The 275,197-nt window shown below is 53.7% G+C and overlaps 13 protein-coding genes, 4 long non-coding RNA genes and 1 pseudogene across 50 annotated transcripts in view; 10 read left to right on the forward strand and 8 right to left on the reverse strand.

Moving 5' to 3' along the window:
- IQCN (IQ motif containing N) overlaps window positions 1-4,514 on the forward strand; it is a 14,740-nt gene extending 10,226 nt beyond the window's left edge. The window contains exon 4 of the mRNA XM_038566834.1: window positions 3,501-4,514. Within this exon, the coding sequence (XP_038422762.1) occupies window positions 3,501-4,427 (927 nt within the window). The 3' untranslated portion in view covers window positions 4,428-4,514. The remainder of the gene's footprint in view (window positions 1-3,500) is intronic.
- Window positions 4,515-5,300: 786 nt separating this feature from the next.
- On the forward strand, window positions 5,301-11,029 carry LOC111091450. Of its 2 annotated transcripts, XR_005374453.1 has the most exons (4): window positions 5,348-5,437; window positions 5,908-6,003; window positions 8,098-8,418; window positions 10,890-11,029. It is a non-coding gene; the product is annotated as an uncharacterized LOC111091450 (long non-coding RNA). The 2 variants fall into 2 exon arrangements; XR_005374452.1 differs by lacking the exon at window positions 5,908-6,003 and having other exon boundaries at window positions 5,301-5,437.
- Window positions 11,030-21,213: 10,184 nt separating this feature from the next.
- Window positions 21,214-38,387, forward strand: PDE4C (phosphodiesterase 4C). Of its 2 annotated transcripts, none has more exons than XM_038566835.1 (15): window positions 21,214-21,532; window positions 29,479-29,670; window positions 30,226-30,262; window positions 30,353-30,426; window positions 30,700-30,752; window positions 31,107-31,219; window positions 31,300-31,393; window positions 31,936-32,099; window positions 32,299-32,397; window positions 32,779-32,943; window positions 33,036-33,135; window positions 33,761-33,915; window positions 35,443-35,565; window positions 35,823-36,005; window positions 36,530-38,387. In XM_038566835.1, the coding sequence occupies exons 1-15, from the start codon at window positions 21,294-21,296 to the stop codon at window positions 36,914-36,916; spliced, it is 2,178 nt and encodes a 725-aa protein (XP_038422763.1). In that variant the 5' UTR covers window positions 21,214-21,293; the 3' UTR covers window positions 36,917-38,387. The 2 variants fall into 2 exon arrangements, with proteins under 2 accessions (XP_038422763.1, XP_038422764.1); XM_038566836.1 differs by lacking the exon at window positions 21,214-21,532 and adding an exon at window positions 26,303-26,492 and having other exon boundaries at window positions 32,743-32,943.
- Window positions 38,388-42,639: 4,252 nt separating this feature from the next.
- Window positions 42,640-48,132, forward strand: RAB3A (RAB3A, member RAS oncogene family). Its single transcript, XM_038566840.1, has 5 exons — window positions 42,640-42,813; window positions 43,994-44,221; window positions 45,574-45,692; window positions 46,294-46,418; window positions 47,271-48,132. The coding sequence occupies exons 2-5, from the start codon at window positions 43,994-43,996 to the stop codon at window positions 47,459-47,461; spliced, it is 663 nt and encodes a 220-aa protein (XP_038422768.1). The 5' UTR covers window positions 42,640-42,813; the 3' UTR covers window positions 47,462-48,132.
- MPV17L2 (MPV17 mitochondrial inner membrane protein like 2) lies at window positions 45,090-51,386 on the reverse strand. 3 transcript variants are annotated; one of them, XM_038566839.1, is made up of 5 exons: window positions 50,955-51,386; window positions 50,183-50,353; window positions 49,230-49,306; window positions 48,989-49,117; window positions 45,090-45,761 (listed from the first exon to the last, which is right to left on the reverse strand). In XM_038566839.1, the coding sequence occupies exons 1-5, from the start codon at window positions 51,139-51,141 to the stop codon at window positions 45,717-45,719; spliced, it is 609 nt and encodes a 202-aa protein (XP_038422767.1). In that variant the 5' UTR covers window positions 51,142-51,386; the 3' UTR covers window positions 45,090-45,716. The 3 variants fall into 3 exon arrangements, with proteins under 3 accessions (XP_038422767.1, XP_038422765.1, XP_038422766.1); XM_038566837.1 differs by lacking the exon at window positions 45,090-45,761 and adding an exon at window positions 48,176-48,915 and having other exon boundaries at window positions 50,955-51,385; XM_038566838.1 differs by lacking the exon at window positions 45,090-45,761 and having other exon boundaries at window positions 48,176-49,117; window positions 50,955-51,376.
- A 13,969-nt stretch (window positions 51,387-65,355) lies between these two features.
- Window positions 65,356-68,782, reverse strand: IFI30 (IFI30 lysosomal thiol reductase). Its single transcript, XM_038566841.1, has 7 exons — window positions 68,609-68,782; window positions 67,426-67,608; window positions 67,266-67,340; window positions 66,932-67,024; window positions 65,971-66,123; window positions 65,745-65,798; window positions 65,356-65,653 (listed from the first exon to the last, which is right to left on the reverse strand). The coding sequence occupies exons 1-7, from the start codon at window positions 68,738-68,740 to the stop codon at window positions 65,591-65,593; spliced, it is 753 nt and encodes a 250-aa protein (XP_038422769.1). The 5' UTR covers window positions 68,741-68,782; the 3' UTR covers window positions 65,356-65,590.
- A 2,721-nt stretch (window positions 68,783-71,503) lies between these two features.
- Window positions 71,504-84,153, reverse strand: PIK3R2 (phosphoinositide-3-kinase regulatory subunit 2). Its single transcript, XM_038566856.1, is given in 17 exon segments — window positions 71,504-72,680; window positions 73,069-73,239; window positions 73,392-73,463; window positions 74,310-74,486; window positions 74,717-74,859; window positions 75,914-76,039; window positions 76,132-76,312; window positions 76,422-76,520; window positions 76,610-76,718; window positions 76,863-76,948; window positions 77,363-77,573; window positions 77,668-77,799; window positions 77,882-77,932; window positions 78,278-78,370; window positions 81,504-81,744; window positions 81,746-82,248; window positions 84,015-84,153. Coding segments are annotated over 16 exon segments (2,181 nt in total). The 5' UTR covers window positions 81,827-82,248; window positions 84,015-84,153; the 3' UTR covers window positions 71,504-72,472.
- Window positions 84,154-84,957: 804 nt separating this feature from the next.
- On the reverse strand, window positions 84,958-124,293 carry MAST3 (microtubule associated serine/threonine kinase 3). 14 transcript variants are annotated; one of them, XM_038566855.1, is made up of 30 exons: window positions 124,190-124,251; window positions 117,609-117,640; window positions 114,910-114,999; window positions 106,861-106,949; window positions 106,709-106,781; window positions 106,506-106,526; window positions 105,870-105,948; window positions 105,265-105,425; window positions 105,007-105,082; window positions 104,508-104,717; window positions 104,323-104,424; window positions 103,902-104,034; window positions 102,062-102,123; window positions 101,569-101,654; window positions 100,305-100,513; window positions 99,512-99,650; window positions 95,949-96,081; window positions 95,579-95,744; window positions 94,884-94,985; window positions 94,067-94,189; window positions 93,121-93,230; window positions 91,707-91,843; window positions 90,942-91,183; window positions 90,259-90,465; window positions 89,790-90,016; window positions 89,216-89,338; window positions 88,500-88,636; window positions 88,212-88,393; window positions 86,911-87,326; window positions 84,958-86,723 (listed from the first exon to the last, which is right to left on the reverse strand). In XM_038566855.1, the coding sequence occupies exons 1-30, from the start codon at window positions 124,226-124,228 to the stop codon at window positions 86,721-86,723; spliced, it is 3,909 nt and encodes a 1,302-aa protein (XP_038422783.1). In that variant the 5' UTR covers window positions 124,229-124,251; the 3' UTR covers window positions 84,958-86,720. The 14 variants fall into 14 exon arrangements, with proteins under 14 accessions (XP_038422783.1, XP_038422771.1, XP_038422770.1 ...); XM_038566843.1 differs by having other exon boundaries at window positions 84,958-87,326; window positions 106,709-106,778; XM_038566842.1 differs by having other exon boundaries at window positions 84,958-87,326.
- LOC119864714 lies at window positions 86,091-92,280 on the forward strand. Its single transcript, XR_005375013.1, has 3 exons — window positions 86,091-87,085; window positions 87,533-87,669; window positions 88,400-92,280. It is a non-coding gene; the product is annotated as an uncharacterized LOC119864714 (long non-coding RNA).
- Window positions 124,294-131,326: 7,033 nt separating the features above from the next.
- On the forward strand, window positions 131,327-154,116 carry IL12RB1 (interleukin 12 receptor subunit beta 1). Of its 2 annotated transcripts, XM_038566858.1 has the most exons (17): window positions 131,327-131,522; window positions 132,433-132,495; window positions 133,531-133,645; window positions 134,141-134,310; window positions 135,708-135,850; window positions 138,808-138,841; window positions 139,259-139,384; window positions 140,016-140,098; window positions 141,180-141,417; window positions 143,618-143,785; window positions 144,452-144,589; window positions 144,947-145,108; window positions 147,075-147,209; window positions 148,079-148,184; window positions 148,503-148,584; window positions 149,396-149,485; window positions 153,579-154,116. In XM_038566858.1, exons 1-17 carry the CDS (start codon window positions 131,444-131,446, stop codon window positions 153,747-153,749), a joined length of 2,103 nt encoding a protein of 700 aa, XP_038422786.1. In that variant the 5' UTR covers window positions 131,327-131,443; the 3' UTR covers window positions 153,750-154,116. The 2 variants fall into 2 exon arrangements, with proteins under 2 accessions (XP_038422786.1, XP_038422785.1); XM_038566857.1 differs by lacking the exon at window positions 153,579-154,116 and having other exon boundaries at window positions 149,396-150,461.
- Window positions 154,117-165,424: 11,308 nt separating this feature from the next.
- LOC111091451 lies at window positions 165,425-166,722 on the forward strand. Its single transcript, XR_005374454.1, has 2 exons — window positions 165,425-165,848; window positions 166,488-166,722. It is a non-coding gene; the product is annotated as an uncharacterized LOC111091451 (long non-coding RNA).
- A 35-nt stretch (window positions 166,723-166,757) lies between these two features.
- LOC100687960 lies at window positions 166,758-167,057 on the forward strand (annotated as a pseudogene).
- Window positions 167,058-176,762: 9,705 nt separating this feature from the next.
- ARRDC2 (arrestin domain containing 2) lies at window positions 176,763-183,318 on the reverse strand. 2 transcript variants are annotated; one of them, XM_038566860.1, is made up of 8 exons: window positions 183,060-183,318; window positions 180,075-180,141; window positions 179,704-179,851; window positions 179,072-179,174; window positions 178,727-178,983; window positions 178,486-178,648; window positions 178,079-178,236; window positions 176,763-177,872 (listed from the first exon to the last, which is right to left on the reverse strand). In XM_038566860.1, the coding sequence occupies exons 1-8, from the start codon at window positions 183,316-183,318 to the stop codon at window positions 177,819-177,821; spliced, it is 1,209 nt and encodes a 402-aa protein (XP_038422788.1). In that variant the 3' UTR covers window positions 176,763-177,818. The 2 variants fall into 2 exon arrangements, with proteins under 2 accessions (XP_038422788.1, XP_038422787.1); XM_038566859.1 differs by lacking the exon at window positions 183,060-183,318 and adding an exon at window positions 180,242-182,535.
- Window positions 183,319-184,886: 1,568 nt separating this feature from the next.
- Window positions 184,887-216,269, reverse strand: KCNN1 (potassium calcium-activated channel subfamily N member 1). 9 transcript variants are annotated; one of them, XM_038566861.1, is made up of 12 exons: window positions 216,122-216,269; window positions 214,209-214,323; window positions 203,663-204,145; window positions 202,885-202,980; window positions 199,770-200,188; window positions 199,377-199,385; window positions 196,800-196,941; window positions 193,385-193,495; window positions 192,655-192,782; window positions 188,250-188,258; window positions 187,720-187,789; window positions 184,887-185,488 (listed from the first exon to the last, which is right to left on the reverse strand). In XM_038566861.1, the coding sequence occupies exons 3-12, from the start codon at window positions 204,062-204,064 to the stop codon at window positions 185,234-185,236; spliced, it is 1,641 nt and encodes a 546-aa protein (XP_038422789.1). In that variant the 5' UTR covers window positions 204,065-204,145; window positions 214,209-214,323; window positions 216,122-216,269; the 3' UTR covers window positions 184,887-185,233. The 9 variants fall into 9 exon arrangements, with proteins under 9 accessions (XP_038422789.1, XP_038422796.1, XP_038422791.1 ...); XM_038566865.1 differs by lacking the exon at window positions 184,887-185,488 and adding an exon at window positions 185,623-187,471; XM_038566868.1 differs by lacking the exon at window positions 202,885-202,980.
- A 6,255-nt stretch (window positions 216,270-222,524) lies between these two features.
- Window positions 222,525-232,789, reverse strand: CCDC124 (coiled-coil domain containing 124). Of its 2 annotated transcripts, none has more exons than XM_038566870.1 (5): window positions 232,639-232,789; window positions 228,476-228,645; window positions 223,700-223,889; window positions 223,095-223,209; window positions 222,525-222,975 (listed from the first exon to the last, which is right to left on the reverse strand). In XM_038566870.1, exons 2-5 carry the CDS (start codon window positions 228,632-228,634, stop codon window positions 222,768-222,770), a joined length of 672 nt encoding a protein of 223 aa, XP_038422798.1. In that variant the 5' UTR covers window positions 228,635-228,645; window positions 232,639-232,789; the 3' UTR covers window positions 222,525-222,767. The 2 variants fall into 2 exon arrangements, with proteins under 2 accessions (XP_038422798.1, XP_038422799.1); XM_038566871.1 differs by having other exon boundaries at window positions 228,476-228,748; window positions 232,639-232,661.
- LOC119864715 lies at window positions 231,788-234,724 on the forward strand. The gene is made up of 3 exons (XR_005375014.1): window positions 231,788-232,089; window positions 233,987-234,064; window positions 234,559-234,724. It is a non-coding gene; the product is annotated as an uncharacterized LOC119864715 (long non-coding RNA).
- Window positions 234,725-237,084: 2,360 nt separating this feature from the next.
- LOC106560120 (40S ribosomal protein S15a-like) lies at window positions 237,085-237,545 on the forward strand. Its single transcript, XM_038565298.1, has one exon. The coding sequence runs from the start codon at window positions 237,085-237,087 to the stop codon at window positions 237,475-237,477; it is 393 nt and encodes a 130-aa protein (XP_038421226.1). The 3' UTR covers window positions 237,478-237,545.
- Window positions 237,546-262,954: 25,409 nt separating this feature from the next.
- Window positions 262,955-275,197, reverse strand: part of SLC5A5 (solute carrier family 5 member 5) — a 12,326-nt gene continuing 83 nt past the window's right edge. The window contains exons 1-16 of one of the 6 annotated variants that reach the window (XR_005375015.1): window positions 274,870-275,197; window positions 273,996-274,061; window positions 273,641-273,692; window positions 273,387-273,454; window positions 272,395-272,549; window positions 271,818-271,958; window positions 271,607-271,736; window positions 270,610-270,698; window positions 269,769-269,881; window positions 269,618-269,688; window positions 269,204-269,290; window positions 268,928-269,121; window positions 265,792-265,916; window positions 265,192-265,340; window positions 264,973-265,088; window positions 263,928-263,946 (exon numbers count right to left, since the gene is read on the reverse strand). The exon at window positions 274,870-275,197 is cut by the window's right edge and continues 29 nt beyond it. Coding sequence is in view for 4 of the 6 variants with exons in the window: in XM_038566872.1 (XP_038422800.1) it covers window positions 263,782-263,946; window positions 264,973-265,088; window positions 265,792-265,916; window positions 268,928-269,121; window positions 269,204-269,290; window positions 269,618-269,688; window positions 269,769-269,881; window positions 270,610-270,698; window positions 271,607-271,736; window positions 271,818-271,958; window positions 272,395-272,549; window positions 273,387-273,454; window positions 273,641-273,692; window positions 273,996-274,061; window positions 274,870-275,197 (1,900 nt within the window). In the remaining 2 variants the exon portion in view is untranslated. Of the gene's footprint in view, window positions 263,947-264,966; window positions 265,089-265,187; window positions 265,341-265,791; window positions 265,917-268,927; window positions 269,122-269,203; window positions 269,291-269,617; window positions 269,689-269,768; window positions 269,882-270,609; window positions 270,699-271,606; window positions 271,737-271,817; window positions 271,959-272,394; window positions 272,550-273,386; window positions 273,455-273,640; window positions 273,693-273,995; window positions 274,062-274,605; window positions 274,837-274,869 lie in introns of those variants that run through there. The other 5 variants (XM_038566873.1, XM_038566872.1, XM_038566875.1 and 2 more) reach the window with 5 other exon arrangements.

Genomic DNA, 275,197 nt, shown 5'->3' on the forward strand with positions numbered 1-275,197 from the left:
TGGCCAGTGGGGTGACTCCTAGCCTCGCCCGGCCATCTGTGACCAGTGGGGTAACCCCCAGCCTGGTTAAGCCATCTATGACTGATGGGGTGGACCCCACCGTAGCCCAGCCACCAGTGACTGGTGCAGTGGCCCCCAGCCCAGCTCAGGCATCCATGGCCTGTGTGGTGGCCTCCAGCCTAAGCCAGCCAGCAGTGACCAGTGGAGTGGCTCCCAGCCTAGCACACCCATCTATGGTTGGTGGGATAGCCCCCAGCCTAGGCCAGCCATCAGTGGCCTGTGTGGTGGCCCCCAGCCTAGGCCAGCCATCAGTGGCCTGTGTGGTGGTCTCCACCCTAGCCCAGCCATTTGTGGCCAATAGAGGGCCCCTCAGCCTATTCCAGCCATCTGTAATTGGTGGTGCTGGTTGCACTGTTGGCCAGTCAGATTGGATGCCTAAGGTGGGTTCAAATGTACCATCAAGGGTGGATGCAGTGGCCTCTAGCCTGCATCATCCATCATTTGTGACTGAAATCCCTGCGGGTACATCATGTCCCCCTACAACTAGCAGCATGGGCCAAGATCTGAACCAGTCATCTGTGGCCACCGAGACGGCTCTATGTCAAGAGCCTGTAATGGTTGATGGGGTGGCCTCAAACCCCCAGGCCCCTGAGTTCAATGAGGTGCCCCTGGCATTTCATCAGCCACTCAGTGTCAGTGGGGGGCACCCAAACATAACCGAACATTCTGCTGTCACTCTCTCTGCCCCAAATATCTACCAGACATCCGGTGCTAGTGGAGAGGACTCTTGTCTAGACCGAGGAACCAGTATATCTCCGGGGGCTCTGTTCAGGGGCATGGCTGCAAGCATCTCCCCCGGCGCTATGGCTGCTAGCATGTTCCCAAATATGTCTCGGGGGACCCTGGCTGCTGGTATGTTCCTCAGTATGTCTCCAGGACCTATGTCTCCGGGCATGACAGGGAGTGTGTGCCAGGGGAGTGTGACGACTGGTATGGGCCCAAACCAATTTCAAGTAGTCAGCGGCATGGCTCCCATTGCATTCCCAGCCTCCGTGGCAGGGGCCCCTTTGATTCACGAACAAGCCACAGAGGTGGGTCCTGGTTTCTCTTGGGCTTCAGTGCCCAACAGACTGGGTATGAGGCCATTCAGGTTTTCTCAAGCCAACGCAGACCCCACCATGTCTCAGGTCAATGTTGATCTACCAGTATCTTTGAACCACCAGCATCCTCCTGTGTCCACAGTTGTGGCATCTGGTTACCAACAAGCTGATGCTTTCAGCCAGGAGCCCCTGATGGGCACAGCTAGCGGCCTGGTGCCAGGTTCTGTAGCCACCAGGATGCCCGCAGCCCTGGCCCCGGCTACTGCGGCCAGTGGTGTGGCCCCCAGCCTTCCCCCAGGGTCTGTGATCAGGGGCGTGGGCCAGAGCCTGCCTCCAGGGCCGGTGATCAGTGGTGTGCCTCCCCGCCTTCCGCCCAGTTACGTGATCAGTGGTGTGGCTCCAACCTTTCCCGCAGGGTCTGTGATCTGTAGTATCAGCCACAGCCTTCCCCCGGGATCTGTGATTAGTGGCATGGGCCAGGGTCTTCCTCCAGAACCCATGGCCAGTGCTGTGGCCCCGAGCTTTCCTCCAGGTTCTGCGGCTAGTAGGGAGCCCCCTAGTCTGACGGCAGCATCTGGGGGTGGTGGGAAGAGACAAAACCTCTCCATGAGACCCTCAGTTAGTTTCACTGCTCCAAGCCTAATCCCAGGTTCAGTGTCAAACGAGACGGACACAAATGTCTCTCCTGGGTCTGTGGCTTCTAGTGTGTTTCCAACATCTGTGGCTGGAGAACTGAATCAGGGACTGGTTCTGGGGTCCACAGCTAACGCAGCCGGTGTGCCCTCCACAGTCAGAAATGTGGCCCAGAGCCTTCCCCAGGGGTCCATGCTGGTTGGGATCACTCCCCGTCCTTACCATGGAGCCCTGGCTGGAGAAGGGTCTATAGCCCCCTTCCAGGCATCCCATACCACTAGCCTGGCTCAGCTTCATCCCCAGGGCTTGGAAGCTAGTGACACAACCAGGAGAGGACACCAAGTGCCCACAGTTCTACAAAGAGCCTCACAGTTGAACCACACCCTTGAGACGATGCCATTTGAGGCCACAGATGACCAGGCCGTGATGAAGCCAGAGGGCCTGGACAAGGGTCTGTCCCAGGTGTCCATATCCAGTGGGGACTCCATGGTCCTTGATGCAACCCCATGGATGTTCCATAGTCCCCTGTCAGGTGACATTAATGACAGCCACGAATTCCTTCCCGACAGTCAAAGACCACTGTTGGAGGAGGTAGTTCCCAACCAGACCGAATCTCTGACCAGTGGCATGGCTCCTGTCCCTCCCCAGCCCCTGAATGTTGCCAACCACTCCATGGCTGGTAGTGCCACCCCAACTCTGCAGCAGAGGTCAGCAACCAGTTGGCGGCCCCCCAGCTCCCACTTTGTGACTGGTAGCAGGGTCCCCAGTGTGCTCATGGAGTCTGTCAGGGCTCCTGGTGCCCCCTTGGCTCAACAGGCATCGATGGCTCACATCATACCCCAGAGCCCCTTGGTGGCTCACATCATACCCCAGAGCCCCTCGGTGGCTCACATCATACCCCAGAGTCCCCCGGTGGCTCACATCATACCTCAGAGCCCCTCGGTGGCTCACATCATACCCCAGAGCCCCTCAGTGGTTCATATCATACCCCAGAGCCCCCCAGCGGCTCACATCATACCCCAGAGCCCCTCGGTGGCTCACATCATACCCCAGAGCCCCACAGTGACTCACATCATGTCCCAGGACCCCCCAGTGACTCAGGTGCCCCAGAGCCCTGCCTATAATATGGGGGCTTCTACTATAGTTTCAGGGTCACCCAAGCTGGCCCATAGCAGTCCTACGGCATTCAGCTTGCACCCAGGATCTATAACTGGGATGGGGACCCCAAGCACTTCCCAGAGGTCAGGAACCACCCACAAGGCCTCCCATGTGTCACTTTATCCATCCAGCACTAGTGGAATGGCATCTGATGGGTTCCAGGTAGCAGCTGTCCCCAGGGCACACCAGAAGCCAGTGTCTGGGGACCTGGTTCAGAACAACCACAAGTTTCTTGGCTCTAGAAAATCCTATAGGTCCATGCATGGTTATTCCGTCTCAGACATGCTAGACAGTAACATAGCCAAGGTTGTGCCCTTGCATGAAGTGCAGGAGCACACCTACAGGTCCTCACAGGAAAGTCCCAAACACTCCAAGAGTGCGCCACCGGTCGTAACACCAATCATCCGCACCACTGAGGTGGCACACAACACGGCCACCTCTAGGCTGCACCCAGGGCTTCGGAGGGTGTCTCTGGGCTATGAGTCCTCTCCTGACGGCTCCCGGAGGCCCCTTTTAGCCCAGGAGTCGATGGAGGGGTCTCTGGATTTCCGTAGCGCCGGGGCTCCTGTAGACAGTGACAGGGCATCCCTGACTCCCACTGTACTCCAGGGCCCCGTGGATGCTGGCATAGCTGGTGGCCAAGCATGGAACTCTGCCGTCCCCAGTGTAGCGGTCGGGCCCATGAGCAGCGCAGTGGCCCCTGGTGGCGTGTGGGATCTGGCCAGGGCTTCTGTGCCATGGGACACCGTGGGCAGAGAGGCAGCGGCGGATCCCAGACAGTCGGGGGAGCTGGTGGCATCGATGCAGGCTGTGGAGAAGATAATCATCCATGCTGTGGTCACTATCCAGGCATGCGCACGTGGCTACCTGGTGCGCCGTACCGTCAAGGTGTGGCACCAGTGGGCCGTCATCATCCAGGCTGCCTGGCGCGGCTACCGTGTGCGGCGGGACTTGGCCCGGCTCTCTCGAGCCGCCACCACCATCCAGGCTGTGTGGCGAGGCTTCCTCACTCGCCGGCCCGAGACTCAGCAAACCATGCTCCCGGCCATGTGGTGCAAAATGGGCAGCAGGACCAGGTCAGGATCCGACCACCGCTGTTTCCAGTCGTGCCAGCCACACATCTGCGCCCTCTGCCAGTCGCTGAGTCCCAGGCTGGGGAGCCCGCCCAGCGTGGTGATGCTCGTGGGTTCCAGCCCCCGCACGTGCCACATGTGTGGCCACACGCTGCCCACTCGGGTGGTGCACGGCATGGGCCGGGGCTCCACAGTCCAGGCTGGCTTGCCGTGGGGCTGCGCCACCCAGATGAATTCCCGGAGCCCCCGGCTGTCCCGTCGCCGGATTAAGGCGGCCACGGCCATCCAGTCGGCCTGGAGAGGCTTCAGCGTACGCCGCCGTCTGAAGCAGCAACAGATGGCAGCCAAGATGCTTCAAGCCACCTGGCGCGGCCATCGCACCCGGGCCTCCCTCACTACGGATGCGCTCTTGGGGCCGGAAGCGTGGGACAGCTCGCAGCACATGCAGTGGCCAGGTGTCTAGAACATCGGCTGACTAGTGGGGCGGGGGACACCAGGGGAGGGACAGTGTGGCTCTCTGGGTCTAATGAATAAAGCCCTCCACAGCCTGGGTCTTGGTCCACCTGTGTTCATGAAGGTGTCTTGGGCATGGTTGGCGGGGTGGGGGGGCAGGGGAATTGGGAGGGTCTGGAGCATCCTGGATGGGAGAGGCCCTAAATTTTGCCTCCAGCCATGCAGTTAGTACATGAGGTCTGTGGCTGGGATCGGAACCCTCAGCCTCTTCCAGAGCTCAGAGCCAACTATGTGGCCCCACATATATTACTGTGTCTATTGGGGCCTAATGGGGTGGAGTCCAGTCAGTTCCAGATGAAAGCTGTCCCCAGTACATTCCAGAAGCCAGTGTTGGGAAAGCTGGCCTAAAATGGCTGCCATGAGATTGTTGGCCCTAGAAAAATCCTACAGGTGCATGCGTGGGTGCCTCGTTCAAGAAATGCTAGGCGGATCCAGCCACTTCCTGATTCGGGACACACATATAATGGGGCACAGAGAGAGGGAGGGGGCGACTCCAGAGGGGGCAGCCTGGGAGGAGGAGGGGCAGAGGAGGGTGGTGGCATGGATTTGGGGCAGCTGCAGAGGGAGCCACAGAGTGAAGGGGCAGGGGAGCAGGTGGGGCAGGAGGGTCTTGAGGGGATAGGGAGAGTTTGAGGGCTTCAGGGTGGACCGTGGTTTCTAGTGGTTTCTAGGAGAGGTAGGGGGTCCAGGTGGAGAGCCGGCGGGGAGTGGCATCCCATGCAACAGTAGCAGCGCCCAGAGGCCCCACGTCCCCAGGCCCCACATGTGCACAGCCCCACGTGCCGAGAGCAGCGTGCGTGTGCACCTGCAGGTGTAAAGAGCACCTGGCCACACACCTGTGAAGAGCCCGCCTTTTGTCCTTCCCACACAGGAATGGCAGGCTCCCAGCTGCCCCCGCCACTTCTGCTGCTGGCTCTGGTGCTGCTGCTGGGGAATTTCTCTTCACAGACACCTCCAGAGGTAAGAACAGGGAAGGAGGCGGCCTGGCTTCCAGGAAGCTGGAGCAGACATGGGGCCCAGCTGCACACCTGGCTTCTGGAGCCCTCCTTCAGGCCACACTGGGCAGCCTACCCCGCCCCCCCCACCTCCCCCCAAAACTTGAAGGGCTGGATTTCAAAAGTCCGTTTCTTTTAGCCAGCTCCCCCAGAGAAAGGAGTGAGGAACCCAGGGCATTGGTGGGGGGGGTGGACACGAGAGCTCACTTCCCAGCCGCAAAGCATTTATGGCTCCCAGGAGACTTTCTTGGCACCTGACTTAATTTCCATCTGCTGCTCCCTAGGATGGTTCCCAGAGTGCAGGATGGTTTAGCTCGGATCCTCCTCCCCCCGCCCTCCATCTCCCACTAGGCCATTGCTCTCTCTGACCCCATGTCCCAGCCCCAAATCTGGAATATCCAGTGGACACCACCACACATGGCACTCTTCCTGCAGGCAAGGGCTTCGCTCAGAAGGCACATTTACCCTCGTTGCGGAGCCCAGGAAACCGAGGCGGAGGCAAGCCGAGTCTCCCAGCTGTGCCAGGCCCAGGTTAGAACCAGATGACTTGGCTCTTGCCAGCCTCCGAGTCTAGGACTCTCTGGGCAAAGCAAACTCCTGGCACAGTGCCTGGGAAGACCCCTCCTTCACCTTCCGGTCAGGTCTCCCGTAGCTCATGCGCACCTGCCGGCTCTGTGCTGGGCGCTCAGCAGAGCTTGTGTCCTCCTCCGCCTCTTCTTTCAAGGCCCACTGCTATTCTCCCATTCACGTGAAAAGTTTGGCTCTCTAGGGTCCTGGCTTGGCTGGGGGTTCACTGCGGCCCTGAGTAATCTTCTGATTTCAGCAGAAATTCCTCAGTGATGGGAAGCAGTCTGGGGAGGCTGGCCTCTTGGTCCTTGACTCCTTGGAGGTCATTAAGGGGCCCTCTTACCATCTTCCCAGTCACCTGGGGCCAGACTCGTACCATTCTGAGCCTCTGTTCCCCATGTGTAAACTGGGAATGCCATGAGGCCAGTGCATGGTGCCTCTTCTAGATTTCTCTGTCATTCCCCACAGAGCTTGGGAGATTGGACAGAGAACTGGCGGTGGCGGTGGTGGTGGTGGTGAGGTGTCTGTGTGTAGACCCAGCTCCCTCCTGGGGCCAGCACTGGATGTTACTTCTGCATTTTTGATGCCTGGGGTGAGGCAAAAGAGGAAGCATACAGACTCACCCAGGGCAGAGTGGATGGGGTGGGGCAGGGAGCCGTTGATGGATGAACTGGCAAGCTGCTAAAATGCCTAGGAGCCCAGAACTGGGAAGTAAAACATTTACCCACCCTCAGTCTAGCTCCTGGGCTCAGTGCCTGGGATGGGGTAGGAGCCAGGGAGTGGCTGGAACAAAGCAGGGTAGATTTCCAGAGACCCAATCCTCTGATTCTTCCCAGAGCCCAGACTTCTAAGCCAGGCCCTCATTAAGGACTCTGAGTTTAGCCTTGGGGACCTTCCAGGTATCTGGTGAAGAAGATTAGGGCTGATTCCTACCCCCACCCCACCCCCGAGAGCTCGGAGGTGGATCCGTGCAGATGAGCACCACTGAATACCTACTAGGTGCCAAACCTATGTGAGCACTCAGAGGCTCTGCCTCATGATGATATCCATTCGACAGACAAAGAAACTGAGTCCCAGAAAGTTTAAGAGAGTTCCCCAGGGGGACCTTGCTGGATCAGTTGGTGGAGTGTGCAACTCCTAATCTCAGAGTCATGCGTTCAAGCCCCACATTGGGAGGGTGGGGTTTACTTAAAGAAAGAGTTCCCCAGCAGGCTGCCTGGGTTCAGAGGGCCTCTAGAGCCCTGAAACAAGAATAGGGGCTGGGAGGGCCTGACCTGGCCTGGAACCCCGGCTGTGGGACTTCAGACAAGGGTGCCTTGTTTTCCACTGAGCACTTGCATGGTGCACTAAATCCCCCAGGTCTTGCTGAGAGGCAGGTGTTTGCTATCTGGGATAATAGGGAAGTTGACATCCAGAGAAGGGCTGGGGCCAGGGCTGGGGCCGGAGCTGGGGCTGCACACCCTCGTTCCCGACCATCTCCTCCTCATACCCTCCATGGTGGTTTCCTTCCCTGGGTTATTTTTGCTGGTGCTCTTGGAGAGCGGGGTGGAGAAGCCAACTTCCAAGGTACAGCTCCTCCAGTTCAGTGGAAACATCCAACCACTTCAGCACCCCTGAGTTCAGAGACAGGCTCGACCATCCATCCCAGAACCCCAAGTTTGGAGACAGGCTTGTTAAAACAGAAAATTCAATGGAGTAAAATATGAAGATCTAAATGACTGTATTGATGATTCATGAATTGGGTAGCATCCCATCTTAGCAGATACAAAGGAGTTCTGAGGAGCTGTACAGAACAGAAGCCTCTTATAGCCTCTTATAGGAAGAGAAGGGAAGTTTCTAGCAAAGGCAAGTTTACCTTCCTTTGGGGGAAAGCAGAGGAGAGGCATCTGTTGGGCAGATTATCTCCCAAGGGCTGACCAGATCAATCCAGATCGATGGGGCAAAGGTCATACTTTGGTGGGAGGTGTGGAAACCCCAATTCGATCAGGTATTAAGTCTTGGTTTGCTGATGTGGAGCTTAGCACAAGTGACTCCATTTTGGACCTGTTTCTTTTTTAGCAGACTCAATGGAGCGGCGCCCCTAGTTCAGGGGAAGACTCCATGATCTCCCATAGGTCTTCAAGTTCAGAGGCAAACCCCACCATCCAGCCCAGCTCCAGCTCCACAAGTCCAGGGTTGGCGCCCACCTTCCCACAACCAGAAACAGTCACCCCCTCCCAGTTCTGGCTCCCCCAGTTCAGAGCTCACCACTACCTCCCACTCCGCAAATTTCCACCAACTTGACCCTGCATTGGAGCTCCTCTTCTCCCAGCCCCAGAACAGAGCCCCCCTCCATGCCCTCCAACACCACTGATGGGACCTCTGTGGCCACTGGCCCTGGTGAGTGCTGAGAGGTTTGGGGGTTGGGGGAGTGGTTGGGGGTACCAGGCTGCAGTTCTGTGATCGGCCACCAGGGAGAGACACAGACCTGCGAATATGTGGAAGAAGGGCTTCTCCCCACCCTCTGCCCGGTGTCACCTAAAGCCCTCAGGCCTTCATTCTATGCACATTTATTGAGCACCTAGTGTGTATCAGATCCTGGAAACACAGCTTTGTTGGGAGACAGATTATGAGTAAATTATAGACTTGTTTCTAGGGGATCCCTGAGTGGCTCAGCAGTTTAGTGCCTGCCTTTGGCCCAGGGCCTAAGTCCCAGGTAGGGCTCCCTGCATGGAGCTTGCTTCTCCCTCTGCCTGTGTCTCTGCCTCTCTCTGTCTCTGTCTCTGTCTCTCTCTCTCTCTCTATATATATATATATAATATATAATATATAATATATATAATATATATATCATGAATAAATAAATGAAATCTTTAAATTATAGACTTGTTTCTAATTTTTTTTTTATTTATTTATGATAGTCACACACAGAGAGAGAGAGGCAGAGACACAGGCAGAGGGAGAAGCAGGCTCCATGCACCGGGAGCCCGACGTGGGATTCGATCCCGGGTCTCCAGGATAGCGCCCTGGGCCAAAGGCAGGCGCTAGACCGCTGAGCCACCCAGGGATCCCTATACACTTGTTTCTTTTCTTTCTTTCTTTTTTTTTAAATTAATTAATTAATTAATTTATTTATTTATGATAGTCACAAAGAGAGAGAGAGAGAGAGAGGCAGAGACACAGGCAGAGGGAGAAGCAGGCTCCATGCACCGGGAGCCCGACGTGGGATTCGATCCCAGGTCTCCAGGATCGCGCCCTGGGCCAAAGGCAGGCGCCAAACCGCTGCGCCACCCAGGGATCCCTACACTTGTTTCTAAAAGAACAAAATAAACAGGATAAGGAATCAGAATGCAAATACAAGCTGATTGAATGGTCTTTCCCCCCATTTAAAAAAAAAATTATTTATTTATTCATAGAGACAGAGAGAGAGAGGCAGAGACACAGGCAGAGGGAGAAGCAGGCATCATACAGAGAGCCTGACGTGGGACTCGATCCAGGGTCACCAGAATCACGCCCTAGGCTGCGGGCGGCGCTAAACCGCTGCGCCACAGGGGCTGCCCTTTTCCCCCCATTTTTAAAAAAATTTTTTAAAAAAGATTTTATTTATTTATTCATGAGACACACACACACACACACACACACACACACACACACACAGGGAGAGGGAGAAGCAGGCTCCATGCAGGGACACTGATGTGGGACTCGATTCCGGGTCTCCAGGATCAGACCCTGGGCCGAAGGCGGCGCTAAACCGCTGAGCCACCCGGCTCCCTAAAAAGATTTTTTTTAAAAAGATTTTATTCATTTATTCATGAGAAACAGAGACATTGGCAGAGGAAGAAGCAGGCTCCCCATAGGGAGCCCGATGCAGCAGGACTTGATCCCAAGACCCCGAGATCACCCCCCGCGCCAAAGGCAGACGACACTCAACCTCTGAGCCACCCAGGTGTCCCTAAAAACTTCTATTTATTAAGTAGCCTCTACCCACACATAGGGCTCGGACTCACAACCCCGAGATCAAGAGTTGCATGCTAGGATTGAAAGTTTTTTTTTAAATATATATATATTTTTTAAATTTTATTTATGATAGTCACACAGAGAAAGAGAGAGAGGCAGAGACACAGGCAGAGGGAGAAGCAGGCTCCATGCACCGGGAGCCCGACGTGGGATTCGATCCCGGGTCTCCAGGATCGCGCCCTGGGCCAAAGGCAGGCGCTAGACCGCTGAGCCACCCGGGCTGCCCCATATGTTGTCTCCTAAATGTCCAAAGGGTGATGACATGCTTGAAGTCGCAGAGCATGAACCATCTTCAGAAAAGCATTGACTTTTGCATGTGTCCTCAGCTTGTTTGCTGCATTTGGGTACAGAATTCTAGACTAGATTTTTCTCACTTTGCAAGAACACCTGAGAGTGGCCAACGAGGGCAGCAAAAACACAGAGAATGGAACGAATGCCTTATTGGCAAATAATACTCAAAATGAAAAGGACAAAAATGTGCTTTAAAAAAGTGACAGCTGCAACAGGAGAGGGAAATGAGCACGGCTTCCTGGGAAGGAGGCTCTGAAAAATTCTGGGCCCTGGTGGGTGTTTTGGCCTTGGGAAGACAGGGACTGGGGCTGATTCGCCTCCTCCCTCAGCTCCAGGTGACACTGGGGCCCCTGAATTGCACAGGAACCCAGGCGTGGTGGTGGCTGTGTGTCTGCTGGTGTCTGTTTTGCTCCTTGGGGCTGTGCTAATGGCTGTCAGGTGCCACCACCGGGGTGTGTCTAAGTCCTAGAAGTGGCATGAGATAGCGTGGTGAGGTGGGGCTGGGCTACAGGGATGGCCCTCCCAAGGCCCTGAATGTCCTCGTGTGTGCGTTCCTCCTCCAGGGAGCTGCGAGCCAAAGCTCATCTTTTGCCCATCACCCACCAGAGTGATCTCCATGGGGCTGAGAAGGAGGGGCGCTTGGATGGAGCAGGCGCACCTGGGAGGGGCTAGCCTTGCCAGAATAAAGCCCTTACTGTTCCTCTGTGGCCTCCTGAGTCATGGACTCCTGTGACAAACATTTCTGGGTGCCTACTATGTGCTGGGGTCAGAGTGGGGACCATTTCTCTACCCTCATGGGGCCCATAGTTTCAAAGGTGGGGACAGACGATAGCCAGGGGCTCAAATGACATCATTTCAGATGGCACAGAGGGTCATGGAGTCACAGATTGGGGCTGTGGCCGCATCCCAAGGGCCTATGTGTGCAGGTTTTTTGAGAGGGTGGAGAGGGCTTGATATTTCAACCAAGACCTGAGAGGTGGGAAGGACCCTCCTTGGAGAAAGTTGAGAGAACGGGCGTCCCAGGAAGCAGGCACAGCAAGCACAAAGGCCCTGTGGTAGGAAGAACTTGAAATATTTGGGAAACGACAAAGAAGTGAGTGGAGTCAGAGTAGGGTGAGGGAGAGGTGAGTGGGGCACTGCACTGGCTAGGGGTTTTAGCCCAAACATCGCCAGCCAGTAAGTTCCACAATCTGGTAGGTCTTCCTTCAAGTCTTTGGGAGGGCAGATTGGCAGGGGGAGAAGGCTTTCCTGGGGCAGGAACAACCTGTGCAAAGGCTTGGAGGCAGGAAGGCACCAGAAGCAGGCTGAGAATGGGGAGTCCAAATGGCTCCCCCACCTGATTGTCTCAGTTCTGTTTCCTTGGGTCTGAGCCCGGGGCCCCCACTTTCTCCCCTCCCATTGCATAGGAGGGAAAATAGCGCAAGGAGGGGCAGGCCTGGGCTTAGGGACCTTTGGTGGGTTAGTGGGTTCCTCCTGCTTCCCACCGACCCTGTCCCCAGGATCTTCCAGGCTTCTCTACCAGAGTGGGGACGAGGAGGCTCCAGGTTGTGCCTTGGCTGGGACTCTGGCGGGAGCTGTCCCCTCAAGGCTGGGCTTATCCTTCTATGAAATGGGTGGTGACAGAGGTGGGGGGTCAAGGTCACACAGCACATGGGGATGAAGCCTGCCATGGGGAGGAGGGTCATGCTTTAATGATTTTTGGGGGCAGAGGGACCGGCGGGGCCTTCCGGGCAGGCAGCCATTCTGGTGAAACATTAACTTGTTGTAGCTCAGGAGGTGGCTACACCACACAAGGCCCTTCCCTTGGGCCACAGCATCCACTGCCCCCGCCCCCCCAGCCCCTCTTGGGGGCTCTGGTTCCACTATGGTTCCAGTCCCTGCTGTTTGTGAAGAGTGCATTGGCCAGAGAGGGTCATCTATCTGCCTGGGGTGGCACAGCGTGGTGACCAACTTTCCTGGAGCCTCCAGGGACCCCAGAGGGCCACCCCTAAACTCCTGAGGCCACACCTCATGGGCTGTTCTATGAAGCACCGTGTCCCAGCCCCGGAACTGGCAAAATCTTTCCATTCTTACCTTAAATCTGCACTTACCTCTGTCTCTGTCTCTCTGTTCCCTTATCTCTCTCTTTTTGTCTTTGAGTCTCTCCATTTCTTTCTTTCTTTTTTCTCTCTTTGGCTCTTCATTTTTCTTTTTTTTTCTTTTTTTTTTTTTTTTTTTTTTTTAAATTTTTATTTATTTATGATAGTTACAGAGAGAGAGAGAGAGAGAGAGAGAGGCAGAGACACAGGCAGAGGGAGAAGCAGGCTCCATGCACCGGGAGCCCGATGTGGGATTCGATCCCGGGTCTCCAGGATCACGCCCTGGGCCAAAGGCAGGCGCCAAACCGCTGCGCCACCAGGGATCCCTGGCTCTTCATTTTTCCATCTCTCTCCCTCTCTTACAAGCACAGGAACAATTAGACTTAACACCCGCCCACCCTGAGCCTACCTCCCCCTTCATACACACATACACTTGGTCACACTCCTGGCCACTCTCACACCCATGTTGGGGACACTCTCACACACTCCCCCGTCAGTCACTCAGCCTGCCACCTCCTGGCTCCATCCCAAGGGTGGTATGTGGGTGTGTCCTGTCTGAGCCTGGCACTCAGATAGTTAAGGGGCTCCACGGATGGGGGGAAGGGGGGGACCCTGGGCCGCCCATTTGGGCAGGTCCAGTCCTCCCCACCTCGGCTCCTCAGCGAGGTCACGAGGTCATGGGACTCAGACAGGACTCAGCGGTGGCAGTGAGTGCCAGGCTTGCCTGAGCCTAGTGGAGCTTGTGTGAGTTTGGGGTGGGCAGGGCGGTTCTCAGAGAGTGGACTGGGGTCCCAGAACCCATCAGAACTGGGCTAGGAGCCAGGGGCCACGGGATTTCTTCCTGAAGGTCCTGATGCTCCAAGGCTGCTGACCCTGACGCAGCGCGGCAGGAGGCTTGGGGAGTGTGTGAAGGCACCAGGGCACCCCTGCAAGGTTCTGGGTGGGCGTCCCACACTGGTGTCTGCGGTACAGCCCAGGCTACCCTGACTGAGCAGCTGCAGCTCTAGGAAGGGCGCAGGGTGTGGGATGAGCTCCCCGTCGAGGGGGAGTCTTATTGGGGTATCGCTGGGCTCTTAGGGCCTCAGGGGTCTCACATCTATCTCCCGGGGCTCAGAGATGCCTGCAGCATGAGGCGCAGTGGAACAGCGCTCTCCTTCCTGCTGAGTGAGGTGAGTGGGGGTGTGTGGGGGGGTGGGCTGGGCTGTCCAGGCCATCGGGAGGGGCTCACAGTACCACCCTTAATGGAAACACCCAGAGCTGCCTGGGGACCTACTTACAGATAGGGAAACTGAGGCACAGAGCAGTTACCAGGAGTCTGGGGCTCATCCCTGCTGTCAGCTCCGGGGCTGCAGCCACTGCTTTCGGGATCAGGGGAGCAGAGCGGGGAGCAGCAGGGTCCCTTTGGGTCTGAGTGTAAGGTTTTGACTGCCCAAGGAGAGGGGGCTTGGGTGCCTTCTCCAGGGAGGGCATGACGTCACACCTTTGGGGCAGGGCCAGTGACCTCATTCCAGGAAACTGAGGTAGTAAGCAGAGAGAAGCCAGCAGGAGCTGACTTTGAATCCCAGGCTGACTGACTGACCCTGTTTGTATAAAGGAAAAGGGCTAACGTCGTGCGGTTTGAGGAAGGGCAGGATGAGCTGGTCCCCTGCAGCCGGCAGGGTCCCGCATGTGCGTGGACTCATTTATCCACACCCCAGCTCTGAGAGTGCCGGATCCTTACCCAAGGCCTGTGGGTGGAGAATAAGGATGAGGGTAGTCCCAGTTTACACGTGAGGAAACTGAAGCACAGAGAGGCTAGTCCTCCCTCAAAGTGAGTGGCCAACTGAGGTTTGAACCTGGGCCTCCAGGACCCTTGTCTGTGCTCTGAACCCCACTGCTGAGTCCCCCATACCACTTCAGCCACCCAAGATCCTCCTTCTTAACATGATGTGCTGGGGCCCGGGTCAGTGGCCCCAGTGAACCCCGGCAGCCATCTCCCTCTCTGAGCCTCACCTCTGTAGAATGAGGATCCCCTAGAGCTCCCCCTAAGCACTCAATTTACAGCATCAGTCATTCTACTTGTACATGGAACGCCTATTGCATTTGGGGCCTGACTTTGGAAATGGGGGACATAGAGGCTCACGGGTTCAGAAGACTGATGTTCAACTAAGAAAAAAAGATAAAATTTGGGGAGGAGTGAGTAGAAATGAGACTGCCCACAGTTTGGCAGGAAGGACTTCTCTGAGGAGGTGACATTTAAGCTGAAGAGTAGATGAAAACAAGCAGCCAGTGATGGAGGAGGGCTGGGGGAAGGGCTTTCCCCACCAGAGGACACAGCTCATGCAAAGGCCCTGAGGCAGGTTGGAGGGGGCTGAGGCAGGTTGAGATAAAGGAGAGAGATGGAGGAAGGTGAGAGGTGAGAGGCAGCTCACCTGCCTGGAGGGCCTGGGGGCATGTAGGGTCTCAGCAGCTGCTATGAGGGATGTGGATTTTGTTCTAGGGGTGCTGGGAACCACGGGACAGGTAGGAGCAGGCAAGGGACCCGTTTAGGGTTTGTCTTAGAGACAGGACTTGGCATCGCAGCCAGGGCTAGCACATCTTGAGATCTTGGGGACAGGCGAGATGGACAAATCAGAAAGCAGCTTCTCAGCCTCCCTCCAAGCCCTTCCCCCTCCTCCCCGCCTGCCCCCCCTCTTCCCCTCCTACTCTCCCAGGGCTTTCTGTCCCCACTCCAGCCTCTCAACAGGGAAAGCAATTAGTCTGGAGTGGCAGATTGATTAATGCTGCAGCTGAGAGGCGGGGAGGACCCTCCCCTCTCCCGAGGGCAGCTCTGAGAGTGCTGGATCCTTACCCAAGGCCTGGCCCAGATGGGGGGGGGCACCGCCCCCCACAGGGCCTGTCTTGTCTGTTTCACCCTAAAATCTGCCTGGCTCTGCACAAGCCCAGACCCAAACATCCAGCTGCCTCCACTGGCGCCCGCTGGGGGTCAGGTGATGTTTAAACCTAGCCCTATTTATCTTGGTGCTTCCCCCCCAAATCCTCCTCACCCAGGTGGCCTCACCCACCCAGGTAACTACGTGGCTACTGGTTATCTGGTGAACAACTAATCACTCATCATAACCGTGGCTTATCCTTGAATCCCCTTGAACATCCATGGCCATGGCCCATGTGTCAGCCCCCAAAACACTTCCCAAATCCACCCGTGGGCCCCACCACAGTCCATGACCTACCCAGATGCTGCCCCTCCCCCCCAACAGCCCCTCTGCTGAGACAGATGCAGGAGGCTTCCTAAAACTATAAAACAAATCACATCTCTCAAAAGATCTCAGTCCATTCCCGTAATCAACTCCCAGCTCCTTATTGAACCCCCGAAGCCCGGCATCAACTCCCCACCCACTCATCTCCCACACTCCACTCCAGCCCCTCTGCTATTTCTCAAACCCACCTACTCAGTCCCACATCGGGGCCTTTGCACATGCTGTTCCCTCTGCCTAGTATGCTCTTTTTTCTAGCTCTCTCCTGGCTAGCTCCTTCACTTTCAGGTCTCAGTCCCAAGTTACCTCTTCAGAAAGGGTCCTATCTAGGCCTGGACAACATTATCAGAGTGACCTCTCGACCCCCACTCCCATCACCCTCCATGCTCCTACATGGTTTAATTTTCTTTCTCGCACTATGTGCTGGAACTATCTTTTTGTATTTGTGGAATGAATAAATGAGTGAGTATGAATGTGGGCAAGTGGTTTCTCCATCTGGAACTCAGCTTCCCCAAGAAGACAGTGGGCAGGTGACATCTAAGTGGGCCTCTGTTCTGGGAGGGGCCCACTGCACCCACACACCCCACTCTCTGCTTTCCCTGCACATCCTCCCAGCCACCAGGAACCCTCCCAGGGGATGCCTAGTGTTGAACACTTAGATTTCTACATTAGAACTCAGGCACTCTTGGGAGGTTAGGGGCGGGAGTGGGAGTGAGGACCGGTTAAGTATCCTGGGTCCTAGAAGGATCAGATCTGTGCACAGAGCTAAGTGGGGATGGGGGACACCGAGCAGCCCCCTCGCTGTGTGACTCTCAGCCAGTCATTTCCTCTTCTTCTGTGAAGAAATGCCCTGTAGAGGCTCAAAAGATGTGTGTTTCTCATACCTTCTTCCCTGCACCCCCTTGCCCTAGGTCTGGCCCTAATTAGCCATATTTTCTTAGACCTCGGTTTTCCCATCTGACTGTTTTGTCTGTTTGCTGAGATAGATTAATTTGTGAGGCTCAGTGGCATAGCAGGAGAAGGGTGGGCTGCCCCTCTGAGATCCACCTCTTCCACATCCCATTTGCTCCTTTGACCTCCCCCCAGCACCCCTCCCCCGACAATGCCATGAATTCCAAGTCCTGGGGTTAGTACCACTGACAGCTCTCAGCTTGTGACCAGAAAATGTGGGTCTGTCCTTTTATGATTAAGAATCCCAAGTAATTGGTACCATTTTCATCCCATTTCACAGACAGGAAGACTGAGGCATGCTTTTCCTACACCTCATGGCATGGAGTAAACCCAGTTCTGTTGAGCTGGAAAAACTCAAGTTCTGTTGAGTTGCTGACTCATCAACTCATCCTGATTCTGTCTGATTTTCAAACATCTCAAGTGCTTACTCAGTGCATGATTGCCAACACCATCTCATTTAATTTCTCCTATTTAGTGCTTCCTTCAAGAAATGAGGCAGCAGGGGAGTGCCTGAGTGACTCAGTCAGTTAAGCATCTGCCTTGGGCTCAGGTCATGATCCCAGGGTCCTGAAATCGAACCTGGAGTCTATCCCATTCAGCAGAGGAGTCTGCTTCTCCCTCTACCTCTGCCCCTGCTTGTGTTCTCTCTCTTGCTCATTCTCTCTCTCAAATAAATAAATAAAATCTTTATTTAAAAAAATGAGATCCGGGATCCCTGGGTGGCTCAGCGGTTTAGTGCTTGCCTTCGGCCTAGGGCATGATTCTGGAGCCCCAGGATCGAGTCCCGCATCGGGCTCCCTGCATGGAGCCTGCTTCTCCCTCTGCCTGTGTCTCTGCCTCTCTCTCTCTCTGTGTATCTCTGATGAATAAATAAATAAAATCTTTTAAATAAAAAAAATGAGATCCCAAAGCTCAGAATTCAGGATGTATTTATCAATAGCAAACTTGGGCAATATCCTAGCCTCTGAGTCTCAGTTTTCTTGTTTATAAAATGAGAACAATGGTGGGTGTCTTGCTGGTTCAGTTGGTAGATTATGTGACTCTTGACCTTGGGGTTGTGAGTTCGAGCTCCACTTTGGGTATAGAGATTACTTTTAAAAATAAAATCTCAAAAAATTTTTTTAATAAAATGAAGATAGTGGTATAAAATAGCCTGTGGTTGGGATGCCTGGGTGGCTCAGCGGTTGAACGTCTGCCTTCAGCTCAGGGCATGATCCTGGAGTCCCAGGATCAAGTCCCACATCAGGCTCCCTGCATGGAGCCTGCTTCTCCCTCTGCCTGTGTCTCTGCCTCTCTCTTTCTCTGTGTCTCTCATGAATAAATAAAATCTTTTAAATAAATAGCCTTATTGTGCCCTTGTGAGCTAATCTATGAGGGATCCTTAGGAGAGCCCATACATGGATTGAGTGTGCAAGAAAGGGGAGCTATTGGTGCTGTTGTTATTATTCATTTGTTTACTTACTGAATGTTTCATTTTTATATATTAATAAAAATATAATATGAGAGAATACCATTAGAGGGCATATTATTGCAATAAATGGCAGTATATACTATACAATGTTATACATAATAAGTATACTATGTACTAATTGATTAATAAATATTTCTGCAATGCCTACTGTGGACCAGGCACTATTCATATCCTGCAACTTTGAGATCCATATACCCATTTCGTAGATAAGGAAGCTGAGACTCAGAGAGAGGTAAATCCATTCAGGGAGAAAGTAGGACTTGCAGGTGCCTAAGTGGATCAGTCGGTTAAGCATCTGCCTTTGGCTCAGGTCATGATCACAAGGGTCCTGGGATCAAGCCCTACGTTGGCTCCTTGCTCAGCCAAGAGACTGCTTCTGCCCCACCCCTCCACTGCTTGCGCGCTCTCTCTCAAATAAACAAAATTTTAAAAGAAAAGAAGAAAGAAAGAAGAAAGAAAGAAAGAAAGAAAGAAAGAAAGAAAGAAAGAAAGAAAGTAAAAGAAAGAAAGAAAGAAAAAGACAAACTCAGTTACAGCTCTCTGGTCCAGATCAGGAATATGGGTGAGGGCATCTCAGAGCCTCCTCACGGTACCCTGTGTCCCAGGGAGGCTCCCCGCCTGGGAACTTGCTTATGTCTCACCACTGTCTCCCCAGCGAGTCCGGGAGTCGGTGGATTCTGGTGTGGTCCCCATGAGCCCACTTGGCAGTGGTGTCATCCGGAGAAGGTTCTCAGGGACCCCACTGCTGCCACCGCTGTCAAGCCGCCTTGGAACCCCTGGAGAGGTTGAGCCCAGTGCCTGCGTCGTATTCACCATCGAGGCTCGAGGGACAGAGCCAAGCCACCATCCAGCCCCAGGAAGGTGAGGAGGCAGATGGGGAACAAGGGGGCCAGTCTCAGGAGACAGAGAGTGCCTCATCTAGATGAACCTTTCTCTAACTTGTTCAGAAAACATTTATTAAGCACCTACTGTGTGCCAGGACTTGCACTAGGAACATAGCCATGGGCAAGCAGGTGCTCAATGGCTGATGATGGAGAGAGACTTATACCAGGTGGAGAGATCAGGGTGCCATGGGAATCCAGAGGAGGCTTCTGACCCAGCATTGGGGGTTACAAACAAGGTGAGGAAAGGACTACTTGGAAGAGGTGGCATCTAAGGTTAGCATGAAGGATGAAAAGGAGTCAGTCACAGAAGCACAGAGAAACATATGCCAATTAGAAGGAAGAGATTGTACAAAGCCTTGGACTCAAGAAGATCAGGTGTATGAGGAACTGAACACAGACTGGAGGGGAGCCTGAGGATGTGTGCAGGGGCTGGACCACACAAGACCTTATGGGGTGCCTGGGTGGGGGCATGGGTGGGTTTTCAAGAGAGTGGGTTGATCAGATTGGCATTTAAAAAATTCTCTGGGACTACTGTGAGTAGAATTGTCAGGTCTTGGGTAGTTCTGGGCAGGAGATGGTGGTAGCTGGACCAAGGTGGAACCATGGGCTGGAGAGAAGTAGGTAGAATCAGAAGTTATGTATGAGGTAGACACACCAGGCATTGGTAAACACCAGCAAGGAAAGGGGCCACTTGTGTGGACAGCTCCTGGCCTTTGACCTTTCACATGTGACATCCCTTTTCATCTTTCCAACAATGCCAAGATGTGGGGACACCATCGTTATTTCCATTTTTCAGAATAGAAAACAGGATTAGAAAGGAGGAGTGACAGCCAGCCAGTGGCACAAACCACGTCCCTCACCAGTGGACCAAGTTGTCTTCCCCTGTCATTTTTGGAGGGGAGGGATCTAAGAGGAAGCGCAAACAGAAAGGAGAGAGAAGAGGCATTTGTTTTCCACTATCCATCAAGACAGCAGTACTGGGGCTTGAGCTCAGTCTGTCTGACCCAAACATTTCCCATTTCTCCAACCTGGGGACACAACTAAGGTAAAGGGTGGATAGTCTCCATGATAATTAGCCTTGAAATATCCTTCTGAGATCATGGCTCTTCCTACCCCCAAACTTACTGCACCAAGTAGCCCCAAATGCCTCCCTGCCCCAGCCCAGAGCCCACATCCACCCACCCAGCCCTGCTCCTGTGTATGTCTACTTCTGTTAACCATAATAGAAAATGTTCTCATCCTCCCTTTGCCACTTACCAGGAAATTACCCCTGAGATTAGGATGCCTGGTGGGCAGGGCCTTGAGTTTCTAGAACTGGGAAAAGGAGGGGCAGGCCTGGGATTTGAGGGCAGGAATCGTGGCTGTGAGGTGGGGCCCAAGGCAGAGCGGGACGAATGAGATCCCATCATTTCTGTTGAGGGTCTGGGCGTTGGCGTGGCTATAAGAGTGCCCCTCTTTACCCACCCCCACTGTTGGCAGCCCCGACTAGACGCAGCTTCTGTGTCCCCATCCTAGGGATGGGAAGGCCCTGTTACAACACTCCCCTCCAGGATCTTTGCCCTTTGTGAGTGGGGTTTCAGGACTCCAAAGAGACCCCATCTGAGGCTGAACCGCTAAGCCTACTTTCCTGAGCTTGGCAGAGAAACACCATCGGTGCCTACCTCTGAAGACCAGAGCCCTTGGCTCTGCTTCCAGACTTCTTGCTACGGTCACTGGGGAGGGTTGAAGACCCGCCGCTACTCAGCTTTCAGCACCTCCTGGGTGGACGACGCCCTGGTGTGGAGGTGCTTCTGAACCCCAGTCTCTGCGCTTCCTGCAGCTAGCTCCTCGCGTTTCATCCACCCGGAGCCCCTGAATCTACTACCTTCTTCCCTTTCAGCGCCAGGAGAAGGAACAGAGCCTTAGCGCCGGGGGGTGGGGGAGTGGCGGGGGGTTCTCCAGAGCCCCTGTCTCCCTGTTCTCCCTTCGGCAGCGAAAGGGAGGACAATTTCTGTCTTCTCCAGTCCAAGCTCATGGCTTGACCCTCTTTCATTCAGCACTAGAGGGGACAGCAAGCCATTCTCTGCTCTGGGGGTGTCCCCAATCCCTGTTTCCAACCCCCACCCCAAGTTCTTCCTCCTCGCTGTCCTTCAGCACCACCCGGGCACGGACAGCTCCTCGGCGCAGCCCCACCTTGAGCCCCTGCTTCTACCTTCTCCCGCCTCAGCACCTCCAGCGCGGACAGCTCCTCGCTGTCGCCTCCACCCCCGGCCCTGGCCCGACCCGGGCGCAGACACTCCTCGTTCCCAGGGACGGCTCCCGCGCCTTGCTCTCTCTGCTCCCCGCTCTCCCCGCTCCCTTCTTCTGGCGCATGGAGACCCCAGGGGTCCAAGAAGGCGCGGAGGCATCCAGCGAGCTGAGTCGCGCTCGCAGCCGCCAAGGCGTAGCCAGACCCCCGAAGCACTTGTGGCGTCAGCCCCGGCGCCCCATCCGCATCCAGCAACGCTTCTACTCGGACCCGGACAAGTCCGTGGGCCGCAGCGAGACAGACCGCAGCCCGCGGCCGGGGCTCGAGAAGTCGCGGCGCTCCTGGCCCACCTCCTACAGGCGGTAGGTGGGCGGGGGCAGGGTACTTCCCGAGGCGTGGGGGAGGGGCGCGCGGGGCCTGGCGGGAGTGGGGGAGGGTCCTGGCTTCTCCAGGGGCGGGGGTCTCTGCTGCTTGGCTTGAGGCCAGTTGTTTGGAGGGAAAAGCTGTTTTTATGTGGGGTGGAGCTGGAGGGTGGTAGTGTCATGATTGCTTGTGGGTCTCTGACTGGGTGTGCTAAGGTGCGATCGCATCTGAGTGTGTGTATGAGTCTGAGCAGCTGCGACCCGTGTGTGAGTGTCCACAGTCGTGTCTCTGTGGGGAACTGGATATGTTTGGGTGTGTGTACACCAGTTGTGTACGTGCCTATGTGTTTCCCCTTGTGGTGCCCATGGGTGTGTGACTGGGCATGACTTCGCTCTGACCCAGCTGGGTGTCCGAGGGTCCTTCAGATCTTGGAATGTCCTGGGATGTTTGTGGGGTTTGTGGCCACCGTGAGTATCTGAGGGCAGCTTGGGGAGGATGTATGAGAGCAGCAGGACAGGCTGTCCACAGCACTGGGGAAGCAGCCTTCTCTGTGGTCTGTCCAGCCTGCTGTCACCCGGGAAGGAGTGGAAGCCTCTCGGGGAGCCTGAGCACAGGATGTTTTTTCCACACCAGAAGAGATGGAATGGAGAAGTGGGGAGTAAAGCCGGGAGGGCTACTCCTCCTTTTTCGTATAAACCAAGGGGAGGGCTGTCAGGGGAATAGGACAGAGACAGAAAAGAAACACAGAGAGGAAACAGGGGCCTTAGAGGGACCAGAGGTGGGGGTCTCAGGGCTGGAAGGCTGAAGAGCTAGAGGACTGAGGAGCAAGATGTAGGAGCCCCAGGCCCTCCTGGATAGGAGGGGGGGCCACCTGACTCTAGGCCAGATCTAGAGGCTGGGGTTTGAGGCTCGGCTGGGTGACGTCTGATGAGTTGCTTTCCTCTCTGGATCTTGGTTTTCATTTTCTCCCACCTTGGGCCATGGACCTCCTGGGGCCACTGACTTCTTACTTAATCAACAAGCCTGGCCTAATGTTCTCAGCCGGGTCCTCCAGCAGCTCTGGGATATATCTGTGGCAGATGGGCCCCATGGCCCAGAGGGTTTGGAGCTATTCCCAGGTGACCCAGCAGGCCCCTTGCCCCCACCAACATCCACATCCCTCAGCTCCTCCTTCCCCCACTCCCAGTGACTCATGATTTTCCATCTTCAAGAAAGAACAAACAGACGGGTTTGCGCCTGTCTTAGGGGGGAGACCCCAAGTGGCTCTGGAAGGCAGGAGATTGTGTTCCTGTGAGTGTGCATACATGTGCGTGTGTGGGGAGGGACTCAACCCTTGGGGAAGCTGGGTTTAAGGACAACCTACTGTGTGGTCCCGAAAAAGTGGCAGTGCTTCTCTGACCTCAGTGTTGACAGAGATGCAAACGTGAATCCGTACTTTCTACATTTTTGTCTTAAACTTTCTGTTTAGGAGCCTGGTTCCCAGATCTGGCTGTCCTCCCCACTGCCCCACGCAGATCATGTGGTCTGGGAGGATCCTAGAATCTTGTTCTGCAAGTATTTATTAAGCACCTACTGTGTGCTGTACAGCTCCTGTACTGGGACACAGCAATGGGCAAGCAGGTGCGGACAGGCTGATAGTGCAGACAGTTACACCAGATGGAGATAGTACAGGGAGATCTATGTTGTGATGGGGAGAGGTCGGGGTGCCAGGGAAGCCCAGAGGAGGCTTTCTGAGAAAGAATAGCTTGAAAGAGGTGGCATCTAAGCTTAAATTGGAGGTTGAAGAAAATTTAGCCAGAGAGACTGAAAGGAAGGACGTGCCAAGCAGAATGAACAGAATGTGCAGAGCCTCAGGAGGATCAGGTATATGAAGAGCTGAACACAGATTACTGTGGTTGAAGGGTGGAAGGAGGAGACTTTCTCTTTATTTCCAAGCATTTATAAGCACCTACTGAGTGCCAGACACTGAGGGCACAGCTGTGAGCAAAGGCAGGTCCTGCCTTTGAGGGCCTAGTGGGCAAGGCATATCCACATCAAGTAATCATGACAAGGAAGTGTGAAATTGTACCCATGAGAGAAGGGAGGGCTAGTCAGGGAGGGCTTCCTGGAGAGGTCATGCTCCAGCTGTGACCTGCAGCATGAAAAGTCAGCAGAAGAAGAGCATCTGGGCAAGGGCATGGGGTGGGAGTGAATCTGGCTGGTTCAAGGAAAAGTAAGGAGGGGGATGAGGCTGGAGCAGAGTGAGCCATGAGGAGGGGGGTAGAGAGGCTCAGACCTCAAAAGGGTCAGACCACACAAGGCCTTCAGAGAGGTATAGCTTAAGTTGGAAAGGCAATAGGGAGCCATGGGAGGGTCTGGAGCAGAGGATGGTGAGATCTGACCCATGTGAGCATCTATACACTTGACTTAGCCCCTACTCTCCTCTCTTTGTCTAGATTCTCCATGGAGACTTGGGCAAGTCATAGCTCCTCTCCAGACCTCAGTTTACTTGTCTGTAAAATGGGCATAACAGCACCTGCCTCCCATCCCACCGGTGCCACCTGGTGGTAGAGGAGAAAAGTGTCTGCCAAGGAAAGAACAGCTTCAATGGGGGAATTCAAGACAGTGATATACTAAGGGCACTGGAGTTCTGGGCACTTCCTCAGGTCATGCAGGACACAGGACAAAGTCAGAACAGGGGTCCTCATGTCCACCCTTCTTTCATCCTTAGTTCCTTACCCAGCTAGGTTGGGACCTCCCAGAGTCAAACAGACCAGGCTTCAAACGCTGAGTCTTGGCTCTGTGGCTCATTTTCCCCATCCAAAAAGCTATTAATAGAGCATTGCTGTTAAAACTGTTAATAAAATATTTAAAGTTGAATCTATTAATGTTTCAAACCACTAAACTATTAAAACTCTTGATAAAAATTAATGTCAGAGTAGCCTCTGGGACTTCAGAGGGGATGGAGTCAGTTAAGCATTAAGTGGGAGAGGGCACAGGCTAGGGAGCCCTGCAGCCTAGGGCCGAATGACCCTGGCTCTGCTGCTCAGGGCTGCGTGACCCTGAGCAAGTGAACACCACCTCCCTGTGCCTCAATTTCCCCATCCACAAAATGAGCCTGATAGTCCTCACTTTGAAGAGTTGCTCTGAAAATCAAATGACTTTTACGTGCGCCACCCTTGGCCCAGCTCCAGGCAAGTAGGAAGCAGTTTGTATTGATGCACTCTAAGCTTTCCATTGCATGTCTGTGACTTCTGGGGAGGGACTGAATCCCTCCGTGTCTCAGTTTCTCCTTGGGGACCCAGGACTCTTACAGACCCCTCCCATGGGGCTGAGGTGGTATCAGGGCTCTCTGACCCTGTCCCCAGTGCCTCCACCCAGCTGATCCTGGCAGCCTCTACCCCCTGGGGACTGGCTATAATTAGGTCCAGCCACAGCAACTACAGATGGTATTTTTGACTTTGGGACAACAAGTCTGGTTCCCACCAGGTGTCCGGTTGCAGGGCCACAAGGGCAGGAGGGAGTTCCCAGCCAGGTCCTTGAGACTCTCTGCACTCCTGGGCCCCAGAGTGCCCCTTCTCTGAGCCTCCGTTTTCTCATCTGTACAATGGGGACAATAAGATGGTTGGGAGTCAGAAGAGAATCAGAGTCTCCTCCCTGTGGCACCTGAGGTTCCCCCATGGAAGCTCTAATTGCCCCCTTTGTATATCACATTCCCCTAGGAGTGTCAGAAATGTAGATGCCATTTGCCTAGGGACCCCAAAAATGCATCAAGTCTCCTGGGACAAAGGCAGGGGAGGGGGTGTCACCCCACAGCAGGGACACAGTGTGATTTAGAGCTTCTGTGTGGCCTCAGCTGGGAGGCCCAGCCTCCCTGGGCCTCAGCTGCTTCTGCCTCACCCATGGGTACTCAAGGTCCTGCCTCCAAGTCTGTCACCCTGAGACTTGGTTTCCCTTTCTGTGGAACAGGGCACAGCCATCCTAGCACCAGCATTCAGAGGATAGTGCACCTGCTACATACCCCTGACAACCCCCAGAATCTCCCTTTCCAGGCCCTTGGTCCTTTCTGGGGCAGGGGAGAGGCAGCTGATGCTTCGCAGACGGAAGACCTGGCGGGAGTGGAGTGCGGATGTTTGTCCAGTAGAGACAACAAGAGAGGGGAAAGGATCCAGAGACAGGGCCTGGGGAATGTCAGAGCGGGTGGGGGTCATGTGGGGACTTTGTGGAGGGGGACTAGGAGAGGGGGAGCTGGGTTCGAACCCCACTGGCTTGCAGCAAAGCCATGCACCCGTTACTACGTTTCTCCAAGCCTGTCTACCCACCCAGCAAAGGGTGAAGGGTTTGTAGTTTCTGGGCAGCCACTGATGGCTTCAGGCCTCATTTTCTCCATATGGAAAATGGGCAGAGGGGTATTGGAAACACCGTGTGGGATCTGGGCAGCCTCTCAGCAAACTCCATGCCTTGGTGACCCGGTCACAGCCGAGGACACTTCCCTTTCTGGCTTCCGCATTTCACTCTTTTTCAGCCAAGTTGTCAACCCAAAGCTGCCCTAATTGGGGACATGTTGACATGTTGACATGTTGACAAAGGGAAATGGCTGAGGTCAGGGTTCTGGGGCCCAAGGGGCCACCCCCAAAGGGAGGGAGCAGAGAGTCGCGGTCAGCTCAGTGCCTCAGTTTCCCCATTTGTCCCGTCGGGGCATCAAGGAGAGGTCGAGCGGCGAGGCGGAGCCCTGGAGCCCTCTGCCCCCTCCCCGCCGGGCCCCGCCCCCGCGGCTGTCCAGAAAAGGTCCCGCGCAGCCGGCGCTGGGTTCAGCCTCCCTGCGGTCTTGGCCATGCAGGGACCCCCCGCGCCCGCCCCGGCCCCTGGGCCCAGCTCCCCTCGGGGCTCCCCGCGCGGCTCCCCCGGGCTCTTCAGGAAACTCCTGGTGAACCAGAGCATCCGCCTGCAGCGGCGCTTCACTGTGGCCCATCCGCTGTGGTGAGGCGAGGCCGAGGGCCTGGAGGGGGTCACCAGAACCGCTAGGCTGGAGGTGGGACGGGCAAAGTCAGGGACAGGGGGAGCCGGGTCGGGGATCAGGGTAGGGACGCTCTGCTCCTCCCTCTCTTTCTCGGTATCTCTCTCCCCCTGCCCTCTCTACTTGGAGGCTCCGTCCTTCTCCATCTCTGTCTCCCTTCACCCGCTGCCTGTATAATGCCCGGGGGACCAGCGTCTGTCCCTTTGCAGCCGTGTGGCCCAGAGCAGGACGGGCTGAGGCTCACGTCTCCTCCTGACCCTAGCCTGTCGGGGGCAGGCGGGCCGAACGCCCTGGGAGTGAGGGGAGGAGGAAGTGACTCCTCCCCTTGATCTCGCTCCCCAGTCAGTCCCGGAGCCAGCAATGGGATGGCTGGGGGGGCGGGAAGGGGGCAAACACTAAGCCTTCGGTGTGTACAGAGGAAGACCCGATTTGACGTGGGCCTTCGAGGCAGGGTGTTCCCAGAGTAAGGGGGCGAGTTGTGTGTCCCACGCAGAAAGCGGACCCGCGTTGGCCGAGCGCCGGTTCCTCGCAGTCCCACTCGGTTGCGTCCTACAAAGAGTCCATCCAGCGATCTGGGTTCGAATTCCGACCCCTCAGGAAGCTGTGATCTCGTGGGGCTCGGGGACGGCGAATGTGTTTGGCACCTTGCGCTAGATTGCTGCCACATTAGCACTCACTTGATAATTTGGCACCTGCCGGCTCAGGGACTGAAGGTCCCTTCATCAAGGTCACACAGCCAGTGACAGCTGGCAGGGTGGAGGCAGTCGTGACTGTGGTCCTTGGTGGCACCCTTTCAGTCCGGGAGGGGCGGGGTGTCCCAGGTGCGGGAGAGCGCCGCCAGGGTACCAGACCCCTGCGCAGAGGGGTCCCTGCGGAGGGTTCCGGAGAGAGCTCAGGGGCGTGGAGGGAGAGCCCTCGGTCCCAGAAGGTGGGGCAGGAGGAGGGTGGGTGGGTACCTCTGAGGCCCCCTTGCCTCAGTTTACTTATCTAAACGATGGACAGACGCACGGTTCTCACAGTCCAGGCGACCTCGCCCCGCGCCTCTCGCGTCATGGAACCACAGTCTGACCCCACCGCTCCCGGCTAAGTTTAGAGCAGAAAGAAAAACAGCTTTTCTGCGGGGCGCGAAAATCCCCGCCCAGCCCTTAACCCTCTGCACCCACTATTTAGATTCGAATCCAGCACCTTGTTGCCTCTTCTGGCCTCAATTTCCTTGTGATCCATACGCTTGCTCTTCCACAACCTTTGGGGAGGGGTAAAGGGGGCAGGGGGTCGCCACTCCCAGGGCTCCCCCTCCGAGGGCAGGTTTGGGTCTCCGCGGCCGCTAGCTCTCCTAAGCGTCTCTTTGCCTGCCTGGGAGCCCCGGCCAGGGCAGGGTAGGGTTAAGAAGCCCCGCCCCCTCGTGGTGACGTCACGAAGCCGGAGCTTGGACACCCCAGCTGTCTGGGGATTCTCTTAGAAGCGCCGAATTCGAAAAGGCCGAGGGCGGCCGGACGTAGCCGAATATGTCCGAATTTACCCGAGTGAGGCCGGACTGGGCCGAATTTGCCCGACTCGGGCCGAGGGCCACTGGGACTTGCTCGGAAACGTAGCGCTGCTGGATTTAGGCGAACGTGCTCGTGCGCATCCGATCCTGCCTGAAAGCAGGCCATAGCCGGATCTTAGCCAGTTCACGCGACTGAACTTACCTGGGGCAGGCCCAAACCTGTGCGATCAGACCCAATTCAAGTCAAACCTGGCTGTACCTGACCGAGCCGGACCGAATCCAGCTGAACTGGACAGAATGTTGTTGAACCCCCACCCTCACCGCAGTCTAAGCCGAAACCCCTGCTCAGAGTCTTCTGGCAGGTGCTGATCCTGGCCCGTGGACTGGGCTGGGGTCACTTGGCAGGGGACCAGGTGGACCGTGGCCCTTGGCCAGGAGCCCTGTGTCTTGGATGTCCGCCCCCCCCCCCCCCCCCCCCGTGTCGTCCTGGCTTCTCCTCTCCTATCCCCTTCTCAAAAGCCCATGACTCCCCTCTCCCAAGTTGCTAACTCCTCTCTCTCTAACTCCTCTCCAGAACTTCTATTTCCTCCACCCCTCCCACTTTTTCTCTCATCAGTAACCCCAAGGGATAGGGGTGTAGTCCCCCTTATCCAGGCCGGGTGTGGCCTGAGTAGGTATTGGGGATTATCGGAACAAGGGACACTGGGGGGAGGATGGTGCTGTGGGCAGAGGGCACAGCCTGTGCAAAGGCCCGGAGGTGGAAGAGAACAGGCAAAGCGTTTGGGCCTAAAATGAAACAGAAGAGGGGAAACTGAGGACAAGGCCAAATGAGCTGGGAACATGGTCGACAAGATTGGGGTAGGGCCATATAGAATGAACATCGAGCCTGGGAGCTGGGGAAGAGGATAGGTGATTCAGACCATGACCAAAGCTGACTGGGGGACACTTGGAACACATCTAGGCTGGACCCAGGCCCGCTCTAGAAAGGAAAGCCCAGGAAGTCATTTCTAGTGCCAGTGAACTCACCATGCAACACAGACCTTAGTTTACTCCTTAGTAGTACGGGCACACAGCAGCAGTCCGCACATGCTCTGTTGTAACTCCCTAAAAGTCAGGGAAGGCATATACCACGCGCATGTTAGAGAACAGGTGGATGATATCCAGAGAAAGGCCGAAACCTACCCATGGTCACACAGCCACTTGGGGACAGATCTGAAACTCATGTCCTAGAGTCCAGACTAATCCCAGTGGGAAGGGCTCTGGGGTATGAATGTGGAGACAGAGGGATGAGGAGCATGGGGTCCCAGAGTAGGGGTGCGACTATGGGGCATGTGGACAAACTGGAACCTACTTCTGCCCAACCCACTGAGGCCCCTGGGAGAATGTGACACAACAGGTGTGGGCCACAGCCAGGCATCACACGCCAGGACCCTCGTCTCTGACCAAGCCTAATCTACCTTCAGCTTTGACCTGGAAAATGGACTCTCATGTGGAAGGAGCACCCTGGACCCTCAGGCTGGGCCTGGCCTTGGCCGGGTCATCCAGGCTTCTGCTCAGCACAGCCAGAGGCGAGAATCCTTCCTGTACCGCTCTGACAGCGACTACGAACTCTCGCCCAAGGCCATGTCTCGGAACTCCTCTGTGGCTAGCGATCTGTGAGTCCAAGGCTGGTGGGATGACACCTCCCTGTTCCTCCCCCCTTCCTTAATTCCTCCAGTCAGCACACCTCCTTCAAGTGGTCATTTGAGCTGGGCTTTGAGGGTTAAGTAGGTGTTTGCCAGACAGCTTACTTATGGGGTGGAGCATGCTGAGAATGATATCCGGTAATTCTCTGTACTTGACTTTAGTCTGGGATTGGGTGGCAATCGGGAAACATGAAGTGCGATTAGCAGCAACCACACAAACACCTAGAGTTAGGATAGCCCTGGTAGCCACAATGAAAAGAGAAATAAAGTAATTTCCACCCTGCCTCTGTTAAGACTTCTGCCACCCCTGGTATCCGATTTGTGAGATGGGGATCGATCAGAGGAGCTGTGGTGGCTTTCAGAGAAGAGTCAGGTGAGGGGAGCTCAGGGACCAGGGCACCCAAAGGAGGAGTCATGGGGGGAGGACGCGCTCAGCTGAGGACATCGAATGGGTAAAAGCTGGAAGATGGGAACCAGCGTGAGGGCTTCTCCTGGCCGCCCTTCCTGATGTTCGTCTCCCGGCAGACACGGAGAAGACATGATTGTGACGCCCTTCGCCCAGGTGGGTGCCCATCCTTTGCCCCTCCTCCCGTGAGCCCAGCAGGCGGAGCCGAGCTCTGCTTTCCAACGCCGATCACGCCCCTTCCCACAGGTCCTAGCCAGTTTGAGGACCGTTCGGAGCAATGTCGCAGCCCTGGCGCACCTGCAAGGCCGCGGGGCAGCCAAGTACGCGGAGGGCGGGGCGGGGGCGGGGCCTGCGGGAGAGAGGCGGGGCCGACAAGCGCAGGCATGGGGCGGGGCCTGCGGGAGAGGGCAGGACAGGCGGGGCGGGGCCAGGCCTGGGGGCGGGGCCTGACAAGGCGGGGGAGGCTGAGGCAGGGCTGGACCGGAGAGAATGCGGCCAGCAACCTGCGGGCAAGGGGTGGGGGCGCTGGGTGGAGGCGGGGCCTGGAAGACTTGGTGGGGCGGTAGGAGTGAGGGAGGCCATCTGTACCGCAGGCAGGCATCGGTGGAGAACCCCCTATTTGGCAGTCAGCCCCCTCCACCTACAGGTAATATGCCTGCTCCTACTCCCTCCTCCCACTGCTGGACAGCTGTGAACTCCTCTCCATGGTGACCTACTCTGCCCACGAGTCCTTAGGCTTTGCTAACTGTAATCCCCAAAACACCCTTGGGGATGGAGTCTTCCACGCCCATATCACAGATAGGGAGGCCGAGGCCCAGGGAGGGCAGAGACCTGCTCATGGTCACACAGCTACCTGGGGACAGATCTGTCACTCAGATCCTGGAGTCCTTAATGGCCTTATTGGGAAGGGCTCCAGGGCCCAGATACAGAGATAGAGGCACGAGGGGCACAGGGTCCCCCAGGGGGGTTGAGGCAGGCCCCTGACCAGCTCGGCCCCCAGAGGACACTGGGCAGAAGCTGGCTTTGGAGACACTGGACGAGCTGGACTGGTGTCTGGATCAGCTGGAGACACTGCAGACACGGCACTCAGTGGGGGAAATGGCCTCTAACAAGGTGAGGAGGACCAGATAGCCGAGATCATTTGCCTCTGCCCACAGTGCCCCCATCATCACTGCCCTCACCTTCCCTTGCAGTTCAAGCGGATGCTGAACCGGGAGTTAACTCACCTGTCTGAAACCAGCCGGTCTGGGAACCAGGTGTCTGAGTACATCTCCCAAACCTTCCTGGGTGAGCTGTGGTGGGTCACTGCTTGGGCAACATCATAGAGGTAGGAAGAAGGGAGAAAAAGAGAGATTTGTATTACAGACCTCAATCTGGGGAAGACAGCCAGACACAGATACCTCTGACCCGATGGGTCAGAGCTGGACCACAGGGAAGAACAGAAGGAACTTTGGGGAGGAGAAGGACGTTAAAGCTAGGGTTTTGAAGGATGAGTAGAAGTTTTCCAAGGGATACATGGAGTGAACATGGAGACAACTAGGTCTCCAGCTTGGGACATGGAAAGGACATTTGGCTGTTTGGGGAAAATTACTGAACCCCAGGTACCCAAAGGCAATGTCAAAAAGAAGGGGTCACTGAGATCAGCCATGAACAGAGAAGAAGGGTAGCTACAGGCCAGATAGGGACTTTACTCCAAGCTTACTTTGATCCAGGTAAAAAGGAAATAGGTTGATCCTGAGGCTTGGCAAGGTCCAGGACCTGAAGCTAGGCAGGATGACCCCAGCAGGTCTGAATCGGTTTGCCTGAGCCCCACCCTGCTCCGTCTACAGACCAGCAGACTGAGATGGAGTTGCCCAGGGTGACCCCCATGGAGACCCCAAGGCCCATGTCCCAGATCAGCGGCCTGCGTGGGCTCCCCCACAGTGCCAGCCTCTCTGCAGCCACCATCCCACGCTTTGGGGTCCAGACTGACCAGGAGGGGCAGCTGGCCAAGGTGGGTCCCCAGCTGGAATCCTGAGACTTGAGTCTGAGTCCTGGCTCTGTTTGGATGCCCTGTCTTGGACCTCGGTCTGCCCACTTGTATACTGGGCAGGTGGGGCTTAGTGTAGGACCTGGGGCCTGGTTGGGGGTGTCAAGGATCCAGGGTCTGAGGAAGTTGAGCTGGAGTTAAGCCCTAGTTCTTCACATTCTAGGAATTGGAAGACACCAACAAGTGGGGCCTTGATGTGTTCAAGGTGGCAGAGCTAAGTGGGAACCGGCCCCTCACAACCATCATATTCAGCATCTTTCAGGTACCTCCCTACCTTTGGTTTCTGATACCACTGGGGTTTCTTTCCTTCACATCTTCCAACCCCAAGACCTCAGGGGACACTCATTTTCAAATCCTCCTTGATACCCCTGAATGGCATACTTTGAGCTGCATATGGAAGGATGAATAGGAGTTCACTGGGTTAAAAAATTCATTGCCAACAAGCCTCAGCCCTGAGCCCGGCCCTGAAAAGACCCAGTCTTGGAGGGAACAGCTGGAGGAAGATACCCCCTGTCTTGGGACATCAGGGATAGACCAGAGGGGAAGGACAATGACCAAGGGAGTTTAGAGGGACAGAAGAATGGGAACAGTGTGTGCTGCTGCCCAGAGCCAAGGCCTTGACTGGAGGCCTGTGATGGACCAGGAACGGGACCTGCTCAAGACATTTCAGATCCCAGCAGACACACTTGCCACCTACCTTCTGATGTTGGAGAGTCACTATCATGCAGATGTGGCCTACCACAACAGCCTACACGCCGCTGATGTGGCTCAGTCCACGCACGTGCTGCTGGCCACACCTGCCCTCGAGGTACTACCTTGAGGCTAGGGGCAGCCCCGGGAAGGGGGGGTGCAAGGTGCAGAGAACCCACCCCTGACCTCCTACACCTCCTGCCTGCTCAGGCCGTTTTCACAGACCTGGAAGTCCTGGCTGCCGTCTTTGCAAGTGCCATCCATGATGTGGACCATCCTGGGGTCTCCAACCAGTTTCTCATCAACACCAGTGAGTCGGGGACAGGGCCAACCTCCACCTGTCAGTCATGTGACCTCAGGCCCACCCATTCCTGCTCCGAGCCTAGCTTGCCTGTTTGTGAAATGGCTGGGACAGTCCCTCCCTTAGGTGCTCAGAGCAGTTCCAGGTACACAGTAGGTGCTCAATAGATGAGAAAATAACACATGTGGCAGAACTGACCTGGAGCCACAAAGATTTTAAAGTTCAGGGTCCTCTGAGGTTTCTGAAGAGCTCAGTCAAATAGTTATGCAGTGCCTCTTATGTACATCCTTGGAGAGCTGGGGATAAGAGTGGAGCCTTCTTACTCGATGATCCCAAAGTCTAATAAAATGACGACTCAGTTGTTCAGTCAACCAACTCTGAGTAGTCTCCTGTCATGCCAAGTCCTCGAGGAGTCCCCAGTCTCAAGGAGACAGAGCCAAACACAGATGCCCCCAGCCGTGCAGTCAGGGCAGGACTAAGGGAAAAGAGAGAATTCTAGAAGGCTTCCTGGAGTAGGAGGCATTAGAGTCAGGGCCTCCACGGATGAGTAGGATTTTGCCAAGGGCTTGCGAAATCTGCTTTTGGGTGAAGTGGGCCAGGGGACAGGACTTGGGGCTCTCTGCCTCCCCTGCAGACTCAGAGCTTGCACTAATGTACAATGATGCCTCTGTGCTGGAGAACCACCACCTGGCCGTGGGCTTCAAGCTGCTGCAGGCAGAGAACTGCGACATCTTCCAGAACCTCAGTGCCAAGCAGCGACAGAGTCTGCGCAGGATGGTCATCGACATGGTGAGGCCACAGCTAGGAATGGGATGGGGTGATCTTGGCCTGGCTGGGGGTTCAGTTGGACCTGGCCATGTCTCCACTCTGAACCTGAGCTTCCTCCTCTTAAAATGGGGCAATGACCATCCAAGCCCTGGTCGGGCGAATTAGGTCCTGGCTGCACATCACACACTGAGTTTCTGAGGTTTCAGGTACAGTTTTTTTCTGAGCCATAAGTCTGTCTATTTGATATTTTTCAGACTGGAAGACGACAGTGAGTCTCGTGCCTCAATTCATTAATCTATTATTATTTATTAATTTATCATATCATTATCATTAATTTATTATCATCTTAATTAAGTAGGCTCCATGCCCAGTGTGGGGCTTGAACTCACGACCTTGAGATCAAGAGTCACGTGTTCTGCCAACTGAACCAGCCAGGTGCCCCTTATTCATTAATTTAACAAGCATTTATTGGACACCTATTGTGTGCTTGCCCTGTGCCAATGACCAATAGAGTTCTGGCCTTTATCAGACTCACAGTCTGTGAGGCAGATGGACCCATAGGTGGAGCCACGTTGGGAGACCTGGAGAGAGAGCTGTGGGGTGAGGTGGGATACTCAAGGTTGAGGAGGGCTTCCCCCGGAGGGAACACTAAAGCTGGTGGGGCTTGCAGGGTGTGGAGGGCCATGAGCAGGGGAGGAGTGTTCTCAGCAGAGGGAACAGCATGTGAGGACAGCTCAGAGAAACCAAGGCTCTGAATGATGAGGTATTAAAAGTTTGATGAGGTGGAGCTGGGGCCTTGGGCAACAGGTACCCCCAGTGGGCGGATCATTTCAGGCAGATGGAAAATTTGGGGAGAGTTTTTGAGAAACTCAAAAATCAGTTTTTATCTGATTCTCAGAGAAGCCCATGCATTACATATGGATCACCCCTGGGTTAGCTGGGTCCAGTTAAGTTGATGGGGTTTTTTTTTCAGTTAACTTTTAAACAGCTGTGCTCAGAGTTGAACCTCCTTCTAAATGGCTGAAAAGAGCCCTTTTGGCCACATGTTGGCCACAGGAGGGTGGTCAGGAGCATTAAGGCGGGTCCTTCCTGGCTTGAGATCCCCCTGCAGCTCCCATGGCTCTCTGGATAAATTCCCCATTCCTCCCTGAGACCCACTGCACTCCCCACCCTCCATTGCTGCTGCACTCACTTGCTCCTCTATGTTCCTCAGCTCATCCAGTCCCAGGGCCTTTGCACAGGCCATGCCCTCTGCTGGGCCTCACCACTGCCCTCAGGCACAGCTCACCTCAACCCCAAGTTTAATCTCCCTCCCCCTTGCCCTGTCCCATATGTGAGATGCTCCTTGTAAACCCAACAACCTTGGAGAAGGGACTCAGCTCCTCTTGTGAACTGGGTTTGCAGTGAATCTTGTTACATCCCGCCGTTTTATAGATGAGGAATCTGAGGCTCAAGGGCTGGGAGTCAGAGTGGGTGTGGGAGTTAGGGAATGAGGGGTGGAGCAGGTGCAGTCCTTCATATTTGTCATCCTCCCTTGTCTGCCCCCAGGTACTGGCCACAGACATGTCCAAACACATGAACCTCCTGGCCGACCTCAAAACCATGGTGGAGACCAAGAAGGTGACTAGCCTTGGAGTCCTGCTGTTGGACAACTACTCCGACCGCATCCAGGTGTGTGGCTGGGCGGGCCCTGGGGCCCTGGTGTCCACGGCTCTCATTTAGCTTTATTTATGAAGCATCGACTGTGCACCAGACTTGAAGAAATGGAGGCACCTAGAGTCACAACACGCCTATGCCTTAGCCAGTCTTTCCCAGCCTCAGTTTCCCCACCTATAAGATGGGTGTGTTCATGGCACCAGCCTCTTATGGGGGGATACCAGGCCTGAGGGTGGCCCGGCCAGAGCCCTCCTGAGCCTTCGTCTCCCCAGGTCTTGCAGAACCTGGTGCACTGTGCGGACCTCAGCAACCCCACCAAGCCGCTGGAGCTGTACCGCCGGTGGACGGACCGCATCATGGCCGAGTTCTTCCAGCAGGGTGACCGGGAGCGTGAATCAGGCCTGGATATCAGCCCCATGTGCGATAAGCACACCGCCTCGGTGGAGAAGTCCCAGGTCTGAGGGCCCCTGGGCTGAGCCACCAGCAGACACTGAGGGGAGGGAGGGGAAACAGTGGGTGAGCTGAGCCCAGGAGTCCTGGCTTGACCACTGTGGGCCAGTGACGGGGAGGAGCCTACGGGTGAGGTCTGCACTGGGTTGTGTGGAGTCAGGCCTGGGACGCGTTCTCTCTGGGCTGCAGAGAAAGGGATCTGCACTCGTGGAGTTTGGAAATGTCTGTTTGGGGTGACATGGGGCGCCCTGGAGGGGCTCCCAGTCTGGGAGACACTTACATCCAGCCCTGAGGGGTCAAGGCTGGAGTAGAGGGAAAGACTTAGTGGTTGCAGGACTCCAGAAGGGGCAGGGGAGGTTCCCTAGAGAAAGGGTTGTTTGAAAAGGGTTTTGAAGGTTGAGTAGGAGTCGGGAAATGGCATTCCAGACAGAGGGAGAAAGCTGGGCAAAGACCTGGAGGCTGGTCTAGGTTCCATGGTGACTCATTGCATAGCTACATCCCCCATCCCCACCCCCATATCAACCCACAGGTGGGTTTCATTGACTACATTGCACACCCACTGTGGGAGACGTGGGCTGATCTGGTGCACCCAGATGCCCAGGACCTGCTGGACACGCTGGAGGACAACCGTGAGTGGTACCAGAGCAAGATTCCCCGAAGTCCTGTGGATCTCACCAGCCCTCAGCAGGACAGCCCTGACAGGTTCCACTTTGAGCTGACCCTGGAGGAGGCGGAAGAAGAGGAGGAGGAGGAAGGAGCTTTGGACACAGAGGTCTCGGAGTCACCTGACACTGAGCTCCTGGCCCCGGAAGCCAGCCTGGACCGTGGCTCCCCACTCCTGGACAACCAGAGGACTGGGGGCAAGCCCTGTGTGGACCATGAGGCCAACGTGATGGCTGAGCCCTTTGGCACCTAATGGCTTTCAGTGGGTGGGTGGGTCTTCCAGAAGGAGGTTCCGGTGGCCCTTGCCTTGCCTCCCCCCACCCCCTTCCTCCTCATTGAAGGAGACAAACAAGCTTTTAGTTATAAGCAGACCGTGGGGTCAAATTGGAGGCACTTGGCCAGGGTCCAGTCTGACCCTGGGCTTTTCCAAGAAAGCTCTCCAAGGGGCTGGGCTGGGGGCAGCCTCGTCCAGCGCCCTTGGGATCTCCCTCCTGGGTTTCCACCCCTGGTGTGGAAAGAGGATGTCTCCCAGACCCCTTGCCCGCCTTCTCCAGTGCTCATCCTAGAGGCACATCCATCGCTTTATTTTTATTCTTTCACTCTTGATCACATATTTATTGGGCACCCACTATGTGCCAGGCTCGTACCTGCTGTGTGCTTCTAGGGTTGCCCCACAGAAGGGGGTGGCAAGTCAGCCCCCAGGAGACATGCCCCCTGCAGGTGCCTCTCCTTCATCTGCCAGGCAGCCCCATGCAAGAGAAGGGAAACTCTAATGGGAGAATTTTTAGCATCAAAACGTCCAGACGCAATTCTGGCTCAGGAGCTGCAGTGAGGAGCAATAAGAGGCAGGAAAGACACTGTGTCGGCGCCTGTTTCTGAAGACTGACTTAGCTTGTGGCCTCCTGTGTACTTGCTGCTTTAAGTCACTGTAGTTTCAGTCTTGGGGTCTCTGGGTTCTGTTCTCCTTAGCCCCAGGACCCTCCTGCTGGGTCCGACCCCCCACTTTCTCCCTCTTACAGACCAGCAACAAAAGCACAGCATTCTTGCCTCTCCCCTCATCTGTTTCTAAGGCTCCCGATAGGGGGAAGGAGGCTCTGAGGCTTTCTTTCCAGTCCTAGCCCCTTCTGGGCCTCAGTGTCTCCTCTACGGCCTGATCCTAGTACTTGGGTCAACTTTGGTTGGAGGGTGACCTTTCTGAAATATCTTAGAAATGTGAGGGCATTGAACATGTCTCTGGGGTTAAATAAACCCTATTACCGAAAATTAATACCATCCCCACCTCAGGGATGGGGAAACTGAGATGCAAATAGGTCCTGTTGCCTGCTCCAGGCTATGCCCCTGGGAGCAGGAGGTTAGCCAGCGGCGCCCCCTGGCGGAGGGAGGCGGGGTGAACCCCAGGATTCTCCTTGACTTCCCGACTGTTTCTCAGGCTCCTGGCCTGGTGGAGCTCTTGCTGAAGGGGCCTGTCTCGCTGGCAGCAAAAGAGGCGTCTCTGCTTAAGTATTAGGTTTTATTCCAGCCTCCAGAAGCCTCAGTCTCCCGCGCCCCCGCCTCTGAAGAATTATAACAGGACACAAGTCATCCAGAAGCCTCTGGCTTCAAGAACAGCTGGCTTCATTCCTGAATAATTCCATTGATAATTCCATTCCACTGATAATTCATGATCATCACAAGTAACAATCAAATTCCACAGAAGGAGAATTAAAATTCGTCTGGGTCACAAACTTGGTGCCTTTCTTTCCAGATGTTTAAAAGGCAGAGATTTACCGGCACCTGGGTGGCTCCATGGGCCAAGCATCTACTCTTGATTTTGGTTCAGGTCATGATCTCAGGGTCCTGGGATCGAGCCCCCAGTCGGGCTCAGCCTCAGTGTGGAGTCTGCTTGAGATTCTCTTTCTCCTTGTCCCTTTGCCCCTCCTCTCCCGCCTCTCTCTCAAAACAAACAAAAAATCTTAAGAAATAAATAAATGAAAAGCAGAGATTTAGGGGATTTTTATGTATATTTTTTTCTCCTTCCCCCTTTACTTACAAGTAATATTTGTTTTATGTGGAGAATTTGGAAATACTGCAAAGTGATACAAAAGGGAATAAAATTTTGCTATAACCTCCCTGTAGATCATCTGCCTTTAGCATTTCACTTTCTCTGTTTTTTTCTCCACTTCCCCTTCAGTTTGGGCCACAGACGTCTCTCCATCTCCCTCTTAGTGACTGCACTCCACTACTCATCTGGCTTTCCATACTCCAAGCTATGGCCCCACCTCAGGGCCATTGCACACACTGTGCCCACCACCTGGATTGCTCCTCCTCCATCCTCATCCTCACCCATTGTGTCTCAGCTCAGCATCTCTTCCCCTGCAAAGTCTTCCCTGACTCCCACACCCCCACCCCAGGCTGGCACTGGTGGAAGTTCTTGGGCATTCTGATACATGTCCGCCACCCTCTCTACACCCCAAACCCCGTAAGTCTGGGCCAGGTCCACCACACTATCCTTAGTATCCCCTAGAGATGCATATTGACTACTTCATGTCTCTTAACCTCTCTGAGGTTTTATTGTTTCATGGGTAAAATGGGCTATTTATGAGGATCACATAATTGCAACAGGTAACATTTGAGAAGAGTGTCCTGAGCCAGGAACTGAGCTGCCTGCTTGAAGTGCATGTTAACTTTGCCTTTCTTCTCTCATTCCACAGATGTAGAAACTGAGGCCCAGAGAGGGGCGAGTGAAGTCATTTGTATGTTCCAGGTCCCCCACTTTCTCCTGTTTAGGGTCCTTACTGAGGGGCACAGTTTTCGCCTTTGTGGCCCACTCTACACCTGCCGAGGAGGATTGGAGAAGGTCTTCAGGGTCCCTTGGAACTTTCAGCCCTTGCAAACTCCTAGGGTGACACTCAGGGCCTCATTCTGCCCTTTCTGTTAAGGAAACAAAAGTTGTCGGGCCCATCTCCTTCACAGAGCTGGAAAGAGGCTGTCCTTTGAGCTTGTTTAGTGAGTTCCAGCCTCAGGGCCTTTGCACTCATTGTCCCCCCTTTCTGGAACATTGTTCCCTCACCTCTCCATCTGGCCAGCTCTTTCTCCTTCAGGTTCCTGCTCAAATGCCACTTCTTTTCAGGGAAGTCTTCCCTAACCTCTCTGGCCAAAGTCACCCTCTCTTCAATCATTCATTCATACATGTCATCCCATCACAGGGCACTTACTGTGTTCACAGGTCTAGGTGCTGGGGACACTAATCTGTGTCTCTAAGCATAGAGCCCAATGCAAGGCTTAAACTCACGACCCTGAGATCAAGACCTAAGCTGAGATCAAGAGTCAGATGCTTAACTAACTCAGCCACTCAGGCAACCCTCAAATAATTATTTCTGATAGCAGATGTGGCAGGAGGGAGAAATATGGTGATGTGATAAGGAGGTGACATGAAATTGGAACCTCTGAAAGGAGGCGGGTGCCCATCAGAGATCTGAAGAGAATGAGAGAGCCAGGCTTAGAAGGAAGTTGGGGAACAGTACTCCAGGCAGAGGGAACAGTGGGCACAAAGGCCTTGAGGCAGGATTGCACCTGGAGCCAGAGGGAGCACCTGACCACCTGACCTGAGGAGAAAGATGAGATGAGGAAGTAGCTGGTGGGTGGTGGGTGGCTAGAGGGCCTGGGCTGTGAGGTGGAGTCTGGACTTGACTCTGAGTGGGGTGGGACTTGGAAGGGTTTAAGGCCTCTTTCTCACTAGCTCTGGTGTCCCAGGCTGTGCAGCAGTTCCCCATTCAACGACCCCTAATTCCAGAGTGGAATGCTGATTCTCTCTCTCTCTCTCTCTCTCTCTCTTTTAAAAAATATTTTATTTATTTATTCACGAAAGACACAGAAAGAGAGAGAGAGAGAGAGAGAGAGAGGCAGAGACAGAGGCAAAGAGAGATCCAGGCTCCATGCAGGATGTGGATGTCCCTCCATGCTGGACTCATCCAGGGACTCCAGGATGACACCCTGGGCCGAAGGCAGGCAATAAACGGCTGAGCCACCCAGGGGTCCCAGAATATTGATTCTCAACAATAAAGGCCTTGCATTATTTTTGCTTTATTTTATTTATTTTTAAAAAAGATTTTATTTATTTATCTATGAGAGACACAGAAAGAGAGGCAGAGACATAGGCAGAGGGAGAAGCACCCTCCAAGGAGCTGACTGGGGACTCCATCCAGGACCCCGGCATCACGCCTTGAGCCAAAGTGATGCTCAACACTGAGCCACCCAGGCCTCCCTATTTTTACTTTGAAATACAAATTCCTCTGTGCAGTAGCTGATGCACATTGTTGGGGGGGGGGGGCTTCCCTCCTTTGGAAAAACAAAACAAAAAATGACAACAGGTATTTCTCAGTGCCATGCACGTCCAAAGCCCAAAGCATGCTTTTGGGAAGCCTTACAGGTCCTCACCTCCACCAGGGTGTGTGTGGGCCGGTTCCGGGCCAGCCGTGCTGGGGGCCCCCACCGACTGCCAGCCTCCCTGCAGGGGGGAGGTTGGAGATGAATTTATTTTTATTTATTTATTTTTTTATGTTTTTCTCAATTTTCCAATTCTCCGCAGTAGGTTCATAATACTCTTATAGTCCGAGTGGAGGAGAGGAACAAAAATCCTACCCTTAATAAAAAATAGATTTCTCAACGCAAGGGACGTCCGGCTCTTCCAGGGGGCGGGGGGGGGGGGGGGGGGGGCGGGGGGCGGGCTCCAGGCGCTAAGTTATTCTGGTCTCTAGGCGCCTCCGCAGCTGGCGAGCTTTTTATAAACAGGACGCACCCCTCCGCCCCCCACCCCCGCCGCCCCGCGCCTGGGGAGGGAGCAAGATCAGAATTCTCTTGGGGCCACGCTCCTCCTGCCGGGTCTGGGGAGCGGAGTTGAGGGGCAGGGATCCCAATGGGGCATAGGGGCTCATTCTCCCGCACGACCCCCCAATTCTGACATTTCTCCCTCAAGATTTGGGAGAGTAAACGACTGAGCACCGCAGCCCCCAAAGTCTGCACTCGCAGAGTCTTGTTTCCCCAGGATGGAGGGGATCGGTCCCCTGCCTCAGTCAGGAACCAGGGTCGGTAAAGCATCTCCCAGCCCCGTCTTGGAGAGACGTCTTGTTGGGTCTTTGAACCTCGCTGAGACCCTCCCTGTTCCCCGTTGTTGTTGTTTCCTGCAGGTTTGTGGGGGGACTTAGGGGGGGAAGCCATTTCTCTGCCCCACTTCAGCATTATTTTCGAATTTTTCTCCGGAAAGGGGGGGGGGCGCAGGTAGAGGAGGGGTTCTTGTGTCAGCCCCTTCCTTCTTTTCTAGAAAATAGTTCCCTCGATCCCTAGATCCTCTTTCTTCTTTTTCATCTCAGCAAACAGGACCGGGCATCTACCCACCCGGTCCTCTTTGGGGATCTTACACTTTCCAGAAATTGGGAGGGGTCTCCCTTCACCCCTATTTTGGCTTTTTCTTCATTTGTACTTATTTTGAACCCGTGATTGGGGGGCACTGAGCGTCTCTCAGATGTCTGTTCCTCTTCTAAAATTGGGAATAGTGTTTTTAACCAGAGGTCGCGACACCCAAGACCCGGCGGGGGCCGCGAAAATCTCAGACTAAAGGTGGGAGGGGGCGAGGAAGGGGAACGCCCCCTGAAGACCCAGGCTCTGCGAAGGCCTCAACCTCCCAGCCCTGCAACCACCTGGGAGCCACCATTGGACAGGAGGAGAACAGTGATAGGCTCTGATTGGCTGATCAGTCCGTCGCTCGGGGGCCCTAAGCCAGTGAGAGGGCGCCATTCAGTCCCGCCTCCTTGACGCAGGCAGGAGGCGGAGCAAGTAGGCACCTCCCCCGCGTGCTACTGGGTGAGCACACTGATTCCCGCCCCACTCGTGCGTCAATCTGCGCGGGGGCCCCGCCCCTCCTGGCTCTGCGTGCGTCAGTGGGCTGTTGCTCCAGGCGCGGCTCCGCCCCAGGATGGCGTCACGGCTGCATCTGCATGTGAGGCCCCGCCTCACTCTTTGCAGGACGTCACCGCGGACTGCAGGGGCCTGAGCCGCTGCTGCTGCCGCCGCTGCCCCTGTCGCGCAGCCCCACATCAACGCAGGGGGCCCCGTCACCACCGCCGCCGAAGAGTCGCCGCCGCTAGGGTCACCACCGCATCGGTGCAGGGCAAGGTGAGTTCCCGGGCGGCCTGGTTCGCCGCCTCTCCGGATACCTACATAACCTTCATTTGACTGATGGGATTGCCGGGGTAGGGGAGAGATTGGCCGCGCTGAATGGGGGGGAAGGATGCGGCGGTCACAGCCCTTGTCGGGGTAGGGCCCTGGCTCCCCCTACCTGCCGGGTCCTCACCCTCACCCCCACCCCCCACCCCCGGCCTCTGCGGCGGAGGGGGAGGGGAGGCGAGTGCCTTGCGGGAAGCTGTGCGCGCGGGAGGCTCTGTGCGTGCGTGCGCGTGCGTGCGTGCGGTGTGAACACGCGTGTGCGCGCCCGCCGGTGCCAGCGGGTCTGTGTGCAAACCCTTTTGCTTATGTACCGGGGTATGCTCGGGTGACCCTGCGGGTGTCCCGGCCCCGGTGAGTGCGTGCTGCACGCATGTGAAAGGAGACGCATGGACTGTGCGTGTGCCTGCACGTCGTGTGCATACGTGCACGGGACTGCGTGTCCGCGTGGGTGACGTGTACACGCCTGCATGGGTGGAGGGCACCCTGCGCACGGGTGGGTTGGCATGTGTGTAAATGTGTGTTGGTGTGCGGACAAGTGTCTACGTCTCGTTTCCTGTGCACCGAATGTATTCGACTCTCGTGTGCACACGCGTGTACGGGTGTGTTCCCTGCTGCGTGCACGTGAGCAGGTGCACGCCCCGCCCTTATCACATGACCAGCTGTCTCAGCCCGATCCCTCCTAGCTTGGGAGCCTGGGGGAAGGGGGTGCTGCGACGCACATCCCCGCGGGGTCGTACACGCGTGTGCACGTGCGCCCGCGCGGCACCCTTCTGAGACACATGAATGATTGATGGGGGGCGGGGCCGGCTGCAGTCAGCCCTGCCCGCTCAGCTTAGGGTTTAGGATTACAGCCCGACCTAGGGCGAAGGCATGTTGGAGGGGGCCCAAGGGGTGTCCCCATGTCCATCTTTCTGAGCTGCTCCCTTGACACTTTTGGCCTTTCAAGGTCACAGCCCGCCCTTTGCCGTGGGCCCTACCGTTAGTACAGGGGCTCCTGATGAGATAAGAGTAATCTATAAACACTAGTCCTTCTCAAGAGCTCTGGAATTCTCTGTATCCTCTGCCTGGAGCCTGGGCAGCTGGGTGCGAAAGGGGACTCTTCAGGCTCACCTACACCCTGCACACCCAGATGGCGTCCGCCACAGACTCGCGCTATGGGCAGAAGGAGTCCTCGGACCAGAACTTCGACTACATGTTCAAGATCCTCATCATTGGCAACAGCAGCGTGGGCAAGACCTCTTTCCTATTCCGCTATGCAGACGATTCCTTCACGCCTGCTTTTGTCAGCACTGTGGGCATCGACTTCAAGGTCAAGACCATCTACCGCAACGACAAGAGGATCAAGCTGCAGATCTGGGTGGGTCCAGCTGGGGAGCTTCCGTCCCTATCACTTTGCCTTCCCAGAAAAGCAGCCCCAGCTTTGCCTATTTCCTGTTTGGATTCACTCACACACTGGGTGTTTATCAGGTGCCTACTGTGTATTAGGAGCTAGAGGCCCAGAGTCCTCCCATGGGTGCCTCATCACTGCTCTCTGGGAGTGGGGAAGGAGCAAATGCTGGGTCCTTCCATGGGTGCCTCATCACTTCTCTCTGGAAGTGGGGAAGGAGCAAATGCTGGGTCCTCTCCTCTGTGTATTACTGAGAGCATCACTGGGATTGGTGCCTCAGTTTCCCTATCTTTCAGTTCTTTCATGTGAGTCTGTATGATGTTTCAGCCGGATCTTGGCCCCCCCCTCCCCAGCCTCATTCCCTGGGACAGGAACAGGCAACCTTCCTCCCTTCCTCAGGGTCTACTGGCCACCTCCCTTAGCCCCACAGGGGCCCAAAGGAACCTGTTTAATCCCAAGCCAGAGCTGTCCCTTCTCTGTTCATTGCATTCCCATGGGCCACCTGGCCCGGGAGACCTCGCCTGCTTTGTCTCCCACCTCCGCTGCCTCACTGTTCCTCTGATGTATCAGGCACACTGATACAGAGACCCACTTCAGGGCCCCTGCTCCAGGCTCTGTCCTTTGCCCAGATTGTCCTTCCCCCCAGTCCCCGTATGGTTCCCTCCTCACCTCATCCAGCTCTCAAAACCATACCCTCACCCACATTGCCCTTCCATCTTTGTCAGACTTTATCTTCCCTCTCAGTCTTCATCACCTCCAACATAGGATACGTTTTCTTCCTTTTTGTGTTTATTGTCTGTTTCCTATAGAATTGGGTAATCAGTAGGCAGTGATTTTTGTCCATTTTGTTAACATCTGTGTCCCTGGTGCTCAGCCCAGGGTGTGGCACACACAGGTCAATGCCCAGGTACGTTGAATGAGTGAGGAAATGATTCTCTAGGTACCCGCCTCTGGAGGACAATTGAGCACAATGTTCTCTGTGTAGGTGGGCAGCTTGCTCCCCTGGCCCATTTTGCCTTTGGGCAAGCCCCCTGTTCCTTCTGGTCCTCAAGCAGGCTGGACTGGACAATCTTGGAGCTCATTTCCACTGAGGAGCTTATGTACAGGGCCTGACTCTTGTCTTTTTAAATTTTTTAAAAAGATTTTATTTATTTATGGGGAGGTGGGGCAGAGACAGCAGAGGGAGAAACAGGCTCCCACAAGGAGCCCAATGCAGGACTTGATCCTGGACCATAGGATCAAGCCCTGAGCCAAAGGCAGACGCTTAACCACTGAGCCACCCAATGGTGGCTGACCCCTGACCCCTGTCTTTTCTTCCCCAGGACACAGCAGGGCAAGAGCGGTACCGGACCATCACCACAGCCTACTACCGGGGTGCCATGGGCTTTATCCTCATGTATGACATTACCAATGAAGAATCCTTCAACGCTGTGCAGGACTGGTGAGCACACCTTCCCTTCGGCTCTCAGACCATCTTCAGAGCTGGCTTTGATGCAAAGCCCCAGCTCCCCTGGCAGAAATGTAAATCACAATATCGGACTCTCAGACCTGCTCTCGGGTCTGTAATAACTGAAACGTGGTGGCACTGGCTCAACCAGGGGGAAAGAGGGTTTCATCTCAGGTGGAAAAATGAAATTGTCAATTTATAGGCAAAAAAAAAATAAGGGAGGGGTCAGAAAATATAAGGATGGTTTGCACAGGATGAAGGATCTATATGAACACATTTCTGCCCAAGGTAGTGATAAACTTTAAGGACATTTCTGAATTGGCAGAGGATGGAGAAATTCTTGCCTCCGGGGGACAGGGATCCGGGAAGGGTGGGAAATTCTACAGGAAAGGGATTTCCAAGATCAGGGAGCCATGGGTCTGTGTTCCTGGCAAGACAAAGGGCGGAAGGAGGGACCGAGCTGGCCAAATCCAAGCAATAATCTGCAGGTGGGGGGCTAGAGTGTGGTGAGCAAGGGGGAGATTAGAGGATGGTGGAGCTAGGTTGCTGCCAGCCCTAGCCCACCCCACCCCACCCCTGTCACTGCCTCCTCCAGGTCAACCCAGATCAAGACCTACTCATGGGACAATGCCCAGGTGCTGCTGGTGGGCAACAAGTGTGACATGGAGGATGAACGGGTGGTGTCGTCGGAACGTGGCCGGCAGTTGGCTGACCACCTTGGTGAGTGCCCAGTGGGGCTGCACACTTGCAGCCTAAGAAAGGGACACTGGGGCCCTGAAAGGGGAGGGGACACACCCAAGATCTCACAGCAAAACCAGGACAGTGTCTAGATTTGAATCCAGACAATTCACACTGTTTGCAAATGGCCTTGAGCCAGATCTTGACAGATGCCTAGGAGTTCGTGGTGCAGTTACTGATTTGTTCAGATATCTTCACTGCTAGCCTCATGTTGGGTTGCTGAGCCCAAGAAGCCTCATTTTGTGGGGTAGAGGGGGAGATCTGGGCTGGGGGAGTGTAAGGGGGGCAAGCTCTGCCTGGTGTAGGTAAGACCTGGAGGACGGCACTGGATCTGGTGCTGAAGCAACGGGTGGTCAGACCAAACTTCAGGCAAAGGACAGAGGTAGGTAAGATCCTGAGTGTTCTGGCAAATAATTAATTTTATATGGCTGGAATGTGGGGTTTACCTGGGGGAAATGCACACCCTGAACCACATGCCGACGATCTGGGATTCCTGCAAGGGCAACAGGGAGCCAGAGGGTGTGTAAGCAAGGGAGGGCACAGGGGGATGTGCCAGATACTGCCAGGGCCAGTGCGCGGGTTAGGCTGGATGTTGGGAGTGGGGAAAGAGGTCTTGCTGGGGGCCTGGAGACGAGATGGGGACAGTTTTAGGGGGAAGGAAGGAGTACAAGCAACCTAGGGCTGACCTAGTCCAGTGTCGCCTCCCTGCAGGACTCTGGTGCCGTTAACGTGGTTGGCACTGGGAATCTCCAGATGTTCTCTGCCCTCAGAGAAGCATCCCCAGGAGGGTGGAGGGGGAACCAGAGTCCTCATCCCTTCCTTCCCCAACCACAGGCTTTGAGTTCTTTGAGGCAAGCGCCAAGGACAACATTAATGTCAAGCAGACCTTTGAGCGCCTGGTGGATGTCATCTGTGAGAAGATGTCCGAGTCATTGGACACGGCTGACCCTGCAGTCACGGGTGCCAAGCAGGGCCCACAGCTCACGGACCAGCAGGCGCCTCCACACCAGGACTGCGCCTGCTGAGAGCTGCCCTGCCCCACCCCTGCCCACCCCTGCCCACCCCCTGGGCCTGATCCAGTCCCCACTGGCCCAGGGCGTGAGACCCCTGCCCCAACTTAGCCCCTCACCCTTATTTATTATCGTAGTTATTTATTTATTTATTGGAGATGTCCCCCAGGGGCTCGGGCTCCCCAACTACCCCGTGTCCCACCCTGTACATACGGCCCTGTCCCCACTCTGCTGTGGCGTGTCGTGGCCCTGTGAACTCACTGCTCACCCTCCTCTCAAGACCCCACCTTTTTTAAAAGTCACCCCCATCAACAGTTACCGGTTTTGAAGAGGGGGCCCGATGACACCCCAGGGCAGGCTGTTGGGTGGTGGGAGGTAGTCGGGTCTGCCAGCCTCTTGGCTGGGCCGTGGTGGGCCAAGGCCACTGGGGGGTGGGGGTGGGGGGTGTCTCAGCATGGACCCTGGGGTAGATCAGAGCCAGGTAATGGCCTGCCTGGCTCCTCACCCCCAAAGTTTTACCCTTTTTTGGAGGTGAGGGCTGCTGTGGGTACTCGCCACCCTGGGACACCCCCAACACCAGGCCTGTTCTGACGTCATGAGTGTCAAACATGCCCCCCAGATCCCCAGGAGATGTCATGACAACACTACACACACCCAATAAAGCGAATGGATGACGCTGTGTCCCTGAGTGCCAGCCTGCTAGCGGTGGCCTTGGTCATCCACAGGATATTCAATGTCAAGAGAATTTAATAGAATTTCCACAACCTGCAACCTGAATATGAGACTGGAGGCCACCTGGCCCTGCCTAAGCCTCCAGATTCTCCAGGCTGGGCCCTACTTCAAGGAAATGGAGTGTGTCCCTGACCTTGGGCCCAGGGCCCAGCCCACAGTGGTGTTGAGGGGTTGGGGGATTGGGACTGGGTGGCTCGGGCTGGGTGCTGCAGATGGGGCCATCTGTCACTGGTTCATGGAGGCCTGCTGTGACGGGGCTCCTGGATGACCATCTTTATGGCTGTGTTCCAGATGAGGAAACAGGTCTTGTACTGGGCTTGGAAGGGGCAGCCCAGCCAGATGCCTAGGGTTTGGGGAGGGGCCAGGACCAGGCCTGGCCTGCTGAGAGTCAGTCTTGCCCTGTCTGGCATCCACTCAGGAGGGCTGGGGCAGCTCCGTCTGCCTGGTGCCCAGGGCCACACAGCTTAGGGGTGGATGGGCCCAGGATCTGTCCGTGCAAGAGGGGTCTGGTCACACACCCCATTCACCCCTCTGAACTCTTCACCAGGCAGGTCCTCACCCACCTGTCTGGTGGTTGAACTCAGTCTTGGGGGACAGATGCAGCAGGGACCTGGCCGATGTCACATCAAACAGCAGACAGGGGCTGGGTCTTCACGCTGCCGATGACCAGCTCCCCACCCACCTGCTGTGGTCTGCAGATTGTCATAGGCCCAGGAGGACCTCACCCTAGAGTGGAGCTGTACCATTTGGGGTTTACACATGTGGCCCCTGAGGAGTCCCCTGGGTGCCTGGTCCGCCCACCGTGCTCACCCGGTACTTCAGGTAGGAGAGGTACGTGTCCCAGCCCAGGGTTAGGCCGTTGATGTAGGTGACTCGGAATTGGGTGGGCACGAAGAGAAAGTTCACCAGCTGCGCAGCTGGCCAAACGCACCAGTCGGCCTGCGGGGAGGGGTGGAGTGTGGTGAGGGGAGGAGCCCTTGTGGGAGGGGAGCAGCTGTGAGAGGCAGGGGCAGGGAGTCAGGGGCAGGGAGTCAGGGGGTGGGCGGCCCACCTTATAGAATTCCCAGAACTTGTCTCGCAGCTCCTGGCAGCTCTCATCCAGGGTTTGGCCCTCCAGGCAGCCAATGCCTGGGAAGGAGACAAAGAAATTAGAGTATCAGAGGCTGGGGAGTACTGGTGACGGAGCAGATAGGGCAGGAACCCTGAGGGTCAGGGTCCCAGGCAGATAGCCCAAGATGTTTAAAAGCCTTGCGGTGGGAAGGGCCACACACAGCAGAGTGGCTGGTGTGGAGAAACAAGGCAGAACAAGTTGGTTCCAGTGAGGGAGAGGTCCTAAGTAATCACACATCCCCTTAGGGGCACCTGGGTGGTTTAGCAGGTTAAGTGTTAAGTGACTCTTGGTTTCAGCTCAGGTCATGATCTCAGGGTCCTGGGATTGAGCCTGAATTGGGCTCCTCGCTGGTTGTGGAGCCTTCCTAGGATTTTCTCTCCCTCTTCCCTCTCTCTAAAAACAGACACCCCAAAGGATGAAGATGCACCCTTCCTGAGGCTGTTTTATTCCCTGTCTTTCACAAAGGAGGAAACTGAGCCTGGGGCGGGGGCGACAGTCTTCCCAGAGCCAAGGGCTGGATGACTGCACCCTGTCACCCCCAACCTCAGCAATTCTTCCTTCAGCCACAGGGCCTTTGCATAGGCAGTTTTTCATGCCTGCTGGCTCCTTCAAGTCTCAGCTGAGTGTCCTCTCCTCTGGGCAGCCCTCCCAACCACTGCCCACAGCCCCACCTGTACTGCTTCATCCCTCCTACACTAAAGCACCATTGTCTGATTCTGCTGTTCATGCCTGTCCCCAGTGGGTCTGTCCTGTCACCACTGTGACCTAGCACCCAGTCCAGAGCCACACAGAGGAGGCACATCAGAAATGCATCTCAGCCTCCTTAAAACAAAGCTGGCTCTGCCCCTCCTGACGTATGGAGAGGCAAAGCCCAAGCTCACAAGGCTCCTTACCCAAGAAATACCAGATGCCTAGCAAGGGAGAGGCCACGAGCTGGTCGATGAGGACCTTCCTGAGGACGTTCCGGAGGCCAGAGAGGCCAGATGCTGGGAGCAGGTGGTCCAGCCAGAGGTACCAATAGTGCAGGAAGGGACCCATGCTGCAGCCCACTGCAAACATGCTTGCTGAAAGCAGTTCAAGAGTCAGGGGGAGGCCAGCAACTCCCCCCAACCCATTCCTTCCCTGGTTAACTTCCCTCCCTGGTGAACTTGAAGCCGCCCCACAGCCCGCCTGTATGTTCTTCCGTCACAAGCCCCATTGCCAGGCACTGGTCCTCTCTCGTGCTCTGTCCTCATCCCCTTCACCACCCTGTGAGCGGGTTCTACCATTGCCCTGCTTTCTGGAGGAGGAAACAGGTACAGCAGGTTGGGAAATGTGGGGCCAGTGCGCAGTCCCAGGGTGGCTGGGTCCAGACGCTGAGCTCTTGATGTCCTTGGTGCGGCTTCCCGTGCCCAGGGCTTGGGCTCCGTGCACGCGGGAGGGGAGCGGACGAGGGCGTGGGCGGGGACGAGACGGGTGGGTGGGAGTGGGTCCGGAGGAGACAGGGACCAGGAAGGAGGAGGCAACCGAGACCTCGGGTGGGGCGAGGGCGGAGACCCCGGGATGGAGAGAAGGGACGGAGGCCTAAGCATGGGCTCTGGGGGGTCTTGGATGCACGCAAGGTCAGGGGTCCTGCCGGGAACTGAAGCTGGGGTCATAGGTCCCCCGGAATCCAGGGCTCCTCACCTGAGCGCCGGGGATCGAACTTCTGGCCAGGCCGGGCGCGGAGCTCCCAGGATTGGCGCACGCCGTCCCCCGCCGCCATGAGAGTACCACAGCCCAGCGTGTTGGTGACGAGCAGCGCACGGCCTTGGAACAGGGGCTGCCCCACGGCCCGGAGGCCGCGCAGCCAGCGCCAGCCGCCGGAAGCCATAGCCCGCCGCAACTCGGGCCCCGGCACCAGGGTCGCCCTTCCCGGGCGGGCCAATCGCTCGCGGTCCTCGTGATCGGCACGCCGGCCCCAGTCCTCACCAGTCAATCGCGGACCGCTCGGCGTCCCCCTTTGCCGGCTGGAGATGTATTAACCAGTAAAAGACCGGCATCCCATCCCGGGCCAATCGCGGAATGAAGCCAAGCCCTGCCTTCCGCACCTTACGGGCCAATCGCAAACAGGCGTCTCCCCGCCCCCGCAGATCTATCGCTGCCTCGCCACCATCGTTTCCCCGCCCCTTTCTGCGCTGGCCTATGGACAGCCGTCGCCACACTCTACTGGCCAATCGCAGCCTAGCCTTACGCCGGCTGTCCCGCCTCCCGTGTGGAGCTGGCCAATCACGCTTCTTCGCCTAGGTGCCCTCTAGACGCTCAGCTTCTCCCGGAATTCCAGAGGGAGCCGAGCGGGGGCTCCCGCGGCTCCCGCAGCGGAAGTCTGATCCCGCAAAGCCTCACGGAAGTTGGGGGCGGGCCGCGCGCCCCGGTAGGATCCTGACCGAGGCGTCGACCTTGCTCCTCACTTTAGCTGGGTACCTGACTTCCGATCCAGAATAATAATGGTTAAAACGTTAGGTTCTGGGCAGCCCGGCTGGCTCAGCGGTTTGTCGCCGCGTTCAGCCCGGGACGTGATCCTGGAGACCCGGGATCGAGTCCCACGTCGGGCTCCCTGCATGGAGCCTGCTTCTCCCTCTATGTCTCTGTCTCTCATGAATAAATAAATTCTTAACACACACACACAAAACGTTAGGTTCTGTTCTGGGCACACTACGTGCTATAACTTCTTTCACAGCAGCTCTACAAACAACTGTATCTGTTTTACCTCCTGTGTTGGGGGGGGGGTGTACGAGTTTCCATGGAAACGTATGCGTGGCTTACACGTGACTTACAAAGGAGCCGGGTGTCGCAAACTGCGGCCCGCGGTCCAAATCCCCGTAAAATCCCCGTTTTGTTTTTGCGAGGCTCACGAGGTGAAAGTGTTTCTTATATTTCTTTCTTTCTTTTTTTAATGATTTTATTTATTCGTGAGAGACACACAGAGAGAAAAAGGCAGAGGGAGGAGCAGGCTCCATGCAGGGAGCCCGATGTGGGACTCGATCCCGGGATTCCAGGATCACACCTTGGGCCGAAGGCAGACGCTCAACCGCTGAGCCACCCAGGGACCCCCTCTTATATTTCTTTAAATGTGTTAAGGAGTATCACGTTTCTGGACGTGAGAGAATCCGTGTGGAAGCTCCGTTTTCCTTTCCAACGGATGAACTCTTGAACTGGGGCCAGAGGCACCCAGCGTTTTACAAGCAGTTGCTCCATAAAATTTCAACAAAGCACTTGGCATTCAGATCATATGGAGAAAGTAAAGTTAATAAATACCAGGGAGGGCAGCCCGGGTGGCTCAGCGGTTTAGCGCCACCTTCGACCCCGGGCGTGATCCTGGAGACCAGGGATCCAGTCCCGCATCGGGCTCCCTGCATGGAGCCTGCTTCTCCCTCTGCCTGTGTCTCTGCCTCTCTCTCTCTCTCTCTGTGTGTCTCTCATGAATAAATAAATAAAATCTTAAAAAAAATATCAGGGAGACCGTTTCATTTGATAGCACCAATAAAATAATAATCAGAAGTGACTCAAGTAGTCAATGATGTGAGAAACAGAGGCAAAAGAAACATTTAATTTCCTTACTACCTACAGCCCACTGACAAGTCCTTGAAACAGGCAGGGTGACATTCCTCTAGGAACTCAGCTGCCTCGATGATAATACTTTGCTGAGGGCGAAAGGCGACTGTAGCCCGGCCCTCCCTCCCCCCAGGATCCTGTAAGTCTACTTTAACATAAAAATTCCTTCAGGAACTTCCATTATCTCTACCCCTCCAGATACATGTTGGCGATCATTCCCCAAGCATGTGATCCACCCATATACATCTGAAAGATCTCATGACTAAGGTTTATTTTATTTATTTATTTATGACTAAAGTTTAATTAGACAGTAATAAATGGCCTTTTCCTAACAATAGCTAGCCCCCTCAAAGTCCTGGAAACCCTGCTTTCAAATTCTTTAGAGATTTAAGCTAGCCCTTAACCCCCTCCCAACTTGGAAGTATATAACTGGCCACTCCTCACTACCCCAGTGTAGCTGTTTCACCCTATGGATTCTGTCCCCATGCTTTAATAAAATCACATTTTTGCACCAAAAACGTCTCAAGAATTCTTTCTTGGCCATCAGCTTCAAACCCTAATATCTTTCCTACATTAGTACCAAATTAGCAGGTTTTATTTTTTTTTCTTTATCTAAGTCATGTAATTACCTCTTCCTTCTTTCTCATAAAAACCCCTTATTTTCCCTACACAAGGGAGACACTTTTCTGGTTACTCTGGAATTTGTGCTCCCAAATTGTAATTCTGAGACCCCAAATGAAACATTTTTTTCCTTTTCAGTCTTTACATCCTTTTGTCAGTTGACAAAAGGTTGGGGGTAAAATCAGAATACTATTCTGTGACATGAAAATTATATGAAAATAAAATTTCTGAATCCATAAATAAAGCTATATTGGAACAGAGCCTTACCCATTTGTTTCTGTAGTGTGTACTCTCACTACAATGAATATTTGCAACAAAGACTGTATGGTCTGCAACAGTTAAAACTATTTACTATATGCCTCTGTACAACAAAAAAAGTTATCAGGGCACTGGCTGGCTCAGTCTGTGGAGCAGGTGGCTCTTGACCTTGGGGTTGTGAGTTCAAGCCCCATGTTGGGTGTGGAGATTACTTAAGAGTAAAATTTTAGGGGCTCCTGAGTGGCTCAGTTAAGCATCTGCCTTCGACTCAGGTCAAGATCCTGGGGTCCTGGAATCCAATCCTGCATATGACTCCCTGCTTTCCCCCAATACCTATGGCCTGCTTACACACACACACACACACACACACACACACACACACACCCCTTGTGCTGGCTCTCTCTCTTTGTGTCAAATAAATAAATAAAATATTTTTTTAAAATCCGAAGAATAATATCTTTTTTTAAAGATTTTATTTATTTATTCATGAGAGACACAGAGCATGAGAGAGAGAGGCAGAGATACAGGCAGAGGGAGAAGCAGGCTCCATGCAGGGAGCCCGACATGGGACTCAATCCCAGGTCTCCAGGATCACAACCTGGGCTGAAGGTGGCGCTAAACCGCTGAGCCACCCAGGGTTCCCCAGAATAAAGTCTTTTTAAAATTTTTTAAATAAAGTTTATTTATTTACTCATGAGAGACACAGAGAGAGAAGCAGACATAGGCAGAGGGAGAAGCAGGCTCCCTGTGGGGAGCCCAATGCAGGACTCTGGACTCAATCCCAGGAGCCCAGGATCAGACCTGAGCTGAAGGCAGACCGTTAACCACTGAGCTACCCAGGCATCCCACAAATAAAATTTTTTTTAAAAAGGTTACAATTTATTTTACCCTGCCTTTGAGGACACCCTTCAGGGATTTCTGATTTTGATTTAACGGGAGCTATTTTATAAACTCTGTAGTTATAAATGATTATGGTGAAGAATAATTTTTGCTTATAGACATGCAAATAAACCCTGCCGGGTGGAGAGACACTTCCTCCCCAATTTCCTTTCCCATTAATTTGCATGTTTATTTTACTATCCCTGATTTGAGTCCTGCCTGGCTGGATCTTCTTAGAAATGTTTTTCTTTTCTTTTTTTTAGAAATGGTTTTAACACCTGACTGGTTCTGCTTATTAATAATGAGATAACAATAATTTTTAACACGTGCTCATTTTTATATCTATAGGAGAGTCACAATTTTTTTTTTAGAAAATTATCCTTTCGCACTTCCATTTCTGTCAGGTACCTCAGCCTGGTATTCCAGTCACTAGATTCCCCTGCATCTTGGTGGAAAACCACCTCCAAAGTGGCTGAAAGGTGGGGAAAACATCACATCACTCACAGAACAGAGTCAAGTAGACTTTCAATAGAGAAGTGCATTTCATGGAGGTTGACATTCTGGTGACCAAAAGGGGTAAGTAAGGTCATTTTGTTTGTTCTCTGTTTTTTCATTTTGTTTTCCTCTTTATACATTGGTGCTTTGGCTTTGATGCCTTTGTGATGGATAATGTCACCTGCATCAGTGGTGTCAGAGATTGGGAATTTGTCTTTATGGTTTGACCATTCGGTGATTTTGATCTGTAGCTTTCTAGTTGTTGGCTTCCATCCGGAAGAAGAGCTTTTGCCGTCTGGATCTGTGATATGCAGTATTTCTGTGGAAGGAAGTCAGGATATGCCACTGAAAAATGTACCACTCTGGCAGACTGATTTTTTGAAAGATAGCAAGATGCATAAAGGGCATACTGAGCTTCTTTTTTTCTTCCTGAAAGCAGGAGATAAAATTCCCAAGTTGAAGGTGCCCTCCCTGTACCAGGAGGAAGAAACACCATGATCACCAGAGAGAGGGAGTTGGGGTGGAGGGAATCCGTACGAACAGACCTTGTTAAAATAATTTATCTTTCTGTAGTCTCTACATATACTTTGGCTGCTTTTCCATCACTGTCCCCCTCTGTTGAGTCTAATAAATAAACACTGAGGTCTAATTACTTCTTGGGTCTTCCTTTTTCTTACAAGGGCTCCCATGCGTGTGTAAAGAAAATCCATATCCTTTTCTCCTGTTAACCTAGCTGGTGTTAGTTTCAGCTGGAAACCCTCCTGTTTGGTAATGAGGATGGGTTCACATTGGCTGGACCTGTTGGCTCTGGGACCTGCAGCTGAGGGTCCTGGGGCCCCATGAAGCCAGCAGATAAGGTAAGAATTCTCACCTTATTGCTTTTGGATCTCAGTCTGTTGGGAGAGGATGGTAAGGATGATAAAAATTTCTTTGTCCCTTCCCTTCTGGGTTCCCCAGACTGGCAGGAGAAAAAGCATTTGTAAGGATTATTATTATTTTTTAACATTTACAGGACAGTCCTTATTTTAAAGATTTTAAAATATTTTTTATTTATTCATGAGAGAGAGAGAGAGAGAGAGGCAGAGACACTGGCAGAGGGAGAAGCAGGTTCCACACAGGGAGCCTGACGCAGGACTTGATCCAGGACTCCAGGATCGCACCCTGGGCCAAAAGCAGGCGCCAAACCGCTGAGCCACCCAGGGATCCCCAGGATTAATTCTTTAGATCCTTTGTGACGCTGTATATTTGTTTTGGGGTACCCATTTGTAGATTCCTCCCTCCTAGAGACAGCTGTTGCTTTGCTGGATGTTTTCTTTTGTGTGCTGAGAGCTTGGTTTGGCTTGCTGTGCCTGTCTTATCAGGCCTGCACGCTGCAAGGGACCAGCCATCAGGTTAGGAGCCCTGAGAATATGTAGGTGATCAAGCAGAAATATGGGTTGCACCCCATTTGTGCTAGGGTTATTGTCAGGTCTCAGGAGAATTATGTCTCTCTTCTTTTTTTTTTTTTTTTTTTTTTTTTGTCTCTCTTTCTTTTGGCTGTCTTTGGGAGTGGCTCTGGATCTTGGGAAGAGTGCACCTTTTTGTATCCTCTTTGGGGGCAACTCTTGTGTCCCTGGTTAGATCATAAAAGGCTTTGGTCTGGGTTTGGGTTCTGAATCACTTGGAATAGGTATACTTGGTTAAAAAAAAGAAAGTTCATTAGTGCCAGAAAAATCTACTGTTTGAGCTTAAACCTGATGGGATATTCGAAGGGACTTTTTGAATTCTTTTTTTTTTAAAAGTATTTTATTCATTTATTTGAGAGAGAGAGAGAGAGAGAGAGAGCTGGGGGAGGGGCAGAGGAAGAGGAACAAGCAGACTCCCTGCTGAAAAGGGGCCCCCAATATGGGGCCCAACTTGGGGCTCAATCCTAGGACCCTGGATCATGACCCGAGCCAAAGACAGATGCTTAACTGACTGAGCCACCCAGGTGTCCCAGGACTTTTTTTTTATTCTTTAAAGGAACTCTGTGGACAGGAATTGGCCTAATTGGAGGCTGATATTCCCAGGCTGATGGGAACTATTTCCAAAGCCTTCCTCTCCAAAGCTAACACGGAACTGCCTACTCAGAGGGTTATTTGGGAACAAACCAGCACGTGAAATCTCTTAAAAGTTCTCTTTGCAAATATTAGTAACTTGTTCCATCTGTCAGAAAAGTAGTTTGGATTCAACTATTTTTTTAATTTTTTAAATTTATTTTTTTAAAAAATTTAAGGCTTTTTTTTTTTTTTTTAAGTAATCTTTCACCCAGTGTGAGACTCCAGCTTACAAACCCAGAGATCAAGAGTCCCATGTGCCACCAATGGAGCCACAGGGGTGCCCCCTCAACTATTTTTTTAAAGATTAAAAAAATAATAATTAAAACATTTTTAATCTCTACACCCAACATGGGGCCTGAACTCACAACCCCCAAATCAAGAATCACATGGTCTTCCCACTGAGCCAGCTGGGTGCCCCTCAACTACATTTTTTTAAACTTGTGAGTTTTGTATTCTTGTCCCTGTATCATGGCCTAAAATTTAAAAATAAGAGCGTAGTCAAACAAACTTATTATATCTGTGTTCAAGATTACAAAAGTATAAATTCAATCCTTAGAACAAAACCTATAATAAAAGTGAAGGGCAGCCTGGGTGGCACAGAGGTTTAGCGCCGCCTTCAGTCCAGGGTGTGAATCTGGGGACTCAGGATGGAGTCCCGGGGTGGAGCCTGCTTTTCCCTCTGCCTATGTCTCTCTCTCTCTCTCTCTGTGTCTCTCATGAATAAATAAAATCCTAAAAAAAAAAAAGAAAGAAGTCTACTATTAAAAAAAACAAAAAATAATAACTTAAGGGACGTCTGGGTGGCTCAGCGGTTGAACGTCTGCCTTTGGCTCAGGTCATGATCCTGGGATCCAGGGATCGAGTTCCACATCGGGCTCCCAACAGGAAGTCTGTTTCTCCCTCTGCCTATGTCTGTTTCTCTCTGTGTCTCTCATGAATAAATACAAATAAAATCTTAAAAAAAAAGAAAGAAAATAACTTAAGATGATGGTTAGCTGTCTCCTGACTCAGGAAACATTCATGAGTCATCTAAGCATAATTGTTAAAAATGAATAAATTAAGTACATGTAAATGGGATAAAAATTTACACGTAAACTTTTTTGAACAGAATTGTGTTTTATAAAAAGTCAGCTCAAAAGTAGTTTCCCAAATCTTTTGGGAAACTTGGAATCTTGAAGTTTTGCTAAGTTAGATGATGGATATTTGTTGAATACCTAGATCCTTTCCAAATAAAATACTGAAACATTACTTACTAAACATGAATTAAAATTTGTCTCAATATTTATTTATTTTTAAGATTTTATTTTTATTTTTTTTTCAAGATTTATTTGTTTATTTATTCATGATAGACATAGAGAGAGAGAGAGGCAGAGACAAAGGAGGAGGGAGAAGCAGGCTCCATGCCAGGAGCCCAACGTGACGCAGGACTCAATCCTGTGACTCTAGAATCGCGCCTGGGGCCAAAGGCAGGCGCCAAACCGCTGAGCCACCCAGGGATCCCCCTTATTTTTATTTTTATAGAGGGACTAAAGACATTTGTGTTAGTTTGCGAGCATGTCTTTTGCCACACTGAAATATTGGTTGTTTTTTTTTTTTTAAGATTTTATTTATTTATTATTTGAGAGAGAGCACAGGTGGGGTGGGGTGGGAGGCAGAGGGAGGGAGAAGCCGACTCCCCATTGAGCAGGGAGCCGAAATGAGGGGCTCTATCCCAGGACTCTGGGATCATGACCTGAGCCAAAGGCAGACGCTTAACTGACTGAACCACCCACTGAAATATTGTAAGAAAGCATAGGCCTCTAGGAACGACAAAACGGTGGACTCACAGATTTGCTGATGAAGGCAGAATGTTGCCATGCCTGTGGTTTACAATCGCTGGCTTCTGGTTTTACTGGAAATTAGTGTTATAAATAATAATCAATATAAGAAAATGAAACTATTATTAATAGGGTACAGGAAAAGCCCTTCTATAAAATATGCAAAGAAAACAGGATGTATTTTGGCAGGAAATGTATGAGGTTGAAAGGTAAAGGAGGGTAATTTTGTCCTAGCTTAAGGGTATTTAAAGATTGGCTCAAAATAAGAATGAGGAGGGCAGCCCGGGTGGCTCAGCGGTTTAGCGCTGCCTTCGGCCCAGGGCGTGACCCTGGAGACCCAGGATTGAGTCCCAGGTCGGGCTCCCTGCGTGGAGCCTGCTTCTCCCTCTGCCTGTGTCTCTGCCTCTCTCTCTGTGTCTCTCATGAATAAATAAATAAAATCTTAAAAAAAAAAAAAAAAAGAACCCTGAGATCAAGAGTCTCACAGTCTATCAACTGAGCCAGCCAACCACCCCAATGGCTGAAATTTTAGAATTGAAGCCATAAACCCTCTCTGCACATATATTTGTCTGTAATTCAGAAAGGTCTTCTCACTGTGTGATTATGTCATTTTCTATGTCAGGAAGTATGAGAGGCAGGATTCTAAGATGGCCCCAAGATTTCCTGCCTCCGGTGTGCACTTGTACTCCTTCCTCTAGCTTAGGTAGATCTTGTTGATATGATAGAATGTGAATATGAGAGACGCCTGGGTGGCTTAGTGGTTGAACATCTGCCTTGGCTCACATCGTGATCCCGGGATCCATAGGATCAAGTCCTATGTTGGGCTCCCTGCAGGAAGCCTGCTTCTCCCTCTGCCTGTGTCTCTGCCTCTCTCTCTCTCTGTGTCTCTCGTGATTAAATAAATAAAATCTTTAAAAAAAAATGTGAATATGGTATTATGTTATATTCCAGAAGGGATTTTGCAGGCATTACTATCCTAATCAGTTCATCTGAAGGGAGACTGGTTAATGTCCTCCCTGTCTGTGATACATTTCTATTTGCTAGATTCCTGGAGGTTCATTGGCTAATGTGAGGCAAGAATAGTAGCTTGTTAGTCATAATTCCAGTTATTCCTTACAGTGTTAATTTGACCAGGGTCCCACTAAATTAGTTTCCTCTGGTCATCGACACTTTCTCCATTTTCCCTGGTTGTTCATGACCTTGGCACTTTTGAGGAGTTCTGATAAGGTGTCTTGTAGAACATCCCTCAATCTGGGTTTGGGTGGTGTTTCCTCATGGTTAGACTGGGGTTCTGTATCTTTGGGAGGAATCCAACAGAGATGGAGCTTCTTGATTGCATCATCTCAGGGCATGTGATATATACATGATTTAACACGAGTGACGCTAACCTGGGTCACACGGCTAAGGTGATACCTGCCAGGTTTCTTTACTGTCAAGTTACTCTTTTTTTTCCCTTTCTCTATTCTTTGGAATCAAGTTACAAAATCCAGTCCACTCTCAGGGTGGAGGGGGGTGGTGTAGAATTAGGCTTCTCCAGAACCTGAGAGAGGATTATCTACTTACATGATTTGACCAGCCAATTTCAAGAAACTAAGTTTGACTTTTGGGAGCCAATGCTTACAAAATCCTCACAGGAAAACTGGCTTGTACCCAGCTGGCAGGGTCAGCCTTACAGGTTGGTCCTGGTCAGTTAAGATCCTTGTGCTGTTTTAGAGATGTCCAGAATAAAGGATTTTTCCAGAAGGAATAGATACTGCAGGTGAAACCTGGTGGGGTTTCTTGGCTGGAGTTAATGAATGATAGAAGTCTTTGGAAGTCCCAGCTTGAGATTGCTTACAGAAAGTTCCAGAAAAGCAAACTGAATGTCTGTTGCCCTTGCATAAAAAATCAGGACAAATCCAGTGAGACCTGCTAGAGAAGGTCTTCCTTTGAGATTACTTTTTCTTAAAAAAAAAAAAAAAGATTTTTATTTATTTATTCATGAGAGACACACACAGAGAGAGAGAGAGGTAGAGACACAGGCAGAGAGAGAAGCAAGCTACTTGCAGGGAGCCCGATGTGGGATACTATACCGGGACCCCTGGGCCATAGGCAGACAGACGCTCAACCACTAAGCCACCTGGGTATCCCATCCTTTGAGATTACTTTTAACAAAAGGGTCAACTCAAATATTATTCAGCCATAAAAAAAAGAAGAGGGGCACCTGGGTGGCTCAGTGGTTAAGCATCTGCCTTGCTCACATCATGATCCCGGGGTCCTAGGATCAAGACCTATGTTGGGCTCCCTGCAGGAAGCCTGCTTCTCCCTCTGCCTGTGTCTCTGCCTCTCTCTCTCTCTCTGTGTCTCTCGTGATTAAATAAATAAAATCTTTAAAAAAAGAATGTGAATATGGTATTATGTTATATTCCAGAAGGGATTTTGCAGGCATTACTATCCTAATCAGTTCATCTGAAGGGAGACTGGTTAATGTCCTCCCTGTCTGTGATACATTTCTATTTGCTAGATTCCTGGAGGTTCATTGGCTAATGTGAGGCAAGAATAGTAGCTTGTTAGTCATAATTCCAGTTATTCCTTACAGTGTTAATTTGACCAGGGTCCCACTAAATTAGTTTCCTCTGGTCATCGACACTTTCTCCATTTTCCCTGGTTGTTCATGACCTTGGCACTTTTGAGGAGTTCTGATAAGGTGTCTTGTAGAACATCCCTCAATCTGGGTTTGGGTGGTGTTTCCTCATGGTTAGACTGGGGTTCTGTATCTTTGGGAGGAATCCAACAGAGATGGAGCTTCTTGATTGCATCATCTCAGGGCATGTGATATATACATGATTTAACACGAGTGACGCTAACCTGGGTCACACGGCTAAGGTGATACCTGCCAGGTTTCTTTACTGTCAGGTTACTCTTTTTTTTCCCTTTCTCTATTCTTTGGAATCAAGTTACAAAATCCAGTCCACTCTCAGGGTGGAGGGGGGTGGTGTAGAATTAGGCTTCTCCAGAACCTGAGAGAGGATTATCTACTTACATGATTTGACCAGCCAATTTCAAGAAACTAAGTTTGACTTTTGGGAGCCAATGCTTACAAAATCCTCACAGGAAAACTGGCTTGTACCCAGCTGGCAGGGTCAGCCTTCCAGGTTGGTCCTGGTCAGTTAAGATCCTTGTGCTGTTTTAGAGATGTCCAGAATAGAGGATTTTTCCAGAAGGAATAGATACTGCAGGTGAAACCTGGTGGGGTTTCTTTTTTTTTTTTTAATTTTATTTTATTTAGTATTTATTTATTTATTTATTTATTTATTTATTTATTTATTTATTTGCTGGGGGGGTTTCTTGGCTGGAGTTAATGAATGATAGAAGTCTTTGGAAATCCCAGCTTGAGATTGCTTACAGAAAGTTCCAGAAAAGCAAACTGAATGTCTGTTGCCCTTGCATAAAAAATCAGGACAAATCCAGTGAGACCTGCTAGAGAAGGTCTTCCTTTGAAATTACTTTTAACAAAAGGGTCAACTTGGGCAGCCTGGGGGGCTCAGGGGTTTAGCGCCTCCTTCAGCCCAGGGCATGATCCTGGAGACCAGGGATCAAGTCCCATGTCGGGCTCCCTGCATGGCGCATGCTTCTCCCTCTGCCTGTGTCTCTGCCTCTCTCTCTGTGTCTCTCATGAATAAATAAATAAAATCTTTAAAGAAACCCAAAAGGATGAACTCAAATATTATTCAGCCATAAAAAAAAAAAAAAAAAAAAAGAAGTGGGGCACCTGGGTGGCTCAGTGGTTGATCATCTGTCAATGGCTCAGGTCATGATCCCGGAGTCCTGGGATGGAGTCTTACATTAAGCTTCCTGCATGGAGCCTGCTTCTCCCCCTGCCTATGTCTCTTGCCTCCCTCTGTGTTTCTCATGAATAAATGAAATCTTTAAAAAAAGAAGGAAATCCAGGTATTTATGACAACACGGATGAACCTGGAGGGATTATGCTAAATGGAATAAGCTACAGAAAGACAAATGCTGTGTGATCTCACTTATATGTGGAATCTAAAAAGTCAGATTCATAGAAACAGAAGAACAGTGGCTATCAGGGCCTGGGGAAGTGAGGGAAATGGGTTTGTTAAAGGATACAAGCTTTTATTACAAGATGAGTATTTTCTGAGGGTTTAACGTACAGTGTGGGGACTCTAGGTAACAGTACCATATTGTATACTTGAAAGTTGCTAAGCAAGTAGATCTGCTCTTATCACAAAGACAAAAATATAACTATGTGAGGTGATTAGAGGTATTGACTTGATTGTGGTACTTGTTTCAGGATGTATACACATACGAAATAATCACATTGTACACCTTGAATATATACAACTTTCTCAATTCTACCTGAATAAACCTGGGGATACCTCCCCTTCTTTTGTCTTTAAAATACGATGGTATTTAGAGTGGTGGTTGGTTTAGGGGTATCTGGCTGGCTCAGTCATGGAGCATGCGACTCTTGATCTCTAGACGGTGAGTTTGAGCCCCATGTTGAGTGTAGAGATTACTTGAAACTAAAAATAAAGGGGTGCCTGGGGGGGGCTATTTGTTAAGCATCTGCCTTCGGCTCAGGTCCTGGGATCTCAGGGTCCTGGGATTGAGCCCCAGGTTGGGCTCCCAGTTCAGCGGGGAGTCTGCTTCTTCCTCTCCCTCTGCCCCTTCCCCTTAGTTGTGTGTGTGTGCGCACGCGCTCTCTCTCAAATATATAAATAAAATCTAAAGAAAGGTTTTAAAAAAACTTTAAAAAAGTGGTGGCTTAGGCTACTTTGGGGAGTTTTACTCCATTCTAGTGGGTACTTCCTATATATTCATGAGATATGCATGTTATTCAATTTGTCTTTTATTGCAGGGGGTCTCAACTGCAGAGACTAGGATAGGGGGACATGATTTCTCCTGTCCTACACCTGTCATCAGTAACCCACATGGTTAGTGAGCACTTGCAGTGTAGCTAATCTGAGTTGAGAGAGGCTGTAAAATACACATCAGTTAAGACTTAATATGACTCGATGGTGTGAGCACTGGGTGTTATACTATATGTTGGCAAATGGAACTCCAATAAAAAAATATACAAAAAAAACAGTATGAAAAGAAAAAAAGGATAGAGAGGATCTCATTAGCATTTCTCATATCAAGCCTCCACGTTGAAACTATATATAATGTATCAGATATATATAAGGTTAAATAAAATCTATTTTTTTTTGGGGGGGGGTAAAGATTTATTTATTTATTTGAGAGAGGGACAGTGGTGAGGAGGGACAGTGGGAGGAGGGAGAAAGAATCCCAAGCGGATTCTCCATTAAACGTGGAGCCCAATACAGGGCTCAATCTCACAATTCTAAGATCGCAACCTGAGCCAAAACCGAGATGGACACTTAGCTGACTGCACCACCCCGATAATAAAATCTATTATTAAAATTTGAAAAAAAAAAAAAAGAGCTGGTGGTGAAAAAAGTGCCACCTACCCTTGCCCCCACTGTTTTGTGAAAAAGGTCAGTTTTGCTTCTATTTGCACCATCGCTTCAAGATTTCCTGTATATCAATGTGCCTGTTCTTCAATCCTTCTTTGAACATTTGATCAATTTCCCTCATTAACCATGAAATAAATAACATCTTTGGCAGGTGATCATTTTATATCAGTATAAGAATCATGACTTGTTTTTTTTTGAAAAGTATCCTAGAACACGCCCTGGTGTTCTCAGTTGTCTCAGACTGGCATTTAGCTCGATTTTGTTGCTGGCTTGTCTTTTGCACACTGTTCACCTTTCCTGGAACACCGTGGTCCATTCCCCACCACCAGTGAACACGTTTTCTTGAAACTCCCTAGACAAGATCCCCGCTCCATCTTATGGCTCAATTTCTCTCACCCAGTGTGGGGACTGCAAAAGGGAGTAGTTAGGGTTGTTTGTATTATTACTGAATACAGCTTCCGCCTAATGAACTCCTAGTCACCCTTCAAAACCCCAGCCCCATGGGATGCCTGGGTGGCTGGTGGGATGCTGGAGTACTGGAATCGAGTCCCACATCGGGCTCCCAGCACGGACCCTGCTTCTCCCTCTGCCTGTGTCTCTGCCTCTCTCTCTCTCCCTGTGTCTCTCATGAATAAATAGATTATAAATAAATAAATAAACAAACAAATAAATAAATAAATCCATCCCACCCCAAAGGTTCTATTCCCTCTGCAGAGCCTTTATTCCCTCCCTGGACTCCTCTAGCCCTGGTGCCTCCCTCTGGCCCATTTCTGCTCCCTGTAGGACTAGGAATATCTGTCTGGATCTGCATCCCCTAGAGAGGGGGTCCTAGCATTGTGTAAGTCCAGGGGGATTTGCTAACTTATCAAATGAATCACAAAATCCAGAAGTGTTTATTAAACTAGTTTCAATGTAGCACCAATCTCAGTGGGGCAAGATGCTTAATCTTGGGGCAGGATTCTGAGTCTGGGCTTCATAGAATGTGTAGAAGTTACTGTGATGATGAGCAGCAGTGGCTGAGAGTCAGGGATCAGAAAAAAACGGGCAGGTGTGCTCTTTCTTGCTCTTCCTCCATCAGCTCCCTTCCAGGGCAACAGCTGTCATTTGAAGCACACTTTCCTTTGGGAGGTGGCTGTGAGTTGGCAGGCATCTGGCTTCTCACCCTGGAGGAGATGGCCGTGAGCTGGGGGTCCTGAAAAAAGGCACCACCCACCCCTGCACCCAGCGGATCCCTCTGTTCCCCTTGCAGCTTACCTGGTACAACTGGCAGACGAGGCTTAGGAGCTGACTCAGATCTTTCAGGGGTTTCTGCACAAAGCAAGACAGGAAGTCATACAGTCCCTTGCCCCAACCAACCCATGCCCGGCCCATCAAGGGCTGCAAATGGCTGCAAGTCTGACCCCTGCCTCCCAGACCAGAAGGCACATCCATCATCCCGGTCCCGGCCTGGTGGCACACTGAAGGCTACAAGAGCTCTTACCCCATTGACGACGACCCAGGGCACATATTCGTGGGGCGGCTGCAGAGCATCTGTAAGCTGGGCATTAATGTGCAAGAGCTGCATGCCACGGTCCCCCACTGCACACTCCATGATGGTGTCTGGGGACATTGTTGGGGCATAGATCTCCATGCACTGAGGGTGGACAAGGGTTGCTGGTGAGTAGGAGCATTGCCTCAGCTTCCTCCGAGTTATCTCCCCAACGGTCCCTCCTCCAGTCCCCCCAAGCCAAGCTTGTTCCTCACTGGCCACAGGAGACATTTGGGTCCACAGCAATGCAACAATGTCCACAAACAGCACGTACTTAACACTTACCTGAGTGGAGGCCCCCAAGGCAGGGGCTCAGGCTGCTCCTCCCTCTCATAAGACCAGACCCGCAGCCCCGGACCACTGCAGTATCTCATTTTTCTCAGGGCTTCTGTTTGTGCTGTTCCCCCCCACCAGGAACACCCTTCCACTTCCCCAGAATCTTCTGAGTGCTCCCTCCTCTGCACTCCTCTGGCCCCACTATGACTCTGCAGAGCTGGGGGTGTCCCAGGGTGAGCCTTTTGGGTGGTCCAGATGTTTGATGAGTGAATAAACTTATTGGCATCAATGAGTCACTCCATTGGGAGTTGTTTTTCATAATCCTCCAGAGAAGTATGCGGGCCTGTCCTGTCATCCCCATACTCGAGATGAGGATCATCATCTGTGTCTCTGCACATTTTTGTTCATCCAAGCTCAGTTCAGAGGCACCTCCTCCAGGAAGCCCTCCTTGATCTACCCATGCCCCCAAAAGATATTTGTTCCCTTGTTTTAGAGATTTGAGGCTTCCAGAGGGAAGGCTGTTTTCCTGGGGCTACACAGAGAGTGGTAGTCAGGCCAAGACTTGAACTTGGGTCTGTTTGGAGACAGGGAAGACCAGGGTCTCCCAGCCCGGGGCCAAGTGAGGGGTGTTGCTCACCGGTTTCAGATTTTCCTCCATGTCATCCATTTCCTCTATGCAGACAATGATCAGGATGGCCAAATTTTTATCTAGCTTGTCCCACAGGCAGGCCTGTGGGATAGGGGGTGGAGAGGTGAGGGATTGAAGTGGGCCCAGAGCACCCCTGGACCACTCTGGGAGTAACACAGGTGTTCACTAATGAAGCGGTGAATGAAGATGTGATTAAAGAGGCAGACAGGCAGAGGATGGAACTGGTTCCAATCCCTTCTGAGCCTTGCTTTTGCCTTCCTTACAATGGGCATCTCCCCAGCCTCTGTGCCCCCACCACTCGAATACTCAGGGGTCTGCTCACCTCCACCTTGTTAAGCTTGCATTCCTGCTCACCGTGCTGACATGTGAACTCCCACCTGCCGCTGACATTTTGTTCCTGCAAAGCAGGTAGGTGAGTGCTGGCTGGCCCACCAGGTGCCCCTTCCCTGGCTTAGTGCCTTGGTTCCCCAGTGCCAACATACATGGGCATTTCCATAGGGCACCAGCGTGACATTGAGGATCTCCAGGACCATCAGCCAGGTCGGGAAGAGTTCTCGGACCAGGAAGGCCCGGCACCCGGGACACAGTGCCTCGTAGTAGACGCTCACATTGACAAGTGGTGCTTCTGACTTCCTGAGGGGCTCCTGCAGGCATAGGTCCCCAACCTGTGCGGGAGGGAGGAAGGGAGGGGTTTGTAGGGAGGATAGCCCTGTTTGGTTCTCTTGCAGCTACAAACAGTAGGTGCTCCATATTGCAGTCCTTTCAGACATTGTCAGGTGGAATCTTGACTCCAGGGCTTCACTGCATCCCTAAATCTTCCTAAATCTCAGTTTTTCTGCAAAAACGGATGTGACAAAGACTTGCAAACAGTAGGCACTTAATTTATGAACAGCTCTTGCTTTCCCTCAGTTGAGGTGAAACCCTTGGCCCAGGGGAAGTGTATGCAGTAAGGACTCAATGCATGGACACTTCTGGTCGCTGCTGTCAATCCTGCCTTCTCTGACAGGGGTGTATACCCCAGGAGACTAATGTATGCTCATCTGTTGCCACTTCACCCCCAGAGCCTTGGCCCCGGGCTGCGCAAGGCCCTACACTTGGGCTAACCCGTTACTAATCTGCCTCTCAGGGGGCGCAGGTGAACCCCTCCCAGGCTCTCCTGCTGAGGCGGCGCCTAATACGTGCTGACTTCCGGTTTCAGCGGCCGGCGGCAGGCCCGCCAGGGTCTGTGCAGCGGGGAGCAGGCGCTCGGCTCCCAGACATCCGCTTGCTCCGCACCAGAAATGCGCGAGCTCTCCCCCCGCCGAAGGGCGCCCCGTAAGCAGCACCTGGAGTGTGGGTGCCACGCGCCGACTCCTCTGGGCTTCCCTCCGCCGCCCAGGGGTACACAGCAGGAGCTCCGTGCACCCCCGGGCCGCGGTCGGGGACAGACGCGGGATGGGGAAGTGAAAGCACTCCGAGCGCCGGCAGCGCGGGGGGGACTCGGAACCGACCGGGGCAGCGCCCCCCTCCCCGGGCCCCGAACCCCAGGCTTTCCGGCAGAGTCCGGGGAGCCTGAGCAGCGTCCCGCCCGCAGCCCGCAGCCCGCAGCCCGCAGCCCGCAGCCCGCAGCCCGCAGCCCGGGCGCGCCGGTCCCCGCTGGCCCTCCCGCCGCGAGGCCGTCCCTACCTTGCAGGCGGCCGCCCCCTCGGAGAGGACTTTCCGCGGGGACCCCCGTGCCGCCGCGGGGACCCCCAGCAGCAGCAGCAGCAGCAGCAGCAGCGGCGGCGGCGGGCACGGCAGGAGCGACCACAGAGCCATCACCGCGGGGCGAGGACGCGGAGGCGGGAGGAGCGGCGGCCCGGGCGGGAGCCGCCTTTAACCCGGCGGTGGCCCAGCCCCCAGGCCGGACCCGCCTCCCGGTGCCCACGCCCCTGGGGCTGCGGCGGGCGACTCTGGGGTCCCCCGGCCCGCCTAGGGCCCACGCCCACCTGACCCCCATCCCCGCTCGCGCCGGCTGCCGGGCCCGCAGTCACGCGGCCGTGGGGGCGCTTCCCTCCCCCCACCTGCCGGGCCGCGGGGCCGACCTTGACCCTTCCGGGCCGCCGGGGCCGCCCGGTCATGTGAGGCTGGGGTCACAGCACCGGGAGCCGAGACTAGGTGGCGGCTTCAGAGACCGAGAGACGCAGGGAGGCAGAGAGACGCGAGGGTCTCCACGCGGCCGCGGACCGCTCTGGGGGGCGGCCAAGGGTCATGCAGCTCCCCCAAGCCCGGTTCCGAGCCCGGGCACGTCGCTCCCCCCCCCCCCCCCGCTGCCCCGGGGGGTCGGAACTGCGCAGCCGGGCCGCCTCCCGCTAGCCCGGGGCGGGGTCCGCCCCCCCACTCTCCACGCCTCGGCCCTGCCCCTGGTGCCCCCTCCTCTCAGGCTCCCGCCCACCAGCCAGCTGACTCGGGCGGCGCCCGCCGCAGCCAGGCCAGAAAGCAGAAGCCGGCGGGGAGGGCCCCTCACTTCTCTCTGTCCTCCCCGCCCTGTCTCGGGTGAGAGTCGGGGGTACAAGGAAAGCTGGCGTTCCTTCTTGCCACCATCCAAAGCTTGAGGTGCGGGTGTGGGGCCTCTGGGCCCGCAGGGCAGTAATCACCTTAGGCCCATCCTGTGTACGCCGGGTTAGGCTGGGGGCTTGGCAGTGTGGGACTCGAACCTGCTGGAATCACCTAGACCAGGGTTTGGGGCTGGACTTTACCGGGCACCTCAAGTCATGGACCCTCTGCTTCCCCTTCTGTAAAATGGTGAAGTTTGGAGGGCACCTGGGTGGCTCAGTGGTTGAGCATCGGCCTTTGGCTCAGGTCATGATCCTGGGGTCGTGAGATGGAGTCCCACATCAGGCTCCCTCAGGGGGCCCACCTCTCCTCTGCCTATGTCTCTGCCTCTCTCTCTGTGTCTCTCACAAATAAATACATAACATCTTAGGAAAAAAAAAAAGTGAAGTTTGGAGAATAAAGCCACAGGGAGGGCTCAGAGGCAGAGGGAGAGGTTCCCCAGGCTGTGATGGGGGAGGCACCGCTGGAAAGGTGTTGACGCAGGACATTAGCACCGACAGAGAATAGCCCATAGCCCGCCTCACCTCGTGGAGACTGAGGTCATGAGGGGATAACTGAGATGCTTAGACTTTGCAGGGCCTCAAATACCAGGCATGACACAGGACCTGATCCCATGGGAGGAAACACCCACACCTGGCCCAGATTATAGCCAAAGGCCCCAGTTCCCCAGCTCCCTTGTCTTCTTCCGGTTTGGGGAAGTCCCGGCCTGGTGTCCACAGCAGCAGGCTCCGAGGCCGGGGTTTCCCTGAAGTGCCCACGGCTGGATGATCCTGCCATCTTGTCCCTTTGAACCCTTTGCACAGCACAACTTTGCGGAACTGGTGTGTACTTGCTCTATGCTGGGCAGGACAGAAGAAGTAATAAAGTGCTACAGTTTTTCTAGTGGTTACTAAGCACCAGCCCTATTGGATGGATTCACAAAGGTAACCTCACTCATTTGTTTGTCTGGCCCTCAAGAAACTTCCCCTTGGGGCTTGAGGGAGGCAACTATTGACCCTACCGGGTAACAGGAATCTTGAGGATCAGAGGTGGGGGGTGGCTTTCCCAAGGAGACATAGCATAGACACCTACTGGAGGCCCTGTGGGCTGTCATCTTCTGTCTGCGGGCCCAACTGGCTGGCGTCATGGATCTAGAAAGTGACCTTTATCTTTTGCCCCCCATGCAGTGGGTGAAGACTGCAGGGAAGGTGGCATCTGGGCTCGGGTTACTCATGGGGCACCTCCTGACTTGGATACATGGCAGGGACAGTGCTTGGGAAGGCCCCAGGGCTCTGAGGCCAAGGGAGGCAGCTCCTATCCCTCCGAGAGCCTAGTGGAACTTTGTTCATTTACCCCCCAGCTTCCAGGGGTGCTGTATGGGGAGAAGAGGGCAGAAATGCCTAGTCTTGGGGTGGGGGTGTAGAGGAAGGGAGGGCTGAGACGGGGACCCTGGCAGAGGGGGAGCATGATGAATGGTTCAGGTCAAAGATATCATGAGCCCCCAAGTCAATGTCCCCTGGGACCTGGTGGTATGCGTGTCAGGGGCAGGTGTAGAAAGGGGTCAGAGGAGAGTCAGCAGGGAGGGGCCGCACTGAGGGCATTAAGGACATGGGGTCCCTCTCTGGGTGACACCGGAGGGGTCATGCTATTGACCCCACCTGGCAGTGATGAAGCTGCACATCAGAGGGGAGGTGATTGCCCGAGGGCCTGGGACTCCAGCTTGGGGGGCGGGAGGGGGCCGACCTAGGCACTGGTGAGAGGCTGGGATGGAGTCTGAGCTCAGCGGTTAAGCCTCTCTGCTCCGAGAGCCTGGACAAGTCTCTCCCCTTCTCCAGTTACCAGCAGCTAAACTGGGCGGGGGAGAGGGGGTGGGGAAGGGAGGGTTGTCGCCCTTCATTGGCTACTGGAATTACAATCCTCTGGGCAGGATCAGTGTGATCTGTGAATGCCAGGGTCCCCAGCACACAGTGGCCATGGAGAAGCCACAACAGCAACAGAACAACAGCATCCACATGTTCCATGTTTTATATCCATATCAATATCAACGTACCATACAAAACCTGCCTGCCAGCCTAGCTGGGCAGGCGGGGGGAGGGGGGCAGTCCACGGGTCGTGTAGAAAACCAGGGCTCTCGTCCCAAAAGAGGAGAGAAAAAAGGGCTTTACAGTCAAGAAAAAATAAAATCAGAACCCAACATGATCGAGGAGAAGCCTTGAGTCTACATTGAGTAGAAGTGCTGTGGGCAGTGGTGCGTCTCAGCCGCCCCAGCAACGCGGGCAGCCTCTATTTCTGGGAGGCCTGGTGCTGGGTGGGGCCAGCTCGTAAGTTTATTTTTAATTATTTTTTTTCGGGGGGGGGGGGGTACTTCTTGGCAGTGGCCCCCATGTGGGGATAACCAAGTGTTGGTTTCACTTCAGGGTTTGGAGGGGAAGTTGGGGGTCTGTGGGGCGGGTCCCGCCCGGCCCAGAATGTCCCGGCCAAGGTGGTTCCTGGAAGTGGCCAAGTAAAGTTCCTTCCTGCCGTGACCCCAGGTCTATGGCTTAAAAATTGGGGCACCCAGGCTGGGGCCGCACAGCCCAGGGGCCTCTGTAAACATGGCAGGTACAGCCAGGTGGGTCTTCGGGGACCCTGGGGGGGGCCTTGGGTGGGCAGGGCACAGGGTCAGAGGTGGGCAGTGCCCACGGGAGAGGGGCGTATGGGGCCGGAGAGGCAGGACCCCCAACCCAGAGACACAGAGGGACAGAGAAGAGGTACAGATGATGGGGAGGGAAAGACACAGAGTGACAGGCAGAGATGGAGAGATGGAAAGAGAGGCTCAGATAGAGAGAAATGGAGAGAAAGAGAGAGACAGGAAGAGACTTGAAAAGGAAAGAGACGGACAGAAAATCCCAAAGATGGACACCTTGGATGGGGCTGTCACCCCAGCCACCAGGCCCCACGGTGGCTCCGCTCCGGGCGGATCCTGGTGCTCGGTGGTCAGCGGGTGGCGGGCGGAGGCCCGGGGCCGGGGGCCCGCACGGGGTGGGCGAGCGTGACCGTGAGCGCGTCGTTGTGTTGCACCAGGGAGGCGTGCTGGTAGTGCAGCACCAGCTCCTTCAGAGACCCGTACAGGTTGTAGGGCTCTGCGAAGCCGAAGCCAGTGGCCGTGCGGTAGATGACGCAGTGCTTGGTGTCGCCGTCCACCCTGCCGGTGCAGGCAAACAGGCACTTAGCGGGGCTCCTGCGGGGCTCTCCCAGCTCCGGCTCTGGCCAGCAGGTGACTTCCGCCCAGGACTCGCATTTCCCCATTTTCCTGGATCCCAACTCGGTCCAGGGTCCAGATGCCGCCACCTCCTGCCTGAACGCCACCTCCCGCCTGAACACTGCTCTAGCTTCCTCCCATGCCCCCAACGATCCCTTCTTCCTGTGGCAGCCATGGCAGGCCGGGTGGGGTGGGGTGGGGTGGGGGCTCCTCCCTGGCCACCTTCCCAGGGTCCAGGCCACGGCAGGTGCTCTGTGAGAGCCCTCAGATGGAATGTGTGGTTCCCCCCCCACCCCTCCGCTCACTCTCGGCTCCCCAGCCAGGCACTCACACCACAGAGCAGGCATAGCAGCCCCGCTGGCTGCTCTCACGGATGAGGAAGGTACCATCCCGCTTGCCACTCAGCATTTCCTCAGCCTGTGTCCGGTTGATCTTGCCCACATACCATGTGCGTTCCTCATGGTGGGGGAGGTCGTCCTCGTCCTCCATCAGCGCATACTGGCTGTGAGGGAAGCAGGGTGGCGAGACCTGGTCATTCACTCTGAAGCCTCTGAAGCTCCCCTGCCTGCCTGGACAGCAGTCCCTCCCTGGTGAACTCCTACCCATCCTGCAAAACCCACTGAAAATGGCCCCTTCAGGTAGGTGTTCACTTACTCCTCAGTCTCATTTTTGATCCCCAACCACTCGTTGATTTTCTTCTGCCGGGCACCTTTCTGGGTAAGCCACCTGGAGGGAGAGGAAACGTACGTTTGTTCCACTCTGGTGGCAGAGGAACAGAGGCTGTAGCACAGGCTGGCTAGCCCACTGTGAGCCAGTGCAGTCTGGCTGGAGGCAAGGGGGACCTACCAGGGCCAGGGATGGGTGTAATGCCTCCGGTTGCCACAAGAGGTCAGTCTTGGCTTGGTCAAGGAAAGCTTGAACCTGGGGCTCTTCAGGGAACCCCCTACTTATTACTGTTTCCGTTGACTCTTACTGAACCCCAGAACACGCCGATTCTAGCAAGGCCTTATCACTACCAGAGGCTTAGGCCTGAGGGCTGCACGGCCGTGTGCCTTCACACAGGGCAAGCTGTCTGTTCTGTACCTCAGTTTCCCTCACTGTTAAGGAATTTACAAAGAACTTTGAGAGGACAGAGTGAGCTCATGTGTCCATGGTACTCGCACAGTGCCTGGCACACAGCAGGTGCATGTCAGCATCCAAGGCAGAGGTGGGAGGGAGATTCCTGACGAAGCCTGCATGGCTCAGTGGGCAGAGGCAGGATTTCAGCCCAGGCTGGGGTGCTAGGTCATAGCATTGGGGAGTGGATCCTGTTGGAGGCTCCCAGTGACCCAGCCCTGTGGGAGCAGAGCTCCCATTTCACAGAAGCTGCGATTCTGTGCATTGAGGCTGAGGCCAACCCATAGGGGAGCCCTGCTGAGGGGGCCCGGAGGGGCCTGACTGAGAGGGTGGGGTCTCAGGGGCAAGGTAGGACCACTCGGTGGAGAAAATAAGAGTGAGACACAGACAGAGACCACCTCACTAGATGTCCCTGAACCAAGGGACCCGCAGGTGAGCACAGAGCCAGGTACTCACACTAGGTATTGGTCTCGGATCTTGCGCAGCTGCATGAGGTCGGGCTTGAGGCTGTTCATGCGCTTGTCAATCTCCCGGTTGTCCGAAGCCTGTGCCCGCAGCTCCTGCTCCAGCTTTGTGCGGCTCTCATGGATCTCAGCGATGCGAGACTTGAGCCGCTCTGAGTTCAGTAGGATCCTGTGGGAGGAGCGGCTCTAAGGCCTCACATGGCCTCCAAGCCTCTAAGCCTTTGCACACACTGTTTCCCGGATTTCTTTCTAGTGAACTCCTATTCATCCTTCAAAGTCCATTTCAAATGATCCCCACCCCTCCTGGGAGCTCAGGATGCCCCCTCTGCTTTCTTTCTTTCTCCACTTGCCCTGTGCCAGATCAGGGTGGGGTAGGGCAGGGCAGAGGAACCGACTCACCTCTGCATTTCTTTCTCATTGCCCTCACGTCGGAAGCGCTCCAAATACTCCTTGCTACACTTCTCTTGCGTCTGGCCCTGTTCTTCAAAGATCTTGATGGTCTCATTGAAGGCCTCAATTGCTGTGCGCTTCATCTGCAGTTCCTGGAGGAGGGGGTGAATCTTAGTTCCTGCTGGGACTCCTTACAAGTCCCTCGTGAGGGGGGAAGGTAGATCCCAACTCTGATATGGACTTCGCTCAAGCTGTTCCCTCCATCAAGGTGCATCATTTCTCTAGCTCCAGCTGTACCGAATGGACTCCCACTCCCCAAACCCATTCTTCCTTTAGATCCTCTTTCGGATACCTTACCAACACCTGGATCTGTTAGCACTGCTGAGAATTAAAGACAAATCTAGTTGCGACATACAGTTCATGGGGCTCCCTCTCAGGGTGGATGCTTCGCGGAGTACTTTCTATACATCATCTTGTGGAACCTGCCAGTAGCCTCCTACAAAGTCAGAACTATTAACGGGGAAATAGACTCAAGGGCCCTAGATCACTTCCAAGATCCCGATGCTCATAACCAATCCCAGACAGGTGTCCTGTCTGCTCAGAGCCTCAGTTGATCCATTAGTAGTAAAAAGGGAGCAAGAAAGAAATTCCTTGGGGATAATGGGGGAGACTGAGCTATTTCCTGCCTGAGATGGGATGTTCAGTCTGAATATGCTGCGCATCTTGAATTCTGAAAGTAACTTATTAACATGATCCTTGAATTATAAAACCGCCCTCCCCCTTCCCTGTTTTAAAAGAGGCTGTCTTTCCCATGACCTCCTGACTCTGTCTCCATCACTTCTTGTCAGGTTATTAGCTAGCACTTTGAATAAGATCCAGGTTGAAGGGCAGGGAGAAAGACCCACAGCCCCAGTTTACGGTTCCAGATGGGGAAAGTGAGGCCCAGAGAGACACAGAGGCTCAAGCAGACATCTCCTAGGTCCTGACTTGGCTGCTCCTGCAGTTGGGAGGGGGGTGGGTCGCTGGTGCTTTCTCATTTGTTCTTTTTTTTTTTTTGAAAACACATACATTGATTTCTGGTTTTTGGGCAGCCCCGGGTGCTAAGTGGCTGCTCTGTGACCTGGAAGCAGGCATCTGTCCCCATGGCCTTGCTACTGTCCCTCAGTGCCTGGGAGGAGCTCCTACCAGGAGCACAAGCTCTGGTACCTGGGAGGTGCGGGTGTACTCCTCATAGAGCTGGTCATACTCGCGGCTTTTGTCCTGGTACTGCTGGTGATAGACTTTGAGCTGGGCACCCACCGCCTCCACGCTGTCCTCCTTGACGATCTGGTCCTGGGGACACCCGGTGTGATCAGAGAAACTGCCTGGGACATTTAGGCCCGAGACTGGTGCCACCCTCCCTGGCTGCCACCCTGGCCACAGACCTGCTGGTACTTGGACACTGGGTAGAGGAGGCGTGTGTCCAGTTTGGCGTTGTACTGGGCCAGCGACTCATGGCGGTAGTGGGTGATGAGGTCCACGACGGAGCAGAAGGTGAGTGGCTCTGAGAAGCCATAGTGCCCGTCGCGGTGGAAGACCTTAATCAGCTTGTTATTCCCGCCTTTCCTAGGGGCGGGTGAGAGGGGTGTCAGCAGCTGGTAGGACCCCCCAGCCATCCCGGCTGACACTCCCCACCTTTCACACCCAGTCATCCCTGAAGGGACAGGCTCCCCACCTGAGGGTCAGTGTGTACTCTCCCTGGATCTTGCTAGATGCATCTCGGACCAGAAAGGTGCCATCAGGTGTGTCCCGGAGTTTCTCATTCACTTCCTCCCTGTGGGGACATCCAGGATTGGGGCACCTGCCCAGATACCCTGCCCTTCAGGCCCTGCCCAGCACGTGGCTCCCATCCCAGAACCCTACCTAGAGATGTCACCCCAGTACCACTCAGCGTCCTGCAGGGAGGGCGGGCTCCCCCCGTTGGCGAGGCCTGCAGGGGCTGGCTTTGCCTTGGGAGGTTTAGGTGGCAGCGCTGGGGGACAGGAAAACAAATGTACATTGAGCACGACTGTATACTGTGGCTGGCTCCTACTGCGACAGAACCTGTGATACTGGCAGGGCCACAAGTCAGCATTCACGGCTCCCAACCATATGAGAGAATATGGGGAAGGATCACCTGGGGGTGTGACCTCCTGCTCCTCCAGGTGTTCCTGGAGCAACTTCTCCACCAGCAGCACAGGGAAGTCAGGGCTGGGCTCAGTCCTAGGGGGAAGAGGAGGGCAGTGGGTAGGACCGTGCTTGGCTGCCTGGGGCAGAGGTACGGGAAGGCACGTGTAGGGCAGGGTCGATGACAGGCAGGTGTGGGAGGCTGACTCCTGCTTCTGTATATGCAGCAGGCTCTCAATAAATGTTCACACAACAACGCACCAAGATAGGGGGCAGAAGTGGAGGCCTGCGCACCACCCACGCGCTTTCCCCCTGGTCTAGGTCCCATCACTCGGCCTCAGGCCTGCTGGGGTTTTCCTGGGGCCCAGATCCCGCCCTTGCGATCGTTTCCGTCCTGTCCCACCACGATCGCCACGGCTCCCGCCTCTCGGCCCCAGGGCCAGGGCTCCCGCCCCGCCCTCCACTCAAAGCCCCGCCTCCGCCGAGGCCCCGCCCCCTCCGGCCGCTCACCCGTCGGGCGCGCCCCCTGGCGGCGGCGAGGGAGGCGGCGCGCGCAGCAGCAGCGGCCCGAAGGTGGCGCCCAGGGCTCGCACGGCGGGGCCCGGAGCGGGGGCGCGGCGGGCCACCCGGCCCAGGTGCTGGAGCAGGAAGCGCAGCGTGAGCGCGCGGTGCAGTGGCAGCGTCGGGGGCTCCAGCGCCGGCCCCACGGGCCCCGCGGCCTCTGCGGACAGACGGCCAGGGCAGGGTGAGCCGGGGCCGGCGCCCGTCCGTCCGCCCGGGGCCCCCTCCCGCCCCGGGCCTCGCGCCAGGCTCACCCCGCAGGGCCCGGCGCGCCTCGGCCGCGGCCTCGGGCGTCACGAGGGGCGCGGGCAGCGCCAGCAGGAAGCTCTTGACGCCGTCCGTCAGGGCCGCGGCGTCCCACTGCTCCACGTCGCTCAGGGACCAGTCTGCGGGTGCAGGGGGCCGCGTCGGCAGAGACGTCCGGGGCCAGCTCTCCCCCCACCCCTGCCCATGGAAGCTTCCCCTCACCTGTGCGCGGGGCGGGCAGCTCAGGCCTGTAGAGGGACTCGCTGTCTAGCCCTGGGGGGAGAGGGAAAGGGGTGGGTCACATCCACCCCGAGGGGCAAGACCGGCTCTCACATGCTTCCTGGACCCCTCGTGGGGGCTGGGAGGGCTACTCAACCTCCTAGACATAATTGGGACGACGGTGCCAGAGGGCACGGCACATGCAATAGCGATCGGTGACCACATTCCCATCCACACCCTAGGAATCACTACTGCCCCAACTCAACAGGGAGGCCCAGAGCATCCAAATTCAGCTTCTTTCCATGCACAGGAGGTCTGGCAGCCCCATGAGGGGATGAGTTACCCATCACCGGGGGTAAGCAAGCAGCATACAGGGGTTGTAGGCGGGCTGAGGCTCACCTGTCCGTTCAATGGCCTCCACCAGCTTCACCAGGAGTGGAGGAGCAACATCAGGTGGGGAGAACTGCTCTGGCAGGTCCGGGAGTGTGAGGCCTGGCAGAAGGGGACGGACAGCCTGTTTAGTGGGGTTCCTGGAAGGATCCTGGCCCCTTTCTTTGGCCGTTTGGACCTCGGCTTGGGCAGTTCCAGGTTGGGTCTGGTCTGGCATCTGTACCATAATCTTAGGGAAGCCAAAACCTGGGTGGAGGGGCTGAGTTGGTGGTAAACAATTTTCTGGGTTAAAATACCAGTTTATGGGGATCCCTGGGTGGCTCAGTGGTTTAGTGCCTGCCTTCAGCCCAGGGCGTGATTCTGGAGTCCCAGGATCGAGTCCCACGTCAGGCTCCCTGCATGGAGCCTACTGCTTCCTCTGCCTGTCTCTGCCTCTGTCTCTCATGAATAAATACATAAATTAAAAAATAAAATATCAGTTTACACAGTTTCAGACCAGGTATAGTGGGTTGGTCAGTGTCCCCCAAAATGGTATGTCCACATCTTAATCCCTGATACCTGTGGCTATGCCCTTATTATGCAGATAGAATTAAAGTAAGAATTTTGAGACGAGATCTTCTTAGACTTAGGGCTCTCAATCCAATGACTGGTGTTTTTATAAGAGAAGGCTGTGTGAAGACAGGGGCAGAGATTGAGATGACAGGGCTGCAAACCGAGGAACACCCGGAGGTATGAGAAGCTGGCAGAAGCAAAGAACCGTCCACTCCTAGAACCTCCAGAGAGGGTACGGCCCCGCTGACACCTTGAATTTGGACTTTGGGCCTGCAGAACAGCAGGGAACTGTGGCTTGAAGCCACCGAGCTTGTGGGAGTTCCTTACAGCAGGGTTGGGATGTGCTGCCACTGCTTTTTTTTTATTTTTTTTTTTATTTTTTTTTTTTAATTTTTATTTATTTATGATAGTCACAGAGAGAGAGAGAGAGGCAGAGACATAGGCAGAGGGAGAAGCAGGCTCCATGCTCCGGGAGCCCGATGTGGGATTCGATCCCGGGTCTCCAGGATCGCGCCCTGGGTCAAAGGCAGGCGCCAAACCGCTGCGCCACCCAGGGATCCCATGTGCTGCCACTGCTTACTGTGCAACTTTGGGCACAGGACCCACCCTCTCTGTGCCTCGGTCCTCCTCAGGTAGGAAACTGGCTCCTGGTGGCCTCTCTCCCTCCTTTCTTGGAACAACAAAGTGGTTGAAAAGGATAAAAGGACGATATCCCTCTGCAGGTCAGAACGCCTCATTCCAAGAACCTTCTTCCATTCTCTAAGTCATCTTGTTTTAAAAAAGTATTTCCCCTGTTTTAAAAATGCTGAAACCCCTCCCAGTGGGCGCCAGGGGCCTTCCTGGCCCTGCGTGTCTCGCTCCACCAGGCCCTTTGTCCTCAGGCTGCTCTGCCTGCATGGCCACCGTTTGATGCAGCTCCGGCCCTCGGCAGGGACGCCCTGGCATACAGCAGGGGCAAGCCCGGGCCTGCGGGGCCTCCCTGAGTGATGGGCCAGGTGGTGCCTCAAGCTGGAGAAAGGCCCAGCTAAGTAAAAAAATGCTGAAGGAAAAATGAGAGAGAGAGAGAGAGAGAGAGCAAGGGGAGAGGAGGTAGGTGATGGGGGTGGAGGGTACAGTTCTGAACTTTGCCTGTGACTAGTTTGCAAAACGGGGAGGGACGTCTCATCAGAACTCGTGTCATTCCCATTTTATGGATCAGGAATTGAGGCTGAGAGAGGCAGCAACCTCCCTCTGGGGGTGCAGGCGACACTGACATTCTGGGCTCGGCTCTCCCTGTGGGGCCGAATGGGGGAAATGCAGGTGGCCACAGCATGTTGCTGGGTGGTCCCAGGACCCTGGAGGGGCAGGGCCTGAACGGGTAAAGGACCAAGACTTCTAGTGGCCAGATGAGGAAACTGAGGCCCACGGAGGGCTGGCCCCAGCCACTGTCACGCAGCCCTGGAGGATTTGGAGGGCGGGGCCGGGCAGCCACCCGGAGTGGGTATGTGTGTGGAGGCTGGCCTGAGGCCAGGCAGAGGAGGGAGGAGGCTGTTACCAGGGGGAGAGGCAGATTTTGGCTGGGAGCCCGGATGGGGCCGCCTCCTGCTCCTCCAGGCTGAGGCGGGACGTAGGCCCAGGGCCTGGAGGCACCAGATGCTGCAAACCCTCACCTCGGTGCCTCCCATCCGGCCCCATGCTGTGGGGCTTGGATGTGACCCTCTTGGGGGCCTCGGTGTCCCTCTGGTGCCAAACCAGGCAGGCCAAAGGTCGAGGCCATAGCGCTTCGCAGGCCTTGGCCTTCCCTGGTGGATGGACCCTAAGTGAGTGGTTTGACCCCTTAGCACCTCGGTCTCCCCATCTGTACACAGGCCCTCCCTGGCTTGCTGTGAAGGTTGGAGCAGACTCTGAGGCACTCAGCACTTATCAGACTCATCCCCACAGCCTGGGCCTCAGTTTCCCTGGCTGGAACCCACGCACTCTGCCTACAGCATACAGCAATCTCCGTATGCCCTCATTCTTCACTGCTGGCACATCTCTTGAAGTGTAGATGGCCAAGGGTCTTTGGGGAGGGATGAATGTGTGCTGCATGGCCTTGCAGGATCATCCCATCCTCTTTTGGCTTTGTGTCTCCCTTCATTTTGGAAATCGGGAAAAATTAGGGTAACAAAAGGAGTTTCTTGAGGGACCCTATCTGCAAACTGAGGGATGAAACTAAGTTGAATCTCTGAATCCTACTGAACACTCCCCAGTGTCATCAAAATCAATCCCACAGAATCCTGAGGCACAGCCCTAGTTGCCCCTCCCTTCCCACCACTCCACCCCACTGGCTGTTCCCCGAACCTGCCGTTACATTCCTACCTCACAGCCTCTGCCTTTGCTGTGCTTGCTGCCCGGAGACCTTCACTCCTGGCTCTTCCCATGTGAGGCTCCTTCCCCGCAGCATTTTCCATTACCTAATCACATTCTTGTCACTTCTCGAACCAGGAGCCCCACTAGGGCAGGGCCAGGCCTATGTCCACTGCTGTGTTCCCAATGCCACGAATTGACCCCAGCCCTCGACAGCGGTGCAGTCAACACCTGTGAACTGCCCAAATGTGCTTATTCCTCCTCCCCTGGAAGAGGTGCCATTGCCTCATTAGAAAGAAGAGGAAACTGAGGGTCTGAGAGGACCCCGTCACTGCCAGGGCCCCTGCCTGCTGCTCACCTGGCTCAGGGGGCCCATCCCGGGGCCTGGCGGGCAGTGGGCGGGGGCCACGTGGACGAGGGCCGGGCCGGGCCAGGGCTACAGGACCCAGGAACTCGACGTAGGTGCCGGGGAAGTCACCTCGTTGCCGCGTGCGCTCATTGAGGCCAGGCATCCAGCCCACGCTCTGTGGGCAGCGCTCGTTGCCCTCAGCCACGCCCAGCACCTGCAGGGCTGCCCGGCTCACCACCAGCACGTCTCCCTGGCAGCAGCTCCAGGTCTTCCGGCCGCTCCCGGCGGAATGGGTACAGTGCTCGGTACTGGAAGCCCTCAGCACCGGCCATGGCTGGGCAGGGTGAGGTCTGGACGGTCAAGCTGCTGCTCGGGGCCCCAGTGGCCCCATCAGCTGGGGTGAGGGCCGGGAGGGTCCACTGGGCCGGCTCGGGGCACTGAGACCACTATTTCTACTGAGAAGTTACAGGTGACCGCGGGGGTCACTCATGCCTTGCTTCCCACCATTATTCCATGACCCTGACATGGGTCACTCGTGGCTCGGTCCACCATTCGTCAACTGGTGGGAGGGGGTCGGCAGCGTGGTCTCAGGTCACTCAGCCGCTGCGTCCCCCCTCAATCCGTAGGGCAGGGCCAGGCTGCTCACTCCCTCACATGGGGGGCCATCGGCGCCCGAGGCTGGCGGCTCTTCCGGCTGCGCCAGACGAGGGGGCCGAGGGCACAGGCTGTCACCATGCTTGGCCAGGACGCCGACCTAGGGGGAGATGGGCAGGGCAGCATCAGCCAGGTTGGGCTCCTACCACCCCCACCCCAGAGATGGGCCCAAATATGGGGTTGCAAACCCCTGACTCGCTAGGTAACCTTGGGCCAGCCCCAGCCCCTTTCCTAGCTGGTCTCCCCAGCTGTAAAATGGGTGTAACAACAGCCATCCCTGCGGGTCACTGGGAGCAGAACTCCCAAGAACCTGCCCCAGGCATAATGCATGCTCAGTAAACAAGCTCTTCATTGCCCCTTCATTGCCTCTTCGTTAGAGATGGCAAAACTGAGGCTCAGAGCAGGGAGATCTTTGTTGGACCACTCGGTGGGTGGCGAAGCCAGGACTCCTAAACCCGAGAGATCCACTCAACATCAAGGCCCAGGATGGATTCCAGGAGGCACAGCCACATGGCTGGATAGTTACACCCACAGTGGGTAATGTGTGATGGGGAATGCTCAGGGTACTAGGGAGCTCCAAGGAGGGGCTGGGCCAACAGAGCACAGAAGGACACAGTAAGGAAGCAAAGAGGTAGGAAAGCAGGTCCAGGCAGAGGCAAAGGACTAAGAAGTGAGTCCAAGGTCTCTGTGGGGGAGAAATGCAGTGAAGGGGACAGTGTCCCAGCTTGGCTAAATGAGAGGCATAGAGTAGGATCTCAAAACAGGGGGGTGATGGGAGGTCATGGAGCTAGGAGAGGGTGAAGGTAAGGGGGAGGCTGTTGGATGCAGGGCGATGCTCAAGCCCCAGGAGCCCCAAGCCTTGGGGAAACAGCCCACCACAGACAGCATTCCCAGTCTCAGTCCTGCAGGTTGACTTCTCCAGAGACTCGGTAGTGGGGGAGGGCGTGCTTTTCTAGAGGGCGGGTCTTCATAAGGACAGGAGACAGCACTGGCCGGAGGGGATAGTGCGTGCAAAGGCTTGACAGCGGGAAGTTGCCTGCCAATTCAGGGTGTCTCTACGAATGCCACTAAGCGTCCAGCACGCTGGTAATGGAGTACCAGGCGGACGGTCTGGGCTTTATCGCCCCCCCTCCTCGACCACGACAGCCCCAGAAGGTGTTGGATCAGGGAGCAGAGGCTCCACACTCCAGAGCACCCAAACTTACCCGCTTCCTGGCCCCCCGTACCCTCCATTCTACAGGAGGGGAAACTGAGGCCCGGCAAGGGGACATCCAAGAAACCGCCTGGATCCGCTTGCCTACCCGCCTCCGCGCTCCAGCATGCACAGGTTTGCACACGCCCCGGTGTGTGCGCCCGGGAACCAGCGCTCCCCGAATCCGAGAGGCGGGGTGGAGGGGCCAGGCCTGGCCAGGGTCTCTGCGGCTGGACGCAGGGCCCGCGCGCTCACGCGTGTTTAGACGCGGACCCGGGCCTGTGTGGACCCAGTAGCCTAGCCCCGGGAACGGAAGTGCAGTCGACCCCGACCCTCCTGCATCCCACTATGTCCCACACAATGCCTGGGTGCCACTCATTACTGCTCGACGCCCCACTCCAGGCAGGGCCTCCTTCCATTCGGGGCCGCGGCCCTAGCCCCTTATCTCGGCCTGGGGGCACCCCGTTCCTCTCCCACCGTCCAGGGCAGGCAGCAGCGCTGCCAGGTCGAGCCTGAGGCCTCCCTCCCGTTCCTCGAGGCCCCCAGTTCCCGCGGGGCGCGATGCAGCTCGGCGCTCGCGTTCTGACTTCCACCTCGGCCCCGCATTCTGCTTAGGCGACCCGCATTTGAGCGCACGCCAGCCCGGCCTGCCACGCCGGCCGGCCTGGACTTACCTGGTCGCGGCCGCCACCGCCGCCGAGGCCGCCGTCACACCGATCCGAGCCCGACCCGTGGCTCCACAGCGGCCGCCGTCGCCGCAGCCGCGGGATCCCCGCCTCCGCCACCGCCGCCGCGGTTCCGAACAGCCGGGCCCGCCCCCGGCGGAAATGGCCGAGCGCACTCGGGCCGGGCGGGTGAAGCGAGGCGGAGGCGGAGCCTCGGGACGGCCGAACATTTCCGGAAAGAGCCGAACATACTCCCGCGGGACTGGCGGGCGGAGGATGCCGCGAGATGGCCGATCATGTCCGGAAACAGCCGAACGCAATCGGGTCAGCTAAGCCTTTCCCTAGGCTCGGCTGGACTCGGCTCGGGTTCGGCCGGGCTTTGAGATCCCCGAGCGATTCCGGAAAGCACTGTGCGCCTTCCAGCTGAACTGATGGAACAGAGGCTAAGCCTCCAGACTGCGGAGAGTTTTGGAAAGAACCGAGGATGCCTAGACCCAGATAGAGGCCCTGGGAGTTTAGACCCAGAGACTGACCGCCAACTTCCGGAAATTGCCGAAGAATAGATGATTCCAGAGGGCGGGTGAGGCGGCCCCGAGCTTAGGGAAGAGGAGGCGGTGGGATGGGAAAGGAGCTCGCCACAGAAAGCTGAGCTTTTCAGGAAAGCCGACTAGGCCAGGGTTGGAAGCGGTTTCCATGGCAGCCTAGAGCGTCCGGAAACGCTGAACGAACTGCCCCCTTACGAGCGCTAGAACACGCCCAACAGGGCCCAGACGCGACGATTATTTCCGGAAATAGCCGAAGACACTCGGAGGCGGGGGGGCGTGGCCAAAGGTTCCTGGTACTACCCAGAGCTCCGGAAGTAACCGCACTGGAGCTGTGCTGGGTTCAGGTGCGGGTTGGGGGGCAGGGGCCGGCGGGTGGGGATAGGGCACAGCCCAAGCAAAAACCTGTGTAGAAAGGACACAAAGATGGTTTATTTATTTTATTGACACGGCTCAGGGCCCCAGATCAGTGTCTGGATGGAGCTTTTAAGGGCGGAGCTTAATGATGGGTAGTCAGGGAGAGGGCAGCAGGAGGCCAGGGACCTGAGAAGGCATCAGGGGGAAATCTCATTGGTGAACTCCTATGCAGACTTCAAAACCCCTTCAAAAGAAGCCAATTTTCACCCTGTCCCCACCACACTCTTCCCTTACCCCTTTCTTTGCCCCTCACAAATCCAGACATTGGACCTCCTCTTTGTAAGTGTGGGCTTTTATTCACGGTCAGCTCCAGGATGGAAGGAGGGAGCAAGTCATGCACAGCCTTGGTCTAGCTCCAACACAAGCCAGTGCTGGGTGGGGGTCTCTGGGAGGGATGCAGAGTGGGCTACAGTGCCTGCAAAGTGCCCTCACCATGTAGGGCACAGTGATCTTGCCAGGCACCTCCAAATAGGAAATGGAGGCTCTGTCTGTGATGCCCAGGGGGTCACAAAGCATCCTGGGAAAGAGAGCTGGAGATGGGAGTCAGCTGTATCTGGCCCCAGATTCTCCATTCAAGCTCCCTTGTTGACGAGGCCCACCATAGGACCTGGCTGCATGATTCTTTACTAGGTGAGTGTGGGACAAGTCTCCACCCCTCACCAGGCCTCAGTTACTTGTCTGTAAAATGGGGATGACGACACCACCTGCAGCCTTCTCAAGGCTGGCTGAGGGAGAAGCCACGAGTAAAAGCATTTGGCATAGAGTAGATGCTTAATAAATAGTCATTGGGATTAGTTTTGTAAACACAAGGAAACTGAGGCACAGAGTGGGAAAGCCATTTTGCCAGAGCCACACAGGGAAGCCAAGATTCACACTTGGGCTCCATTGCCCCCTAGGTGGGTTTTCTCACTTGAATTTCATTCTAGGAAGGCTGTGACACATTGAGGGATCGCCATAGGGCATTTCAGATACATCATGGTCAAGGGCATCAAACACCAAATCTTGTGCAGGGCGGACATTCATTCCCAGTACCCTCGGGAGTCCTGAGTCTCCCTCCCAGGGCATCAGTGTCACCCTGTGGAATGGATGACCCCTCTGTCTAGATCTGGTAAATTCCTACGCATCCATCAAAGTCTCCGTTCCCACAACCTCTTCTAGGCTGAAGCCTTCAGGACTAGAAGCAAACTAGCAAGACTGGCCTAGGGATGGAGGCTATGATAGTGAGAAGTAGCTTTCAGAATCCAGTCCGTCTTTGAGATTGTTTTGTTTTGTGGTAGAGGGGAATCATTTATAGACTCTCCAAGTCATATCCAAACTGGGCCCGAACACATAAGCTTGCCTGTATCCCCTCAAATCGGTGGGTCTTGGGCCAGGATGGGATCAAGTAACACACAAAAAAACCCCTAAAAAATACAGAAAACCTAGAAAACATGAACATACATGACTTCTCCAAAGTGCTTCCTTCTGAGCCCAGGGGGCAGCGTCTGCAAATGGGGTCCCAAGTGCAAGGGGCAGGACCCCGGCAGCCGCCTTCACAATGGCAGCTCAGTCTACCTATCGCTTATAAAAAGTAATAAATTAGTCGCAGGGATTTGCTGCTATTTACAATGCCACCCTTGTCCCCCATTCCTGCCCCTACGGCCCCCGATCTGCACCAGAACACAAAGGAGGTGCTGTCTCCGTCTTCCAGTAAGGACCGAGATGGCTTCTTGCCTTCCAGGTGTCATAGTCTGGTGGCTCAGTCTCCATCCAGAAGTCACTTCATGGAAAAAAACATTGCACAAAAAATAGCCCCACTTCTAGGCCAGGGAGAGGCCAGGTGGGAGGGATCAGTCCTTCCCGGCAGGTCCAAGGGCTCCCAGCACAGCCTCAGCGCCCTCCACAGCAATCTGTGGTACAGAGGTGAGCGGCCCGGCGGCCTCCTCTGGAGGCTCATCGAAGCTCACCTCCTGCACCGCCTCCTGCTTCTTGAAGGAGTCTCGGCGTTCGGACAGGTGTAGCCGCCGCATGACCACCAGCTCCGAGTCTGGCCCACGGCCGCGGCGCCCCAGCTCCCCATCCAGCCGTTCACCTGAACCCAGCTTGTCAGCTGACTGGCCCCGGCGCAACCGTGGAGACCGGGTGGGTGCGGGCGGGTGCCCGGGGAGGGGTGAGGGTGAGCGGGGTGGGGGCAGAGGCACAGGCGGGCAGGCCAGCGGGGAGGGCGGGATGCTGCTGGTAGACTTGCGGCGGCCGGCCTTGGGGCGGGGTGGTCCGAGCTTGGCGGCCAGGCCATGCAGGGAGCTAGGCCGGGTGTGGCCAGCGGCGGCAGGGGAGGCAGGGCTGCTGGAGCTCGGGGAGACACTGGGAGGGGATGCAGCGTCTGTGGGTGACAGATGAGGGTCAATGTCTCCAGCCTTGAGGTGGGGCCCTGAGACTGAGCGCACCTGCCAAACCCCATGGCCACCCAGTAGTCCTGCTTTTCTTGCCTCATGTTCTGTGTGCAGGCTGTTCCCTTGGCTTAGATCTGGGGAACTCCTACTCATCCATCAAAGCCCTAGTTCCTATCCACCCACTTCTCATCTACAGACCTATCACCTCAATGCGCCAAAGATACACACCCACATCTGCCTCTGCTCACCTCTCTACCTCAAGCCTCAGCCATAGAGGATGCCTGGTCTGAGGAAAGTAAAGATGGCAGATACGCTCTGCCCCATGAAGTCAGGGTGAGTCAGAGGGATAGCAATTGGGGTGCCCAGGGCCTCCCGGAGGCCTTCCCTGCTTCCCCTTTGGGTTGTCCCAGCCTGCTCCTCCCTTCAGCTGGATGCTAACCCGGTGGGGCTCAGGGTGTCTGTGTCTGGCTGGCTGTGACTGAGGGTTCTCAGCATTGGGCCAAGTCACCATCCTTTCCTGCCTCAGAAGATCTTTCTAAAGCAGACCCCTCTAAAACATGCCCCCTTCGGCTCACACACACACCATGGCTCCCACCTGCCCACCAATGCAAGCCCAGCTCCTTGGCCTCACCCATCTCCCAACTTCCTCCCTCCCTGGCCTTCCCCTGCTTTCACAACACTCCCGTCCAGCTGCCTCTGTTCATGATGCTCACTCTGCTGGGTACCCTCTCCTCTGCTCTCACACCTGTCTCCGACCACCTCCAGGCTGCCCTGGAAGGCCCTTCCGGTCACCTCATTTCCTCTATTATGTCATTCCCTCCTTTAAACCCTGGTGGCTCCCTCAATGGGGCCAGGTCACCGGGGAGCACACCTACCTGCTGGGGCATCGGGAGCTGGGCTGCGGCAAGGCGTGGTGGGGCTGGGGGAGAGGCTGTGGGTGGGTGACCCCGGGAGGCTCTCGCTGGACGACAGGGAGTGGTGGAGGCCGGAGGAGAAGCTGCGGCTGGTATGCAGCACAGAGGACTGTTTGGAGATCTTTTTGAAAAGTGATTTCCGCCTGCAGGTGAGAGACCTGATGCTTCAGAACCCACGCCCCCAGCAGCCAACGGAGCTGTGCCACGGGTCCTCCACCAACACTCCAGGGAGGGCCCACCCTGCCTCACCGGTCCTGGGTCTCCCGCCGGCGGCTCCGCTTGCTCCTGCGTGCCATGCGGCCCTTGGCCACATTCTTCCGGGCGGGGCCCACCTTGATGGAGGTGTTCTCCAGGGCTGTGGTCCGCAGGGCGATCTTGTTGCCACTCTATGGGAGGGATGGTGAGGAGTCACCTGGGGGCCTCCCATCTAGTGAGCCACCCACCCACCTACCCACCTCCCTCCTCCTCCATCAAAGCCCCAGATCCTATCCATCCACAAATGACCCATCACCCACTGGGCCAAAAATACAACATCCACCATCTGTCCACCCGTGCAATGAGCTGCCCACCCACCCACCGGTCCTAGGAGATGTCCAAATAAGGCCCTGCCTCCTGGCCTGCAACCCCCAGGCCTCTGCCCCCCGAGGTCCCCTGGTCTGAGGAAGACGAAGATAGTATGAATATCCCCGGCCTCCTAAGGTTGGGGTGAGCCACAGGGAGGGCCAAGAGTCGGCGCACCCAGGGGGCAAAGAAGAAGGAATATCCTGGGCATAGGGGAGGTGACATGCAAGGCCTGGAGGTGGGACCAAGTGTGGAAATGTGTGGTTCCACAGGGAGAACCACAGAATTGGGAGCTGCCAAGGGGTCACAGGAGCAAACCAGAGGGTAGGCAGTGGGGGCAGATCTGGGGGCCCTGAGGCGTGGGGGTTCTGGGAGCCCCAGGAAAGGCAGTGGGGATACTGTACCTTCAGCAGCAGCTCAACGACGTCCATGTGCACCAGCCCCAGGACCGACTCCCCGTTGATGTGGGTGATGAGGTCCCCGGCTCGCAGGCCCGCCTCCTGGGCAGGGCTTCCCTCCTCCACGCTCTGGCAGTGGGGATGGGGTGGGAGGAGCTGTGAGGTCTGGGACCCCACAGCCGGAGACCCCATGCCATCTGGTTCAGCTGTGGGACCCCAGCAACCAGATGCCGCCCATGCTGTTTCCCTGACCTTGGGGGCTGTTCAGAGAGTGACTGGCAGGGAGGGAAGAGGCTCTGGGCTCAGGGGAGGCGGGACGACATTCCCACTGTGCACCTGTGGGTATGGGATGGGAGCTTCATGCCGGACTGAGGTCTCTACCCCTCTGTCCATCCCTGTGTGTCTCACCCGACCTCCTCCCCATAAGAAAGAGGGACTGCAAAGACTCAGGTGCCACCAGTTCCCTGCCTTGGGCTCTAGAACCTCGCAGGCAAGAAGTTTGCACTCCTAAGACTAGAAAGTAAAAGCGCCTTGCCAGGGTGAAGCTGGACTCAAGCCAGGTCCTGCTGTTCCTGCTCACCCAGACAACGTGGTGCACAGTGTAGACATCGCTGTCACCCATGTAGACACGGATTGCCCGCAGGCTGAAGCCGTACTTCTTGCCTGAGCTATGGATGACAATGGGGGGCCGCAGGCTGCCACACACGGGGGACGGGTCTCGGCTTGGAGAGGAGTCTCGGGATGACGGGTTCGAGGACAGCGAGCGTGGGGACAGAGGGCTCATGAGGGGGCCGCCGCTGCCATCATCTGCAGGACCAGGGTTGGGAGGGGGTCACTCCCTTGTAGGGACAAAGGTTGGGCGGGCACCTCTCCCCAACCCTCCCACTGAGCTGACCCCTCTGGCTGTGCTGCTGCTGCTCCAATGCCCCAAGCACGGTCCCCCCACCTCTCCCTGGGTCTAGCTCCTTCTGTTGGATGGTAGGCCCCAACCGGTGGTTAAAATAGACATGGACAGACAAGCAAAGACAAGGCTGGGTGACATGTGGTACCGGCTGTGATGATGAGCGACAAGGCGGACACTGACGCTGACTTGGGCACGCGGCCCCCGCTGGGGGAGGTCCGAGACTTCTCAGGAGCTGGGTCTCTTGGGCCCCCAAGGCGGCGGCCCCGACCAGCATCCAGGGCCCGTGGTGTTGAGTGTCGGGCACCAGTGCTGTTGCTTCGTAGGCGTGCGTGGCTGAGGGCGGCTGTGTCAGCTAGGGGTCAGCAGGGGTGGGGTTCAGCCTGGCCAACCTCACCACTGAGGAGGCGAAGCCCCTTCCTCCCCAGTCACTGGGCACACCGTTCAGCCTCCTGGCCTTTCTTCAGGCAGCTCCCTCTCCCCCTACTTCCTTCCTGCGCTGCTCTTCCTGGAAAGCTCCACTCTTCAAGTCCCCTCCTCTTAAGAAGCCTTCCCCCACCCATCAGACCCCTATGCCTCTCTTCGAAGTCCCCAGCCTCATCTCCCTCTCCAGTCCCATCTTGATCCAGTGAACTGGGGTTATCACCCCAAGCCTGGGAGTAAAGTTGAGGCCCAAGGCCTCTTGGGACCCCTGGCCTCTTTAATCTTAAAACCTTTATTAGACAAGTGAATGGTCTCTCTGGAGAGCTCCCACTTCAAAACCCATCTCAAATAGTCCCTCCTCTGGGAAACCTTTTACTATAGTATCCCTCCCACTTGGACCTCACCTACCAGAAAGGCTTGAGGGCTTGGGCATCACTGGGGTGGCTGCTGGGGGCGGATCAGGCTCGCCCAGAATGAAGATGGGCCTCTTGGGGCCCGAAGAGGCTGGGCTGACTCCCTCATCCTCTGACGAGAAGGCAAACTTGGGCATTGTGTCCAGGCTAATAGTATTCAAGAGGGATGGGCTGGGGCCCCGCTCAGGCTGGGAAGAGGACGATTGGCAGGAAGAACCAGATGTCCAGGATCTCAGTCTGTGGCAGGGAAGAGCCAAAGTCGCATGTGCCAGGTACCCTCGCCCCGGGACACCCAATCACCCCTAGTGGCCATGTTTTAACTCTCAGCTTAGAAACAGAGGTAATTTGTAAATGCGGACTGAGGTCCTTCTGTGTGCTGGGTCCTTGGTCTGCCCGGAGAATTTCTATCTGTCTTTTAAAAGCCAGCTTCCAACACTCATCCTTTAGCAGACATGGATTATTTTTCTGTCGAGTCTGGTCTTTGAAGAATGAACAGGAGTTTGTCAGCAAAGGGTACTCTGGCAGAGGGAAGAGTGCGAGCAAAAGCCTAGCAGTATGACGGTGCATAGCCGCTCTATGCTCCGTGTGGTTAGGGACGCAAAGCCAGGGGGCCACGTTGGCAGGGCTCTGACCCACTGGCCCATGTGTCTGACCCTTTGCTCCTGGGGCACTGGGAAGCTTTCTCCCATGTTAGATCCTGTGGTTCCACCTCCCAGCAGGCTTGGAAGCTGGATCTGCTCACATTCCCCGGTCCACCTACCGGATCTCCATGCTCATGCGGCGGCCACACTCGCCCTCGCCGCTACGCTCCCAGCCTTCCTCCCGGTCCTCACTGAAGCTCCGTTCGGCGAAGGTGGGCGTTGGCTGGGCAGCCAGGAACTCGGAGCTGCTGTAGACCTGGCAGCAAGAGATGACAGTAAGGACAGGGAGGCAGGCAGCCACACCCCTGGGGAAGAGCCGGCTTCGCTGGGTGCTTCCCTGTGAGTCACTTCCTTCAACCCATACTTACCACATCCCTAAAAACAGCAGGGTCTTTGGCCCACTGTACAGATGGGGACACTAAGGCTCAGAGAGGCCCTGCTACCAAGAGAATAATTAACTCGGCCATAAAAAGGAACGAGGCTCTGGGACGCCTGGGTGGCTCAGCCATTGAGTGTCTGCCTTTGGCTCAGGGCATGATGACGGGGTCTGGGATCAAGTCTCGCATTGGGTTCTTCCCAGGGAGCCTGCTTCTCCCTCTGCCTATGTCTCTGCCTTTCTCTGTGTTTCTCAGGGATGAATAAATAAAGTCTTCAAAAAAAAAAGGAACCAGGCTCTGACACAGGCTACACTGTGGATGAGCCTTTTGAAAGCATCGTGCTGGGATCCCTGGGTGGCGCAGCGGTTTGGCGCCTGCCTTTGGCCCAGGGCGTGATCCTGGAGACCCGGGATCGAATCCCACGTCAGGCTCCCGGTGCATGGAGCCTGCTACTCCCTCTGCCTGTGTCTTTGCCTTTCTCTCTCTCTCTCTCTCTCTCTCTCTCTGTGACTATCATAAATAAATAAAAATTAAAAAAAAAGGGATCCCTGGGTGGCGCAGCGGTTTGGTGCCTGCCTTTGGCCCAGGGCGTGATCCTGGAGACCCAGGATCGAATCCCACGTCGGGCTCCCGGTGCATGGAGCATGCTTCTCCCTCTGCCTGCTTCTCCCTCTGCCTGTGTCTCTGCCTCTCTCTCTCTCTCTGTGTGACTATCATAAATAAATAAATAAAAAAAAAAAATGTAAGCATCGTGCTGAGTGCTGAGAAGCCAGACACGAAAGGCCAAAGTATGTGTAATTCCACTTAGGTGAAATATCCAGAGCAGACAAATCCAGAGGCAGAAAGCAGACTGGTGGTTGTCAGGGGCCAGGGGAGGTAGGGAAGGGCAGTGACTGCTCAGGTGAACGGGGACTCCCTTTGGGGTGACAGGAAGGTTCTGGAGCTAGACAGAGGTGATGAGCATCTGACATTCTGAATATACTAAATGCTGCTGAACTGTACAGTTTAAAATGGCTAATATGGTAAATCTTATATGTATTTTTACCATAATAACAACAAAAAGGTAGAAGGCCCCCCGCACAGAACATCTTGCAACGTTTTCTAGGTGCTAGATACGTTTCCTGAGTGCTCAAGGGGTCTAGGGCCCTGGGCCCACCTTGCTGAACCGGTGGGAACAAGACGAGAACTGAGGGATCTCTGTGGATGACTCCTCGTCATTGGTCTCCTCATCCTCAGAGCCCAGGTGGCGGTAACGTTCCGAGCGTGCTGCAGGAGGAAAGGCACATGTAGACCACCTGAGGCCCAGAGGTGGCTGCAAAGGCTGTGGGCTGGTGTGGGGAGGGTGTCCCAGGAGAGGAGACACTGTCAGGGCAAAGGCATCGAGGTGGGACCCTGTCTGGTGTATTTAGAGACCACAGGAGGCTTGAGTGGCAGAGTGAGTACCTGGCAATAAACCGCAGCTGTGTCCCTACAATGTGTGGGATCTTGGGTGGGAATGCTTGTGTCTGCCCTCAGTATCCTCACCCTTGATGGGTCACCTAGAATTAGGTAATACTGTGCATCTTAAAAGGATGCTCCCCATTTTTCAGAAGAGGAAACAGACGCTCAGAGAGGACTGCTGACATGCCCGAGGTCACACAGCAAGTTCTGAAGGTGGTGCTGGAAACCAAGGGTGTTTCATCTGTTTTGCTGGAGCCCCAAGCGGGCAGGGGAAGATCTGTCTGAGCCCCCCCCACAGTATCAGAGGGGCTCCCTCCACCAAACACAGCAAAGCACCCCACCCTCCTGGGTGATAGACAGAGCTCTGTTCCTGGTCAGGGCTGGACACTCCGGAGGCTGAAACTGCTAGGGATGCCACACTCAGTGCCTCGGTTTCCCTTCCCACAACCTAGGAGGATGCGTGGCCTCCTGAACCCAGATGCACAGGAAACCAGCCAGGGGCACAGCTGCCAGCAGACATGCTCTCATTTCTCAGAAAGTGCAGGAAGTCAGAAGCTCCAGGTCAGGGCGAGGTGCTTGGGTGGGGACCCTGGCAGTCATCCCCCCTCCCTGTCTCAGGCAATTGTGGGACAGCAGAGCCCGCCCCCTCAGTCCTCACTTACTGTCAAAGTAGCTGGTGTCATCCTCGGCTTCGAGCTGTGGCACAAACTCAGCTTTGTGTCGCAGAAGTCCAGCCCAGTCCAGTGTCCAGAAGAAGGGGTGCTGCTTTACCTCGTGGGTGCCACCTGCAGACATGCCCAGCTCAGCCCTGCGGGTCCCTGTCCCCATCGCCCCCTGGGCCAATTATGAGCCAGAACTTGGCCAACACATAACCATAGAGACGACGAAGGGAGCAGCTGCTGTCTCAGAGTCTGAGACAGGGACAGAGCTGGGGCTGGAACCCGGGCCCTGATCTTTCCTCCAGTGGATTCTGAGATCCCACCACCCAGAGAAACCCCAGAGTCCTAGGAGGGCTTCCTTCCTGGGCCTTTTCCATGCATTTCTACTCCATGCAGTAGAGCTGACAGTGTGAAGGCATCCTATTTCCCAGCCTCACCTCCCATGGTCCTCTCCAGCAGCTGAGTTTCCTCATGAACATGACCTTAGTGGCTGCGTGAATCTCAAATAATCCCTTAGCCATTAATTAGGTGGCTAGGGAATTCTGAACAATGGGATCCACAGGGCCGGGCCTTTGAGGACCTTAGGACACAGGTCATGGTGACCTAGCAGGCTCCCATATTCAGCTTCAGTGCCCCTCGTCTGCATCAGCCCCAGCTACCTGTTATTTCTTCAAGGTCTTATGCTAGGTCCTGGTGAACTTCTATGGATCCTTCAAAACCCTAGCCCCAAGTCCCCAAGATCATGTAGCCTCTCAAGAAGAGCGCTTGTTTACCCCAGCCCCCCTCCCACCCACCTACCCCACTCCCCATGTTCACACACCAGTGCCCAGACGGTCCAGAGGGCTCTGTCGAAGCAGCCGGGTGATGAGGTCCTGGGCATCAGCTGGCAGGGCCTCGTCCCCTTCTGGCCACATGATCTCATCTAAAATGAAGAGAGGGGAAAAAAATTAAATAAACTAAATAAAGGAAAATAAAGTAAGCGTTAAAGTAAAATAAAATAAATAGGAGAGGGAGTGAGAAGGCAAGGATAACCCTTCGCAGCCCCTCTAACCACCTCCCCTCACTCACTGCACACCAAGCCATCGGCCTCCTCTGTTCCTTCAACACACCACGCTCAGTCCCACCCCACAGCCTCTGCTCTGGCTGTACCCCTCTACCAGGCCCCTACCCCATCTTCCACTTCTGTGGCTCCCTCTTGAGACTCCTCTGCGAGGCCTCCATGACGCCCCCCCCCCCATTTAATGAGGCCCACACCACATCTGGAACCTCCATCCCCTCCCCTCTTCCCGCTTCTCCCTGCCTTGCCTTTTTTTGTCTCTGATGTTCCATAATTTGCTTATGTATCTCCCTCACTGTCTGTCTCGCCCTTGGCTGTGTACCCAGCACTCGGTCGGGGCTAGGCACACTGTAGGTGCCCAACCCACACACAGAGCTGCTCCCTTCCCTGGCACAGGTGGGGAAAACTGCCACCCAGAGCCCCAGGGGGGCCTAGACTCCATGGTGGGGGAAACGCACCACTGACCACCTGGCCAAAGAGTTCCTCTGGGGTATCTCCAAAGAAAGGCACACAGCCCACCAGGAATTCATAGAGGACAACACCCATGGCCCACCAGTCCACTGGCTTCCCATAGCCCTGGCGGAAGATGACCTCGGGTGCGATGTACTCAGGCGTCCCGCACACCTGGGTTGGGCAGAACAGGAAAAGGAGGATGGCCTCCGACTCGAGAGGCCACGGCCAGGCTGGGAGCAGGGATGGAGAATTACGGCGGGGAGCGGGGCAGTGCATTTTCTCCTCTGTGCTGCAAAGTTTCCCCGTGTCCTGAGGGTCAGGATCTAGACAGAGGGAGGCGGTCCCGCACCCAGGGCCACCTGCCCACCCACACACCTGCTTGTCCACGAACTCCCGGGTGTCCTTCTCGATGTGGCCCTCATAGAGGTTGGTGGCCATGCTCATGAGCCCAATCTTGGACAGGCCGAAGTCGGTCAGCTTGATGTGGCCAAGTGAGGTGATGAGCAGGCTGTGGGGGGTGGGGGGTGCATTCAGAGCTGGGGGGTCACTCATGCCACCCCAGAACTTGGTGCTATCCCAGGCGGGCTGGGGTCCAGCCAGGGCAGCTTAACTCCCCACAAGGGATCTGAAAGCACTTCCCCAACACGGGCACATTATCACAAGATCCAGTAGGTCTTTCAAATTTGGCAAACATCTTGGTGCATCTACTGGATACGTCTGCTATTGCTACTGAGTACCTACTGTATGCTCCACTGCTCAAATATAAATTTTCCTGAGAATCACACCATCTCCCCACTATGCATTAAAACATCTGAACACCTACTGGGTGGATCTATTATATATTTTTGTATGTGTGTCCTTTCTTTTTTTTTTTTTAACAAACTAATCGCTTTGCAAGCACTTAGTATTTCATTCCTTGCTGGAAAACGAACATACCTCGAGCAACTGCTACACACAGAAATATTTCTGTGCACCTCATGAGAAGACCCACTTTCAAAAACCTGTACACCTACCATGTACCCTGCTGTTCAAGTTTTCCCATCAGCTTAAGTATATAAACGTTTGGCTAGGTGATAGAATCATACGCATCATCTTTATAAAGTCACATTTTCGTGCACCTCCTGGTACACCTGCTGCTTAATTCCTAGAGAACTCACTGTCTATATCCAAGATGTTTCATAAACCATTTATTTGGCACATCCTGCATACCTCGACTGTATAAAGAAACAACTCTGTTTACCTACTGTGTGCAGCCACTATTTTTAAAAATAAGGGATATTTCTTGAGCAGCTACTATGTATGCCAGCCGGGGAAAACCATTTTGGTGTACCTGCCAGGTGCAGTGAAAACCAAGGGCTTACAGCAGGCCTGGGGCCATCCAGTGTTAAGACAACCAACATTTCTGGAGTTCCTATGGGCATACGCCTGTCTAAAAAACACTCATTTCTTGGACAGTGACTATATGAGCTATTTAAGAACAATTTTTTCCTTTTTACAAATGAAATGATATGATGCCTGGGAGATGCTTCAAATTATCCAGCATGGGGGAGAAGAGGGGATCTGGGAGTGGGGAAAAAGCAGGACTGGCCAAGTGTTGGAATCAGGATAGATGTGGGGAATGGAGGGGTTGGGGGAGCACTGGGGCCTTCTGTTCTGGGTACTGTGTACCCCCAAATTCACATGTTGAAGTCCTAACCCCCAGTAAGTACAAATATGACCTTATTTGGAGAGAGGATGGTCATGTAATCAGTTAAGATGAGGACATCCTAGATTACAGTGGCCCCTAATCTGCTATGACTCGTGTCCTTATAAGAAGGGGACATGTAGGGACACCTGGGTGGCTTAGTGGTTGAGCATCTGCCTTCAGCTCAGGGCATGATCCCGGAGTTCCGGGATCGAGGCCCACATTGGGTTTCTGCATGGAGCCTACTTCTCCCTCTGCCTTGTCTCTGCCTCTCTTTCTCTGTGCCTCTCATGAATAAATAAATAAAATCTTAAAAAAAAAAAAAAAAGAAGGGGACATGTGGACACAGACATGCAGAGGGCAGACACCATGTGAAGACCAGAGTGATGCTGTCACAAGCCAAGAAATCACCAGAAGCTGAGGGAGAGACCTGGAAGAGATCCCTTCCCTGGTGCCTTCAGAGGGAGCCCTGTTGATACTCTGATCTTGGACTTCTGGCCTCCAGAACTGTGAGAATACTTTTCTGTTGCTTTAGCTCCCTTCTCTGTGCTACTTTGCTCTTATGGCCCTAGAAAATGAATACACTTGAGGTGTATTTGAAATTTTCCAAAGAGTGAAAAAAAAATTTTTTTTTCTTATTTTCTTAAGCACCTGTCATGTGTGCTTACCTCACTGAGCCCTCAGGGGCAGGGCGCTTGCTTGCACCTTTTTGGAGATGAGGGTCCTGAGCCTGGGAGGGGCAAGGGGCAGGTCCTGCCTTGGAGTTTGACCTGAGAAACTTGGAAGACCCCACCCCACTCTAGGATGATCCACCGAGGTCTGATGGGCACAGAGCATCCTTAGAGTATTGAGCACCAAGGCCCAGCTATACAGCATGTGCCAAATACACAGTTTATCTTCTGAGCTACTGGCAAACTACAAGATGCCCTGGAAACAGGCAGGTCTCTTAACACTTCTGTTCCCACCTCCACAGAGCAAGTATCTTCTTCAGCTGAGAAATGGACAGTAGGTACTCAATGCTGCCCTCAGAACAAAAACTTTATGAAAAAGGCAGTTGGAGTGTTCTGGGCCTGGCACACAGCCATAGCCTACTAACTGTTCCTCTAACCACCTCTTACGAAGCTGGTGCCCTATGAATATGCACCAGATTATTTACTTATTTATTTATAAAGATTTTATTTTATTAGACACAGAGAGAGACAGAGACATAAGTAGGGGGGGGGAAGCAGGCTCCCTGCGGGGAGCCCGATGTGGGACTCTATCCCAGGACCCTGGGATCAGGACCAAGCCAAAGGCAGATGCTCAACCACTGAACCACCCAGGCGCCCCCGCACCAGACTTTTTAAAAATGTGCTTATAAAAATCAGAAAGGGTCACCAGTGTGTGAGGAGTTAGTCACACTGCCATCTGGGTTTCTGAAAATGAACACACGCCCAGGTATACAGCAGCTGCCAAATAAACATCTGCTTTGTTTTCGAAGCTACTCACAAACTGCCAGATGATTGAAAACATGCCGTTTCCTGACATTTATGTTCACACCCCCACAAGGCAAGAACCTGAGAAATTCCAGGTTCTTGCCTGGTATCCACAGGGCACCTGATAGAAGAGCAGCCTCTTGCTCTATAAACAGCAGTTGCTCCATTAATGTAGACAAAAGTGCCTCGTAAATTATGCAGGAGTTACATAGCATGAAGGATCATTCACACACATGTCTTATAGTTACCCATAGGGAACCTGGCATGCAGCAGGTGCTTCTTAGGTGCTAGAGTAAAATAAACATATCGAGGCTCTCAATAAACATGTTCTCTTCCTTTCTTCCCTGCACGAACATACAACAAGTGCTCAAGACATGCACAGTCCCTTTCTTCATTCATATGTTAGGTCTTACAAAGGGCCTATCCCGGTTCCTTGTATATACATGGTGCCTCCTAAGTGCACGTTCTATCCCCATGTAGCAGTAGCTCTGTGAGCAATCACTTCCCCTGTATATTTTGGGCATCCTAAAGTGCACATCCTTTCTTTGCCTAGCAGCACCTCCATACATGTGCTATCCTTCCCTTGCATACAGCAAGTGCCTATTAAGTGCCTGCTCTCCTCTGTACACACCAGGTGCCCAACACTACCATTGTTCTGTGTCTTCCTGTCACCAGGGGCCCCAGGTGCCGAATCCAGACAGGCAGAGCTCTGAAGCCCTGGCCCCACACCCCTAGCCTCTCTGCACCCCCGCCCCCCACCCAGGCCCCAGGCTGCTCACTTGTCAGGCTTGAGGTCCCGGTGCACGATGCCATAGTTGTGCAAGTATTCGAGTGCCAGCACCGTCTCAGCGAAGTACATGCGGGCCATGTCCACGGGCAGCGGGCCCATGTTCTTTAGGAGTGTGGCACAGTCACCACCTGTGGGGGGGCACAGATGCATTCACAGGGGCCCCTGGGTTCTATAGCCTTGCCCCTACCCCTCCTACCTCCTCGAAAACGTCCCTCGTCTGTACAGAACCAGGGGGGCCGAGAAGGGTGGGAGAGAGGGCAAACCCTGACTCCTGATTCTTCCTGGCAGGACAGCAGCTCTGTGAGGGCACAATTCCTTACCCTGTATACAGCTGGTATCTCCTAAGTGCTCATTCTCTCTCCTTGCTCAGAAGCACCTTGATCAATGCACACGCCTGCACTCACCTGTAGGCCCTGCTCATTCTGAAACTGCAAACTTGACCCCACAACTACTCCTGCCCTCAACCATCCTGGCCCTTCTGCGCCACATCTCTCTCCCTTCCCTGGTCTTACTTCTGGCCTTCAGGCTTCTGCTCACCGGTCCCCCTGCCTAAGATGTTCATCCTTATCCTATACCCCAGGGTCCTACCCTCACACGCCTCTTTGAGCTCCCTCAGCCCCAACCCCTCAGGATGCCCCCCTCCACAAACCAAGGGTCCCCCAAGGCAGGCTGGGACCCCATGGAGGACAAAGCAGACCCCAGCTTGGTCAAAGGACAGACTCTCTTTCAGGTAGATCGTGAGCTCCCTGTCACTGGAGGCATACAAGCCCTGGTGACCTCACCTTCCACATACTCCATGACCATACACAAGTGGCGCCGGGTCTCGAAGGAGCAGAACATGCTGACCACAAACGGGTTCTCGGCAAAGGTGAGGATGTCACGCTCCACAAAGACCTGCTGGATCTGGTTGCGCAGAATCAGGTTCTGCTTGTTGATCTTCTTGATGGCAAAGCGCTGCCGTGTATCTCGGTGCCGTACCAGGTAGACAGCCCTGGGGGTGCGCCAAGGCCTGAGACTGAGGCCCCAGTGGGCAATGGGAACTGATCTGGGCCTAGAACCCAACCTCCCAGGCCTTTATCTGTGCTGTACCCTGCATCTAGGATACCCTTCCTCCTTACCTAGCCTCTCTCCAAAAGCAGCCACCCTACGAGTCTAAGCTGCCCTTCCTGGTGTCACATCAAAAAGCCAAAGATTGGGGATCCCTGGGTGGCTCAGCGGTTTGGCGCCTGCCTTTGGCCCAGGGCGCGTCTGGGAGTCCTGGGATCAAGTCCCACGTCAGGCTCCCTGCATGGAGCCTGCTTCTCCCTCTGCCTGTGTTTCTGCCTCTCTCTCTCTCTCTCTCTCTCTCTCTCTATCATGAATAAATAATAAATAAATAAAACCTTAAAAAAAAAAAAACACAAAAAGCCAAAGATGGCCCTCAAGTTATTTCTTCATGGCGGACTGAGACCTTTTAGCTCAAAAGCCCCCTGGCACTTGGCTCAAACTGCTTTACACAGAGCCAAAATGAGCAGATTTTTACCGTTGAGAACTTGGCAGGTTTGCATATCTAGTAAAACTGCCTCAAACTTACTAGCCATCGAGAAGGTAAACCCTGGGTTATAAGGACCGCAAGCCATTACTGCCTGCTGGAGCGTCTGACCCAGACTCCTGGCCACACTACTGAACAACATTACCCAGACACGTGAGCCCCCTCTCCCAGTCCCCCTCAGGATAGCCTTGTCCTGTGAAGGACTCCCCCTCCCACCCCATCTCCACATGAATCTGTCAAAGTGGCACTAAAATAATGCTCACTGCACGCTACTGCCACTGTGTGGCCACCTTTTTCCTTGCGTGGTCCTGAAATACCTAGAACTCCCTCTACCTGGGGCAGGTACCAGCCTAGACCATGGATGAGTCCATTTGAGGCTCTGGCCTGGCTGTACCGCATCTCTACTTCCCTCTTCAAGCCCCAGTTTCCCTACCTCCACACTCAGGGGCCACCTGGACCTCGGTCACCCCCATGGGCATCTGAGAAATGGGTCTATGGGAGACCTGAGGACTTACCCGTAAGCCCCGTTGCTAATGAGTTTGATGGTCTCGAAGTCATTCTCACATGGCTTCCTCCGTGATGGGCCGACGAGGGCACGGTTCTGGGGGGTGGGAAGGGGTCAGGGTCCTGCCCCACCTCAGAGCAGGCCAGGCTCTCCCTGCCCTCAAGTCCTAACCACTGGGCCTGGCATCTGATGCTACTTCCTCCTTCCAAACTTCTCCAGCTCAGCTTCTGAGTTTCTGAGCTTTGGCTCAAGTCATGTCCTCCTTCCAGAAAAGTCTTATACATCTTTCCCAAACTTCCCTTTCCAGTGCCTCCTCCAGCCCTGTCCTGCCCAACTGCCATGACAGAGTAGTCTCACTTGCCTCTACCTTCTCCCTAAAGTCACAAGCATTTATTAAGCACCTACTAGATGCAAAACCTCAACAAACCCAGCCTCTCCCACACTTGCCTGGTCTACCCTGAAAAGAACAAGACAGGCAAGAGTGCCAAAGCTCTGTGACTTACCTCTGGGGACTCAGGTGCTGGGGGCTGTCCTCCCTCTTCCAGCTGACTCAGAGGCACCATCTCTGTAAGACAAGGGAGGAGCCTCAAATTGGGCCTCCATGCCCTGCCCCTCCATCCCCTAGAGAGTTCCCACGGCTTCCAGGGCTCATTCCGGGCTGGGGACATGGTGCCTCCCAGACCAGCTCCCATGATGCCACCACTGAGCCCCTACTAGGTCCAAGTCTTGGCCAAACCCAGGAGGCCAGACTCAGCAATGACGGAGAAGACTTCTAGAAGGACCAGTGGGGGGGATCCCTGGGTGGCGCAGCAGTTTGGCGCCTGCCTTTGGCCCAGGGCACGATCCTGGAGACCCGGGATCGAATCCCACGTCGGGCTCCCGGTGCATGGAGCCAGCTTCTCCCTCTGCCTGTGTCTCTGCCTCTCTCTCTCTCTGTGTTTGACTATCATAAATAAATAAAAATTAAAATAAAATAAAATAAAATAGAAGGACCAGTGGGAAGCCCAGCCTCAGAACGGCACAGCCATCATCCTGGCTCCAAGCCTTGGGCCTGTTAACACAGGCTGTGACATGGGCCCTCTGGGTCTTGGCTCTTAATATCCTCCTTGGCTTAGGGTGTGGCCCAGGGAGCCCCCACTCCTATTTTCTGGCCCTAGGGCTTGGCAGAGGAGTGGCCCCAACTGAGTGGTTGGTGAACATGAGCTGTGATGATGGCAATGAAGACAGTGTCTCATGGTTGCAGGGCAGGCCTGGGATGGGACAGTGGAGTCTCATGGGTAAGGGAGGCCTTGGTTTGAATACAGCCCCTTTTACTCAATGGATTCCCCCCTGGGGGCACTGGGTACATGATCTGCCCCATCGTCTCAGCCTCCAACAGCCTGGCCACTTTCTGCCTCCTCTGACACTGGGGCCACCCACAGCGCTACCTGCAGTATCTCCCTCGGACGCCTGAGCAGCCGTGGCCACACAGCAAGTCTACGAACAGTCTGGCCTTGGGCTCCCCTCTGAGGTCTGAATCCCTGCTCAACCTCATCTGCCCAGAGCCTCAGTCTTTCCAGCTTCAAATGGGGACAATGGCAGCCCATTATCACATGGCAATGATGTTAGAAGGACAGTGGCCACTGGTGGCAAAGCCCTGTCAACCCTGTCACCTCCTCCCGGCTACCCTGCTTCCTCCGCTCTAGCCACACCCTCCTCCCCGCTCTTCTGCCCACGTACCAGGCACAGCTCCATCTCAGGGCCTTTGCTTTCACCCTTCCCCCTCCTGGTTCACCCCCTCTCTTGCCCAGATCTGTACCTGCTCGCCTCTCCAACCACCAGGACTCAGCTTACACATCACCTTTTCCCAGAGCCTCCCACGACCACATCAGATCCAAGTTCAATGCCCCCCTGGTACCACGTCACAGTTCTCCTGCCTCAGCTTTCTGGGGGCAGTTCTGGATCAGCTTGGTCAAGCCCATGGATTGCCCTGTCTGATTCCGAGTCCACCTCCTGGGCCACCATCAGATGAAATCGGGAAAGCACTTTGTAGTTTGTAGGATGATGTGAATTGAATGCCTTCGCTAATGGTGGCTCCCTCGCTCCCTGGCCCATCTTAACTTGGCACCGGAAGACACTGAGGCTCCTGGACCCTGGCAAGCCAGAGGGTCTGATGTGGAGCTGTCAGACCCAGGAACCCTAGGCACTTTCCCACAGTGGGCCCTACAAGTGTCTGAGGGCAGGGCCACAGAGACAAAGGACAGTACAGCAGCGTGAGGTCAGTCCCTGGGCCTGGGTTGAATCACAGGTCTGCCCTGACAGACCTTGGTTTTCTCTTTTCACCCGATTCCCTTGTCAGCTCACCCTCGAGGGGGTCCTTAGCCAGACCCAGCTGCCCAATGATGTACTGTGGCAGGTCCGTCTTGATGCCCTGGCCCTCTCGGGCCTGGCCCTCAGCAGCCTCCAGCAGGTGATAAAACTCCTCAGGGTCAAATTCCTGCACGTGCAGAGAGCCTGGTAAGCCGGCGCCTGGTGCCACCTCCAGGCCCTGGCACACGCGGTTCCCTCTGCCTGGGGCAGCCTGAGTGGCAGCTCCAACCCTCCCCTCTGAGTCTTGGCTCCTAACCACGCTTCCCCAGGGAAGGTAGCCCACCCCGGCCCGGAGGTACCCTGTGTCCCTCTCCAGACTCTTTCCAGCGGGAACTCTCTGGTATCCCGGCACCACCATCAGGGACCTGGCCTCAACTCTGCTGGGCCCCACACCTGGCCATGGGCAGAGACTCACCAGGCACTCAAGGAGTCTTGCTGGCCTCGAGATGATGATGAGCAGCTTCCGGACAAGCTGGACAATGAAGCCGACCTCCTCGCTGTCGGAGCGCTCATGGGCCTGGGGGCAGGTGGGTGATGGTGTCACCTGCAGGCCCTTGGTCCTGCCCTCTTGGGGACCCCAGACCCCCGCCCCCCACGTACATCTTGCAGCAGCCGCTCCAGCTTCTCCTGCATCTCCAGGAAGTAGCGGGAGGTGACGAGCGCCTCTCCGGACTTGGCCAGGCAGTCTCGGGCCAGCTCGATGATCTGGTGGTGGATGAAGCCAAGGACGCCATCGGCCAAGGCCAGCCGGGCGCCGGGCGCAAAAGCAGCAAGGAACTCCTGCAGACGGCCTTCCATCTGCGCCGTGGCCTGGGCAGGGTGGACGGGGCAACCTGGTCATTGGACGGGGCTGGGGAGCAACACACAGATGGGGCAAGAGAGACAGTTGGGGAGAGAGACATGGTGATGGGGGTGATGGGGTCAGAAAACTGGTGGGGGAGGGGGGAGGGGAAGAAGCAATATGTCTAGGTTGGAGGGGTGGTTTGAGACAGAGAGACAGGGACAGACAGAAATGGACAGAGCCAAGAAGACAGAGTGCCATGGAGGGATAACTACATGGAAGGGAGTTAGGGCCGGTCTGGCCATCGGCACTGCCCACCTTGGGGAACCTCTCTCGGTACACATGATTCATCATGACGATTTCATTGTCGAAGTTCCCTGTTGTGCGTCCCGGGCTGGGGGAGGGAGGGGTGGACGGACAGTTAGCTTGTGACATGGGACCAGAGGCCCAGTCCAGGGAAGGGTCAAGGCTCAGTGGCCAAGCTTGGACAGGGGCAGGGGCAGGATGGAGGAGAAGCCACAATGTGGGCCCCAAAGCCAGTCCAGGGAGGGGCTGGGGTCAGAGGTCCAGACCCACCTGAGGCTGCGGGAACGGGGGCGGAGGTGGGGTGAGTGGTGGCCGCCCTCCTCATCAGCCACACTCTCTGAGCTGCGGAAATGCTTGGACAGGAAGCATAGTTCATCCGGCGTCGGCTGGAAAGGAAGCTGGTGGAGGCGCTCCCGGGAGGATGAGCTCGACTGGCAGGAGGGGGTATCAGGGCCACGAGTTCACAGTCAGCGCCAAAGCCAGAACCCCAACATTACCCATCAAGGCCCAGGCTGTCTGCTGGTCATTAGGTGGCAATACACGCCTGCCTGGCTCCTATGCATCCTTCAAAACCCCAGCTCTGATGCCCCCTCCTCCAGCAAGCCTCCCTGCCTCCTCCCTAGGTGACCCCAAGATTCTCTCTGGCCAGGCACAAACCCCATGGAATGGGGATGTCTGTGTCCCTCAGACTAGGGGCTTGGGGGATGGAGGCTGAGTCTTTTCAGGGACCCATGCATTGCCCAGAATGGGGCACAGAGGGGCCAGCCAGAATATATGCTGACTGGACAGCTATCCAAACCTCGATAAAAACCAAAGACGTGTCCCGCCCCACCTCGCACCCGCCTGTCTGCTGGCCAAGGTGGGACTGTGGGTACCGAGACGGTGGAGCTGGGCGTGTTGGTTCCATAGCCAGAAGATGGGAGGGATGCAAGGGACCATCTTCTGCCGTCAGCCCTAGAGGGGAGAAACCAGAATAGTTGGAAGGAAGGCATGGCCGCCATGGCTCTATGTCCACAGGGACTAAGGACAGACACCATGGCTGGCAGACAATGGCCCTGTTGGAGGGAAAGGGCTTCTGAAAAGGCTGAGAACAGAGATTCAAGGTGAACAAGTCCACTGTGTTTTTTCCTCGTCCTGCAGACACCTCCTCTGGCAAGTCCTCCTTGACCCAGCTGCCAGCGCATACCCCATCAAAGCTCTGACTTCCCTGAGTTGCAGCTGCTGGGACATCTGCTGGTCACCCCCACCAGCCTGACTGGCAACCCAAGGGCCGAAGTCCAGCCTCGCCTCCTCAGCCCCCAGCAGGGGGTATGGCACAGAGGAAGTGCTGAATAAATGTTACTAAGCGAACAAATGACATTTAAGCGCCTATACCCAACACATCCTTCATCAGCTCTCATCAGGTGAATTAGTGACTTTTGGTGAATTAATAGTTTTTAGATTGGAAAAAAAAAAAAGTTTTTAGATTGGAAGGCGTGCCCTCCTCCTCCCCAAGGGCTCCCTGAAATTACCTGTCCACGCGTGGGATGTGGCTGCAGAAGGCCGTGCATGGTTGCCAGGGGCAGAAACCAGAGGGACACCACCAGAGGGCAGGGGGTAGGGGAGGGGAAAAACTGAATGAGGAGGCAGGTCCAGCCACCAAGCGCATGCCCCTGCCTGTCCCCTCACCAGCCACACTGCCACCATCCCTCCAAGCCAGTGACCACTCACTCACCTTCGGGCAAAAGGGAAGTTCACAGCAGATGCAGCTGAGAAATTCCGAGGACTATCCAGGGGGCTGTTGCCTGCTGAGGAGACGGCAGGGGAAACTGAGTCAGGGAGGGCAAAGACAGGACACTGCCCCTGCCTGCTTGTTCCCACACTCACCTGTGGGGACTGAGAGCGGAGACAGGGGCCGGGAAAGGGTTGGTGAGGGTGTTCCTACCACCAGGCTTTTGCGGTTCCCACTGCGGCAGCTGTCGGGAGAGATGGGGGCAAGGTCAGGCGCCGGCCCAGGCCTCAGGGCTCGGAGGACTGTGTGCCCAGGCCAGAGCATACACACGGGCCTTGGGGCAGGATGGGAAGCTAGGTATGACCACTGCCACTCTGGCCCTAGCTGGACTCCTGAGTGGACCCTAGCCCAGCCTTTGAGGCCTGGGGTAGTCATTTTTGACAAATACTATGTATTATGAAAACCACTGTTATTATCAGCGGTGGCATGAAGCCCTTGTAGCCTCCCGGTGGACCCTGCACATGGCCAGGAGCCCCGGCTCGCCTTCCCATGCTTCTGTGTTCACCATCCCACCCCCACAACCTCTGCCTTTGCCATGCCCACTGCCGGGAACACCGGCAGATAAGGCAGAGGGTGGCGAGGACCCTCGAGCTCACAAGTGAATTGAGGCAGTTCCCCACTCTAACCCATATACCCCTTCCTAGGCCCACTGCCCCAATCTCTTGGCAACCCTCCTCCCCCAGTTTCCCCGCAAATGCCAACCTGACCCTTAAAAACCCACAAATCAGCATCTTGCACAGTTAGGTCCTATCCTTTTTTTTTTTTTTTTTTTTTTTAAAGATTTTATTTATTCGTAAGAGACACACAGAGAGAATCAGAGATGTAGGCAGGGGGTTAGAAGCAGGCTCCCACAGGGAGCCTGATGCAGGACTTAATCCCAGGACCCCCGAGATCACGACCTGAGCCAAAGGTGGACACCCAACCACTGAGCCACCCAGGCATCCCAGGTCCCATCCTTCCTAACTTTTGCCCACACATTTCCCTCCCTCTCAGTTCCCTTCTGACTTCCAGACACCCCACTTCCTCGCCCCCTGCCCAGGCCACTCCCACCCTTGCCCAGGCTCTCCCATCGGGCCCTGGCCCCAGCCCCCGCCCTGGTAGAGGGAAATTGAGAGCAACACCGTCTCCCCTCCCTCCCCAGCGCAGTCGCCCAGCAACGGCTCTGCTCCTCGCTCTCTCGACAAGTGCATCAGCCCACATACTCTGAGCCGCCAACGCAGCTCAGTGGCTCAGGGAGGGAGAGATGAAACCTCAGGGCCTCACGGGGCCAGTGATGGTGTCCCCGGCAAAAGGCACCGCGCAGGCCAAGGCGTGGGACGGCGTGGTCAGCAACTGGCCAACTGACGCAATAGGACAGACAGGGAGGAGGGATCCAGGCTGCCCACAGCTCCATGTGCAGCTGCTCTTCCAAGCCTCAGTTTCCTCATCTGTGAGGTGCCAGGAAGGTTTGATGAACTACATACACAGCGTCCAGCTTCGGGCCCGGCACTAGGTAGACCGTGGTGAGCATGTACAGTGCTGTCCAGTACGCACAGCGGGAGGGCAGGCGACACCTCCCCAGTGAATTCAGCCACCATTTGCCCATCCCAACAACCCTGAAGGTGTGAGAGACCACCTGCACCCCCTGCCCAGCCTGGGAAACTGAGGCCAGATGTCAACAGCCACAGGGAGCTGTCCTGTAGGCTGATGTGCAGAAGCAAAAGTGAAACCCACAGGTTCCTGCAAAACTTCCTGCTAACACCCACCCCCCACCCATAGAGCCGCCGGTCTCACATCCTCTCCCAGCCCTCATCTGGGTCCTCAGCCCCACGCTGCACCATTTGTCACCAGCAGCAGCCTTTGGGAAAAACACTTGGCCCACCTCCCTCTTGCGCTCAGGCGGGGCCTTCTTGAAAACACAGGCATATCTGAGGTCTCTAAAGGGGGAACTGGGCAACATTTGTTCACTTCCCGAGCACCTGTCAGGTGTCCACTGTTTGGTCAGCCCTCCCTGGAGAAGGCCCAGGACCCCAAGAAGCCACCTAGCCATTTGATAAACACCCATATGGAACAACACAGAGTGACAATATGCCAGAAAACGCTGGCCTGAGGCCAGTTGCCTCCACCTGATTGCTGGGGTGCCCGTAAGCCCTCTGTTGCTACAGGAGAAGGAGAAGAGGAGTCTAAGCCCATGCCCTGAACCTAGTATTCGGGGTCCTTTAGCAGCTGCCGTGAGTGCACAGCCTTTGCCTGCGCTCCCCTATAGGAATGCCCCAACCCAGTGCCAGTGAAACACCCAAGAACAGAGAGGTTAAGGAACTGCCTGAGGTCACACAGCCAGGCAGTGGCTGAGCTGGAGTATGAACCCAAGTCCTGTGAAGTCCACAGCCCTTACTTGGCCTTTGCATTTCAGAAAGGGAAACAGAGAGTCCAAGACAGACCAGGCTTTGCTGTGGCTTAAACCCGGTAAACACACGATTTTACCCGCTCCTGCCACGCCACCTGCACGCTAGCCTCGTGCAGCAAATATCTGCTTCTGAAACAATATTTCCGCTGAGGGGGCCCCAGGGACAGACAAGCTTCAGTTTTTCCAAGAAGATCCTCCCCAAGGCTGCCCAGGCCTACAGACCCAGGTTCGAATCCTGATTCGGCCCCAACCCCCTGCTGCCCCGTGTCACCACCCTAGCTGCGGACCCGGCGGGCCGACAGCCAACTCCGGGTAACGAGGGGCGAAAGGAGGGGGTCCGGGCCCCCAGCGACTATCCTGACCGCAAGGCGTCCTCCCCCTTCCCCCTGCCGCCGCACACAGCGGCCCTCGCCACGCCGCCGGGATATACTTCTGGCAACTCGTGTTTGCTTGGCCGGCCGCCGCTCCTTAGCCCGCACGGTGCCCCTACCTCTTGGAGCGCTGCAGCAGCGCGCCCTTGGCAAGGCGGCTCCGGTGGCCTGGCGCCGCCACCGCCGTCCAGTAGCTGGGGTCGGACATGCTGCTTCTCTTTGTGCCGCCGCCGCCGCCCGAGACCCGGGAGGCGCGGGGGCGCAGCCGGCGGCGGCGGGGCGCTAACCTCCGCGGCCGGATTGGCCCCGCGAGCCCCGCCGAGCGGGGCAGAGGGTGCGCGCCGCGGGGCTGGGGGTAGAGGGCGAGGAGGAAGCGCGCGCCCCAGAGCGCGGCCGGGAACCCCGCCCAGACGGGCGCGGGGGCGGGGCCTGGCGGGGGCGGGGCCGGCCGGGGCGGGGCGAGCACGCGGAAGCGAAGCCGGCGGGCCCGCGTGCAGGCTAGTGGGCTGGGCGTTGCCAGGGCCGCGGGCGGAGGGGCGGGGCGTTGCCAGGGCCGCGAGCAGCGGGGGCGGGGCGCCGGCGCCTGGCAGGGTTAGACGGTGGAACCAGGCCCCCTTCCCTCAGAATGTAAATCTGCTCGCGCGTCCCCCTTTCCCTCTCTCCCCCCGCGCTGACCCCTTCTGAGTGTGGCACTTGAGAACTATCCAACTGTCTGGGCTGGCTCATGCTACCGCGCCCACGCAGGCTCCACTTCTCGGAATGTCCTTCCTGCCTGGCAAAATCCAGCGTCCCCTCTCCTGGGAAGCCTTCCTTTCCCTGCGTGTCTGGCTCTGTCTTCTCTTGGACTCCTTGGGGGGTCCCAGCATCTCCCAAAATGGCCTGGCAGAAAGGGCATGTTTAGCAAACTGAGTCGGGGCATCTGACAGGCTCTGTCTGCCTTTGTGATGGAAAGGCCATCAGCCTGAGTATAGTCAGGACTCAGGGGACACCTAATTTAACTTCTCAGGCCTGTCTTCTCAATTGTAAAATGGAAGGGAAACTGGGCTGACAGGATGATTGCAGGAATTAGATGTAAGGTGGCACCTACCGTGCCTGATACATGTTTGATAAATGTTAGCATCAGGCTAACTTCCAGGCCTCTGATTCTCCATCTACAAATGTCTCCTCCTGAAAATGGAATAGAATTGGAGGCACAGAAAGTGCTGGGAGTACAGTACTTGTTCACCATGGAAATAGGACTGTCTCGAACAGTCGGCAGTGAATTAATGCTTCTTCCTCTCATGACAGCCCCAGAAGACAGAGATAGTATCACCCTAATAGTAGCCCCCTCACAGGCCACATGACACTTTGGGAACCAACCTAGGCCTGACACTGAAGCCCAGACCCCACATCTGAGAAGAGAAGGCAAAGAGAGTTGCCCCTGCCTGGTATATAATCCTAACTCTCCCCAACCCTCTTGCCACTAATTTTGCTTCTTGGGTATCTCAAGAGACTCCCCATCCTGTCTTCATGGCCAGTGTCACTCTCAGGTATCTACTGGGTGTGTCATCCCAGAATGCTCTCCATTTCCAGGTCCCCCAGGCCTGGGTCTCAAACACCCATTTCTGGTCACTCACTCACTCAACATTTATTGAACAGCTGCTGTGTGCCTGACCCTCTGCTGAATTGTGAGGACCCTGCCCTCAGAGGCCCCAAGTCTAGTTGGGGAGGCAGAGGGTAAATAGGAAACAATGAAATGATTAGGGTAATTTCAAACACTGAAGTCAAGAAAGGAAAGGGACAGAGGTAACACTGGCAATGGATGACTTTAGCCCAAAGGCCTCTCTGAGGAGGTGACACTATAGCCAGCTGAGACATTGAGAAGGAAGAGGAGCCAGCCATGCAACACAGTGTTTCAGGCAGAGGGCACAGCTTGTGCAAAGGTCCTGAGATAGGACTGAGGGGAAGATGCCAGCAGGGCTTACCACATAAGCCTCATGCATTGCAAGACGACTGCAGTTGTACAGCAGAACCAGTGGGAAGCCATGCAGAATGTGTGAGCAGGGGAAGGGTGTGATCTGAATTGTTTGTCAACAACCCCCCACCCCCCCACACACACACACCACCACCACCACCACCACCACGTCTGCCATGGGGAACAAGAGCTGTCAGGGGCAGGGGTGCAGATGGCAGAAGGCTAGTTGAGGCTATGACAAGGTCTGGGAGGGGGACACTGAAGCCTGGACCAGGGTAAGAAAAGTGGGTAGATTCTGAATATGTTTGAGGTCAATGGATGGGCCCTGCCAAGGAAGGGGCCAGATGTGGAAGGGAGGATGGAAGTGGTCACTTATGACCTAAGGGTGTTCAGTATGAGTCACATGCCAGGGACAGAGCCTCCTGCATGTGGGGAATGCAAGATCCTCAGGTCTGGGGACCCAAGTAGGGATGGAGTCACGGTCTCATGTCACCGTATGTTGACATGCTGTGCCCATGAACCCTCCCCACCATGTGTGCCAGGGACACTGCTGCACATTCAGTAAAGGAAGCACCCAGCTCAATCCCAGCTGTGGCTGCACCCTGCACCACCTACATGCCCCGCATTACACCCACTGCTCTGGCATCCCCAGCAGTCACTTCTCCCACGCCCATCTGGCCTCAGTTTTGGTCTCCTCTGCACAACAGGGCTGCAGCTGACAATCCAGAGCGCCTGTGGCCATGGCAAAGGCCTCCCATGAAAGGGTGACTGAGCCACTGATTTCTGGCACCAGCCCACTGCCCACCAGACCACATCCCTCCCCGACTCATACACCCTCCATGGCTCCTTGTTGCCTTTACAGTAAAACCACACTTCTGGGTGAATCCCTCTCCTAGGGCTCAGATCCTAACCCTGTCTGTGACTCAGGATCTGCCTCCCTCTGCTTGTGCTAGTGACTGTGTAAATGGCAAAGCACTAGTGAGCATACAGACCCCTACCCCCATCCCTTCCTTGGTCTGACCACCCCAGCCCTTCCCCCCTTGCCCATACACTGTGCGCACCCCTCCCAGCCCCATATGCTGCTGTGTGGTTCTTAGTGCCCTGGAGATAAAAATGCAAATTCCTCCTGTCCTTGCCATTCAAGGCCCCAGAGGGAACACTTCTGACAATGCTTCTTGTTGCGACCTTGTGGGAGAGGGCCAAATTCACCACATTCTCCCAATTACCTCGCACCCACCACCACCACCACCACCACCACCATCACAAGCAGAGCCCTCCTACCTACTTCGCCACAAGCATTAACTGAGCATCTGCTGTATACCAGGCCCTGCCCTAGGATAGAGGACAGATCCAGGTCTGGCCCTCAAGGGGCCCCAAAACCTCTGCGTGAGAAAAGCAACCCAATAATCACACAAGAAAACATGGAAATCACACTCATGATGCAGTCTCCATGAGGGAAATGGGCAGATGTAATGGATATAATTGGGGCTTGGGAGGCCCTGATAGGGTGGTTCAGAAAAGCTTCCTATCTGAGGGCTTGATAGAGACTTGACAAATGAAGAAAGAAGGAAATGGAGCTCTGGGTGGAGGGGCAGCACATGCAAAGGCCCTGAGGCTGGACCAGCTTATGTTCTGGCAGCCCGGGAAGCCCATGGCTAGAGTTGGGTGAACCAGATGGGGAGACAGACAGGGAGGAGGTGTGGGGTTGCAGGGGCCAGACTCACAGGGCCCTGGAGGAGAAGGGAACAAATGTGGGCTTGTTCCTAGGGTGCTTGGGGCAGGGAAGTTAGGGACCCATTTCCTTGCCTGGCCCAAGGTGATGTGGTTCTGCTGCCCTCTGGTGGTGGGTGAGGAGTCTTTTCTGCTCAGAGCCCTAAACTCTGCCTCCATTTGCTCCTGGTAAGACTGGCTCAGCGGCTGCCAACAGGTCCCTCCCCTCATCCTGTCCTCATCCGAGGTAGAATCCAAGGGGTCGGTGTCAGACTTGGCCCGACCGTCTCTCAGGATGCCCATGGACAACACACTCTGAAGTCCTGAGTTTCTTCCTTCCCTAAATGAGGGGTACAGCAGTCCCTGTCTCCCACTGGACACCCTGACCTGGTCCAGGCTCCACCAGCTCCTACCCAGATGTCCTAGCCACCTCCCTGACTCTGCTACCTCCATTCCTGTCACCTGCCCCCAGCAGAACTTTCTTCCCCCAAGGCAGCCACAGAGACTTTAAAAGTCTTGGTGCTGCCTCAGGATCTTTGCAAGTGCAATTCCCATTGTCTGGTGACTCTCTCCTAGCTCTGCCTAGGCCTTGACTAAAACACCCCCAAGAGGCCACCATCTGAATGCATCCTGTCTGTCCACTCGTTCATTGCCCACCTCCTGAGAGCTGATAGCCCCATGAAGGAGGGGCTATGTTAATCTTGTTCACAGCTATGCCCTTAGCACCTGGCTTGCAGTAGGTGCCTACTTAATGAAGGAACCGTCTGTTATCAGCACCCACTATGGGCTCCAAATTGTTCTCTCTTTTCCTCATTAAAGGTCTGTGGAAAGAATCTAAGCAGCTCATTCATACTGAGGTGTAAATGATTGATGGGCCCTCTAATTCCAGGCATCACTGACTCACATCTGCCCCGTCCCTGCAGTTTTCCCAAGCTGTGCGAAGAGTCCATGATAACCCTGATATTCCCTCCTGTGTCCCCCCTGTAGGGGACAAGACCCTGAGAGGTGCCAGTCACCTGGGGTGAGGTGGTTCAAACCCTCAACAGACTCTGGCAGGCAAGCTGGCCCTGATGTTTGGTCCCCAGACATACTGAACCAGGAGAACTGGTGTCTCCTCTCTGAGCCTCGGTTTTCCCAGCTGAGAAATGGGGCCAGGAAGGGCACCTCCCTCCCGAGGTTGTGGAGGAAATAAGGTGTTTGGTACAGAGCTGGCCCTCAGTCAAGCTGGTTCATTCTTCCCTACATCACTTTGCCTAGTTCAGGGCACAGGGGTATAACAGTGAACTCTTAGCCATGGGGTGGGTGTGTGTCCATCTGTCTGTACATTCAGTGGGAGGGGCTTTCTGGCCAGCTGAGGTGGGTGTGGGGAGGGTCCTTGAGGTCCTAACCTGGAATGCCAGGCTGATTCAGTAGGGAGGGCCCAAAGCAGGCTGGGAACCCAGCACCTGTCTCAGGGATGTCCTTGGGCAATAGCTCAAGTTCTGGCCTCACCTTGGCCACCTGTGGGATGGGAGGACCTGTTGGCTATGGCTGAAAATGGAATTTCCCTATCAAGGCCTGAGTCTGGATAGCAGTTTCATTTAACAGAGGGGTAAACTGAGGCCCAGAGAGGTGATGTCACCAGCCCACAGTACCTCAGGGAGGAGGCTGGGTCTAGGCAGCTTCCGAGGCTCTAGGGTGCCAGGGCAATGTCCGAGCCCCGCCCCCATGTGCTGTCACTTACCTCCAGGGGTGCAAGCCCAGAGAGGGGCTGCAGGGGCTGCAGGGGCTGCTGGGACTCAGCAAAGATGGGCTCTGGCTGCTCGGAGACAGACTGCAAAGAAAGAGGCCGGGGACGGTGAACCTGGTGGTGGTGGCCGCTGCGTGTGGCCAAATCCGGAGAGGTATCAGGACTTAGGTTCCCTTAGGGAGAAGGGGCCCCAAGGCCCGGAATTCTGGGTCTCTAGCAGGCCGCGAGGGCGGGGCCTGACAGATGACCCCGGAGGGCTCCCCGGAGGCGGCGCGATGCGACTCTGGGCGACTTAAACAGAGACGCGGGGGAAGGGCGGTCGTCGGTCTCTCTTCCCTCCACCCTGTCTCCCCACTTCTCCCCCAAGCACTCACTCAAGGGTCAGAGCCGGGATGTGCAGCTTGTCCCTTCGAGACTTCATGCCGAGGCCGGGGCTGCGTCTACGCGGCCGGGTGCCAAAGCCCCCTTGGTGGCCCCCAAGTCACGACCGTGGCGCGATCGGACAGACCCACAGACGCGGACGTGGGGACAGCACGCCCGGCGGGCGCGACCGACGCGGCGCTGAGGCTGGGCCGCTGGGGGCGCGGGGGGCGGGCTCTCTCCGCCCCGGGGCGGGGCTCGAACCCCGCACCTGCGCGCAGGCCCAGCCCAGCAGGAAAAGTCGGGTCGCGGGAGGCTGGAGCCGCGGGTGTCACCCCCTCCCGGAGGACGACGCCGAGGCTGCCGGGTCTCGAGCCCTCTGGTGCGCGGCCGGAAAGGAAGGGCGGTCACGGCCTCCTCGATGGGCAGTATTGCTCCATCGTCTGGCCCCGCCCCTTCCCGGCTGCGGCCCGGTGTCTGCCCTCGCCCCGCCCCCGGGGGGGTCCCTCGCACCCCGGATCTGAGCGCGTCCTGCCCGGGTTCCCCCACCCCCAGCAGCGCAGCGCAGCGGCCGGGGCCCCTCGCCGCCGTCCCAGCATCCCCGCGCACACCCGAGGCCCGGCCCACGCCTCCAGGCCTTTGCTCTGTCAGGAGCGTCGTCCCCCGTCCCCCTCACTCATATCCGAGCAGAGTCCCACGGGCCCCCCTCCGGAGAGCCGTCCCTACGCAACCGCCCATGGCGCCCCCAGCCCTGCTCTCCCTTGTGCCCAGCGCATATCCCAAGAGTCCGGGTTGTTTGTGTCTGGCTATGGCCCCCTTGGCACCCCACTTGGACCCAGTCACGAACACGGCAGGTAGCAGAGTCTCTGTCCTCGTCCTGCCCCCGTAGCCCAGGACTTTGCCCTCCAGGTTCTGCCAGATTCCGGTCCACCACCCTGCCCCCAGCCTGGGCAAAGGCCAGGGACAGTGCCCGCCTTCTGGTCAGTGTTGGAGCCCTGCCCCTGCTGGGCCCCTCGGGCTCCTCCCCAGCAGCTGCACTATCCCCAGTTCAACAGGAACAGATGGTCTGGGCTTGGGGGCCAGTCTGACCCATCCCCATCATCACATTTCAAACTCTCACCCCAGCCCCAGGACCTGCTCCATCTCCTCTCCCTCCACCTCCCCTGTGCTCTTTTCACTCCAGCTACCCCTGTCTCCATGGTGTTCTTCCAATGCCAAGCTGGTTTGCACCCCAGGACCTTGGCCCATGCTGTTCTCTCTAGCTGGAATGACATTCCCCTTGGACGTTCCCACTTTCCTCTTCCTTTTTTTCCCCCGATCGAGGCTCAAATGTCACCTCCTCCAAGAGGAGCAATGTCTTCAGGGCTAAAGCCGTTTAATTCCCCTCCACCCCCTGCATAATATCACTTTGCCATCACCCTCCCCAAGACAGTGTGAGCTCAGGGGCAGGGTCCAACATTGGATCCTGTCTCTGGGTCTCCCGTGCCTGGAACAGGGCCCGCCACGCAGTAGGCACTCAAAAATAAGTTTGTTAAGTGAAACCACTGCAGGTCAAGAGAATTCTCACCCCTCAGGCTGACACAGCCCCCAAAGAGTGTCTACACTCACACAGTTCCGGGGCATCGGCACAAGGCGCACCCCTCCCTGTCCTGGGCTTTGGTTTCTCAACTGTAAACTGGCAAAGGCACTGACCAAAATGTTCTGCGAGCTTTGGGGATCCAAAAATGACAACCTAAGGCCCCTGGGTGTCTCAGTCGGTTAGGCATCTCACATTGGCTCAGGTTGTGATTCTAGGGTCCTGAGATCGAGTCCTGCATTGGGTTCCCTGAACAGTGGGGAGTCTGTTTCTCCCTCTACCCCTCTCCCCTGCTTGTCCTCCCCCCCTCAAATAAATAGATAACATCTTTTTAAAAATTGCCAGCCTCCAGAAAAATGCTACAGTGACCCTAAGAGATACACTTTTCTACCTGTGTTCCCTGAGAGTGAGTTCCCCATCATGGCGGGGCATGCAAGCTGGTTCCAAAATACTTGGCTGTAACTCTACAGTTTGGACTTTAGATGCTAGCTGATTTTCCCTTTTCCAGGCCAGATGCCCTTGTGCCAGTGCGGCAACCCAACTGCACTTCTGTCTCAGCTGCAAATTGGCACGGGCCTCCCAGTTCGTGAGAGCCAAGTGAAGCACTTCTGAAGCATTTTGCAAACAACAAGGGGAAAGGATCAAGGTGAGAAACTTTGTTATAACTATTAAATTCACAATTTGGAAGCTGCTGCTGAAAAATCTGTGCCCAGGACCACAGGGCCCAGCCCAGCCCACTGGCCTTAGATGAACTCACCCACGTCCCCGGCGTGGCAGGCTCAGCTCCTTCTGAAATGAGAGGAAACAGGGGTCATTCCCAAGGAGACAAGCCCTTCACATCCCTGGCCCTCCACTCAGGTCACTCCCCAGTTGGCCCCTTGGTCACCAGGTCTGGACAATGCCTCCTTTCTGCTGCCCAACACACTGGGCTGTGCGTGCCCTGCCTCAGAGCCTTTGCACTGGCTCTGTCATCTGCCAGGACGGCCTTCCCTCCCCTCTGGTTAGTTAATTATACATCATCCCCTCAGCTCAGGCATCCCTTCCTCCTGGAAGCCCTCTCAGACTCCCAATCACCTCCCTGCCCAGCTCATACCCTACTTGTACCTAAAAATAGCTTCATTATTTTAAATAACAAATTAGTTATATTTATAAAGAAGTATATCAATAGTTGTTACATACTAACAATCTGTTGAGAAAAGAGAGATTCTTGACTCATCCTCACCCTGCCCCCTCCCAGATTTGAAAGCAGTCCCCCCTCTCCTTCACCTGGCAAAGCCTATGCAGATTTGCATCTTGGGAACCACTGGGGAGTGGGGGCCCTGATCTGTGACTCCCTACTGAAGACCCTTTTAGAGCTCAACAAGCTGATCTGCACCAACCCTGGGTGTCCTCACCAGGGCAAAAAGTCCAGCACTTGGGGTCCACAGTGACCCCAGAGTCCATCCTCAAATGTGGCTCACCCAAGAAGGTCCTTAAATTCCCCAAAGGCCATGTAGTACAAGTTTAGAACCTGGGGATACTCAGACCTGGGTCCAGATCTATTTATTAGCTGTTCCTTCCTGGCTGTGAGACCTCGAGCCAAATAACTTGTACTATCTGTGCTTTGATTTTCCCATCTCTAATGTGGAGGTCACATCAGGAGGGTCCAGGGTAATAAGGAGCAGTCAGTATTACTGTTGCTGTTGTGTGTTGTGGTGTTGTTGTTGAGCTCACCAAGGGCCTGGGCAGACTACCATAATATCTGATAGATTTTACATTTACTGAGCCACCTACAACAGACCAGGAGCAGGAGTCATTTTACAGGCAGGGAAACTGAGGCACAGAGGGTAGCCAGCTGCCCATGTCTCTTGGTAGAGAGAGGGTGGGGAATCCAGGTCTCTGGACATCCCTCCTCCCCGCCCCCCCCCAACACACACACACCAGGGCCTTCCAGTCGAGGACACATGACTATTTTTACCTAGGTGGGCTCTGGGCTGCCCACATCCAGAGCGGGGCGTTCACCATGGCAACGATTGACGTCATCAACCTCCGCAGCCAATTCAAGGGGGCCGGAAGCTGCCCTGCGCAGGACGGGGCTGGGAGAGGTTGGCTGGGTCCCCCAACAGGGGAAAGGGCAGGTCTGGGGGATTGAGGTGTCACTCAGAGGCCTGACCCCAGCTACTTTGAACCCACAAAACAAAACCGAGCTGTTCAAGGTGGGAAGAGGCTGACCTGCCATCTGAGATGTTTCTGTCTCCCTGAATGAATGCTTCTGGGGATCGAAAGCTCCCTGTCATTCAGGGCAATTGATCATTATAGTCCCAGGAGCCACCACGACCATTAAGGCCTCCTTCTGCCCCCTCCAATTGTTTTGAGATCATATGTCAGCTTTCCCCTCTCTAACCTGTGAAGACAGTGAGGAGCTGGCATCTGACCCCAGAGCTACTTGCTGCAACCCCTCCTCCCACCCCAGCCATCTCCTTCCAAAGCCCCAGGCAGTCCTGGGTTCCCAGTCAAGCTCCCCCTCATCTGAGCTGTGTGACCCGTGCCAAGCAATCTCGCACTTCTGTGCCTCAGTTTCTTCATCTGGGAAGCCTCCCGGTGACACAGGGTCCCGGGAGGAATCAAGTAGCAAGCTAAGGACCTGGCACCGGCGGAGAGGCTTCAATAAATCAGAGCCAAGACAATGATTTTGTGAGGTTAATAATAACCACCAGTGGAACCACAAATTTTAATTTGCTTCCAAAATACAGAAAGATGTGAAGTGGCAGAGAGAAGCGAGGGAAGGTCGGCAGCTCTCGGCAAAGGCTGGATGGAAAGCTAGGACCACATGGAACTCTCCCGGCACCGCCCCCGGACCCTCTGCTCCCAGAGCCATCTGCTTCCGCCCTCAGCCCCCTCTTTGCAGGCTGTTCCCCAAGGAGTGACTCCTGTGTAGACTGGGGTAGGTGGGGGCCCGATCCCTTGGAATTGCCCTTTAAAGATAATATTTACGGCATCCTCTTCTGTTCTTGGCTGGGCTGGGCGAGCTGCCTCCCAGCCAGAAGCCTCAGCTCCATCCTGAGGAACCCCCAATCTGGAGAAGACAGAGCAGGGCGTGGACACCTCCATACTGGAGGCATTAGGGGGGACCCAGAGGGAGAGAAGAGGCTGGAGCAGGCAGCAGGGGGGTGGGGAACGACAAGAGACTTCCTGCCTCCCCCTCCCCCGGCTAGTGAGAATCTATAGGGTGGAAGTGGGACTCAGCCCAGTTGGCACCAAGCCCTGGGGGAAGTTGGCAGCTGCAGTGAAGGGAGAAAAGTCAGCAGGGACCACATAGCACCCGCCTGAGGGCTTTGGGGAGGAGCAGAATAAGTGGAACTGCGCTACAAGGAGGCAAGATGGACCTTCCGGGGAACCTCTTCAGCAGCAGCAGAGACAAAGTTCAGTTACAAGCCCTGGCCACCTCTACTGCCCCTGGATTTGGGGATCTGGTGTTTTAAAATTCTGCCCTTTGTGAAGCAAGGGTCCAGGTGGTAGATGATAAAAATAATGATAAAATAATAAGAATAGGGCAGCCCGGATGGCTCAGTGGTTTAACACCACCTTCAGCCCATGGTATGATCCCGGAGACCTGGGATCAAGTCCTGTGTCAGGCTCCCTGCACGGAGCCTGCTTCTCCCTCTGCCTGTGTCTGTGCCTCTCTCTCTCTGCATCTCTCATGAATAAATAAATAAAATCTTAAAAAATAATAAGAAGAATAGTAGTTGTAGCAATAACAGCTCACTTTAACTGGCACCTGCAAGCGCTGCATGGAAGACTGAGCTTAGGGACGTCTGGGCAGCTCAGTGGTTGAGGGCCTGCCAGGGGCACCTGAGTGGCTCTGCCTATGTCTCTGCCTCTCTCTCTGTCCCTCATGAATAAATAAATGAAAAAAAAAAAAAAAAAAGACTGAGCTTAACCCAAACCAGTAAGGCCCAGTTGCCAGCTCTTCCCTTGATAGAATGCAAACTGGTGGTGGGAGGGCCAGACCAGGTCCTGTTGACCACCTCCCAGCGTCTTACATTGCCACAAGCAGGTTGGCCAGCATTCCCACCGGCTATTGCCTGCCCCATCAGTCAGTAACTGACAGGAACCCCCCCCCTTCCCCCCACCTTTCCTCAGGTTTTTATGAATTGACTCTTAGACCTTTGGCAAGTCAGCCTCCAGAGTATCTGATTGGCTCTGACCAGCAGGCTGCCACCTGACTGGCTGGGGGAGCTCCTGGGCCATTTAGGGGACTGTATAGTTAATGCCCCAAACCAAGGCCCTCCCACCACCAGGTACCCACAGGAGCCAGACTGGCTAGAATTCCAAATCTCTTACTCTCCCACTCTGAGCCTCAGTTTCTCCCTCTGAAAAAGGAGGCTAATAATAGCACTGATCTTGCACTTTTAGGAGAATTAAATGCATGTACAGAGCTTTGCATCTGTAGGTGCCAGTTAACGTCAGCTGTTATTTATACTAATCTTTTTATTTTTAAATATTATTTTCATTGGGACGCCTGGGTGGCTCAGCGGTTGAGCCTCTGCCTTCAACTCAGGGCGTGATCCTGGAGTCCTGGAGTCCCGGGATCAAGTCCCACATCAGGCTCCCTGCATGGAGTCTGCTTCTCTCTCTGTCTATGTCTCTGCCTCTCTGTGTGTGTGTCTCTCATGAATAAATAAACAAAATATTTTATTTTATTTTTTAAAAAAAGATTTTATTTATTTATTCATGAGAGACACACACACACACAGAGAAAGAGAGGCAGAGACACAGGCATAAGGAGAAGCAGGCTCCATGCAGGGAGCCCGACGTGGGACTCGATCCTAGGTCTCCAGGATCAGGCCCTGGGCTGAAGGTGGCGCTAAACCGCTGAACCACCTGGGCTGCCCTCTCATGAATAAATAAACAAAATATTTTTTGAAAATTATTTTCATTGTCTGGGGCACCTGAGTGGCTTGGTCGGTTGACTGACTCTTGATTTCAGCTCAGGTCACAATCTCAGGGTCCTGGGATGGAGTCCCGTGGGTGGGCTCTGCTCTCCGGTTCGGAGTCTGCTTGTACCTCTCCCTCTGCTCCACCTCCTGGCATATGCTCTCTCTCTTAAATAAATAAACTATACCTTAGGGACACCTTGGTGCCTCAGTGGTTGAGGGTCTGCCTTTGGCTCAGGTCATGATCTGGGGATCCTGGGATCAAGTCCCGCATCAGACTCCCTCCGGGAGCCTGCTTCTCCCTCTGCCTATGTCTCTGCCTCTCTCTCTCTCTCTGTCTCCCATGAATAAATAAATAAAATCTTTAAAAAATATATTTTCATTGTCTCTTACTTGGTAGTTCACTCCAGGCCCCTCCCTCCCTGGCTTCTGGCTCCCTCTTTGCCCCACACGGGCTCCAGAGGAGTCTTTCAAAGCCCTCAGGTCTGGTGTGTCTTCTCTAGCTCCAGGACTTTCCATAGCTCCCCATCACCCTAGGGGGAAAGTCTAACCTCTTTAAAATTGGTGCTGGAATCCCTTGACGCAGACAGTCCCCTCTCGCCCCCAGTTCTAGTGCTGAGAAATAGCTTCTAGCTTCTAGTTTCCCCATACAACACATAGAGTTACATGCTTCTGAGCCTTGGCACAGGCTGTGCCCTCCACCCAGAAATCCCTCACCCATCTGGGCAGTCCCTTGTCCCTCTGTCTCCATGGAGGAAGACCTGCTAGTGCAGGGCTGGTCTGGAGGGGGAGCCAGACCTGCCTAGGTTCAAATGCTGCCTACCTCACCTACATGCTGTGACACCTGAACAGTGGCTACGTTTCTCTGAGCCTCAGTTTCCCCTTTTGTAGTATGGGACTCGTCATCAGGGTAGGGATACCTCCTCCCCACGGAACAGGCCCCCACTTCCTGACGTCAGCAGCGCCCCCATTCGCCTACCCGATGGCAGTTTCTCTATTTTAAGAGGCCGCGGGCGGGGCTTGAATCTAACTGGGGCTCCAGGCGGGGCCTGTCCCCCCACAACACCCCACTGCTCACCGCCCCCTCCTCTACACCCAGGCCCCTCACTCCTGCCTCTGGCCTCGGACTTCCTCCTGTCGGATCCCCTCCCCCACCACACCTGGCGGGGGTGGGAGTGTTTCTGCCTCGCAGCTCTGCCCCTGCTCTCCCTGACCAACCCCCTCCCGCCGCCCAGTCCTTTCTAGGTTTTAGCCTCCTTGGGACTCTTCTATTTCCCCATGCACCCACCGCCACCTGCGCCGCCACCCGCGGCTGCTTCCTCTGCTCCAAGGCCACCCAGCAACGCTTGGTTCAGGCGCCTTTTCCAAGTATGCCTGAGCGTCCCACACTGCAGCTGACCGCTCCCTGGGGTCACTGATGCTCCCAACACGCTGGGAGATCTGGGGGAGCGGTTTCAGAGGTGAACACCCCGCTGCCTCTCCGCTGCCGGGCACACAACAGGCACTCAATAAATGTTCGTTGTGTAAATGATGAATCTCGGGTTCCCGGGTCGGCAACCTGGCAGCTTCTTCTAGGGTGTGGTCTAAGCCCCAGAGGGTTTGGTTCGATCACCTTAATTCCCTTTGCACAGAGGCCCAGAAAGGTCAAAGAAGTGGCCCACCGGAGTCACATGGCCCCCGAGTGGGCTCAAACTCTGACACCTATGTTCTTACCTCCTGGTAACGCAGCCTCCCAAACACAACCCCAGGCCAAAGGGCAGAGAAGGAAAGCCTTTATGGCAAATGGGGAAACTGAGGTCCAGAGAAGCAAAAGTGGCTCCCGCCCTCCTCCTCCACCCCCGCAGGCAGTTGGCAGTGTTCTGTGCAATAGAGAGCTATTTCAGGCCGCTGGATTGAATCCCTGTCGGCCCACCTCGAGTTTGTGACTCTTCCAGACCCCAGCCTCAGTTTCCTCGTTTGACAAACGGGCGCCTGGACAGCCCCGACCTCCCCGGCTCCCCTTAGGGGTGATCTGAGGCTGGGGCGCGGTGGCGCAGCAAAGGCACGAGACTGGCAATAATACACATTAATTAATAGTAATGTATCACTAGTAAAGAGATTAATACAGGGATGAACATATGGTGAGCGCGCAAGGGCTGCTGTTGCTTGTATTATTATTAGAACAGCTGGTGGCAAGGGGGGCAGCCCTCACTCCCTTTCTCCCACCGTAGCGCCTGGTGCCTCAGTTTCCCCATCTGTCAAACGGGGCATATCCCCTTCCCACCCGGCAAGAAGCACTTTGAGAAGCGGGTGGGCAGAGGGAGCGATCGGAGCGCGCGCCCCGCCTTCCGCCTCAGTTTCTCCAGACACCGAAGCCCCGCGCCCGGCACCCAGGCCAGGTCCACTGCGCTGTGCCCTCCGCCCGCCCACGCAGGGGCCTCACCTGGAGCCCTCGGCGCCGCAGGAGGCTCGGCTCGTCCATGGCCCGCTAGTCCGCACCGCCCGGCCCGCCCCCGGCCCCGCCCCAACCTGCCAAGCCCCGCCACCCCGCGCCATTGGTCAAGCCGGTCAGCTGACGCGGCCTAGCCCCGCCCCCGCGGAGCCCTCCTCGAAGGGCCCCGCCTCCGTCGTTGGATCGCCGGACAGCCCTTCCCAGCCCCACCCTACCCGCCCCCCACAGCCAAGATGAAAACATTTTTTTTGGTTTTCAATGAATCCACCCAGACGTAAGGGAACATTATCGTCCCCATTTTGCAGATGAAGAAACTGAGGCCCATAGAAGTTCATTAATGTGCCCAGGGCACACAACAAGGCTGGTTCTAGGGTGAAGTGAATGAGGCACTCCGTTCCCTGCAACATTTAAGAGGACCCACTAATACCAGTAATTAAGATACACAAGATTTTAATAACATAAGTTAAAGAATCTAAATTAAGGTGGTGCTCCTGGGTGGTTCCGTTGGTTAAGCGTCTGCCTTCAGCTCAGGTCCTGATCCCAGGGTCTTGGGATGGAGCCCCACCTTGACCTCCCTGCTCAGTGGGGAGCCTGCTTCTCCCTCTCCCTCTGCCTGCCTCTCTGCCTACTTGTGCACTCACTCTCGCTCAAATAAATAAATAAAATCTGAAAGAAAAAGATTCTAAACAAATGCAAAAAATGTGTGATGAACTAAACATCAAAATTTCAAGTAAAGATAGGATCAGACTCCGCCCTTCCCTGACCCTGCCTCACTTGTTTCACCCTAATCCTAGCCCTGGTCCCAATAAAACTTTCTTTATAAGAATGGGCAGCCGCTGTTGTTGCCAGTTTCTGTTTTGAGGATGGCTGCTTTTGCCAAGCCACCTGGGCACCTGGCTAAGTGCTTGGTGAGGACCGCCTTTCACAGGTATCTGGTGATAATCGATCAGCCTCACTTTGCAGATAAAAGCCCCAAATCCCAAGACAGCATCCATGTTCTCTCTTTCCTTGGGACCCCCACTGTCTCTGCAGCTGCAGTTCCCCTTGGCTGCCCCACTGCTAGACCTAGATATTACTGTCTCTTCTCAGGTGAGAGGAGACCCCAGGGGGGACCCAATAACCTTTGAGGTTCTCTAGGCTCCTACCAAATTACAGTGGCCAGATTGATACATAAAAATAAAGGACGCCCTGACAACACTTGTTTTTCTCATCCACATTTTAAAATTGACATATAGGGCGCCTGGGGAGCTCAGTCAGTTAAGCAACTGCCTTTGGCTCAGGTTATGATCCCAAGGTCCTGGGATCCAGCCCCACTTCAGGCTCCCTGCTCAGTGGGGAGCCTGCTTCTCTGCCTCCCACTCCTCCTGCTCATGCTTTCCCAATCTCTCTCTCTGTCAAATAAATAAATAAACTCTTTTAAAAAATAAAATAAAATTGACATGTAATTCACACACCATAAAGTATATCTATTTATTTATTTATTTATTTATTTATTTATTTATTTATTTATTTAAAATGTATCTTTTTAAAGAATACCACTCAGTGGTTTCTAGCATATTCTCAGAGTTATGTAATTACCACCACTATCTAATCCCAAACATTTCATCAACCCTCAAAGAAAACCTTTACTCACGAGCAGTCACAAACGGTCCCCCCCACCTCCAGCCCCTGGCAACAATCAGTCAGCTTTGTGTCTATGGATTTGCCAGTTCTAGACATTTCATGTACATGGAATCATACAACACACGGCCTTTCGTGTCTGGCTTCTTGCACTCGGTACAATGTTTTGAATCAGTTTAAATTCAAACTGATTGAGTTTGAATCAGTACTTCATTCCTTTTTTATGGATGAATAATATTCCATTGTGTGGATGGACCACATTTTGTTTATCCACTCTTCTGTTAATAGATATTTGAGTTTTTCCACTTTTTGGCTCTTGTGAATAGTGCTGCTATGAACATTCATGCACCAGTTATTATGCAGAAATATGCTTTTGATTCTCTTGGGTTTACACCTAGGAGTAGAATTCCTGGGTTGTATGGTAACTCTATATTCAGCTTTTTCAAAAACTGCCAGACTGTTATGAGCAGTCCAAAGCAGCCACTGTTATGGGCTGAGTAGTGTTCTTCCAAAACTCGTGTGTTGAAATACTCAGCACCATTACTTCGGAATGTGACTGTATTTGGAGATAGGGCCTTTATGGTTTTTTAAAAAAAAACATTTTATTTATTAATTTGAGAGAGAGAGAGAGAGAACACGAGCAGGAGGAAGGGCAGAGGGAGAGGGAGAAGCAGACTTCCCACTGAGCAGGGAGCCTGATGCAGGGCTCCATCCCACGACCCTGGGATCATGACTTGAGCCAAAGGCAATTCTTAACTGCTTGAGTCACCCAGGTGCCCTAGAGATAGGGCCTCTGAAGAGGTAATCAAGGTAAAATGAGGTTATTTTGAGTGGATCCTAATCCAATATGACTGATGTCTTTATAAGAACACAGAGGGCAGCCTGGGTGGCTCAGTGGTTTAGCACCTTCTTTCAGCCCAGGGTGTGATACTGGAGACCTGGGACCGAGTCTCATGTCGGGCTCCCTGCATGGAGCCTGCTTCTCCCTCTGCCTGTATCTCTGCCTCTCTCTCTCTATCTCTCATGAATAAATAAATAAAATATTTAAAAAATAAATAAATAAAAGGACACAGACGTGCACAGAGGGAAGGTCATGTGGACATTTGGGAATATGCCATCTGCAAGCCAGGGAGAAAGACCCCAGAAGAAACCAAACCTGCCAAAATCTTGTTCTTGGACTTCTAGCATCCAGAACTGTAAAAAAGTAAACTAACTTTCTTTCTTTCTTTCTTTCTTTCTTTCTTTCTTTCTTTCTTTCTTTCTTTCTTTCTTTCTTTCTTTCTCTTTCTTTCTTTCTTTCTTTCTTTCTTTCTTTCTTTCTTTCTTTCTTTCTTTTCTTTCCTTCTTTTTTTGATTTTATTTATTTATTTGACAGAAAATGAGAGAGCACAAGCAGCAGGGAGCAGCAGGCAGAGGGAGAGGGAGAAGCAGGCTCCCTGCTCACCAGGAAGCCCGATGTGGGGCTCGATCCCAGGACCCTGAGATCATGACCTGAGCTAAAGGCAGAGGCTTAACCAACGGAGCCCCTCAGGCACCCCAGGAAATAAATCACTTATTGAAGCCGCTCAGCCTTTTTGTTAACGGCTGCCCTAGAAAATTAGTACATCCACCCAGTTAAATTTAGTTTCAGATAAACAATGAATACTTTTTCAGTACAATGTCCCATGCAATCCTTAGTAAATAGACATGCTAATTCTAATTTAATTGGGTGTGTTCTATCTGGCAACTCTTCACTAAATGGACTTCAGGCTGTAGCTTGCCTACCTCAAGTGATGGGAAGCTCACGCCTTGTAGGGCCCAATGGCTCTATTTGTGGTTTGTTTTGCCTAAAAATTCTCTTTGAGTCCAAGCTGAGATGGACATGTGACCTAGAGACTTTCATCCACCTCAGCCACTGTGATTGGCTCATGGAGGACAGGTAACTCAAGCTCAGCCAAGCAGTCTTCCTTGGAGACTTTGGCTAGAATCCTGGGGAAATATAGGTTCCCTGCACCAGACAGAGACCAGGCAGATGGGGAGCTGCTGGAGGGAGAGCCACCAGAGAGGTATCAAATGCTCTTGCTCCATCTGGAGAAATCCTACATAGAACTTCCAAGATGACACCTTCAATGGGCAACAGGGGATATTTACTGACTGACTGACTGTATGAATGAATGAGTCAATGAGTGAAATTTCCCCTTAGTGAACACCTATGCATCCTTCATAATTTCAAATTTTCTTGAGAAGCATCAGAGAACACTTATTGACTGAATAAATTTTTAACCTGTGAACTTCTACACATCCATCAAAACCCTCCTCAAATGTCTCTAAAGGGCATCTGGGAGTGAGAGTTTGTTTTCTTGATAAACTTCTGTGTATTTTTTTTAACGCAGAACTTCAACTCACCACCCTGAGATCAAGACCTGAGTTGGACACTTAACCACTGCCAAGTGAGCCACCCAGGCACCCCCACCTACTGTGTATTATTATTATTTTTTAAATATTTTATGTATGATTTATTTATTTATTTATTTATTTATTTATTTATTTGAGAGAGAGTGAGCAGTGAGCGGAACAGACAAGAAGACTTTGTGCTGGTGACCGCAGAACCTCTCGCAAGGCTTGATCCCATCACCCCAAGATCACCACCTAGCCAAAATAAAGAGTCAGATGCTCAACCAACTGAGCCACCCAGGCGCCTGTCCTGTGTATTCTTTAAAACATCCTCAGATGATCTTCTGGAGGCATCAGAAAGTCCTTGGTTGAATGAATGAAAAATATTCTTATTGGCGAATGATGCCTACAAATGTGTTTGATAAACAAACTAACAGATTTTCTGCCTGCAAACTAACTCCTACTTAACCTTCAACATTCTCCTTAGATGCCCTCCGGGGGAATTAGGGTCTCAGTGGCCACTCCTCCCACTGCAGGTCACTCACGATGGGAGAAAACGGAAGCCGAGGAGGGTGGGGGAAATTCTGTGGTCACTCCTGTCACGATTTCCATTTCCATTTCCGGGGGCCCCTTTTAACCAGTCCTTCCTGCCCCCCCTTCCCCGCAGCTAGTGAGGCATCTGAAAGTAGGGCTACCCTAGGGGCGTATCCCTGCTGTGTTTCTGGGGCGGCAGTGGGGAGGAGCCCAGAAGGGCACCCTAAGGGCTTCCTGGAGTAGGAGGCAGGCAGGCTGAGGCAGGTGGGTGTGCAGATTTGGCACAGGGAAGGTGAAGCGTAGTGAAGGGGAAGGTGAAATGGAGTGAACCTTGGGGCTAGCTTCGGACCGCGACTTTGATCAGGATAGAAACACCACCCCACGTGGGGCTGGAGTCTTGCTCACACACCTGCTACGGTTCCCCAGTGCACTTGGGAGAAAGCCCAGCCCTTTAGCCTGGCCCTTGAGGTCCCCATCTGCCTCACCACCTTCATCTCTCCTGTGGAGTCCCGGACCTGCCATGTTCATCTTGATGCTCCCCAAAGCATGTCCCTGAACCTTTAAGCCTTTTCTGTGCCCTCTGCCAGGAATGCTCTTTCAATCTATACACGCAGTGCCAGAGCCCCCTTCTCTGGGCATCCCTCCCAACTCTCCCTTGGGACACTCCCAGCCTCTGCCCCTCCCCGCACCCAGCAGTGACACCAAGGAGCTGGGGGGCATCTGTGTCCAGCTGGGCCCCCGCCTCCACTTCCCTCCCCCGCTCAAAGTCTTCCCGGTGGCTGCTCTGACTTTGGGGGCTGGGAAAGAGCTGCGACAAGAGTAGAGGCCACTGGGGGTCCCCCAAACAATGATTAATTATATGGGCTGTGTGAGGGGCATTATCTGGCAGGAGCCAGCCCTCCTTTATCCTCATGACAGCCCGTTTTGCAGATGGGGTAGCTGAGGCCTGGAAGGGCCAACCTGGGTGGAGGGGCAGCCCTGGGGCATGAGGCTTACTCCCAAGCAAAGCTTGGGCTCACCAGGGTGGGGTTGGGGGTTTTGTCTGAATCTGTCTCTTCATGTGCAGCAGGGGACTCCAGTGGTCTGGGCACCTCGGGGCTCAATTTCTCCTTCTGTGAAATGGGGCACATTGATGGTATCCACTGGGGTAGGGGGCCTCACGATCATCATGAGGAGGCCAGGGATTTGGCCCTGTCTCCAACCAATCTCTTCCATCTTTCTTTATGTTTCTCTCAATCTGTCTCTGTCTCTGTCTCTGCCCCTCCACATCAGCTCTGCAGCCCACCCCGCCCCCTGGCCTGGCCTGGGCCCTGCTGCCCGTGAAGGCTGCTCTGTGCGGGGTCACGGGGTCCCCGTCCCCACTGTGCCAGGCCTGGGACACTGCCTCTTTGTTCCCTTGGCTCTGACCTCATGGCCTCCCAGGCGCCTGACCCTGACTGGCCCAGCTGCCCCTGGGGACAGGGCGCCTCTGAGAATGGGCTTCCTTCCAGCCCACCTGGGCCTCAGTCCCCAGATGCTCTTCCAGGAGAGACCCTGGCCACGTTCCTCAGTCTCCCCCCCACCCCTCCGTGTTCCATGAACACTTTTGTTTGAGGTGAAAATCGCTGGGGATCCCTGGGTGGCGCAGTGGTTTAGCGCCAGCCTTTGGCCCAGGGCGCGATCTTGGAGACCTGGTGCATGGAGCCTGCTTCTCCCTCTGCCTGTGTCTCTGCCTCTCTCTCTGTGTGTGTGACTATCATAAAAAAAAAAAAAAGAAAATAAGAAAATCGCCTAACATAAAACAAACCGTTTTAAAAATCTACAGTTCAATGGCATTGAGAACACTCGCTATATTCTGCAACCATCACCTCTGTCTAGTTCCCGAACATTCTCATCACCCCAAGGCAGTAACTCCCCAATCTCCATCTCCTAGCCCCTGGCACCCACTCATCTCTCTGTCTCTTTGAATTCACCTGTTCCGGACTCTTCAGGTACCTAGGATTAAACAGCACGTGGGCTGTTGTGTCTGGCTGTTTTCACACAGCGTGAGGGTTTTGAGGTTCATCCACGTTGTAGCAGGAATCAACCCTTCTCCACCAACATTTTGGGCCTTTGTTGAGAGAGGGGGGAAAGATTCAGAAGCGGAGACCCTCCAGATGCCAAGAAACAGATGCAGAGAAGAGACCAAGCTTAGTCTTCTGAAGGAAGCAAAGGGGCTCTTCAGGAACCTGAGGTTGGAGTTTGGGAAACTGGGGGAGGTGGGCATTTGGGGAGGGGGCATCCGGCGAACACTTCATAAGGATTTGTTGGGAGAGTGGACTCAGGCATCCAAGAACACGGGGCTCCCATTGGGCACCTGAGTCTCAGACATCAGCTAGAGAGGGCCAGAGACCAAGGCCAGGGCACAGAGCAGCAGGCTACTCATGCGGCTGGCACCTTGTGTCCAGCTTGGGCTTGGGCTTGGGCCAGCAGAACAGACCCCCCCCCAGATCCGAGGCCCTGGGTCAAATTTGCCCCATGGGTGGGTTTGTGGCCAGGATGACGCCACCACCACCGAGCTGATTTCCTGGGTTTCTCTTTCATTTTGACTTGCGCCAGGAGGGGCCGTGGCACTTAGCATTTTTTTTTTTTTTTAAATCTCTTTAGTCTTCTTTCTTACTCAGCTTCAATGTGTTCCGGGGCGAGGACGGGGTGGCTTGCAGAAGTTCATCTGGGGCTGCCGGCCTCTGCGTGGGCTCAATGGGGCAGCTGTGGGGCAGGCTGATCCCCCTCCTTTGGCTGATCCCCCTCCTTCTGCTCCCGCTCCCAGGGCAAGGCGGTGAGTGCCCCACCTTGACACTGTGGCTCTTCAGGCTGGGGGAGCATGTGTGTGGAAGGCTGTGGACCTGGGTTCTGGGATTAGTTCTGGGTCTCTATGCCTCAGTCTTTCCCCCTGTCAAATGGGAGATTGGGGATCATGGCTTCTGGGGTCAAACTTGGGCATCTCTCCTCTGGTCTTGACTTGGTCTTCTGTGGAATGGGCTGATTCTTTGAATCTTTCCCACTTCCTGGAGTTCTGTGAGAAATGCTAAGAAAAGGATAAGGAGCAAGTATGTGTAGAATGGATATACATGATAACTGATTATGTGTATGGTATATACCATATTATTATATTATATATATGCACATACTCTCTTTCCATCATGTGGAATCAGATGGGAAGGAGTCCAGACCATGCAGATGACTGGGTCTGAACTCTAATTCCAGCTCTGCTGTTGCTGCTGTGTGACCTCAGGCCACTACTTTGCCTCTCTGTGCCTCAGTTTCCCTCTCTGTAAACTGAGGATCAGCAAGGTTTCAGGGCCTTCAGGGGTCAGGCAGGGCTGGAGATTAGAGACTGGAAGGGGGACAGAAGACCCTGGCTTGCTTTGGAAAAGCAGCCTAAGAGGTTGATGAGTGGATGAATGAATGGTGGCTGGATGGTTAGGTGGGTAGGTGGGTGGAAGGGTGGATGGATGGATGGATGGATGGATGGATGGATGGATACGAGGGCAGATGAGTGCACGCATGCATGATGGGTGGATGGGTGGAAGATTGGATTTATGGATGGATGGCAGGATGGGTGAGTGGATCCATTAATGGGAGAGCAGATGGGTGGATGGATGGTCGCTTGGCAAACCCCAGCTTAAGCCCCTCCTCCCATGCGGGGAAAGACTGGGAGTATCATTATCTCTTCATTGTCTTTGCAGCTGAAGCCTGCAGTACCAGTGGGTGCTGTTTTCAGGACCCGCCATATCCGGATGCAGACTCAGGTCTGGGACAGTTCCCCATTGCGGGGGAGAAATCATGCCGGGTTCTGACTCATCCCTCCCTAGCAGCTCCTCCCTCAGCATCCTCCTGCCCAGTCAAAGACTCAGGCCCACTTGAGGTCTTGGGAGCAGTCAGACAGCCTACTTGTCCTGTTCTCACCAGGCTCAGGTGTCCCAGGGCAGTCACCTGCCTCTCTGAGCATCATCTGCTCCCTAGCAGGGTCCCAAGGCTGGCGTCTGTGTCTGTTCAGAGTGATCAGCATGTGGTGCTGCTAAAGCTGTTAAACATTTTGGAGTCCCCTGGAGGCAGGTGTTGCTGGAACATTCACATTTGTGATGCACCTCACTAATGATCTGCCACCGAGCAGGTGCTTCGTCCATTCTTTTGTGCAAGAAATACTTACCAGGCACCTGCTATGTGTGGACACAGCTCTAGCTGTGAAAGAATCAGCTGCAGACCCAGCTGACCTCCTGGGGTCGCAGCCTAGTGGGGGAGGTGGATAACAGGCAAACAAACGTGTGACAGCATACCAGGATGTGCTATGAGAGTTCTAGCTGTGAAAGAATCAGCTGCAAACCCAGCTGACCTCCTGGGGTCAGAGCCTAGTGGGGGAGGTGGATAACAGGCAAACAAATGTGTGGACAGCATACCAGGATGTGCTATGAGAAACCGGAGGAAGGTGGGGGGGGGGGTGAAGAAGGGGGCTGCTGGTAAAGGGGGTGACACTGAAGGAGAAGCTAGAATGTTGAGATTTGGGGGAAAAGCATTCCAGGCAGATGGCAAAGCATGTGCAAAGGCCCTGAGGTGGAAGTGAGCCTGATGTGTTTGAGAACCAGTGAGGAGGCTGGTGTGGCTGGAACAGGGTGAGCAGGGGAGATGGCAGGAGACAAGAGGGAAGGGTGCAGGGAGGGTGCTGGGAGGGGATTGGGGTTGAGGTTGACACCGGATTACTTAAATGTCACCCTGAGCATACATCAGCCAGGAGGGCCCCCCTCCCCACTCTTGGTCCATTCTCAAACCTCTGGGATCTCCTCCAGGCTCAGCTTCAGGCCCCAGGGACCTGAACTGCTACCGGATACTCAGCGCTGGTTATGAATGCTCCTGGCAGTATGAGGGCCCCACGGCTGGGGTCAGCCACTTCCTGAGGAGCTGGTGAGGACCCTGCCCCAGCCCCCAAACTGTCACCCGTCATCCCACACTTGCTCCTGCCCCCATACCCCTGCTCTCAGAGGTGTGACTTTGGCAGGGTCCTTGCCCTTTCCGGAGGCTCAGTGTCTCATGTAAGAAGGAGGGTGGGGACTCTACTTTTGGTGGGGGGGGGGGGTTAGCGTAGGTGGGCATCCAGGTTGGGTGGCAATTAGGGTCCCTCTAGTCCTTCCTTCCTCATTACCTGCTCACTCATTTGTCCATCCTTCCATCCATTCCTTCATTTCTTCCTTCTCTCGGTGGCAGTCTATCTTGCAACATTCTGGGGTCCCCCAAGCCCCTCAATGGCAGGCTGATCCCCACACAGTCCCCAGGCTGGGGTGAGGGAACAAAGGGGGCTGAAAAAAGATGCTGGGATGGGATGAGCACCACCTGCTGTGGCTGCTGAGCCACCCTGGGGTCTCTAGGACCCCAGACTCAGCACCAGTGCTCTTTCCGCAGCCTCAGGCCCGGGCGCTGCTGCTACTTCGCCGTGGGCTCAGCCACCAGCCTGCAGTTCTCTGACCAGGACGGCGTATCTGTGCTCCAGGCTGTCACGCTCTGGGTGGAATCTCGAGTGGAGAACCGGACAGAAAAGTCACCTAACATCACCCTGAAGCTTCATAGCTCAGGTCAGCACCCTGTTCTCCTCCTCCCCGCTGCCCCTTCCCCACCCAGAGAAGCCTCTGGTCCCTGAGCCTCTACCTGCGGGGATTTTGGCAAGAGGCTTGATGATGCCAACTATTTTCACATCAAACATTCTTGTGCGACATGGTGGAGATTTTCATGGTCCCCTCAACAATCCCCAGCTGCTGGATGCTTAGGTTGCTTCCGGTTTCTCCTTGAAACTGTAACGCTCACTGCCCAGACCTCGTTGGGTCTTTAATATCTGTTTTCACAACTCAACCACATACATTTAACATATAGTCGCTGACCTGCTGCTGTGTGCTACACTGAGTCACAGGGGACCCGAGTGAAGCCAGCAAAGTTTGCAGCTCTGGGCTGGGATTTGGGTGAGGTGAGGGAGGAACCTGTCTTGGGCACAAAATTGTAAGGGGGTGCCAACAAACTCAGTAGTCAATGGAAATAATTCTGTAGGGGTGCCTGGGTGACTCGGTGAGCTAAGCGTTTGCCTTCGGCTCAGGTCATGATCCCAGGATCCTGGGATCGAGCCCCACATCAGGGCTCAGCGGGGAGTCTGCTTCTCTCTCTAACCTCTGCCTACTGCTCTCCCTGCTTGTGCTCTCTGTCAAATAAATAAATAAAAAGTCTTTTAAAAAAATAAGTAATTCTGTAAAGCAATATTTAAAAAAAAAACAAAATTAATGCCAAAAAAATCCACGATGAACAAAATATCAAATTTAAAAATAAAGGCTGGATCCGACCATGTGTTTGTACAGCCTTGTCTTTTTGCCTCAAACTGAAGTCCTGGTCCTGTCTCTGCCCTCATGGAGCCCAGATTCCAGTGGGAGTGATGAATAGGAATGATTATTATGTATGATGAGATACTAGTGGGAGGTCAAGGAGGCCTCCAGCTCAAGCTGAGCCCAGAAGGATAAAAAGGATCCCACAAGAATAAAGTGTGTTCCAGGCAGAGGGCACAAGGGCACAGCAAGTGCAAAGATCCTGAGGTAGAATCAGGCACTGTATGACCAAGAGGCAGAAAGAATGATAGATGTTTCTCTATCTAAAAAATTATTAGGATTGCCCTAATAGTCCTCTAAAAAAATAGATTCAATTAATTATCCTCTTGTCAGCAACTCACAAAAGTGCTCGTCTCATGATAGCGTTGCTACAGGGAGTGTCCGTATTTTAAAGACATCACCACTAAGGATCCTAGGTGAGAGTCTTAAATCTTCGATCCATAGAATCCCAAGTTTAGATGGAACCTCTAAGGGTTTTTCCAATTCACATACTGGGGATTCAGTCAGTTACCCCGAGCTGAGTGGAGCAGATTTTCTGAAAATTTCAGGACCAATAACTCACATATATGCTGGCTCCCCTCCCCAACCCCCATCTCTGTTTCCAGTTAAATACGACCCTCCGCCAGCGGAAGACATCACTCTGTCCAGGTCCGCGGGGCAGGTGCTCTTCAAGTGGGAGACCCCAGCCCGCCAGGATGACGCCGAGGTGCAGTTCCGGCATCGGACACCTGGCAGCCTGTGGAAGTTGGTGAGTTTATCTCCCAGCTCAGGAGAGAACGCAGGCCTCTTTTCGGGAAACTTCACCCCCAAATCAGTTTCACCATCTCTACATCAGTCACCCCTCCCATCTGGCCTCCATTCCTGCCCTGTACCTGGCCCTCTTTGACACTCAGATCTCATCATGACCTCCCTTGCTCACACGCCCTCCATGGCTCCCTATTGCCCTCAGGAGGGCATCCTTTCCTCAGCCGGCCCTAGGTATCCTCACCTGCCTCATGCTTCCTCTGGTCTCCTCCGAATGGCCCTCATTCTCTGCCTGTGCCCTGCATTTCCAGACCCTGTCTTTGCCCATCCGGTCTCCTCCATCTGCACGCCTTCTTCTCCATCTGAGCATGTGAGAATCCAGCCCACCTTCAGGGTCCAGCCCCAGGGCTGCCTCTCCGGGAAGCTGCCCTTCCCGTCCCTTTCATCCTTTCTTCCTTCCTTCCTCCTCCCCCACCTTTTTTGAGATATAATTGACCTATAGCACTATATTGGTTTCAGGTGCACAACATAATTATTTGATATCTGTAGATATTGTGAAATGATCACAGTCTAGTTGCCATCCGTCACCACATGAAGCTACAAACGTTTTGTCTTATAAGACCTTTTAAGATCTACTCTCCTAGGAACATTTGAGCATATCATACAGTATTATTATTTTTTTAAAGATTATTTATTTATTTATTCATAGAGACATACAGAGAGAGAGAGAGGTAGAGACACAGGCAGAGGGAGAAGCAGGCTCCATGCAGGGAGCCCGACGTGGGACTCGATCCAGGGTCTCCAGATCACGCCCTGGGCTACAGGCAGCGCTAAACCGCTGCGCCACCGGGGCTGCCTATCATATAGTATTACTAACTGTAGTCACCACGCCACACATTACATCACTAGGACTTATTTATTTATTTAGATTTTATTTATTTATTCATAGAGACACACAGAGAGAGAGAGAGAGAGAGGCAGAGACACAGACAGAGGGAGAAGAGCCTGACGTGGGACTCGATCCCAGGTCTCCAGGATCACACCCTGGGCTGCAGGCGACGCTAAACTGCTGTGCCACCAGGGCTGCCCAGTACTTATTTATTTTATAACTGAACTTTGCACCTTTTGACCCCTTCACCCATTCCCCCCCATCCCCGCCCCCTGCCTCTGACAATCACCGATCTGTTCTGTCTGTGAGTTCCATTGTGTTTTTCTTTGGATTCCATGCATGCGAAAGATCCTATGGCATTTATCTTTCTCTGACTTCGTCCCCTTAGCATAGTGTCCCCACGGCCCATCTGTGTTGTCACAATGACAAGATTTCCTTCTCTTACAGCTGCATAATATTCCATTGTGCGTATGTACCATGTGTTCTTTATCCATTCGCCCGCCCATGGACACTTAGGTTGTTTCCACATCTCGGCTGTTGTAAATGACGCTGCAGTTTACATGGGGGTGCAGAGATAGCTGGAGTTAGTGTTTTCATTTCCTTCAGATAAAAACCTAGAAGTGGAATCGCTGGACTCCATTATAGTTCTATTTATAATTTTGCAAGGAACTTCACTATGGTTTCCATGGTGGCTGCACCACGTAACATTCCCAACAACTGTGCCCCAGAGGTCCCTCTTCTCCACATCCTCCCCCATGCTTGTCTTGTGTCTTTTATTTATTTATTAGAGAGAGAAAAGAGGGGGGTGGACAGAAGTAGAGGAAGAGGCAGGCTCCCTGCTGAGCAGGGATCCTGATGCAGGACTCGATTCCAGCACCCGGGGATCATGGCTGGAGCCAAAGTCAGACACTCAACTACTGAGCCACCCAGGTGTCCCTGATCATAGTCATTCTAACTGAGCTGATATCTTATGGTAGTTTTGATTTGCACTTTCCTGATGACTAGTGATGTTGAACATGGTTAATTTACCTGTTGGCCATCTGTCTGTCTTCTGAATTGTGCCGTTTCCTCCTCCCTCAGGCTGAGAGCATCTTGAGGCCAGGGAGCCACTCCAGCATCAGCCCCATCTTCCTTCTTGATGTTGGGTGCCCCGTCCCCCAAGCCTCAGTTACTCTATCATGTGAATGAGAGCAGTCAGAGGCAGGTGATATGGGACCCCTGCTAGGAAGGGGTGTCTCTCTGTTTTATTTCCAGCCCCCCTAAACACACTCTGCAGTACACCCTGAATCCTCCCTCGCTCACTTTGCAGAGGAGGGAACTGAAGCTCAGAATGTTGGGGGACCTATCAGCATCACACGGTGTGTGGGGTAGGCTGTGCTCTAAACCTGTCTCTCCGGACCCCCAGCACCACTGACATACAGGTTTTCCTCTAAATTTTTTTTAGGAAAGTGCAAATAGGGATCCCTGGGTGGCGCAGCGGTTTGGCGCCTGCCTTTGGCCCAGGGCGCGATCCTGGAGACCCGGGATCGAATCCCACATCGGGCTCCTGGTGCGTGGAGCCTGCTTCTCCCTCTGCCTGTGTCTCTGCCTCTCTCTCTTTCTCTCTGTGTGACTATCATAAATAAATAAAAATTAAAAAAAAAAAATTAAAAAAAAAAGGAAAGTGCAAATAATAATTTTGCCTCCCCAAATCTCTTAAGCACACTTTTACTTATTATTTTGGAATAATCTTAGATTTTCAGAAAAGTTACAAGGAAGTAGAGAGCTGCCCTAGAAACGCCACCCAGCTTGCTCACACGTGAACCTCTCACGTTCTTGGGTGCGTCTGTTCACAGCTGAGGTGAAAGGGACACACTGCTACACACTAAGCCACAGAGGTTATTCTGATGTCACCTGGTTTTCCACAAATGTCCTCTTTTTTTTTTTTTTTAAACAAATGTCCTCTTTCTATTCTGAACCTGATCCAAGCTTCCACATTGCCCTTGGAATAATTGTTTAAGATTGTAAAAGAGCTAACATTTTTTCGACACCAAAAGGTAAACTGTATATACATATATATGATCTGGTCCTAGGACAACTGCGGACGTCAGGATGATGCTGGCTTCGGTGAGAATAATAGTACCAACAACAGCTGCAGCAAGCTAGCATAAATTGAGCGCCCATTGTGTGCCAGGCCCAGTGCTAAACTCTTTGTATGCTTGCTGGCCCATCCTGTAGCTCAGTATTGGATAATTCCCATTCCGCAGGTGAGGAAACAGCCTTGGGGGTGAGAAGCCATTGATCAGGGTCACATCCCAATGGGTGGCCTTGCCAGGACTCCAACCAAGGGCAGGGGCAAAAATGGGAGATGTTGAGGCTCCAAGAGGACAGGGTGTGGCCCATTCCTTTGGTGGCCCCAGGGCTCCGGCACACAGTTGGCACTCAATAAGTGTATGATGGCAAAATGATGAGTGCCAAGGCCCGGGCACCCTCAAGTGTGGGACACCCCTCTTGCAGCTTGATGTTTGGCCTATTTTTTGCCAGAGTCGTGCCTCTGCCCCCTGCAGATGGACGCAGCCCAGGAATTCCAGCTACGCAGGAGGAGGCTCAGGCCAGGAACCCCAGAAGATCCTTGGAGCAGCTGGAGCACCCCCGTGTGTGTCCCCCCTGGTGAGAGCACTCAGAGTCATGGGAACCAAGACAGGCATTAGGAACACGGCAGTGGGTATCAGAATTGGAAATAAGGTGGCGGGGGCAGCCCCAGTGGCGCAGCGGTTTAGCGCCGCCTGCAGCCCAGGGCGTGATCCTGGAGACCCAGGGATCGAGTCCCACATCGGGCTCCCTGCATGGAGCCTGCTTCTCCCTCTGCCTGTGTCTTTGCCTCTCTCTCTAGCTGTGTCTCTATGAATAAATAAATAAATAAAATCTTTAAAAAAAAAAAAAAAGAAATAAGGTGGCGGGTGTTAAAAAAAAAGGCAGTGGGAGAAATTCTTGGAGATTAGTCAAAGGTCGTAGGGCAGTGAGCAAGCTTCACTTTGCAAAACGTGGAGAACCCCATAATCTAAAAAGAAACATTCGCTAGTCTTTCTCTCCTTCCAATGTGTTCAGTTGGTTTTACTCTTTTAAAGTCACACAGGGGGTTGACATCCATGCTTCAGATTTTGAAAATTATATAACAACCCATGGGAATCCTGTGTTTCAGGGGAGAGAAGGCAAAGGTCTCGGGTCCCCATGCAGGGTCTGTGGGAGGTAGTGAGCAAGGGACCACCCCCAGGGGAACTGACTTGCCATCGCATTTCAGAACATCCGCCACAGCCCACCTTGAGGCTCTCAGTGGAGGCGCTCCGCCCAAACGGGAGGAGGCAGGTGACCCTGCATGGGCAGGTAACGGGCTGGCCCAGGGCTGTGGGGTGCCCTGGGATGCGGAGAAGGAGGGCAAGAGACTGGAGTTGGGGGTGTGTGGTGGGACACGGTGAGGAAAGAGACTTGGAGGTGGCAAGGACTCTTGAACCTGATCCAAGCTTCCACATTGCCCTTGGAATAATTGTTTAAGATTGTAAAAGAGCTAACATTTTTTCAACACCAAAAGGTAACCTGTATATACATATATATGATCTGGTCCCTAGGACAACTGTGGGCTGTGGGTTTAACTCTGCAGGTAATGGGGAGCAATAGAGGGTCTGTGAGCAGAGGAGGCATATGACCGGGTTCAGGGGTTCACAGACTTCCCCTGGCTGCCAAGGTGGGGTAAGGGACAGATTGTGAGGGGCTAGGATGGAAGCAGGCAGGCTATGGGTCTACCATGTTGGTCTGGGTGGGAGATAATTTCTTTGAAGTCCCCCAAACAGCCCATTAAGAACAGTCTAATGAATCCCCATTTTACAAAGAAGGGAACTGAGGCACAGAGGGAAAGTCTCTTGCACAAGTCAGGGACAAACCCACCAAATGTTTCACCCACTGGCTTCAACATTACTAACTTGGACAGGTCCCTAATGGGCTGGCACACAGTAAGGCTACAGTAAAGCTTCCCTTCCTGGGTTTCTTCTCATTTGAATTCCCTTTCTTATGAAAAATTTCCAGGCTTGAGGTAACTGGGTCCAAAGATTGGAAAAACATTTTTTTCCTGGCTCTCAGTGGGTTTTGCCAAATTATTTCCCCTCCAAACCAACATTCACTGGCCAGGAATACCTATTTCCCAGCAGCCTTGCCAGCACTGATGGGGGTGTTTTTTGTTTTGTTTTGTTTTGTTTTGCTTTGCTTTGCTTTGCTTTGTTTTTTGGTGTTCTTTTGGTTTGGTTTGGTTTTTTGTTGGTTTGTTGGTTTGTTTTTTAATTTTTTGCCTCATGTCACAGACTGTGGTCCATGGATGGGGATGAGTCTGTTCACGGGCTGTACCCTGATGTTGGCTCCTGGGGATGATGACTATGTTCGGGTCTCCACAAACCATCTCTCACATTCATGACAGCTGCCCCTGCTTGAGCTTCCAGAAGGTTGCCTTGGGTCCAACTCTGGCGGGGAGGTGACCTACAGCGTCCGCCTGCACATGCTGTCCTGCCCGTGTAAGGCCAAGGCCATGGCGACCTTTCAGCTGAAGAAACTACTCAACCTCTCTGGTGCGGCCTATGACCTGGCTGTCGTCTCCCAGAATCGCTTCGGCCCTGGCCCCAACCAGACGTGGCACATTCCTGCCCACACCCACACAGGTGCCTCCTCTGGCCAGGGAGGGGTGCGGGAGGGCTTCTCGGAGCTGAGCATACTCTGAGCCTCAACCTGATTAGGGTGAGGCAGGTAAGGCACAAAATCAAGGGGATGTCTAACTTAGGAACGTGTCAAAATCACTAATCAAGGTCCATATTGTTATAATGCAATATTTTGTTTTATTTTTTAAAAGATTTTTATTTATTTGAGAGAGCACAAGCAGGGAGAAGAGGGAGAAGCAGGCTCCCCGCTGAGCAAAGAGCCTGTTCCCAGGACCCCAAGATCACGACTTGAGCTGAAAGCAGATGCTTAACCTTAAGTCTGGGCCATCCAGGCACCCCTATAATACAATGTATTTTTTAAGATTTTATTTCTTTATTCATGAGAGACACACACAGAGAGAGAGGGAGAGACACAGGCAGAGGGAGAAGCAGGCTCCTTGCGGGGAGCCTGATGTGGGGCTCGATCCCGGGACTTCAGGATCATGACCTGAGCCAAAGGCAGATGCTTAACTGCTGAGCAACCCAGGTGGCCCTATAATGTAATATTTTTAAAAAATAACAAACCTCTAACTGGCAAACTATATCCCAGGCCAACCACTTGTCTTTGTAAATACAGTTTTCTGGGACCAGGGCAGGATCAGGGTGCGGTGAGTGAGGCAGGGCGGTGCAAGTACACGATTGATCCTATCTTCATTTAAAATCTTGATATTTGTTCATTGTGTATATGGATAGACAAAATTAAAGACACACGTATATGTATATATATATGTTGAAAAAAGTCGAGATTTAGATGTATGCATACATGAATATAAATACACATACATATTTTATTGAGGTGAAATTCACATAGCAAAATTAATCACTTTAGCAGGGACAATTCAGTGGCATTTCGGACATTCACAGTGATGTGCAACCTTCACCTCTGTCTAGTTCCAGAACATTTCTATCATCCCGAAAGGGAGACCTCATGTCCATCATCAGTCATCCCCCCATCTCTAACCCCCAGCCCCCGGCAACCACTAATCTGCGTTTCATCTCTATAGATTTATCTGTTCTGGACATTCCATGTAAGTGGGATCACACACCATGTGGCCTCTTGTGACAGCTTCTTTCACCCGGATTCATGTTTTTGAGGTTCCATGTGTCAGGGCTTTGCTTCCTTTTTGTGGCTGAGTAACAGTCCACCATGTGGATGGGCCACATTGTGTTTATCTGTTTATCCGTCAATGAACATTTGGGCTGTTTCCACCTTTTGGCGAAGACGAATTAGCTCATCACATAATTTTGTATCCATTTTTTTTATTTTTAAAAAACAGTGTTTATCTTGATGACTGAGTTCCTTAGCGCCTCCGCTTTGTGCCTGATGAGTGCCTCACTCACCTCACCCTGGTCCTGGGCCTCCTGAACACCCAGCAATCTTGTGAGGACAGGGCTGTTACGAGGATGCCCATTTCAGAGATGAGACAGCTGAGGCTCAGAGAGGTAAAGCCACTTGCCACGGTGGCACAGCCAAAAGTCTGTCAGCTCCTGCCCTGGGGCCAGTGGCTCTCCCTCTCTGAGCCTCAGATTCAGCATTATTGGAGTGACCATGGTCCTACTTCGTAGCAGAGTGGCACCGTGAAGTGCTTAGCACTGGCCCGGTGCATAGAGTTGGTGCTCAATAAATGGTAGCTGTTGTCTCTGGACTTGGAAGCAGTGCCCACCTCCCCCAAGGTTGTTGCAGATGCCCTTGCTGGAGGGAGCAGGGGAGATGAGCCCTGGGGACCGAGGGGGTGTGTCCTCAGGCCTCTGAGCTCCAGTCTGGGCTGGGAGGCCCATCCTGCACCACACCTGCCCGCCGCTGGGTGAGGCGGGTGGTGGGTGGCCAAGCATTTGCTAGAGCAGGAGATGTTCCCCAGGCCAGGGGTGGGGGTGGGGTGGGAGGGTAGTAGTCCGGGCTATGGGTCGTCCTGATGGTGGGAGGCTGGGCTGGGAACTAACTCATGGTCAGACCCAGGGAAGAGCGCACGCTGGCCGGCCTGCCCCTGCCCCTGGGGCTGGCCCCCAGCCCGGCAGCCCCCAGTGAGAGGAGACGGAGCCACATACGGATACTTCCCGCCCTGAAGGGTTAGAGTCTGGCAAGCGGGTGGGATGGGGCTGCAGGAGCTGTGGACTGGGGCCCAGTGGAGCGCGGTTCTGATACGCCTCTCTCATCTCCTTCCAGAACCAGGGGCTCTGAATATCAGCGCCGGAGCCAACGGGACCACCATACATTGGCCAGCGCAGCACCAGAGCGCGACATACTGCATTGAGTGGCAGCCCCAGGGCCAGGACAGGAACCTTACCATGTGCACCCTGACTGCACCCCAGGATCCGGACCCCATGGGAATGGGTACCGTATTGTCAGTTGCTGCGCCTCCACTTCTGCATCCTCCCTCAGAGCTCCTGCTCAGCTCAAGCCTATAGGGGCCGTGCATGTGAGGTGTCTGAGGCCCAGAGAGGTCTGATACTTGCCTGAGGTCACACAGAGGTGGGAACAGACTGAGACTTGGAGACTCCCACACACGTGGGTCTGGAGCCTCCTGCCAGGATCCTCAGGTGTCAGAGCTTTATAGCCCTGGGCAGATTGTACCCCAGTAGGTAATGAGTCTCACATCCCAGGGTGTTTGTTAAACATTCACCTGTGCCAGAGAAGGTGGCAGCTAGCAAGATGCTATTATGGTGGCAAATTAATGAGGCCTCCGGAGAAACAGGGGAAGCCTTACAGCCCTGGCTGCTGGCCAGGGCCCCAGGAAACTTCAGCCTCAGCCTGGCCCTTGAATTCCCAGACTGGGGAGACAGATGCACCTGGCTCTGTAGAATGCAGGCTGGGCTGCAGGTCAGGGCTGGGCTGTGGGGGGATAAGGAAGGGATCGTGGAAGAGGAGACATGGGTTCAAGGGCTTTGAAGCTTGAGCAGGAGTGCTCTAGGGGTTCCTGGCACGTGGTCCAGCCACTGCAAAGAGGCAGAGGTGGCGATACAACCTATTTACTGGCCTGGGCCTTGCCAATCCTTCCAGCAACCCACAGCTGGAGCAGAGCATCTAGGGCAATGGAGCAGAAAGTGTGTTACCACATCACAATCTTTGCCTCTGCACGCCCAGAGAAGCTCACCTCGTGGTCCACGGTCTTGTCCACCTACCACTTTGGGGGCAATGGTGAGTAGCCCAAACCTGCAGGGTGGTCTCCCGGGAGGGCTTTGGCGGGGCCCTTGGGTGTCAGGAGGAGGGAATGAACACCTAGAGGCACTTAGTCCGGGTCAGGCCTTAGCTGGAAGCCAGACGTACAGAAGTCTCAGATGATCCCGAAGACACTCTGAGCGGCATTGCCCCATTTTATAGATAAGAAAAGTGAGTCTCAGAGAGGGGCGGTGATGGTGCCTGAGCCGTGGAGCCGGGATTCGACCCCAGGTCCACTCGACTCTGTTGCCAAGGTTCCCTGGGCCTCTGGACGGTGCCAGGTGGGGCAGCAGGAAGGGCCAGTGCTCTTGGAATTGACCTTGGTGATGGTGCTAGTTGCAGCCTCGGGGGCCGGAAGTCCCCAACATGTGTTGGTGAAGAAGCTCAGCCAGGACTCCGTGTCTGTGGACTGGACGCCGTCCCTGCTGAGTGCTTGCCCAGGGGTCCTGAAGGAGTACGTCGTGCGCTGCCAGGATGCGGAGGGCAACCAGGTGTCCGGTACGTTGGGCAGCACAGGCCCGGCTGGGGGAAGAAGGGGCCAGGCTTGAGGTCTGCCTTCCTAGGGACCCCGGGCACCTCACTGGCCCTCTGTGGGCCTTGGTTTTCTCACCCATAAAACAAGATCTGTCCGATTTAAAGAGTCCATGGATTGCCCTCTCCAAGGGGGGGCCCTGCGGGCAGCAGCTGTGTGCTCCCAATACCCCGTGTGTGGGTGGCAGCTCCTCATGCGAATCTGCAACTCCACTCCCATGGAGCGGGATGGTAGTCTCCATTTCACAGATGGGGAAACTGAGGCCTGGAATGGGATTCCTTTTTTTTTTTATATATAATAAATTTATTTTTTATTGGTGTTCAATGGAATGGGATTCCTGTCCAAGGGTTAAGCAAACCTGGAACTGAGCTCAGTCAGTGCCCCTTTCTGCCCCTTAGGAAGGAAAGACAGGAGAATGGACAGGGCAAGTCTCACCAGGGCTCGAGTTTCCTGCCCTTTCACACACTGGGGGCCCCACCTTCCATGCGGGGAGCACAGTCTTTTGAATATGGCCTCATCCACCCACATCCTGCAGCAACAGGCCAGGCCAGCAAGACCTGCCACTACGTGTCTTGCCACCAAGCACCCAGCACTGGTCAAAGCATGAATGCTGGGGTGGGGTGCGGGCAGGAGAATGCTGGGGGGATGCTCCGGCATCGGAGACATAGGCCTCCTGCTATCCTCTTGACCACTCGTTGTTTAGAGGAGGTAATTAGGCCAAGTGAGGTTCAGTGACTTCTTCAGGGTGGCACAGCTAGAAGCAGCTCATACCTATTTGCCCAAAGTCAAAATGCTGAAGATGAGTGCACCAAATGAGCATTTGCCAAATTTACCAATTGCCCCCAAATTTCTTTTGAAGAATATTCTTCTTTTTTTTTTTTTTTTTTTTTTATTTATTCATGAGAGACACAGAGAGAGAGAGAGACACAGGCAGAGGGAGAAGCAGGCTCCCTGTGGGGAGCCTGATGTGGGACTCAATCCCAGGACCCTGGGATCACAACCTGAGCCCAAGGCAGATGCTCAACCACTGAGCCAGCAGGTGCCCCAAAGAATATTCCTCTTGAATATTCCTCTTGATTATTCTTCTATACAAAGAATATAGACCAGGGTTCTAGGAATGTTTTTCTTCTTGATAACAGCCAACAACTGTATTCTCACTTTAAGGATTTTTAATGGAGAACTTTACTTGTAAAAGTCATAATTCCACAGCATGTGCTGAGATCTTGCTATGTGCTGAGGTTCTAGGGACATGGAGGGAGCAAGGCAGACAGTTAATGCTGATCTTGACCCTGAAGATGGGAAGGAAGAGAGGGAGGAAACCATGTGGATATCTGGGGAAAGAGTGAACAACGTAGGGGAGGGGGCACTGCCAGTGCAAAGGCCCTGAGGTGCAACTAAACCCAGAGTCTTTAGAGAGCTTGGAGGAAAAGGCAGATGGGGGGTTGGGGAGCCAGCAGAGGTCAGATTTTGAAAACAACAGCATCACTCACTAAATATTTTGGTGAAGAATATTCCTCCAAATAAGCTGAGGTGAATGGGTGCATTAAGAGTTTCCAGCAGGGGCACCTGCAGGGTGCAGTCGGTTAAGCGTCCGACTCTTGGTTTTGGCTCAGGTCGTGATCTCAGAGTCATGGGTTCGAGTCTGGCGCCAGGCTCCATGCTCAGCGAAGTCTGCTTGAGATTCTCTCTTCCTTTCCCTGTGCCCCTCCTGCTCATGCTCTCTCTCTCTCTCTCTCTCTCAAATAAATAAATCTTAAAAAAAAAAAAAGAAAAGAAAAAGAAAAAAAGAATTTTCAGCAAAAATGTCCTAGAGTCCCCACTGTCACTCCCAGGGTGTGGTTGCCCAGCCAGGACCCCAACATCCCACTGCCCAAGCCTGACCTCCTGGGAGTAAAGGGAGTCTGGGACCCCCTGGCCACCTCCCTCCCACAGAGCTGCCCGTGAAGCCCACAGAGACCCAGGTCACCCTTAGTGGCCTTCGGGCTGGCACAGCCTACACCGTGCAGGTCCGAGCAGACACACCGACGCTGCAGGGCACCTGGAGCCAGCCCCAGCCATTCAGCATCGGTGAGTAGCCCAAGCCTCCGCAAGCAGCCCCACCCAGGCCCTGCTCCCCGTGTATCACCCTAAGGAGAAAGTCCCAGCCCACTCTGCTCCCGCCTCCCCTTGCAGTTTCCCCTCATGAACCTTCTCTCACACTCCCCTTGCCTTGCCCAGGCAGGCCCCTCTTCCCAGGGATGTTTGTCCTCCCTGCTAACCCCTATTCATCCTTAAAACTCAGCTCAGAAACTTCCTCCTCCAGGAAGCCTTCCATGCTTTCCTCTGGGTGCCTACCCCTCCCTCCCATCCCACCCTTAGCTGTGACAATCCATCCTTCCTGGCCTGACACCTTGGGAGTGGGTGAGGGCTTCTGTGTCTGGGCTCCGTTTCCTCTAGCCTGGGGGCTCCGGGAGAGGTAGAGGGAGCAGGGGGCTATTTACTGAGGGAATGAATGAATGAATGAATGTCTCTCTTATAACAAAGATAAGGAGGTGGGCTCCATTGTCTTGGGGTGTGTGGCTGGAAGAGATTTGGAAACCAAATGATCCCTGTTCCTGCCATGGTCCCTACCTGCTATAGTGCAATCTGGTCTCAGGAGAACCAGTGAGTCAGGCTTGGTGTGGGGTGGCAGGTCTGGGTCCAGGGGAGCAACCACATGGGCGCAACCTGCGGGTGCTTGGAGCTCCAGTGTCCTGAACACTGGGTTTCAGGCCTTTATCCCAAGGACATTGAGCAAGTGGGTTCTCTGGTCTCCCACTTCACAGGAAACAGGCATAGAGGGGCTCACAACACACTACAGTCAGCAGCGAGTTGATGGAGGGTCCAGCCCTCCCAACTCCCTTCCCAGTAAGAGGCAGGAAGTGTCCCTCCCCCAACCCAACCTCTCCCACTCCCAGAAGTCCAGGTCTCCCAGGTGTTCGAATTGTCCATAATCCTCGTGTCTCTGGGGAGCTTCGTGAGCATCCTTCTCCTGGGCGTCCTTGGGTACCTCGGCCTGAACAGGTAACTAGCACCATCTCCCCTAAGATGACCCGTAAGAGCAGTAGTGATCATAGTAACTGCTCACACCAAGTTGGTGTTTGTGCCCAGTTTACAGATGAGGAAACTGAGGCCTAGGTAGTCAGGCCCAAGGTATCCAGCAGTGGGGGCAGAGCTGGGATTTGAACCCAGGTCTGTCAGATTCCCGCCACCCCCCACCCCCAATCTACATCCATTCTTCCCTTTGTAACCTGGTGGAGATGAAAAAAGTAAGTCAGGACGATTAAAAAGTACGAGGAGATAGAAACACAGCTCCTCTGACCAGCTTCCTTCCCACCGCAGGGCTGCACGGTGCCTGTGCCCACCGCTGCCCACGCCCTGTGCCAGCACTGCGGTCGAGTTCCCTAGCAGCCAGGGAAAGCAGGTAAGGGCTCCTTTTCTAATTTAAAGTCCTATTTATTGGGTCTGTACTCTGGGCCAGGGCTCTGGCTCTACAAAGTAATGGCCATGCACTAACTCATTTCATTCTCCCCTAACCACTGACGCAGGACTCCAAAAACCTGTCCTATTTCACAAACGGGCAATCAGGAGCCCAGAGAGGAGCCTCCTGTGGGTCATTTCCTAGCAGTAGAAACAGCTCAAAGTGATTTCAACAAAAAGGGAACCCGGTAGGGGGTGGGAGAGAAAGTCTGCAGATGGTGGACTTCAGGCATGGCTAGATCTAGGAATCCACAGACTGGGCATCCGTTTGTCTGGACTGCTGTTCTGTATACCGGCTTTCCTCCCACTCAGGCTCAGCCTTTCCCCAGTGGAAGCAGGGTGTCCATTTCCCCCATTCACTTTAGCAAAAGTCTCAGGGCCATCACCGATTGGCCGTGCTTCGATCACGTGCTCATCCCCGAGTCTATGGCAGGAATCAGGGGCTAGAGTGCTCTGATTGGCTGAGCCAGATCACATGTCCACCACTCAAATTGTGGTGGGGCCAGTGCCCAACCACCTGAACCGTGAGAAGAGGAGGAATAATTTCCCAAAGAGAAATGGCCTGTGTGTGGTGGTGGGGGAGGAGGGGTGCTTTCTAAAAGGGGCTAAGTGGGGGTCACTGAGGCAGAGCTGACCCTCAAATTGGACTCAGGATTTTAGGCAATTAAGCCAGCAGGAACCTGATCCGCCTGCCCCCCTGTGTGGATGGATAGTAGAGCCCTACCCAAAGCCTTGACCACACCCTTCCTATCTAGGCTTGGCAGTGGACAAGCCCGGCAGACTTCCCGGAGGAGGTGTCCTTGAAAGGGGCCTCGGTGGTGAACTTGTCCTGGGAAAAAGCTCAGGTAACTGACCTGGACACACCTGTGCATTTCCAGAAGAAGACACAGCTACTTCGGGGCACTCCTGAACTGGCCTTGGAGGACACAGAGCTTCCCTTGGAGGACAGGAGACAGGTGCAAGGCCACCCTGAGGCTCGGGCTCTGGGGCCCGGCAGGCAGGATGGTCTGGAGGGCAACCCTGCCCAGGTGGCTGAACTGTCACTGCTCTTGGGAGACCTGATACAGACCCCCACATTCAGTGGCCCCGCGCACATGGGCCTGGAGGCCTGAGGGAGAGAGCGGGAGGTCGGTCTCGTCCTTCAGGGAGGGAGACCGGATGCGGCTGGTTATTAAGCAGATCTCGCACACCCAGCCGGTTCCGTCTACACCTCACATGATGTCCTGATTCCCGTAACCACCTCGGGAGGCACACGGCTATTCTATTTTACAGATATGACCACCGAGGCTCAGAGAGAGCAAGTGGCTAGCCTGGTGCCACCCGGGCCTGGGCAGGAGGCAAACCTGGGCCAAGCGCCCCGACCTGTTTCCTCCTCCTACGCTCTGGTGCCACACTGCCCCCCTCTCTGTCTAGCTCAGGTTGCGCCATGTCCTGCGGTGAGAACCCTAGAAACCACCACGAAAAGGAAACTGCCACACCCCATGGCATCCACGGGAAAGGGACAGAACTTCTCAGCGTCATATAGATTGGAGGGGGGCCAACGGGGGCTCCTGTTGATCCTAGGACCCTAAGCTGGACGTTGTGTCCCAGGAGCACTTGATGGGGAGTCTGGGTGCAGACAGAGCTCCTGCTGCACTGCACGGTCCAGGCTCGGAGGACCTAGTCGTGGGAAAACAAGGGGACCCTACCCTAAGCATTCTGAGGGAGGTGATGGCCCCCCCTTGCCTTCCTCCTTGCCTGTAGAGTGGGAGTGACTAATATTGAACCCGCAGGTCTGTCGAGGGGGTCCGCGGCTCAATAAACGAGCCTTCCGTTGGGTAACTTGCCCCTGGCTGAAGCCTGCACGTGCTGTTCAAAATCCCCAGTAGGGGAATGCTTTCATTCATTCCACACGCATTTATTCATCTCTCCCTCTGGGCGCCTCCAGGGGCCGCCAGTCTGGGGGAGACTCAGAACTGGATGATCACTCCGAACTCTGCAAAGTCAGGACTGGGCAAGGGGAGGACCGCGCGAAGGGGAGAGGGATTTGTCCCCACCCTCCAAAACAGGGGCCTTGGTGCGTTCCCTCCAGCTCCGCCCCTCTTAGGGGTCGGTTGGCCCTCTCCCAGGACTCAGGTCAGGAATTGGGGTTCCTCTTTCTCCTGACACCCAAGGCCCCGCAGCAGGAACGCGTGCCCCACACTCATCCCGAGAATCTGCCCTTTTCCTGCGCTCCCCCCACCCGACCCGAGCTCCTCCCATTGTTAAACGAGTCATCTGGGATTCCCCCAGTGGCCACCAGGTGGCAACAGCAGCACATGGTTCCCAGGTCTTGGGGGGCACCCCCCCCTCGCTAGGCAGTTTGCAAAACAGACTTTTCCGGTTTAAGTGGAGGCGGGAGGCGGAGGGGTGGATAGTAGAACCCAGAATCCCTGAATTTTGTGGCCAAAGGACCTGTGGCCTCTGGGTGAGAGAGGTCTGGTTCTATAAGCTGGGAGACTGGAGGGCCAGGCCCCGCCCTTTTGGGGGTCCCTAGTTTCCCATTTATGCCTCTAGATGGAGAAACAGAAGCCTTGGCCCCAGTGCTCCAGCCCCCGGGTGTCTGCTCAATGTTCTGCGCATGCTCCCTCCCTTGAATTTGCCACCTCCCCGCCAGGCATGCCTTGCCTTGTGAATCAGTTCTCATTCTTTGGTGGCAGCAGGACCAAGTGGGCAGACAGGAAGGGATGCTGGGTCAGCGGCCTCGTAAAAAAAGAACAGAGTGATCTGAGCCACCCCCACCCCCCCAGAACTACACCCTCAAGTCCAAGACCCCACACTCACCCCTACCTCCTGCTGTGAAACCTCCAGGAAGCTAAAAGCCCTCATGTGGGCCTGCCCCAGTCCTGGGCCCACACAGAACAACAGAACCCTGTTTGGTGGCCCCTGGAGTTAACAAGCCCACTAGGCACAGCCCCATGGGTCCAAGGAGTCGGAGTTAGACATTTATTGAGCACCATCTAGAACTTTTGCTGTTGTGACTGGGGAAGACAGACACCTTGCTTCAAAGGCAGAAATTGCCCTGGAGAGAAGCTTTCAGGGAAGACAGCAGCCCAGACTGGTGGCCCCCTTGTCCCTGGATCCAGCCATGCCTGAAGCCCACAACCCTGGGAGATATAGGTAGATAGATAAATAGATAGGTTTTTTTTTTTCATCAGGTTCCCTTTTTGTTGAAGCTACTTTGAGTTGTTTCTGCTGCTAGGAAATGACTCATAGGAGGTCGCTCTCTGGGTCTCTGTTTGCCTGTCTATATGATAGGAAGGGGTTCAGAGCACTGGTTTGGAGCTCCTACCTCAATGGGTTGGGCAACTGCTTAGCGGAGCCCTGGCCCGGTGTTTATTGTGTGCTCACTACTCTATGGCCCTCTGAATGTCCATCGCTGAGCTCCTCCCAGCAACTCCAGCAGTCGGGACCGTAGTAGACCCCATTTCCCATCTTTATTCATTATTTGATTCTTGAAGTCAGCATTGAGCACCCACTGTAGGCCAAGCCCTGTCCTGCACAGATTGGAATCGGTTCCATTGTGAGGGGCTTCTGCTGGGGAGGGGAAGGCAGATGCTGATCCGATCACCACACAGGGAGTTAAAATAACCCTGAGAGAGTGATGAGTGAAAGTGTGAAGAGCAGTGGGTAAGAGAGGGCTTTCCGGAAGCGGTGATACCAGGGTCAAGATGGTGAGGAGAGGCCAGCACAACCCGAGAGCAAAGGCCCTGAGGCAGGTGTGGTTGGTCAGGGTGTGAGTGAGCCAGGGGCATAGAGAGAGGTCACTGCCTCCTGGGGCCCAGGGGTTTTGTTGTGAGGCTGGGTGGGGGGTATCCTGCAACAGGATTGTTGAGACTCAGTTTGTGAGTTGTTCAAAGATTCTTCCTGCCGCTGTTCAGAGGAGCAGGTGACTCAGCCTTGTGGTCCTCAGTGTTCTGGTCTGTAAAATGGATAAGGCTCTCCAGAGCCTTTGACCCCCATCTCACTCCCTCTCCTCTGCATTTGTCCCTTTTGTCTGATTCCCTTTCACCATGGTTTCCACCATGAGTCAGGAAGGATGTCTCCATCAGAGAGATAGGCTACCTCAGTTTACCTCCCCAGATACCCCCCTCCTCATTTTCTCCAGTGGCCTCTGGGCTGGGTGAGAAACGGATGCTGTCACTAGGATGGGGCTGAGGTATCAATGGCCTCCGGGGACCCTGTGCTACAGAAGGTGACACACTGGAGGGCCGTGGCCTGGCCTGTCACACTTAGCTGGCCACACCCTGTGGAGCCAGGCCCTCAGCCAGGCGTGCCCTTCCCCCAACCGTGCGCCTTTGTTCATTCCTCCTTTTTTGTTTTTCCGTGGTTTTTTTTTTTTTTTTTTTGAGATATTCACATACCATACACATCACCCTTGCAGAGTGAACAATTCCAAAGCTTTGGTGCATTCACAGCATTGTGCAACCACCACCTTTGTCTCATTCCAGAACATTTTCATCACCTCAAAAGGAAAGCCTGCGCCCACAAACAGTCACTCCCCATCCCACCTTGCCTGGTCCCCAACAGCCACCAATCTGCTTTATGTCTCTGTGGATTTGCCTCCTGGGACATTTTGTATCGTTGTGATCATACAACATGTGCCCTTTTTTGTCTGTGCTTTTGTGAAAGAAACAGCATCATGTTTTCAAGGGTCAGCCACATGGCAGCATGAATCAAGACTTCTTTCCTTTTTATGGCTGAGTAGTATTCCACCGTTGGCCGGATCGCTGTTTATTTATTCCTTCGTTCCTGGGCATCTGGGTGGGTTCCACCTTCTGGCGATTCTGAGCAGCTCGGCTGAGAGCCTGGCCTACAGGCTCTGGTGTGACACCTATTTATTTCAATCCTCTCAGTACATGGCTCGGAGTACAAGTGTTTGGTCATAGGGTAATTCTGGGTTTCACTTTCCTTCTCCAGGTGCTGTCAGATTGTTTTCCCAAGTGGCCATATTCTTTACATTCCCATCAGCAACACGGGAGGTTGGGACACCCCCCCACCCCGCCACCCCCCACCTCATCAATACCTGCTATTTCCCATTTGGGGGAGGGGAGCCATCCTAGTGTAAGGTGGTGTCTCACCATGGTGTGATTTGCGTTTCCCTGATATCGGATGGTGTTGAGCCCTTCTTTGTGTGCTTATTGGCCATTTACATATCTTCTTGGGAGATTTCTCTATTTGAATTCTTTCCATATTTTTAATTGGGTTATTTATCCTTTTATTATTGAATCCTAAGAGCTCTTTACATAGTTTGGAGATTGATCTCCTGTCTGATAGAAGATTTGTAAATATTTTCTCCTGTGGGTTACCTTTTCATCATCTGAAAAGCGTCCTTTGGGATCCCTGGGTGGCTCAGCGGTTTAGCGCCTACCTTGCGCCCGGGGTGTGATCCTGGAGTCCCAGGGTCGAGTCCCACGTCAGGCTCCTTGCATGGAGCCTGCTTCTCCCTCTGCCTGTGTCTCTGCCTCTCTCACTCTCTCTGTGTCTCTCTGAATAAATAAAATCTTTAAAAAGAGAGAGAGCATCCTTTGTAGAAAAAATTTTTTTTTAATTATATGGAGCCCAGTTTCTATGTTCCTTTGGTTGCTGGTGATTAGGTGTCCTATGGAAGAAAGCTCCTGGTCCGGGTGCACCTCTCGCATCCTCCGGCCCCCAGCGCCTCCCTCCGGTCGGGCCTGCAACCCGCGTCCCCCCCCCCCCCCCCCCCCGCGTTGGGGCATCTGCGCCCTGATCGCCCTGATCGCCCAATGGGGAGGCCTCTTGGGCAGGCGCCCAGCAGGCCTCCATCAATGTTTAATAACGAACCGAGCGCACGGAACCTTGGCACCGACGCGGGAAACCCCGCCCGGAGCCATCGGCCCCTCGGCCGCGTCCAGCGAGCCCCCCCCTCCCCTGCCACCAGGGCCCCACGCAGGGGCCGCGACCCCGCGGGCCCCACGGTACAGGTGGAGCAAGGGAGCCGCGGGGGGTGGGGAGGGGAAGGCGGGGCTGCCCCCCCCCCCCCCCCGCCGCCCCGCCGATGGCCCCGGGTCCTCCCCACCCTGGCCCCGAGCTGCTCCTGGCTCCCCGCCCGCCCTGGGCTGACCCTGCCGGCGAGAACCGCCTGCTACCGCGGCCGCGCTCCCGCCGAAACCAAAACACCCGGGAGGAGGGAAGAAAAACACTCCGGGAGGGCTGGTGGGGGAAGGGGTCCGGAGGCCGCAGGGATCGGGGCTGCCCTGGCTCTGCCCCCAGCTCTGGGCGGCCTGGGGCTCTCTGGGCCTCAGTTTCTCCATCGGTGAAATGGGGGTCGTTCGTCCTCCCTGGGGGTGGGGAGGAGGGAGCCGGTGGCGCGCTGGCGAACCAACACCATCACCACCGCCATAATACGGCCGCGGCTGGCGGGGGACAGGGGGCTGCTCCCGAGCCCCCAGCTTGTGGCGGATCTGCAGGGTAGGGGGGCTGTGTCTCCCTGACTGCGCCCCCCTCCGTCCTGCCCGCTTCTCTCCCTTTCTCTCCTGCCTCCTCTCTCACTTTCCCTGTCTCTCGGAAACCTGCCTGAGGATCTCCCAGCCTGACCCGGCGCCAGAGGGATCAGTCTAGGCGCCCCCCGCCAGCCAGATCCTACTGTCCCTGCATCTGTCCCCTCTGTGGCCCCCCGGGGCGGCTCCAGGAAACCTGAAGCCCTCACTTGCTGCCCAGAAGACCCAAACTGCAAAAGAATCCCTCTCAAACATCCCCAGTCACACACACAGCCCCCACCCCCACATACACACACGCCTCCCCACCACCACGTTTTTTGGATGGGGAAACCGAGGCCAGTATCGCAAAGAGTCTCATTCAGAGCCTCCAGCCCCAGTGGCATCGCTGGTCATTCTGGTCCAGCCACCACACTACGTGGCTCTCAGACTGCCCTCCAGCCTGCTCTCCCCTGGGCCTGCCCCATAAATAGTCATTGCAAATGCTTCTATCTGGGCAGGCTGGTGACACCCTCACCTCCAGAGCTGGTTTCCCAGTGGCTGTGGTCTGGCAGGTGGCCCAAGGCAAGTCCCAGGGGCATTAGAGGCTGCCGGTGCCAGCCAGGAGTGGGGGCTAGAGGTGGAGCCTCTGGCCCAGGAAACCCCTCATTGGTCCCACCCCCTGCCTTTCATCATAACTATGTGGGTGAGGGGGCAGGAAGGGGGTCTCAAGCTGAGGATCCTTCTTCAAGAAGCCCTCAGACCCCTGGGAACCCCCAGCTCTGGGTACCTCCTTCAGGCCTAGACTCTATGGAACTGGGTATATCCGCATCAGGCCCGACCGCTCCCAACCTGGAAGGTTGGACTTGGCTCCACACAAGGCAGGAACCTGAAGGTGGCTAGGAATGAACGAACAACAGAGTGAACAACCCTACAACCACAGGAGTGGAAGGCCATGCAGATCGAAACCGAATTCTTAGCACACCCCGGGGGGCTCCCATCCCAGCCCCCATCTGAAGCCAGGTACTAAATAGTACATTCTAGGGCAGGACACTTGATGCTGCTGCCTCACCTCCACCCCCAAGCAGAGTCCCATCCCAACAACAGGGTCTCGAGCCTGATATCCTCGGTGCGAATCTCTCCTGCGCCACTCATCAACCTGCACGACCGGTCTGTCGCTCTGGGCCTCAGTTTCCCCTTCTGTAAAACAGGCATTGTGCCCTGTTCTCAGAGTCGCTGAGGGGAGTGCAAGAACCTCTGTGAAGCTGGGTCAGGCCTATTGTCAATCGTAAGTGGTGAGCCTCTCCCCTCTGACAAGATTGAAATTACAGAGAAAATCAGAGCTAGGAGGACGGTGTTTGTATCGGGAGGAAGGTGACTGCCCTGGCGAGTCAGGGGAGGCCCCGGATCTCCCTCCCAGACCCTGGCCACCTCTTAACTTCCTGCTGTCCCTTTCAGCCTCTCCTGTTCCTAGATTCCTCTGCTCCCAGATCCTCAGTTTACCTCCCTGTGATATGGGATCAAACAGACATTCTTGACTCTCTGTTCTCCTGCAAAACTACTCCTGAATCTGACCCTTTGTCCTCCCTTGGTCCAGCCCCAGTATCTATCCCTGGGACCAGCACAGGCACTGCCTCCCTCTGCTTCTGCTCTCAGCCCCCATAGAGTCCTCTCTCCATGGTGGCTGGAGTCAGACTTGTCCTTCCTTTCTCCAGAATCATCCATGGCTCCCATCTCCCTTGGGGTAAAAGCTGAAATCTGCCTTGTAGCCACAACTGGTCTTGCTGCTCCCACTTCCCAGCCCCCAGGATGTTGCCAGGGCCTCTTGGTCTCCTTGCAAGAAAGGATTCAAGAAGAGACCATATATAACGGTTGAGTGGTGCAAGAAGGAACATATAATTAAAGTGAAAGTATATTCTCTGAGATGGGAGAGCAGGGGAACTCAAGGGAGAGCTTTTGGGCCTGGGGCTTGGGTCTCTAGCTTTTATTGACAGTTGTTCACTAAGGGTGGAATATTTATCTCTTGGCGAGGGGATTTTTTGAGAGCAAGAGTTTGCACTTTTTTTTTTTTTTTGTCTTGGGCCTGTCTAGTTTGATCCAGCTTTTTAATGGCTTTGTTTTGGAGAGCAGCCAGGACAGACCTCTGACTTTCCCGATAGCTGACCATGACTCACACTTTGCTGGCCTCCAGGCATCCTGTTAAAGCCTAACTAACTGCCTACTCTAACACAACCCTTACTCCACTCGGTCCACATTGGCCTCCTGGATACTCCTCCACATCAGGCACACTCCTGCCTCAGGGCCTTTGCACAGTAGACAGTGCCTCTGCTTGGGATAGTCTTCCCCAAGATGCCCATATGTCTCCAGCACCTCCTTCAGGTCTCAGCTCCAATGTCTGCCCACATGCCCTTCTTTTTCTCTTGCCATCAGCAGTCTGTGTTTTGTTCACAACCGTGTGAAACCAATGTGCTTAATCATTGTGCTCACAAACAATCACATTCATATTAAGAGTCATTTACCAGGTGCTTGTTGTGTGTTAGACCCTGGGCTGAGGGCTGGGACCATAGCTGAGGACAACTGAGACATATCCTTGCACTTGTAGGTTGTATGGCCTGGGGGCAGGGATGGAGACGGACAGAAGGAATAAAACAGGACCTGTGGCCACATGCAGAACAGAGAGGGTCTTTTCCGATCATTATCTCCTGGAAGAGGTGGCATTGGGGCCCAAGCCCTGAGATGAGAATGAGCTTTTTAAAAATTTTTTAAAGAATTTAGTGGGATGCCTGGGTGGCTCAGCGGTTGGGCATCTGCCTTTGGCTTAGGGCGTGATCCTGGAGTCCCAGGATCCAGTCCTGCATCGGGCTCCTTGTGTGGAGCCTGCTTCTCCTCCTCCCTCTGCCTGTGTCTCTACCTCTTTCTGTGTCTCTCAGGAATGCATAAATAATTTTTTTTAATAAATTCTTTTTTTTAAATAAATTCTTTTTTTAAAAAAGATTTTATTTATGCATTCATGAGAGACACACAGAGAGAGAGGCAGAGACACAGGCAGAGGGAGAAGCAGGCTCCCCATAGGGAGCCCAATGTAGGACTTGATCCTGGGACCCCCGGATCACAACCTGAGCCAAAGGCAGACGCCCAACTGCTGAGCCACCCAGGTGCCCCAGACTTGTTTCTTTGTGAAGAGGCAGTGTAGGGAGATGACATGGGGCGGGCAGCAAGCTTGGACTCATGGGACCCTGGGGACCATGGGGAGGGGGTTGCTCTTCACCTTCAGAGCAGTGGGGCACCCTGAGGTTGGGATAGTCTTCCCCAAGATGCCCATATGTCTCCGGCACCTCCTTCAGGTCTCTAACCTCAGTGGGAGGTCTCAAGGCAGGTGACAGGATTTGATTCGTGTCTCCCAAAGAAAAGAGCAGCTGTGTGGATCTCACCAGTTCACAGATAGGGAAACTGAGGCACAGAGAGCTGAAGTCCCTTACCCAGCATCCCTGAATTCATTATCTCCAACCAGGAGCCTACAAATCCCTCCCTTCCAGCCACCCCATGCTGCCCAGTTGCAGACAGGTAAACTGAGGAACAAAGATGCCATCACTTCCTAAGTCCCCTGCGGGAATGCAGTCAGCCCTCCTCCACCTTCCCCCGCCCCTCCCCGGTGGATGCAGCCTCACTGGGGGACTTTCTCACAGGGAGGGAACAGCAGCGGCTGGTTTCACAAGTGGGTGGCCAAAGCCTGTCTCAGTTTCGGTTTGCAAATAGCGTCTGGCTCCAGCCGCCTGCGGCCGTCACTCGGCCTGGGGAGGTTTGCTGCGTGCCACCGCCACCGTCTGCGTGCCCTGCGACTGAACAACCTGTCAGCTCGGGGGAGGCAGGGCGACCCCGGGGTGGAGGGGTGGCCAGGGACCTGGGGTGCACCGAGCCCTCCTCCCCACGGAGCTTTGATCACTCGTTCCATCAGCAGTCCAATTGTGGACTTCATGCTTTACTGAATGAGCACATTTTATTCTCCCAGTGAGCACATATTAACTGCTTACTGTTTGGCAGGTTGTATCCCAGGTTTTAGCTCATCGGATCACCCCCCTTCAGCCCTGTAAGGCAGTGCGTTCGATTCTTGGGGCTGCTGGAAACTGCCGGGTGTAAACCAGCTTATGGAGACGGATTTCCAGTGGTCTGGAAGCAAAGTGGTGAAGCAGTGGTGACCTGCGTTCCTGCTGGGGGGTCAGAGGGAAAGCCCATCCCGGCCCCTCTCCTGGCTTCTGGTGGCCGCCAGCAGCCCTTGGTGTTCCTTGGCTTGTGGATGCATCACCCCGATCTCTACCTCCATCTCCATGTGGCCTTTGTCTCTCTGTCTTCTTCTTCTCCTTCTCCTTCTTCTTCTTTCTTTCTCTCTCTCTCTCTCTTTTTAAGATTTTATTTATTTATTCATGAGAGACCCAGAGAGAGAGGCAGAGACGTAGGCAGAGGGAGAAGCAGGTCCCCCATGAGGAGCCTGATACAGGACTTGATCCCAGGACCCCGGGATCACGACCTGAGCTAAAGGCAGATGCTCAACCACTGAGCCACCCAGGTGCCTCTCTTCTCTGTCCCTTATAAGGATGGATACCTGTCATGGGATTTTGGATCACCCTTATCCAGAATGATCTTGTCTCCAGATCCAGAGCTCATTACATCTGCAGGAAGCCTTGTGAAAATTAGACCAAGTAAATTTGAAGATCTAACTAGCCTTCTGCAGCCGGGCATGGATGGAGCGGCGTCGTGTCCAGCAAGTGGAGGGAGCTCTGAGGAGCTGGACAAAATGAAAGGTTTTTACCGGAAGGAGGGTGGGGTAAGGCCGTTTTTAGCAAAAGAAAAGAAAGGGTTATTCTTTTTTTTTTTGTAAAGATTTTATTTATTTATTCATGAGAGACAGAGAGAGAGAGAGAGAGGCAGAGACACAGGCAGAGGAAGAGGCAGGCTCCATGCAGGGAGCCTGATGTGGGACCCGATCTCGGGACTTCAAGATCAAGCCCTGAGCTGAAGGCAGACGCTCAACCGCTGAGCCAGGGTTATTCCAGATGAAGCCACCTTGCTTTAGAGAGAGGGGCCCGGGGCCTTCTTCGAGGCATTACCTCCTCTTCCCTTGGGGGGTGGGATGGAGAACACCCCTGAGTCAGACAGCTCACTGGAGCTAAACAGAAAATTCCTGGCTGGCTGGTGAAGACTTACATTCTGGGGGAGGTTGAAACTTCAATGAATTTTTAGTGACTTGGCCAAAGTGGTTTTATTTTTAACACCCTTGAAGGTCACATTCCAACATTCTGGATGGACATATCTGTTGGAGGCCACAATCTAACATTCACCAGGCAGGTATTATCAGCTCTACTTTATGGGAAATTGAGGCATAGAGAGATCAGGTTGCTGATCTGAAGGGCTAGGACTTAAACCCTGGCTGTCTGGAGCCTGAATCTCCCTGCATCATTGCCCCATAATCACCTCCTATCTCCTGTGTGCCAAATCCTTGCCAGAAGCTGGGGACACCAAGGCGAACAAGAATTGGCAGCACCAGGGACGTGACCTGTGAACCTCAGGCTGAGAGATGTTCAGTGTGTTAGGGTGTGATCTTAAGATCAAGAGTCCGTGGTAGTGGGCTGCAGGGTGTCCTCCAAAAGACATGTCCACTCAGGGGGACACCTGGGTGGTTCAGTGGTTAAGCGCCTCCCTTCGGCCCAGGGTGTGATCCTGGAGTCCCAAAATTGAGTCCCACATCGGGCTCCCTGCATGGAGCCTGCTCCTCCCTCTGCCTATGTCTCTGCCTCTGTCTCTGTGTCTCTCATGAATAAATAAATAAAATATTAAAAAAAAAAGACATGTCCACTCAGAACCTGTGAATGTGACCTTATTTGGAAATAGATCTCTGCAGATGTAATTAAGGTAAGGCTCTCGAGATAGGATCATCCTGGGATTAGGGTGGGCCCTAAATCCAGTAAGTGTCCTTTTGAGATAAGAGAAAGGAGGGAAAGATCTGAGACAGGAGGAGGCCAGGTAAGATGAAAGCAGAGACTAGAGCCAGAGACTGAGTTTTGTGTCTGATGTGACGTAAGGACCCAACTGACTTGTTTTCAACATGGACTCTCACTTCACAGATTCTTTTATAGAATAGTCTCCCCTCCCCACTGCTGGAATAGACCTCCATCTTGGAGCAAATTCCTGACCTGCATAGGGTGTCTCTGGGCATTTAATTCCAACCCATTGGTCAACATGTCTCTCCCTGTGCCATATCCCTCTGACTTAATTACAAGCTTTGTCATGGGTCCCCATATCTGGTAGGACAGGTAACGCCACGTGTTTTGTGTAAGTATTCTATTCGCAATCGTCTGCTCTTCCGGGTAAATTTTTTGAATCATCTTATCAAGTTCCTGAGGGGAAACCCCTTCTGTGACTTTAATTGGGATGGTGTTAAAACTTCAGATGGGGGGGGGGCAAAACAACCCAAACCTTCAGATGGGGAGAATCGGTATCTTTTGAGCCTCAGCCTCCTTGTTCATGAATATGGTACATCCACCATCCCTATTGCTTCCTTGAGATCTCTAAAGACAGCCATTTCTTTTTCCAAATGTTGAGAACAACATTTATTTCATTTATTTTTCTTTCCAATGCAGGGAGGCCTCCAATCTGACCTTCTGTTTCACCAGGTTATCCCTGCTTCCCACATTGCTGATACCACTGAGTTGTTTTGTTTGTTTCTGGATAGACCCGTTTTCACAGGGCCATCATCTTCCCTTGTACGTTTTGGGGGTGCATATCAAGTTCATTTTAAGCTCCTGGCCTATCTGTCCTCCTATTTCCACTCTTGGTGGAGGCCATGGTTCAGACTTTTCCTGGTGAAATGATGAGTTTCTCCAGATCTGGTCATTTGGATTCCAGCCCATTTCTTCAGGGACATCAGTGATAAAGCCAGCATCAGTCTCCCAGTCTCAGGGAATGGGATGAGAGTCCAGGTTCCCTAAAACTCAGGCTATCACTTCTCACTCCTCCTCCCTCCTCCGTCCAGTCTTTCCCTCAACATCTCCTGGGAAGACAGCCCATGGCAAGGTGGTAGGGTGGGGGGGTGGGGTCCCTCTTTATATTGCAAGTACCACCCCAAGGGTGAGGAAGGAGCAGCCACTGCTTGGGTAATTCCAGCCCTGGAGTGCCTGCCGGCAGGTGTGGAGGTGGGCACCACCTCTTCCCAAAATGGTAGGGAGATGCCAGGAGCAGAATTCCAAGCCGCCTCCTTGAGGCTGCCCGGTGCCTCTGTCTCAAGCCTGGGGCATTCTCAGAGTTTTCTCAGCATCCCCCACACTAGAGCCTCTGGGCTGGTCTCCAGGAAGTGTGGAGATTTCCCTCCATCCTGGACATCCCTGGGATCAGACCCAGGAGCCCAGAGGTCATTTTAAAATGCTTTGTGTTATGGAAAATTTCAACCATGCCCTGTCGTCAAGAACACACAGTGACCCCATGTGCTGTCCCCAGACTCACAGTGATCTGGGAGGCACTGACCCCATTTCCATGACACTTATTGACCTTATTAGGGTGCTGCTGATCCCAGGGTCATGCTCCTTACCCAAGATTTGAGATGCTTCTCACAGGACAAACCCAGCTCCAAAATCAAAATCACCCTCAAAACCCTCTCTCTCTCCCTCTCTCTTTTCTTTATCTCTCTTCCCCCATCTCTCTTTGTATCTCTCTCCTTGTCTCTCTCCTATCTCTCTGTCTCATCTGTCTCTCACTGTCTATCTCTCTCACAGGTGGATTGGGTGCCCTGTCCCACCTTCCCCAATTCCTGCTTCTACCCCTGAACCTCTCCAGTCTGAGTGGGAAGAGCCATACTGTTGAACCTCCGCTGAATGGTTGATGGGCTGGCCTTTTTTTTTTTTTAAGTTTTAATTTATTTATTCATGAGAGAGAGAGAGAGAGGTAGAGATACAGGCAGAGGGAGAAGCAGACTCCCTGCAGGGAGCCCGACGTGGGACTCGATCCGGACTCCAGGATCAGAGCCTGGGCTGAAGGCGGCGCTAAACCCCTGGGCCCCCCCGGGCTGCTCTGGGCTGGACTTTTGAATGAAGCCAAAGCTGTACACGCTGGGCTCAACCCGGGCCTGGCTGCCTTGCCTCGTTGGTTAACCCCCCATCCTGGGGGCCACATTGCTGAGTCCCCAGAGCCACAGCCTTCAAAGGTTCCCTCATGGGGCTGTGAGCTCCCCCACATTCCTAATTCGGCTGCTTTCATCTCTTTTCTGTGTTATGTAAGCTCATGCTCGTGTGTATTTCACATAGGCTTTGTACACAGCACGTTACTATTTACATGATTTAAAATACAGATGTGGCATTAAGGAGGGTACATGATGAGATGAGCACTGGGTGTTTTGCTATATATTGGCAAATTGAATTTAAATAAAAATTTAAAAAATAAAATAAAATACAGATTAGGGGCGCCTGGATGGCTCAGTCAGTTAAGTGTCTGCCTTTGGCTCAGATCATGATCTCAGGGTCCTGGGACGGAGCCCCACAATGGTCTCCCTGCTCAGCAGGGAGCCTGCTTGAGCCGCCTCTGTCTCCCTCTGCTGCTCGCCCTGCTTGTGCTCTCTCGCTCTCTTTCAAATAAATAAAATATTTTTTAAAATATGGATATGGGACGCCTGGGTGGCTCAGTGGTTGAATGTCTGCCTTTGGCTCAGGTCATGATCCTGGGGTCCTGGAATTGTGTCCTGCATTGGGTTCCCCGCAGGGAGCCTGCCTCTCCCTCTGCCTATGTTTCTGCCTTTCTCTGTGTCTCTCATGAGTAAATAAATAAAATCTTAAAAAAAAATACTGGTGTGTTTTATTTCGAAATGAGAAAAAGAACACTAACAGGCACATCTGGACAGCTAGACTCTATAGCAAGAGCATTTTTCATCCTTCCATCGCTATAGCCAATAACACAAGTTCCTGGAACAGAAGACTGTATAAAAGCATTTGGATTTTGTTATGATGTTGCCTTTCCCCAACAGTCTTAAAATAAAATATCATATAACTATTTTAAAGGTCAGCTCTGTTAAGGCCTAACTCACATACAATAGAGTACAGCTGGATGAGTTTTGACAAAGGCACACAGTCCCGAAACTATCAATCTGGGTATATGTATTTCCATTACCCAGAAAGCTCCATTGGGCCCCCTTTGCAGATGAACCCCTCCCCTAGGTATACAGTAAGTAACAAATACTGAATGAACACATTTGCCTTTACCAGCTGGAAACAGTGAGTTACAAATTCAACTGGCAGGCGATAGAGACCTCTCCTGCCAAGATCCCCCTGGGCTGAGCCCAGCGCAGGCCCAGGAGGCTGGGGTGAAGCTCAGCCCATGGATATTGGCAATTGGCCAAAGTCTCATTTTATAGCCAGGGCTACTGAGGCCAGAGACAAATGACCCAGAGGGTCCAGTGGCCCCGATTGCAGCCCTGGACTTGGCCCTCCATCTTCTTGCCCCAAAAGAGAATAAAAAGGAAAGGTGGGTGTTGTTATAATGGAATGTTTATGTCCTCACAACACTCATAAATTGAAGCCCAGATCCCCAGTGGGGTGGTGTTGGGGGCGGGAAGCTTTAGGAGGTGATTAGGTCATGAGGGGGGCCCCCATGATGGGATTAGTGCCCTTAGAAGGAGACACAGGACAGCTGGCTTCCTCTCCCTGCTTTCTGCCATGTGAGGATGCGGTAAGCAGGTGGGTGTCCACAGACCCAGAAGCAGCCCTCACCAGACACCAGATCTGCTGACACCTTGACCTGGGACTTGCCAGCCTCCAGAGCTGTGCCAAGTACATGTTTGCTGGGTAAGCCCTCCATTCTGTGGTGTTTGTCACAGCAGCCTGAACGAAGAGTTGCCGCACCCCGCTCGCGGGGTCACCGCGAGCCCTCGGCCAGGGGCTTCATCCTGAATCTCAGTCTTCCTGTCAGTAAAATGGGGATACACCTGAGATCAACCTGCTGGGGATTTTGTGGCTGTGAGAGGGAGCTCCCAGCAAGGCTCAGCTGGGCACTTTTCGGCCTTAGCAGCTATGATGACTGTGGGTGCTACTGTTGCCATCCAAGCCCTGGTTCTCAGTCCTGAGGGTTCCAGCTGGGCACCCCAAAGCTCTTCTGTCTGCATCCTGACTCCACCTGGCAGCATGTGGTCTTATCTCGTTCTTCCTGCCCTGTGTCCTGGGAGGTAGCCATGGCGATGGGACAGAGGAGGGTGCATTGGGTAGGCAGGTGGCTCAGGAAGTTCCAGTGCAGAGGCCGTTGTTCGTTTCACCTGCACCCCCCGCTTTGTCCCTCTCTCCCTGCCCTCTGGCCAAGGATGTGCCCAGACTTTTGTCCTTCTTCTTGTGGACGGTTGAGGGCACCACATCCTGCCTGACTTGCCAGGCAAACCTGGCCATCCTAAACTTAGCCTTGACTATCTGCTGGAGCTTGCAAATTCTCAAAGGGAGCTGAGGGTGGCACAAAGCCAGGCCCTGAAATCGTTATGTTCCCTCTCACCCCAGGACCTTTGCACACGCTGTGCCCATTGCCTAGGATTCTCTGTTCCCTGTTTGTACCTGGAAAGCTCTGCCTCTGGGTCTCTGTCAAGTGTCACCTCCCTCAGAAAGCCCTTCTGGACCCTATGCAGGAGGTCCTGGGACCAGGTGTCTCCCTTTAACAGGTTTGCCCTGTGACTTGATACTCTGCATTTACGGTGATGACTGCATCAATACCCATGGGGTTGGAGTGTCTGCATACAGTAAGTATTCAACAAAGAATGATGGAATCAGGGGCACCGGGGATCCCAGGGTGGCTCAGCGGTTTAGCCCCTGCCTTCGGCCCAGGGCATGGTCCTGGAGTCCTCGGGATCAAGTCCCGCGTCGGGCTCCCTGCATGGAGCCTGCTTCTCCCTCTGCCTGTGTCTCTGCCTCTCTCTCTGTGTATCTCTCCTGAATAAATAAATAAAATCTTAAAAAAAAAAAAACAAAAAACCAGGGGCACCTGAGAGGCTCAGTGGGCTAAGCATCTGCCTTCAGCTCAGGTCATGATCTCAGGGTCCTGGGATGGAGCCCCGCATCGGGCTCCCTGCTTAGAATGCTTCTTTCTCTCTCTCTGCTTGTGCTCTCTCACTCGCTCGCTCGCTTTCTCTCTCTGTGTCAAATCAATAAAACCTTTAAATTAAAAAAAAAAAGGTGATGAAACCAAACATTGAATTCAACAGCTGTTTATCAAATATTATCTTATATTCAATCAACAACTCCCTTGAGCTCTTCAGGGCATCCAGGTGCAGGGGACATCCTACGAATGAAGAGCCCCCCTCCTTCCTTCCTGTGGCCCAGAACCTCTTGCTGACATCCTAGTGAAACTCTTGAATAATGGTGCCATTCTTGTCACCCAGGCCCTGTTCCCCAGAGACACGTGATGCATTTATGAGCTCATCACCAGACCTTACTTGGGCTCATCCTCGTGATGAGGTCCTGGGGAAGACAAGGACGGTGAACATCTGTGCCATGATGCATGAGGCCCCTTCGTGCCTGGCCTGAGATCCCTTCAGGACCTTCACGACCTCCTGTCGGGGAGATGTCATCAGAGGAGAGGCAGATTTGACAAATAAACATCTTGTTTTCTTGTTTTTGTCTTTTGTGGGTTTTTAGTATAAGTCAATCCCATGCAACGTTTGGGATATACTTATACTCAAAGTGTATTGGTTTTGATCTTTGAGCTCACCGAATAGACTCCATAAGCAAAGCTTACCCTCTCGAGTTGAAACAATTTATGGACAAGAAAACATCGTTTGAAATCAAATGGTGACAGACATGCCCAAGGAATAGCGTGGGGGTTCGATCCCTTTAGGAATCCTGTGATAGACAAATCTGTGGGGATGGCAGCTGACGGGCTCCAGAAGATCGGAGCAATGGTAATATGAGGAAATAGTATCATCATGTTGGAAGCCTTGGAACAAGTATAAACAATGGTGTGAGGGGCGTCTCGGTTAAGTGGTTGACTTTGTCTCAGGTCATGATCTCAGGGTCCGGGGATTTCGCCCTGCACTGGGGCTCCATGCTCAGGGTGGGGGGGGTCTGCTTCTGCCCCTCCTCCTTGTGCTTGCCTGTGGGCTGTCTCTCAAATAAGTAAATAAAAACCTAAAAAACAAAAACAAACAAAAGCAATGAGTGTGCTCACCAGAAGAAATCACCTGCTTCCATTTGTCCCCTTTCCATAGCACCTGTTTTACTACAATATAAAAATCAGGTCATGGAAAAAAATCAGGTCAAGTGCAAAAAAAAAAGGAAGGGAGAAAAGAAAGAAGGAAAGAAAAAGTATTTGTTGTTTTCTGAAATTCAATGTTCACTGGGTATCCTGTGTATGGTCTGGAACCTTGATCCATTGTCATACCCATTTTACAGACAAGGAAGCAGAGGCTCAGATAAGTTAAGGGATGGGCACAAGGTGGCACAGCCAGGATTGAGCCGAGACAGAATGTGAGCCAGACCCTGGGACCCCACACCTTCAGGGCTTGATTCCTGCCTCCAAAAAGCAGGTATGAGCGTGGGGGTCCTCAGGCAGCAAAAGCCTCGCCTTGCCTGGGCCCAGAGTTCTTTCCACATTCCCACTCCCTGTGCCGGAGGCAGTCGCACTCGAGGGGTCCCCAGGCCCAGGGCCTTCGGCAAACACCTGCACAGGAACCCATCCCACAGGCCATCTGGACTCTGGCATCCGGAAGCAGGTCAGCTGGTCCCCTGTAAACAGCCGGCCCCATGTCACTGTAAACAGCTGGTGTCTAGAGTTGCTGTCACAGTGCCCAAGTCTCAGTGTGACTGCCCTGTGACTCGATACCCTGCCACAGGCTCCCGTCACTTGATACTTGGTAAACAGTGTTCGGAGAATGGGCAGCACTGCCCCGTTGGGTCCGTGTGGTGCTCGAGCCAGGGGCTGGGGTGTAGCTTAAAGCGGGTCCCGACACCTCGCGAGCCGTCCTCACTTGCTCTGTGCTAACGCTGCACACGTCGAGCCCTGAGAGCTGTCATTCATCAATGGTCAGACACCGCTGGGGTCTCAGCCCCTGTCCCATTCTTAGCTGGCTGACCTGGAAGCCCTTGGAGCAGAGTTCCGGCCCTTTATCAACAGCGACTCCTGATACTTTCTCTGTTGCCCTCTGAGTGCCTCATCCAGAGGCTGCAGCCCTGGCCACAACCTAGAAGTGGCTTTTACACTTTTGGGTGATTGGAAACATTCCAAAAGAATATTTTGTGACACATGACAACTACATGAAAATTCAAGTTTCAGGGTTCATTTTAAGAAAGATTTTATTTATTTGAAAGAGAGGGAGAGAGAGAGAACAAGAGAGAGCACAAGCTGAAGGAGAGGCAGATGGAGGAGAGGCAGACAGCCCGCTGAGCAGGGAGCCCGATGTGGGGCTCGATCCCAGGACCCCGAGATCCTGACCTGAGCCGAAGGCAGATGCTTAACCAACTGAGCCACCCAGGCGCCCTAGTTTCAGTGTTCACGAATACGGTTTTATGGGGACACAGCCATGCCCGCTCATTTGCGTATTGCTTAAGGCTGCTTTCAGGGGAGCACTTGAGTGGCTGCAGGGCTCACAGGGCCTCAAATATTTATCATCTGACTTTTTTTTTAAAAGATTTTACTTATTTATTCATGAGAGACACAGAGAGAGAGAGAGAGAGAGAGGCAGAGACACAGGCAGAGGGAGAAGCAGGCTCCACGCAGGGAGCCCAACGTGGGACTCGATCCTGAGACTCTAGGATCACACCCTGGGCCGAAGGTGGCACCAAACCTCTGAGCCACCCGGGCTGCCCTATCATCTGACTTTTTATAAGTTTATCAGCTCCTGCTCTGAGCTCATGGGCGGTCCCTGTTCTCTGTACTGCACTCAGCATCCTGCCGGTCACCCGTGGTGCACACACCGTTCACATAGTGTGCAAACAACGAGTTAAAAGGTCCACCAGGTTCATATGCTGCACAAATGCGTCCCCTTCCCTTATAAGAGTCTCAGGCTGCCTGGTGTGCTGACATGCTGGGTGCAGCGAGTATTTGGACTCTGACAGCTGATGTGTCCTGTGTCAACACTTAATACTGGGAAGGGCAACCAAGATGAAACCCAAAGGGTAACTAAGAATCTGGCCAAGGAAAAAGGAAAGATTCCGCCACTCACGGCCAGGACCTTGAACTCTGAGCCCAAGAGCTGGATGTTCTCCTGAGGGTGAGGCGGAGCTCCGGCCTGTGGGAGCAGAGGAGGAGCACGCTCTGCCTGGACACGGGGCCACCTCCTCTCCTCACCTTGCACTTCCCGTCTATGCTGTTGGCCGATGTAGCCAGCATGAGGAAGCTTCTAGGCCTATTCTGGAAAGAAAGGGTGAGAGATGATGCTGGGAGACTCTCCCAGTTTGGGGAGGGGTGCTGTCCCTGCACCCTGCATCCCCACCCTAACTTTGGAGCTCCTATTACAGAGGGGAGGTGGAGGACGGCCGTGAAGCCACCAATAGGTTGTAATTATGAATTGCCAGAAGCACAGGGGAGGGCCTGAGAGAATAGGGCAGCTTTGGTCAGGGAGGCTCAGGGGCCTCTGAGGAGGGAACATTTGAACTTAGGCCCAGGGGGCTCAGCGGTTTAGCGCCGCCTTCGGCCCAGGGTGTGATCCTGGAGACCTGGGATCGAGTCCCACATCGGCCTCCCTGCGTGGAGCATGCTTCTCCCTCTGCCTGTGTCTCTGCCTCTCTCTCTCTCTCTCTCTGTGTGTCTCTCATGAATAAATAAATAATAAAATATTTTTTTAAAAATGAGGAGGAGAAGGTAGGAGCCTTGTGAGGAGTGAGGGAAGGACTATCTGAGCAGAAGGCACAGCAACTACAAAGGGCCTGAGGTTGTGATAGAGGCTGCGAGGGCCAGGCCATGCAGGACCTTGTGGGCTTTGGGGAGGGTGTGTAAGGGATGGAATCCGAGCCTTGTTTCAATTTTTTTTTTTTTTTTTTTTTATTTATGATAGGCACACAGTGAGAGAGAGAGGCAGAGACACAGGCAGAGGGAGAAGCAGGCTCCATGCACCGGGAGCCCGACGTGGGATTCGATCCCGGATCTCCAGGATCGCGCCCTGGGCCAAAGGCAGGCGCTAAACCGCTGCGCCACCCAGGGATCCCCCGAGCCTTGTTTCAAAGCCTCCATGGCTTCCCTGGGGTTAGAGCACTGAGACACCAGCACGAAACCCTCATTACACTGTTGGAGCCTTGGACTATCTCTGGTCCATTCCACAGATAAACCAGGCTTGTGTGGAGCTGCTGTGACCCAAGGTCAGAAAGACCACAGGCCTGGGCAGGAGAGTTTCCAGAACACACGGGCCTCTGGATCAAGTGGAAATGTCTTGCCTTCCCTTCTAAATCACACAGTTTGGCAGATCCTGAGGGCAATATGGCAGCAGGAGTCACCTCCTGGGCATCGGGCATAGCAAAGCTACCTGGCCAGTTCCAGAAAGTCAGCAGCATCTTGTGGTCCTGGCTATGCAACTGAGAGGCCTCAGCCCTTGTCTGTCTGGAGGGGACAGGCATGGCCAGACACCAAGGACCCTCAGCCCATGGTGTCAGGACTGGCTTGGAGAAAAGGGGTTTTTGAGGATGGGGTTTTGAAGGATGAGTAGAAGTTTGCCAGCAGGAGAAAAGCATCCCAGGAACATGGCATACAGGAGGCCCCAGTTTGGCCCCATCTGACCCCTGTGGCTGAGTGACCCCAGCCTGTCCTTGACATTCAGGTATTTTCTTCACTTGATGTGAGCAAGGACAAAGGCTCTACGAATTGTCGGATCTGGCCAGCCCAGGCTTAAATTCAGCCTTTTCCACTTTCTGGGTGACTCTCGCTAGTGAGACCCCACCAAGATTGGCCCCAGTTTACAGGAGAATAAACTGAGATTTGTAGAGGGAGCCCACACATCCTAGGATGCAGAGGGAAGTGGTCAGAGCTGAGTCAGGACTCAGAGGAAGGGCAAGGGAACAGTCAAGAAGTAGGAAGTGGGGGCAGGGAGAGTGACCTGCCCAAGGCCATTATCCTGAGGCCCCAGAGATGGAGAGGAATGGAGGACCCAGTAGCTTAGTGGGCACAGCAGGTGCAAAGGCCCTAAGGTAAAAACATATTTAACAGTCTCCAGGAAGAGCAAGTGGGCCAGAGGCTGATGAGTGAGAGGCAGATGGAAAGAGAGGAGAGCAGGCTACCCCAGCACAAGCTAGCTCTTGCCAGCACCCCCCAGTACCCACTGCCGGTAGACCCCTGTGTCCAACACCAAGACCCAGACTCGCAGACCAGCCCACGTTTGCTTCCTGTGCGGGCCGAGATGTGCAAACCTGCATTCAAGCACATGCAACACGTGTGCATGTGCCTCAGGGCAACTCTGCAGACAAGGCTGACACGCAAACGCGTATGCACGGTCTCGTGGGCTCTGTTTATCTCCAGGCTGCCTGCAAACTTGCATGTGTGCTCACTCCGCCCCCCACCCCCCCCCCGCCCCGCCCCAGCACGCGTCATGAGAAGGCTCAGGAAGCGCTGCTGGGGGTTCCCCTGAGAGCTGGCTTCCTGTTTTCAAAGAGGCCGAGAACTGCTGAGGGAATGTTTTAGACAGACCCAGCCCCCCCTCCCCTGGCTCTGCACACCCCAGCCAGTCCCACAGACCTTGGATTGCTTCTCTGCCTGGCACTGCCCCCATCCCATGGTGAAGTCAGGCTCCAGATGACAAACTGAGGCTTGGAGACCTACGGCCACTATCCCAGGGTCACACAGGAAGGGAGAGGTGGTGCTGGGAGTGCAGACCCTGAGCCCCACCCTGTCCCCCCTGGCACACAATGCCCAGGGGTGGGGGGGCTCACATATGGGGAGACGAGAAATGCCTCCTCCTGCCTTGGACTGTGGTCCTGTTCCCCGGGCTCCCGGGACTGCCCTCACCCAGCTCCAGGCTTTCCTGCCCCACGAAGCCAATTCTCCCATTCACCATGGCTCCTCATCCAGGTCCTCAAAGAAAGGCCATCTACACTACAAACACCAAAGGAACATCAGTTGCCAACGAAGCTGCCGGCAAAGATTTGGTCTCCTCCTTAAGGGGCTGGTGGGGGCACCTAGGAGCAAATAACCAAACCCTCTCTGTGCTCCAGCCCCATGGAGCCCCCGGAGTGGCTGAGGACACACTTGGCCCTGTCTCGCCTGCTGTGGTTGCAGAGGCTGTTCCCTCTGCTTGGGATGCCCTTCTCTAGCTCCTTGGCAAACTCCTCTTCATCCATCAAAACCCCACTCCAGTGTCTTCTCCTCCTGGAAGCTCTTCCAGGGCCCTCCAGCCCTCATCCTTCCCCCGGGCTCCACCCTCACTCCACAGGGCTGGGGGTGTCTGTGGATTTCACCACGAGGACCTTGGGACTCTGTTTTGTGGCAACTTGTGGTAGCAAAGATGGCTCGCATTATCACCTCCAGGGGCCCCCAATCCCCCAGGGTGACTGGCCCTGGCTGAGTCACATGCCTATTTCTGAGCCAATCCCTGAGTCTGCGGTCACCAAAGGCTCTAATTGGCCAGACCCAGTCACATGGCCACACGTGGTGCCACAAAGTGGACCCGGCTTGGCTCCATTTGCCCACCGAAACAGGCGGGGAGAGTAGATGCCCCCAAAAGCCCTTTACCAAGGCCTGAGGGGTCCTCTGCCTGCCCCATCCTGGCTGGGGGGTCTTGGGCAAGTCATCTGTTCTCTGTGCCTGTTTCCCCACCTGCGAATCGGGCTCCGCAGAGGGGAGGTATTAGAGCACCGGAGACCCACTGAGGCATGCCCCATCCGTCCCCTCCCAACCCCCCAACCCTGCTCAGCAGGCCCTGTGGACCCTGTCCCCGCCCCCCAGCCCTCTATTGTTCTCTGTGAATCCCCCAAGCCCCTCACGGGGCCTCCCAGCCAGGCAGGCACGGATGGCTACTGGCCGAGTCACTTCTTCCTCCTGGGCCCCTTGCCCAGCCTGATGCTTTCTGGGGACTTTCCTGGCCTTCCTCGAATGTCAGAAATAAGGCGGTGGGGGCGGGGGGAGGCGGGGGAGTGAGGGCAGAGGTGCGTGTGGACAGGTCTGTGCACACCCTGGCGTGGGGTCCAAGCCCCCGTCCTACACCCCCTGTGACATGCAGGGCATCTTACCTGCTTCCCTCCAGAGTTGGGGGCCTCCACATCTGAACACCCTGCAAGCCCTCAGCCGGGGCCGGGGGTGCCCAGGGGGGCAATACTGTCGTACCTGTTCAGACAGGTGTCAGCGTGCTTTCTGCATGTGTGCACGCGCATGCACGTGGGTCCGTGCTCATCGAGGTCTAGGCTGTGCGCCCCGGTGTCGGCTGGCCCCTTTCTGTCTCTGCACGTGTGCATCCATTTCTGAGTGTGTGTGTGTGTGTGTGTGTGTGTACGTCGTAGCAGCCCCCACATGCAGCCCAGTGAGACCCTGCCCCTCATCGGGAAAGGCGCAGCTAGGGGAAGGAAAGCTCTGGGACAGACGGCAGGGCTGGGGTATTGTGCCTGTCGGGGGCGCAGGGGACAGTGGCGGGAGGTGTGTGCAGGGAACAGCTGGGGCGGCCGCAGGGACAGGAGGAGGCCGGGCCTGGGGTTGGTCAGCCAGGCTGAAGGGATGGGAGCTGCGTGCGGGAGCCGAGGTGGCTAAGGCCGAGCGGAGCTTTGGGATGAAATGGCATCAACTCTGAAATATTCTCCAAGGCTGGGGATACGGCAGGGCTCTGGGGTATACTGACACCATACTGACAAACAAGGAAATCTAGAACTCTGAGGAAGGGGAAAGATCGGGAAGCAAAAGGCATTGGGACAGGAGGGGAATTGAGGCGCGTTCAGGCCTAGAGACAGGGAGGATGTCCTGAAGAGGTGATTTGTGATCTGAAGCCTGCCAGGGAGAAGGTCTTGGGCATATCTGGGGAGAGGGTGCTCCAGGTAGGAGGCACAGCAGGTGCAAAGCCCCTGAGGTAGGAGTGAGCTGATAGAGGGGCCCCATTCAGGAAGATCTAAGCCCAAAGTAGGGAGGGGGGGCATCAGGGGGCAGCATGGGTGGGGAGCAAGGCCACTAGGACAGACTGTCCTGTAACGACAGGCAGACAGGAACCCTCCACTCCCACCCCACCCACCCCCAGGGCTCCCTGCTCGGGACAGAATGTGCTGGGAGGAGAGGCCAGTGGCTGTGCCTGGTGGCTGGAGCAGGGCAGCTGGAGGATTCCTGAACAGCAGCCCAGCTGGGCCCCGTGCCAGCCAGGGCGGAAAACAAGCGGAGGGTGCCCGGCCTGCCTGTCACCCCGTGGCCCCAGGGCCCGGCCAGGCTGGGGAAGGAGACAGAGATGGGGAAGGAGTCAGAGACCGGGAGAGACAGAGAGATAGCCAAGAGAGATGGTGGGCAAGAGATAGAGAAAGAAATGACAGAGAGAGATGCAGAGATGGTGAGCCAGAGACAGAGACAATGAGAGACTGACAGAAGGAATGGGCAAAAGAGACAGCGTGAAAATGTGAGAGGCGGAGTGGGGGGACAAGGAGGGTGAGTCAGAGACCTGATGCTTGACTCTCCAAACGGGTGACTGACTCTAGGCGGTCCTGGGAACAAGTGTCAGGCAGTAACACCCCCACCCCCATCAGAATCTTGGTCTACACCTGAGTTGGGGAGGGAGGAGTCCCCACCAGTCAACAGCCCCCTCAGGCCTCCCATGCCTGCTATGTGCTGGAGCCAGGGACACAGCCCTGCCCCAGCCCCGCCCTCAAAGTTTCAGACAAACAAGTGAATATCTAAATAAAAAATTTCAGAGTGACAAGGGCTACAAAGACAATAGGATAGGGGGATAGGAGAGGGAGTAAAAGGAGTGGCACCATTAACCAGGAAGTTGGGGTGTTCCTGAAAAGATGAGGCTAGGAGGTAAGAGAGGAGTGGGTCATAGGGAAGAAACTTTCAGCAGAGGGAACCACATGTACAAAGGTCCTGAGGTAGGAGTCGGCTTGGGGTACCTGAGTAGTAGTCAGAGATCCAGGGGAAGCTGGAAGGAGAGGTGGGTGAGAGATCTTAGGGGCTGAGGGAGGGGTGGGATTTTATCTTAGAAGAATATTTGGCCACTCTCCTCTCAACCCTGTGGGCCTCACTCTGCGTTCAGGGAGTTCCCTGAATTCTGAATGACCCAAGCCAGCTCCATTCTGGTTTTCATTTATCTGAACCAGATAATCCACCTCTTTTAGGGATAAGGTTCCAGACAGTTGCAGATGTAGGAGTCTGGGACACGAGGTGGCTCGTCCTCCCAAGCCTGCCGGGGGAAACCTTTTGTAGAACTACTCACATCTGCTGTTGCAATAGACACCTTAGACTCTTCTTGGTTTGGGAACATGGATCCGGAAGCTGGGATTTTGTGTCCTGAACACCCAGATGACAGGGAACTTACCACTTCCTGAGACTGCTATTTTGGGGGCCCGGGGTGACTGTGCTATGTGGGTACATCTCCCCTCTGGGGGGGACCCAAAGAACCCTAAGTTTGACAGGTTCTGAACTTGACACCGGGTCAGCGGCTGCTGGACAGGGAAGGCCAGGCAAACCTCAGGCCAAGCAGCAGGTGCAAATCAGAACCCAAATTCAGGCCAGGGATGGGGGGGCAATTAAGGCTGTGGTGGGGAGGTATCCCAGAGTCTCAGATGAGGAAACTGGCTCAAGAGCAGGTGACTTGTCTGTGATCACTCAAAGAACTAAGCCTGAACCCCCACTTGCCAGTGTCCAACCCTGGGGTCCTTCCCCCGTGCTCACCCCTGCCAATGGTCATCCCAAGGGGCGGGGCCTCTGGTCTGGGGAGGGGCCTTCGGTCTGGGGCAGGGCCAGGAGCCCCACCAGGGCTGGCACTGACCTGTGAGGTGTGGGGGTTCTGAGTGGTGACTCCAGACCCTGCCCCAGTCGCCTCACTCTGTTTGACTCACTTTCTCTACCTTCTGCTCCAGCAGACACAACCTCCGTGCCACCAGGGCTGCCTCAAGGCCCAGGGAACATTCAAACAAATCCTTGTACGCCCGTGTCCACAGACAGCAGCCCCAGTCACAATCGCCAAAAGGTGGGGGTGACCCAACTGCCTATCAAGTGGGTGAAGGGACAATCAAAATGGAATCTGTCCACACGGCAGAATATTATTTGGCCATAAAAAGGAACGAAACATTGACGCATGCTAACCCTCGGATGAAACGTCCTGTGAAAATTTAAGCTGGGTGGAAGCCAGACACCAATGAGGCCATGTGTTGTAGGCTCCCACGTATATGAAACGCCTAGAACAGGGAAATCCAGAGACAGAAAGCAAATCAGTGGGTGCCCAGAGTGTCCTGGAGCTAGAGGGAGGTGACAAGTGCCCAACACCGTCAATGCACTAAATCCCACTAAACCGGAAGCTTTAAAACGGTTCACTTGAAGGCAAACAAATTGTGTCTTAAAAACAAAAGCCTTTCCCCGTTCACGCTCCCAGCCTCTGTGACTATGCTAGGGAAGGGGCACGGGATCGAGCTCCAACCTGAGCTCTTTGCCCCCTGCCGTGCGTCCTTGGGCCTCGTTTCTCCTTCCGGACAATGGGCCCCTCAACCCTCCTTGGCCTGAATGCCAATTCAGCCCTAGAGATCCTGACCCAAGACAGAGATCAAGGCCACTCAGCTTTCTTGGCAGCTGAGGAAAATAAACCGGTAAACCCAGTCTCTTCCCCCACACTTTTATTTAAAAAAACAAAAACAAAAACTGTAAAAAAGAGAACAATTTAAGGCTTATCAGAAATGCTGAGTCCCAGGCAGGGGCCCCGCCCCAGCCACGGGTGAGACTCTGCAACCAGGGGCTGGTCCGGCTGCCCCCTCATACTTTGTCCCTCCTTCCCTACAGGAGGTCTCCAGAGCTGCACTGGCCCTGCTCTGTTACCCCAGGCTGACCTCTGTCCCCAGGGCCTGGCTGAATATTTTGAACCGGGTTTTTTGGGTCATATGATATGCAGACAGGTCTCATGTCCTGGAGCACTTGGAGGAGCCCCCAGACAGTCCCGGCCTGGACCAGGAGTCTCTCTGGCTTCCAAAGGCTGGAGCAGTTGCCCCTGCCACCCACAGGTCCCACAGAGTTCCAAGGACTTGCTTCCCCAAATGCACCGGTTCCTGGGCCCTCTCGCCTGCCGGACCTTGCCGCGTGGCCTCAACTGAGGCACTTGCCCTCTGAGCCCCGGTTCTAAGACGAAGGGGGTGATCTCCAAATATCACTCAGCTCTGACCTTCTCCGACTTCTTCCTCTTGCTTGTCTGCGCGCTGAGCTGTCGCTTGTATGCCAAGGCCTCAGCTAGAATGCCCTTTGCTCCAGGAAGCCTTCTCTGCTCCTGTTTGGACTCTCCCAGCTCTGGGTCTCTTCCTCTGGTCCCATGAGACTGGAAGTATTTATGTCTGGCTACATCTCTCCCAGACTAGAAGCTCCTGGGGTTGCCGAGCCCTGTTCACGGGCCAGCGGAGACAGACAGATTCCGACAGTGGGCATTCACTGCCTTGTGAGGACCAGGCCAGCTAAATCAGATTCCCGCCTGGCTCTTCCTCTGTCCCCTGTGATGTTGGAAAGCCCTGCCCTGTTCTGAGACTCGGATTCCCCAACTTCAATGCCGTCCGGTTGGTCTGCTCTGGAGACAGCTACTCTCCATGTGGCCGGAAGCATGTGGGCGACCTCATCCCTTGAGGTATCCACTTGCTCAGCAGGTCATGCAGCGTGGCCTCATGGTCTCTGAGGGTGGGTTTGGATCCTCCTGAGAGAGACAGTCCCATTAAGCCTCAGGGGGCACCAGAGGCTCAGAAACAACCCACTTATCATCTCCAACTCCCACACTCAGCCAGGGGGCAACATGCAGAGCCGATGGGGTTGGGGCAAGGTGGGCTTGAGCCCAAATTCATCTGAGTCCCACCCCCACCTGTGCTCCCAGGGCCTGGGAGCTTCTCGGACCCCCAAGCTCACCTCGGAGTACAGGGGTGGCGGGCGGTAGCGGAATTCCTGGATATAGGCGAAGAAGGGGCCTTCGAAGCTCAAGTCAGTGTCCTGCAGTGGTGGAAAGGAGCTCTGCCCCACGGCTGCCACCTCCCCGTCTGCCACCACCTCTGAGTACTCGGGAGGGGCTGCAAGTGAGAGACAGAGTGGGTGAGGCTGGTAGAGGAGGGGAACCCCAGAATCGGGGACAATGAACAGGGAGCCGAACTTGTGCCAATTCTGGGGCTGTGGGCTGAGAGTCTGGGGGGGACCTGTGGCCGCCAGCATAATCACTACTGTGCATTTTTATGCATGGAGGCATTGAGACTGGGGGAGGGCAAGTCACCCAAGCACCCGCCTCTCTACCCACCCAGCTCCCTGCAGGACGTTGAGCTCACCCTCAGGCCGCTCTGGCGGGGCTCCCAGCCCCCAGTCCAGCAGGAAGCTGGCGTGGCTGCCCACGCTGGATGAGCGGCTCCCAAAAGGGTGCAGGGGGATGGTGCCGATGACCAGTGGCAGCTCCAGGAGCAACTTGGATGTGCCAGGGATGTCCACGCAGACCTGGAGGTACAGACCATGAGGGAGGGCGCCCAGGCAGATGCGGCCGTCCCTCTTCCTCCGACCAGTGGGATGCCCTACCTTGAGGGAGTAGTCCACATGTAGCACCCGGCAGTGCAGGATGGAAGGGCCCACAGGGGGGATCCGCAGCGCGCGGCCCTGCCACAGCGCCCGCCGCCCAGGACCCACAGGCTCGCCGGCGAGACTGGCCACCACTGCTCGTTTCTGCTTGCGAGCGCCCCGAGCCATGAAGGTCTGCGTCTGGACCACTGCGGCCCGAGGAAGCACTGGGCGCGTGGAGCCATTGTCGATCTCAGCGAAGACTGGGATGACCTCACCTGTAGTGGGGAGCAGCAGGGCGTCAGATTCCCCATCTGCAGCCTTGATGCTGGCACCCTTCCCTTTCCAACCCTGCCTGCTTGGTACCTGGCGTGTAACCCTTTCGGTCGATCTTGGCGGAGAGAGAGACAAGACCACGGTTGCTGTACCAGGATCGGGCGACCTTCTCTAGAGCTCCCGCCTGAGGGGCCTGGTGGGTTGGAGGAAGGGATAGGAACAGGTCACTCTGTGCAAACCACAGACCCCCTGGAGCTTCCAAACCACCCCAAGCTGAGGGAGGAATTGGGGCAGGGTTCCTGGTTTTTTCTTAACAACCAGGTACCGTCTGTAAAATAACTCCACAGGTAAAACCCATCTTTTAAAGCTGAAGATGAAGTGAACAAGCTAATTACTACAGTGTGCAATTAGTTCTCCGGCAGCCATTATCATTACAAGCCCTAGCTGTCCCCTATTTTGCAGATGAACTAGGCTCAGAGAGAGTGAGGCAGTTGCCCAGAGCCACCCAGCAAACGGGTGCAGCTGAGATCTGCACCCAGCTCCCCTGGGCTCCAAGGACATTTCCTGCCTGCCTGCCTGCCTGCCTGCCTGCCTGCCTCCCTCCCTCCCTCCCTGCCAGGGCCCAGCTGTGATTCCCACTTTGTGAGGAAGTGAAGGACTGAGGAGCCAGTTGGGGTCACCCGGTAGCCAGGCCCCCACCTCCCCTGGGGGCAGCCACTCACCAGCAGGGCAGGGGTGTTGATGTCCACAGGCTCAATGACAGTAAACACCTTCCTCGCCCGGCGGGCAGGGACCCAGGGCCGGTGCAGGGTGGCCTTGATGCAGTAGCGGACACTGCCATGCTTACCCTCGAATGATGTTACCAGGGTCCTGGGGGTGGGGGTGGAAGGAGGAGACTTCAAAGGGCAAGAAACAGACACTCGCAGCTGAGGGGTGGTCCCAGAGACTTAGGAGGATGAAAGAGACACTAAGGACCTCCCTCCCCTTGGGGTCAAGAGGGTCCCCACATACCCAGCTATGGAGCCCTAAACCTGAAAGGGGCTGCAGGCTTAGGGAATCCCCCACAATTCTGCGCCCCAGATGCAGGACTTACGGAGGCAGCTGGAAGCTGAACGGGAATTCGTGGCGACCCGCAGGCAGCGTCGTGGTCTCCCCGGTGTCTGCAGGTAGGAGCAAGAGGGGGAGGTTGAGCTGCCGCCCGGAGTTCCAGGAGCGCGGGGCACGTGCGCCGCGTCGGGTAGCCGGGTAGCCGGCCCGTACCTGGCGCGAGTAGCGTGGCACGGTGGCTCACGACCTCCACACGCTCGCTGTAGCTCTGCGTGTACGCGGTGCTGGAGCCCGCGCTGCGCGACTCGGTCCAGTGCACGTGGGCGCGGCCCCGGGCGCGCAGCTTCAGGGCGCCCACGCGCGCCGGGCCCGCCAGCTCCAGCAGGACCCGGCCCGCGACGGCCTGGCCGCCGCTGAAAACCGGCTCGGCGCCCGCGCTCGCGCCATCCAGCTGCACCACGAACGCCTTCACCTTGTCGAACAGCATCGCGCCCGGGATGCGAACCCGCGACGCCCAGACCTTGGCCTCGAACCCGCGACGCGGCGGTACGAGGTGCGGAGGCTACAGCCTCGGAACGCGAACCTGCCCGGGGCGCGCAGGCGCACTTGCCGACCAGGTCAAAAATTCCTGCGCGCCCTGCGCCGGCGCTGCCTTTATACGGCGGGCGGGGCGGGGCGACGCGCGGGCCCCGCCCCCAGAGAGGAATACGCCAATGCGCGGCGAGGGGCGGGGCTCCGCCCAGGCGTGGAGCAAAATAACAAACCCCCAAGTGCCCTCTGCCCTGGTGGGCCCCAGAGTGAAACCGAAGCGTCGCGGTCCAGTACCGGTCTCTCGGGGACCCTCGGGGCTACAGTGGGGAAGCTTAGGGCCGGAGGCGGGCCCCGGGCTTGAGGTCACCCAGCTAGAGCATTTTGCCACTAGGTTTAATCATCAGCGGGTCACCACTTGCAGATCTGACCCAAGGCATGTTCTGCCCCGAGCAGGAAGGCTGGGGGATGGCCCGGCCCCACTGGGGCCCTGAGAGCCTAGGGCCACCCTGGGCGTCAGTTCACCCCCTCTAAGCGATGGGGGAAGGAGGAGGAAGTAGGTAGGGCCTGCTTCTGCTTGGGCGCCCCTGCCCCCTGCCTGTGATTCGAATCCCGCTCAGCTGGGTGACCCCGGGCTAGTGACAACCTCTGGAACCTAAGGTTCCACGTTTGTGGTTTGTAGACAACCGTGCTCGGGCATCGGGCATCCCCCTCCCCCCGAGAGCCTGGCTCCCAGGTCATCAACCCACTCCCCACATGCCGCCACCCAGGCTCCCTCAGCGCTTTTGCCCAAGCTGTTCCCACCAGCCCATGTTCCTGTCGCAACTTGAGGCCCCAGCAAACTCCTACAAGCCCCCCGCGCCCCGGCGTAGCCCTTGGGCCGGCTGTTGGCACCCCCTAGCCTCAGTCCCCTCGCAGATAGATGCAAGTGGAGGGGACGTCCCAGGAACCCCGAGGGCCAGGGCTGCAGCGAGCCCTCCAGACGGTTTGTCCTCCTCTCTGGGCCTCAGTTTACTCCGAGAACCTCAATGAACTTTTCCTAGTCGCGGTCTGCAGGGCGCCGGCGCCCTCTGGTGGCAGCAAGATGCACAGCTGCTCCAACCCACCCCCTACCCTGAAGGCGACGCCACCTTTGAGGTGCCTTAGAACGACCCTGGGAACCCTCAGTGGGGGGCGGCCATAGCCGGACACGGTCCCCTGCAGTCAGAGTGACCACAGCAGCATGGGGGTCAGAGCAATACCTAACGGAGGGGCAGAGGCTATAGACGCAGCGATCACCCTGGGAGGCTGCGTGGAGAAGGGGACTGTGGGACTGAAATGAAGGGCTCCTATCTTCTCCCAGGGCCACCTGGAGCCCTGGAGGCCGTAACCCCAGAAGAGGGGGCGGCGGATGTGGTGAGTCTTTTTCACAGATGGCTCCCCAGAGGCCCAGAGAGGGGCAGGACCTCACCCAAGGTTACACAGCAGTTCTGCAAGCTTCACCCCAGTATCTTAATGAAGCAGGTGGTGAGTGGGAGCTGGGTGCAACCAGCCCCAATTTCCCTTGAGACTCAGGGGAAAGGAAGTGCCTCGGGGGGCCTCTTCCTGTCCCGCCCTAGGGCCCTCTAGGGCTGGGTTTCCACAGCTAGTAAGGAGAGTCCCCACATCTGGGGCTGCTGGGCTAAGGCCGAACGGCTGCGGGCAAAGCATCTCCTGTGTACAGTCCGCGGGCAGGAGACCAGGTCTCAGCTGCCTCCTGCCTCTGCCCACTTTACAGACGAGTCCGGCTTAGCTGAGGTGGGGGACGGAGGGGGGGCAAGGCAACCCCGGGAGCCAACATCTTCCACAGCAAACACAGCTCAGTGCTGAGGCACAGCCTCACCCCTGGCCTGCTCCTGACCGGCTGTGTGGCCTGGGTGTGAGGGGCTGAGGCTCAGAGCTGGGAGCCAGCTGGGAGTCTTCTCAGCCTGATCCCACCCCACCCCAAGTCTCCTCCCTCCCGGGGATGCACAGGGACCTGCAACCACCACCAGAACTCCCCACCCACCCAGGTGTGAGCTCATTCCTGCAAACACTAGAGGTAAACTGAGGGAGGAGGCACTAGTAGAACGGGAGATGGGGGGTCTTCTTTGGGAAAAAAGGGACCCCAGGTCTGGAGTTAAGGGCGGATCCTTGGATTCAGAGTGGAGGATGTCCTGACTACCCAGGGGTTCTTCAGACTCTGGGTCGGGTTGGGGGGGGTCCCTGCCTTTGGGTGGAGGGCTTCCCGGCCTTGAAAAGGGGGTCGCCCAGACCCCGAGAGGGGTTCCTGGGAAAGAGAGTTTGGGAGGGAGGGAAGGAGGGAGGGAGGTGGGTGGGTGGGTGGGTGTCCTGGCGGGCGGGTCCAGGCCCCGGAGAGAAGGTCTTCACTTAAGAGGGGTCACCGACACCGCACAGCGTCTAAGGCGAAAGTCCCAAAGTCTCCCGGCCCCGGGGAGCGGGCGCCGGGGGATCCCGGCTGCGGAGTGCGGAGCGAGCGGCTCACCTCGGAGCAGCAGCTGCCGCCGCCGCAGGTACGTCTCGGCGGCCGCGTAGTCGCTGGACACCGCGTTGATGCCCACGCTTCGGCCCTCGAGCCAGTGCGTCGCCGCCCCGCCGCGTGCCGCCACCTCGAGCGCCCTGACCCGCAGCGGCGCCGCCGCCTCCAGCAGCACCCGGCCGCACAGCCGCTCCCCGCCGCGGTACGCGCCGCCGGGGCCCCGGGCCAGCTCCAGCGCGAAGCTGCGCACGCCCCCCGGGCGCATGGCGCGGGCTGGGCGCTCGGCGGGGACGGCGCGGCCCCGCGAACTCGTGCCGGCTCGTCGGCCGCCGACTTCCTGGTCCTCCGCGGCCGCCGCCGTGACGCGCCCGGGCCGCCGGGGACGTGCCGCCCGCGTGCCCGCGCTGTTGACTTTGCCACCCGGCGCGGGGCGGGCCCTGTTTTTGTAGGGTCGGCGCTGTTGAGTCAGAGGCGGCCGGGCGGGCGGGGCGGATGTGGCTGGCCCGGAGCGGCGCGGAGAGGCACCCGCCTACCCGGTGGTTTCACTTGTCGCCTACGGCACCTTCGCCCTAGCTTCCCCCTCCCGCCCACCTCCTGGCCGTTTTCCAAACACACCAAGCTCAGGGCTTGCCTCTTGGCCTTTGCACTGACGGTTCCCCTGCTAGGAACGCCCTTCCCCACATCCGCTCTCCCACCCCCCCACCTGCCCCCCATGCCCAAATGCCACTTCCTCAGAGCCCCCTAATCATACTCGGGCCTTATTTCTTTATGGTTCTGGTCGCTGTTTGTGACTGTGACATGGTTTTGGTGCCTCCTCCTCCATCAGACTAGGTGCTCCCCAAAGGTGGGCACTGTACGCTGTTCCCCACACCAGATCTTACAGATGGGGAAACTGAGCCCCCCCCCCCCATAGGGAGCAGCCTTCACCCAGAAGCACCCAGTGGTGGCAATCAGGACTCCCAACACAGCTCTGGAGCCCCTGGCACCTCCCCATTTCCTGGTCTCAGGGCCCAGGTTATCTCTTGAGCCATATGGCTGATAGCTTTATCAGAGACTGCCAGGGCCTGAGGCTCTCAGCTGCGTCCAGACCTAGCCCCCCCCCCGCCCCCCGCCCCCCAGCCAGGCTTCTGTCTCCCTACTACGCTGAGCCCAGCCGCTGCCAAGTGCCTGCCACCCCTGCCTCACCCCAGCACCCTGAACCCAACGCCTGGAGGAACCTTTCTGATTCTACTCAAGTCCAGATCCTTCCCCTCCAGCCTGCCCCAAGGCCACTCTAACCCCTGAATCACACCATACCCTTCCCCACAGAGCATCCTCCACCAAGTCCAGGCTCTTTCACTTTGGCCTATAGAGGGGAGTTTGAATCCTGACTCATCCCCCCGCCCCCCCATTCTGGAGCCCCAGGCAGTGGCTTTCCTTCTCTGACCCTGTTTCCCCATCCTACCCTGGTCAGGTTTTGGTGAAGAAGTGGTCATTTACATTGTGGACTCTGTTCAGCTTATGTCCAGTGAAGCCTGAATGGTCCTCACACATGTCACCTTCTCCACTGACCATGACCCATGGCCTCACTGGAGCTTGGCCCACACTGGGTACTCCAGGATGGAAAGGACCTCCCCAGGATCTGCTGCCTCCTGCAGGCCAGGACTGTCAATAGCAGTCGGGACTGATGACCTCAGGTGTGCCCACCTGAGCTGGGACTTGGAGGGCTACCAGGCCAGCACAGTGATGGGATGGGCTCTAGATCCCCACATCCGTCATGGGACCTGAAGTCAGGTGGCCCCCTCCCATGCAGTGAATATGAACGTCCCAGAGCCATGCAAAACAGGCGGCAGCTGGGTGGGTCCTGCTTTATTCAGAAGGCAAGGACCCCTCTCCTGGTTGCTCCATGCCCACCGGGGGCCTGGGGAGAATCAGGGGGCCCGGGGGCCAAAGGAAGCTCCTGGCTCCCCCAGCTCCAATCAGGGAGGAAGCGGGCAGTGGCCCACCCCTACCCTCGCCTGCAGTCTGGCCCTGTCTTCTGCCCAGACAGTCTGGGTGGGGAGGGCCCTGGTCCGCTCAGCCCGACTCAGCTTCGGCTCCTTGAACTCCAAGAGGCGCCGCTGTACAGGGCTTCCTGGATGGCGTGGAGGTGGCGGCCACACGATGGCCAAGATTGAGGGGTCCGGTGGCAGGCAGGGTTGTCACCCACAGTCTGAAGGGGCCATGAGGGGCCACTGGCACGGGGGGCTCCAGGCTGCCTGGTCCAGGGGTCCGAGGCCAGGCCGGGGCGGCAGGGGTGGTGGGGGCGGGCGTATGGCTTGGGCGATGAGGCCGGGCAGGGCCTGCAGGGAGGCGCCCAGGGCATCCAGGCGGCCTTCGAGGGCAGCCAGGCGGGCCTCAAGCTCCTCGTGCTGGGCGTGCAGCTCGGACATGAGGTCGTACAGGACATTCTGGGTCTGCCGGAGACAGCGGGAGAGAAAGGAGAGGCCAAGTGAGAGACAGTAGAGGACAGACACACAGAGAGATGGGTGACCAGCCCCAGTTGGGTGGGAGGCCACTAAGAAGGACCCAAGTGGGGGACAAGTGCGAGGACACCCCTGCCCCACAGGTCTCTCGCTGTACCGCAGGGAATGGGCGAGAGGAGAGACAGGTCTTGAATGCCAGGCTGGGGACCCCCAGGCCTGGGGAAGGTTGGGGTGGTCCCGGGATGGGGGAAGGCATGCCGGTTCTGGGCTCACGCTGCTCCAGGCTGGGAACATGGTCGAGGGGGAGGAGGCCCAGTTGTAAACCACCGTCCCTCCCGCACCCCACATTAGACTGGGGAGGGACAAGGGTCAGCGGCAGGGTGGGGCAGGGCAGGGGGGCAGTGACCAGTCCAAGGATCTGACCCAATCACAGATCGGGGAGCACAGCAGCCACAACAAGGACTGTAACAGTCGTACAGGCGATGAGGTATCCCCACCGCCTCGCCTGCTCCCCACAAGCCAACAAGCAGGAGCCGGTTCTGCCAACGTCCAGTTGGACCCCGGAGGGGAGGCGGCCACTCAGACCTGGGCGCAGCGCCGCTCTCGCCACCAGACGGCGACAGAACACTGTTCCTCATCTCTAACCTCAGTGGGGTGTCCACCGGACCCCCAGGCAGGCAGCACTGAGTGGGAGGATTGGTGCTGAGGGGAAAAGAGCCCCCAGCCTCCCGCTGCCCAGCAGGGGGACAAGATGAGGCACCTAGCGCGGCGCCTTGCTGCCTTCCGCCTTCTACCGCTAGCCTCTGCCTTCCAGCCTCCGTGCCTGAGCCTCGGTAGGTCTTCCCGGGTCCCCTCTTAGGGTCACTTGACCCTCACCCTGGCCTGCATCAGGGCACCACAGTCCCCAGGGCCTAGGGGAACATCTGAAGGCACCTGGTCTCTGATGATTTTTTTCTGGCCTGAGGTTTAAATTCTTCAAAACGTAGAATATGCGTTTTACTTTTGTCAGAGATACACAAATTAAATCAGCGACGTTGGGTAGGAGCGCATTAAAGTTTAATACTGGAAAACATTTTAACCTTATTAAATTTTAAAAATTAGGAACCCTATAATCCCATCCAATTAAAGCCTTACTTCAAAGGAGGCTTTGTTAAATGTACGGAGAGGACTATACTACCATGATTGAGAGGTTTAAATAACTCTGAAAAATTCAAACTTCAATCATCTATACTAATGGAAGGAAGTGCGATATGGATAATCCCAATTATAATAACTAGTACCTGAGCTTTTCAAAGGCATTTCGTATGTATTTCTAGCTATAATCTCATAGGACATCAAATTAGTTTGGCAAGGGTTTCTGTATGCTCTTAGGATTATGTTCTTGCTACCACCAAGTGATTTCTTCAGGGCTCTACAATATGGTTTTTTTTTCCCCCTATCTATAATGTTTCTTTCCAAATTAAATATATGTAGGTTAATATCACACTGCATTCTCTTGATAATGATGAAGAGAATGAGTCCAAAACGCTCTGGGTATAAGAAGGAGAATAGGACTTAACATCTTCCAAAGATAATATTAAATTAACCTCAGACTAATTAACTGATTATGGGTTGGAGCCAGTGAGCCGAGTTCACATGTGAACCATTCGTGAAAGGTTTGCTGCTGCTCAGAAGGGAGCTCAGAATCACGTGGCAGATATTCTAAGAGCTTGCCTGGCTAAAGATGGGTCACCTGTCCCATCTTGTAGTGGATGAATAAAAAGCGGGGAACAGGGTCGGGCTTGACAATGAAACCAACAGAGAGATTCCAGAAACTGGTCTTAGAGAGCTCCTGCAGCCAACTTTAATTTCCTGAAAGATATTTAACTGCTGCACAAATAAGCTTTCTGCTAATGCTATCATTTGAATTTGTATCCATATATCCAAAAAGAATCTTGTTTTCTCTCCAATTTTAAAGCCTCTATGTAGATATGCCTAAAAAAATAAAATAAAACAAAAGGGTACTTTATCAGTTTAGCCCACTAATTAGATATTCTGAATTAAGCTATTTTATTAGATACTATTTAAAAAAAATAAAATAGCTGCCAAAGTTAAAAAGTGGTCTACATGTAGATATAGATTCCTAGCATCTCTCTTTATTGAACACCCCCTATCCTCCTGTGGGGGCCTGACCAGCCTCTGCTGGCCCCAGGGAACCCCCCACCCAGCCCGGCCCTACTGACCTTGGCCAGGTCGGCGAGCGTGTTGGCCTGGTCATTCAGCTTCCCCTGCTCAATCTTCACACTCCGGAGCCTGGAGGACAGGTGGGAGGGTGGGTAGGGGCTGGGTGGAGGCTGTAGAGGAGTGGGGTCCTTCATGCACCCACCCTGCCTGAGGTGGCCTTGTGGGACGTGTGGAGGGGGCATGAGGTGGGAATTAGGGTCAGGCCCCATGCAGCCCATTCCCTCCTAGCACACAGCAGGGGGCAGGGTCTGGGGGGTGGTTAAGCTGTCTCCCAGTGTCCACCTTCTGGCCACATCTAAGTGGCCTGATTCAGGATGTCCTGGGAACTTGGACCTGCACGCCCCCCCCCCCCCCCCCCCCCCCCGCCTCCCTCCAGCCCAAGTGAAGACTTCACAGGCCTGCAGGGTGGATACAAGCCCTGGCCACCTCCTGAGGTCCTGAGGCCAGGGGCAGTGCTCCACAAGCTGCCCTGGGGGTGTGCCCTGCCCCAGGACCACCATGCACCCTGCGCCCCCAGGAAGACACTTACTTCTGAGCTCTGGCAGGACCCGGCAGAGCAGAGAGAAATCACAAGGCAATTTTAATCTCAGTGCAACTGGGTGGCATGTGCCCAACCCTGTCCGCCTCCCGCATGCACAACCCCAGGACCAGGCTGGGGGCCCTGTGTGGCTGAGGGGGCAATGCCAGCCCCTTGGGGATGCATTTCTTCTTTTGGACTCCCTCCAGTAGTGCCCACTCAGCAAATGCGGCTGCTTTCACCCTGTGGTCCCATTGTATTCTAGTCTGTGCCGGGCACCTGGCCCCAGAGGTGGCCTTCAGTCCAGAGAACTCTGCCCGTGATGTTTCCCAAGAGGGAGAATGAGGCTCAGAGAGGCAAAGCCAGTGCCCACCAGCACTCCAGCAGGATTTGAACCGGTACCTGCCACTTAGCCTCTGCACCTGGGCCTCCCAACAGCTGCCTGTGGGTAGGAGGGTGGGGAATTGGCCACAGAGTGTCCTTGTCCCTCATCTCCATCCCTTGTGTTGTTAAACTAGCCTAGGGAAACTATACCAGATAGGACTCCTCTCCACTGGTCCAAACTCCATCTCTGCGTGCCCACATGTGACAGATGCTCAGGGAAGCCCCTTAGGGCCCACCCATGCTGGGTACTTCCGGGATCCCTGATAGGACCAAGCCCTCGGTCTGGAGAAATGCGGTGGACGCAAACACTCCAGCCCTGGGGGTATGAGGCTGCCCCGGAGTGCGGGTAGAGGCCTGCCAAGCTCAGGAATGCCTTTAGCGGGGAACTTGGTCTTGATGTCTTGGCAACCTTCCATGTTATGCATTGAACAGGGTTCCGCCAGAAAGGTATCTTGAAGCCTTACCCCCTCACCCAGTTTCTCAGAATGTGACCTTATTTGGAAATAGGGTCTTTCTAGATTTAATCAAGAGGAGGTCTTCGGGGTGGGCCTGAATGCAAGGATGGGTGTCCTAATAAAAAGGGGGATATTTGGACACAGACATGCACAGAGGGAGGGATGAGAAGACACAGGGAGGTGGCCATGTGAAGATAAGGGATTAGAATGACATATCTAGAAGCCAAGGACCACCCGAGGCTGCCAGAAACTAGGAAAGAGGCCTGGACCAGATCTTCCCCTAGTGCTTTCAGATGGAAAACAGTCTTGCTAACTCATTGGTTTTCTACTTCTGAACTCTGGAACAGGAAGATCATAAAATTTGCTGTTTTAAATCAGCCACTTTGTGGTACTTTGCATCCCCAGCAAATTCATATACTTTCCAAACCCATGCTATGCTCCTCAATCCGTCCTGAGACCATTTCTTCCTTTTCAGTGGCTGCTCATACAGTGCTCCTGGCATGGAGACTCCCCAGCTCAAGAATATGCCATGGCTCCCTCATGGTTGCATATCAGACCTCCGGTCTCCCTAGCACCATGCTCATTCCTACCTTCCCACCATTGCCCAAACTGTGGACAATCCTTGGTATGCCTACCCACCTTTTGGTTTCTTAACCAAATTCCAACCACCCTTCAGGCCCTAGTTCAAACTTCTTTGATTTTATCAGCTTTACAGGGCACCTTTTTTTTCTTTTGGCTGGGAAGGGAGTAGGTTTAGGGGGACCTAAGAATGAGTGAGGGGCACCTGGCTGGCTCAGTCAGTGGAGCATGTGACTCTTGATCTCGGGGTTGTGAGTTTGAGCCCCATGTTGGGTGTAGAGGTTACTTAAAAATAAAATCTTAAAATATATAAATAAAGAGATGAATAGATAGATGAATCAATATATAAGAGTGGGGCAGTCCTAAAAAAAAAAAAAAAAAGAGTGGGGCAGTCTTGCCCCAGAACAAAGGGACACAGGTAACTCACAGAGCTGGTACATTCTCCACAAACCTGGCTCTCCTCAATTCTCATCTTCCCACTTACCCCCAACAACCGTCTGGAACACCCATTGGGGCAAAGTCCAGGGCAGGGCCACATCTGTGTCCCCCATGCCTGGCACACAAGCTGGCAAAGGAAATGCCAGAGCAATCACCAAATGAACATATGAAGGGTGGAAATGGCAACACTGATAGTTCCCATGTTTAGAAAACACTGTATGGCAGGTAGGCATAGTTGAAACCCCAGTTGTGTTCGATCCACACCTCATCCCTGGAGAAAAGGCACATTAATTATAATTACCACTGTCTCCACTTTAGGGAAATGAAGCTTGGAATAGCACAGTCACTTGCCCAGGCCCCACAGTCAGTGGCAGACAGCAGCCTGGGTCCCAGTGGTCAGTGAACAACTGTACGAGCATCAATAAGTGAGGGGTCTCTGTCCTCATGGGCCTTAGGGTCTTGTGAGGACTAAGACCGGGACACAGTGAGACTGAGTAAGTGTGGTACCAGCTCCTCTCTCTGCTTTTTAGATGATGGTGGAAGCAGAAGCAGGAGTAGGGGTTGGGAGTCGGTCCACCATGTGTCACTAGTGCAAGTTCTGTGCCAGGGACTGTGCTGGGCATTCCTGCATATCATCTCATTTAGATCTCTCATTTAGATCTCCTTGCAGTCTTCTGATATAGAGACTTAATATTTGAAACCAATCCAATTATAATAGTAAACACAATAACTGTAAATGGACTAAATTCTCCAGCTAAAAGACAGACTGTTAAGAGCCCCAGGAAACTGGGGGCAACGGATCTGTTTTTTATCTTGACTGTGGTAATTATCTCATGGGTATGTACCTATGTTAACACTGACCAGACTGTACATTTTAAGTAGATACAGTTGACTACATGTCAATTATACATCGATAAAGCTGAGGCAAAGATTATTTAACAGGATTCAAAAGTTGAAGTCCAGCTGGCTGAGCTTCCTCTCCTGTGGGCTGGTCTCCTCATGGGCTCACTCCTTTACCTTCTGGCACCCCGGGAGCTGGGCTGCCCCAGCCACAACCCTAAACTCTCCTCCAGCCCAACCTCCCTAATTCCGCCACTCACACTGGGGTTCTCCATGCTGCCTCTTGTCTCTTTTCTCCACGGCTGAATCAGCAGCCTTCCTGCTGGACTAGTTCAGACTGAACACTATTCACTTCACTTTGTGACTCACTGGTCCCTGTGTCTGGCCTGGGAGCTCTTCAGGCAGGGAACATCTGATTTTCTTAGGGGAGCCCAATAGTGAATAGGTTTTCTCACAAAGTGAGAGATGAGAATCCATGGGCTCATTCTGAGAAGTGCCTAAATACATTTTTTTTCTGTTGTTTGCAATTTTAAGTCAGGTACCACATGACTCGATTGTAAATATAAACTAAAAGTGCCACACTCCACAGGATTTGGAGCTGTTTAAATTCTAGACTGGGTGCTGTCCCATACATTCTATATGTGGCTGCTGAGCCTTGAAATGTAGCTGGTCCGAATAAAAATGGGCTGTAAATGTAAAATACACAATAGGCTTTGAGGATTTAGTGCCAAAACTTTCTAGAATATCTCATTACTGATTTTTATATTAACCATGTTAAAATAATATTTTCCATATATTAAATAAATATATTAAAATTTGTGTCATTTGTTTTCTTTTACTTTTTTTTTTTTAAATGTGGCTACTAGGAAACTTTAAATTATGTAGTGGTTTACATGGTATTTCTAATGGACAGTGATTGACATATTAGAGCCTGGCATAGCCCAAATCTGGCTAGTTGCCTATTTGGGAAAATAAAGTTTTATTAGAGCATGATCCACCCATTCCTCTTCACTGCAATCCTGCTACAACAGCAGAGTAGAGTAGTTATGACAGACTGTCTGGTCCACAAAGCCTCAAATATTTACTCTCTGGCCCTTTATAGGAAAATTTTGCCAACTTTGGCTGCACACTGGACTCACCTGAGGAACTTAAACTTAAAGCCAAGGTGCATTCCAGAGTCTGTCTGTGCTAACTGGCATTACGTGCAGCCTATAGAATTTTTAAAGCCCTGTGGGTGATTCCAGCCAAGGATGAGAACTACTTGATTAAATAATTTTCAGGGCAAAGGGACAAGAGAGGAAATCAAGTAATTTCCAATTACCCCACATGATCACATGAATCAGGACACAAAGTTAATTCTGAGCTTTCTGGCAGCCAAAGCAAAAGAGGGAAATTGCATTGCTTAACATCTAAAAGGTAAAATAATTTTGGCTATTTTGGAGAATAAAATATGCTTCTTGCCATTTATGTTGTGTGGGTTGCCTAACTTATCAAAAGGTGATTGCCCTGGATAATAGCTGGGCCCATCTCTTGCCTCCTTCTGACCATCCCACCCAGCACAGAGGCTGCAAGCCCCAACCAACTGACCACCCAGAATGGGAGGGGCCATGACGAAGCCACACTGAGCTGTCTGGCCTGGCCTGTAGCCTCCTCCTGAGGACCACAGCTGCCTCCGCACCAGGTGGACACAGAAACGTGAGTGGGAAAGGTGCTGGACTTACTGATGGATGGCTTGGAGGAACTTACGCTGGTGTTTCCGAACCCGGGCGTGGTCTGGCTTCTTTACCAGCCTGGTGTGTTTGTAGATGAGCCACGTCTCCCTGAGAACGTTAGCAGCGGCATTTTTTACCTGGGGCCCGAAAAAGAACAATTCCGTAAGGTAGGCACAAAACTGTAGACAGTTCTGGAAACTTCCAGAAACTCTTAGAAACTCCTGGAAATGCCCCTCTGGGGTCTTGGGCCTGTAAGGCACGGCCATATTTACATGTCCACATCTGTGCTCTATGAATCTGTGTGTGTGTGCATGTATGTCATTTCTATCATTCAGTACAGGCCAGACCCTTGTTATACACCCTACAAATGTTAAATCAATGAATTTACAGATGTTGATATCTCTCTCACTTTATACATGGGGAAACTGAGGCACAGAGAATGCAACCTGCCAAGATCAGACAGCTTATATATTGTACCTGGAGGCCTGCCTGGCCCCAAGATGCCTGCCTCTTGCTGTGTGGTTCAGGGTGGGGCTATGACTGGGCACAGAGGTGGCCACCTGGGGCCACTGCCATCTCTCTGTGCATGGCTCATGAGCATTCACATGGGCAACAGGGCACAAGGCAGTGCAATGACCTGTGGGCATGTGGACATGCCCAGTGTATTCAGGAGTAAAGTGGGGAGGCTCTACTCTTGAGGACTGGGGAGGGGGGGTGCGGCCGTGAGGGAGGTCTTTACCCGCTTGGTGAGCTGAGTGTCCATCATGAAGTTGTGCACATGTTTCTCTGCCTTGGTGAGCTCCAGTTTCCGGGCCACCACGGCCACCACGAGTGCTGTGCAGCCGGCCCCCTGCATGCAGAGGATGAGGAACACATCAGTGTCTTGCCTCACGTAGTCCCAGGCCGCAGAGAGGACACCCTCCATCCTCCAGGAAGCATGCCCTGATTCCACCCTCACCTTTACCCTCCAAGCCCATAATAGCGTTGGCAGATCCCACCTGTTATTAAGCTCACTGACTCCCAGCCCCACCTGCTTAATATCAGTTGAAAGTCTGGGGAATGTGTCCCACTGATTAGCTTATCTGGTCCCCCAAGAGCTCTGGTAGGTAAGACCACTCTTCCTCCATTGGGCAGAGGGGCTCAGAGATGAGAAAGAGAGAATAGGGCAAGATCTGCAGGTACATCCAGGGCTGACAACCATGGAGGAGTGAGGATTGGAAGCATTTCCATCAAGGCTTTGGGGTCTGGGTGCTGGGGATAGAGACCCAGAAGACATGTTTTTCCACACTCAAGGGAGGGGTCAGCTGGCAGCGTGAGAAGGCAGTGTGAGCGAAGGGTCAGGCTGGCTGCCTATTGGTGGTGGTGGGGGGGGAGCATTTGCAGGTAGGAAAGAGCAAAGTGGAGGTCCCAGGAGGTGGGGAAGGGGAGGATGCCTCCCCCATGGTGAGCTCCCTGCTGGATGCAACCACATTCCCCAGGGTGCCCAAAGTGGCAGCCAGACCTCCCAGCTAGTGAAAGAGGTCAGAGAGGACTTGCTCGTCTATCAGGGAGCAAGCAGCCTAGGAGAGAAGGGCAGGAGTGAGGACCCAAGAGAGAGGAAAGGGCTGACAGGTGGAAGAAGAGGCAGCAAAAAGGGACATGGGAGGGAGGCAGAGTCTGCCACAAAGGAGTAGGGGCTGGGAGCCTAGAACATCTGGGAGGTGTCATCGGCTCCAGAGGTGCCCAAGGCAGGTGGCAGGAGCAGGCAAGGCCAGGTGTTCCCCACCTGCACTGAAGTCAGTTCCTGGTGCCTTACCGACCAGGTGCTTCCTCCCCAGGCTGCTACCTCTAAGGAAAGAGGGAGAGGCTGGGCTCAGCTCCTAGGCTGGGGGGGCTGGGGGCCTAGGGGGCCTGGGCTGTAGTTCAGTCTTGCTTGGGGATGGGAGACACTTATGGGGAGGGCTGGGCAAGGGCTAGGGACACCATCAGACAGTCCTGGGCAGGTACAGATGCCCACATGCCCAGCCTGGGCAGGACATGCTCAAGGTTACCCTCTGAGGAAACCCTGTCATGGGTTCCGGGAAAAAGCCCTGTCCACTGTGGCACAGAAACATGCTGGAAAGTTCCCGTGGCATACTATGCACAAGGGAAAAGGACATCTGCCAATTCCACACAAGAGCACAGAAACCACGTCTGGCCAGAGACACCGGGCTCAGAGGGGGCCTGACGAGGATGCCCTGGAGTTCAACAGCCAAACGCACAGCTGCTGAATTACTGGAAGGAGGGGACACACCTGGGCAAGGGTGGAAGAGGAGGGAGCTAACAGAAGAGCTTGAGGGCAGCCCTGGTGGCTCGGCGGTTTGGCACCACCTTCGGTCCAGGGTATGATCCTGGGGACCCGGGATCGAGTCCTGCATCGGGCTCCCAGCATGGAGCCCGCTCCTCCCTCTGCCTGTGTCTCTGCCTCTCTCTCTCTGTGTCTCTCATGAATAAATAAAATCTTAAAAAAAAAAAAAAAAGAAGAAGAGCTTGAGACCAGGGCGCCTGGGGGGCTCAACTGGTTAAGTCACCAATTTGATTTCAGTTCAGGTGATGATCTTCAGGGTCCTGAGATCGATCGAGCCCCATGTCAGGCTCTGAGCTCAGTGGGGTATCTGCTTGTCCCTCTCCCTCTGATCCTCCCGCTTGTGTTCTCTCTCAAAGAAAGAGCGAGCTCAAGACTGACCCAAGCATGACTGTTGGCGTGCACGCCAGGAGCAGAGGCAGCAAGTAAGCTGCAGGACACACAAGGAATTCATTTTCTGGCAGAAGCCAAGGTTCCAGAGAACAGAACTCAGCTTTTCCATCTAATCTTGGGCTTTCTGTGTTTGACTTCACCTTACCTGAGTACTTTTCTTTGTTCGTTTGTAAAGTTTACTTGCTTGTGGTGGGGGCTAGACTGTGGCCGATCTTTTAGTCTTTTCCCCTCCCCTCTCTTGCAAAATAGTGTAATAAATTGGTGTGTGGCCATTTTGCCAGAGAGGGGCCATGTCAGCTTGGCCAGAAGGACGGCCCCAGTGGAAGCAAGGGAGAGGACAAGGACCCCTAGTTTATGCCCAAACAGCTTAGAGGGGATGAAAGGTGAAGAGGAGACACGGGCCTTTGGGAGATAGTGACAACTGAGAGCAATCCACAAGCCATGAAACAGGACGGGCAAAGCCACGACAAGACAACCTCTCCATCTGCGAGAAGAAAGGAAACTTGTGGCGATGGTGTCTTATTTTCCCAAGAATGCATCTCTCTGTGTGGAGAAAAGGAAGGACACAGTCCAAGGAGTGGCCTGGGGTCGAACCTGGGGTGGGATCAGGTTGGTTTCTTTGGCCTACTGGTGTTCACTGAGTTTCAGAAATGAACATGTTATTCACTGGGGGCTGGGGAGAGGAGTAGGAGACTGTGCATTCAACAATTCATAATCCAAAACATGGTGAAGTGTTTGTGAAGGAGGTGGAAGTTTGGAAAAAGAAGGTTCCAGAAGGAAGGGATGAGCAGGAAAATTGGTGATGGAATCAGGGAAAGGAGATACCCAATGTCAAAGGTTACCCTCACCCACAGTTGGCCTTGAGGAGTCTTTGGGGAGATGGGGTGCTGCCAGGGCCCACTGAGTCACATGAAACAAACTTCACACCATGGCGGCTCTCCGTGGGGTGCTTGGGATACCTCAAAAGTCATGCAAGGATGGGGGGAGTTGGGCTGTGATGGCACAACCCAGAGGGTGTTGATTGGGTGTTCACAGCATTCACATAAAGGAAGAGACTTGAACCCTACAACGAGCAGAAGTGGGCACTGGTTACAGCTGGGGAAACTGAGGCATGGAAGCATCAAGCCCTTAGGCCTGGACCCAAGGGTGTGAATTCAGCAGGCTGCAGAGAATAAAGGGCAAAGAAAACTCGGTGCTAAGAGTGGACCACAGCATATAGCCCTGTGGGCACCACAGGAACTACATACCCAGGGCTGGAAGAAGCCAAGAAGAGAGGCCTCCAGGAAGCCCAATGGTGGAGATTCTGAGGTCATGGCAGAGGTAAGGAGGAGGGAAGCGAAGGGGCAGGATGACACAAGGAGGAACTCTGATGCATTATAGCTCGCAGTAGGGTGAGCTGCCTTTCAGCAGAGGGTATGCAAGGGCCCCCCACCCTTACCATGATGCCAGTGAGCAGACACACGCCCTTCCCGCAGTAGGTGTGGGGCACCATGTCACCATAGCCGATGGAGAGGAAGGTGATGGAGATGAGCCACATGGCCCCCAAAAAGTTGCTGGTCACTTCCTGCTTGTCGTGGTACCTGAGGGGAGCCGGGGAAGGCCCAGTCAGTCCACACTGGTCTCTCTGCCTTCGTCACAGCCCTGGGCCCAGCAGCACCGGGACACCAGGGCCCTGGTTCCACCAGCGTGGGGGGACCCTCACTGCAAATTGTTGATCACTCTGAGGGTTCCAAGTAATAAAGGCTCCACTGCTGGGGCAGGGAGAAGGGGGTGGTTAGCACCCTCCCGAGGGTACCACAGGGCAGAGGGCACCCACACTCCCCTCCCAGGATTCCTTCCAACATTTTCCCTTCACTCAGACCCCAAGCTGCTGCCCAGATTGTGCTCTGTCCCCAGGCCCTGGCTATGGGGCAGAGCGGTCCGAGTGAGGGTAGGTCCACGTGTCCACACGTGTGCCCACGAGCCCTCTCCCAAAGACAGACACACAGACAGATGCAGACACAGGTGGCCACGGGTACCAGAAGCGGCAGGGAGTGGAGGTGAGGATTCAGGTCAGACCCCAGGAAGAACTCCCCCAGCCAGCAGGGCCCCATGGGGGGTGGGAGTGGGGAGAGGACTACTAGGGACGTAGGACGCTGGAGGACTGCAGGACTGCAGGGCTAGGGAGAAAAAGGGAAGTCAGTATGTTTGGGTTGGCACCAGTTGCCCTAATCTGAGCCTGGGGAGGCCTAGGGCTAACCTTTGGGTCTGGGGCAGGCCTCAAAGGACCTGATTTTGTCCCTGGTCACAGCCAGCCCTGGGAACCTGGTCACGTGGGTCACAAACAAGTCAACCTAGGGTCAGCCCAGGCTGGGGGTCTGCAGGGTCAGTGCCAGGTTCTGCACCAGCCCTGCCCCCAGCCTGCAAAGCCCCTCCAGCTCAGGGAGCCCTTTCCAGGGGACTCCTTCCCACGCCTCAGGCTCTGAGTGTGTGTGTGGGGGGGTGTTTCAAGGTTAGAGGTCAACTGAGGTGGCACAGAGAAGGTGGGCCCTCTTCTGTGGGCAGTGGCAGGGCAGGGGAACTGGGGAGCAGGGGAGCTGCTCCAGGCAGACCGGACTGGAGTCAGGGCCTAGAGAGGGGAAGGCAACAGAAGCCCAAAGGTGGGTGGGAGGGATGGAGACCTCAGCAGGTCTGATGTTTGGGAGTCTCTGCCCAGCCCTGGGGGCCAGATGGCCATTCCAGGGGAGCTGGGACTGAACCCCATCTTTCACTGGGGCACCTGAGCCCCAAGTTTCCCTGACCTCCCCCTCTCAGTAGACCAGCACCCCACGCCCAGGGGACAAGAGGAGAGGGAGGCCCTTCAGCAGTGGGGAGGGGAGCCCTGGGCCTGGCTGGAGCTGTGGTGATGGCTGCGGGACCCCCGGGACTACCTAGGACCAGGGAGTGGGGGGCATGCGGGAGGCAGGGTGGGGATGGGACAGAGCCACAGGGGCGGAGCGAGGCAGGCGAGGGGGCTTCAAGCAGCATCAGAGAGCTCAGAATTTAGGATTGGCTGCCCCCCCGGTCCTGCCCCGTTCCCTGCCCCAACCTGGGGACCCCTACAATGACCCAGACTGCACCTCAAGGACTCCCGATGAGGAATACCCCCTCTCACTCCCCAGAACACAATCCTGACCCTGCCCTGACAGGGTCGGGGGGTGGGCTGTGGACACTGGCATGGTGGTATATCAGGAGTCCAAGGAAACCCTGTCAGGTCCCGAGACGGTAGGCTCGATGACAATAAGAGCTGGGCCCTCATCCCTATGAGCCCCACATCAGGCTGAGGCAAGGACCATGGAGGGGGGCTTAAAGGGATGAAGACTGGGGCCCCTGGGAGGCCGGTCCAGCCCAGGGACCCCCCACCCCCACCCAGGAAGCCCAGTCCCAGTACCACCTGCCACACACCCTTCCAGGGCCTTGCCCAGCGAGGCATGAGGTAGAAGAGGCTCCTTCCGAGGCAAGGTACTCCCATGCTCTGAGAGGCCCAGTGGAGACCCTCCCTTTCCTGAAGCACCCTGCAGGTCCAGAGAGCTGACCAGGAATCAGGCCTTGGGAGTGTCCCTTTGCTCCCGAGCCTCTGTTTCCTCATCTGTAAGCTGGGCTGGTGGTCTGCACATTCCAGGGCTGTTCAGAACCAACCCCATGCAGGGAGGGGTACTAAAGGCCTGGCCGGTTTTTATTTATCCCAGACCCACTAAACACTTGGGAGGAGATGTCCAAGTCCCCCAAGGTCCACTGCCCAAACAAAACCCTCCCCGGCCTTGGACACAAGGACCTCCAGGATGCCCAGTGGACGCGGCCCAAGAGCAGCCTGCCGCCTGCTGTCCTCGGCCCGACTCCAAACTTGCCTGCCCCGGCCCTGCTGGGACTCTGGGCTGGTGGCAGCCACCCCACCTCACCTCCCTATGCCCTCCCCTTGCGGCAGCTAATCTTAAATTCCTGGCGGGCGGGACAGCAGCAGCTCTGTACACACAGCTTGGCCAAGGGTAGGACTCACATGTTTTCCCTACAGTCCGGTGGGGCGGGCAGAGGGCAGAAGGAGAGCAGGTTAAACTGGGGGGAAACAGGCAGTTGGGAGCTATCTTGTTCCTGCTGCCTCCACTGCCCTGGGCCAGAGGTCAGAGGTTGGCAGCTCGCAGTGGAGGAGCACAAGACCCCCCCCTACCCAGGGGGAGAGAGCCAAGGCCCCAGAGGGGTGTGGATTGAGGTAAGGGTTGAGTACCCCCTGGAGTCCCAGGGATGAGGGCGCTGTGCTCGAGGGCTGAGGCCAGGAAGTGGGTGCGGGTGGGGGGTTATCCCAGGGATAGGGTGTGGGGGTTTGATGGCCGGGGGAGCCCTGGGGCTCTGGAGCCAGGGGTGGGCGAGGTGGTCACTGGGGCCAGGACCATACCTCTCACAGACTCGCACAGTCCAGGCAGCGATGATCCAGGAGGAGATGCTGAAGACGAGCAGCACGGTGCCGGGGCAGATGGTCATGAGCGTCTTCATGACGAAGCGCGTGTTGAAGGTGATCTTGTTGAGCGCGCCGATGCTGCGGCTGGAAGCGTCCGTGAATATCTTGCTGTGCAGCAGCATGACGCGGCCCAACAGGTAGAGGCGCAGGAACATGGGGACGGACAGCAGCACGTCCACGTCGGCCTCGGCTGCCGACGGCGCGTATGTGAAGGCCAGGCGGGCCGTCCACGTGAAGCGGTAGTGGCCGGGCACCGGGTGGATGGCGCACACGGCTAGCTCCAGAGAGATGAGGAACACGCGCTCGCACGTCATGGCGATGCGCCAGTCATCCGCCCCGTTGTCCACCATGAACAGCTGCGGGGGGTGGGGGACAGGCAGTGGTGGTGGGTCTCGTACTCGTGCCTCTGCCCCCCACCACGAGACCCCAGCCCAAGAACCACCCCCACCCCCACCCCAGCCCCACCGGCTTTGCTTTTATGAGAAACACGGCCTCAGATGCGAAACTCCCTAGTTTGGGGGGGTTAGCCACAATTCCAATTAAATGTGGAACAGGCATTCTGGAAAAAGAAAAACACAGAGTGACCAATGACCCAGCAATCTCACTCCGAGGCATATATGCAAGAGAAATGAAAACAGGCATGGGAACAAATCCCTGTACACGAACAATTGCCAAGAGTGGAAGCCACCCAACTGTTCATCTATGAATGAATGGGTTACCAAAATGAGGTCTTTCCACACAATGGAATATTATTAGCCACCCAGGGGCACCTGATGGCTCAGGTGGTTAAGCATCTGACTCTTAATTTTGGTTCAGGTCATGATGGCAGGGTCGTGAGATAGAGCCCTGCCTCAGGCTCTGCGCTGGATGCAAGGTCTGCCGGAGACTCTCTATCTCTCTGCCCCTCCCCCCAATTCTCTCTCTCAAATGAATAAATAAAATCTTTTTTTTAAAACGATTTTATTTATCTGACACAGAGAGAGCGAGAGAGCACAGCAGGGGGAGCAGAAGAGAGAGAGGAAGAAGCAGGCTTCAGTGGGGACAGAGCAGGGAGCTCGATGTAGCGTTCGATCTCAGGACCACCTGAGCCAATGGCAGTCGCTTAACTGATTGAGCTACCCAGGCACCACATATCAATAAAATCTTTAAAAAAAAAAAAAAAAAAAAAAAAAAGGAATGAGCTCTGATACTTCCTACCACTCGGAAGAACCTTTTGAAAACATACTGAGTTGAAGAAGGCAGTCATAAAAGGTCACCACCCAGAGCCAAGGGGGTAACACTGCCAACCCAGGGGGTTCGGAAGCTAGAGCACAGAGCCCAAGATTCTTTTTTTTTATTTTTTTTTTTATTTTTTTTTTAAACTTTTATTTATTTATGATAGGCACACAGTGAGAGAGAGAGGCAGAGACACAGGCAGAGGGAGAAGCAGGCTCCATGCACCGGGAGCCCGACGTGGGATTCGATCCCGGGTCTCCAGGACCGCGCCCTGGGCCAAAGGCAGGCGCCAAACCGCTGCGCCACGCAGGGATCCCCCAAGATTCTTTTTTAAAAAGATTTTATTTATTTATTCATAAGAGACACAGAGAGAAAGAGAGATAGAGACATAGGCAGAGGGAGAAGTGGGATAGATTGCCCAGTGTGGGACTTCAATCCTGGACCGTGGGATCACGCCCTGAGCCAAAGACAGCCGCTCAACCGCTCAACCGCTGAGCCACCCAGATGTCCCCAGAGCCCAAGACGATTATTCTCGAGCAGGGCAGGGGGCAGCGGGGGAGGAAGGAGGGAATAATCTCAAGCTGACTTCACACTGAGCACAGAGCCCAACTCAGGGCTCGATCTCATGACCCTGAGATCAAGACCTGAGTTGAAGCCAAGAGTCAGACAGATGCTTAACTGACTCAGCCAGGCGCCCCAGGGCTTCGTTTTTTAAGGGTTGAATCCTATTTCATTGTAGGACACAGGACATGCACCACCTGCTTTGGGTTATTTCTGCTGTTTGGTTATTGTGGATAGGGCTGCTATGCACACACGTGTACAAGCTCCCTGTGGATGTAGGTTTTCATCACTCTTGGATGTCGTGGAATTTCTGGGTCATATGGTATCTCCAAGTTTCACTATTTGAGGAACTGCTTCCTCCCAGCTCACATATCACAGTCCCCTCCACTGCCCCCAGGCACATCCAGGGCCCCTCCTTCGTGCCAGACCCTGGGTGTCCCCAGGGATATCTGTGGGTGATGCAACCCAGGCAAGATTTTCCAACACCTGTCTTTTTTTTTTTTTTTTTTAATTTTTATTTATTTATGATAGTTACAGAGAGAGAGAGAGAGAGGCAGAGACACAGGCAGAGGGAGAAGCAGGCTCCATGCGCCGGGAGCCCGATGTGGGATTCGATCCCGGGTCTCCAGGATCGCGCCCTGGGCCAAAGGCAGGCGCCAAACCGCTGCGCCACCCAGGGATCCCTAACACCTGTCTTCCATCAGACCAGGGCTCCCTGAACTCAGAGGTCAGAGGCCAGACTCAGAAGCCGGCTCTGACACCCTCTGGCACCCCCAGGCGATCTCTGCCTACTGTGGGCACAGGTGCCCAACGTGCTCTGAGCTGGGCTCTCTGGGGCCCACTGAGGTTTCGATCAACTCCTGAAATAGGAGAACAAACTCCCTGACAGGTAATAAATCCTTCAAGTGCAGGGTCTGATCGAACAGGAACAGAAGCCTGGTGTTACAAACACTGGTTTCCAAGGTTGTAAACCCTCGGAAGGCCCCAGGGCTGTGAAGGCGACTTATGTGTGCCATACCCCAGCTTACCTCCGGCTCCCTTACTGTTCTTTTTTTTTTTTTTCCCAAATAATCAGTGAAAAGTAAAACATAGACAGGCATTCCAAAGAAATTTAGAGGGATCTAAAGGGCGTGTCTTCACAGAGGTCTTTTTTCTTTTTTCTACAAAGAGACTACTGGTCCTTTTACATTTTAGGGGGCTAGGGTCCCAGGTGGCTGGTGTCGAGGGATCTCTGGGACACAGGGAGGGGAGCTGCCCTGGCCAGCTGGACACTGACCTGGATCTCCCGGGCGTGGTAGAGGATGACCAGGCCCAGCAGGATGACTGTAGAGAGGCTGATGAGGCATTTGAGTGCAAATGAGTACAGGGACTCCTGAGCAGAAAGAGAGAGCAGAGGGCAGGAGGACAAGAATGCTGAGGGGTGGGCAGCCCTCCTGACCCCCCACCTGGGCTCTCCACTAAGGAAGCTATGCTCCTACCTTACTCCTTAGGCCTGGGTTGACAGCAAGGCTGGCCTATACTTTAGAGTTTATAAGGCCTGGCCTCACGTAGGCACAGGACTTCACAGTTTATAAGGCCTAGCCTCATCCACCTTCACTGTTTCATAGTTTACAGGCTGATATGCCCCAATCTCTCTCTGTCCTCATACACGCTTGGGCAGCACGAGGGGACACACAGCCAGGCTCATAACCCAGCCTGATGACTCTCAGAAGCAGCAGCTCTTTCCAGGCTCTGTGGCCCAGGCCTTCTCTGAGGCTCTTCTGTCCTGGGCCTGGCCTGGGGGGCAGCCCCCTTTCCCCACCTTAAGCCAGCGTGTGTGCCCTCCTGGTATAGGGCAGAAGGAATGGGCTGGAGCCTAACTCTCCCAGGAGGTGGACACAGTGGGAGGCCCAGTATCCACCTGACCCCACCTCCAGGTCCCCCCCGCCCCAGCTTCCTCCACCTGTTTCTCCCGGGGCCAATGTGGTCCCTGAGGCCCTGCCCAAGGGGCAGTGGGGAGCCAGGTGGGCCCAGAGGGGACTCCCTGGAGTGCCGACGGGAAGGGCCGTGCCTACCTTGGTGTAGACCCCCCAGGATAGCTCCGTCTCGGTCACCATCACAACAATGCCGAACATGCCGAAGATGAGGGCATAGTCGCTGAGGCGCTTCCGCTTCTCAAAGAGTGCCCGCCGATGGCCCAGGCGGTGGCCCACATTTGGGGTCTTCCCTGAGTCCCTCCTCCTGCCTGCCTCATCCTCTTCATCATCTTCTTCTTCTTCCTGGTCCTGGGGCTGCCCCCGGGGACTGCCAGGTGAAGGCCGGGCTGGCTCGCTCTTGGCCACCACCACCTGGAGGCCTGGGCCAGGTGGGGGCTGGGGGGGGTGGCTGGCCTCGGGCTCTGAAGGGTCTCTGCCCAAGGCACCTAGCCCACTGCCCAGCGGCCGCCCCCCACAGCCATTGTGGCTGTGGCTGTTCATGACTATGTGGGTGCCGGGGTTGGGCTCACTGTAGGCCACCCGGGGCCCAGCATGGCTCAGTGACTGGACTCCTGCGCTGACCTGGGGGGGCATAAGGGACACAGTCATGGAGGGGCCTTGCCAATTGACCAGAGGGCCAGGGACCATTGCCACCACCCCAAAACATTCTGAGGTTCAGGAAGCCCTGAACCCAGAAGGGCTAACACGTGGACCAGCCTCCCAGAAATACCCAAGTCAGCCTACATTTCTCCCCTGCTCAAAAAGCCTCCCAAGGTTCCCCAGGGTTGTTGCATAAAAACCAAAATTCCTCAGTCTGGCCATTAGGTCCTCTGGGGTCTGGCTCTTACCTACCTCAACCTTCTCACTCTCCCCAGTCATTGCCTTCCAGCCACATAAGCATCCTCATCACCAGATCCTGACAAGCCTGGTCCTACCATGGGCCTTTGCACCTGCTATGCCCTCTGCCTGGAAAACCCTCTTACGGAAACTTTGCCCACTGATTTTCTGTCTCAGAGTACCTAGAACAATGCCTGGCACATAGCTGACACTCCATAAATGCTTCTGAATGTCTGGAGACGGAACCTGCCAGCAGGTTTGCCTGGGAGGACCAGAGGCTGTATAAGAGTGTGGTTAGGAGGTGGTTCCAAACCAGGCTTGAGTCCTTCTGACATTTAGGCTCTTGGACAAGTTAATCTCACCCTACTGAGCCTCCAGTTCTTCCCCTAGAGCTGTCCAAAGGCCTGAACACACATCAGTGTGGGGACATGAGGACCATGGCTGTGGCTACAGAGCCCCCCAGCTACCTCCTGCCTGGGTGGAAGGTCTGAGATCTCCAAAGAGATTCCACGACCAAGGTGGCAACCCGGTAGTTAGCTCTAAGATCCCAGAGAGGATTCTGTAGGGCCCTGTGAGATGTGTTCACCCTGGCCCTGTGACCTCAGGTCAGCCTCGGTCTCCCCACCAGGCTGCCAGGGAGCAGACTGATTGCCCCGACATCCTTGGATTCTGCCCTTGGAAAGGGCAAAGACCCTGATGATAGTGACACATATATGATGAGGCTGCCTGGAGTCTCGCCAGGGTTGCAACTTGCTAGATACTCCCCTGCCCTACCTCACCCCCGCCAACTCCCTCTCCCACAAGCTGCTGTTTAGTGAACATCTACTACATGCCAGGCTCTGTCCTCACAAATTTTTTCCATCAGCTTCAATGTACCCCCAAAAAGGGGGTCCTAGAATTTGGCAGGTTTCATAGATAGGGAAACTGAGGCAACATGTTGTGAAGGGGCCATCTCCTTATAGGGCAGATTCTAGACTGGGCTGCCTTGTGAGATTCTTCCAACAAGCAGGGCAGTGGTAGGCAGTGGGCCAAGTGTTGTCCCCTGGCATGCACTGTGGGCCCCATGTTCCAGGCCCAGGAGAGAGGGCTGTGTGCCCAGACAGGGTGCCTCCTCACACTCTGCGGGTGACAGACCCGGAAACTGTCCCATCAGGATGAGCCATGCTACCAAGCAGCACACAGGCCACCTTGGCCAGGGCATCCACCGCATGCACCACAGGACCACCTACCTGTGCCATTTGTCTGGCACCCCACCCAGACAGTATCTGTCTTGCTCCCTACCGGCCCCAGGCGCTGGTACCAGCACCCAGCAGGAGCACAAGAGATGTTCCTTCCATGGCAGAGTGACCTCATGAGTTTACAACATGTCCCCTCCCTCGCCATTCCCATCCATGACATCAACCAGCCCATGGCCACCTGTGGCCTGACACTTCAGTTCCTAAGGCCTGGCCTCACACAGGTCTGATGCTTCATACGGACTGGTCTCCTGCAGGCCCAGTACTTCACAGTTTATAAGGCTGACCTTGGCCCTGATCTCTCTCTGCCACCACCTTCATGAACATTCAGGTGCCACTCTCCTCCTGGGCTGGGGCCCCTGCTTGCCACTCGCGGGTCCAGCAGCTGCCAGGTAGGGCCGAGAGCTTGTCACCAGGACACATGCAGGAATCCCAGACCCTGCTCTCACCCAGGAGATGGGGCAACCCCAGGCACCACTCCTCCCATCACTCCTGAGAGTGCAAAAGGTCTTCACCCAGGGCTCAGGGGCACAGGCAAGAGAGGCGAGTGGCTTGGAAGACACAGCCTGGAGGGGGTGGGGGTGCTGTAAACGACCTTCCGAAACGCACTGATGAAGATGCAATTTGGGGATGTGACTCAGCCGGCCGACGCACAGGCCAAATTCAGCCGTGTGTCCGCCATGCTCCTCCTTGCCTGGCAGCCTCGTCCTAAGGTGCCCTGGGCAGGAAGGGGTTGCAGGGATGGGTGCAGATGGCTTTTGGGAGGGAGAAAGGCGGGGGAAGGAGGGGAGGCTTCCCAGGGCCTCTAGCATTAATGTGCATCTGGCGCTTACTGTGTGCTTATTGGGCTCTTTATCAGAACCATCACATTGAATCTCCATTGCCACTCAGTGAAACCAGTGGCATTCCTGCTCCCATTTTACAGATGGGAGGCAAGGCTCAGAGAAGTTTAGCACCTTGCCCAAGGTCACAAAGCCAGGAAGGGCAAGGACTAAGTTGGTCCCACCCGGGGGGCAGTGGGTGGCAGGATCTGCCAAGTTCCCTCTTGACAAGCCACCATCTGGCCACTATCTGGGAAGGGAGCCAGCCTGGCCCTGACCTTGAGGGGCCACAGAGCTCGGGACACAGGCATGGTAGGTGTCTGACCCTTCCCATGACCTCAGAGGACACAGAAGGACAGAATGGCCCCCCTGAGATTCCATAGAAGGGGGCAGCCCACATTTGCAAGTCTGGGTGGGACCAGAGGGCCCAGGCAACTAGAGACCCCAACCTTTCCATGTCTGCCTTCCCCTCCCCCATTGCAAGTGGGCCTAAAGCTGGTCCCTGGGACCTTCGGAAATTCTCAAAGAACCAGGAGCCCCTCTGAAACTCTGGCCAAGGTTTGGGTGTCTATGAAAGGGTGTATTTTTCTGGGTGAAGGCTCTGGATTCACCAATGAATTCTAAAAGGTTAGAAACACTCTGTGGGCTACATCTGGTTTTGGGGGTCCCTAGAATCGCCAAAACTGCCTAATGTGTCTGAGGCATGAGACCTCTGTTCACTGAAGGCTGGGATGGGAGGATGAGCCGAGCCCCCTTTTCACACCATCCCAAGAGAAACTGTGGGAATGTGAGCCACACGGGGCATGGGGCCCCTGGGGGGCTCTTGAGGAATGAGAAAGGGTAGGCAGGTGGCAGGGAACAGGGCAGCTGGCTCCTCCAAAGTTTCCCACCCAACAGAAATATAATCTGGCCAGACCCCAGAGGTCCTCAAGTGAGCCCTTTCACCAATGACAAGTTGGTGCAGTGGCCGCCTGAGAGGGACCCCTGGGCGTCCTAGCCAGGAGGAAGTCACTGGCCCCTCCTCAGCTGCCTCTTTCAGTAAAGGAATAACTTGGTGCCCCCTGCAGCAGGTCAGCGGCCAGGATGGATGTGAGATCTCACAGAGAAAATGCTTAGCACGTGGCTGTGGGTATGCCTGTGGTGGTGCTGCTGCCCAATGCCACAGTCTGTCCTTCGGAGCTGAACCAGAAGAAGATAGTCTGTCATTCTCCAAGGCAGAGCCCCCTTGGGGTGAAATGCCCACCCAACCACTCTGAGGAACCATGGCCAGAGCAGCACATGGCACAACCTCCCAGAATGTGCGGCAAGCTGTGGGGCATGTGTCCCTGTGGAGAGTGGGTAAAGACCTCAAGACAGCCCCATCAGCATTCTTCGAGCACTAGCTCTGCAGGGTCAACAGGATCCACTTGCCCTCCCACCCCTGGGTGGCCCGGAAGTGGGTACATGAGGCTGTGACTGCCCAATTCCCTTGGCGCCCCCTCCCCCCCAACCACCACCAGTCAAGAACCTGCCAGCAGTCAGCGGGGTGCAATTAGCCTGCCCTGCCCTCCCCATGGCTGCCTCCAACAGCGCCCTCCACTCTGACCCTCCACTCTGACCCGTCTCCATCGCCATCTCCCATTTGGCCCCCAGCCTCCAGCACTTACATCTGCAGCCCTGCCCTCCAGGACAGCCGAGGCAGTGCCCCAGCGTCTGTCCAGGGACAGCTGGGAGACCCGGCTCCTTGGCCCCGGCAGGGGCGACTGACAGCGGTGTCTAAAGGCCAGTGGTGAGGGTCTCCTCCCTCCGGTTCCCAAGTCAGTCCCCGGTCACTGCCTTCACCCCAAGAGCTCCCCCCATCGTATCTATGGAGTTTAGAGACTCACTGCTCTACCCCCGCCAAAGTGAACCCAGTACCTTCCCCCTCCGGAATGGGGGGTCCGTGAATCTCCGCTCACTCAGGCAGTGCACATACACACATTCCCCCCCTCCGTGTCCTCTGGGTTGCGGACCCTACGGAGACCCTCTGTCCTGTCCCAAACCGCGTCCCCCTCCGGGACGTGCCCCCCTCCTTGGGCGCTCCCGTCCATCCCACCCCGTACCTGCAGGGCTCGGCTCCCGCGGGCAGAAGAGGCTGGAGGGGAGAGGGTCCCGCGCGGCCGCAGACCCTCGCGTGGCGCCCGGGGCCGGGGCCGGGGCCGGGGCCGCGGACGGGGCGGGCAGCAGACGGCGGGCGCGGGGCCAGGAGGCGGCCGGGCCGGGGGCGGCGGCGGGTGCATCCCCCGCCGCCCTGTCCACGGGCCCGGCAGGGGGCGAGCGCCCGCCCGGGCCGGGAGAGGAGGGGGCGGTGCGACGCGGGCGGCGCCGCCGATTGGTCGAGTCCGGGTTGGCACCTCCCTCGGCGACCCCGCAAGCCCCGCCTACATTTAAAGATCCCACATTCCCGGGAGCCCCCTTCAGCCCCCAGCGCTCAGCTGGTCCTCAAACTCGCTCTCCGGAGGGGCTCAGTGGAGGGGACCTTACTTAGCGAAGCGACAACTCCCGCCCCCGACAGCTCTCGCTAACTCCTAGCCACCCCCTTTCCAAAATCGGGGCTCCAAACTCCAACCATCCCCGCAACCCTTCAAATACACGCATATGCGGAGGGGATAACTTTGCAAAAGCGACTGGACATCTCCCTCCTGAAATGACCTCCTCAGACATCCTGCTTGCAGGATGTTGCCAAGTGGTGCGTGCCTAGGACCCCGACGTGGGGTCCTAGCAGTTGAGGGGGTGCCTGCTAGGGCCATGGGTTCAAGAGGCCATGGGCCTCTTTGGGACTGAGCCCCCACCTCCATTTCTAACCCCTACCACCAATACTAGGAAGGCCAGGCCAGCAGAAGCCTGCTTTGGGGGTATCCAAAACCATGTTCTTTTCTCCTGGCACAGAGGGTGTCCTTGGGCCACTCATTCATTCAACTTAATAATGGCTGGAAGGGACCTTGGGGATGGGGACGGGGGTGGGTGGGGGTGGGGTGGGGTGTTGGTGGTGGCATGGGGCTGTCTTTCCTCCTCCTCCTCCTCCCCCAGGCTGCCTAACTACCTAGGCCTCACCCTGTCCCTGCCTGGCTGGGGGTGACTAAGCCCAGCTCTGACCCCTCATCTCTCTCCCAGGCCCCCACTGTTTTCTTCCCAGCTCTGAGCTTGGGATGGGGTCAGGAGCATCTGATTGCTCGTCACTGCCTATTGGCAGCTGATCTGTTTCCGCTGTGGTGTCTGGAAAATAGCTAGACTGAATGAATACGTGATCGGATGCCTGCCTGGGCAGGGGCTGATCTCATGGGCCAGTGAAGAGGCTGAGCAGGGCCAGGTGATAGCCTGGGGTCAGCAGATAAGACTTCTCTTTCTCATCGCAGCCTGTTGGGGACACCCTGAAGTCCTGGCTGTGGTGGCAGCGGAGGCCTGGGGACCATTCATGCCCTGCCACACAGGGGTCCGCATGGGTGCCATGAGCGGGAACCCTAAATGGATGCATTCTCAGCCATACTCTAAGAGCAGCTATGCCTTCTTTATTTCCATCCACCCACCCACTCACCAGCCCCCCACCCCAGGGTAGAAAGAGCTGCTGGGGGCTCTTTCTATAAAGCACGGTGGTGATGGAACCACCCACATCCCCTCGGGACCCGGCACATATCCTTGCACTGCATTCAGTGCCCCAGCCCTTGCCAACCAGAGCCTGCCCCTATGCAGATCCCTGCCCCATGAGAAGCACTCACACTGTGCTCACAAGCTGACTCCGGCCTGTGCAGGCTTCTGCGGAGTCCTCGCAGTATCTGATGCTTTTTGAGTTCAAGTCCAACATGTAAATGTCCAGATATTCACAAAAGCAGCGGCCACAGACCCTGGAGGCTTCTCCAGGCCTCCCACCCTGAACAGGCCCTGCAGGTTCTGTACCCATCTTCTCTCTCTGGAAAGATCTCTCTTTCCCCTTTGGGCTCATCAGCCCTGAGGGATTGGGGACCCCCTTCAAGGGGCTAAACTTAGGATGGTTGACCTGATGAATGCTCACCATCCACTCAAGTCTGCCCTCCTGCCAGCTTGAATCTCACCCCTTGGAGACAAGGCTGGCTGAGGTGGATTGGGTCAGGGTGAGATTTCATTCCAGACAGAGCCTCTTATCAGCCCATGGTTGGCTGAAAGACCCAAGGAGCCTACAAAGGAACTTGTCAGTTGGGATGCCCTCAGGACTCACAGGAAATGGTCTATAGAGCAGGCAGGAGATGGGGTAGTGGCTAAACAGGAGGCCCCTCTTCTAGGGACCTGAGGGCTGGGCCACAAGTCTAGAGTAGTGGCCAAGGGTCCAGGTGCAGGAGACCTGGGAGAGCTTCACAGGGGCTGAGGGACCGACAGAAATCTCAGACCCACCCAGGGCCTAACAGATGGCTGCCCAGGAGGAGGTTGTACCCTGAATCTCCCATGAGTGTGGAAATGGCAGGGTAGGGGGAAGATCTTCACTCACTTACTCACTCACTCATTCATCCATTCATATAGCCACTGAGCCCCTTTTCTGTGTCTGGTGCTGGGAACATAGAGTCTGAGATAGAAACCTGTCCTTGGAGCTGAATTTCTAGAACTCTGGCAACAACCCTCTCCAAACAAAAGGACCAGTAAGAATTCTAGATACACAAAAGTATTAGAAAGAGATCCAATGAAGTTGAGGAGGATAGGAACAGATGGGGAGACTTTGGGATGGTGCTAGGAGGGCTCCCAGGAGAGGGAACTTTCAAAAGCAGCCAAGGAGCCAGACCTGGAAGAGCTACAGAAGGGGACATCTGGTGGAGGGCACTGCAAGGATCAAGACACTGAGGGGGAACCAAGGAGGGCATGTGTGGGGAAGAGAAGGGAGACCAGTGTGGCCAGAAGGAAGGACCAAGTCAAGCCCTGGCAGGGGTCCCACCTGCAGGGATGCATGTGTGAGGACAGAGCCAAATGGAAGTCATGGAGGGTTAAGCCCTCTAGGATTCTGTGAATTGTAGGGGCAGGAGGGGGAATAGGAAGGCCCAAGGGACAGGCATCTCAGCAGGCTTGTTCCTGGGCTCGCTGGGATTCAGGGACTTAGAGAAGTTTTTATTGAGCATCTCCTAAATACAAGACATGTGCCTGAAGTGGACATACCGTGGTGAAGAAGACACACGGAATCCCCCCAAACTCATGTTTTCAGCAGGCAAGATGAGATCTTGAAGCCAATAAATAAATACAACTGGCCCCTGCATATTGTCTACAGGAGAAATGAGGATCCAGAGTGGTGGTTGTCACCAGGGGCAGCCCCTCGGTCCCTACTCTAGAGGAGGTGGTAGGAGCCTGGGGGTGACAGGCAGGCAGGGAAGCAGCTCTATCATAAGCATAGATTCCCCACTAGCAGCTGAGGCCCAGGAGCCAATTCCACCCACACCAGGGGACCTCCCCTGGGGCTGTCTTGTCCATTCAGCGGGCCCGTTCCAGACACCAGCATCCCCTCCCTTCTCACACACAGACTGGAAGGCTCCAGACTTACTCTCCCTTTCTAGCCACACTCTACATCCAACGGGACCCTAGGCTTGTCCATCCTTGCCCCTGAATTCACCCTGGGATGCCCCTTTGTCCCTGCTTCAGCAAAGGCCCTGGGGGCAAAGACATGACTGGGCCGCAGTGTCCTGCTGTGTGGCCAGCCTGCTGTGTGGCTGTGTGGCTGTGCTAGTTTGAAGAGTCTCCCCCCTCAAACTCCAGTCCAGCCAGGACCTCAGAATGTGACCTTATTTGGAAACAGGGTCTTTGCAGATACAGTGAAATTAAGATGTGGTCACGCTAGATTGGGGTGAGCCTTAACCCAATGGCCAGATCCTTATAAGAAGGTCATGTGAAGACACACACAGACACGGACACACAGCTGAAGGCCACGTGAAGACAGATGCAGAGCCTGGAGTGATGTAGCCAGAAGCTACGGGACACCTGGAGCCCCCCAGAAGGGGAAGAGCCAAGAAGAATGACCCTCCCCTAGAGCCTCCAGAGGGAATGTGGGCCTACCCACACGTGAACTTCAGGCTCTGGCCTTCAGAACTGCTAGAGAAGACATTTCCATTGTTTAAAGGCTGTGGGCCAAAAAAAATAAATAAAAAAAAAAATAAAGGCTGTGGGCCTTTGTTCCTGCACCCCTAGAAAGTCAGGCAGTGGTCACAGGCAAGGGCCCCTCCCTCACTGAACCTCGGTTACCTCAGCAGGGCAGTGGGGCCCTCTGAGGGCAGTGAGGGGAGCTAGGCAGCTAACCCCCCTCAAATGTGCTAGGTACACAACAAGCGCTCACTGGATGCTCCTAGTCTTGGCCTGATCAGCACCTGAACCATTTCAAGTGCCTTCCTGGCTTCTCGGGCTCCAGTCCAGTCTCTGCCAGGCCCCCACAGAGAGATCTTTACTTGCTAAAATCTCATCATGTTGCTTCTAATTCCGAGTGCTCTGTGGCTCCCGGTGGCCCTCACAGCATCCGTACAATTAGACCGTCAGCACGACTCCAGGTGGACACCAAGCAAACGCCTACTTGCCCTTCTAGACGTAGCTCAAAGAGCAAGAACACCTCTTCCAGGATGGTTTCCCAGATTTCCCAGGGCATGACCAACCCCTCCCTCTGTCCCTCCCTATGGTTCCTCAGCATTGGGCAGAAACCTGGCCACACACAGGCCATCCTCCATGCCCGGCTCAGTCCTAGAATCTGTCCATCTCTCTCCATCCCTGATTGTACCCAGCTGTCTCCTGGGTTCCCCTCTGGCCTTCTGCCACTTCCACTCCTGCCCAAATAGTCCCTGCTCCCCAGTAGTCACAGAGGCTTTTGAGAATCCTAAAGCAGACCACCATGTCTCTCCTCTGCTCACACACCCTACTTGGCTCCCCACTGTTCTGCAGTCCGTTCCTTCACCTCAGTCCCTGCCTGCAGACCCCTCTGTCTTCATCTTCCGTCCTCTCTCCCCGTCACTCATTCTGTTCCAGTCATAGCAGCCTCCTCACTGTTCCTCACACATGGCAAACTCATCTCTGCCTCAGGACCCTTGCACGTGCTGTTCCCGTGGCCTGGTATGCTGTTCTACCAGTTCCCACCTGGTTGGCTCCTCCTCTTTCAGGTGTCAGCTCATGGTCACCTCCCTGGAGAGGTCCCTCTGCCTCCGTCATTCTCTATCTATCACATCACTATCTTTTATTTTCCTCCTAGTACATCTCACAAGGGCTGATCTGGTCCTGCCTCAGTCCGTGCTATGTCCGTAGCGCCCAGTCCAGGGCACACAATACCTGCTCAGTGTTCCTTGACTGATTAAATGACCACACGTATCTAGAACTGTTGCCTCCATTCTCCCCACACACACACCTGCCCCCTGGGAGCTCACTGTTGACCATGACCAGCCAATGTTTGCAGGGGAAAGAAGGAGCTAAGAAGCTGCTCCCAAACAGCTGTCTCGGGGAGTAAGACCACAGAATCTGGGTGGTAGAGGCTATGGGGGTGCGGGACCCTCCAACCTGGCTCAATGCCCCCCTCCTGGCTATGTGACAGAAAGCAGGTCACCCAGCCTGTCTGAGCAGGTTCCCCATCACCAGTGACTGGAGAAAACAGACAGTCACTCTCTGGGGGCTCTAGGAGGCATAGCTGTTTTGTTGTTTTATTTTGTTAGTATGATGTCAAAGGTAGGCACTTTTTTAAAAATTGCCAGTTTTTCTATCCAGCTCCTGGGCCACCTCTACTCCCAAACAATACCTGAGTCTGGATTCACTCACCCTGGTGTGCAGGGGTCTCCCTGATGAGCCACCACCAAAGGGCCTGTCCCTTTCAGTCCTGCTGGATTACCACTTGGCTGGCAGGGGGCTGAGCTGCCTTTCTTCTCTCTTTGACCTGTAAGGACCAGACATGGGGTATGGGGTAGAGGCATGACCCCAGGAGGGTGGGGTGCAGATAGCTCCGAGACTACAATAGTCTTTAGAGTAGATCTGTCGTCTGACTAGCTGAATTGCCTTGTAAGTTTTAAGGAAACTTAAGATCAGTGGTGGGTGTTGTCTGTCCAGTGGGGCCATGTTTCCCTGCTCAGGCACCTTGATGAGCCCCTGCTCATACTCCTACCCCTTATCAGGCACCCTCCCTCAAAACCCCCCTTCCTTCCATTGGACACTGGACACTAAAGGCTCTATCTGCCTTTCCTCATGCTGTTCCCTGTCCTGCCCTCCCGGTTCCCCCTACCCACAATTCATTCACCACAGGAAGATCTAAATGGGTGAGGCTGGGACAGGCTGGTGCAAGGATGAAGGAGGTTGGGATCCCTGGCTCCCTGACTTGACAAGCTACATTCTTGGCCACCCTCAAGTCCTCCTTGGTCTGTAGCTCCCCTGGGGTCTGTAACTCCCTCAAAAATTCACTTTGCACTGGGTTGTTGCCAAAGACCTTCAGTACTCAGGCCTCACTTTGGAGGAGGGGGCCAAAGAGGACACAGAGCAGCCCCATGGTAGAGAGGGGTGAGGGAGCACGACCCTAGAATGGGACTGAAGGGGACACACAGTCTGAAGTGGCAGTCCCAGTTGCCCTTCCTCTTGCTGAGGGTCTGGAGTGGGACCAGGGGCCCCCTGGGCAGCTCAGGGGCTGCCTGTTTCACTCCAACTCCAGCCCTGGGAGAACAGGGAGATGTCCAAGGTCACCCAGTGGGTCAGTGTGTTAGAGTGGAGGTTACTCTACCAGTTCTGGAAGTACCCCTTGCCCTCCCTCCCCATCTCCCCCTCATCAGCGAGACTTCCTTTGAGGTCTAGGGCAGCCAGAGGAGGCTGGGGGGAGAGGGTCTAGCAGGGACAAGAGACCTGGGAACCTGGAGGGAGCCAGGTGAGGGGCTAGTGGGTCTGTTCAGTCGGGCCTCCAGCAGAGTGGAGAGACCTGGAGTGGGTAGGGACCACCCCTCCCTATTCAGTTCCAGACAGGGCCCTCAGCCCCACCCTGACGGTTCTACGCAGGGAGCCTAGGACCCTAGAGCTGACACCACCAGCTGAGTTCTGGGGGTTAGTGAGTCCACCACAAACACAGCTCTCTGCCTCTCTGCCCAGCTGGGTGACCTTGGGTAAGTGCTCACCCTCCCTGGCCTCAGCCCCTTTCCCAGTCAATGGGGGTGGGGACGGGGGGGGGGTGGAGCTTAGGGAAGAGAACAGAGCAGGAGCTCCCACGCACAGTAGGCTGGCAGGTGGGGAGGGGGGGTTCCCTTCCACTCTGCAGTGGGCCAGCCGGGGGAATCCCCACCACGCCGTGAAGTGGGAAGCACTGAGGGGCCGGGAAGGGGAAGGAAGCATTGGATCCGGTCCTCACTCCCCCGCCTCACCCCCCTGCGAGCCCCGGAGGGTCCCCTTGTCTCCACCTTCACCTCTGTGGGAGGACGTCTCCGCATTCCAAATTCCGAGAACGGTCACCCCCTCCTCACAGGGGTCTGCAGGGGGCGTCGGGAGTGACTCGGGGCTAGGAGTTGGGCGGAGGAGGGGGTAGGGGGGAGGAGGTTGGGGGATGGAAGGGGTTTCCCTCCCTCCCGCATCTCTCCCTTTGAATTCCCGAAGTCGGGGCAAACCCTGACCGAAACGCCCACCACGGAGAAGGGGGGAGCCGCTGGGACCTCCGCCCTGAAACCGCCCCCCCGCCCCCCGATGGCCCACTGCTGCCTACTCACCGGCCGGGGACGGCCGCCGCCGCCGGAGCCCCAGCGCCCGGCCCGAGCGCGAAGACAAGTGCACGGCCGGGCAAGGGCGTGTGAGCCGGGAGGGTGTGCGCGCGCCGCCGCAGAGCTGACCCCCTCCCCGCCGACCTGGGCCCCGCCCCGCCGCCCGGGAGGGGCGCCTACCCGGTGGAGCGAGGCGGGCGGACTGCGGCGGCCACCGGGCGACCCCCTCTCCCGCAAGGCTTCTCCAGAAAGGGTGGGGAGGGAATCCCCCTCCCCGCAGGGGTGGAACAGCCAATCCCAAAGAACGCTCCAAGAGCTGGGAGGACCCTCGGCCGCCGCGGGCCCGCGACGTTCATGTTACAGACGGGGAAACTGAGACCCAGAGATGGGGAGCCCCTGGCCAGGGCCCAGCGCCCCAGCAGCCTAGAAATGCGGCTGCCCGCCTCTCTCTGGGGGTCTCTCTCCGGCGTCCGGGGAAGGAACGGAGCCAGGGAGAGAAAGGAAGGCAGTTACCCCTCAACCTTGAGCGGGTCGTGGGGCCTGGGAGGTACAGGGGGGAACCCGGAGGCTTCAGGCAGTTGGTGACGTTGCTGGGGCTAGAAGGTCCCAGTGAGGGAGGGGTACCCGGGTGGCCACAAAACCAACCACAGAAAACTTCTCTAATGTCATTGTTGGGCTGTGACGTCTCCCCTCTCCCCGCACGATTCGGGGGACCCCGCAGAACGTGAACAGCAGGGGCCTGGGCAGCGAGATTGTGAAGGTCACTCCGCCAGATTACAAGAATGCGGCTCCCGGGGTTTGGGTCACTGGGGGGGGGGGGGAGGGCGGAAGGGGCGCTGCGCAAGGCTCAGCCCCTCCCGCGACCTTGGCCCTGCCCAGGCCCCTCTCGGAGCCTCTTTCTTTCTTACGAGTGGACAGCAGCCACTTCTGGGGTCCCTCCAGCTCAGAGGTCTTTGGGGCTGCCGGCTACGTTTTGCTTTTCTCCTCCAGCTCCCCCCCAGGAGGAGTGGGGCCCTCCCAGGCCTCCGTGTTCTCCCTCACTGCCCCTTGCCCCCCCGCAGCCCCACCCGCCCAGTGTCTGAACCCCCACCCACCTTCTGCCTTGGCCTGGGATGAGGGGGTTTCCTCTGGGAGCCAGGAGGCTTCCTCCAGCCTCCATCCCCTTTTTTTTTTGTTGTTTTTTTCCCCCTCTTTTCTTCCATTCATTCTAAAAATAGCCCTCCCTCTCCAACTCTTCCCCCCCCACACCCCCTGGCCGCCCGGAGCGTCTCCTGAAAGGTAATGCACTCCCTGGGTGGGGTCCCCGAGGCTGGGATTCCGCGGCGCGGGCGGGGCTGGAGGATGCGGACCGCGGTGGGGGGGGGGGGGGACGGGGGAGGGACGATTGGGAGCGCATCCCCCCCCCACTTTCCATTGTGTGTGTGATGCTCAGAAGGAGCCGCCGGCGTGACCGTGACCGTGTGTGGAGGGAAAGAGAACAAAGGGGCAGGGGACCTCTAGGGTAGCATTGTGGAGGCTAAGAGAGGGAGGTCTGGGGGAACCGCGGGTACTCAACTGAAGAGGGGTCTCACCCAGTACCTCTGTGGGAATGACTCTCCACCCATGGAGAGAGTCTGAGGTCGGGACCTTGGTGGGACACAGGGAGGGAGAGTCAAGAGCCAGCAGTTACAGGGTGGCTTCATGGAGGGAGGGGAGTTCCCGGCCCTTGAACCCAGACAACTGCCCTGTGGAGCCCCCAGAACGCCCCACCCAGTCCTGCGGCTGGTCTTGTCCACTGTCTCTCCAGTCCCTTCTCCATGACGCAGCTACAGAAATCTGTCCTCAGCTACGTGACTGATCATGTCTCTGTCATAACTAGCACCTCCTCCTTGAACCTAAGGAAGGACTTGATTCTCCCCCTCCTGCAAGTCCTGAGTGATCTGGCTCCCGCTCCCTTTTGTCCCAGCAGCACTAGGGCTACTTCCCTAGATCACCCACCACACTGTGGCCACACTCAGCCTCGGTCTTAATTTGTCCAGCCTCAGGGCCTTTGCATCCGCTGTTCCTTCTGCCAGCATCGCCTTTCCCTCACCCCCTATTGTCTTTCAGAGCCTGGTCTGAAGTTACCTCAGGCTCTGGGCACATCCCTCTAGTTAATGGTCTTCAATTCCTGGTGTGCTCCTTCTGCCTCATTAACCTTCTGCCTCCCCCAGGGAATGCCCCCCCCCCCCCCCCCAGCAATTTAGGTCTGGCTGATGAGAGGAGGGGCCAACTCTTACCCAGCACCACCCCAGAAGCTACCCAGCTCCAAATGAACAGATGGCACCAGTGCTCAGCAAGCCACCCTGGAAAGCACCCCTAGGACATGGCACAAAAGATCTAGCACTTGCTTCTGCAGGGGCGTCATCTTCCACAGTGAAACCAAAAACACAGGCGCCCAAATGTTCCCCACCAGGGGACGGCTTAGCTCCTTTCCAGAATAACACGCCTCTAGGAAAAATGGCCCACAGGTACCGAGTTCCGGGCCTGTCGGGCAGAAGCCAGTACGGAGGTGTGTCTGTTCAGATGGCAAATAAGTATGAAGAGCAAAGATGAGAACTGCAGGGAGGGGGAGGCACTGGGGCGGCCCTGGGCATGGGCCCTGGGGAGGGGTGTGACCTTTCCTTTGTTATTAGCTTTTCCATCATGTTTTCTTATCTTCTACTTTTTGAAACCTAAGGGGAGGATAAAAGGCTTTGTTGGAGGGTACAAAAGCTCAGAGAGGGTATATGCCCCCATGGGACAGAAAACACAGCTGCCTGTGTTGAGAAATAAAACACCAGCCCCCCAATACTTGCCTCCATAAATTTACCCTGAAATGTTTGAGCACCTACTATAAATTTATATGCCCAGGGATTAAGGGTGAGTTCGGAGGGGTGGGGATTCAGGGGTTCCTGAGAGTACAGAGCCCTGGGGGTTCTGAGAAAAGGTGACAGCTGGGATGAGCAGGAACGTGTGGCCTCAGCAGGGCCAGGCCCAAAGCCAAGGGTTTGGGGGGGCTTGTGTGGGCTGAGGCAGAGGGAAAGCCCCTGAAGATGGGGGAGTGCCTTTTCTTTGTGTATTTCACTGCCAGGCCAGGACTCAACCTCAGGCTGGTGTTGAAGGCCAGAGGGTGGGAGATGGCATAGGAAGTGGGGGGACCCAGCATGCAGGGATATGGGGAACATTGGAGGGAAGAGACAAAGGAATCATCTGAGAGGTTTCAGAAAGCCTCAAAGGATGCGGGGGGGGGGGGGGGGGGGGGGGGGGGGGGGAGGTTGGGCAGTCAAGGGGGTGCTCAATCAAGATTAGGGCTGCCAGATAAAATACAGGGTAGGGAATAGGACACACTTATAAAAATAAAAATTATTCGTTGTTTATCCGAAAGTCAAGTTTAACGGGGCGACCTGTAGTTTTCTAAATCTGGAAACCCTAGGCCCAGATCTTCTGGCCAAGCAAACCTGGGGTTCGCTGGGAGGCAGAGCAGGAGGGGCTCTATAGGTGTCAGTCCGCTCCCCTCCCATCCCCCACCCCGTTCCCCACGTGCTCCCTTCCTAGGCTTTTCTTTGTGCCCCACTCGTTGTCCACGTCCCTTAACTGCTCGTTTCCCCCCTCCTCCCTCTTCCTTTGTTGTCCCCCTCCTTCCACACACTCCCTCATTACCCCATCCCCCGACTCCTCCTCTTGCACCCCACTCCCCATCTCCCCCAGCCCTTCGCGTTTCCCCCGCCCCTTCTCCGGCGCCCACCCCTCCTCCTCGTCCCTCCACCGTCCTCTCCCTCCTCCACAGCCCCTCTCTCCGAGATAACCTCCTCCCCAGATGCCCACCCTCTCCTCTCCTCGCGAAACCGTCTGCCCCGCCCACCGCCGGTACTCCGGGCGCACGAGGGGGAACCCCGGCCACCCGCGCCGAGTTCCACGCAGGCGCAGAGCCGCCCGGCTTCCCTGAGGCCGCCGCCCCCCTCGCTGCGGCCCGCGCGCCCCGTTGCCAAGGCGACGGCGAGGGCCGGAGCGGGAACCTCCGGAAGACCCCGCTCTCCCTCCCTCCCACGCCACCTCCTCAGCAAACCCCACTCTGGTTTGAGCCGGTTTCCCCACCCCGCCCCCAGTGCGCACTGCGGCGTGTGAGGATTCCCTTGCCCACTGGGCGGGGGTCGGGAAGGGATCGACGCATGCGCGCCAGGCGAGGCTTTCCCTCCCCGCCTGGCGCTCGACGGGAAAGCCCTGGCGCGTGAAGCGAGCACCCCCGCGCAGGCGCAGTGTGAGCCCGGCGTCCCCACGGCCCCGCCCGGTCGTCCCGGCAACGCGCGCGGGGCGGGCTGGGAGAGCACGGAACTCCCGTCTCACGCCCCCTCCCGCGCACTGCAGCGGAGCCGGGGATTCCCTGCTGCCCGCGCGCAAGCGCGGGGCTGGGATTCCGCGGGGGCGGGGCCGGAGAGAGAAGGGGCTTTTCCGTGAAAGGGAACAAAGGCTGTTGCCGAAGTCCAGTCCTTTTGTCAGAGGACCGAAGGCGGTCCTCTCAGCTCCCGTCCTGAGTTTTATCTCCTTGCTGGTCCCCCAGCGTCCCTCTCCAGAAGAGCTTGCCACACGCCGCTCCGATGCCTTTCCTACCTTGCTCACACACCCGCCGTGGCTCCCATCGCCCTGCGGTGAATCCCCGTTCCTCAGCCAGGCGTCTGGGGCCCTGCACGCCCCGCTGGCACCTTCCTTCTGGTTAATCAGCGTTGGTCGCCAGCCCTCCCTAATTCCTGGCCACAAAGGCCTCAACGTGGTCATGCAGGAGGCTCCTTTGCCAAGCCTTTCTTCAGAATATGCCTTTCCCAGGCACCATCTCGTTGATTCTCGAGATAGCCTGGGGTTAGACACTGTTTTAGTCCCATTTTATTTAAGAGGAAACTGAGGCTTAGACCCATGAAGGCCCTGGCCTAAGACCCCAGGAGACTCTATTTGTGGGGAGACATCAGGATTCCTCCACCCACTATTTAGCTGACACCTTCAACCCTGATTCCAGATCCCACTGCTGCCCCTGCTGGCTCCCCTGCAGCCACAGGTACTTTCTCCGGCATGTGACACAGGCAGGTGACTTAGTTTTCTCATCTGTAAAGGGGATAAATGGCTCATGGGGCTGTCCCTAGGGTTCAGTGAAATATTACCATATGCTAGGCCAGGGCCCCGCATCCAAGGGATGGTTCTCACAGCTGGTCTAGGTGCCATTCAGTGGCCATCTTCCCTCTCCCTATCCACTCCAGGTTTCTTGGTGGCCTTCTGCCTCACTTCCTAACCCCCACAGGGTTTTCTGGGGTACTTCCTGGTTTCCTCACATGCCTTCTGGCCATTGTCTTAGAGTTAGCACCAGGATCTCCACACTAAGTCAGTGCTCCATATATGTTGGTTAGTTTTATGCCAGCTACAATCGTTTCAGGCACCTTCCATTCTGCATTTTAGTTGTACCCAATTGTTAATGGTGCCCCTCCCTTGAACGGGAGAGTTGTGACCTCCTGGCCTTTGCACAGGTGGCTCCTTCAGCCTTTTCTGCCCCTGTCTTTGCCCCTATGCATCCTTCAAGTCCCTCCCTCCAAGAAACCGTCATGGCCGCCTCTGGTCCAGCCCTGGCACCACACAGTTGGGGGGAAATGGGTCTCAAAGGTCACAAGAGCAGGCTTGTGGCTGCCAGGATGTTAGTAGGAGCCACAGCAGTGACCTGGTAAATGTTTGGAACCTGCTGAACACATGTGGGCCCATCTGGCTGCAGCCCTCCCTTTCTGCCAACTCTCTTATGACCAACCAAGCTCTAGGAAGCGAGAACTAGGCACAGATCTCACCCAGCCCTTCCCAAACATGTGGCCTCTGATGGGACACTTATTCCTACCCAGAGCCACTGGAGTGCTCCAGCCTCCAGGCCCTTGCCTGCCTATGCAATGGAATCTGATTCATCTCCCACTCAGGCCCGCTCCAAAGAAATCCTCCACTGGGAAGCCTGCCCAGGACTTGACCCAGATGCCTCCCATGTTGGAATAACACCAGAACAGCCAGCATTTCCTGACCCCCAAGCACAGTATGTGACCTGGCTGCTGACTCTGAAGCAGAATCTCAGGATGCTAACTACATCGCCTCCAGCTTGCCCTGAAGTGCTCCATGACCCAGAGCCGGTGCCTCAACCTCTCTAAGCAGTCCCCTTGCAGCAGCCCAGCAAGGTTTCCAGGGGTGGTGGTACAAGTCCCTAAATGGCCCAGCCAGATGGGGATGCCTAAGAGCCAGACACAGGTCTCAGTTGGCTTTGCTGCAACACGAGGGTAGTTGGGGGCTCTGATCTTTTCTGGCTGTGACCCCTACATTCCCCTCATTCCACCACCCACCTGCCACCCACCTCCCTACCACCCCACCTGCTGCCCACAGAGACTTCAAGAGCACACCCTGCCTCACCAACTGCCTTTATTGGGCATCAGCCCACGGGCTCCACAGGCCCAGGAAGGGGGTAGTGGGTGTCACTCGAAGCAGGGACTCTCCAGCGGGAGGAATGGCCAATGATGCCACGTAGCCCCCAGGACACCTGCCTCAGCCCTGGACCTCTTACTGTAACCCATGTAGCTGACCCAGCGGGAGGGCGTGTAAGGTCAAGACTCTGACCGCCTGTGGGGCGGCTCCCCCAGTTCTGGGCTCACTTGGGGGCATTGAAGGGCACGGCCCGCTGGTTCATGGGGTTGTCTGGCGACCGCAGCCACTCCTTCTTGAGCAACTGCTTCAGCTGCGACAGCCGCATGTTGGGGTTTTCTTGCTTGAGCCGTGGCAGCTGTGCCTCCTCAAAGGCGGTGAAGGCCGCCCGCATGCGGCGCTCTGGGTGCCGGTCTGCAGCCTCTTCTGCCACACTGGGAGGGGTACAGCGGCGTTAAAGAGCGGGTCTAAGCTGTGACCCCGCCCCTGCGTGGGTCAGGTACCAGCCGCCAGACACGCAGCCCCGCCCCCTTGCTCAAGCCCCGCCCGTTACCTGAGCACCGCGATGGCATCCTCAATGGTGCGGGCCTCCACGCTGCCCTCCTCCAGCACTCGGCGGTTCACATTCTCCTCCAGCGGCACCTCCAAGTGGCTCTTGGCTTTCTCGGCTGGGGCGGGAGGCAGTCAGGTGACAGAGACATACACAGAGACAGAGAGGCAGGGATGCACAGTTCCAGAAAGACGAGAGAGACCCAGTGCGGGAAGAGAGGGAAAGAACAGGAGAAAGGCAGGCAAAGAATGATGGGGGAGCCCTCTGCCCAGGCCACACTGCTCTCTTGACTTCCCTGCAACTGGGCACATAGGAGGCACCCCACTCATGGCTGCTGTCTCCTTAGCCTTAGCACCCCATTAATGCCCTGGGGACCCCATGGGCACAAGCTGAGGTTGGATGCAGAGCAAGTAAATCCTCACGTGTGTGTGCCCATGCTCTCTGTGCCCAAAGCCAGGCCTGCCAGGCCAATGCCCACCCAAGGTTCACCATGCAGCCCAGGCAGCTTCTCTGGGGCTGAGAAGGGGCTCTAGACTCAGCCAGGGTCAGTCCCACAGCTTGTCCTTTACTGGATAAAACGGCAGCTCCAGAGTGGGCCGCAGCCCCACCTGGTTCTGGGGCCTCTTTGTGCTGGTGGTCTCGGCGGAGTGTCTCCTCAATCTGGGCCCGGGTGACCTTGCTGGGTGCAGCCACGCGGGGGGCCTTGCCACCCTTGAGCTTGGAGTCCTCCTCCTCCAGCAGGCGCTGTGTCTCCTTCTTGCGCTCCAACTGCTCCAGGCGCCGCTTCTCCTTCTCCTCCTGGGGGAAAGGGGTGATCAGGAGTGGACCCCACCACTGGCATGGGGTCTGGGTTTTCGTCTCAGCCAAGGTGGACTGAGGCCCTGCTGAGCACTAGATCCTGTGCTGGGCACAGGAGACACAGCTGCAGTACAATGGGACTACCTGAGGCTCCCAGCCTACACCACTATGGGAACAACAGGGAACCCTGCCCACTGCAGGTGGCTGGGTGGCTCCTGAAGGAAAAGTGACACCTGGGCCTGGAGGAGGAGCCAGCCAGGAGGAGAGCTGGAGGACAGGAAAGTCCTTAGAGGAGGGAATGCAGGTACAAAGGCCCTGAGGCAGGAACCTCCCAGCAGGACAGAGGAGCAGCACAGAGGCTGATGTGGCTAGAACAGGGAGGGAAAATGTAGAAGAGGTGGGGAGGGCAGAGGGTGCTGCTACCAGGATCCTCAAGGGCACGGGGAGGGGTTTGTACTGGATTTCAAAGGCAACAGGAGCCAGAGAGGGTCTGAACACATCTGCTGGCTGGGGCAGGGGCAGTGTCCCCAGCCAAGTGTCACAAGGGACTGGTCCCACCTTTGCTCCCCAGGGAGACCCTGATGCCATCTGGCCATTGCCCCTCCACCAATCCAGGGGGCAGAGCCACATTCAAGACCATTTGTAATGCAGGGTAGTCATGGGCCTGGAATATTCTGCCTCCCTCCCACCCCCATCCCAATAGGGCCCTGCAGCCCAGGCACCCCCACTCTCCTGCCCTCAGCCTGCAACTCTGCCGTCTGACTCCCTTGGCTTGGGATGGTCCCCACTCCTTCAGTGCTCTGTGTGACACTCCTACCGTGGGACTAAGAGTCCCAGAAGACCCTCAGTGTGCCTGAGGATACCCACTGGGCCTCTGACCTTCATCCTGGTCTGTCCAGCAGGAGGGTGAGGGAGAGGTTAAAGGTTAAGGACTCCCTGGGCACACAGGAGGTGCCCCTGTGTTTTCAGGCACCTCAGGCAGGGCCATTGTGCTCTGAGCCTCAGTTTACTCATCAATCAGAGGTAATGTCCTTCCCCCAAGGTCCCTTCACCCCTGCGTGGTGCTCATACAACCTATGCTCATTCTCCCCTGACAGGGCCCTGCCTTGGCCTTTGCACTGGCTGCTCTCTCCTCCTGGTGCACCAAACGCAGCCTCCTCCCTTGGCTAACTCTGGCTCCCCCTGAGCTCCTGGCTCCCTATCAGGCCTCTCTACCCCATGCCATGGCTTTTTCCTGTGTTCCACAAATTCATTTCTGGTGGTGCCTGGGTGGCTTCGTTGGTTGAGCGTCTGGGTGATGGTCCTGGGATGGAGCCCCATGTTGGGCTCCCTGCTCAGCAGGGCATCTGCTTCTCCCTTTGCCATTCCTCTGGCTTGTGGTCTCTGGCTCTTTCTGTCTGTCAGGTAAATAAAATCTTAAAAAAAAAAAAAAAAATCCCCATTTCTAGTCTTCTGACTATGTGATTTGTCCCGGAGGCAGACCTTGGCCTGGGTTTTGAACAGCTGCCTTCTGGCTCCAGGCCCAGTATACAGTAGGTGCTTAGTAAAAGTATGCTGAATGAATGCATGAATTCCAAAAGGTTTTGAGGATCCCTGAGTAGCTCAGCGGTTTAACACCTGCCTTTGACCCAGGGGGTGATCCTGGGGTCCCAGGATCGAGTCCCACATTGGGCTCCCTGCATGGAGCCTGCTTCTCCCTCCCTCTGCCTGTGTCTCTCTCATGAATAAATAAATAAAATATTTTAAAAAAATAAAAACGAAAACAAAACTCATAAAACTCAATAACTCACGAAAGGCATGCAGCTTGTGGCCATTAGTCACTAGGGATGTAGGACTGAGGAGGGAGCATGAGCATTTATACTTTGACATTCAGCAAAATTTTTTGAAAAAGTCACTTTGCAGTTTCTGAAAAAGAGCTATTAGCAGTTGGTAGTATCTGGTGATGGGTGAAGATAAGTCCACTTTGCAGAATATTCCAGAGCTGTAAGAAATGAGTCTCATAAATAATTGACATGGAACTCAGACAGTCCAACTGACTTTGCCCAGTTGCTTAATATGGAACAAGTGGAGATGAAATGCTGACTTCCATGTGGGATGATGAATTACAATCCCATCTGAGGCTGATGCCTGGTGACCAGGAGAAAAATGGCTGTGGGACCCTATTTAGCTGAGGACATGGGCTTTGGGTAGGACATTGGGTAAGAAAGGTCTCTGGTGTCACATTGGGGAAGGAGGTGTTTTATTTTTTAGTGTTTTGGAGTAAGCATAAATTTGCTTTTTTCTTTTCCTTTTTTAAGATTCTATTTTTTTCCTTGTTAGTTTTTCTTTTTTTTTAAAGTAGGCTCCCTGCCCAGCATGGAGCTCAACATGGAGCTTGAACTCATGACCTTGAGATCAAGACCTGAGCTGAGATCAAGAGTTGGAGGCTTGGGACACCTGGGTGGCTCAGTGGTTGAGCATCTGCCTTCATCTCAGGGCATGATCCCGGGGTCAGGGATTGAGTCCCATTGGGCTCCCTGGGCAGGGAACTTGCTTCTCCCTCTGCCCATGTCTCTGCCTCTCTCTGTGAGTCTCTCATGAGTAAATAAATAAAATGTTAAAAAAAAAAAAAAAAAGAGTTGGAGGCCTAACCAACTGAGCCACCAGGTGGCCCTTTAAATATTTTATTTTAAATAATCTCTACAACCCAATATGGGGCTCAAACTTACAACCTAGAGATCAAGAGTTGCATGCTCCACTGACTGAGCCAGCTAGGCACCTGGATTTGCTTTTTTTAAATAGAAACAATGTTTTTAAAGTAGTTGTCTTTTAAGAATAAAAAGGGGGGAGCTGGGGTGGCCAGGGTGGCTCAGCAGTTTAGCGCCGCCTTTGGCCCAGGCCCTGATCCTGGAGACCCGACTGAGTCCCAAGTCAGGCTCCCTACATGGAGCCTGCTTCTCCCTGTGCCTGTCTCTTTGCCTCTCTCTCTCTCATTAATAAACAAACAAACAAACAAACAAACAAATCTTTAAAAGCGGGGGGCAGGTCTTGCACAGCAGGAGGAGGGGTGGACAAACTGCAGAAAACCACCCCATGTAAACCAGTCAAGACAGTGGACTGCCTTGGAGGGGAGTGGCAGCTAGGAACGTTCTAGAGAGCAGGGGGTGGCAAATGATGGCCCTCCACCTGTTGCAGTAAAGGTTTTAGCCCATTTGCGTGTGGTAGCTTTGTGCTAGAATGACAGGGTCAAGTGGTTTTGAGAGCTCATCTGGCCCCTGTACCCTATCTGATCTCTGTTCTTCCAGATGCACACTACACAGCTGAGCAAACAGACAGCTCCCTAAACTACACACCCAGGACACAGACACTTGCTCATTGGTTAATCCAACCTCGTAAGAACCCAGAAGGCAGACCCATGGCTTCAGCTAGCACTAGCCCTTCCTCACAACCCTGTGACTTGGGCTTCCTGCCTTATCCGTGCCTCACTTTTCTCATCTGGGGACCCCCCAAGGCCCAAGACGCCAGCCTGGGGAGGGTTCCTGGGGCCTGGGCTGCTGCCTCCCGGACTATTAAAACGTCTCCGGCTTTTCTCTCTGCCTAATGGCTCTTTGGCAGGCATTGTTTTTTCTTTTGGGTTTTCAACTTTCCTGTGTTGTTAAAATACTGACGGTTAAAAAGAAAATCTGAAGACCTCCATGGACCCACTACAGCACAGGCCGTGGGAAGGGAACCAGTAACATTCAATGTCCAACTAAAAACAAGGCAGGATACAGGCTTGCATAGAAAGACGGTGGAAAAAAACTCACAAAAGTGCCCAGGCTTGCCAGGAACGGGCAAGCAGGGATGGCATGTCACCACTGCTATTTTCTGCCACCCTCACCAGTCTAGGCAGGAGCTCTGACCAGCCCTGGTGGAGGAAGCGAGGAGCGACAGCTAAAATGGGTCTCTGGCGCCACCTGCTGGACCCAGCGAGTCAGCACCAGGCCTGATCCACGCCCAGACACTAAGCAGCCACTGTGTGTGATGCTGGGGCCCATCAGGGGACAGATGGCCATCCCTGCACTCTTCTGTGTTTTTACACACACCTGGAGGAGCCTGTGAGCTCTGGCGCCAGCAGGGTGGATACGGAGGCCCTATTACAGCAGTTCCCAGCCTTGGCACTGCTGATGCGTGAGGCTGGCTCATTCTTTACTACGGTGCTGTTCTATACCCTGAAGGGTGTATAGCAGCCTGCCTGGCCCCCACCCACCAGATGCTAGTAGCACCTTCCACCCACTGGCTGTGACAACCCAAAATGTCTCCAGATGTGCCAAGTGTCCGCTGAGTGCAGAATCATGCCAGGGTGAGAAGTGCCAGTCTAGCCCAACACTCTTCGACATTACACGAAGAGAAGCCCATACAGGGTAGTGGCTGCCTCGCCATTCCTGGCCACCACAGGGCCTTTGCATGACCCACTGCCTCCACCTCCTCCTTGCCCTTGCTCCACGTCCAGTGCTTTCTCATCCTTTAAGCCAAAGCCCCAGAGGCCTCCTGCCATCTTCTACCATGCTTCCACGTGGCAGACTGCCCACCTTAGCCACAGATGCCAGAGCCTGGGAACCACCCACCTTGCGCTGTTCCTTCCTCATGACGTGTTTGTCCTCATCCTTCCAGTAGGCATCCTCCAGCTCCTTCTGCTTCCTGGCATCAGCTGCTGCCTTGGCCTCAGCCCTCCGCGCCCGGGCCGCTGCCGACTTGGTGTTCTCACCCTGGAACTTCTTGGGCATCCCTCAGCAGGCTGCGGGAGGAGGGCAGGACCAGTGAGTGGGGGGCATCCACCCTTGGTAGCCCCAGGCTCACACTTGTAGTCAGGCTCTCCCTTGGGGCCTCAATGACCTTGCCTGTAAAACGAGGGCTGCAGACTTAGTGATCTTTTTTAAAAAATTTTTATTGAGGTAAAATTCACACAACAAAAAAAGAACCATTTTAAAGTACACAATTTGGTGCCATTTAGAACATTCACGATGTCGTACAACCATCACCTTTACCTAGTTCCAGAATAATTCCATCCTCCCAAGAGGAAACCCCAAGCCTGAAGCAGTCAAGTAACCCCTTCTTCAGCCCCTGACAACTGCTAATCTGCTTCCTGTCTCCATGGATTTGTCTCTTCTAGATACTTCATATACATGGAATGATACACCCTGTGGCCTTTTGTGTCTGGCTTCCCTCACTGTGTGATGTTTTCAAGGTTCATCTGTGTTTTTCAGTGTGGCAGAGCTTCATTCCTTTTTAGGGCTGAGTAATATTCCATTGCATAAATTGATGTTTTGCTTATCCATCTGCCACTGATGGGACACCTGAGCTGTTTTGGGATTTTGGCTTTTAGGGTCAAGCTTCTGTGGCCTCTCTAACTCTGCCACTGATGAGGCCTCAGTCCCCAGAACTCTAGAGGCCAAGTGCTCCTCACCCTGGGTAAGCAGCAGCAGCTGCGAACTGCTCCCAGTGACCCAGCCCAGGTTCGCACAGCTGAAGATGTCTAACAACTGGGAAGCTGCTGTCCAGCAGGCCTCTGGTCTGTACGACTCCCACGCTGGGTGCTGGGGAAATGATGCACGCAGATGGCAGGCACCACCCTCCCTCCACTAACCCCTATATTCAATAGTATGCCTCCAAAGCTTTAACTGTGGGGACTGCCTTTGTTCCCATTCTGAGGTGGGGAAGTCAAGGTACCTGGCCAGGTTGCATAGCACTGAGCTGAGGGTCTCACCTCCAAAGCCTGCCTTCCAGATGCGGAAGGGAAGGCTGTGCAGCCCAGGCACATACCTTCAGCTCTCTGGGTCTCAGTTTTCCTCATCTGGGAAATGGGCTGATGTCCCCCATTCCTGGGTTGTTTGCTTCCCCTAAACATATCCAGCACAGTCACCTTGGGGAAACAGACCTGGCATCCAAGAATGAGAGAATATGGGGGCCACTCTGATTCAGGACCAGGTCACCTCATTCTAGCCTCCTAGCTGTGTGATTTGTGGGGCAGGGGGCTCCCACCAAGGATCCCACTGGAAACTCTAACATCAGCTCCCATCTGCAGCTGTGCGCACCAGGCTCTGTACTTTATACACAGCATCTGAGTGAATTCTCCCAACACTGGTATGTGGCAGCAGAGCTGAGACCTGAAGGGTGGGTCAGTCAGAGGTAGCGCTGTGAGGATGAAGGGATGACTTCTGGGCAGACGGCACAGGATATGCAAAGACCCTGCAGTGGACCCTCAATCCCAACTCTGTGCTCCTAACCACTGCCCCACCACAGGGTCCCAGCTGGCCCCCTGGGGGAACATCAATGCACAGACCACTGGGGTTGCTCACTTAACATCAAGGGGTGGCCCCTTGGCCAGGTGCTCCAGGCTGAGACTGAGGAGAGAGCCCCATGGGGCAGAACAGGGCAAAGTGGGAGAGGTCAGTGGACCTAGAGGACTCAGGGTTGAACTCCAGCTCTGCAATCACAGCCAAAGTGCTCCCCCTGAGCTGAGATACAGGGTCGAATTCCCATTGCTCCCCGCATGGGATGCATGAGCTGCCACAGGGGAAATGCTAGCCTGATCCTGCACTTCTCCCAGCTGCTCCTTGGCCCCTAAATCAAGCATTTATTACTGAGCGTCTACAAGGTACTCAGCAGAACACCCCCACCACAGATTCCTAGGGAAGTGCCAAGAATTGAGAGTCACCGTCCAAGTTACAGATTAGGAACCCTCCCCCTACTCTCCTCCGCATGGTCCACTCACGGGAGGCAGCCACACCAGCCTCCCTACCATTTTTCAAACATTCCAAGCAGGTTCTTACTTCGGGGCCTTTGCACTTGCTGTGCCCTCCACCTGGCCGCTCTTCATTCCTCTTTTTACCCAGTTAACTCAACTCCTATTTAAAGTTCAGGGCTGAATTCAGGTGTTTCTGCCTCCAAGAAGCCTTCCCTGAGACACCCTCTCTCAGACCTCAAACTTCTTTGAGGCACCACTATTAGCTGTCCAATTATATGATTATTTGACAAACGTCCACCTTTCTTAGCAGGCTGGGAACTCTGGGAGGGCATGACTACCTTGGTCACTGCTGTGTCCCTAGTGCCCTGTACAGTCAGGGCTCAATAAATGTTCTGAGCACATGAATGAACAAGTGTCTATTTCCAGAGTTCCCTCAGTATTTACTTCACACTCTGGGGTGTGTCCAAGCTCAGCTTCTCACGATTCTTCCCACTCACCTCCCTCTCCAGCCTCTAAGCCTTTGCTCTTGCTGTGCCCTCACCCAATACACCCTCTGACATTCCCTCCCCCCTGTGAAAATCCTGCCCGCTCACAGGCACTCTGCCCCAGCCTCCTCTCCTCCCACATCCGGCTGCTCAAGACCCCCAACCTCATCCCAAAGCCTGACCAGGCTATTTTGATCCTCTCTTCAGGCCAGGACTACGTGTTTATCTTCCCTTAATGTTAATATGTTGAAGCCCTAATCCTCAGTGTGACTGTCTTTGGAGACAGGACCGGTAAGGAGGTGACAGATTAAATGAAATCATAAGGGTGGGGCCCTAATGTAATGAGGCTGGTGCCCCTGTAAGAGCAAAACACCCCAGCGCTTGCTCTCTCCGCCTTGTGAGGACGCAGTGAGAGGGTGGTTGTCTGCAAGTCAGAAGAGTGTCTGTACCAGGAACCAAACTGGTGGGCACTTTGATCTTAAACTTCCTAGCCTCCGGAACCGTGAGCAAATAAACGTCTGTTGTCAAATAAATAAGCAAATAAATGTCTGTTGTTGAAGCCACCCAGTCTGTGGTATTTTTTATGGTGGCCCCAGCCAATACAGACAGCTCTTCTGTGTGGCAAATACTTACTCACACACTTCTGTCATTCAGTAAACATGAACTGAGCACCTAGTAGGAGTGGGGCGCTGGGGAAAGAGGCAGCACCCATTTACTAGCCAGCTAGGCTAGCTGAGAGATAGACAGTAAAGGGGACAACTTGCCATGAGAACTGTGATGGGACTTGCGGGGCGCTGGGCAAGCCTCGAGGGGGTTTCTGACCCAGCCTGGGGGCTAGGGGGCGTTAAAGGGCTTCCCGAGAAGATACCGAAGAAAAGGCCTAAAGGAGCGAGGAGCTCCAAGCCCCCAGGAGCGGTGGGCGAGGCACGCTGGGAAGCGTCGATCTGTATTCCGCGGCGACGAGGAGATGCCGCCGAGCGCGTTAGAACCGGAAAGAGCAGATCTGCGAGTAAGAGCCCTGGGGTTGCTGAGGTGAACTGGAGGGGTGAGATAAGCAGGGCGCTCCGGCAGGGAAGCTGGGGGTGGCTCTGGATGGGCAAGGGGGTACACTTAGGAGGGAATCAAGCCCCACGTGGTTGACTGGGTGTAAAAGAAGGTGAAGCTCAACACCGTCTGTTCCAAGAAGCCCTCCAGCTACCCCTCCTGAGCTCCCCCTGCCCGTCGTCCCTCTCCCCAGCCCTGACCCTACTGCAAGAGGCTGGGGGGCATCCGACCCAGCTGGGCCACCCCCAATCCTGGAAGGTGCTCAGAGTCAGGACCGGAGCTAGCTGGCCTCGTACAGGACGCAATTCCTCCGGGTCTCAGTCGCCCGCTCCGGGAAATGGGCACAGACCCCGCGAGAGCCCTCTTGACTGGGCGCCAAAGGTGCCCCTGTCTCTGAGCACCCCGCCTCCAGCCCTCGGGTCGGGGGGCTGCTCCCAGACCCAGCCGCCCCGCCGGGCCCACCCGCACCCCGCCCCCCACACCCCGGCTCCGCCCGCGCGGCGGCCGCTCCTACCTCCTTCCCCCAGCGCCGGCCCGGTCGCGAGTCCGTGATGTCACCGCCGGGCTTGCGCGCCGACCTCCCGGAGGCGCGCGCTGATTACGCCTCGGCGCCGTCGCCATCTTGGTAAGGGAAATGCCACCCTCGCCTCCCTGAACCCGAGTCCAGGTCATCGGCCGTTTCTTTGCCTCTTCGAGCGGAGGCTATGTTACATAAGGCTCCACCTCCTTCTCTCACTTCAGATACTGGCAAACTAGGAGAGGAGGGTAAACACTGTAATTTAGAATAGTGCCTTTACCAAGATGGCCGTTGCCCGGATGAAATATGGCCGCCGCCACTTCACACGTGGTCCGGCGGCGCCAGGCGGGAGCTGCCCGGCCGCCAGGGCGCGCCAGAGCCCGCGGTCCTCCCGCGGGCCTTAGAGCTGCCAAGCCCAGAGGAATCCTCTGAAGCCTTTGCTGTCGCTTTGCGCTTGGAAGGCGCTCTTCTAGTCCACCCTCTCTGCTTCTCACCTGCGAAGCTGGAGAAGGAGAGGGCAGGAGAAGGGAACCGGGAAATTAACACACTCCACCCAGCTGAGATGGGAAAACAGGCCGAGAGACACCAGGAACTGGATTTAGCCAAAAATGTAACCACAAGCAGCTCAGATTCCTCCCCTGTCCCTCCTGAATTGCTCCCCTCTTCACCCACTCCCTCCAAACACACCTTGCTTATTTTATTCAAAAATTAGGTTTGGAAAAAAAGCAAAAAAACAAAAATTAGGTTTGGGAAAAAAAAAATAGGGTTCGGAGGCCAAATTGTCCGAGGCACCTGTAGAATTTTTTCATTTACTGAGGCTCAGTGACCTCATCTGTAAAAATGGTGGTACTAGGGGTCTGAGGTTGGTTACACTGAACCTGGCCGTGGGGAGGAGGCAGGCTTTGGATCTAAGTTCAGGAGGATGAGCTAACCACAGAGTCATTTTCTGAAAGGCAACCGCAGAGACACGGCTGGGACCTCTCTGCTCTAAAGCCTGGTGGGTTCCCACTGTCCTGCAAAACTCCTTACAGCTCCCCATCCCATCTCCCCCCTCTTCTCCATTCTCCCTCAGCTCTAGCCACACCAGGCTCCTTTCTCCAAATTGCCAGGGATGACCCTGCCTCAAGGGTTTTCCCAGCGCTGTTCTCTCTGCCCCCAGCTTTTCCAATAGCCAGCTCCTTTACTTCCTTCAGGCTTTGACCCAGATACCCCTTCCAGAGAAGGACCTCCCTGACTTGCCCATGTAGTTGGTGCTCCATCCCCAGACTTTTTCCCTTTTGTATTTCTGTCACAGCAGCAACTTGCTTTATCCATTTGTTGACCTGTTTGTTTTCTGCTTCTCCAGTGTCTGTGATATCTGGAGGATGGAATCCATGCAGCTGAAATGGTGTTTATCAGCAAGAAGGGGCTCGGTATAAAATAGGTACAACTGACCCTTGAACAACACAGGGTTTAGGAGCACCCACCTCTATGTAGTCAAAGATTTGTCTATAACTTTTGACTCCCCGAAACTTAACTACTAATAATCTGTTGTTGATCTGAAGCATTACCAATCACAATCAGTTGATGAACATATATTTTGCATGTTGTATGTATTATATAATGTATTCTTACAATAAGGTAAGCTAGAGAAAAGAAAATGTTAATAAGAAAATCGTAGGGTTGGGGCACCTGGGTGACACAGTCAGTTAAGCATCTGCCTTGGGCTCAAGTCATGATCCTGGAGTCCAGGATTGAGAACCACATGGGACTCTGCTCAGTGGGGAGTCAGCTTCTCCCTCTGCCCCTCACCCCACTCATGTTCTCTTTCTCTCTCTCTAACAAATAAAATCTTTAGAAAATCATAAGGTAGAGAAAATACATTTATATACAGTATTGTATTTTTTAATTAATTAATTAATTTATTTATTTATTAAGTAATCTCTACCCTTAATGTGGGGCTGAGCTCATGACCCGGACTCATGACCCTGACATCAAGAATTCCGTGCTCTACTGGGACGCCTGGGTGGCTCAGCGGTTGAGCGTCTGTGAGACCCCGGTGATCCTGGGGTTCTGGGATGGAGTCCCTCATCAAGTTCCCTGTGAGGAGCCTGATTCTCCCTCTGCCTGTGTCTCTGCTTCTCTCTGTGTCTCTCATGAGTAAATAAATAAAATCTTAAGGAAAAAAAAAAAGAATTGCATGTTCTACCAACTGGGCCAGCCAGATGCCCCAAGTACTCTACTATATTTATTGAAAGAAAAAAAAATCCTTGGGTAAGTAGACCCACAGATTAAATACCCATGTTCAAGGGTCAGCTGTATTGTTCATTATCAGGGTGTGGGATGTGTGGAGGTGGCAAAGCCAACACCACCTCGTGAGCCTGCCACTGGTAAAGAGCCAGGTTTAAAAAAATAATAAAAATTTTTAAAAAGATTGGCTTGTCACGCCTTCTTGGGGCAGGAAGCCTCTTACTTCATATTAACATAACTTTGAGGTATAGGTCAAGTGAATCGTTCCAGAACAAGCTCAATCTTCTGCAAGGTGACTTTTGCCATCAATCAGACACCCTTGCTATGAGGTGCGGCTCTTAGACCTGAGGATTCTTTTTTTTCTTTTTTTTTAGACCTGAAGATTCTTGACTTCTATCATTGTGACATTCTATAGCTTTTGGATATTCACATTTTCAATTAAGTATTGAGTGTCTACTTTGAGCCTGTGCTGGAAATACAGTGACAAATTAGACAGATATGGCCCCTGGTCTCCTGGAGCTCGCAGTCAGGAAGTCACACACAAAAAACTCACACATACATGCCACCCGGGCATCCAAATAAATAAAATCTTTTTAAAAATTATGATCCGGGGCAGCCTGGGTGGCTCAGTGATTTAGTGCCGCCTTTGGCCCAGGGCCTGATCCTGGGGACCCAGGATTGAGTCCCATGTCAGGCTCCCTGCATGGAGCCTGCTTCTCCCTCTGCCTGTGTCTTTGCCTCTCTCTGTTTCTCTCATGAATAAATAAAGTCTTAAAAAATAAAAATAAAAATTATGATCCTAACTATAGTCAGAAGATAGTCCCCATGTTGAGAGTGGGTTATGGAAGCCAGGAGGCTGGGTGATCAAAGAGGCCTTCTCAGAGGAGGTATCATTTAAGCAGTGTTGGGTGAAGAAATGGAGCAAACGGACAGAGGGAATAGCATATGCAAAGGCTGGGTGATGAGTGTGAAGTGAGAAACAAGAAAGCAGACCCTGACTTTGGCAGCTGGGAATTGGCCCAATGTCCACAGCTAAACCACTGTGTTCTCCTGTTGAACATACTTTCACAGAATATCATTATCAGAAATGGCCAGTCTGGCCAGCATGAAACAAGACAAAAACAATACCCCTCTTGTTTATCTGACCACAGACAAAAACAAGGGCATTATCCAAATCACAAAAAGGCCCTCTCCATCTGTCCCCTGGCTAATGTGAGTGACAGCTCCTTCTCACTAATCACAGTATTGGCCTCACTTGGTTCCCCTGACTCCTAGGTAAAAAGGATTAAAATAAGTAGAAAATTGTCCTCACTTGCTATTTGCTACCAATCCAGAGCAAAGTCCACTTCCTTAAGCACCCCCAAGTCACCTAACATAAACTTCAGTTTTATAACAAACCCTTCTTCACACCGTCTTTCTGGGATGCTCTGTGGAGCCCCATTGCAACAAGACAATACACCCAACTTTGTCTGACTACAGGTGTGTTTCTGGTGGGTTTTGGCTGAAGGGAGTCAATAGGAATGGAGGTCCACCAAGTAGACCCTCCCTGCCCCCATCTGGGACCTTCCAAGAGCTCGCAGGAAGCATCTTTCCTTGCCTTTACACCATCTGGTAGCCCCAGGCGTCTCTCAGCTTATTGGCCACATCACTGCAATCTCTGCCTCCTTCTTCACATGGCCTTCTCTTGCATCTCTCTCTCTCTCTTTTTTTTTTTTATATTTTTAAAAGAGTTTATTTATTTATTTGAGAAAGAGAGAGAGAGAGAGAGAGAGAGGCAGAGACACAGGCAGAGGGAGAAGCAGGCTCCATGCAGGGAGATGTGGGACTCGATCCCAAGTCTCCAGGGTCACGCCCTGAGCTGAAGGCGGCGCTAAACTGCTGAGCCACCTGGGCTGCCCTTCTCTCTTTTTTAAGATTTTATTTATTTATTCATGAGAGACACACACAGAGAGGCAGAGACATAGGAAGAGGGAGGAGAAGCAGGCTCCATGCAGGAAGCCTGATGTGGGACTGGATCCCGGGACTCCAGGATCATGCCCTGAGCCAAAGGCAGACGCTCAACTGCTGAGCTACCCAGGTGTCCCTTCTCTTGAATCTCTTATAAAGACACTTGGCATTGGATTTAGGGTCCACTCTAAATCCAGGATGTGGCTTCCCATAACTCCGTGCACTCGCCCCTCCCGTCCTCTTTCCGCCATCTCTTGGAGCACCACAATGGTGTGCATGAATGTCCTGGCAGATCCTCTCAAGAGCATTAACAATGCTGAAAAGAGAGGTAAGAGCCAGGTTCTTATTAGGCCATGCTCCAAAGTCATCATCCGATTTCTCACTGTGATGATGAAGCGTGGTTACATCGGCGAATTTGAAATCATTGATGACCACAGAGCTGGGAAAATTGTTGTGAACCTCACAGGCAGGTTAAACAAGTGTGGAGTGATCAGCCCCAGATTTGACATACAACTGAAAGATCTAGAAAAATGGCAGAATAACCTGCTCCCATCCTGCCAGTTAGGTTTCATTGTCCTGATGACCTCAGCTGGCATCAAGGACCACGAAGAAGCAAGACGAAAACACACAGGAGGGAAAATCCCGGGATTCTTTTTCTAGGGATGTAATTCATACGTGCAAATAAAATGCCTCAATGGAAAAAAAATCCAGGATGCTGTCATCTTGAGATCCGTACCTTAATTACACCTACAGAGGCCTTTTTCCAAATAAGGTCACAGTTGCAGGTTCTGGAGGTCAGGACCTGAACATATTTGGGAACCATCATCACCTCAATACAAGTGCCTTGAGGGTTGTGAGTCCGTGAGAATAAAGATCTGCTGGAAGAGGAGAGGCCTAGATCCAGTAAATCACCCTGGACTCAGCTCGGCTGGCTGAGGTGTTTGGAAGTTCTCTTCAGAGCAGCATCCTTTGGACGAACTGTTCACCGTTCTGAAATATTAAAGGGAAAAGAGAATACCCCAAAAGGTCATCTCCTCCAATCAATCCTATCTTTGTGTTTCTGAGAACTGCTTTTTTAAGCTCCAACTGCCTGGAGCTGGGGGCGCGTCCACCCTCTGATAGGTATCTGCTGGCCTTTAGCAAAGTCCTGGAGATCCAAGGTTGCACAGGCGCTGTCCTTTCATCAAAAGCTGTCCCTTTGGGAGGACGTCTGAGCAGCTCAGTGGTTGAGCACCTACCTTTGTTGGCTCAGGATATGATCTGGGGTTCGGGGATCGAGTCCCACGTTGGGTTCCCCGCAGGGAGCCTGCTTCTCCCTCTGCCTATGTCTCTGCCTCTCTCTGTCTCTCATGAATAAATAAATAAAATATATAAAAAAAAAAAAAAGCTAGTCCTCTTTTGGACCAGGCACCGTGTCTTTCATATTTCCATCAGGTTAACTCAGACATGGCCCTCTCTGCTGGTACTGTCCCCATCAGGGACAATTTGGAATGCAGTATAGAATTGCCATGGCCGCTGTGGAGACTTTCATTGGACAGGGATCTAGAAACAGGAAGGAAAAAACTGTCACAAAGAGATCATTTGTTAAAAAAAAAAAAAAAAAAAAAAAAAAAAAAAAAGAGATCATTTGTTGCATCTGTCTAAATAGACCATTTGGCCAAACATAAGAGACGCCCCTTTGTTTGTTTCAGACCTCGGGGCATCTGTAATAAGTGCTGGCTCTGCATTCTAGGGCTCCATAAGGTTGTCAAGGACCCAAATTAATCTTTTAAACTGAGTATAATGACCCTATTTTGTGCTTGCATGCATGTGCCAAATGGATTTTCCTCCACCGAAACTTCTCCCCTAAGGATCCTAAGGATCCGTTGACAGTGGAAATGTCATGTCTGAAGATGATTCCCCTCATTCTTTTTTTCTGTCTTTCTCCGTTTTCTCCTCACCTGGGAAACTTAAAAGCTGATTTAATGGAAATATCATTGTCTTTCTGTGGGTGTTCTCAGTGCCTACTCCAGCAAATGGGACAAAATGGCCAGAAGACACAAAAACCTGTACATATGTGTTTATAACAGCGCTGTAGACACTCATCAAAAGATGGAAAACAGGGCACCTGGGTGGCTCTGTCAGTTGAGCATCTGCCTTCAGCTCAGGTCATTATCCCAGGGTCCTGGGATTGAGTCCCACATCGGGCTCCCTGCTCAGCTAGGAGTCTGCTTCTCCCTCCTCTCTGCTCATGCACCCTCTGTCTCTAATAAATAAATAAAATCTTAGGGATAAAAATGGAAACAACCCAGATGCCCATCAACAGATGAACGGATGACCAAAATGTGATTCATCCATACAGTGGAATATTCTTCAGCCATAAAAAGGAATGAAGCTCTGACACGTGCGTGGTGTAGAAGAACACGGAGCACCTTGTGCTGAGTGAGAGAAGCCCAACACAAAAGGCCACACATTGTAGGATCCCATGTATATGAAATGTGTAGGACAGGCAAATCCAGGGAATGCAGATTGGTGGTTGTCAGGGGCTGGGGGAGGGGGAGGAAGAGGTGTCTGCTCATGGGGATGGGGTCTCCTTTTGGGGTGATGGAGATGTTCCAGAACTAGACAGAGGTGATTATACAACATGGTGAATGTATTAAATGTTGCTGAATTTCACCCTGACTTTGGTATTGTGAGACTGTGAGCACAAACTCCTGTTGAGCTATGCTGCACCTGGACTCTGGACCCACAGAAAGTCTGAGATAAGAAGTTTCAGCTACTAAGTATGTGGTCATTTGATGTGGCAGCAAATGGAAAAAGAATTCCATTTCTAAGTAAGAAAGAGATACAAGGAACTCCTGGGTGGCTCAGTCAGTTAAGTGTCTGCCTTTGGCTCAGGTCGTGATCTCAGGATCCTGGGATCAAGGCCCCAGTCAGGTTCCCTGCTCCGTGGGGAGTCTGCTTCTCCCTCTCTCTCTCCAGATCCCCCCCACCCCAACTGTGAGTGCTCTCTCCCTCTCTGTCAAATAAATAAATAAAATATAAAAGAGAGAGAGAGAGAGAAAATACTGGCCATTAAACATAATTGTGATGTGCCTTTTTAAAAAATTTTAAAAGATTTTATTTATTAATGAAAAACACTGAGAGAGAGAGACAGAGACACAGGCAGAGGGAGAAGCAGGCTCCATGCAGGAGCCCGACGTGGTGCTCGATCCCGGGTCTCCAGGATCATGTCCTGGGCTGAAGGCGGCACTAAACCGCTGAGCCACCCAGGGATTCCCTGTACCTTTATTTTTTTGCCATGTTTTTACTTAACATGCAAACACGATGTATAAATATATAATGTACATGTGTCTGTATTCTGTGTGCATAAATACACATAATTTATTTTGTCAACATTTCCCAGTTTTGAAAATGTACTAAAGTTACCTAAGATGTTAGTTTTCTGGGTAGCTGCGTGATTGGTATAGGGGACCTCTCTGTACTATTTTTGCAACTTCTTGTGGGTCTTTAACCTTTCAAAATAAAAAATGGGGAAGAAAAGAACTTTAAAAAAAATATTTTATTTATTGGGACACCTGAGTAGCTCAGCGGTTGAGCATCTGCCTTTGGCTCAGGGTGTGATCCTGGGATCTGGGATTGAGTCCCACATGGGGTTCCTTGCAGGGAGCCTGCTTCTCCCTCTGCCTATGTCTCTGCCTCTCTCTGTGTCTCTCATGAACAAATAAATAACATCTTAAAAAAATAAAAGAAATTGTTTATTTATTTGGGAGAGAGTGAGCGAGAGAGGAGAGAGCACAAGCCAAGGGAGGGGCAGAGGGAGAGGAAGAAGCAGACACGTCCCTGAACAGGGAGCCCAACATGGGGCTCCATCCTGCACCCTGGGATCATGACCTGAGCTGAAGGCATCTGCTTAACTGACTGAGCCACCCAGATACCCAAAAAGACCTTTCCATAACCATGTCTGAGCACAGAGAAAAGCAAGAACACCATACAAACCACAAAAATGGCCAAAAATCCCCCTTCCTGGCTACCAGGAGCAACTGTCACTTGTCACAGCTATAGCTGTATCCTCACCCTGTTCCTCCTATCTCCTAGATAAAAATCAAGATGCCCAAATAGTCATTCCTCCCACCTCCTGTTTGTGGTCAATCCAGAGTAAAACTATTCTTCTTTGAACCCAGTAAAAACAAGCCCCTTCTTGTCTGCATGTGGTGTATGTCTCCCTTGTTGCAGCAAGCCCATAACCGACATACCCAGCATTGTCCAACCAGAACTTCTGCTAGGGTCTGGCTGGGCCCCTGAGACATGGCTGCCATGGACAAGGCTGCTGGCCTTCGTCAGAGCCCGGAGTAGCTCAGAGGGACACGTTCCAAGGTTACTGCCCCTAAGAGCCTCAAATTCTAGGAATCTGACACTTGAAGACTCTGTATCCTTTATTCTCTTAATATAAATCACATCCATTTTAACCATGTTTAAGAGCATAGTTCAGTGGCATTAAGCACATTCACATTATTGTGTGGCCATCACCAGCCTCCATCCATAGAACTTTCTCCTCATGTCAAACTGAAACTGTCCCCATGAAACACTAACTCCTCCTTTTTCTTGGTTGCGGGTTGGTAAGTTTTTATCTTCTAAAGGAACCAGCTCTTTGTTTCATTGATCTTTTCTATTGTTTTTAGTCTCTAGACATTTATTTCCATCCTGATCTTTATGATTTCCTTCCTCCTACTAATGTTAGGTTTTGTTTGTTCTTCTTTTTCTAGGTCCTTTGGGTGTTAAGTTAGATTGTTAATTTGTGTGTGTGTGTGTGTGTGTGTGTGTGTTTTAGTTTGGTTTTTGAAGAGAGCCTGTATTGCTATGAACTTCCCTCTTAAAACCCCTTTTGCTGTGTCCCATAGATTTTGGTATGTTATGTTTCTATTTCCATTTGCCTCTGGGTAATTTTTTTCTCCTTGGATTTATTTGATGACCTATTGAATATTCAGCAGCATTCCTGTTGAATCTCCATATTTTTGTGATTTTTTCAGTTTCCTTCTTGTAATTAATTTCTGGTTTCATACCATGATGGTTGGAAGAGATGTTTGATATGATTGCAATCTTCTTGAATTTATGGAGACTTGCTTTGTGACGTAACATGTGATTTGGAATGTTCTATAAAATGTATGTTAAGTTCATCTGGTCTAATGTGTCATTTAAGGCCACTGTTTCCTTTGGTTTTCTGTTGGGATGACCTACCCCATGATGTAAGTGGGGAGTTAAAGCCCCCTACTATTATTATATCACTGTCAGTTTCTCCCTTTATGCCTGTTAATATTTGTTTTATATATTTTTGCCCTTTTTGAAAAAAAAATTTATTTAGGGGCACCTGGGTGGCTCAGCTGGTTAAGCACCTGCCTTCTGCTCAGGTCATGATCTCAGAGTCTTGTCTGAGTCTCCCACATTGGCCTCTTTGCTCAGCAAGGAGTCTGAAGTTGGTTGCAAAGACTACATTTGTTGGAATGTTGCTTAAACCATGATAGATTTCTATCTTCACTGTGTTTGCTTTTTTTTAAGATTTATTTATTTATTTATTTATTTATTTATTTATTTATTTATTATATTCTAATATATGTGGGAGATACACAGAGAGAGGCAGAGACATAGGCAGAGGGAGAAAGAAGCAGGCTCCCCACAGGGAGCCTGATGTGGAACTTGATCCCAGGATTCCAGGATCACACCCTGAGCAAAAGGCAGACACTCAACCACTGAGCCACCTAGGCATCCCTATCTTGACTGTTTTCCATCAATGTCTTCTAATAACCACTTAAACTATAAAATTGGGTCATTTCCCCTTGGAAAACTTTTCTACTGTTTTCTATAGATTAAAAATGGCACGGCTTTCATAGCACAGCACAGCACAAGGCTTCATGGCATGGCATGGCATGGCATGGCATGGCATGGCATGGCATGGCATTTTGGTTCGTTCACCAGGCACCCGTCTGTACCCTAGAATGTAATGGGAAAGGGGGGAATGCTAGCATCTCTCCTGCAGAGACTTTTACAGCAGGACAGTGATCATAGTGATTTTGTTCGAGGGATGCCTCCAGTCACTTTTGACACCTGGAACCTCTGACATATCCTGCATGGGACACCACCTGGGAGTCTGGGGGATTTTCTTGGAAATGGACCTGCTAGGCTTCTTTTTCAGTTCCCAAGGGCTCTCCCTTGGGATGCCTTTGAACCACTGGAAACCATTCAGATTGCAAAATTTAAGAAAGGACTGATCTCCTGTAACACTGCATGGTCTCAGTATGGTCTATCAGTTAGATCTCTCTTTTGTTGGAGACAGGGCAAATGGATTGAGGCACCCTAGGTCCAGGCCTTCATGGCTCTAAATCAGGACCTGGACCCTAAGGGCCTCTTGCAGAACATGTTTGGTCAGTAAGCTCCGTCTGATATATTGGATGATAATTATCTAAATAGGCCTCCTCCTGGGGCCCCTGGGTGGCTCAGCCAGTTGAGTGTTTGCCTTCCACTCAGGTTGTGATCCCAGGGTCCTGGGATCTAGCCCCACGTCAGGCTTCTTGCTCAGTGGGGAATCTGCTTCTCCCTCTCCCACTGCTGCTCCCCCTGCTTGTGCTCTCTCGATTTCTATCAAATAAATAAATAAAATATTTAAATAAATAAATAGGCCTTCTCCTGATAGAATCCAGGTTGCTAGAGGAAACACAGACCATCCCTGTGTTTGAAGGACTGACCTTCTCTCACTGTTCCTCCTCCTAATAGATGTGGGGGCTTCTCCCTCATTCATTTACCAGGTTAATGGGTACAATAATTAGAGCCAGCTATCTCTGGTTTGTCTACTTTGAGAACAGGGACTTTAAGAAATATTCCTGAGTAGCTGCCAAAACTTTTGTTTCAGGGACGTTTCCTATCTTCTCTGGCCCATATGGACTGCTTATTTCCACTCTGGTGGAAAAAAAATCATGGTATCTGCTCATCTGATTGAGATGATGGGGTTTAGGACCAGGAAATCTTTTTCTCTGCCTTCTGGCAGCACTTCACCTCTTCTGCTTCCCCCTCCCCCTCAACCCTTTTCTGCATCACCTTGGGTGCAGCCTGCATACCTGGCTCCTATACCATCTGGGTGCCTCCAGCACTATTGGCTCCTTCTCCTACCCTGTTGTCAAGGAGTGAAGAGCACCCTCTTGAGTTTACACCACCCACTTCAGATTTCTCCACTGGTGCCCTAGGTTAAAATCGACAATGGGGGGCAGCCCGGGTGGCTCAGTGGTTTAGCATCGCCTTCAGCCCAGGGCGTGATCCTGGAGACCCCAGATCGAGTCCCACATGGGGCTCCCTGCATGGAGCCTGCTTCTGTCTCTGCCTCTCTCTCTCTCTCTCTCTCTCTCTCTCTCTCTGTGTGTGTGTGTCTCTCATGAATAAATAAATACAATCTTTAAAAAAATTATTTTGAAAAATTGACAATGAGGAACAAAGTGACTTTTAAGTGGACCCAGGTGGAACATTTTTTTTTTTTTAAGATTTATTTATTCATGAGAGACACAGAGAGAGAGGCAGAGATATAGCCAGAGGGAGAGGTAGGCTCCCTGTGCGGAGTCTGATTCGGGACTTGATCCCAGAATCCCGGGATCAGGATCTGAGCCAAAGGCAGATGCTCAACCACTGAGCCACCCAGGCACTCCTAAAAAGCAGATATGTTTTTTTTTTTATGAATTTTTATTTATTTATGATAGTCACAGAGAGAGAGAGAGAGAGAGAGAGAGAGAGGCAGAGACACAGGCAGAGGGAGAAGCAGGCTCCATGCACCGGAAGCCCGATGTGGGATTCGATCCCGGGCCTCCAGGATCGCGCCCTGGGCCAAAGGCAGGCGCCAAACCGCTGCACCACCCAGGGATCCCCATATATGTTTTTTTAAACGATATTATTTATTTATTCATGAGACACAGAGAGAGTGAGACAGACAGAGACATAGACAGAGGGAGAAAAAAAAAAAGACAGAGGGAGAAGCAGGCTGCCTGCAGGGAGCCCGATGTGGGACTCGATCCCGGGACCCCAGGAACACGCCCTGAGCTGAAGGCAGACGCTTAACAGCTGAGCCACCCAGTCCCTCAGATATGTTTTATTAAAAAGATTCAAATTCTGCTTTCTCTCTGTTAAAAAGACAAGTTTTTTTTTTAAATTATTGGTCTGCTCTTGATAAGAAAATGTAAACAAAGTTGTTGTCTCTTTTCTTTGCTCAGAAAAAACAATTTCTTTTTTTTTTATATTTTATTTATTTATTTATTCATGAAAGACACATAGAGAGAGGCAGAGACAGACAGAAGGAGAAGCAGGCTCTTCTCAGGGAGCCCAATGAGAGACTCAATCCTCAGATCCATGATCATGCCCTGAACCAAAGGCAGACGCTCAATTGCTGAGCCACCCAGGCAACCCAGAAAAAAGCAATTTCTATGTTTTGTCTTTATTAAGTCTTTGATAATCCATAATCCTATTTATTAGACATGTGCTTTAAAACTTGCTTCAGCTTTAACAAACTTCCCTAAGATTTAAATTGTAAACAAAGTCTCTGATGAATTAGGCTTCTTTATTTGGTATGTTAAATTCTGGTATAAGGCCATCAGTGGATATTCTAATTATTGAAGTGTTCTGTGTCACAGAAATAACTGAATTTCCTTGTCAATTGCATCATAATGAACTCATATTAGGTTGTTTACAATGTCCATTTTTGAGTTTTTGTCAGTTATAATCATTCATATTTCTTGAAAACGTGGTTTGTCTTCATGAAGATTCATTGAAAAGGATGAATCATTTAAGATCATAGAAATAGGGGGATCCCCGGGTGGCTCAGTGGTTTAGCACCTGCCTTCGGCCCAGGGCATGGTCCTGGAGTCCCGGGATCAAGTTCCACATCGGGCTCCCTGCATGGAGCCTGCTTCTCCCTCTGCCTGTGTCTCTGCCTCTCTCTTTGTGTGTCTCTCATGAATAAATAAATAAAATCTTTAAAAAAAGATCATAGAAATAAAATGGATAAGAATTTCCAGGACTATGGGACACCTGGGTGACTCAGTGGTTGAGCGTCTGCCTTCAGCTCAGGGTGTGATCCAGGTCTGGGAATTGAGTCCCACATTGGGCTCCCTGTGAGGAGCCTGTTTCTCCCTGTCTCTGTCTCTGTCTCTGCCTCTCTCTGCATCTCTCAGTCAATAAATAAATAAAATCTTAAAAATCTTAAAAAAAAAATTCAGGACCAGAAAGCTGCATTCAAACTGAACAAGAATTAGAAACATGAAACTAAATGAACTGGGATGCCTGTGTGGTTCAGCAGTTAAGCGTCTGCCTTTGGCCCAGGGGGAGATCCTGGAGTCTGGGGATCAAGTTCTACATTGGGCTCCCTCCAGGAAGCCTGCTTCTCCCTCTGCCTGTGTCTCTGCCTCTCTCTCTGTGTGTGTCTCTAATGAATAAATAAATAAAATCTTTAAAAAAAAAAAAAAAAGAAAGAAACTAAATGAACTGAGGAAGGTGATTACAGTGTTTGTGACTCATGATTAAAGCATTGCTGGTTCTCTAATGTTTACTCTTCCAGATTAAGGAAACTTTCTCTTAAGATATCTATGACTTGGGATGCCTGGGTGGCTCAGCGGTTGATTGCCTGCCTTGGGCCCAGGGTGTGATCCTGGAGTTCCAGGATTGAGCCCCACATCAGGCTCCCTGCATGGAGCCTGCTTCTCCCTCTGCCTGTGGTCTCTGCCTCTCTCTCTCTCTCTCTCTCTCTCTCTCTCTGAATATCATGAATAAATAAATAAAATCTTTTTTTAAAAAAAGATATCTATGACTTATAAAAATGTGATAGAGTATTCATTTATGAACAAACTGAAGCATTTCCGTACTTGAACCTCTGAAATTCAGTAAGTCTCGGTGAGTATTCTTTCTTCCATGGCTATCATAGTCATTTGCATAAATTCAGTAAGAATCTGTTCCCCTTGTAACAGGACACCATTGGAAACACTGGTTACTCTACCAAGGCTTTGACTGGAAGTCATATTTGAGAGGCATGCATAGGCTCAGATATGACCAGACAGCTTTAAGGAACTAATAATGTTGACTTCAAGATATCTTTATAGAGCCACAAAGCCCTTTGGAACTGCTGGCCTGATACTTGCATACAAAGTTCCCAGCAGCCTCACCTTATAAGTAAAGAATGTCACTTCCTGGCAGGTGCAGGGACCTCAGGATACTTTGGGGACCACCCAAATCCAGAGGTACTACAGGCATGTCTAGTGACAAGTATTTGGCTTAGCTTCTGGCCTGGCGAGACTACTAAAAAAAGTTCAGTGGAATCTCCATTGAAAAAAAAGAAAAAACTATGGACTTGTGAAGATAATGGGTGATCCCACTTTCCTTATGATTGGATTGGATGATGCGCTCGGGCATCCTTATTTCCTGAGACAAGTTTTTTCCCACTTACCAGTGATTCTTCGGAACAAGGGTATTGTTAAGTCTGCACCTCAAAGAGGGCTTCTTGATAGTTTTATTTCTTAGTCGTATTTGTTCCAGGAACTTTTTTTTAAGATTCTATTTATTTATTTTTTAATTATTTATTTATTTATTTATTTATTTATTTATTTATTTATTTATTTATTTATGACACACAGAGAGAGAGGCAAAGACATAGGCAGAGGGAGAAGCAGGTCCCCTGCAGGGAGCCCAATGCAGGACTCAATCCCAGGACCCTGAGATCCCAACCTGAGCCAAAGGCAGATGCTCAATCACTGAGCCACCCAGGTGCCCTTGTCCCAGGAACTATTTTTTAAAAAAAAAGATTTTATTTGCTTATTCATGAGAGACAGAGAGAGAGAGAGAGAGAGAGAGAGGCAGAGACACAGGCAGAGGGAGAAGCAGGCTCCATGCAGGGAGCCCTACATGGGACTCGATCCTGGGTCTCCAGGATCACACCCTGGGCCAAAGGCAGGCACTAAACCGCTGAGCCACCCAGGCTGCCCTGCTCAGGGATTATTGATCTTGTTTATTTTAGCCTATCAGACTTCACAAATTCCCGCATTGCAAATGCAGATAGCAGTTGATTTACTGATGGCAGTAGTTTCATGGAAAAGGGGGCAACAAAAGCTGGGTATGCTACAGTCAGTCTCACTCAGATTGTTGAGGCCAAAGCCCTCCCAGCAAGTATATCTGCCCAAAAAGGAGAGTTAAGAGTGCTCACTTGTGGGGTGCCTGAGTGGCTCAGCCAGTTAAGCATCTGACTTCTGCTCAGGTCATCATCTCAGAGTCTTGGTGTTAAGCCCCAAATCCCCAGTCAGCAGAGAGTCTGCTTCTCCCTCCCCTCTGCCCTTCTCCCCACTCGTTCTCTCTCTCAAATAAATAAAATCTTAAAAAAAAAAAAAAAAAAGAGTGCTCACTTGTGCTTTACAATTGGCAGAGGGCTTCAAAATTAATATCTATACTGACTCTAAATATGCCTTCCTGGTCCTATATGCTCATAGAGCAATTTGGAAGGAAAGGGGATTATTATCAAGCCATAAGTTCCCAGATAGAGACCTGAAATTATGACTTCTCTGGAAGCCATACACTTACCTAAGGAGGTAACTATAACTCGCCTCAAAGGACATCAAAAGGATATGAGGATATGACCTCAGAATCTAAAGGGAACTATCTGGCATACCATGCAGCCAAGCAGGCAGCACCAAATAAACAAATATTAAGTTTTACATCAGTCTTCACTCCAATAAAGTCCATAACTCCAGTCTCTTCAGACCAAGAAATTCACATAGCCCAGGAACAAGGATATTCAAAAAAAAATGCACAGGACTGGCTTGTTAATAAGGGAAAAATCTTTATGCCCCAAAATAACTAATGGAAGGTAATACAGGATTTACACCAGGCTACTCATTGGAATAGGAAGGCTACTGAGGTGACAAAAACTTTGCCCAAAGAAACTGTCCCTAGATTGGGACCCCTTGATCCCTACAAAGTGAGAATGGACTGTCTTTTATGGCACAAATAATTCAGCCAATAGCTTGGGCCTTAAAAATTAATTACTAGGGCAGCCCCGGTGGCTTAGCGGTTTCGCGCTGCCTTCAGCCGGGGACGTGATCCTAGAGACCTGGGATTGAGTCCCATGTCGGGCTCCCTGTATGGAGCCTGCTTCTCCCTCTGTCTTTGTCTCTGCCTTTCTCTCTCTCTCTCTCTCTCTCTCTCTCTTTCTCTCTCTCTCTGTCTCTAATAAATAAATAAAATCTTTTTAAAAAAATTACTAGCTACATTTGGCCCAGTGTCCACAATCCTCTGGAAAAGTGGCCCTCCAAAACCAAATGGCCCTTAATATCCTGACTGTAGTTCAAAGAGGCCCAGAACTAGAACTAGATGACTGGCTCCTAATGGGGTCCAGTGGCTATGCTAATGGATACACACACACACACACACACACGTGCATGCGCACATACATATACACACACACATATATTTCCCCATTCATCTGTGGACATCTGGGTTGCTTCCACCTTTTGGCTATTCTGAATGATGTTGCTACGAACATGGGTATGCAAAAATCTATTCAATATTTGCTTTCAGTTCTTTTGGGGATATACCCAGAAATGTATTGCTGGATCCTACAGTAATTCTGGATTTCATTTTAATTTAATTTAATTTATTTATTTATTCATGAGAGACACAGAGAGAGAGAGAGAGAGAGGCAGAGACACAGGCAGAGGGAGAAGCAGGCCCCATGCAGGGAGCCCAATGTGGGACTTGACCCTGGGACTCCAGGATCATGCCCTAGGCCAAAGGCAGGTGGTCAACCACTGAGCCACCCAGGGATCCCCCCTGCATTTAATTTTTTAAGGAATTTTCAAATAGTTTTCCATAGTGGCTATTGATGTGGTTTGAAGTAGGGTTCAGGAGCCAATGGCCAACAAAGAAATTCTTGAGACTTTCTTGGTGCAAGGTATTTTTTTATTTGTTTTGTGTGTGTGTGTGTGTGTGTGTGTGTGTGGTTTTTATTATAGTGCAGGACAGGACCTGTGGGCAGAAAGAGCTGCATTTTAAGTGTGAGAGGTGACTGATTATATACTTGGGAGTTAAAGGAGGTAAAGAAATAGGAAGCTTCCAAAAGGATTGTCACATATTAAAGAAGACTCAGGATCCTGGAGGCCCGGCTGTGGTCACCCTTAGGTTGTTCTGCCTTCTAGCAAGGCATTAACAGCAAGACCACTGGGGAGTTTCCTGGTGAAAGATATCCTTGGCCTGCCTCAGGTACTTGTCAATAGGCTGCAGGTTATAAGGAGATTTAATTTTATCTACGTTTCTTTTTCTTTTGCTCTCCACATCAGCTGTGATTTTTTTCAGTACAGTATTTTACTTATTTATTAATGTTTGTTAAGGTGAGATTCATATGACATCAAATTAACCAATTAGAGGGCATCTGGGTGGTTTAGTTGGTTGAGCATCTGCCTTCTGCTCAGGGTCCCAGGGTCCTGGGATCAAGTCCTGCATTGGGCTCTCTGTTCTGCAGGGAGCCTGCTTCTTCCTCTGCCTCTCTCTCTCTCTCTTTCACGAATAAATAAATTACATCATAAAATTTTTTAATTATGGGCAGCCCCAGGCAGCTCAGCGGTTTGGTGCCTGCCTTCAGCCTAGCGTGTGATCCTGGGGTCCCAGGATCGAGTCCCACATCGGGCACCCTGCAGGGAGCCTGCTTCTCCCTCTGCCTGTGTCTCTGCCTCTCTGTGTGTGTGTGTCTCTCATGAATAAATAAATAAAATCTTTTTAAAATTTGTTTTAATTAACCAATTAGAGTGTACAATTCAGTTACATTTACTATATTCATGATGTTGTGGAATTAATGCAGGGAACAAAGGCAAAAAGGAGATATAGCTAAATCTCTGGAACACTTGAGTGGCTTCGTGGGTTAAGTATCTGACTCTTGGTTTCTGTTCAGGTCATGATCTCAGTGTTGTGAGATTGAGCCCCACTTCGAGCTCCATGTGCAGCAGGAGTTGGGTAGGGAGAGGGTCAGCTTTAGATTCTCTCCCTCTCCCTCTGCCCCTTCCCTACTCGGTCTTGTGTGTGTGTCTGTGTGTGTGTGTGTGTCTGTGTGTGTGCGTATGCTTTCAAATAAATCTTTTAAATTTTTATTTATTTTGGGATCCCTGGGTGGCGCAGCGGTTTGGCGCCTGCCTTTGGCCCAGGGGGCGATCCTGGAGACCCGGGATCAAATCCCACATCTGGCTCCTGGTGCATGGAGCCTGCTTCTCCCTCTGCCTCTCTCTCTCTCTCTGTGTGACTATCATAAATAAAAAATAAATAAATAAATAAATAAATAAATAAATAAATAAATAATAAAAATAAAATTTTATTTATTTTAATTTTTTAAAGATTTTGTTTAGGGACACCTGAGTGGCTCAGTGGTTAAACATCTACCTTTGGTTCAGGGTTTGACCCTAAAGTCCCAGGATCAAGTCCCACATCGGACTCCCTGTAGAAAGCCTGCTTCTTCTCCCTCTGCCTGTGTCTCTTGTGAGTAAATAAGTAAATAAATAAATAATAAAGATTTTGTTTATTTGAAAGAGAGAGCACAAGCAAAGGGAATGGCAGAGGGAAAGGGAAAAGCAGGCTCCCCACTGAGCAGAGGGTCTGATGCAGGGGGCTCGATACCAGGACCCCAGGATCATGACCTGAGCCAAAGGTAGATGCTCAACCAACTGAGCCACGCAGGCGCCTCTAAAAAATTTATTTTTTAAAATTAAATCTCCTTATAACCTGCAGCCCAAGTACTTGAGGCAGCCTGAGTATAATTCCTCCAGGAAACTCCCCAACGGTCTTACTCTTAATACCTTGCTAGAGGGAAAAACTACCTGAGCTTGACCATAGCCAAGTGTCCAGGATCCTGTGAGTCTCCTTTAGCCTATGAAAATCTTTTGGAAACTTTCCTTTTCTTTACTTCCCCCAACTCCCAAGTATATAATCAATTACTCCTCATAATCCCAGGACAGCTTTTTGTGCTCATGGGTCCCATCCCTGTGCTTTAATAAAACCACTTTTTTGCACCAAAGACATCTCAAGTATTTTTTCTTGGCCATTGGCTATGGTCCTCACCCCACAAACACCCCAAAAAACGACATCACTCTGGGTGGTGCGTGTTCTCCCACCACAGGACTCCTGGCACAGTCTCAGGCCTGGAGAGAAGCCCGCCCCGACATGTGCCTCTCCTCCTCCTCCCCCCAGCTGTGGGCTCTGACCCCAGCTAAAGGGCATGGGGCCTCTGCAGGCATCTTGTCTTGAAAACAAATGTTTGAGCAAGGACTGAATTTAGCAAACATCCTGCACCTTTGTGTGGATGGCACTTGCCCCAGGATGGCTGGGGTGGGGACCAGATTTCAACAGTTGACCAGGACACAAATCTGCTATTTGCTTTCTGGGGTTGACCCTTCCTCCCAGTAAATGCAATCTGTGGGTGCCCTGCAGCCCTTGCACACCTGGGCTATTTTTGACATGGAGACCAAAGGTAAAAGGAAACATAAATACAATTAAATTCCCTTAGGGACGCCTGGGTGGCTCTGTGGTTGAGCAGTTGACCGTTTGCCTTTGGCTCAGGGTGTGATCTCATAGTCCTGGGATAGAGTCCCCTTTGGGCGCCCCACTGGGAACCTGCTTCTCCCTCTGCCTATATCTCTACCTCTCTCTCTGTCTCTCATAAATAAATACATAAAACCTTTACAAAAACAGAGAGAGAGAGAGAGAGAACTTGCAGAGAGAGAGAGAGAGAGAGAACTTGGGCTCATCCACAAATACTTGAGGCAAGCAGAGTGTAACCTCCCTCCAGAAATTCCCAATCTGACTGTTAATGCCTTGCTAGATGGAAAAACAACCTTAGTTTGACAAATAGCGGGGCCTCCAAGATCCTGTAAGTCTTCTTTAACATGTGAAAATCCTTTTAGAAGCTTCCTTTATATTATTTCCCCCAACTCCAAAGTATATAATCAATTGCTCCTCATAATCCCAGGGCAGCTCTTTCTGCCTATGGGTCCCATCCCTGTCCTATAATAGAGCCAACTTTTTGGACCAAAAACGTTTCAAGAATTCTTCCCTGACCACTGGCTCATGAAACCCCACTTCACATCACATCATTTTCACTTTGCCCTGATAGCAGCTATCTGGGTGCCTTTTTCCCTGCATCAAACATGGACCTCCATGAGCAGCCCTGGGCTGGGGTCCCCTCAGAGCCTGCAGTCATCCTGGCAGTGCCTTTGGTCATGGGCAGTGCCTTTACTACCCATGTAAGGAGAGAGAGCCCAGAACTATCCACCTCCTCAGAACACACACTCATTTTTATGGACCAGGAAAGTGAAAGTTCAAGGCAGTGAGATGCCCATGCTTAGCTGGTAAGCAGTAAAGTCAGGATTTGAACTCAGCTCTGCCAGGCTCTAAGTCCAGAGCCTCACCACCAAACTGGGGGTGGGCATAAGGAGAGAAAGGAAAAGGAGCAGTAGGGGATTAGAGTTGGCTTCATGCTACCAGATGCATTTTGTTCTGAGGGCAGTAGGGAGCTATGCAGGATGTGTGAGCTGGGGAGGGAGTCTGGGTGTTAGATCCCTCAGGCATAGGGGGCAGGGTAAAGACCAGAATGCAGGGAGGGGAGACCAAGGGGCTGATTCAGAGTCTGAGTAAAGAGGATCTGGGATCAGCAGGTGTTGGAGGGAGGCAAGAGGGAGGCTTGTCCAGGTGTCTGGCTCCAGTTCAAACACCCTCATTCCCTAACACCTGTGAGTCAGATCCCTCCAACACCGTTCATGTTTCTCCCATGATTGTGTTGATATTTTTCTTGATTTCATCAGACATAGGAGCTGTAGGGGGCTACAGATTTTCATAAGCCCTCCAGAACAATCTGGCTCTTTAAATTTAATGCTGTGTGTTAAAAAAAAAAAGTAACAAGAAAAATAAAAAAATTTTAAAGAAATCAAAAGATGAGGGACACCTGGGTGGCTCAGCGGTTGAGCATCTGCCTTTGGCTCAGGGCCTGATCCCGGGGTTGGGGAGTGAATCCTGTATGGGGCTCCCTGAGAGGAGCCTGCTTCTCCCCCTGCCTATATCTCTGCCTCTCTCTCTCTGTGTCTCTAATGAATGAATGAATAAATAAATAATTAATTAATTAATTAATTAAAATATTTTTAAAAAATCAAAAGATGAATCAGATTTATAATTACTGCTCAGGAAACATTTCTATGACTTACTCTTGAAAGGAAAAAGTAGATTTCAGAGCAAAATTAATATGACCCATTATGCATTTAAAAAAAAAAAGGAAATCTTTCCCTCTTGATCTTTTTTTTTTCCATGATGTAGGAGCTCTGTGTTGTCGGGGCAACAATGAGTTTGACCTGCTTTTTGAGTGACCTATTGCTAGGTCAGAATTTGGAGAAAGTGATGTGAATGACCCAGGGAAGGGCAGCAACTGCTGCAGTTGCTTCAGCAATTTCATTGAGATTCTATACTGCAGGTTGGGCTGGTGTGAGGGGAGCTGTCTCCTCAGGAGCTTCTGATTTAGGGGGATCCCAGATTCCTGCTCCAGTCTGAGACCTGGCCCCAAGGAGGACAGGATATAAAGTGGATCCTTTATCCTTGTACTGCTGTGCCCCAGATGTCCCTGGAGCCAGCTAAGCCTGAAGCTGACACAAGTTGTGGACCCGGAGAGGACACAGGTAGGGTCAAACCAGTGGAAACTTACCTACTTCCCACCAGGTCCTGTCTTTTGCTCAGTTTGGCTTCTTGACAACTCTCTCACAGCACCAGAACAACAAGAATTTAAGGCCTCTGTTGGCCTCAGCTGCGGATGCCAAGATCAGCAGGGAAGACGGAGACAAGCCTGAGGCCCTGGGGTGTTGTGGGGGGGCGGGGAGCTTTGTAGCTGGCCCCTCCCCCTCACTTAGTAGAATGAATCAACAGTACTAAGGAATGGGGTGTAGAAAGTGAGCGGGAAGCAGAAGGCTTCCCAGGATGGCAGGGTTACCTGGAGGAGGAGCAGTTCTGAGAAGGGTGCTGGGGAGCTGCTGAGTTGAAGTCACCTGGTTAAGCTGATGTAGATGTTCTGAACAGACCCTCCCCCACCCCCTGTGGGAATCAGCTCAGCTGCAGGATAAGCAGATGCCAGGAAGGGGTCAGGAGCCTGGCTGCATGCAAAAATGCTAAATAAAATATTAGCAAATTGAGTTCAGCTGCACTTTAAAGGACACCATACCAGGGGCATCTAGGGTTGTTGTTTTTTTTTGCTTCCCGGAAAAGGCAAGGAAAGTTCAGCATCAGAAATCTCACTTACTCAATGAAGAGATGAAAGGAGAAAAATACCAAACGATCATCTCACTATGCTGGAAAAGCATTGGATAACATTCAGCAACCACTTCTGATTTTTCAAAGTTCTTAATTCAAAGTAGGAAAAAAATTAGTCTGACCAAAGATCATGCTTAGAAAGAAATCATCTGCATTGTGCTGGATGGTGAAACAGAAGGGGCACCATAGTCCAGGACAGGGCTAGAATGCCCGCAGTCATGGCTACTATTAAATGCTGATGCAGAGGTGCTGGCCAATGTAATAAAATAAGAAAAATAATTGAGACCGGATGATACTATCATTGATAGAAAATCAGAAAGAATAAACAAACAAAATAGATAAAACTGATGAAGAGACTGAATGCAAGACCAATAGAGGTGGAACACACGGGATTTTTAGGGCAGTAAAATTATTCTGTAGGATATCATTGGTCAGGATTTCAATATCAGGTGGAGACATGGCATTGCACCTTTGTCAAAACACATATACAACACAGAGAGTAAACTGTGAATTTCAGTTAATAATAATGTACCAATACTCACTCATCAACTTTAACAAACATGCCGTACTAAGGAAAGATGTTAATAATAGGGGAAACTGGGGCTATAGGGGAGAGAGAGGTCTATGGGAACTTTCTAAGCATTCTGCTCAATCTTTCTGTAATCTTAAAACTGCTTTAAAAAATAAAATCAATTAATTAAAAAATAAATCAAGGAAATAATTACTAAAAAAAGGGTGCTTGCTACTGAGTCACTGTTCAATAAACACTAACACTTCTAATATGAGAAAACTACTTGGCACATACAAGCTCAATAAATGTCAACCATTTAAAAATATTCCTCTATTTTGATTATAAAAATGAATGACTTTAAAAATTAAATACAGGGGCGGCTCAGTTAGTTAAGCATCTGCCTTTGGCTTAGGTTGTAGTCCCGGGGCTCTGGGATTGAGCTCCACATCAGGCTCGCTGCTCAGTAGGGAGTCTGCTTCTCCCTCTGTCCCTCCCTGCCTCCTCATGCTTTCTCTCTCAAATAAATAAAATCTTTAATAAATAATAAATTTTAATATTAAATATATACTATGAAAAAGGAAACCCTACATATGCCATCTTGACTCTTTTTGAGCATGGAATAGTGGTGTTCAACTGGGAATGATTCTGCTCTCCTGGGACCACTGGTGGATATCTGAAGACATCTTTGGTTATTACAACTTAGGGGGAGGGAGAGTGCTACTGTTATCTAGTGGGTGAAAGCCAGAAATGCTTCTCAACATCCTATAATCCACAGAATAACACTCACAATAGAGGCTTCCTCAGCCCAATATGTCAACAGTGCCCTGACTGAGAAATTCTGGCCGTGACTTTTTTTTTTAATCAGAATGAGGCCTGATTATGGGTATCACCAGGCAACTTGCTTTTTCTTCCTGTCACCGGGAGTTCTGTGAAGCCCCACCCTGATATTTTTATCACCAGTCTGGTTTTCTTCCCCCTGAAAGCACCGTGTCCTATATTCCAGTCTCTTGAGATGTACATTTGGACTGTCTTTTTTTTTTTTTACCCTCAGCCCTTGGCTTTTCTGAACCCCAGTATATTCCCCATACACACTAGTGCATTGTTTTGGGCCAGGGTCAGGCAACATCATTCAACGGCTCAGAGTCCCTGATTTCTGCTGATGCTGGGAGGTCTTACTATAAAGCTATGGTGATCAAGATAAGGTAGTACCAGTATAGGCAGGGACCTGCTATTCTCACTCAGGGCTGGCTCTGCCCCCAAGGGACATTGGGCAATGTCTGGAGACATTTTTGGTCGTCATGACTCAAAGGAAGTGCTATTGGCATTGGGTAAGTTGAGGCCAGGGATACTACCACATGTCCTATAGCATTGTAGCTATAGTAGAACAGTCCCCACCACAAAAGATGATTTAGACTCAAGTATCAGTAATGCCAAACCTGGAATCGAGAAATACACCAGTGAATAAAAATAGAGTAGAGAAATAACCCACAGATGTACTGGCCCCTTGATTTTTTTTTTATTTTTTTATTTTTCATTTTTTATTTATTTTTTATTTTTATTTTTTGGCCACCTGATTTTTGACAAAGGTGCCAAGGTAATTCACTTGAGACTGGGAAGAAAAATGTTTCATACAAAAAGCTTAACTCTTAAAACAATATAGCTTCTAGAACTAAATAAAGGAGAATGTCTTAATGATTATAGGTTAAGCAAAGATTTCTTTCATTGGCACAAGAAGCCTCAACCTTCAAAGAAAAAAAGAATTTGGGATCCCTGGGTGGCGCAGCGGTTTGGCGCCTGCCTTTGGCCCAGGGCGCGATCCTGGAGACCCCGGATCAAATCCCACGTCGGGCTCCCTGCGTGGAGCCTGCTTCTCCCTCTGCCTGTGTCTCTGCCTCTCTGTCTCTCTCTGTGTGACTATCATGAATAAATAAATAAAATCTTAAAAAAAAAAAAGAATTTCTAGCCAAAGCAATTAGACATGAAAAAGAAATAAAAAGCACCCAAATTGGAAAGGAAGAAATAAAATAATTTCTGTTGGCAAATGGCATGATATTCTTAGAAAAACCTAAGGATTCCATAAAAGAAACTAAGAGAACAGGGGATCCCTGGGTGGTGCAGTGGTTTAGCACCTGCCTTTGGCCCAGGGCGTGATCCTGGAGACCTGGGATCGAATCCCACGTCGGGATCCCAGTGCATGGAGCCTGCTTCTCCCTCTGCCTATGTCTCTGCCTCTCTGTCTCTCTCTGTGTGACTATCATAAATAAATTTAAAAAATTTTTAAAATAAATAAAAAAAGAAACTATGAGAACAAATAAACCAAGTCAGCAGTTTCAGAATAGAACTTTGCAAGATACCAATCAATATACAAATTCAGCTGCATTTTTATACACCAACAATGAACAATATGAAAAAACATTGAGAAACAATTTCATTTATAATAACATTAAAAAGAATAAAATATTATGAAACAGTCAAGAAGGTGAATGTCTTATACACTAAAAACTACAAAATGAAAAAAAAAAAAAAAACTACAAAATGTTCCTGAAAGAAATCTTAAAAGACAAATAGAAAGACATCCCATGTTCATGCACTGGGAGACAAAATTGTTAAGGTATCAACACTAAGCTATCTACAGGGTTAATTCAATACCTATCAAGTTCCAATGGTATTTTTTTAAGAAATAGAAAACTCCATCATTAATTTCATGTGGAATCTCAAGGGACACCAAATAGCCAAAATAATATAATAGACATCATGATGCTGAGATTTATGAGATATATTCATATATATTTGGTCTTCATTCACAGTTCCTGATTCATAGCTCTCAAAACCCTTGGAATTTCTAGGGGATAAGAGCGATGGGAAAATATTGTGTTATAACGTTTGGTCTCTTGTCCTCAGTTCATTAAAATGCTTCAGAGTCATAGAAGTGAAATAGGTGTCTTGCTGTTCATAACAAGCCCCTTTCCATCACAATGGGTTTTGTGTTACTGAGGTGACTTTTGAAAAAAACTTAAGGATGGAGCTGATTGCCAGGGGAATCAGTAAAGGGTTGGAACTTTGAGGCCCATCTTCTGATTTCTGGGAAGGGAAGAGGGGCTGGAGGTTGAATCAATCATCAATTGATGATTGCATCAATCATGTCTATGTCATGAAGCCTCCATAAAAACCTCCATAAAAATCCTCTGTAAGGAGAACTTGGGTAGCTCAGTCGGTTAAGCATTTACCTTCAGCGCAGGTTGGGATCCTGAGGTCCTGGGATTGAGCCCTGAGTAGGATCCCTGCTCAGTGGGGAGTCTGCTTCTCCCTTTCCCTCTGCCCCACCCCTTGGCTCGTGCTCTCTATCACTTTCTCTCTCAAATAAATAAAAAATCTTAAAAAAAAAAAACCTCCATAAAGACTATGTTATGAGCTTCCAGGTTGGTGAACATGAAGATTGGAGGAGAGTGTTGTGCTAGGAGAAAGCATGGAAGCTCCACACCCTTTCTCTCTCTTTATTTTTTTTTTAATTTTTATTTATTTATGATAGTCACACACAGAGAGAGAGAGGCAGAGACACAGGCAGAGGGAGAAGCAGGCTCCATGCACCGGGAGATTTGATCCTGGGTCTCCAGGATCGCGCCCTGGGCCAAAGGCAGGTGCCAAACCGCTGCGCCACCCAGGGATCCCCACACCCTTTCTCCAAACATTGCCCTATGCATCTCTTCTATATGGCTTTTCCTGAATTACATTCTTTTATGATAAACTGACAGTGTAGTGAGTAAATGGGTTTTCTTTTTTCTTTTTTCTTTTTCTTTCTTTCTTTCTTTCTTTCTTTCTTTCTTTTTTTTCTTTTCTTTTTTTTTTTTTTTTTGAGTAAATGGGTTTTCTGAGTGCTGTGAGCCTCTCTAGCTATTTAATCGAACCCAAGGAGGGGGTCATGGGGAACATCTGATTTGTAGCCAGTTGGTTAGAAGTACAGGTAATGTGGTGCTTGTGTGGTCCTATTGATTAAATATCCGACTCCTGATCTTAGCTCAGGTCTTGATCTCAGAGTCCTGAGTTCAAGCCCAGTGTTGGGCTCCATGCTGGGTGTGGAATCTACATTTAAGAAAAAAAAAAAAAAGTACAGGTAATAACCTGGACTTATGATTGGTAGCCTGAGTTGGAGGGTATTGTTGAAACCTCCAATCTACAGCTGATCAGTCAGAAGCATGAATGACAACCTGGACTTGTAACTGGCATCTGAAGAGGGTGGGGACAGCCTTGTTGAAATGAGCCCTTAACCTGTGGAATCTGATACTATTTTTGATAAGTAAGTGTCAGAATTGAGTTCATTTGTAGGAGAGCCATTCAATGTCCTGAGAATTGCTTGGTATGGGGAAAACCCCTTCTATATGTTGAAATTGGATCCAGAACGCAAATAGACATGTAGACCAATGGAATAGAATGAAGAACCCAGAAATAAACCCTTGTATATATGGTCAAATTATTATTATTAATTTATTTTATTTTATTTATTTATTCATGAGAGAGAGAGAGAGAGAGAGAGAGAGAGGCAGAGACACAGGAAGAGGGAGAAGCATGCTCCATGCAGGGAGCCTGATGTGGAACTCAATCCTGAGGTTCCAGGATCAGGCCCTGGGCTGAAGGCGGTGCTAAACCACTGAGCTACCCGGGCTGCCCTTATTATTAATTTTTAAGTAGGTTCTATCATGAGTGTGGAGCCCAATGTGGAGCTTGAACTCACAACCCTGAGACTGAGATCTGAGCCATGCTCAAGAATCAGATGCTTACTGATTGAGCCAACTAGGTGCCCCTATTGTCAAATTATTTTTGACATGGGTGCTAAGACCATTCAATGGAGGAGGCAGGAGAGGGTATTTTCAATAACTTATGCTGGGAAAACTGGTTACCCACCAGCAAAAGAAAGAAGTTTGACTCTTGTCTTACACTATATACAAAAATTAACTCAATATGAATCAAAGACCTAAATATAAGAGCTAAAACTATAAAATTCTTGGAATAAAACAATAAGAAAAGGCTTTAAAACATTGGATTTAGCAATGATTCTTTAGAGATGACACCAAAAGGACAGACACCAAAAGAGAAATATTTTGGACTTTATGAAAAATAAAAACTGTTGTGCATCCAAGGACACCATCTAAAGTGAAAAGAAAACTTAGCAGAATGGTGGGAAATATTTGCAAATCACCTAACTGATAAGGGATTAATATCCAGAATTTTATTTATTTATTTATTTTAAAATTTGCTTTTATTTAGTTTTTAATTTTTTGAGAGAGAGAGCACGTGAGAGGTGGGGAGGGGCAGAGGAAGAGGCCAAGAGAATCTTAAGCAGTTTCCACACTTAATGTGGAGCCCAATCTCACAGCCCTGAGACCATGACCTGAGCCAAAAATCAAAAGTCAAATGCTTAACAGACTGACCTACCCAGATGCCCCAGAATTAGTTGATTAATTAATTTTTAAGATTTTGTTTTTTAGTTATTTCTACACCCAATGTTGAGCAGGAACTCAAAACCGGATATCAAGAATTGCCCCCTAACCAACTGAGCTAGTCAGGAACCCCTCCCCTTTAAATTTTTTTACAGAATATATTTTAAAACTCCTATAATTCAACAATAGCAACCAAAGAAACAACCCAATTTTTAAAATGGCAAAGGGGTTAAATAGACATTTCTTCAAAGGAAATGCACAAGTGGCCAATAAAAACATGAAAAGATACTCAACATCACTAATCATTAGGGAAACTTAAAACCACAACAGATACCATTTCACACCCACTGTTACAAAATAACAAGTGTTGGCAAGGATGTGAATAAATTGGAAGCTTTGTTCCTTGCTGTGGGAATGTACACTGTGCAGCTGCCTTGGAAAACGCTATGAGGATTCCTAAAAAAGTGAAACATAGAATTACATTGAAAACAAATATTGAACAGATATTCTACATCAGTGTTTACAGTAGTGTTATTGACAATAGCCAAAAGGTGGAAACCATACAAATACAAATGCTGATTGATGGAGGAATGAAGAGAATGTGATATATCCATACAAGGGAATATTATTCAGCTTTGAAAAGGAAGGACATTTTGACACATGCTACAACTTGGATGAACCTTGAAAGATTATGCAAAATGAAATAAGCCAGACACAAATGGACAAAGATTGCAGGATTCCAATTACATGAGGTCTCTAGAATAGTAGATCTCAGGGGTGTCTGGGTGGCTCAATCAGTTAAGCAACTGACTCTTGATTTCAGATCAGGATGTCATGATCTCAGAGTCCTGGGACGGAGCCTGCCTCAGGCTCACTACTCAGCAGGGAGTCTGCTTCTTTCCCTCTCCCTCTTCTTCTGCGCCAGCTCCCCCCTCACATGAGTGCGTGCTCTCCCTCTAACGTAAATAAATAAATACTTTAAAAAAATTTTTTAAAGAATTATGACAATAATAAGAGAATAAACAACTCAGTTTAAAAAATGGGCGAAAGGCTTGAGTAGACACTTGACCAAAAATACATACATGGACATGAAAGATGCTCATGATTAATCATCAGAAAAATATAAATCAAGACCATGGCTGTATACCACCACACACCTACTAGAGTGACCAAAATTAAATGCATGATCCATGTACGTGAAACAACTGGAACTTTTTAAAAAGATTTTTAACAATATTTTATTTAGGGGAGCCTATGTGCCTCAGTGGTTGAACGTCGGCCTTTGGCTCAGGTCGTGATTCCAGGGACCTGGGATTGAGTCCCACGTTGGGCTCCCTGTGGGGAGCCTGCTTCTCCCTCTGCCTATGTCTCTGCCTCTCTCTCTCTCTGTCTCTCATGAATAAATAAATAAATCTTTAGATTTATCTTTAGAGAAATATTTATCCTTAGATTCTATTCACTTATTCATGAGAGACACAGAGAGAGATGATTCTCTTGAACTGAGCAGGGGATGCTCCCTTGGGGACTACAGGAGTCATAGCAGGTATGTGGGCAGATGTGAGTGCAGCCAGCTCTCAAGGTCACAGAGACCCCAAGGGACTGGTGCAGGGACAGTGTGGAGGCTGGCAGGGTCCAGGCAGAAAGGACAGTGAGGAGGGGATGCTTCAGGAGCAAATCGGGAGGGGGAGAGAAGCTATGCATCTCAGGGAGGGCAGCACAATGTACCCCGCCACAGCCAATTGTCACCTTGCTCTGATCCTTATATACCCAGGTTTATTCACTCACAGGCTTGGGGGCAAGAGACTCCGAGATTCACACTAAGATCTGACTGAGGAGATAGGAGTTAACAGAATGATTTTTTAGAGAGTACAGAACATCAAGCGTCAAAGTCCGTTTATTTGATGTGCATGGATTAAATCTCCATCCAAAGTCAAGCGTGTCCCCAGGACATAGGTTTGCCCAACCTATCTGACCCTGTCTACCAGTGACATGCTGGCAGTAGAGCTTCAGCATCATTTGACTCCCAGGTCTGTCCCTGCCCAGATCCAACTTGCTGTGACCTCAGGCTACCTCACTGAACCTTAGTTTATTCCTCTGTGAAGTGGGTTCATGCTCCTTAATGGATGAGATAGTGTCCAAGTGTAAGAGGAAGATCGAAAATGTGATTATCCTTTATCCTCTCCTCTTGCTCCCAGGGTCAGGGGCCATGTGATGTCTGACCCTCCAGAGGGAGGAAAACAAGGAGGAGGTAAAGGTAGAAGAGCTGGTGTCCAACTCTCAATGAATCTCTGATATGCTCTGTGACCTTGGTCAAGTTGTTGACCCTTTCTAGGCCTCAGTTTCCCCATCTGTGAAATGGGGTGCAGGGTTGTGCCTGAGGACCTCCCAAATCCTTGTTATGATTCAGACATGTTCCAGAGGGGACTCCAACATCTTTCTATCGTACATAGAGAGAAATCTGGCTTCATTTTAGGGGAGCAGGCAAGAGTGCAGCATCTAAAACTAGGGGCTGGCTAGAGGGTGCTGGATAAAATGATCTCCTAAAGGCAGGGCTTCACCTCTTTCCATAGGGCAGGGACACACAATCCCAAACTCATTTGCACAGGACACAGTCTAGCTGGTCAGAGCCCGAGGCTGTTCTTCTGTGGCCTGGGAGGGCCCATCTTGAGGTTCCATCCCAGGTGGTCAGTCCCCTCTGCTGGCTCAGAGGTCTGTCTCCCGAAGGTCCTGACCATGGTCACGTGCACTTCTGGGGGTCCAGGAGCCAGCTCCATTCACCTCCTTCTGCCCCAGGAAGAGCAGATGGTCCTCGTCATTGGGCAGGAAGTCAGGGGGCCTCTTGGTTCCAGGGGGCAGTTCCTCAGCACCCTGGAATGAAAAGAGAAGAAAGACCCCTTCAGAGACCCTGTTCTGCTCTGTATCAGCTCCTCCCCCAGAAGGGATCACTGAGGCCTACAAGGGCAGAACCTGGGCAGGGTTGTACAACTGTCCCCTTGGTCAATGCATCAGCCAGTCCTATCCCTTCTGCCTCTAGAACCTCCATTTTGCTCTCTGACTTTCTCCCTGCTCCCTTTCAAGAAGATCAATATTTCCCCACAACAGCTGAAACGAGCTTTAAAAACACTCCAGCCAAATCCCTTCCCTCTCCATATCTCCCCTCTCAAGCTTCTGGCCTCAGCCTTTGCACCTGCTGTACTCTCCATCAAGAATGCCCTTCCCCCGAGTTTCTTAGGGCTGGCTCTTCCTCCTTAGGGGCTCCCTCTCTTACCTCTTCCAAGAGGCCACCCTCATCACAATACCCTGTTTTATTGTATTCATTACCTGCTGAGATCCTACTCATGTCTCAGTTTAGCTTTCACCAGCTCTTCCTAGACAGTGGACAAAAACCCCCACCTAGCATAGGGTTGGGGCCACAGCAAGTTGTAAGAAATGAGAAAATGAAACAGGGATTCCAGAGCAGGGGCAGGTCTGGATCAGGGACAGCATTTTCCAAATTCAGGGCATTCACATAGCAACCACATGACTTTGGCTGAAGTTGGCCTACCCCAGTCATGTTTCTTGTGTAAGATTTTCTCTAAGTTGACTCACTTTTGAATTAAATACTTTTATAGGAGAGACTTTATATCAATACCGTAAAGGTAAACCAGTTTCACCTGCCACAGCCTGGAAGTAATCCAAGGAAATAAATAGTATGAAATTCTGCTCAGTCTTTGTTAAAAGGTGTAATAACAAGTGTTGAAGACAAGTCAGCTCTCAACTGAGCCTTTTCAATGGAAGATGTTGAGAAAGATGGTGGCCCATCATGTCCCTCCCCTGAATTATGGCCATGCCCAGGGCACCTCAGGTCATTTCACTGCCCCTCCCCCTGCTCTGGGAGCCAGCCCTGTGACTCACCTTCCCCAAGCTGTCATCCAAGGTAGCCACTTCCTCCTTGGGGGCCACCGATGCTGTCTGCCGTGCAAGGTCCCACCACAGCAGCCCAGGACCCAAGGCACTGCGCTTGGTGGGGCCTGAGGGAAATGAGGGTATTTAGTAAAGGAGTGACGGCAACTGGAGAGGGAGGGGAAGGGAGAGCTCTGATGGGTTCCAATCCAAGATTCAATAATGACCCACTGGCAGGCCTGTCCCCTTCTCTGGGCTTCAGTTTTCTCATCTACACAGTGAAGGGAGGTAATATCAGTGGGTGGTTCACTATCTCCCCAGCATCTAGAGTAGCGTCTGGCACAGGGAAGGACTCAGTAAAGCCCCGGTGAAGGTAAAGGCTGAGACACAGGAAGAAAGAACAGGTACTGTGATCACTATTGATTTCTCTTGGTCTCTTTCCACTTCTCGGTGGCGTTCAGAATTCCCGGAGGGACACGGAAGCGCCAAGGCCCTGCTGAGAAGACATTTCAGCACAACGGACAGCGCCTCGCGGTTCCGGCCGGAATCCTCCAGCGAGGACTTAGTTTTGGAGGCACGTAAGGGACTAGGAGGCAGGAGGAAGGGTGGGGCGGGTGGTGCCTCAGTTTCTTCTGCCTTTGCAAAACGAGACAAGCGCCGCGAGGTGCGGGGTCGTCCCAAAAGCGACACAGCATAAAGGGTGCTGATGCATCCAGCACGCAGTGGCCATTTGGCTGACCAGAATGTCCTTCCTCTTCTTCCTGCCCGGTGCGTCCTGGAGGCAGGGGGACTGGTGAGGTGATCTCTGAGGAGGCCATCCGCCCTGCTTACCTGTCAAGCAGCTGACGAGGGCTCCACATAGCACAGTGCTCATCGTGCCCAGGGCGCCATAGTAAAGATAGGAAATGGCGTAGAAGCTGTCAGCCAAGGCAGGTCGGCCCAGGTCCACTCCAGGGCTAGGGATGGGAGAGGTGGGCATGAGTCCAAAAGCTTCTCCCAGTCTGTCCACTTCCTCCCATCTCCACTGTCACAACCTAGCCCAGTCTTCCATTTTTTTTTTTTTTTAAGATTTTGTTTGTTTGTTTATGAGAGATACAGAGACACAGGCAGAGACACAGGCAGAGGGAGAACAGGCTCCATGCAGGGAGCCCGATGTGGGACTCGATCCTGGGACTCCAGGATCATGCCCTGGGCCGAAGGCAGACACTGAACTGCTGAGCCACCTAGGCATCCCCCAGTCTCCCATCATTGCTCACTCAGATGTGTGCAGTAGCCACTTCTCTTTCTCTCTGGCTAACCCACTCCCACCCACAGGGATTCTCTATACACAGCCAGAGGGAGCATTACTGAAATGTAACTCAGATGACCTTCTGCCACTGCTCACCACTCTCTGTGGCTCCCTATTTCCCTCAGAATCTACCCAAATTAAACTCTTAGGAGAAAATATAGGTGTGCATCTTTAGACCTTGGATTTGGTAATGGTTTCTTAGATCTGACACAAAAAGCACAAGCAACCCAAAAAAACATAAATTGGACTTCATCAAAACTGAAAACTTGTGTGTGTCAAAGGACACTATCAAGAGAATGAAAAGACAACCCACAGAATGGAAGAAAATATTTGCAAATCATACATCTGATAAGGATCTAGTGTACAGAATACATAAAGATTTAAAGAATATACAAATTACAACTCAATAATAAATAAAAAATGAGCCAATTGAAAAAATGGGCAAAGGGTTTAAATAAGCATTTTTTAAAAAGATTTTATTTATTTATTCATGAGAGAGAGAGAGAGAGAGAGAGGCAGAGACACACACAGGCAGAGGGAGATGTAGGCTCCATGCGGGGAGCCTGACGTGGGACTCAGTCCCGGGTCTCCAGGATCAGGCCCTGGGCTGAAGGCGTTGCTAAACCACTGAGCCACCCGGGCTGCCCTAAATAAGCATTTCTCCAAAAAAAAGGGAGAGAGGTGCCTGGGTGGCTCAGAGAGTTAAGCATCTGTCTTCAGCTCAGTTCATAATCTCTGGGTCTTGAGATCAAGCCCCAAGTCAGGCTCCCTGCTTGGCAAGGAGTCTGCTTCTCCTTCTGCCTCTGCCCCTGCTCATGTGCGCACTCTCTCTCCCTCTCTCTGTATCTATCTCTCTGTATCAAATGAACAAATAAAATCTATTTTTTAAAAAAGGGATAAATCCGGGACGCCTGGGTGGCTCGGTGGTTGAGCGTCTGCCTTTGGCTCAGGGTGTGATCCTCAGTCCGGGGACCGAGTCCCGCATCGGGCTCCCTGCATGGAGCCTGCTTCTCCCTCTGCCTGTGTTTCTGCCTCTCTCTCTGTTTCTCATTAATAAATAAATAAAATCTTTAAGAAAATAAAAAAAAATAAAAAAGGGATAACTCTGGCTAATAAACACATGAAAATATGGTCAATCATTAGTTATTAGGAAAATGCAAATCAAAATTACAATTGGTAATTTTGGGGGATGGAGAGACAGGTGAAACAGGTGGAGGGTAGAGGGGAGTACAGGCTTCCAGTTTTGGAATGAATACAGCACAGGGATAAAGGCACAGTATAGAGAGTACAGTCAACAGGATTGTAACAGTGCTGCAACGTGACAGACAGCAGCTACACTTGTGGTGAGCACAGCATGACGTACAGAGATGAGGAATCACTATATCATACACCTGAAACACAAGAATATTATGTGTCAACTAAACTCAACTAAAAATTTTTTTAAAAGATTTCATTTATTTATTTATGAGAGACACACAGGGGAGCCTGAAGCGGGACTCGATCCTGGGACTCTGGGATCACACCCTGAGCTGAAGGCAGACGCTCAACCGCTGAGCCACCAGGCGTCCCATCAAAGAAAAATTCTTTTTTTTTTTTTTAATTCCTTAAAATATTCTGGAGTTGGAAAATATTTTGGAACCTGATAGTGGTATGGATTGCACAACTTTGGAAATATATGAAAAACCAATGAGGGGTGCCTGGGTGGCTCAGCGGTTTGGCGCCTGCCTTCAGCCCAGGGCGTGATCCTGGAGTTCCAGGATCGAGCCCCCCGTCGGGCTCCCTGCATGGAGCCTGCTTCTCCCTCTGCCTGTGTCTCTGCCTCTCTCTCTGTAGCGCTCATTAATAAATAAATTTAAAAAAAAAAAGAAAGATGAACTAAAAGGTAAAAGAACAAAAAGCCTACAGTGAGATATCATTTCACACTCACTAGGATAGCTAGAATTTTAAAAAATGGAAAATAGCATGTTTTATCAAGGATGTGGATAAAGAAAATGTGGTCCATCCATACAGGGAATATTATTCAGTCATAAAAAGGAATCGAGCCCCACTATGTGCTACAATGTGGATAAACCTTGAAAACACCAAAAACAAAACAAAATAAAAACCGTGAAAACATCATGCTGAGAGAAAGAAGCCAAACAAAACAGGCCATATATTGTATAACTCCATTTATGAGAAATGTTCAGACAGGCAAATCCATAGCAACAGAAAGAGGATTAGCAGTTGCCAGGGGTTGGAGGGAGGGGGAGATGGGGAGTGACTGCTCATGGGGATGAGGCTTCCTTTTGAGGTGATGAAAATGTCCTTGAGTTAATGGTGATGGTTGTATAACCTTATGAATACGCTAAAAATTTCTTTTAAATGGTTAATTTTATGGTTTGTAAATTATATCTTAGTAGTAATAATAATAATACAGAATCAGACCAAATTCTTCTGGCTGGACTCCATCTCCTATCCTTTCTCGGCTCACTAAATACACCCCATCCTCACCATAGCTGGAATGCACTAAACTGGACCCGACCTCAGGGCCTTTGCACCTTCCCTTCTCTCCATTGGGAATGCCCTTCCTTCACCTCCTCCTGAGCACATTCCTCCTTTTCATTTGAGACCCAGTTTAAGAGTCCCCCGTTCCCCACCACACCCCTGAGGCCACACCCACACTCAGACCAGTCTGCTCACCTGGGGTTCCTGCTGGAGGTGTTGTTGGCAAGGAGCAGGCCCATGAGGTCAGAGGCGTTCGCTGAGGGCACAGCACAGCCAGCAGACGATGATGGCAGGACTCCCAAGGACTGGTTGCTAGGCGGGTATAGCGTGGCACCCACGGCCACCCACAGTGAGAGCACCAAGCCCGAGGCCAGCCCAGAGAGGACACCCTGGGGGGAGAGCCCAGATCAGGAGAGAGAGGCCTTGTGCCCTCCCGGCCGCAAGCCACCCCCCTCACCGGTCCCCACTCACCGGTATGTTGCAGGCCGGGAGAAACATTCCCAGGATGAAGGCTCCAAGGAGGGGGCCGCTGATGACTCCCATGACGGTGAAGGAGCCCTGGGAGAGGGGGTGGTGAGCTGAGGCAGAGGCGTCCTACCTCTCCTGGCCTCCGTGTCCCTAAAGAGGGGAGGCGGTACTCCCCATTCCTGCCTTTCTCCCCTGTGTGGGAGGCAAAGATGCCACATTCTCTCTGTCCTGACAAATTCTGGTCCCCCCTCCAAGCCATCACCCCCTACCTCCCACCTCCCACTGCCACCAGCCAGGTGGCTGCAGAAAGTATCAAGCTGGTGGGAAAAGTAGGGTCCCCCACCCCCGGGCTTCAGTTCCATGCCCATGATGCAGCTCCTTGCGGAGATGGGGCTGGGTCAGGGAGGGGGGGCTCACCTGGAGGACGCCTCCCCCCAGCAGCGAGGACAGAGCCGCCACCGTGAGGCAGGCTGAGCCATAGATGAGTGCTACGGCAGATGGAGGCGACATGGTCAGCGGGGAGATGTCCTCGTGACCCCCACCCTCAACCCGAGTCTCCCCAACTCACAGAGCCCCTTGGAGATGAGTACGAGTCTCCGGGGCGCGAGGCTCGGCAGCCGAGGTTTGATGAGGTCCTCCACGGTGACTGCAGCCATGGCGTTGATGCTGGTAGAGGCGGTGCTGAGAGTGGGGTGGGGAGGGTGGTCAACAGGCCTCCTCGAGGGACGGGCCACACCTCCCCTGGGTCTACCTGCTGGCGCAGGCCCCAGCTGCTCATACCATCTGACTTTCCTGCACCCCACGAGGCGCGGTGACAAAATTCCCTAAGAGTGGAGGCGATGTCCACCCCCCCATCCCTGCCCCTAGACCCGAGACACCCCCACGGGAGCAAGGACACACATGACCACGGACACGAATGACACAAGTTCTCATTACACAGCAATAGTAGGGTGCAGAGCACTGCTGCATGGCACCCCGGTCGCAGCAGAAGCAGGGGTGTGCCAGAAGTCATGGAGTATTTGAAAACACTACAATGTGAGGCCCCCGAGGGCAGGATCAGGGGACCACTTGGTCACCGCTGTATCCTGGGATCTAGAACAGCAGTACCTGCCACATAGTAGGTGCTCAGTAAACAGTTGTTTGGAGGAGGAAGGAAGGAAAGAAGGAAAGGAGAGGGGGGTCAGGTGTGGCCCTGCCAGGTGATAAGATGGAAAACCCCACAGCTGGGGTCCTTGTCCCCAGGGTGTGCCTTCCACTGGAGCCCACCTGAGCTGGGCGCTGAGGACCAAGAAGGAACTGTCAATGATGGCTATGCCCAGAACATTCCATCCCACAGGGGGACAGCCAGTAGGGGCAAGGAGACCCCATGGGGCTCAAACGTGGCGGGGTGAGCAAGCAGGGCCGCTCACCTGAGGGTGCCACTGTAGGCACAGGCCAGAAAGAGCCCAGGGACTCCAGGCAGGTCCTCGAAGATGTCCAGCACCAGCAAGGGCATGTACTGGGGGGAGCCAGGCATTGATCTCTGGGACAATGCACCCCAAGGACTGGGGATTCCTTCCTCACGCAGCATGTCCCCAGGGCCCCGTGCAGATCGGAACTCAGGTGGGCACTTAGTGTGCGTTCGTGGGTTGACTGCATGCACCGAAGGACTGTCACCGAGCCCGACCCTCCCCACGCACAGGGCCCTGGGATCCCAGTGAGGCAGAGTCCCGTGTCACCCCCGCTTTACTGACAAGGATGGTGAGGCCAACAGGTGCAGGCCATGGCTGTGGTTGCAGAGTCAGCTGGGGGGGCGGGGGGGCGGGGGGGCAGCGGGCGGGATAGCCTTCCATCTCCTGCCAATTCTGAACTGACTCTGAACAAGGCATGGGTCCTGGCCCTGGTGCTGCCCCGGACTCACCTGTGGACCTCAGGCAGCTGCTTCCCACCCACGCCAGCCTCAGTTTCCTCATCTGTAAAGTGGGGGCCATGACAGCCTTGGCCTCATCACATGCTGAAGGATTTTATGGGAGACTAACCGCTCGTGAAGGGAATAGCGTGAGGCCCAGGGTAGGTGCTTGGGGCACGAGAGCTGGCGATCATGTAATTCTCAACACCATCATTGCGTGCTGAACCGTGGTCCCATCTCCTCCCTGCTGTCCCTCAGGGAGTCTCTGACTCTAAATCTGAATGTGCCCTTCCCCTGCTCACACACCCTCTGTGGCTCCCCATTGCCTCTCAGCCTTGTCTTTCTCACTCCTTCCAGAACCTCCTCTGAGCCAAGCTCTTTGTTGCCCCTGGACCTGCGCTCAGGCTGTTCTCTGCTAGGAATGCCGTTCTAGCTTGGCCCCAGGGGTCCATCCACGCAGAAGTTCAGAGTCGGGGTGGGGAGGGCCGGAGTGGCCTAGGAGCCTGGGCCGAACTCACCTGGTCCGGGGCAGAGATACGCCCTGCAAGGAGAGGGTCACAGTCTATATAGATGGCGAACATGATGATGCCACAGCCAGCAGCGCTTAACACGATCAAGAACAGGCCCAGCTGGTTGATGAGCAGGGCCCTGTGGGGAGGGGCAGCCTTCAGGCTGGGGAGGGGGCAGCTCGTCCCAGAGGCCCTCACCCTGCCCCTCCTAAACACTCACAGCTTGGCCTGCTTCTCTGTGCGACAGGCCACATAGCGCTGCACCTGGGCTTGGTTCACACCGTACATTGAGAGCCACACCAACGTGCCACCCACCACAAAAGTCCAGAATGTGTAGCGGCTCCGCGGGTCCAGGTCAAAGCTGGGTGGGACAAGACAGCCATATGGGAAGGCCACACAGACTTCCCCCTCCCAAGGGCCCCAGATGGCCGTTCTGAACCTTAAGGGCCTCAAAGGGACTTTTGGGGTGGGTTTTGAAGTGTGAGTAGGAGTTGGCCAGACTGAAATTTTATTTGTTGACTGAGTGGTCCATGTGTGCATTCAAAAACCTTTCTGTGCCCAGCTAGGACCTCAGAGAACCTTCAGTCTCCAGCCTGGGCTGGGGGACAGATGGTGGGACAGATGGAGGGATGGGGGCTAGGGCAGTCTAGAGAGGGGAAGCAGATGTTTGGTCTGTGGGGAGTCTGGGAAGGGAAGCAGGGAGGGCTTCCTGGAGCAGGAGGCATTGGTTGGCTTCTCCCAGGGCGGAGGGATGTCAGCTCCACCTTTTTCAGTACCCTCACTACATTTTCACTCACTCCATCAGGTTGATCCGGGAGTGATTCTGGGCAATCTCAAGCATGTGCCTGGGCCCACCCGCCAGCATGGTCCCGCGGGCCAGGACCACCCAAAAGCCAGTTAGCATCACCACGACCTGGAACACATCAGTCCAGACCACAGCCTTCATACCGCCCTGCAAGACGTGACAGATGGGGAGACAGGGGGTCAGACAGGGATCTGTCTGAGGCCAACCCAGCTTGGCTTTCGGCAGTGGCTGGGACCGATGCTCCTCTCTGCCTGTTTCCTCATTTGCAAAATGCAGCTGTTGTGAGGATTTAATTAGTTCATTAATTAGGAAAATCTTTGGAATAGCACCTAGCACGTACCAGTTCCTTGAGTAATGGCTGCCAGCAGTATCATTACTACGACGACGACGACTACTACTACTATTACTACTATTACTACTACTACTACTACTACTACTACTACTACTACTACTACGATTACTTAGCTGTTGCTTTTACCTTTCCAGCCTCCGTATCTTTGCCTTCCCCTGGGAGCCCCTGGATTTTCCCTTGGAGAAGCCCCTTCTCCCTCACAGGCCATTCTTGGAAAGCTGATCCTTCTACTCCCAGCTCCAGAAACAGCCAACCAGAACATCTTCCCCGGCCCCCCAAACTTCTGTGATTGGTTCATCCTGCACCCAAGACTGAGGCCAACCCATCCTGAAATAGGAACCCACTTCTTGAGCTGATGGGATCCCCGAGACATGGGAGAGGGACCCAGAGGACTCTGTGGCAGCCACCTGGATGCAGCCACTCCTGAAGCTAGCCTATCCCTGGACTCTCAGCAGTGAGCCGTTCAACTGACTTGTCCTCATTAAGATGAGGAAACAGGGGCCCAGCTGAGATGCAGGCTTGCGGGGCAGGAAGGGAAAGTAGGGAGTGGATGATGGCTTCAGGGTCTCCCCCACACAGTGTGCATGGAGCCCCCACCCCCCGCAGTGGGGCGGGGTGGGGGTGTCACTCACCACCGTCGTGTAGAAGGTACAGATGGCTCCAGTGGACAGGATCGATGCCCAGATGTCCAACCCAGTCACTGTGCAAGGAACTCCCCCCATTAGGCCTCCAGGCAGGGTGCAAACTTGGCCCCCAGTGTCTAGGGCCCTCCTCTCTCCAGGATTCTTCCCTCCCCAAGTCTCTCCTGGGGCTGCCCTGCCCCTCCCCTTCGTCTCAGAGCCTTTGCCCCCTCCGGTCACCCTCCCTAGATCTCCCAGAGTCAAACCTTGATTCAGGATGAGCGCGGGGGCGTAGATCACGATGCCAGTATACAGCACCTACGAGGAGAGCCGGGACCAGGTGAGGCCCGCGGACGGCGGGGAAGGGGGTAGGAGAGGAAGGTGGTGGCGGAGCCCGTGGTGCCTGGCGAGTAGGGGACAGGGCAGAGTGGGGGCGCGGTCAGCAGGCCGGGGCCAGAGAGGTGGAGGATGCGCCCTGGAAGGGTCTTACAGGATGGGGTGGGACCCACGGGGCGGGGCCGAGAGGATGGGGGCGGGCTGTGGGCGGGGCCGCCGCCGCCGGGATCCCAGGCTGGACCTGAGAGGGACCCCGCGGGCGGGGGCGGGGCCGAGGCCACTCACTGTGGCCACCAGGTACTGCAGGGTCCCGCAGAGCCGCACAGCGCGGCTGAAGCGCAGCTCCAGGTACTGCAAGGAGGGGCCGAGGCTCGTGGTCACCTGGACAGGTCCTACCCAGGAGGTCGAGGCCTCTGGGGTACTTCCCCCGCCCTCGCGGCTTCTCCCCTCCCTCCGGACGCCGGCTTCTCTCTCCGCTCTCGCCCGTGGGGGGGCCCCCAGCCAAGCGAACACATTCCGATCAGTCTGCACACACCTGTGCACACGGAGTGTGCCCAGGAAGACGGATCCATCCAATGCGCACCTTCCTCCGCCCCCACCGGTGGCTAATTGGCCCCCCGGGGCGGCGCCGCTCTGACCCTACAAGCGCACTCTACAGTGCCTGTGGCCAATTGTTATTGGTCGCCTACTGTATACGGGTCACGATTTTAATCACAGTACCCACTGCCCTGGAGGGAGGTCCTCTAATTAGCCCAGTCTGACACTTGGGAAGCCCGAGCGGAGTAGGTGGGGGGAAGTCGGGTTTCGAACCCTCGGCTCGCTGCCGATCGCCCGGGTGTGCGCACGCCCGGGCATGTGGGGGGCAGGTTTGTGCCTGTCCAGGCTCTGTGCACACCTGGCTCCGCCTTGCGCGGGCTTCCACGGAGGAGAACCGGGACGGTGGCTCCTCTTCCTCCTTCCTGCCTCTCACCCCATTGCCTGGGGCTACTTCCCAGAACCCTCCGCACCCGTCCGCCTGGGGCCTCCCGGCTAAAGCACCGGGGAGCACCAGGGAGCCCGCCGGCGGCCCCCCGGCACGGCACTTCAAAGCCCCAGGGCCTCCCCGCCACATCCCCGTTCTGAGCCGGGCAGGTCCTGCCTCCGGGCCTCTGCCCGGTACCTGGTAGGTGCTGGTGAGGCCCAGGCGGTAGAAGACGGGCATGAAGAACACGGCCGTGAGCAGGCAGTTGAGCAACTGTCCCAGGCACATCCCCAGGAACTTGAAGCCGTAGCGGTAGGCCTCGGCGGGCACGCCCAGCACCTGTACCGCCGACATGAAGCTGGCGGCCAGCGAGAGGCCGACGGGCAGGGCCGCCAGGCGCCGGCCCCCGGTGAAGAAGTCCTCGGCGCTGCGCTGCCCGCCCCGCGCCAGCCCGACCCACAGCCCGATGCCTGTGGACACCAGCAGCATGAGCGCGAAGACCCCGTAGTCCCAGGCTCCGAACGTG

The sequence above is a fragment of the Canis lupus genome, chromosome 20 (genome assembly GCF_011100685.1).
Source record: "Canis lupus familiaris isolate Mischka breed German Shepherd chromosome 20, alternate assembly UU_Cfam_GSD_1.0, whole genome shotgun sequence".
Lineage (NCBI taxonomy): Eukaryota > Metazoa > Chordata > Mammalia > Carnivora > Canidae > Canis > Canis lupus.

What these genes read in the sequence shown, in the direction of transcription:
- IFI30 (XM_038566841.1), bottom strand. Translation starts at nt 68,740, where the DNA reads ATGGCTCTGTGGTCGCTCCTGCCGTGCCCGCCGCCGCCGCTGCTGCTG. An exon ending in TGCCCTATGGAAATGCCCAT is followed by an intron (nt 67,341 to 67,425) that starts GTATGTTGGCAC and finishes CCTGCTTTGCAG; the next exon opens with GAACAAAATGTCAGCGGCAG. An exon ending in TGGAGGAAAATCTGAAACCG is followed by an intron (nt 66,124 to 66,931) that starts GTGAGCAACACC and finishes GTCCACCCTCAG; the next exon opens with TGCATGGAGATCTATGCCCC.
- IL12RB1 (XM_038566857.1), top strand. Translation starts at nt 131,444, where the DNA reads ATGGGGCAGCTGTGGGGCAGGCTGATCCCCCTCCTTTGGCTGATCCCC. An exon ending in CCCGCTCCCAGGGCAAGGCG is followed by an intron (nt 131,523 to 132,432) that starts GTGAGTGCCCCA and finishes TTGTCTTTGCAG; the next exon opens with CTGAAGCCTGCAGTACCAGT. An exon ending in GGGTACCTCGGCCTGAACAG is followed by an intron (nt 148,185 to 148,502) that starts GTAACTAGCACC and finishes TTCCCACCGCAG; the next exon opens with GGCTGCACGGTGCCTGTGCC.
- PDE4C (XM_038566835.1), top strand. Translation starts at nt 21,294, where the DNA reads ATGGAGACCCCAGGGGTCCAAGAAGGCGCGGAGGCATCCAGCGAGCTG. An exon ending in TCAGCCCCCTCCACCTACAG is followed by an intron (nt 30,753 to 31,106) that starts GTAATATGCCTG and finishes CTCGGCCCCCAG; the next exon opens with AGGACACTGGGCAGAAGCTG. An exon ending in GCAGGATGGTCATCGACATG is followed by an intron (nt 33,916 to 35,442) that starts GTGAGGCCACAG and finishes GTCTGCCCCCAG; the next exon opens with GTACTGGCCACAGACATGTC.
- ARRDC2 (XM_038566859.1), bottom strand. Translation starts at nt 180,515, where the DNA reads ATGCTGTTCGACAAGGTGAAGGCGTTCGTGGTGCAGCTGGATGGCGCG. An exon ending in TTCAGCTTCCAGCTGCCTCC is followed by an intron (nt 179,852 to 180,074) that starts GTAAGTCCTGCA and finishes CCCCACCCCCAG; the next exon opens with GACCCTGGTAACATCATTCG. An exon ending in CCCGCCAGAGCGGCCTGAGG is followed by an intron (nt 178,237 to 178,485) that starts GTGAGCTCAACG and finishes TCTCACTTGCAG; the next exon opens with CCCCTCCCGAGTACTCAGAG.
- RAB3A (XM_038566840.1), top strand. Translation starts at nt 43,994, where the DNA reads ATGGCGTCCGCCACAGACTCGCGCTATGGGCAGAAGGAGTCCTCGGAC. An exon ending in GGATCAAGCTGCAGATCTGG is followed by an intron (nt 44,222 to 45,573) that starts GTGGGTCCAGCT and finishes TTTCTTCCCCAG; the next exon opens with GACACAGCAGGGCAAGAGCG. An exon ending in GCAGTTGGCTGACCACCTTG is followed by an intron (nt 46,419 to 47,270) that starts GTGAGTGCCCAG and finishes CCCCAACCACAG; the next exon opens with GCTTTGAGTTCTTTGAGGCA.
- KCNN1 (XM_038566861.1), bottom strand. Translation starts at nt 204,064, where the DNA reads ATGAACAGCCACAGCCACAATGGCTGTGGGGGGCGGCCGCTGGGCAGT. An exon ending in CCTGGGGGGTCTACACCAAG is followed by an intron (nt 202,981 to 203,662) that starts GTAGGCACGGCC and finishes CTTTCTGCTCAG; the next exon opens with GAGTCCCTGTACTCATTTGC. An exon ending in GTCTGCTCACTGGCATCATG is followed by an intron (nt 193,496 to 196,799) that starts GTAAGGGTGGGG and finishes CTCTGCATGCAG; the next exon opens with GGGGCCGGCTGCACAGCACT.
- MAST3 (XM_038566842.1), bottom strand. Translation starts at nt 124,228, where the DNA reads ATGGACGAGCCGAGCCTCCTGCGGCGCCGAGGGCTCCAG. An exon ending in CACATCCCACGCGTGGACAG is followed by an intron (nt 105,949 to 106,505) that starts GTAATTTCAGGG and finishes TCTCCCCTCTAG; the next exon opens with GGCTGACGGCAGAAGATGGT. An exon ending in AGCTCCCGATGCCCCAGCAG is followed by an intron (nt 87,327 to 88,211) that starts GTAGGTGTGCTC and finishes TGTCACCCACAG; the next exon opens with ACGCTGCATCCCCTCCCAGT.
- MPV17L2 (XM_038566837.1), bottom strand. Translation starts at nt 51,141, where the DNA reads ATGGCTTCCGGCGGCTGGCGCTGGCTGCGCGGCCTCCGGGCCGTGGGG. An exon ending in AGGCATCTGGTATTTCTTGG is followed by an intron (nt 49,307 to 50,182) that starts GTAAGGAGCCTT and finishes TCTCCTTCCCAG; the next exon opens with GCATTGGCTGCCTGGAGGGC. An exon ending in AGTTCTGGGAATTCTATAAG is followed by an intron (nt 49,118 to 49,229) that starts GTGGGCCGCCCA and finishes CCCTCCCCGCAG; the next exon opens with GCCGACTGGTGCGTTTGGCC.
- CCDC124 (XM_038566870.1), bottom strand. Translation starts at nt 228,634, where the DNA reads ATGCCCAAGAAGTTCCAGGGTGAGAACACCAAGTCGGCAGCGGCCCGG. An exon ending in TGAGGAAGGAACAGCGCAAG is followed by an intron (nt 223,890 to 228,475) that starts GTGGGTGGTTCC and finishes CCTTTCCCCCAG; the next exon opens with GAGGAGAAGGAGAAGCGGCG. An exon ending in GATGCCATCGCGGTGCTCAG is followed by an intron (nt 222,976 to 223,094) that starts GTAACGGGCGGG and finishes TACCCCTCCCAG; the next exon opens with TGTGGCAGAAGAGGCTGCAG.
- LOC106560120 (XM_038565298.1), top strand. Translation starts at nt 237,085, where the DNA reads ATGGTGTGCATGAATGTCCTGGCAGATCCTCTCAAGAGCATTAACAAT.